The sequence below is a fragment of the Lycorma delicatula genome, chromosome 2 (assembly GCF_047948215.1).
Source record: "Lycorma delicatula isolate Av1 chromosome 2, ASM4794821v1, whole genome shotgun sequence".
In the NCBI taxonomy this organism is placed as follows: Eukaryota; Metazoa; Arthropoda; class Insecta; order Hemiptera; family Fulgoridae; genus Lycorma; species Lycorma delicatula.
This window is the reverse complement of record NC_134456.1, coordinates 94,554,424-94,842,682: the sequence shown is the minus strand read 5'-3', so window position 1 is coordinate 94,842,682 and position 288,259 is coordinate 94,554,424. Positions and strand designations below refer to the sequence as shown.

Sequence of the window (288,259 nt, the reverse complement as noted above, 5' to 3'; positions counted from 1 at the left end):
AATGAATGCTAGACTGCCCCCTAGGGAGTGGCCCGCACTTGCAAGGGCAATTTCGGCCCATGTACGCGGACACTTTGTGACGAAAAGTACCAGCGAAAGCGTTCCGAAAAATGCCCCTGAAAAGGAATCTCGTTCCATACCTATCAACTTCCTAAACACAAGCAGCTGAACATAAGTAAGGGGCTCCCTCTTGGCTCCTCCGTATGAGAAGGTAGAAATGAACCCTCGGCTACGAGGTAGCATCGTTCAGGAAACTGACCTCAAGTAATGGCTGGCAATCTCCTGCTTGTATCATCGCTTTAAAGCGAAACCAGTAATCAGGAAGATTTACGACCTGGTTAATTTATATTTTTGCAAAATCAAGGTGACCGTGTACGTGTAACGAAGGAGGCTTCCCCAATGACACAAGTGCCAAAATTCGAACAATCTTCGAATAAGTGTCGCAGAGGACAACTCTGCGTTGTCTTCTACGAAAGTTGAAGGGAGTATGATACAGCGTAGTGCGTAAAAACCCGGGTTAGCCCGCCATTTGCGCGAATTGAAAAGGAACTCACTCGGATAATTATAAAGGCTGCTCTTACTAGCTGTCCCGTCAATAGAGCCCCTCGAAATCCGTCGGGAGAAGCTGGGCACAGGTGGTCGTCAGCGGGGTTAAAAGTCACTCTCCGACCGTAAGAGGCAAAGCCAGCAGTACCAACGAAAGTGGGACGTACCACAGCGCCCTCTCACCGTAGGAATCCCCAACTAAACCGGCTCGGAAAGCCAGTTTAGTCCCAAAAATTCATCCAAAACCCGCTCCAAATAAGAAAAATAAAGATATGGAGCGGGGAGAAAAACCCAGCAAAACGAAAGCAAGATCTCCGCCAGCTGGTAACTCCGGCAAAGTAGTCAATGCAGCGCGCCCGCAAAAAAACGTCCCAGACTATTCCAAGCCGCAAAAAGCTGGAAGTTTCGCCGATGGCCGAGAGCACCGGGACCGACTTTTCTATCATGGGGGTTCCTCAAGGATATAATACCGGTAATTCTAGCGATCCTACCCCGTCTTTTATAGGCAGAGAGATTTTAGACCTCGTCCAGTCGATAATAGAACGCATAATAGCCTACTATTCAGATCTGGCTAGGGTGATTGAGCTTTCTGCAGTGGAACGCCAACGCGGTCGCAGGCAAGATGGAGGAGGTGCGCCGTCTTGCCAAAGACTAACAAATAGGCGTGATACTGCTGGCGGAGACTCACTTGAAGTCGGACAAATCACTGACCCTATGTAACTATGTTTCGTATATTATCGACAGGGTAGTAACACGTGAATATCGCACCAGCGGTGGAACCGCTATCCTCATCCACAGGCGTATGTTGCACACGGAGATTGATATCCAAACTGCTGTAATGGAGCAGAGCATGCAGGCACAATATACAGACGATCGTAGCGTACAGAGACTGAACTTGGCGGTATCAGCGGAGATCTGGTTGCTAAATTGAAAAACTGGGATGAGTCCATCATCCTTGAGGGCGATTTCAAATACAACCAAACGTCGTGAAATAGCAAGTCGTAAACTCTAACAGCAAAATGTTATTTAAACAAGCGCGCACACGTGGGCTTAAGTCAAAGGCCCCAAAATTCCCATATTTGTCCATGAAATGGTCAGTCGAGAACGGATTTACATTTAGGAGACATCGCCTCACCGAAGCCCTTCATGACAAAAATAATTTTACTGTCAGACGGCTAGGGTGAAATTTCTACTAACGAAGCATCGCGAGGAATCGTGGCACGAATACCTTGCCTCGATATCCAATGACGATCCTTCAGTGTTCAGGCTGAATAAAAGGTTACGCATAGGAAAGAAATCCCACCAGCCCGAGCATGGTCAAAGAGGCATTTTAACTTACTCGAGTTCGAACCGGCGGAAGTATTTACGACTACCCTAGAAGAACAGTTCTTCCTGAACTCCGCTGACCCTAATGACGACCATGCAACCCAGGAGGAGACTCTTCGACGATTACTTCGTACAGGAAGAGCATGCCTCCCGAGTAGTAGATCCGCGCCTCCGAAGAGAAGATGACAGCAGTTATTAAGACCACAAGTCCTGATGAATCTCTAGGAATAGATGGAACCAAAGCCCAAGCGTACCGGAACGTACCTTTGCTTATTATAGGAACTAATAGTAAATTAAATAATTACCAAACGAAAGAAATTAAAATTCCTTTCTAAATAAGCGACCAACGCCACCTATTTTCGCCGATACTGAACGTAAGGCACTTTCTAGTTTACTGTAAAACACCAAAGGTCGTATGCTTACCGAAACCAAGAAGTTTACTTTTCCCCAAAAAACAGACCGATTTCCAGTGTTGTCAAACTTATTCCAGATGCTTTTCCTCCCGGATTGCATGGCCATCGTTAGGGTCAGCAGGGGTAGGAGAGAACTGTTCTTCTAGGGCAGTCGCAAATAGCCCACCGGGCTGCTCTAGTGGTTAACTAGTCATCGCAAATCAACTAATTTCGAAGTCGAGAGTTCTAAGGTTCAAATCCTAGTACAGGTTTTGAATACTAGATCGTGGATACCGGTGTTCTTTGGTGGGTGAGTTTCAATTAACTTCTCAGGAGTGGTCGACCTGAGACTGTATGAGAGTACACTTCATTCACATTCATATATAGTCTGTTCATATATAGTCTAAATATTACTCTGAAGTAAATTTACGGTGGTTCCGGAGGCTAAATAGAAAAAGAGAGGAGGCAGTCGCAAATACTTCTGCCGGTTCGGACTCAGAGTATGTTAAAATGCCTCTCTGACCACGCACGAGGTGACGGGGTTTCTTTCCTTCGAATAACGTTTTATTCAGCCTGAACGACTCCGACAATAATTGGGGCCAGAGATCTGGCCTGAACAATTCGGTTTCGAAAGGGCCATTTGACAACTCTTCAGCTGGTGCAGCTAGTAAACTGCATTGTCAACGGCCTAAACACAAAAGCGGTTACCGCGGCTGTTTTTCTAGACAAACGATATGCCACAATCGAAAGGGGTCAACGCGGCCTTCTACGCCAACGATAGGCATTCTATTACAAGTCTCAGAACGTGGAATACGCGGTAACAAGCTGTCCATCGACAGTGGACTTCGTGGAGCCGTGGCTTAATAGATTGAGAAACAGGATCAACGGGGATAAATCCATTACCGTGTTCTCATGCAAATGACGCGCTTCAGCCAGGCAACTTTCAGGGGGAAACTTCCCTATTCCACGAAAGTTAAGTTCTTGGGAGTACTTAACTCAGTACGTGGGTCTTGGACAAAGGGCTTATCTTAGGCAAAACGAAATAGATGACTTTTGGACCATATATAAATTATGAAACGGTAAAGGCGGCCAAGGCCTTCCGATTTACCGATTATATGTGCTTCCAATTCTAATATACGCCTACTGGGCATGGGGTGCGTTGGTATACTCCACATTCCTGAAAAAACTGAAAGTCGTCCAAAACATTGCGTTTTGGACGATATTTGGAGCACCGGGATTCGATAGAAATGCCACAATACGCTACATTCTGATATAAAGACTATCGTGAACATGGCACAGGCGCGAAGACGTTTTGGGAGGATTACTTTAAATACCCTTTTCTTTCAATATAAATCTAAATGTAGTTCAATGAACAGTACTAAAACTACTGTTTGAAGAGATGATGGAAATCAAGCCATAGAGATGTGATAAAACTACCAAAATCTGTGATTTGACCTCAGTTATACAATCCTTTACTACAGATCCTGTTTTAGAGTTGCTTAAAAACCTACCATTTTACTTCTGACCTGGCTCCAATCAGTTTTCACCTGTTTAAACCACTGAAAGCAGTCATGGAAGGAAAAACCTTTTGCATCAGTAAAGGTAATTGAAACAGTGTAAAATTTACTGATTTTGTTGGTGTAGTGATAGCATCTTCAGGCCTTTCATGCCCGACTGGGTTCAAATCGCAGTCAGACATGGCATATTTCATCTGCCACAAACTTCCATTTCCATATTCTCACATATAAGCAAGCCTCAAAGCTTCTGTGGTGAATTAATTTATTCATAAAAAAGGTCACATTGAAATGATTAAGAATATTAATACTTTTAATTTGTTTACTTTTCCCCTCCTTTGAATGTACAGCATATTATAAATATGTACTGAAAGCTTTTAAAATGACTTAATTATAATGTTTACTAATACTGTTGTGTTTTTATATTTTTATAAAACCTCAACTTTACTTTTTTACTACAATTTCCTCAGAAGCTCATAGCATTTCTCTCAGCCATCTTAATTTCGTTCTTGTTTTGTTAATACATGCAGCACAGTTTTTGATATAAAAATCTTTTATTTATTTTTCTTCACATGTTTAATTAATTTAATTCTACCATAATGCATAAATTTGCATTTTGATGGATAATATAATCTGCTCAACAAATTTCTGTACAATGAATGTAGTTTTTAAACATTAATTTGATGTACAAATCATTTAATAATACTTTAAATTTATCTACTTCTAATAATTTTTCTGATATTTAAAATTATTGCTTTAGATTTTCAAAATTTTTAATTTAAACATAGGAAATGAGTTATTTATGTGTTATAAAAGATAAGAAAGATGAAATCTGGTTCTAGGAGACCAGGATATTGTCTCCGTAGCTTTTCAAGATAGAAATATGAAAACAATATAGGGATTTAAGGAAAAATTCAAGAAGAGTAAAATGGAGAATAAACAAAGACATTACGATTTGAAAATAGCAAATGGCTTAACTTCAAGAATAGGAATTTATTTAGAAAATAAATAAGAAAAGGGAAGGAAATATGTCAGAAAAATAATAAAGAAAAATTATTAAGAGGGAAATATAATTTCCCAGAGATGATTGAATTTTGTTAAGTAAGTGACAAAATGTAAAAAAACTACAAAGGATGAATACATTATTACAGATATTAAAACATAAGATACAATGAAGTAGGAAATAAAAGTGTAGGATAATTTTCTGTGTGTGTGTGTGTGTGTATATAGTGGGGAGTTCTCCCACTCCCTTATTCATGTGTTGCTCTCGCAGTTGAGTTGAGTTGGGTTCATGAAGTGGACTTAACATTATCGGTTATGAATTAATCACAAAGTTTCTTTAGTGTAATGGTATACAATAATGTCAATCTACATAAAGATGTCAATCAGTGTCAGTTACATTCAAACTGTGTCATTTTATTATACAGTCCACTTAACAGATTTATTTTCATCAATCAAAAGGGAAAAGAAATCTGAAATGTAACATTGTTTAAAAAATGTTGTTTAAAGTTGTTAAAAAATTTGTAAATTTATAAAATTCAAAATCAAGAGATTTGAAGAAAACAAACAAATTATTTTTCTAAAAACAAATATGAAAGAAGTTTGTAGCAGAATCTTAAAAACAGGTGAACTAGGATGGTGAACCATAAACTATGGCAAACAGAGTTATACTAAGCTGCAGAGGAAGATAAAGATTGGAATATAGAATATAAAACAGATAGTTGCAAATATAGGATACAGTAAGTATATTAAAGTTAAAAACAAATCCAAAGATAAATAAAGAGTAATAAAATCAGTCAACTGACTATGAGTAAAAAAATACAATTAATAAAAATAATTTTTATTTATATACGTTTTTCATACAACCTATCGTCTTAGTTGGTAGATAACAAACCAAGCTAACAAATCAATTTTCCAATATTTTCCATGAATTAGTCATTAAGTTTGAATGATTTTAATAATTGAAAATATTTTTATGAAGAGAATTGAGGTTTAATACTATAGAACTTTGTCTTGAAGAGCTATTTATTCAGGTCTATACATTTTATTGATATTACTTAATTCTATTCTTTCTTACAATAAGTATTTACCATTTCATTACTATTTGTTTATTTTTACATTTTTAATACTTCAAATACCAGTATGCATTTATTAATCCTTTTTTTTGTGCTTAAATGCAACTGTTTGGTCATGAGTGCAGTCCCCATCAAACATTTGTAGGTTTAATTTAAAAATGAATATCTTTTCTCTCTCTCTTTTTTTTAGAATAGGACATGCTGGTCAAAACAAGTTCAGAATGATTCTAATGTTTATGATCCTGTGAAAGGCACAATCAAATATCTAAATTTAAGAGTGTATACTTGTCATCTTCCTACTTAAAGAAAACTATGTATTAGTCATTGTTTCCTAAAAAAATTAAGAACATTCATTTATTGCTTTCTCTACATGTATATTGATAATATAGACTTAGTACATAATATTTTTATAATACACTCAATGCTTGCAGTAAACAGAATGAAGGTGTCACTTTTAAAGTTGAAATTAGCAAACCTGGCATTGATGTTTGTTGTTTTTGGGAATGGCTATGACATTTTAGCATTTTTGAGAGCGACTTTGTCTTCTGTCATATCCCCTAAAACAATTATAATTAAGGATCCTTACATACACTCAATATTTACCCATTGATAATATATTTTATTTTAATAAATATCAATATTATCTTTCAATTACTATCAATTTTCAACACTGATTTAGCATCAGTCAATGTATAGTGCGGCCTTCTTCACAATCAGTTGTTTGGACCATTCACACTACTTGGCTGCTTAAATGCTGAGGTCTACTTGCACTTTCTTCAAGAAGAATAGCTGCAGCTGCTTGAAGATGTTTCTCTATTGCTGAACTGCAAAGTATACTTCTTGCAAGATGGTGTGCCTTCCCATTTCTCTTGTGCCACTTCCAGTCACATAAATCATCAGTTCCTTGAGAAATGGATTGGCGATGGAGATCCACATTACTAATGAAAAAGATCACCTGATGTAACACCTTTAGATTTTTGTATCTAGGGATATGGATGAAAAATATTGTTTACAAAACAAAACTACTTTCTCATGAGGGATTAATTGTCCACATTGTGGATACGGTTCAGCAACAAGGACAGTCCTGAAGAAGTAAAAAGGACAACAAAAGCATACCAAGAAATATGTTGAAACTGGTGCGCTCATTTTTGAACATTTATTATAAATTGGTATGTACACTGCACTTCAATCTAGTGCACTGTTTCTAAATAAAATTCAAATTTTTCTATTTTTTCTTTGTTTTATTCAATTTACCTTACACCATTTTGTTCAGCATTTAATTCTCTACAGGTTTTGTTAAAAATTTTTATTTGTTTATTACGATTTAAGAAAGTTATGGTACGTTAAACATAAAAAGCGGTTTTTTACCCCACTTGATTTACACCCTAGATTTTTCAAAAATTACTGTAATACGGTTCTGGGATCTATTTTATTTGATTTTTCAGGTCAAAAACCATAAGAAATCACTAATTCTGCCTTTTAATTAACATCCTAAAAATTTCAGTACAACCTCATTTCACCAGGGTAGATGAAATCCAAGTGAAATCTTTCACTAGTCATAACACAAATGAAGCATTTTAGGACATATGTTTATATGAACTTTGTAATATATTTAATTTTATATCCTCTTTATTAATTTCTAATACTTCTAAATTTGTGTTAATATCAGAAACAGAATGTTTATTAGATGGTGTACCATATTAGATAAACCTAATTTATTATTTTTGCAATTTCTATAATGTTCAAAAAGTCTAGTTTTAAAATTAAAACTTTAGATATTTCTTATAAAGTTTTTGTAATGTTTTCATTGAAATTAGTGTATAAATACTTTGTTTGTGTTTTCATTTTTTTGTGTCTACATATTGATTGTAATGTAGTTATTCTGTTATTGTGTTTTGACAGTTGTTTTTTTATAAAATTAAAGTTGTATCATATCCATTTTCAACCAATATAGGTTTTATGATATTTATTTCATTGTTTAATCTTTATTTTTTTGTTATTTGTATATCTGATTGCTGTATTAATCATATTTATACAAGTGTTAATTTTATGAGGCCAAGGGTGATACTTTATGTTAAACGTTTTGTTACTTTAAGAGATTTGTTAGTGGATCATTCATTTCCTAAAATTAATTGTCAGCAATATATTGTTTCATTAAGTTATAACATTTTTCAACTGTCATTATAAAACCAGTGTATTTGTTTTATCTGATTTTACAGATAAGTAACAATTACATAACATTATCAACATAATACCCAAAAGATTAAAAATACAAAATTTACTAACAAACCATTTATCAATAAACAAATAATTTACCAGTTAAGAGGAAATTAAATGCAAAGAATCATTCAATAGAAAAATCAGATAAAACAAATTGGTTATCATAAGTCTAAAAATATAATAACTCAATGAAATAATACATTGTGGATAATAAATTTCAATAAACTAATGACCCAACTAACAAATTTCTAAAAGTAACAAAGACATTTAGTAAAAATATTTAAACCAATTTTTAATTATAATAATTTAAAATACCATTCTAGATTATATCCTTTTGAACTGATTGCCCCAAGTTAAATGGACTACCAAAAATTCATAAATTAAACATCCCAATGATACCTTTTATCAATTTTAAATTTGCCCCTATTATATTATATCCAAAATAATAGATAAAATCAATCTAACGGAATTTTATTTTTTTGATTTGTTATTCTAGTGTTCATTGTTTATTGTCTAATTATTTATGAACACTCAGTTTTAAGTCGCTAATGACTGTTATTATTGATATAACTATAAACAAACAATGAAAAAAAGAAAACATGTATCTTAGCATACCTAAAGAATACATTGTAAAAAAAATAAATTACAAAGTAACCAAGTAGATCTAAAATTTATTGAAGGTATCATCACTACTGTAACAAATATATCAACAAAACTACTTTGAATTTAATAACAAATATTATATATGAAAAAATACCTTACCTATCTATAGTTTTTCAGCTATCAGTAATTATGTTAGAAAACATCTAATAATATTAAACAAATTAAATTCTTATAATGAAAATTTTAAATTCACATTTGAAACAGGCAATAACAGAATATTAAATTATTTAATGTCAATATCAAAATAAACAAGGTCAACCAAATTGAAACATCATATGTAGAAAACCTATTTATAATATAACATTTTTAAAAAATCAATCACCCTTGGTCTCATAAAATTAACATTTATACAAATATAATTAATACAGCAATCAAATACTCACACAGTAACAGAAGTTAAATAATGAAATAAAACACATAGCAGTAGAAAATGGATATGATACTGCTACTTCAACTAATAAAATTTATTTAAAACAAATATAAAAATGCAATAACAAAGTTATACATTATGGAGGATCCATACACTTTTCTGTTATACCATTATCTGGTAGCTAAAGACTTGACTCATGCACAATGCTATCAAGAGCTGGAACGTTCATGATATGAAATAAGTCATTACTATCAAAGACAGATTGGGAATAAGAAACATTTTTTTTTTTATAATAGTTAAATGGACGGAAGAACTTTTTCGATAAAGATGAAATAGCATATTTTGAAATATGATACAATGGTGTTTGGCATCAAATTTTAAAAATGCACAGAAAGATATGGATTGCACAATACATGAGAAGAGATCTTTTTTTTTTTTCATTTAATGCTTTTCTTTTTTTTAAATCTCTTTTTAGTTCAGAGATTTTGAGTTCTTCTGAATGAACTTCTTAAGAAAATTTAACTAAAACAAAACTTAAATCTTTAAAATATTGAACAATAAAATCTGAACATGATAACTGAAATAGTCTAATTTAAATTATTCAAAATTCATAATTTCCATTAAAATATGTTTAAATATGGTGTCAACAATAACTGTAAAAACACACTGCAATAGCAGAATAAATCAATTTATTTTAATGGCTGGGATAAAAACCTTTATAACTATTGTTAAGTTTGAAAAATGTTTTTAATTAATTTTTCATAAAAAGTTCATTCTGAAGAAACTAAGATCTCTGTAAAAGTATTGAAAGGAGATTATACTAAAGGCAATAAATGAAAAAAGCTTAAAAATGATTTTAAGAAAATAATCATATACTGTTCCTTAGATCCAAGTTGTTAAACTATTAAACAAATTGAGGTAATTCTAAAAATCTAAACTATTAATTATTAAACAATAATACAACAATACAAATAAACTTTTTTTTAACACAATTTGAAGTCAATGCTTTCAGTTGCTTTTGCAATTAACTTAAGGTACTATTGCTATTTATATACACACTGGAATCAGCAGCTATTATTGCTGTTTTTTTTTTACTCCTAATGATAACATTTAGTTGCAGATAAAAAGCATATTAGATTTGAATTTTACCTGTTAATTTAAGTGGATTATGTATTATATTTCATTATGTTTAAGAGTGTTTAGGCATACGGTCTTTTGATACGAACAATATCAAGGTTACAGTTAATGTTGGTAGATTCCTGGTTTTTTTATAAAAGTGGTCAGTAAATTTTTTGTAACCCAACTGATTGGTCTAGTGATGAATGCGCCTTCCCAAATCAGCTGATTTGGAAGTCGAGAGTTCCAGCGTTCAAGTCCTAGTAAAGGCAGTTATTTTTATAAGGATCTGAATATTATATCGTTGATACCGGTGTTCTTTGGTGGTTGGGTTTCAATTAACCACACATCTAAGGAATGGTCGAACTGAGACTGTACAAGACTACAATTCATTTATACCACATATAATCCTCTGAAGTAATACCTGAATGGTAATTCCAGAGGCTAAACAGAAAAAAGAAAGAAAAGTTGGTAAATTTTTATTTTACACTACTTGAAATGCTTTTCTGTGTTTGTTGAATCTTAGTTTCAAACTTTTGTTTTAAAACAAAAGAGGTTTGTTTATGTTAGATATTATGCAACCAAAACAGTTCAGTTTATGTATAGTCCACAGGTAATTAATTTATTTGGTGATTGCTTTTTCTGTTTCTAATCACATGTAATTAAAAACAATGACTTCTGAAAATTAATTATTTTTAACTTAATTACATCGAACAGAACGTGTCAAATGAAATAATTGAAATAATTTTTTTAATACTGTTAATGATTTATTTATGAACAATAGTAAAAATTACATAGTGCTAAAAAAATACATATTAGCAGCTGTGAAAAACAATACTGTTAATGTTTTCAATTAGTAATTGAATTTTGTCAAAATCTCCTTGAAAAGAACTAAGATGTTTCATGTCATCATTTAAAATAATATCACAGAGAATTTCTTTTATTTTGCTTAAATCAAATACAGCATGAAAAAATCCTAACTCCCAACCGCCATACAAGACTAATTTTTTGTTATTATTTATTAAACTCATCCTTTTATCAGCAATAAATTTTATAAAATCATAAAATTCTTGATAATCAATACCAAAACTAGCTTTCATCATAATCTGACAATGATTTAGCCAACCGTCCATACTCTGACAATCAGCAATTTCTTTTTTAACAGAGAATAAATTTTGCTGAAGTGACTTCCACATTACACTGATATTACAACCGTTTATCCAGTTATGATTTATAGATATAGTATCATCCTGAAACCAATAAACATTACATTAAATTTTTATAAAATATCATATATGACAATGCCTTGATGGTTAAATATTTCAATATCCACTTTATCTTTAGAAAAAATGGAGAAAAAATGTAACGCATAGAACAATGACTAAAAACTAAGTAATTCACGATTTAGAAACTTTGATGCACACTAAAAGAAAAGAGAAAAAGCTATCTGAAACAGAAAACATTAAACAAGAATAGTAAATACTCAATCTAGAACCATACAGCTAATAAAGAAACTGGTGTAGTACAGACAAGTCAGAAAGTAAAAAAAAAAAAAAATTGGCTTTCAGGTGTATAAATATTTAAGCAAAAAATAAAAAGAAAGGTCTTGCACAAAATGGTTGAATGAGGATAGACATTTAAGAGTTAGGATAAATATGATTACACAGACGATGAAGTATGAGAAATATTGCATTATATTAACCTCACTAACAACAGTGTAACAGTGCTTCAACAAAACTTAATCTAATTTAATGATAGAAAAGGCAACAATATAATAGAAAAGCAAATATCACTACGTTTAGAATTATTATAGCAAAAAATTATAAATGAAACTAATCTACTTCACACAATCACTTTCGAAATTCAGTCATCTTTTATATTACTGTTTACAGTAATGACAATTTATTTCCTATCTATTATCATTTTTGAAGTAAATAAACAATTTCACAAAAAGATTTTAATTAGCAAATTAAAATGGTGGTAATTTACTATATTATAATACATTTAGTAAATATATAATATGATTTTATGAATTAAATTATATTTTGTTAAAGATCACTCCTATTCCTAAAACAAAGTATGATTTCTCCCTAAAGAGGATTTTTTATTGAATTTTTTGGTTTTGAAAAATTTATAATTTTCCCCTGTCAATAATCATTCATCTGGTCAAATGCAAGAATCATTTTTGTCATCAATAGTAATGTAATTGAACAATATGATCTTTTCATCGTAATAAATTGTTGAAATGAAATAGCTCAAGCCATTGATTTAGCTATGTTATTTTCAAGTCTGAAATCACACAACAAAACTTGTTAATAATGATTTCATAAAAGATTGTAAAGGATGTAATTTGTGTAAAATATAAAAAAATTTTGAAACAGCAGAGTATTCCTTCTACTTTTAACTGAATAACTTCACTAGATTTTAAATTAAAGTAGAAAATCTCACACTTTAATAAATATTTATTTCTATCCCTTTATATTTTAACTCATCAGTCACCTTCAAAAAGATTTTCTCACAATATAAATATGCATGAAGATTTATTTTTAGAATAAGTATTGTTCATATTTTTAACATTCAATCTAATTATCAAAGCTTTATCTGATAACGTTTCTTTTACTTATGATGTATGTCTTAGAGTGAGGTAAACAACCTCTGCATATCTGTTATCCTAGAACCAATAATGATACATCTTTCTTTTTCAATACCAGTAGCTCTTACAGGTACAATAACACCTTTTTTTTAACATTAGTAAAACAGTACTGTTAACTTCAACATATTTCATTAAACTTAAACTCTGGTTTATATATTTTTTATGGAACAATACTCAGTTTCTTTTACATCTCATTCTGCTTTTAAATCAGTGAAAGTTAATTTTTATTGTTCATCAATACACAATGTAAATTTCAAGTTTGTTCACTGTACTGTGTCTCTGCAGAAGGACACGTATTCAGTAATAGCCAGAGAGTTGTAAAATGGAAATGAGTTGCAAGAGTCTATGTCGCTCTTAGAATTTTTATATTTTTTATAGTAAAACAGTGATTATCATGTAACTATTTTATATTACAGCATTGCAATTAATGTATTCTTTACTTTTATGAAGATAGAAATCTAACGTATGATATTTTTGAAAATTAATAAAAATGAGATATAATTAAGTTAGATAAGGAGGAAAATATTCAAATATTTAGAACTGAAACAAGTATACAGCGTAATTAAATTCATAATTTCTACCAAACAAGGCACTGTAAAGACTGTTGTTTAGTTTGAGTCTTTTTATTATTTATAAATATTACAATAGTCATAAATTTTATAAATTGTTGTCGCTTTTTAAACTTTACTATCAGAAGAAATACTAATGCACTACTTTTGTAAGTGCACTTATTCGTCGGAATTAGTTATTTGATAAATATTAACTACATTCCATAAATTTAAGATCATTTGAGCTTTTATCTGCTTATAAAGTTATCACACTATTTCCAGTATGAATATTGGTATTGAAAAAGAATAACCAGACATATAAACAGAAAATGATAAAATAACGCGTAATAGTTATATTACTGATGCCATACGATATACTTCATAAATATACATATATATATACATATAAGATATACACTGGCTATTGAAGATTTTTTTCTCTTTTTACTAATTTACGATTTAATTTATAATATAATTTTAATTTATTATAATTTTTTAAAAAGTTTTTCTTGTTGGGGCTTGTATTGACATTAAATCAAAATATGGTATTGCTTCTATTAAAAAAATTAAGGAATGAACTACAGGTGAGATCAAGCACATTGTCAAACAAGAAATTACTGCTTTGAATGAAGTGTTCTCAACTGAAGAACAAAGCAAAAGAAAATAGATGTCTTAAATAAGAAAAAAATGTTGAATTAAACAAGAAGTTGTCGGAAGATGGCGGAATCTTTTGGAATTTGTTAGGGGAAACAATATACTATTTTCTGGAACTAAGGAAGTAAAGCAGGAAGAGCAGAGAATTTGTAAGGAATAATTACAGACCTATGCAAGAGGTTCTTGTCAGCTGAATTAAATACAACTGAAATTAATTACAAAAGAAGAGTAGAACTATCCAACGTTAACAAAAAACACTCTGAATTCTTAATGCTTGTTCAACCTAAAGAAAATAGCCATTCTTTAAAGTAATAAAAGAGAGCAAAATCTTTGTTGCACCTAACAGTGATGAGGAAACTAGCAAGAAGCCAAAGACACTGATTCATATTAAAGAGCGTTTACAAAATGATGTACATGCAGTACAGTAGTATGTATAATAACTGGGACAGTTGGACCTCTTTGGGAATGGTAAATTTGGCAAAGATGAGTGAATGAAGACATACAAATGAAATATAACAGTGGACAAGAAATGTAGGGAAGGAAAAGAGTAAGAAAAAACAAAGAGGTGGTAGGACCAAACAAAGTCTGAATATTGCAAACTTTTTCTAAACCAAAACTGACTCGTATTTTTCTACCAGATCTGATGTTACATAATCAAATTTTGAAGATGAACAAAAACCTCATACGTTACATTTTATTGCCATTTAACATATTTTTGTTGTTTGAAACCAATTTGATTGAAGAATCTTATTTTACCAGTTTAAAAAATAATAAAAAAATATTTATCCTTCCAAGGAATATGAATGATTATAGCTTAACACTTAAAATTAATATGCTTTTTACAATCATGCATACTCTAAAATTGCATAACTACATTGCAAAATGCTAGAATATGCCCGCTCACAAATATCTGAAAGTTCTAATAGATGTATTAGATAAAAAATTTTTTATTTATTAATGAAAAGGGAAAAGGACTTGAAAAATGATTTTGTATACCTAAGAATTTGATTGCTGAATTGGACCTAGACATAATAATTTAATTACAACTGTTGAGAATATCGTAAAATGAAATTATAAATTACAGCTAATTAGCAGAGAGCACTGGATTCTTTACCAAACGTGAAATGAATACAAAGATTACATTTTTACTAATTATTCATTTAATAGCAACTCTAAGCATGGTTAGCTACGTAACATTAGAATAGCTTAAAAGAAGATACCATACACTTTAATGCGATTGGTCCATGTCAGGTGAGTTTAAGCACCTATTGCAGTGATGCAGATATTTTTAGAGGGAAATAACTACTGAGTTTTTGTTCATTTGTAAATCAATTGATTAAATTAATGTATTACTTTATTAATTTGTGATCTTAATGCAAATTTGTGGTCTTATTCATTTGCAAAATTTATGGTTTAATGGTAAAGATGACTTTATTTATTATGGCTGTACTATTCTAAATCAATATGATTTATTTGTAATACAATATCTTCAATGACCAAGGCATTAAATGTGTTTCCTATCTTTGTAACTGAGATACGATTATTAAGTTTATTTTATGGCGATAACATATTGCAAACATTATTGTAACATATAATAAAAATGATTTTTTTAATTTTAGATGGTGCTGTGAATTTTTGTTTATTCAGTAAATGATTTAAACCTGTCTGAAAGATATTTTCTTGATTGAATTTTTTTAACTTCTTTCAATTTTTTTCTATGCTTACATGATATAACTATTGAGCCTGAAATATAGTTATTGTAGTAAATACCATGGTCCGTTTATTAACTTCGCTGAGTAAATTATAATATTATTTAAAGTTTTATTTCAGTGATGTTTAATTAAACATATGCTACAGAATCTTTAATATTTTTTTTATTATAGGCTTTTGATTTGTTATGGTAACATAACTATGTTTATGGTCTAATAGTTACGGTGATGTTGAAGTGTTTGACTACGTTATTACAATTTTAGAATGAATAATGAACACATATAATGTAGACTTCTAACTGCTTAGTTGTAATTTAATTATTAAAAGTAGATTAAGTGACAATGTTTTTAAATGTTAAGAAAAATAACTTTATTTGAAACTTTAATTGACTTAAATTTGGTAAATGATTTTTTAATGCTTTCAAAATTAATTATTTGGCTAGACTTTATTCTTTTCTGTTTTTTTCTTTTGTTCAGTTTATTGTTTCAACTCTCTCAGTTAGTGATTTAAGCAACACTCTTTTAACTTGCTAACAGTTAATTCTTATTAATTAAAATAATTGTTAACTTTCTTTCAATAATTTATAAATAATTTAGAACAATTATTACCAATAATCTTTTTTACAACTTCAGATTTACTTTTATAATTACAATCTGTTATTAATAAAAAAAGGTTTCACAACTCCAAAGGTAAGTAAGGTAAGAAATTTATTTTTATTCTAAGTTTTTTATTTAAATAATTATTGTAAAAGTAACACTCAGAAAATTAATCCCAAGATTTTTATTGGCAAGAACAATTTTCTATACTTTCTTTTGAATAATTATTTCAACTGATAGAGCAGAAATAGCACTCTCTTTTTTATGTTTATTTCACTCTATTGATCATCTCTTTTGTGGTCTTCTTTTTGGATATCTTCCCTTTCCCAGCACAGCTAATTCTGTGTTAGCTATGCCTCCATTCTTCATCATCATTACATGGCCAATTCAATTTTTCATTTAGATTTCCTATTCTTGCATCTAGTCTTAAATATCTTCATTTCTCATTCTATCTTCGTTTATCTAAACCAGTCATACTTCATAAAATTTTATTTTCATAGGCTGGAATTTTCTTTTTCTGCCAGCTTGTCAGATTTTCCATGGCATGATAAGTGTACAAAAATTACCATTTTTTTAACGATAAATAAACCAAAGTTATAGTTAACAGACATTCATTATTTAATGCTACACAAAAGGTACACTTAATCTTCAATTATATACATTTTACTTCAAAAGTGTAACAGAGTAAATTTTTTTAAACAACTTCTTTATAATAAGCAAATATGGTACTAGAAATACCTGATCAAACAAGAAAAGTAAATACAGTACTAGTAATTAATATTCTTATAATATAAAACTGAAATTTTCCACATTCGCTTATTTGACTTTCAAGGAATGAATAAACAATTAAAATAACTGATTATTAAATAAAATGTGAATACCAGATTCCACACTTGATGATGCCACCCAGATGGTATGAAAATTGCTTCTCCTGGTTTTTGTATTAATTCACAGAATCTAACTGTATGATTATATTCTGGATACAAAACATCATTTTTAAGATCTTCACTTTCTACATCATAAACCAGATTTCCAAATCTATCTCTAAGATAGTTCTCTTCACCAGGTGGAAACAAGCGCCATCTCTTTTTTCCACAAATATTTGCAGACCAGCTAAACGATGAGAATACATCAGCATGAAAAGGAGTCCTGAAATTATTTAAAATTATAATTATGCTGAGAAAAGTATTCAATAATTATAATTTTTTGTTTATTTTTTCGGACAAGTGTGTAAAAGGGCGTAAGTCCATTACAGGTAAATATTGTATTTACTATTGTATAGACATAAGTTAATTAATGTGGACAATTTTTTGAGAATTTAATAATAAAATTTTCTAAGTTAAAAGAATAACGTGTAGTAAACAAGGACTTGTAATAATTTTATAAAAGTTATTCATAACAGTAAAATTTTTTCTAAGTCCTCAGCGACTGTATATAGGGGGAATCTTCCTTTTCATATAACTCCTCATATAACAGCTTCTTTCAGAAATCCTTTTGGATCTATCCCGATCATAACTTTTCCTTTCCATAGACCCCATAACCCCCCAAAAAATTTGGGGGGATTTTTTGACCCCCATTTTTTTGGGTGGCAGGCGATAATAGAAAAGACAAAAGATCCGACCGGGGAGGCTGACTTGCCGTGCCGAAATTTTAGCCGGTAGACGGGAAGGCCTCCTTTGAGTATAAGGACACTTCCCCGGGTTGAGAAAATACTTATTGGATAACCGACCCGGGGGAGTAAGGGGAAAAAAAAGATAGTTCTCTTCACCAGGTGGAAACAAGCACCATCTCTTTTTTTCACAAATATTTGCAGACCAGCTAAACGATGAGAATACATCAGCATGAAAAGGAGTCCTGAAATTATTTAAAATTATAATTATGCTGAGAAAAGTATTCAATAATTATAATAATTTAAAGTTCTTATAATTAAATTTACAAAATGCTTATTTAAATCACATGCCAATATATGAATTTTTTTTTAAATTTCTAATGGATTCTTCTTTTACCTACCCATTTGAGATGTTGAACTGATTAAGGCTACTCCAACAAGATGATGTACATGAAGTATGATCAAAAAGAATCTGACCTTGGCTCATAAAAAAAAAAATTAACCTATTTAGTTCAATGACTCTCCTTCAGACTAACACACTTATGTTTTTATGTTGGAAGTATTTTACAAAGTCATTTTTAGAGCACTAAAGTCCTTTGTCACATTTTTTAAAATCTCTTTTCTGTGTTCAAATTTATTTTAAGTGGAATTTTAAGCTTCAGAAAGAGTAAAAAATTGCAGGGAGCCATATCTGGTGAGTAAGGACTCTGCTGAAGTTTGATTCCATGTTTTGCCAAGGCTCTCTGAATAAGTTTTAATACACGGGCTGGGGTGTTGTCCAGTCAGACATCTGGAGTGATGAATTTTCCAATCATAATTTTCCCAAATTTGTGGTCTCATGTGTTGAACAATATCTCTCAGCTGACGATAAACAGGTATGTAGCACTCTTTATTCATAGTCTGTTTTTGAAGATCATGTTCATAATGAACCATGTCTACCTTGATAATCAAAACAGACTGTCAGCATGACCTTCATATTTCTTTGTGATTGCCTGGCTTTCTAATGCCATGGAGAACTTAGGTATTTTCCAGCGGGATGAAAGTGCCTTTCATTCGGGTGCCATAGACCTACGTTTCATTCCAGTTATTTTTTTCCATAAAATCAGGATCACTTTAATACATTCCAGTATGTCTTGCACTAGAATGTGCTAATAGTGAACTTGCAGTTGGTTTTCCTTTTGTTCATGAGTAAGAAGTTAGGGACAAATTTTGCTACTACATGCAGCATCCTAAGATCTTATGTTAAAATCAAAAGCAATGAGCCAAGTGAAATTCTACTTCAGTTTCAATCTAACTGTTATTCTACGATCATTCATCCACCTGTTGAACTAGCTCAGTTTTTTGAGGTGGAAGTTCTGTCAGAGCATTTGTTACTTATGACATATATTTGCCCATCTTGAAAATGGCGATACCACTGTTTAATTTGTTTAACACCAAAACCTGATCACCAAAAGCTGTCTGACACTTCCTTATTGTCTTTACTTGCATGTCACCAAGTTTTTGACAAAATATATTGCAGATTCTCCGCTCAATCCCTTCAGTTAATAAATTTCCTGACAATCATGTGCTGAATAAATTGGCTATAACATATTTACTCAATCAGTTTTGTAAAAATAGTGGGGATGGTAAGAGGTAATACAACTATTCATACTTCATAGTTTAAATTTATTCATAACAATAAAATAGACTGCTGCAATTTCTTAGAAAATCATTGTGTAAACTACTTTCTCGGAATGGAATTCCTAAAACAAGTTTTAAAAGCAAATAAAGTTTAATATTATAACCTACCAAAATCAGTGTTGTTCAAGAACTTAAAGAACACAATAATGTTAAACAGACTAATTACTTGCAAGTGATTTAAATTATTTATTAAAAATACATATAACACAATTATTTTATTGAAATTAATCTTTTTAAGATTTATATTATTCGTCTATACTGTTAAATTATATATTTTAAATTCTACTAACACAAACCACCTAATATAGACAATTGAAATAAGAGATTTCTTACTTTAATTTTATCATGATAGTACTTTTGCAGGATTCTGAATCCTCAGTCATGACTGAGGATTCATTTTATTAAATTGTACATTAAAATAAAAATACGCTGTAACAAATGTTACACCATATGCATGGTTTTATTTTAATGACATTGTTAATTTTAATATTCTTGGTATTTTTAATATTTTTATTTTAATGCTGAATTTAGAAAAATTAATTCAATCATCACTGAAGACGCTGGGATCGCATGATAGTACTATCATGATAAAAATAAGTTAAAAAATGTATAATTTCAATTGTCTGTACTAGGTAGTTTATTTTAAATATAAAATATAGAACAGATAATATCTACCTTCAATAATGAAAAGTGTTACCATCTAACAGTATAAACTAATGTATAGAAAAATGCAATTTTCAAGCAGTGTAAATCTACATGTTTCCAGAATGACCTTCACATGTGAAAAAAATTGATTTAGGAAAAAACTTTTCAACAGCCACAGGATTTTCCCAGTTTTATTTTAAATTCCCAGTAAATAATTTTAAACCCCATCATTGGTAACAAAAAGATTTTTATTATCTTTTACAATATCAAAAAAGCATTCATATTAGTTCCAAACTTTTTAATAATAAAGAATAACAAAATTTTCTAGGTGAAACTTAATTATTGCCGTCACAGGAGCTGCTGTGTTACGGAATGACTAAGTAGTCATTCCGTAACAAATGTATATCATGTTTTACACAACTGCCCAAAAACAAGTATAATGTTTTTAGGGTGTATGTATGTTTGTTCCACCGTAGCAGCTCAACGGGCAAACTGATTTAGATGTATGACCCTGCGTTGGAATCCGTACATTATGGGAGCTATCATAAGGTATGTAAATATGTATGTTTAATTGTAACTAAAAGGCTACAAATATCATATATAAGATTCTAAATTGATAATTGATAGTATTTTCAGTATCGATTTATTTGTATCAAAAATAATTATGTTTTAAGATGTGTTATGGTATTGAATGAATGAATAAATGAATTGCAGTAGTAAAATTTATTAATTTGTTTTATAATTATTATTACTGTTGTTATTTATTGTATATAAACATTTTTAAAAAAAATCATATGATTTTTTTGACGGGCAGTATGTTCAATCATGCAAGCATGTTCTTTTTACTGCTAAATATTAACTAATAATCCCTTTCTTTTATTAATAAATAAAAATACAAATATAAAATATAAATAAAAATAATTTATGCTTAGAAATTAAATGAAATAATCTGTAAATTAATTGACAAAAAACTGCTTCTAGTGGGAGAAAGTCGCGGAGGGAGCAATGTGTAGCCGCCCGGCAGACCACTATTGCTCCACTTTGCACCACAACTTTATTGCTAAATATTAACTAATAATACCTTTCTTTTATTTATATGACTGCCCAAAGGGGTGCAATGTATTTAGGGTGTATGTATGCATGTTTGTTCCAACTGTAGCAGCTCAATGGCTGAACCGATTTAGATGCATGATTCCATGTTGGAATCCTTACATTACTGGGAGTGTCATAGGGTATATAAATATCTATATGTTTAAATAGATTTCAAAATTAAAAAAAAAATTACCGTATTTATTTGAAAATAAGACCCTCCATGTTTTGTAGGCAAATTTTAGAAAAAAAAATTTTTGCGAATATTAGACCCATCAGTTTGACAGGCTGTAATTTCTGTTTCTTCAGGAATTTCTTTGTTATTATTCATACAGTTAGTTATTGGCCAAGGATAAATTTTACCCTTTCAGGTGTTTGCGAAACAATGCTATTGTATTTGCAGGATGTGGGAGAGAGGTGAGACATTGACCTTCACGCAGTAGCAGCTTCAATCCTGCTTTCCTGCTTTCTTTTAACTAGTAAAACAAGACCTTTGGTTAGAACAGTAGCAACTTTACTGAACGTGAGTTTCTCTTGTTTTTGTCTGTTAAAGTAAATTCATGGAAAAGTTTCACTGTAGGGTTTAAGTTAAGATGTTTTGGAATGCACTGAAAAAAATGTTGTATGAGCAGCGGGTCAAGAGTATTTGGTACAACCAAACATGATTCATTACTGGAGAAATCAAAGAGATAAACTTAAAGCCGTGAAGTAAGGTAGTTGACTTTTTGTGGCCCTAAAAAAGGACGCCATCCCACAGTGGATGAGACAGAAATTGAGTGGGTGGAAAAGAAGAGAAGAGAGTGCTGTCTAGTGATCTGTGAAATGTATAAATGAAAGAGTGCAAAGAAGCAAAACACCATGTAAATGTGAGTGACTTTAAAGCCTGTCGTGGGTGAGTGGTGTGGTGTGGTTAATGAGAAGATAGGGTTTCACGTTGAGGTGGACAACTTCTTTGCACCAATGACTACCAGCAGAATATACTGACAAAGTTCTGGAGTTTCAATGACACATACTACGTGAAAGAGGAAAAAATCAGTACCTCATTATCTCAAATTGGAAACACCTGTCTTTTTTGAAACATCATGGAACACAACTGTAAATAAAGCGGGCGAATCCAGTGTACTGGTGAAAACAGCTGAAGGAGAACAAAAGAGATGCACAGTTATCTTAGCCATTTGTGAGATAGAAAAAAATTGCCTCTTTGTAATTTTTAAAAGAAAAACTCTGCCGAAGGGAAAACTACGAAGAGGTTTACATGTTCACGTACAAGATAAGGGGTGGATGGACATGAAACTAATGTGCAACTGGCTAGATGTCATTTGGAATAGCCACCCTGGAGCAATGTTAAAGAAACGAAGACTTCTCGTTTTAGATAGCTTCTGTGGCCTTCTTGAAGATTTTGTGAAGAATCAAATCAATGAAATGCAGTCAGATATTGCAGTTATTCAGAAAGGCCTCAATTCTGTGCTGCAATCCTTGGATGTGAGCATCAATAAGTCGTTCAAGGACCACATTAACAAGTTTTACACTAAACGGATGGGAGATGGAGATCACACATTCACGAAGAGCGGACAAATGCAGAAACCTTCAATAGAGCTTCTTTGCAAGTGAATTGTCAAAGCCTGGAAATCAATTACTCCGAAGATGATAATCAAGAGTTTCAAGAAGACTGGCATCTCCTGTGCATTGGATGGAATGGAAGATCACATCAAATACTAGGATTCTGATGACGCAACTGAGGGAGAGATTGACACTGATGATGGTGAAGATGAGGATGATCATGAAAGCAACAGTGACTGAGTAAACTGTTTTCTGCATTTTTTGCATTGTTGCTAAAATAACAGCAATTGGCTCAAAGTATAAATTCGTAAGTTGTTCATTTCTGTTTTCAGACATACTGGTACCTGTCAACCTAACAATGCCATAACCCTGATGTCAAATAGCACACATCCACAAATAACAAGACTTTTTTTATCTGTATAACTTACAATAGTTAATGTTTAATAAAATATACTAAGTTCATATTTTGGTAATAAAATTATTTTTATTTTCATTTTCCAGAATACCCATTTGTAAGACCTGCCTTGAATATAAGACCCCCCCTCCCAAATTTTGGGGTATAATTGTGCTAAAAAAGGGGGTCTTATTTTTTTGAGTAAATATGGTATATACAAAATTGTCACCCACATGCTCTACAATTATCCTATATTAAAGAGCAATATTTATCAACAGTGGGTTTTTTCCAGCAGTTGTGTTTTTGTATTTTCAACATTTCTTTCTTGTTGATAAGAGTGGTCACACAAAATTTACATATTATTAATCTACATCTCCAAAAACAAGAATGACAAGAGACAAAATGCCCTTAGTTTATTGCTTTTCTTATTTTATATTAATAAATCTTCCTCAAAACATCTGAAACTATTCTTTGCCACTTTCTTCACAAATAAAGAAACTGTCAAGGATAATTATTTATAAAGTCTAGAAAATTCTATATTTCTAGTTCAAAAATGATTCTTCAGGTGGATTTTATTTAACAACCTAAATTTAAATATAAATAAAATTGTATTTATTTCTCAAATGTATAACATTGTATAACAAATGTATAACACTGTTAATCACATCAATAATGGAAAGCATTATTATCATTAATGATAAAACACAGTATTTCTATTGTATATAGTAGAAATTTTGTGAGGTCTTGTTAATGATAAATTCTGTGGGACAATCAGATTTATTTTATCTACAACAAAATCAAATCAAACTGTTTTGCTACAGTAAAAAAAGTAAGCTAATAATTATTATAAATTTTTACATATAGTTTAACAGAGTAGTATACCTTTATTCCCGTTTAGGAAATTCTCCCACCAATATATGTAAATAAAAATTTTCTTTTACAATACTATTCTCTGATGTTATGTTTTTAAATAACATTAATGTAATCTACATTTTCATCTACGATGTAAAAATAACATATGCTCAAATGATTTCCACAAATGTTATTAAACTGCTTATTTTGGTATGCATTTTATTTATTTAGTACCTTCACTTAATTGTTTTTATCTTTATTTCATGTAAGATTATTTATAAATTAATAAATACTTTAAGTACTTCTTATCTTTATTACAATTTGATTTTTATTTTCTAACAATGATCTAGTTTTGGCATGGTTTCTCTTAACCTCTCCAAGCCAATATTAGTAAAGTTCTTATGTGAAGTAGTAACCCTTCCCGTTACCAACATGGTTTATATAATATATTATTAACTGATCTGAATAAAATACTTATTTATCTTACCAACCATGATCCTTTTGGACCCATGTAAACAAATCGGTAGTCATCTTTGCTGAGATCATCCTTACAAGTTAAATATTCATTTAACCAATCTGATGAAAAGTATTTTGGCACAATATAAACTACTTCATCAGGATAATCTCTAGTAAAATGCCAATCCTTAAAAAAAAAATGGGTAACAGAAATTTATAAAATAAACAAAATTTTCAGCATACACACCATAAAAAAATGATTGCAAAAATAACAAACAATTCATATGATACATCTCCAAACATATATTCTTGTGACTACTGACAAAAACATGTGCCAACCTTCATAGCAGGGTGCTAGCATCTCAGAATTTTATCTGGAAGATCCCGGGTCAATTTTATTATGATACAAAATTCCCATCGCATATTCCCATGCTCAAGCTTCAACCTTATGTGGTGAAGTAATCATAAAAAATGTGATCTGGACACCTGTATGTCCTTCCTTGTGACTTCCTTGTATGGCTATTAAATTACATATACACATTTTTAAAAGTACATAAAATGTTATTTCACTAATAACTTCTGATTTTTTTTTTAGTTATTATTGAATTAGTTATTGTAAAAAAAATATTATAATCAGGGTTCATAATTATTAATAAATCAATATATTTAAATTAAAAATAAAAAAAAGTAAAGTAAAGTAAATAAATAAATAAAAATAAAGAAATAGTGATGAAGTCTGATTCGAACCGATGTGTCTTCCCTTGAAAGATCCAAATATTTCATTAATTAAAATTTTATTTGCTTACAAATCTGGAACCAATGAAAATAAGTACTACTTATGATAGATTGTTGAAAAGCTCTCAATGAGGACTTATTACTGCAATTAAGAAAAAAGTCCAAAATCCAAACATTTTTGGATTTTGGGCTTTTAGTTCAGTCGACTGCAATCAAAAGGGGAGGACCACAACTAGATGTTATAACAATTCTAAATTCAAAATTTCAACATAGTACGGATAATCATTTTTGAGTTATGCAAGATACACACATAAATACATATGTACGTACAGACGTCATGCCGAAACTAGTCAAAATGGATTCAGGGACGGTCAAAATGGATATTTCTGTTGAAATCTGAAAACCAAAATTTTTCACTATCGCATTACTTCCTTTATTTCGTACAAGGAAGTAAAAAAAGGATTATTCATTCCATTTACAAACAATCCACTGAATAAAACAAACAGACAAAATTTTTATCAAACTGCATCACTGCTTAACTAATATGCATAAATTTCAATTTGATTTTTGAGATGTAGGACTAATTACAGTGGGTATTTACTGTAAGCATAACAAATGCTGTTCAACATCCAGACCAAGTTAACAGTATTTTGAAAAAAATCAATTAACTGACCCAATAATCAAATTATACTTATAGAGGGCATTCAAATCCAGTAGAAAATAATTATACATGAAACAAAATTTTAAATAACTGTAATTAAAAAATAATTTAACTCAATCTTATTTTAACTTTATCATAAATCTAATTTTAAAATAATGAATGATACACTCATGATATGAACATAGTCATACATTTACTATCTAAGTAAATAATCAATTCTTCTGTAGTGCTCAATCAAAGGGCTGATTGGTAGCAGCTGCAAGTAGTGAATTCCTTATGTTTTTCACAAAATAAATAATAAATAAATCTGAGCAATTACTAGAAAAATCTTCAGTTTTTTCATACTTTAATTTACAATACCAGATATGCTTAGGATGGTTGCAATCTAAATATTGGAAAGAAGGTCTGGGCAGGAGGTGACCCATGCAAGTTCAAAGTCTACATCATGTTACCAGTCTAGTCAATTATCAATCACTTTTGTGAGTCATGGTTACCTGTTTAGATCTGATCTGTTGTAGCGAGAAAGGTTAGGGTAAAATACCAAGATATGGCAATATTTAAGATCTCTCATATGACATTTGGCCGAATTTATATTTATAAATAGTTACTACAGAGAGAGACTGCACAACATGTTCCATGCTATTAGTCATGTGTACAATGGATATTAAACTTCAAAGATTACCGTTATTCATCTTCAATGGCCGATTCTGTTCAAACTGACAATTATTAAGGTTAGTGTATGTTTATTTTACATTTCAAATATTTAATTTATGGTGATCTTAATTTTGTCATTAACAAAATTATATGCACGTATCAAAAAATTTGATAATTACCAAGTACTACAATTACTGTAATGAAAATAAAGATTTTCACAAAATGTGTTTTAATTATTAACAATTTTCTAACAATTATTAACACAAACTACAAACCTTCAAATAGAGGCATTTCATACTGTCAGGATAACTGGATTTAATATATTCTTCCCAGTAATCTAAAAATTCTCTAAAAGGCATATTTTCTTTTTCTTGAGCATTGAAGTATTTAATTCCACAATTTGCAACAGGAACAGCAGCAGATCCTTAAAAAAAATTAGTTAAATATTGGAAACGCATTCAATAGAATACATTTTTAAATTTAACCTCCAATAAGAAATATTTATGGAAGATATACATCCACAATTGAACAGATAATTGATGAAAAGTATAAAACCTTAGCAATCAGCTATCATCGTTATATTTTCAAACCAGTTAATTTAAATAAAATTAAAGGCCTTTCTCTCACAAAAATAACTTTACTCGCTGATGAGTTTTAAAATAATAACCTAACTGTTGTTAGGTATTGCTTCAGAGGATGAGGAAATGGCAATTTTGTAGTGTGTGAAAAATGCCTGACCGGAATTTGAACCTGGAACCTATTTTAAAGGCCAACCACTACCTCTCCCATCATGAAAGATAGCCATTTTAAAATATATAAAAATGGTAATGTAAAATATGAAATTAAATATTGGCTGAAAAAGATTTGAAAATTAAATACAGTTCAAAATTAGAGGAAAATAGGATTCTAGAAAACTGTCCACTGCAACCAAAATATGCCAAAAATGTTAAACAAATCTTTTAGTCTGTCAAATCATCTGCAACACAAATGTTGAATGTATAGCCTCAGTTAATAAATATAAGCAAAGATTATGAAAAAACAGACGACAAAGTAGGCTGTAATTCCTACTGGACAAATAAAAGCATGGTTATTAATTTTCTACAGGATAAGCTGTTAAAATCATGCAAAAATAAATAATGTTTATGTCAAAAAATCTTTACATTACATATTTCACAGTATTTTGTATTCAATATTTCATAAAAAATTTAAAGTTCAATGTCATTAATACTGAACATTGTGGAAAAGTCCTCTTTCTTGTATTCCATAATAAAAAATCATACATAAGGTATTGAACATCATCTGATACACATACTTTCAAAATAAACAGAAAAATTAAATGACATGATGTCTATGTACAAAAGGAAAAAATTACATTCATTAGTGATAAATTAGTGAATGTTTTAATCCACGGGTTGTGCAAAAAATCCCTTTTCACCATCCATCTCTTTTTCTTATCTAAATTCCTTTTCTCTACATTGAATTTTGTTTAGATAAATCAGACTCCCAACCCCCCGCTAAGGTCTATATGAGCCTACTAGGCATGAGGATGTCAAGACCTGAAAATGCATCCATGGTGTGATGTGGGGAAATTCCCTGTGGGCTTGTTGGAAACTCTTTTTTTACTGTTTAGCAGTTATACAAAAAGCCTAATGGCTGATATAATACAAATGACAGCAAAAGCTATGTAATTTAATTTACAAAATATATAACAATCATACAATATAAATATAACAAATTAGATGCAAGACATCAAGATGATTAAATATTCAATAATTAATCATACTGAAATTAAAATATTTTATACTACCGAATTCTTCTCTCAAAAGCTTAAAATTTGGTTTTCCATTAACAATCCAATCTCTAAAACACTTCCAGTCATAGTGAGCAATGGGCAGTATAAAAGGTACATTTTTAAAAATATATTCCTCAAAAATCTCACTGTAATCAGAATCACTTGCTATCCGTTTGACTTCAGTCATACTACAAGAAATATTATCTGTTACATCTTTTTTTATACTTTTTATTTCTACGACATTCATCTTTATATCTAACACTAATAACACAATGATACGCTAGGATTTTAGGCATCTGCTTTAATCATTATTCAAACTGCTTTATAGAATAAAGTATGTAATATATTTAACCACACACGATTTCACAAACATTTATTCATTTTTTTACTAATTCCTAAATTAACCTCAAATTATTAATAGCTCGTCTGTATATCGATGGTATCATTTAATCGAAATGCGTATTAAAATGTTTTGTTGCTAATTATTTTCAAGTCAGATTGCGATAATTTATTTTCTTCACATAGACACATAACGATAGAAGATCAAGAGCTATTTTATAAAGTTCGTCGCTACTAATTTCTGCCCAAGATGTTAAAGAAATTAATATTTATTTGCTTTCTTACTTTGTATTGCCACGGAAAGCGTTGTCGCATCATCGATATAATTGTAATGTCACAAGTTTCTTCCCATGCCTGATAGTTAATATACTTCGATATATCGAATAATTCATCGAACTATATTTTAGTCTCCGGTACTTTTTTACTCTTTCCTTGTTTAGCCACTGGTAATTATCGTTCAGATTCAAAAGATGAATGAGGATGATATGTATAAGTGTAGTCTTGTAAAGTCTCAGTTCGACCATTCCTGAGATGTGTGGTTAATTAAACCCAACCACAAAAGAACAACTATATCCACTATCTAGTATTCAAATGCGTGTAAAAATAACTGAGTTTACTATGACTTGAACGCTGGAACTCTCAATTTTCAAATCTGCTGGTTTGGGAAGAAGCGTTTACCACTAAACCAACCCGGTGGTTTAGCCTCCGGTACTACCGTTACGTATTGCTTCGGAAGATGTGTTGAAGTGACGTACTCTAGCCAAGCAACTGGATATCGTTGTTGTGAAAATTCCCTAGAAAACAAGGTTAAGTATCTGGTTAAAGCCGCCAGAGCTTAACTAAAAATGCCATACATCCCGACCCCTCTAGTACTTAAACTATAATTTATGTATGCATTACCAATTCTTATATACCCTTATCCAGCTTGAGAAGCAATGGTGTATTCCACATTCCAAAAAGATCGGAAGCCATTCAAAACAGTGTTGTAGACAGTATTTGGTGCACCGAGACTCGTCAGGAATGTTAACTTTACGACATGAAGCTGTCCTAAAGATGGTATCAAAAATGGGGTGGCCCACTCGTTGAGACTCTTCAGTATTGCTATTGAATCCGCTTTGTTGTAAGTAATTACAACTAATGAATACAGAGCCGGACTCAATAAAAAAATTCAGAAGCAAGAAAATTGTTTCCCAAAACATGGAGAAGTAAATTCCAGGTTTAGCATTTTAAAAAAAATTCATTTATCTAGCACGTTATCTATAATGGTATAATACCCATAATTATTTAAATGAATAAATAGAATTCTCAAATACTACATAACTTATGCAAAATTAGTGAAATCTGAAAGTGAGTTGTTATAATTTTATAATATTTAAGTGGTATTATGTTTTATCATGCTGGTCATTCAACTGAATGAAATCAATGTTTTGTTCTGATATTTTCATTCCAAAATCACTTTTATCATTTCTTCTGAAGTTATGAAATACAACATTCTACACTAGGCCCAAACAAATATGAATGTTTAAACCATTGTAACATTTAAAAAATAATTATATGAAAAATAAAAACTAAGGTTGAAGCTGTAATTATTTGTTTAAAATGTATGTATAAAATCAATAAAGTAGCTTCTACTTATCATCTTTATGATAATTTTTTGTTACCAATCTTCCATTTAGTATTCTAGAATATCTAGTGACTAGAAACTGATGTAAAAATGCTACATTTAGCAAATAAGAAATATCTGAAAACTTGAAGAGTCTCGTAAGTTTTACATTCTTTTAACCTTTTATACTTTTTTTTGTCTTCAGTCATTTGACTGGTTTGATGCAGATCTCCAAGTTTCCCTATCTAGTGCTAGTCATTTCATTTCGGTATACCCCCTACATCCTACATCCCTAACAATTTGTTTTACATATTCCAAACATTGCTGCCTGCACAATTTTTCCTTCTACCTGACCCTCTAATATTAATGTGACTATTCCAGGATGCCTTAATATATGGCCTATAAGTCTGTCTCTTCTTTTAACTATATTTTTCCAAATGCTTCTTGCTTCATCGATTTGCGGCAACACCTCTTCATTTGTTACTTTATCTACCCAGCTGATTTTTAACATTCTCCTATAGCACCACGTTTCAAAAACTTCTAATCTTTTCTTCTCAGGTATTCTAATCGTCCAAGTTTCACTTCCATATAAAGCTACACTCCAAACATATACCTTCAAAAATCTTTTCCTGAAATTTAAATTAATTTTTATTGTAAACAAATTATATTTCTGACTGGAGGCTTGTTTCACCTGTGCTATTTTACATTTTATATCGCACCTGCTTCGTCCATTTTTAGTAATTTTACTTCCCAAATAACAAAATTCTTCTACCACCATAATCTTTTCTCTTCCTAGTTTTACATTCAGTCGTCCATCTTTGTTATTTCTGCTACATTTCATTACTTTCGTTCTGTTCTTGTTTAATTTCATGCGGTAGTTCTTGTGTAGGAGTTCATCCATGCCATTCATTGTTCCTTCTAAATCTTTTTTACTCTCAGCCAGAATTACTATATCATCAGCAAATCGTAGCATCTTTTATCTTTTCACCTTGTATTACTACTCCAGATCTAAATTGTTCTTTAACACTATTAACTGCTAGTTCTATGTAAAGATTAAAAAGTAACGGAGATAGGAAACATCCTTCTCGGACTCCCTTTCTTATTACAGCTTCTTTCTTATGTTCTTCAATTATTACTGTTGCTGCTTGGTTCCTGTAAATGTTAGCAATCATTTGAACCCTAATTTTTTTAAAATGCTGAATACTTTAATCCAGTCTACATTATCGAATGCCTTTTCTAGGTCTATAAGTGCCAAGTATGTTGGTTTGTTTTTCTTTAATCTTCCTTCTACTATTAATCTGAGGCCTAAAATTGCTTCCCTTGTCCCTATACTTTTCCTGAAACCAAATTGGTCTTCTCCTAACACTTCTACTCTCCTCTCAATTCTTCTGTACCAAATTCTAGTTAAGATTTTTTCTGCATGGCTAGTTAAGCTAGCTGTTAAGTTCTGTATTCTTCACATTTACCTGCTCCTGCTTTCTCTGGTATCACGACTATAACACTCTTTTTGAAGTTTGATGGAATTTCCCCTTTTTCATAAATATTACACACCAGTTTGTATAATCTATCAATCGTTTCCTCACCTGTACTGCGCAGTAATTCTACAGGTATTCCGTTTATTCCAGGAGACTTTCTGCTATTCAAATCTTCTAATGCTCTCTTAAATTCAGATCTCAGTATTGATTCTCCCCTTCGACTTCTTCTATGTAACACCATTTTCTAATTAATTTCCTTTGTATAATTCTTCAATATATTCCACCTACCTATCGACTTTGCCTTTCATACTATAAATTGGTGTACCATCTTTGTTTAACACATTATTAGATTTTAATTTATGTATACCAAAATCTTCCTTATCTTTCCTGTATGTTCCATCTATTTTACCAATGTTCATTTCTCTTTTCACTTCTGAACACTTTTCTTTAATCCACTCTTCTTTTGCTAGTTTGCACTTCCTGTTTACAGTATTTCTTAACTGTTGATAGTTCCTTTTACTTTCTTCATCACTAGCATTATTATAGTTTCTACGTTTATCCATCAGCTGCAATATATCGTCTGAAATCCAAGTTTTTCTACCAATTCTCTTTGTTCCGCCTAAGTTTGCTTCTGCTGATGTAAGAATTTCCTTTTTAACATTCTCCCATTCTTCTTCTACATTTTCTACCTTATCTTTTTTACTCAGATCTCTTGCGATGTCCTCCTCAAAAATCTTCTTTACCTCCTTTTCCTCAAGCTTCTCTAAATTCCACTGATTCATCTGATACCTTTTCTTCAGGTTTTTAAACCCCAATCTACATTTCATTATCACTAAATTATGGTCGGTATCAATGTCTGTTCCTGGGTAAGCCTTGCAGTCGAGCTGATTTCTAAATCTTTGCTTAACCATGATATAATCTATCTGATACCTTGCAGTATTACCTGGCTTTTTCCATATGTATATTCTTCTATTATGATTTTTAAATTGGGTGTTGGCAATTACTAAATTATACTTCATGCAAAACTCTATAAGTTGGTCCCGACTTTCTTTCCTTTTGCCCAGCTCATATTCACCCACTGTATTTCCTTCCTTGCATTTCAATCTCCAACTATTATTAAATTTTCATCTCCTTTTATGTGTTTAATTGCTTCGTCAATTTCTTAGTATACACACTCTACCTCATTTCATGGGCGCCTGGAGGCATATAGACGTTAACAATCGTCGGTTTAGGTTTTGATTTTATCTTTATTACATTGATTCAATCGCAATGCATTTTGAAATACTCTACTCTCTTTCTTCACCTGACCAAAAGCCGTTTTCCTCTTCCCACTGAACCTTACTAATTCCTACTACATTTATATTTATCCTATCCATTTCCCTCTTTAAATTTTCTAACCTACCAACCTTTTTTAGACAGCTAACATTCCACACTCCAACTCGTAAAATGTTATTTTTTTTTATTTAAGAATTATATTTATCAGAGTTATTTTAGATATGCAAGTTATAAATATTAATTTATTGAGTAATATTTCATTGCTTTGTTTTACTGATTTTATTATATTGTAATTGTTAAAATATTCAATATTAGGTGGGAACAAGGAGTTAGTTTTAAAATAACCACAAAAAAAATCTGTAGAAAAAGTAGTTTTATGTAATCAGTGTATAAAATTAGTTTATACATAATGTCCCATTTTTTCTTCAAGAAACTGAATTTATTAGTTATTATAGAAAAAAAGAACAGCAATACATTCATAAACAAATACAAATTTAATAACATTTTGTTAAACAAAGTTATTGTTTTCTACCAGGTAGAACACCTTAAAAAAAGCTGTTAACGAATCAACGTGTCTGTTAACGTTAATAACAGAATAAGCTGTTAACGTTCGTTGACAGACACGTAAAATAAATAAATATGAAATGTTAATTAAATAAATTATGATGAAATGCTGGATCACATAATGAGTGGTGATGAAACGTGGGTTTTGCACTATACTCCAGAGAGTAAATGCCAGAAATGCCAGTCATTTAATTGGTGTCATTCTTATTCGCCTTCAGAGCCAAAAAATGCAAACACTTCCAAAATGTAAGTGACAGTCATAAGTTTTTGAGGTCATGGAGTCCTACCGTGCGAGTTTATGTTTTGTGGAGAAACAATTAATGCTGACTTTTATTTGGAAATTTTTATGAAACTTCCTCACACAATTGAAAATTGTCTTTTGACTGACTTGTGGAGTGTGTTTGATTCATGACAATGTACCGACCACATGCTAAAAAAAAATTTGTGAACTTCTGAAATGTTTCAGATGGGATGTTTTTGATCATCTGCCATACAGTCTAGATCTTGCTCTAAGCGATTTCCACCTGTTAACAAAACTGAAGGAGTTTCTTGGTATAAGCCACTATGAAAGTGATGACATCACCACAGCCGTTCTTGAGTGGCTTAATAGACTTCTTTGACAATGGCACACAAAACTAATACAATTTGACAAATGCTTTATTAGTAGATGATTATGTGGAATAATAGAGTAAAAAATATAGATTCTGATGCACATAAAGTTAAAATAAATCTGTTATAAAATAAATATTGTTTTTACGTTCTGGAAACCCTTGTACAAAAACTTATTGAATAATTCAAAAATTACCCATCGAGTTGAAACTTTACTGCTTATAAAGAGTGGTTTAATGAACAGTTAAATAAATCTTCAATTTGTTGTATCTACTCATTTCAATTTGGTAAGATATGAGCAGTAAGTGGTAAAATAATATCACTTTCTTTTTTCACAACCATAATATTTAAACAAAAGATTATGAATTAAAGTTACTTCATTGATTTATGCCAAAATAATTTCAGATTTCAGCAACTTTTTTTTAGAAAAATATGATAGTTTATAAAATGCATCTTTTAGTATACAATAATTATGTTTCATTAACTAAGTTTATTTTTCTTTGCTTATCTCTCAACATATTTTTAATTTTATAGATGTCTGAGGACTGAAACATTTATCAACTCAATGAGTCTACAAATTTTTCTGAGTCTTATTATGATATCCTTAAAAATGTTTATCACCAATTTTGAACCAAGCTTGAAGATAACTGGTACCAATTTGATATTCTCTCTCTTACTTAAGTAAATTGTATGAAAAATTTTGTATTTTTATACAGCAATGTATGGTTTATGTCTAACTAATTTGCTAACATGTTATATGCAATTTTTGGACTACATGTTGTAAGATAGTTGGTTATTAAACCATAGGTTAATACACCCCTTACGGAAAAAACATAATACATTGATCATTATCCATATGTTCTGGATTATTTGAAAAAAATTTAATGGAAAAACCTTCAAATTTAAGGTTTAAATTATTCACTGGATGATTGACTACCAAATTTATATTGAATAAAAACATTGTAGAGTGCCTCTCAAGTAGATAAGTAGATATAGCATCGCTAATGGAATCAATACTATTCCCATTTGATAATAGCAATAATTTTACTATTATCAAATATTTTACTTTGATAATTCAAAATTAAAATAAATTTCATGTAACAATATGGGCATATTGTTAGATGAAAAAAGTTTGTAGGATGATCAAACTTATTCTGTTTGCAAGTTCAAATTATACTGCTTCAAACCGAGTGTCTTAATCAATCACTATGTTTGACATCGCTGCTAAATACTTATTAGACCTATATACACTTCCATATAAAATATAATATTATGTTTTAATATATATTTTAGTTGAAAAAGGCAAAATAAATGGTTTTCAAGGTATAAAGATAGGCTATCGGATCTGTTTGTTGCTAGAAATATGATTCATGTTATTGATATCTAATACATTAATAACTTATAGGTGTATTTAGATTTACCTTTATATGCATTATGTCCACACTCTTTCTTAAAAACAACTTATTTGTAATAAGGAATTCTATTCCTTATTACAAACAGCATTTTTAAACCAGAAAAAAGAATTATTTTTGCATTATTTGATATAAAGACCCTTATCATGTTTCTATTAAGTATCAGTTCCTACCTTTAATAAATTACCTATTGACCTATAAGATCTTTCAACTAGTTTATTTGAAATTAAACTAAAATATTTCATTTTATAAAAACAAAATTACTGCTTTGATAGGTTTTTATAATTATAATTAGGATAAAGGAATTAGGTTTTTAATTAAATTAGGTATTATAATAGGTTTTATAATTAAATAAACCTAAATTTCTTTGCTAATTTATCTCATGAGTACTTTAACATACATTACAATTTAAACAGCAAGTATTTGCTTAAATAATTAATGGATAGTAGAGTCTACCTTAATAATATCCCATTTTTATTTACAATTTTCTAACTTTGTAATACTATTCAGACTGAAGTTTCCCCATGATTTCCCCTGATCCTTGAATAGTTTCTTTTGTTTTCTGTGGAAAAGCAGTCACCATTCCAGACAAACGATAGATAATATAAAACTGTGCTATGATCTGAATAAAGTATTTAATTACACTGTTCAACAATGATTTTGTTAAATTAGAGTGAATAACTGATTCTTATAGTACTTTTCATGCTGATTTCAAATATGAAATCAGCATTCTTCTATCAAGCGTAGTTTTTTTGTAACTATCATTCTTATTTTCAGGTAGTATCATGCATGAACTCCATAAACATAGCATTTTTTGAATGTAAATAAGTTCACAAATATTCCATTCACCATGCAGCCAGTGCCACACAGCCAAGAGCTTCCAATTCTAGTACCACCAGATACATGGAACTTAGATAAAGATCAAAATGTTGAATCTTGTCCTAACATATCAGGTGATGAAGAAAGATCCAAAATTTTTAGAAAATAAATATACTGAACCCCATTTAATTAATTAATCAATCAGAATTAAATGATCTGGTTCGTGATCTAAATTTATCAAAGAATCAAGTAGAAATACTGGCAACAAGACTGAAAGGATGGCATCTTTTACAATACTAAAATAAGAGCTCTATGTGACAGACAGTCAGAATTTGAACATTTCTTCTCTCAGTACGAAAACTTAGTATACTGTAATGAAATGGACTATTTACTAAAAGCCTTGGGACATATGCACCATCCTGACAAATGGCGACTTTTTATTGACTTGTCAAAGCTTAGTTTGAAAGCTGGTCTACTTCACATTGGAAATAAATACTCACCAATACCATTAGCACACCGCTTTTCACATGGAGTCTTATGAAAATATGAAACTTGTATTGAGTAGGATTCATTATGGGTATCTGGAAGTAATAGCGCTTTTACTTGGACTGCAACTTAGATACACTAAGTTCTGTTGCTTTTTGTGGGAGTGGGACAGCAGGTATAGAAAAAACCGTTACATAGAAGAGCAGTGGCCAAAGAGAGAGATACTGACTGTAGCAGAGAAGAATATTGTTAGGCATTAGTAAAATCAGAAAAAGTTTATCTTCCACCACTACACATTAAGCTAGGTTTATTAAAAAATTTTGTTAAAGCAATGGATCGTAATGGTGCAGGGTTTCAGTTTCTAAAAAAACCAATTCCCTAATATAAGCGATGCTAAAATAAAGGAAGGCATTTGAGTAACTTGGAGGTTGCTGCATGGAAATCATTTCAAAATGTGGTAAACAACTTCCTTGGAAACCATCAGTCCAGTAACTACACAGAACATGTGAGTGAACTCCAAAACTACAAAGAACTTGAGTGAAACATGTCACTCAAAATCCATTTCTTACATTCACATTTGGAATTTTCTCTATCAATTTCAGTGCTATCAGTGATGACATGGAGAATGCTTTCACCAGGAGATATCTACAATGGAAACATGATACCAGGGAAAATGTAATCCAAAAATGTTAGCTGATTACAGTTAGAATCTAAAGAGGCATCTACCTACAGCAAATTACAGCAGAAAATCCAAAAGAAATAGATTTTAGGTGAGTACAAAATGCATGTAATGTATTGTCACATTATGTTCACCATACATGTTTTTTGTTTCAGAAGAAATTTCAATTACAAAAAAACTGAGCCCAATAGAAAAAAAATTATTAACATATATGAAATTAGCATAAAACGTACTATAAGAATCAGCCATTCACTCTCATTTAACAAACAAAAAATTAAATTTTGTTGACCAATGTTATAAAAAAAAAAACTGAGTAATTATCCAAAGAACTGATACATTAACTATTATATGAAATAAGGAAGTGTTAGTTTGAAATATACTGGTCATTATGCACAATATTGTAGTCAAACTTATTTGTTGTGTAAAAAATACAGTACACTTTCTTTGAAGAAAAAAATTTATGAGCTTTGGCTATTTTCCTGTAGGTGGATAAAAGTTGGCCAACTGATTTGAATTTTAAGGTCCTTGATTGGACAATGTTTATACAAAAAGCTAACTTAAGAGTTTTTCTTCTAAAATTCCTACTGCAATTAAAGAATTAATAGATCTGTTGTTTAATTATAAAGAATCTTACTAATTCTTAATTGATCCCTGTAAAATGGATCTTAATTGATTTTTATTCTTCATTTTATTTTTGCAGCACATATAATAACGTAATGATAATAATACTGTTTGAACATCTTTGCTTGAAAAACTTTCACATTTCTGACTTTTTTTAATGACTAATTTTTTAAATCACTTAAGATATTAAAACAATAATGATTGCGAACACATGGTGTTATATCAGGGAATATGACGCCTAGGAATTACATGCAAAATCTCATATAAAAAAAAGAAGAAATGCTTTCAGTATCATTATTTTTTTATTAATATAAGCACAGGTGGTCAGAAAACTTTGCACAGTTATATATATTATGACTTATTTCCTCTACAGGAGATGCTTATTTGCTGCACATGGACGATTATTTAAACAAGGACAACACGTACTGCAATTATTCTTTTTATTTGGCTAATTTCTTTTTTGGTCACTCACTTGCTCAATATACGCAGGTAAATTTACTTTTTCACATGGTCACTGACAATATACTTTCTCTATAGGTGAAACAAAATAATGCAATGGTATAGCAATAAATGCTCTCCACACTAAATAAACATGAAATTAAAAACTGTTATCCCATTTATTTATTCATATGAATAATAATAAACAATTTCTTTACAGATAAATTATATAATATATACATACTTTAAACATGTAGATAACAATTATTTCATTTATTAAATAAAAAGTATTAAATCTAGATTGCTTTCACCTTAATTTCTCTTTTTCAAGAATAAAATTTATTCTTAAATATTAAATATTCTTTTGGTCGATTCATGAAATATATTTTTATAATACACATTATATTTCATTCTTAGCTACTTAGTAATGAGCATATCTTTAAACTTCGGTATGTGACAAAGACATACAAGTTTAAATTTGTATCTGGCTGTTGGTTATCTCAGTAATATTTAAAATAGATAAGTAAATAAATAAAAACATAAAGTTAAGATACTTAAAAAAACAGTATACAAAAATTGTACCGCAGAATAACAGCAGATATAAACAATCCATTATAAGATAGAAGAGCAGTTACAAACAGATCTTACATGATTATTTAATATTATTGATGATGAAATGAAATGAAATAAATATAACCTCCTCAAATAAAATAGATAAATAAAGTATTTACCTCTGTATTATCTTTACAATCTATAAGCAAAGAGTGCCTCTAACAGTTTCTTTTTATGAACAATTAAATTTTAAGATGTTATACAAAATTTCACAGAAAAATTACAGTGTGACCTTTAATTATGAAATGATCCAAAAGCATCATGCAATGGTAATTATTCATATTAGTTAGTTCTGATAAAAAAAATATAAGCTCTTTTTTCTAAATGATTGCAACATTAGAATTCTATATTTCATGTCTAGAATGATAAAATAAGAAAGGATGAGCTCTAAGAACACATTTCTAATTATTTCATTATGCGTGTAAACAATTCTCTAATTTTAAATGAGATTGGTTACAAACGGCCATTTCATCTTTCAAGATGCTATTCCCAGAGGTGGTGTGAGGAGAGATAACCAATTACACAGATAAATGTTAATTAAACGTTAAAAATGTAGAATACTTAATAAGTTTTTCTTTAAAAATGCTTAATATAAACTTTTAACAGTCAAAATACTACAAGACAACAACAGATTATTAATATTAATCTGAAAAAATAGTTTAGTTTAGTTTTAAACTTAAATGCTTAAAATAGGCATACATTTTGATTAAATATAAATATGTTTAAAACTTATATAAATATTAGAAATTTCATGTCGCAATGGAATTCTAATTAATTTATTTCTGAAACAAACATGTGCAGTTTTCTTTACTAACAATATAAGAAAGCAATCCAAGTTAAAATATACTTAATTTTTACTATTTTCAGTAATAATAATAATAATAATAGTAAATCAAATAATTAAAGTCAATCATACTCAATATTATAATCTTAAAACAAATATTATAATAAAATAATATATTAACAACTTTAAAACTTTATAAATCACTCAACTCTACATTTGTTATCTTATCTTTGTAATAATAAAATAGAACTATTTACAACATAAAATATTCTGAAATACAATAGAAACTGTAAACATTAAATTACAATATAAAAAAATTATTTTACATGGAATTATAAAATTATATGGTAATATTTTCTCAATTTATACCAAATTTGTAACTATTATCCACTATTTATTTTTATATATACTTAATAATAAAAACAGCAATGTGATGTAAAATTATGTAATTAATAACATTAGATTAAGTGTTATTAATAAAATAAGTTATTCTTAATAACAACGTTAACTGTTACGATAGTTTTAATTTTGTATCAGAGATCGGACCGATACATATTTCTAAATTATAAAATTGTATATTATTGCATTTCGATACATTTCAGAGAACCCTGGTAATAATGTCCTCATTAAACTTTGGTTTCAAAAAAGATATAGACTAATGTATGAGCTGGCATTCTTTGAAACTTGAAAAATTATATTAATGTATGAGCTTAGAAGATGTTTTTAAAACATTTAAAAATTATTTAATTCCTTTAAAAAATTATTTCCATTTTTACATTTAATTAACTTGCCTGTATGACTAATAAGTCATGAAAAACTGTTTTCCACAAACACCAGATGAATAAACAAGTATCACCCTCTGGTAAAAATAAGTGGCTTAAAATTAATGAGAAGCAATTCTATTGCTGCAAGTTCATTTAATGTAGTATACAGATCACCTTGATCTGCTTTTACATTCATCATAACTTTTAAATATCACAGTGAATCGATTTTTACTGGTGTTAAATGTAATTTATAATAAAGTGTGAAAAGAGTTGAATAACTGAATAAAGATCCTAAAAATGAAAAGCTACATAATTAAGCCAATAAAAGTTAAACTTGTAAATGAAGTGCCTATTTGATAACAAAATCCAATAAAATCAGAATCTAAATGTAGTAATTTATATAATCATTATAATTTAAGAAATAATACTGAGTAAATTCTCCACGTAAGGCCAATCAACTCATTAGCATTAATTTTCTGAGAAGTAATGGTATATATAAAATATATTTTTTTATTACCGATAAATTCAAACTATACAGAATCAGTTTTTAATAATCTAACAAGAATATTTAAAAGATGTGTTTCTAAACAGATGAATGTTGTTTATATCATGATACGCATCTTACTTATCTTCTACTATACTTATCTTCCCTAGTGACTATAGCCATAACCAGAGTTCACTGAAATTCAAGTAATAAAACAGAATTATTTTAATGTGTTTGCTGCTATTATCATAAATCACCTGTTTCATAATAAAAATCTCATAACAGTATGGTTTCTAATTTCTAAAATTTGAAATAGGGATGCGATTTTATTTGTATAAGTGGATTATATCCAAGATAACCAGTAGATGCAGTCAAACTATTCATTGTATTACTGTATAACAGTAAGTGCATTAAGTACAAGACAGGAATTTTCATATAATACAAATATTTTCCATTATATCACTGATTCATTAAGGAAAAAACTTGATTAAAATAAATAAATTTCAATCGCCCAGAAAAAATTACACTAAAAAACGAGATTTTGTTTTTTAACGTATATACGAATTAAATGATTTTTTTAATGCTAAAAATTAATCTGAAGTAAGAATTTTTCCATCATTCTTCATAATTTGAAAAATTTCATAATTTACACATAAAAAAGTTTTAATATAATAGGATATATATTTATGTTATATTAGAAATTTTTTTTTAATTAATTTTTTAATAGTATTAATCATTAAATGGCTAAGTGATGTAATTTTTTTTGTTTATGATAACATAAGGATCACATACTGCTAAAGTAGGAACTGCAGAGAAGTGAGATTCGGAAAATATCTATACGAAAAAAATTAAATCTTATAAATCTCATCAAGTACATAAATGCCATAGGCAGTTTTACTATAAAATCAAATAAAATGACTGAACCTTTAATTAAATTGTTATCAACTATACTTTGGCTGTAAGATAAAAGATGTGGGCTCCTCATATAATATGCATTAACTGCACATTTATTTAAGATGGCTGGTCAAAGGCAGATGAAAAGCCATCGACCTGTTTAGAATTTCTAAGGTTTCACATACACCAAAAACTCACATTACCAGTTATATTCTTGTCTAAGTAATGTGTCTGAAATTTCTATGAAATTAAGTCACATTATATCCCATAGTTCTTACTGGAATCATATCTGTAGCTTGCAGCAAACCCTGCCAATTTTTAAGGTTCCAGTTCAGCTGAAAATAATGATGAGGAAATGGGGATTATGGAAGAATATAATAATGGCGTAGACTCTGGAATATAATTCAACGAGACACAAATTTCAAGTCAGGCTAAATGATTTGTTTATTTATGTTGATATTATGTTTATGATATTAAGGTTAAATGATTTTGTTATGGATTTAAACATATGAAACAATGAAGTGTTTGAAAAATCAAATTAGGATCAATATTGTAAGGTTGGAATTTACTAAAAAAAAAGTAAAAAATCTACGAATTTTATAACAGCTGGAAATATATTTTTCAGAAATATTTTGAATAGACTTGTTTTCTAATGGATATCGATGACCTTATATTACAATTAGGGTATATTCACAAATTTGAGAAATGCAAACATTTTACAGAGAAAGAGGAGAGACATACAGCAGATGAAAACTATAACTGAAAAAAAGAAGAAAACAAACATATATATTCACACGCACACACACTTTTCAAACATTATATTTACCACATGATCAATGTATCAACAAATAAAGTAATTTAAACAATTATAATATAACTACCTGATATAGTCAGAATGAAAAGTGTTCTTACCTACAGATAGGTAAGAACCTATCTGTAGCATTTTTAGAGTGTCATTCTGTGTTCAGCAGTCAAAAATATAAATTGCACATTAATTAGAATAAAAATACATTTTATCAGTATTTATATACTTGTATCAATAAATTAAAACTTCTTATACGTATCTTAGTAAGGTAATTAATGAGGTAATTAAGACTCATTATCTTACCACGGCAGATATAAAAGGTTTTAATTTATTGACACAAATAACATACTGATGAAATTTATTTAAAACTTTTAATTTTATTTTTATTCTGTATAATTTATATTTTTGACTGCTGAAGATGGAGCGACACTCCCAAAGTGCTACGGTTAAGTACAGGGTAAGCAACATAAAATTGAACCCATAATGAAACCGCTACCTAACACTATTTATGAAAGGCTTTCACACAACTAGCATGACTAGTGGTTGTATGTGTTACTACTGACTGTTGCTGCCATTTGTCAGGTAGTTACATGTCAGTGCAGTATAAGTTTGTTGTAGTGCAGTTAGGTTTGTGTAAAATGCCTTATTCAATTCAAGAGAGGATAGCTACAGTTGAGGCCTGCATTTGTATTCGTAGAAAAATTTCTGAATGCCTATATCCCAGCGAAGAGTAACATACATAATTTAGTTAAAAAATGGCATACAACAGATTCAGTTTCAAATGAAAAATGAAATAGGCAACCTTCCGTTAGGACTCCACATGCCATGTTGCCGATATTGAAAGAATTACTGCCAGTCCAGAAGGTGCCATTTTCAAAGAATTCTATGCACATTACCTAGTAATGAAAAAGAATACAGCTTATTCTAACTAGCTGGAGCAAAGTGTCACATCAAATGTTTCACTGAATCGTGTTCATGCAGCTTTCACAAATGAACGAGCTGTCACCAGAGAAAGATGGCCTCCACATTCCCCAGACTTGTTTACTTGCGATTTTTTCCTTTGGGCTACTTAAAGAAGAGAGTTTATGCATCTAATCCCAACAATATTGATGAACTGAAGGTGAACATTCAATGAGAAATCAATGCAATTGGCAACAACGTTTTACACCAGACAACTCTCAATATGATCAGTCGAGCACAAGAGTGCATTGATGCCAAGGGTGGTCATTTTGAACATCTTTTGTTACAATAAGGTAAATAAATGCAACATTTAAATTATTTTTTTTTTCTTATTTAATTTTTCCGTATCATTCATAAAATTTCATTCCAACATAACCTACCGATTCTGCAGTGGTCACAATATGGGTTCGGTATTAAGTTGCTCACCCTGTAATATTTCTTACCTTTTTATTCCGATTGTATCTGGTGTTAAAAATATTATAACTGTTTAAATTATTATATTATATGTATGTGTATCAATGTTTAAAATTAATAACTTTTATTAGATATGAGGTTAGGATATACTAAGTTAGGATACACTGTTTCATCTATGAACTGGATAGCAAGTCTGAGACCAATTTTATGTCAGTAAACAGTGAAAGAAACAATATCTTGACTCTGTGAAAAATCATTACTCATGAGTTCAGTTAAACTCAAAAAAACAATTTTGGTAACTCTATCATTAAACTAGGATTGACTAATAGTTTCACAAAAACTATGAGGAAGGAAAGTTGTGATTTCTTGTATGTAACATAAACATTTGCAAATATAGGTGAAAGAAACTAAAGAAGGGATATTCAATGGTCCGTAAATAAGGAATTGCCAAAAACAATTTTTTGGCAATAAATTACAAAATTATCATAAATTTGTGGATAAACATATTAAATTCATTTTGAGCAATGTGTAATAAGTTGCTAAAAATTAATTCCCTGTGATCATATCTAGATTTATTTCCATCAAACATCGGAACAGTAACTGATAAATATAGTGAACATTTCCACAGAGACGTTCCAGAAACAGAAAACTAAAACAAAGGCAAATGGAGTGGTAATGTAATAACACTCATAGACATTAACTCAGGAGGTACCTAAGGCTAATTACAAAAGAAGAGTATCAACTACGAAGTTTTTATAAAAGTCCACGACACCATTTATCATTTTAATATGATTTTTTTTTTTTAAATATGTTTTTAATATTTAATTTTTTTTTAAACTAAGGGTGGTAGAAAAATTATAATTGCAATGTAACCTGCAAAAAAAAATATCATCTTTGGAACACAATTCTATCAGGAAAAGTTCATTACGTAAAAAGACCCAAAGAAAAAAAATTAACTACTTTTCTCAAAAATAAAGAAACAACAGATTATATTTTAAAAATAAGAAGAAGAAGAAGAAGAAGAAGAAGAAGAAGAAATGTTGTGTCTGGTTTGAACTGTTATGCTTTATGTACTACAGCTTAAAAATTTGTTAATTATTTTCATGAACTTCTGTGGTACTGTTCCTTATTAATTAATTTTCTTAATTGGAATTATAAAATAAGAATTCATTTCCACTTTGTCACTGTTCAATACTGAAATTGTGGTAATCATATATTAGTTAAAAATTTAATTTTTGGTTATCATCCTTTCTTAGAAATTAACTAAAAATGTATGAAATCAAAACTGTACAGCAAGTACAAGGGCAGTTATATACAAAAAAAAAAAAATGGTTTTTTATTTTCCAGCTTTACAAATTGGTAAAATGGTGGAAAAAGAGTTGAAATTCTTCAAAATAATTGAAAATTAAAGGAAATTCAAATATCATGTTTATAACAGAAACGTTTATTATACAAACAGAAGAAATAAAACATAATAGAGAGCTAATAATTTGAATGTAACTGTAAGGACTTTTTATTTTGGTTAGTAAACAAGAGATTTTTTTTAAGTGGCTTGTCTTTTTTAAGTAATTCCAGCAGCAGAGAATGTTAAATAAATAACCATTACTAAAAACGATGCATCATCCCGCTTTAAAGGACAGAACTCCTATACAGTATAGCCACACCAAATCTGCCTTACGTCAAAATCTAGTTATGAAATTTAAGTAGTTTTATATATATATATGTTAGTCTCACATTATTATCTGAACACTCATGTCTTTTACAATTTCCTCTGTTCAAAAATATTCTCAATTTAACAACCATTCTGTAGATGTTCTTAATTAAGTGTCCTGAATCGCTGAAGTGACTGTTATACCCTTGGTGCTAAAAATAAAACAAAAGGTTTCTTCTTGAAATTCACATCTATCTCTGCTATCTACATCAAACAGCAAAGAGGAAAAAAAAATTGATTATGTATGCAGCAAACACATTATGAATACACAATTAACCAATTTACATAAAAATATATAACATTTTAAAAAAGAGTATTAGTTTAAAGAAAGGGAAAGCTATATGATTAATCAAGAAACTATTTTAATAAACAATAAGTTAAAAGACCTTCAGATAGAAACACTAATGCTAAGTAAATTTATTTGTACTTCAAATTCAAGATAGTTAAGCAGTAATTTTATAAACAAAGAATTTGAGAAAATTTGGATTTAGTTAACAAAGAAAACTTAAAGATAAAACTAACTTTTTTTTCACTAACAGTTAAAAAAAAAACAAACTTATCAAAAAACTTTTTGTCATTAACTCATTAATAATACATAATTTCAAGTAAATTTAAAAACTATTTTAATAATATAATCTACCGCTGTACTTCTTTTTACATTCCATTCTTTAATAACTTCAAATTTTTCCATTTCAGATTCAATAATCACAGTAATGATTCATTATGTACATGATTATTATTTTTTAAATAATTAATGTCTCAAAAGGAAACATAATTAATATTATGCATATTTTAAGTTAAATACATAAAATATAAAAATAAAACATTAGATATACTAAATATACTTATTAATAAATAAAATTTCTCTATAATATAGTACAGTAATAACAAATTATTCTAATTATCTATAGATGAGATCATCGAGACATTAATTTTTTTTTTTGATTTTATTAAAAATTTACATTTTTTAATTTTAAAATCGATATGAACATTTCATCTTTCATAAGAATGTTACATAAATATAGAATGTGACTATCGTAATTAATATTTAAATCTAGATTTAAGAAAGAAATACATTTTGTATCAAACAGATTAAAAAAAGAATGATGTGGGGGAATGTATAACCAAATATTACAAATACATATTAATCTCTAGCATTAATGGCACCGATCAAGCACAATGAGGAAGCGTTAAGGGATTAACAAGTTTAAACATATATAAGAGAGATAATGGGCAAAAGATAGTGAAAAATAACTCGCATTATGTATACAGAATTTTAAAGTGAATTTGAAAATATTCTATGTATATTTTTGGCGGTGTAACTTGAAAACGGCAATATGAACTTTCCTTAACAAGATATAATATCTACCTCATCCTAAAAAGAGTTCTTTAGAAAACTTTACAGTCAGAATATGCTTATATATATGATTTTTTCTTTCATAATAGATATTTAAATTATTTTTTTATATAGCTGTGTTTCTAATATAATTTAGCAAAGTTTGAATTATATGTAGGTGGATTTCTGCTATACAGTTCTTAGTTAATAAATTATATTAACTGAATTAATTAAACTAAAATTATAATAAATATATATAATTACATTTCTCAAGTTAAATATTATTTACCTACAAATCATTTAATTTATTAAAATTAATTTTTATTACAGATCCACTAGCTGTAAATGTGGGAAATAAATATAATTCACAATTATAATAATTTTGAATTGCATTTTGTTATAATATGTATGCAAGTATATATATATCTTTCTTTTTTTTTTAATCAGTTCTTTTAAGAATCATAATCGTCTGTTCTATACAAAAATGTATTTAATTTATTAGATAAACCAAAGTACAGAATAAATAAAGCAGTTACCTTATTCCACTATATATGCAGGACGCTTTCGTGATTTACTTGCATCATCAGCTGCATTATATACCTCAATTATATTACAAATTTCATAAAATATAATAACATATCATGCATTTATTTATTTTATTTAAAACCTTTAATCTTTTTAATTTAAACTTTTATTCAGTTATAATAAAAATTAAAACAAAATTTAAAAATATGAAAAATTAATTACTGAATATGAAAAATAAATTAATGTCAAGGCATAAAATCAAATTAAAATTAAAAATTCAAATAAAAATAATTTTAAGTAAAGCAATTATGCATGTTGTCCATTTAGCTGAACTTACTTTACTATATTGATTGAAATATATTAAATTATACATCACTATCAGAATAGATGGTGGTTGGTGCCATCTACTGCAGCTTTCAAAATACTGTCATCCTATGTATATATATATATATATAGTAATTATAAAATGTCTATTAGATACATTAGAGAAACCCAACTTACCTTTTTTATAACTTCTAAAATGTTCCAAGAATCTAGCCTTAAAGGATCTACTGGTCTTTCCTATATAAATATGATCACAATCATTACATTCAATTTTATAAATACCACTTAAATTACATAAATCAGATGAATCAATATGTTTTACTTATTAAGTGTTTTATTATGTTCTTATTTGTCTGGTATATGGGTTTAAAATAATTATTATTATTATCATAAACTTTTGTAATATGTTCAATTATTTCATCAGTATATACATATTTTAAATACACATTGTCAACTTTTTGTGTGTTGTTTAATGTTATTAAATGTGTATCAATTTTTGATATTTGTACATTATATATATTATCTACTAAAGAATTATCAAAACCATTATATATGGCAATTTGTTTTAGTACTACCTATTTCTTTAATTTATTTTTATTTTCATTATACTTGTGTAATTAATTGTGCTATTTACCATGTTTGTTTAAGTACTAATTTTCTGAGACCATGGGTGATTTGAAGATCTATGTATACTGGTTTTGTTAGATGTGGGTTTCCCATACAATGAACTTATACGTTGATTATTTTTATTATTAATTTCAATATTAACATCTAAATAATTTATTTTTTATTATCAATTTCAAAGGTAAATTTCAATCTACTACAATAAAAATTGAATTTTTTCAAAATGATTAAATGCTTGTTACATATAACTGAATTATAACAATATAAAAATATTGTCAACATATCTTCTAGTTCACAATAAAATATCATGTGTATGAGTTATCCCATAAACAACTTTACTTTTAAACTCTTGTAAATAAGCCTCAGATACAATGGATGACAAAGGAATTGAAAATATTATTGTTATTATAAGAAATATATGCAAACATAATTATTTTAAATTTGATGACAAAATTACACCCAGGAAAAACTCTACCAATGAATTTTCGTTTATATAGATCTTCAAATCACCTGTGGCCATACAAAATTAGTACTTGCACAAACATGGTAAATAGAGTAATTAATTATACACAGTATTATGAAAATAAAGGTAAATGAAACAAAGAATAGGTATTATTAAACAAACTGCCTTATATAATGGTTATAATTATTTAGTAGATAATACATGTAATAAACAAATATCAAAAATTGATACACATTTAATAACATTAAACAACACACAAAAAGTTGACAATGTATATTTAAAATATGTATATACTGATGAAATAATTGAACATAATATAAAGGTTAAAACACCTAATAAGTAAAACATAATGATTCATTTGTTTTATATAATTTGAGTGGTATTTATAAAATTGAATGTAATGATTGTGATCATATTTATGTAGAAAAGACCACTAGATCCTTTAAGGCTAGATTCTTGGAACATTTTAGAAGTTATAAAAAAGGTTAGCTGGGTTTATCTAATGTTTCTGATCATCAGATTAAGAATAAACATACAATATCTGATTTTAAGGCATATTTAAAAATACTGGAAATTAAAAAAATAATATGAATACAAATAGTAAGGGATTAGACATTTCAGAAATATTACTATATATAAATATATATATATAAGCATAAAAATAAATTTAATATGATCAACCTCCAGACAGATTATGAGGATGACAGTATTTTGAAAGCTGCAATAGATGTCACCACCATCTATTTTGATAGTGATGTATAATTTAATATATTTCAATCAGTATAGTAAAGTAAGGTCAGTTAAATGGACAACATGCACAACCTTTACTTAAAATTATTTTTATTTGATTTTATGCCTTGACATCATATTTTTAAAAATGTAAAAAGTTTTACAATTTAATTTTAACTCTTAATGTTAATTTTAATTAATTTTTTATATTTTTAAATTTAGTTTTAATTTTTAATTTAACTGAATAAAAGTTTAAATAAATGATTAAAGGTTTTAAATTTGAAATAAAATAAATAAATGCATATATTATATTTTACAAAGTTTGTAATGTAATCTGAGATGAATATATAATGCAGCTGATGATGTGAGTAAATCGCGAAAGCGTTCCTGCATCTATAGTGGAATAAGTTAAGTCATCCTACTTTATTTATTCTGTACTTTGGCTGATCTAATAAAATAAATACATATATTTATATTTATACACTGTGTAACATTTTAATATCAGCAAATTTTCTTTTATATAAAGTTTTTTTCAAAGTAGAGACATGGATATTTAATGTAAGATTTTGCTGCAAAGTATTTGCAAAAAAAAAGCAAATTATTCAGTAATAGAAATTTAATTTTATGAAAGTTTTGCAAACCTTAACATATACTAAGATATAATAATATAACTGCTTTCCTATAAAATTTTGAGCCATGATAATTCAATAAAATTCATATTAAATAAAATAAGTTTATAAAGATGTAAAAAAAGAGTACCTCATTTTTGTTATTGGAAATTATTATGTGGTATTTAAACACTGTGACAGCACAACATACTACTGTCAATGCCCCAAAACTACTGATGAAAGGCAGAGTAAATAAGATTATAAATCACACAGTCTGGTGTAAAAAAAAATATATATATAAATAACCACATAAATTATTTTATCCTTAAAATATTGCTTTTGTAAAAATAAAACATTTTAAAAACTTAGTAAACATTATAGCATTACAAATCTATTATAGAAAATTGTACAATTTTACAACTGAATGAGACAAGATGATAACTGATAATAGAAAGCAAATAGCAAAAAAAAAAAATTCCTACAAAATCATAAATTACAATACGTTTTTCTAAATTCTTAAAACGAAAAATATTACTGTGCATAGCCGTTACAATAAAATTAACTGAAATAGTACATAGACCATCACATATTATCTCATATCAGTTTATAACATTCTTCTTCTTCTTTTTCCTGTTTAGCCTCTGGTAATTACCATTCAGATATTACTTCAGAGGATGAATGAGGTTGATACATATGAGTGTAAATGAAGTGTAGTCTTGTAAACAAGAAAAAATCTTTTTTTTCTTGTTTACCTTCGGAAGCACTGCCAGGAATTACTTCAGAAGGTGAATTAGGATGATAAGTATGAGTGTAAATGAAGTGTATTCATGTAGTCTCAGTTTGACCATTCCTGAAATGTGTGGTTAATTGAAACCCAACTACCAAAGAACACCGGTATCCACGATCTAGTATTCAAATCTATATAAAAATAAATGACTTTACTAGGACTTGAATGCTGCAACTCTTGATTTTCAAATCAGCTGATTTGGGAAGACGCATTCACCACTAGACTAATCCGGTGGGTTAGTTTATAACAGTCTACAGCAGTGTTTCCCAACGTGGGGCCCATTCCCCACAGGGAGGCGATTTCATTGTTAAGGAGGGGGCAGTTCAAAAATGAACTTGTCCAGAGTTTAAGTTAACCATATGACGACTCCGACTCTCAGTCGCTACTCTAGCCAGGTAAATGTCCAGTATAAGTAACTTCTGTCCACCATGTTCATTGCTGTGACTTCACTATTAGATGCTAGGGGTGGTTGCCTGTTGAGTAGAAAATTAAGAGGAGAATCGTTGGTGTTAATTTGAAATAAGCATCCGCTAAAACTATTGTAAAAGTCTCGATTTAAAAAAAAATTACATCGTATAAGTGGTAAGTATTTATGTTTTATTTTTATTTATTTCAGTTTTAGAATTATAATTTTCCAGAAAAATTTGTCAAATGGAAAAATACGTTATTTTGCAGTGGGATAAATGAGTCATATACATTTAAATATGCATTTTTTAGTCTACGTTTACTCCACTTCACATGAAATTAATTTTAACACACTTTATTTTTAGTTTTTAATCGATGCTATATTTATTTCTTTCAGCCCATAGTAAAATGAGTGGTGCAAGCAAGGAACAAATTTGTCAGTAATCGGATGAATAGTTAAAATTTGGTTTCATACCAGCTGTCCACGATGAATGGTCGGTAACCTCTTTGACTTTTATGACAGCAATGCTTGACCAACAAATTCTCTTGAGGTGCATTTGTAGACAAAATGTAGTCCTCATATTAATTCAAATTTGAATTATTTTCAAACCTTAAAAAAAAATGTTGAAAATCGAGCAACATTAAAGTCTATTTATTTCTCATACTGCAACTGTCAATCTTACTTTTGAGGTTAGTTATCAAATTTCCTTACTTATTGCTAAATCTGGGAAAATCATACTATGGGAGAAAATAATTTAATCAAACCATCAATATCAGCATTTCTTAAAACAGTTCTGGAAAAAGATGACAAAGATGTGAATGCTATACCAGTCTGTAAAAAATATACTAACTGCTAACAATACTGTTGGGAGAAGAATAAGACAAAATAAATGAAGATATTGAAATACAACTTGTTGAAAAACTGAAAACAAGAAAATTCTAAGTGCAAATGAAGGAACTGCTTGAAAAGATTTATGGAACCATTTGATACTTTTAGTGATTTTTTAAGTGACAAATCTGAAATGATGTATCTGTTAATGGTCGGTTGATGGTAAAGCATTTGTGAGTTACTTAGCTGATATCTTTGAAAAACTAAATGTATTAAATAACCAACTTCAAGGAACAAATAAAACTCTTGTCGATGTAAAAGCAAAGATATTTGGTTTCATTATCTTTATTGAATAATGTCAGAAATATATTTATGACAAAAATATTGAAAAGTTTCATCAGCTCCAACAATGTGAAGCGACTGATACCGCTATAATTGTTATTGCTGATAATCTGAAAATTCTATCAGCTGATTTAAAAAAAAGATTTCTGATTTGAAAGAAACTGATTTTTCAATTCTGATGATGTAGCCAATGTTAAAGGATTTGTCTGATAGTTTGAATATGCAGTATCAAGAAGAATTCGCAGAAATGCTAAATGAGTCAGTTAAAACTTTAATATAAAAGGAACTACGAGCATGGCTTTGTTAGGAAACAGAAATAAAATATCCAAATTCAACAAAATGTGCAAGAAAACTATTGCTAATGTTTCCATCTTCATATTTAGCTGAACATGGATTTAGTGCCATAAGTGATTTGCTGCTACAACAAAGAAATCAGCTGAATATAACACAATAGGGAGACTTGAGACTGAAGCGAACTAAATTGGAACCTATCACAAAATATTTGCAGCATTATCAAGTACAAGGATCTCACTAAATTTAAATAATAAATAATTACTAATAATTAAAATAATATAGAAAAATCTTTCATTAAAATGATTTTGTATTGAATTTCAGTTCTCCATTATATGTTTTGAAAATTTACTTACTGTTTCCTCAACAAATTTCGAGTGATTCCTAAAACGTATCATTTACGGTTCTTCAGTGAATAATTCAATTTTTAAATATTAAAAATTCTGTATACGTTATATAAGGGCATAAGAACTTTAGAAAGGCTAAGGTGGGGCTTGGCACAAAAAAGGTTGGGAAAAACTGGTCTACAGTGTCAGAAATTTGTAAATGTCTGCAATTTCAAAAGCCATATTGCTGAATGCACATGAAGTGTAAGAATTAATGTTACAAAAAAACAAATTAAACATTTTAGGGGTTTTATAGTCTACGCTTCATACTTTAACTCATCAAGAAGGCTAACTAACTATTTTTAATCTAATGCTGCTAAACAAAACATATAATACACTCAAAGGAAACACCCTAGCTGTTTTTAAATGTATAGTCTGGAAAAAATTGCAGTAATGTTATAAATGTTGGTTTATACAATCCACTAAATTTTATTCACTAGAAGTAAAGTTATGAGAATCAAGGCTACAAGTATGTTTGCAGAATAAACAATTGAAAAAGATCATTAAAAGATTACATCAACCCTCTAACTTTTACATAACATCCTTTTAATAAAACTCTCCTCAGATGAGCCTACTGTATTTAAATAGTAATAAACAATGAATTAAAAGTGAATCCTTCTAAATTCTTGTCTAGATTTGCTGTTATTTACTAAATATAAAATTGAGTAGTGATAAATACTGTAATTTAGCAAGAATTTTGAAGTGAATAATTTGAATAATTACATAAGGATAGTTGGATTTTCTTTTTATAACAAAAAATTAATAAATAATAATTAAAGTATTTATATTTACTGCAAGACTTACAAATATAAATAAACCTCTATATATATATATATATATATAAAAGGACATTTGTTATTCATCCTCATAAACGGGATGGAATGAAAACAAAAACGAAGATGAAGGCTGCTGTTCCACATTCTGTATCTAGAATTAATGAATGTGAGAGAGGATGATGATTACGCTAGGATTATATATTTACTTAAATTATGTTTCTCTTGCATAAGAACTATAAAAAAAACCCTGAATGTGGTACATTTTATATATAAAATTTACATAAATAATTAAAATTTAATAAATAATTCAACTGGTTAATTTTATTAATTTAAAAATTTGTTAAACAATGTTGAGGAGTTTTAAAAATAATGTTTTATTTATGACAAGTCAAATTTTACAAAATTCAGAAATAATTTGCTTAATAAAAGGAATGATTAATATTTTTCAGATACATCAGTTTAAATTATGTAATGTCAATATATGAGACTAAAATTAAAAAAGAAATTATATATATATATATATATATATATATATATATACATATGACTGTGCTAAGGTAATGGGCTGTAACTGGTATTATTCAACTGCACTTTAGAAATGGTAGTGAGGGAATGGCTAAAAAATGCCCCCAAAAGTAAAAATAGGCTGTAAAATCAAAACAAACAGTTTTGTTTTTGCTGACTTGGCACTGCTAGCAAATGACATCAACGAAGCTAAATCACAGTTATTAGAACTTCAAAACATTGCAAATAAAATTGGCCTCAAAATATCATTTGAAAAGACAGAAATTAAGCCCCAAAAACTAAACTATTAAAAGAAGTAAACATAAATATTGGTAATAAAATCGAAGTAGTAACAAATATAAATACCTTGGAGAAATAATAACAAAAAAAATGAAAAAATCTCAATCCAAATAAGAAGAAACAAATAGCTAAAGCTAAAAAATTAACCTGGCACACTTACAATAAAAAATGCCGATCAGTAAACGTAAATAAGACACTACAACACAGTTATAAAACTGGAAGTCACTTACGCAGCAGAAAAACTCTTCCAGCTGAATGAACAACCAAACACAGACAGAAAATCAAAAGAAGAATTGGATGAACCAGCATCAATAAAAAGTACCAGAAAGATAGGCAGTGGTGGATTGAGTCCAGCAAAGTCATGTGCAAACAGTTAGAACCCATCACCGATACCATGCGTAAGAGCAGACTAGGATTCTTTGGATATATCATAAGGATGTAAGATTCAAGACTTTGGAAACGGCCAGTACAATACAATCTCAACTCCAAGAACACCAAGAAAGGATGCAGATGGATCAGAGAAATAAGAGAACATCTGAAGGAAATTGGCCTTACACCTGAGAACACCACAGATAAGATAAAATTAAACAGAAAATCAAGAACGAAAACACTAGTTTTACACTCACAAAAAAACTCTCAACATGAACATTTTACCACTAGAAAGGGCACAAAGATCGGAACATATGAAAAAGTACTGGGAGGACTGCAAGGCCCAAATAATTCCATCAAAGAGACTTGGATAATGGACTGATTAAAGTGATCTTATGTGGTCATAAAAGATGATGGTGATAATAATAATTATATATCTTTTGAAAATTCAGACAATTTATCAACATATTGACCATTGTGCTAATTAAATTCCAGTAATGACAGTGGATTGCGTTGTTCATACATATTTTGTGTTTATTAACAGTGTTTTATATTTTCTAATTTTTAAGCTTTTATATGTTCTACCTGTTACTCTGTTATTTACATATATATATATATATAAAATACTCAACTTGAAAAAATGCTAAAAAAAAACTATGAAAAAAATGCTCAAAAAAATTCACTAACATATGCATTGTAAAAGTTTGGCTAACAGATGTAGGGTGTGGCAAAATTACCTGTTGGGTTTTTTACAGTTCTAATGCCTATATTACTGTTGGAGAATTGCTGCTGATAATTATTGTATGGTAATGCTATTATTTCACTTAAGTTCCAACTTGTAATAGTCAAATTACAATACATTAAGCTTCTATAATAGAAATACATTTTAAAATAATGATTATCAGAATAACACAGAGATTATTATGCAGACATTTTTAATTAAATTGAAATATGGCTGTTGCAAATAGAAATAATGCTATAGATAAATAATTTTATAAACACCACCTTTGCTCTAGAAAAAAAAAAGAAATCTTACTAGTCAAACAATTTTGGGTATGAATATTTGAAGACATTAAAGCTGTCTAGTTAGCCACGACACAGACTCCATGTTTGATAACAAAGCATACTCTTGGATTGTGCATATAAGATATTAGGTATACCCATAGGGCTTGTCTAGTGGTAAACTTGTGAACTCGCAAATCAGCTGATTTCAAAGATGACAGTTCTAAGGTTCAAATCCTAGTAAACACTTTTACATGAATTTGAATGCTAGATTGAGGATGCTGTTCTTTGGTTGTTAGGCTTTAATTAACCACACATCTCAGCAACAGTTGACCTGAGACTGTACTAGACTACACTTCATTTACATTCATACATAATCATCACCACCGTGCTGTAACAAATGTGAAAAATCACATTTGCAGATTCATCAGTTTATGACTAATCTGAACGTCCTGCATCTTGTGGTAAATTATACAATATGTATCTCTTTTAGGAATAAGTTTAAACCTTTTCACTTTTATGAATTCCTATTTAAAATTTAACATTCTAACTGTTGTTTAGCTCTCCTGAAAAGTTGAGCTTTTCACATTCATTACTTTAGTATGGCGGAGACGTTATCATCCTCTGTAATAATACCCTACGGTGGTTCCAGAGGCTAAACAAAAAAATATAGAAAGTGTAGAAGAATTCTACATGAACATTATCAATTCCATCTATATAAAACTATTCTTCTCTAAAGATTAAGTTAAAATTACTGGGATCTTGCAGAGCATTATATGCAAGAAAATTTTAAAGGTAAATTTTAAATTCTAAAACACAATCAAAACATGACCTCGACAAAGAGACTCTTAGAAAAAGTATTTTATAAATTCTTTCAGCATAATTGATGACAGTGTCACACAATTGTATTTTTTTAAGCACAAATATAAAATAGATGTTAAAAGAATAATTTATTTTTTTAAATACTGAGAATTTTGGGTACTCTGCAGTTAATATAAAAAACAATAATGAATAAACAGGTAAAAGAGAAAGTTGATATAAAATAAATGTTATTTTTTTAACATAATAACTAACATCCTGCTATTTTAACAGATTAAGATGATTTTTCAACAGACAAAAGATAATAATTGACAGCAATCTGTTAGTAAAAATATTTTTAAAATGAAATGAAGAAAATCAGATACAATCAAATAGAAAAACATTTTAAATATGCTGCTAAAAAAATTAAATATAAATTTATATTTTATTCAAGGAACAATTTGCTTAATACTTTTAAATTTTAATTTAAATATTATTACATCTGATGTTGAAAATGCATTTTGAGAAAATTGGATCTATTAAACTGAAGTTACAGTTGTGATAATATTCCTCATCTACTATCTGATTACTTATTATATATGTGCAACTGAGTTTGAGAATTATATCTTAAAAGTACAGTCATTTTCATAACAATAATTATATTTAGCTATTCAGGTCAATCAACCATTATACTATGAGAATCTGTTTACTCTTCAAATAATTTCATTTTAATAATCAACTTACACAAAACCAGCACAATACGTGCCTTAAAAATTCACCAGTTTCAGTTGTAGAGATATTATGAGTTCATAGAAGGATTAGAGGTTAGTAATTTTAAATTTGGTAAATCCATTTAAAACATTAAGAAAGCTTCAAAACCTTAACCCATTGTCGACGAAAGATGGGCAGTGCCTGTCAGTCAATGTCACTAGTGTAATGTCTAAAGATGATCACTGCCCATCCTCAACTGTAACCTATTTTCTTCACATTTCTAGCAACAGAATACACTCATTGTACCTCATTACAACCTTATATGACCTTTTTGAATGTCTTTGTAATTGTACTATCAATTTTCACATCGATTATAAACTACTATTGGCGTGATTTCAACTGCTATTTCTAAACTTGTTTGTTTACTTTATGACATCTTGAAGTGAAGTTTTTGTTAGGTCCAAGGAGTTTAGTGATTTTGTAGAAAACATTCTAAATGAAAGTGATAGTGAAGAAACTGATATTTTGGATAATGAAAATAATCAAATTAGATAGTGAGAGTGAAATAAGTAACGTTGAAGATCTAGTTGACAATTCTAACCTTTCAAATTGGAAATAGGTAACTGTTCCTAATGTGGTAAAAAAATTGCATTTGTGGTAATTCTGGCATTAATCCAATAATGTCCTGACAATTAATTGAGAATTCAACCAAGTTAAATAAATGTTTTCAATAAATTTTTGGGCCAAAAATTTTGGATTCAAATTTGCAATGAAACAAATAAATATGCAAAGGAAAAAACTGATACAGCAGGAAATGGCAGAGTAAAGCGGGAAGATGTAACAATAGATGATTTAATGCATATTTTGCTTTGGTAATTATTATAGCACAGAATCCTAAAGATAGGATCAATAAATACTGGTCAACAAGAAAACTTGTACACCCTCCTATTTTTGTAGACACAATGGCCTGTAACCATTTCAAAATGATTTCTTGTTTCCTTCATTTTTTATCATCCTTAAATGAAAATGACAAAATGAATAAAATAAGGTGAGATTGATTTATTTATTCAATCTTTTAAAAAAGTTTTCATGCCGGGGAAAAATGTTTCCATTGATGCCGTTTTGAGGAAGACTTTCCTAATTACAATTCAATCCTAAAAAAGAGGGTAAGATTTGGGATTAATATTTACAAGTTATGTGATTCTGTTACAGACTATTGTTATAATTTTAAAATTTGTACTGGTAAGGCCACAGAATCTGAAACTAAAGAAAATTTAGTGAGTGAAGATGTTGTTTTGGAGTTAAGTGATGATTTTCTTCAACAAGGCTGTGTTCTGTACATGGATAACCGGTACAGTTCACAGAAATTATACCGAATGGTTCTCAATCAAGGTATTTATGCTACGGGAACCTAACAAATTAGAAGGAAAAACAACCTTACAAGATCTGAAGAAAATAAAATTGAAGAAAAGTGAACTGTCATTTTTTTCCTGTAAAAATTTGTTGTGTGTGAAGTAGTAGGACGAGAAGATTGTAAAAATGATTTCTGCACTTCATGCCCATGCAGAGTACCCAGAAGTTACTCCTCCAAGAGGAGGAGTAACTTTTCCTGTTATGCAAAGGTGTGTAAAAGGAAATAAAAAAATATTTTTTTGATTTGGTATTTTATAACACCAATTTAATACATAGTATGGTTGCCATACTATGTAAAATAAGCAGACAATGTCTGAATTGAGGACCAATTTAGCTGAACAGATTTTGCAAAGTGAACAGTTACCTCTACAGTTACCAGAATGCAATCTTGGGGGCCAGCCATCAGTATCTGGTGGTAATCCACTTCAGGCAAAGCTTTAATAAAAAAAACTTTGACTTTAATAAAAAAATATCTTCTACAAGCAAGGCAAATTAAGTAAATTAGGTAGACTAATTAAAACTGAAAATATACTTTGTAAATAGTGTAAATAAAGTTGTTTGGAAACAAGTTTAAGTACTACAAGTTAAGTAAGTCATACTTTCAATATTCATATTGATAGTCTTTAATGTTATATACTGTGTAGTTACTAGAAAGCAAAAAGAAATCCAGTCCTGTGGACCAGGAAACATTTAGTTGAACTTAAATGGGAATGGGTTAACCCAGATTATGTATATCACAAACTGTTAGTAAAAATAAGCCATACTATAAAAATATTTTCTTTTCAGAAAAAAAATAAAACCTCTGAAAAAGTTCTTAAAAATTGTTCTAGGGAATCAAAAAACAAACAAGCTAAATTTCTTCGTAAATTTGATAAATATCTATCTGACAGTCCATTTCTAAAAATACTCATCCTCAAATTTGATCAAAACTGCACATAATATTAAACAATTAGTTCTACAATAAATTAAATATTACAAAAATACAAAAATTAAGTTTGTGATGAGGGCTAAATGTCATAATGAACTTATAAAATTAAAGGAATCACCACAAGAAAAACCTTATTAGTAATTGTAGTAGATCATTGAATGAAAGAAAATTTGATAAAAAAATTGAGTAGATACAACAGACTTAAGAGTATTCAAATCTCACCAGATTAACTACAAAGCTAATGAATTAATATGAAATATTTAATTATAAAATTAAAATAAATTCTAAAACAAATATAAGAATTCTGGAAAGAATAAGGCATTTATAGGAAAATTGTGTACAGTGTATGTAGTATATTTTAAAAACAGATGAAGCATTTTTTGAACTAATGACTAATGACAGATGAGAAAAAAACAAGAACTGAAACTTTATTTGCATGGTGATGAAGCACTGAATGTTTCTAATTAAATGAGATTTTAGAAGTAATAAGAGGTCTGCCTTTATCTGAGAAACACCTCAACCACTATTTCAACCTTTTTATACAATGGCAGGTAGAAAACAAAATCCCTGGACAATCTCACATGAACATTTACATTCCACTGGATCCCAATAAAGAAGCAACTACACCTTGCTGGCAGCCAGAAGGTGTTAATGTGGTACCGCAGATGTAGCCAGACCAGTGTTTGATCCAATTCCCACCTGTCAAAGGAAGAAGGGATAAATGATAAGAAGAGGAAGGGATCACCCCAATTTCCTGGGAGGAAACCTGACGTTTCTGATAGCTGGATAAAGTAATCGCCCAGTAACATACTAACTTTTTTAAAAAAACTTTCAAAAAATCTAAAAGGAAGATTTAGTTCTCTGTAATGGAATTTTAGAGATATGGAGTCCCTCTGTATACACTATACCTCATGTTCTTGGCAAATCGACAAACTGACAAAGTTAATTATTGGAATATTTTTATTCAAAAACTATGACAATCTCAGAGTAAAATTACTTATAAATACTAATACATAAGGAAAAATGATTTCATTCAGCAATATTTTATCTTTTCAACCAGACTTATGTGGATAATATAAGATCCTTATCAACAAAATGGCTTTCTAACTGAAATATAAACACGGCCGGGAATTATTGAATAATAAAATATTTTCCTCTACAGGTATATTGCTAGAAAAATATTCCAATTTATATGTATCTAAAAGAAAAAACTAAAAAATAGATTTATAATTAAGTAGTTTCTTCTTTTTTATATAATGCTGAGATCATCACAGAATTATCATAGATACAAGAGTTACTTAAGAATGGTGATTTAGTAATGCCGAATAGAAAACATCAGTACTATAATTATTGTACCTAAATAATCTAGATAACTATGAAATAAAACAAATCTAAAGGATATTGCATATACATAAATCTCATAAATGAACATTTTCAACAAAATAACACTAATTTTGAATAATAAATCAATGTATTAAAGAGGACAATCTGAAGATAATATATATATATATATATATATATATAGTGATCTTAATAAACAATATTTACAGCTTTTCCATTAAATAATTACAGATTTTAAATCATAATCATTTGAATGAAAGCTGTATTTTATGTTGAATGAATAAGATATAAATTTAATAAAACTTAAACATACTAAATAGTTATGTATAAAAACATATATATATCTTATAATATTAAAATCCTATATTTTTCTAAAATAAACAAAGCTTATTTACAAATGTTTATGTTCACTATACATTTATATACAAAATAAATGTTATCAGGAAAATTAACAAAAATATGGTCTATATTTGCTATTAATAAATAATTATTGTTTATTTTTTTTTTTGGACTAGTCAAATGACAAAAATAAATTGCACTTCATCTTAAAGATATATTATCACTAATGGATTAGAAAATTCAATTAAAATAAAACACAAAAAAAATATGTGTTTTTGACTACATTATTGCTATTGCTGTATTCAAATGAGATATGAACAGAATAGAATTTTGTCAAAAATCAAAACAAAAATGTTCCCTTAAAATCACAATCTTCATCTGCAGCTACACCCTAATTCCAAAACTGATAGAACTGAAACAACAATAAATATTTAACTACCGAACAATAAATAACTCACCAAATTAAATGTTTAAAAAAATAAAAATAAATAGATAAACTGGTTACTAGAGGACATCACAATTAAAGCAGAGGCCCAGAGCCTTGCTACTATTCTTGCAGGAAATCTATTTCCATCTACCATTCCTTGATGCTGAGATAGTTAAATACCAGTTTGAAAGTATATTTCTCACCTGATTCTTCTCAACTTCTCTTGATCCATAGGGAAAGGAGGGGACAGCGAATAAAAAGGTCCAGTATCTGTCTAAATTATAACAGCACTAATTATGGGGCTATGTTGGTATTGTATGGGTCTATTGCAGTCAAACAACAACTGATTTTTAAATAGTGCAGCTAATATTTCATCATTAACTGCTAATAAAATATTAACACCGTATAAAAAAATCCATTAAAAACTATAAAACTACTGTCTAAAAACTAATCATACCTTTCTTTATTTAAAAAAGGTAATTTCTATTTTCAGCAAATGTTTAGAAATAAACATTTATGTTTAGCAACTTTTTAAAGCAAAATGATATTCAGCAATATAATTAAGATTTTCAAATCATCATGCTATAAGAAAATAGTAGTTTTATCACCTACAAACTTACAAATTAAACTTAATACCTATAAACTTAATAACTTAAAAGTTTATCATAGTAAAATAATAAAGTTTAAAATCATTTAAATGAATTATCTAATCCGTTATCTAATTATTAAGTTGTGGTGGTATGCTGATGTTAGTTTACTGGATAATAAAAAGGTATGAAGTGCACTAAACCAGTCAAATGACTGATGAAAATAAAAATTTAATCCGCACGACGGTGCAAATGAAATTGTTATTATAAATTATCAGTCGGTTGTTATACTTATTAATGAAGCTAAGAGATCGGTTTATCTGAATTTTCTGTTGTGCGTTGAGGTGATAACAATTCTTGACGATCACGTTCACGTTCTCGTCCAGGCCTAAACGCTTCCAATAAAGCTTCAACTCTATCATCTGTTGGACCCCATCGTTGGTAACCAGCATTATTTTGTAACCAAACCACTAAAGTTCCATGAGACGATCTGACATTTAAATCAGCCCTGAACATACATTAAAAATTCTGTATAAGTTTTTTGATAAGAGTTGTAAAAAGTTAATATTTTAGTTTACAATTATTAAAAGAAAAAAAAATTATTCTGATAATGACTAGTTTACATTTTGTCTCCGAATGAAGAAGAATAAACATAAAAAATTATTTAATAGGTAAGTGGTAAGTGATATGATATAAATGAGTTGAGTTTTCAAAGCACACTTACAATGAGGGTGTTTGAGGGTAAATCAAATGTAAATGGAATTTTATATTAAAAAAATCTATTTATTGGAAAATAAAAGGCAAATATAATTTATTTTTCTACATAGTTGCCTGCTTTAGAAATACATCTTTCCCAGCAAGAAGGAAGGCCTTCTATTGCAACACCGTAGAATGAAGCTGGTTGTGTCAAGAGCCAACTGCGTACGAATCCTTCCACGCCCTTGTCATCTTCAAATTTTAAGTGGACCAAACAAATGAAAATCGCAGGGCAATAGGTCTGGGCTATCATTGATCATCCTCCCTTTAGGGAGGATGATCAAGTTGAGTCAGTGGATTTCTTCTAGTTTTGAGACCTTTAGAGCTGCAGTACAGGGCCTGGCATTGTCACGGAGGAGGATGGCCTCTTGAATTCGTGGGTCTTGTTTTCTGTGGCAATATGCAGCCCTCACCAAGTTCAACAGCTCGCAGTAGTAAGTAGCACTGATTGTGCATCGCTCATGCAAAAAATCGATGAACAAAGTGCATTGTTGGTCGAAAAAAACAGTTGAAAAACTTTGCCAGTTGACAATCTAGTCTTGGCTTTCACTGGAGCTGCCTCCCCTTTCCTCTGCCATTCTGTACTGGCTTGTTTCGACTGGGGAGTGTAGTGGTGGACTCATGTTTCGTTGCAGGTGACGATCTGACTCAAAAATGCATCACCTTCTTTTGCAAAACTTGCTGTAAGCCTCTGACAACCTCCAAACATCTCAACTTATGAACTGCAATCAAAAGGCGAGGGACCCATCTGGCACACACTTTGCGGAACTGTAGGTCATTTGCAATGATAGCTTGACAGCTCCCATAACTTATTCCGACCTGTTCTGCAATTTCAGATACTCTCACCTGTCGTTCCGTCTCAAGAATGTTTCGAACCATACAAATGTTTTTGTCTGTAATGCTGGTCTTAGGATGGCAATCGTGTTCCTGATTTTCAACTCTTTCTCTTCCTTCCTTGAACTCTTTATGCCAGGCAAACACACGAGTCCTTGACAATGTTTGGTCCCCAAACTGTGCAGTTAATCTCTGGAAAATTTCTGTTGCTTGAACTCCTTCACGAGCAAGAAATTTTAAAATTATGCATTGTGCAGTGAAGGGGTGCACCTGTTGCTCGACATTGTGAGCGTTACTGATGAATTGGTTGAGAGTGTGGAATGGCCAGCTCTCCCCACTCCTAATGACCCCACCCCAAGCATACTAGAAGCGCAGGTCCAGTCCTACCAACCGTACACTCAGGAACAAAAATCCCATTTATATTTGATTTACCCTTGTATATACATATATACAATGTTTGAAACTATCACATTTTTGATTGTCTTCTACCTGGTTACCTCATACTATTTTTTTTACTTTAAAACTTATTCCATTTCACTGTTCTATGTGCAGGAACATCTTGAAACGTTTCTAATTTTTCCAGTGATAATTATACAATTTCCAGTTTGATTTTTCTCATACCTTACTGCCTTATTATACTTCTTATTTTTTTGGCTTTTGAATAAATCTTTTGTTGTCATACCTATCTTAAAAAACTGGTGCAAAGAATTTTTTAATTCATTAATATAAGGACTTATTTATGATGTTGGACCTACTTCTACCCTAAGTATTTTGATACTTATAAAAATTCTTCAAGGTAAAAGCAACTTTCATAGGACCAGACAGTAATATTGTCAAGTAATGATTTTGTGGTACAAATACCACAAAACTGTTTTATTTCAAACCATATTTTATAACTATTATACGGTATCAGTGACTATGACATGATATTTAAGAAAAAAAGTTACTTTATTAAGTATTACATAGTGTTTGCTTTTTTAGATATTTTTAATGATGCAATTGCAAGCTTGTCACTAGAAAGTGAGAAGTAACAGCTGTAGATATTACCATGGATATTTTTACGGTCATCACTGAACTCCCAGCAGTATTTTTTTTATTTTAATTTCGCTTTCATTACATTTTTACTAAATTCAGGAAACCACTGTTTTACAATTTATTTCTCACAATAATTTACCTTGTTACAGCAATCATTGCATTAAGATGTGTCTTAATTCAAATAATTAAATACAATTAAAACCTACATACAACACTAAACACCAAACAGATAATTTTACAATATCATGTGTCTGTCATGTGTTCGTCGCGGTTTGACCACGATGCTGACAGACTAATGAACATAAAAAATTCTTACAAATACAGTTTATTACTCTAAAGACAAACAAAATAAATAATAAAAATGACAATACATTTGTATAAAACAAATACAAAATAGCGATTCAAGTTAAAAAGAAAGGTTTAATGAAACTTAAATTAATAAATACCAAAATATCATCCAATTTACTAAAAATGTTATAATGACCGCTAGAAACTAATATTGCATTAACAATAAGATAACATTAGAAAAGTCTAAAGTTCATATAATTTAGTGTTTACAGGTGTTACTTTTGCTCTTTATAAAAGAACTACTCTATACTTTATGAATGAATGGATATAATCGTAATACTGTTACTATCACTACTATTTACCCATAACTCACCAGAAAACTTCTTGCATTCACCCACTGTCCATGCTGGTATACTCTAAACATAGTTTTAATTTGTAGTTACCACATGATTACTGACACTGCTGTCATGGCAATCACGTCAAACTTGGACTTGTGAAACTACTCACTGTTATTGTTTTTTATCACAACTGTGCCAATTACATGTCCTCACCGAATTACTGACTGCTATCGCTTGTTATCATGACTATGCCAAACATGGCCTTGCCAAACTATTCTGTTTCTGCTGGTCCCTGACAGTATTTATATCCCCTGGCCTGCAGAATCAGTACCTAACTGGTCTCTAATAGTTGAAGCGTAATAATTTTCACTGTCTGTGCCCTTACATTTTTCTATACATCCTTTTCGTCTGGTAACCTTCTGGTCGAATAAGAGCTTTTGGAGGCCCCATTGTCTGCATTACAAAGAAAAGATTGTTAAACAGACCTGTTACTCTAAAAAAAAAGAATTCCTTTTACTTCCTTCTGGATTCTTCATTATTATTGTCTCTTTCTTTCTTCTCAACTGGAAGAAATCTGTTACCTTGATCTTGTTACAATATTAATATAAATCACATCTCATCAAGGTTTAAAGACAATTGTTTAATAATATTTTTTTTCAATTCACATATAAACTTACCTTTTTTCTTAACTTTTAAAATGTTGGTAATTTCTTATATAAACTAATTCCCATATTAGTACATTAGAGTCCATTTTTAGTAAATGGATATTTATCTAAAGTAGTTCCTACTAAAATTTATGCCTTAGTTATGAGATTATAATTTTTACACTAAAATATGGGTGATCTGTAATAAATTTAATAATATAAACATTCCACGAATAGAAGAGATGGTTAACCAACTCATACACATTTTTTTTAGTCATTTCTTGGCCATAAAGTAAAAGTATGATGAAATATTTAAATTTGCACGTAGTTGTAGTTGTTACTATTAGCAACAATCATATTACACAAATTTTTTTTTTAATTTGAACATGTACAATATGAGCACTTTTTCAAGTATGAGTACAAGTAATGAGTACCTTTTTTTAATAAATGTTACACTTCCACTGAAACGTTTTAAATATTGTAAAAATTTATAGGAGTACTGTAGGAACCATAGAAAGGAGTTTAATTGTTTCAGACTAGACAGAATAAAAACTAAGAACGATGAAATCTGTAGTCATGAACACTGACTGACTGACAATGATCATGCTAAAAAATGGATACTATTATCAAATAATATTGTTAGCCAATGTCTGTGAGAGTTTAAGAGAAATGGAAATTTGATAAACTTTAAACAACAAAAAAACTGAATAAGTATTGCATTATTATTTGTCATGGTTTTTGACAAAGAAACAAAAATACAATTGCTGGTTGTTGAGTCTTTTGGATCGGTGAAATTATGACAGAAAAAATCATAACAGGACAAGAGACAATGGTGAATGTTATGACATGGAATCCAATGCACAATCACTGTGGAGGTGGGAAAATACTTCCATTAAAAAAGGGCACTGGACTAACACCAAAAGTTGATAGTGTTCATAATTGTTATTCATCAGGATTTTGTCCTGGTAGATCTACTAACAAAACAGAATTTTACTGAACAATAATGGAAAGTTTGACAACCAGTGGGAAAGAAGCAATCAGAGATTAGGTAACAATTCACCTACTCATGCCCTATTTCTTAGCACTGTGTGTTTGGGTAACTAAGCAATAATTTTTGTCCCTCAACCCTCTTATTCTCTAAAAAACTTCGCTTTTGTTGACATTTCTTTACCAAAACTGGAAAACTTTGAAAAACTGTCGTTTTAAGAAAATCAATGAATTAAAGAAAATCTGCAGTCGGACCTATGCTCTGTTACATGAACATTATTCCAGAAAGCTCAGAAACAGTGAAAAAATGTTGGAAATAATGCATTAACAGGCCATAAGTATTCTGAGGACTATAATCCAGAATAGTATGTAAATTACTAAATAAATCTTTTTAAAATAAAGATTGGTGTTTTTACAGAAGCCCTTGGAAAGGCAAAAAGTATAAAAAAGACAAGGATTGGAATATGTATAACATGGATAGCTGAGGATTCTTATATAGTACATATGTTGAGCTTAAAAGATTACTACAGAACAGAGAGAAGCAAGAGAATAGCATTAAACCATAATACATGATCAAGATGATAAAAAATAAAGGTAAATAACTAAAGGTAGCCGCAGAAAATCATGTAGAACAAATAATGAAGTGAATAAAAAAAATTACCAATATATATCCGATTATTGTCATAGATGAAGCTTATAGTGTAAATGAATGTGAATGTAAATTTTATGGCAAGGTACATAGCAATACTGTAAAGTGTCATATGATTAGATATACTGTATTGTATTGATTTGCTCATTATGAAAGAACTAACAAAAAAATCAATAAATAAATAAATAAAAGTAAAATCATTCTTATTGGAGTATTTGCTAAGATACAAACCTTTGAAAAAGATAGAAGGTTTTCAGTTAAAAAAAAGCTAGAATCCCAGAGAGAAACTGTAAGAAAATTTCTTATTAAATAGAACAAACAGAAATAAGAAGATTTTACTTCAAAAACATCATGAGGAAACTAAACCAAAGAAAAAAGCATGAAAACAACTTATAAAGAGATACCTATAACTGAACTAAAAGATAAGCTAATTTGTGTAAAAAAAAAGAAAAGAAATTAAGAGACAATAAAATTAAGGGTAAAGAAAGATTAAATGGGGCAGAGCGAAGGAATTCCCAAAAATTATATCTGTATCTTTGAATATTCATTATTCAAAATCTGAATCTCTTATTGTAAATAAAAAACTAACAAGATTGAATTCATATTTTTTTATTAGTATGTAAAATTAGTTGTACGTACAAAAAACATGTTTTTAAATAATATTTTTTTAGAATCACCCACTTTTTATTCATATTATAACTATGTAGTTAATAAAGAGGATTTTAAATCAGGCAAATCTAAAACTGTAATTAAGTAAATTATTTGATTTATTTCAATTTTTTACACTTAATTTTAAATATATTAACAAATTTTATACATAGAAGTATTTAAATTGTGTCCACTTCCTATTTCTGAAAAATAACATCCTTCAGATGACCACTATTTTGCTATTGGTACTTTGTAAGTATTGCACTATTCACCATCACTGTTGCAGCATCTTCACAGTAATTTGGATAACTTCCAACTGAATCAATTATTTCATCAAATTCCTGAATCACACGGGGTACTGGTGCATTGAATACTTGAATTTTTAGATACTCTAAACAAAGTAAATGCATGCTGAAAGGTCAGATGTGGTCGGTACATGATCATTATTCTAAAATAATGGACTGGGGATCAGTCAATAAAATATAACAAAATGTTAAGTGTAAACATTTTGTTAAGGTAGTAAAATTGGTAACTACTACTACTATGTTATTCTACTAAATTTGCAAGCTTACCCTTTAAATTTTATCATTTAAAAACTATTAGGGGATGTGTTTTTAATATAAACATACATACATACATATACCAGGTGTGTAAATTTGAAACTGGAATTTGCCCATAGATGATCCTAGCTGTTAATGAAGTTACCATCAAACTGTATCATTGGAGCCATTTTCTTTCTTTGACAGGTGACAAAGATTTTCAACTCACAACAATACAAGTTTCACACAACAGCATAATTTTAATTAACGTTGAACACGTTGAGTTTTGTACCTATAAACTAAGATTTGCAGACAGCAATGATTTTTCTGTTACCATTTAAAGAAAACTGCTGCAGAATTACATTGAATGCTAGTTGAAGCTTACGGTGAGCATGCTCTTGGTAAATCAAAATGCTTTGAGTGGTTTAAAAAATTCAAAAGTGGCGATTTTGATGTGAGAAATGAAGAACGTGGAAGACCACCGAAAAAGTTTGAAGATAGCGAATTGCAAGCATTGTTGGATAATGATGATGCTCAAACGCAACAACAACTTGCAGATCAATTAAATGTAACATGAGAAGCCATCTTCATAAGTTTGAAAGCCATGGGAAAGATCCGGAAGATGGGAAAATGGGTTCCACATGAACTGAATGAAAGACAGCAAGAAAACTGAAAAACCACTTGTGAAATGCTGCTCGTCAGGTACAACAGAAAGTCATTTCTCCATTGAATTGTGACAGGTGATGAAAAGAGGATATATTTCAAGAATACTAAGCGAAAAGATCATGCATGGGTAACTCCAGGCAAACCATTGACATCAACTTCAAGACCAAATCGCTATGGAAAGAAAACTGCTCTGTGTTTGATGCAATCAGAAGGGTGTGATCTATTATGAGCTGCTAAAACCTGGCGAAACCATTAATACTGAACACTACTGACAACAAATGATTGATCTGAATCAATCACTGCATGAAAAACGGCCAGAATATAAAGGCACCACAAAGTGATTTTGATTCATGATAATACACCATCACACACAGCAAAACCGGTCAAGGAAATGATTGAGGCGTTCAGTTGGGAAATACTTTCACATGCGTCTTACTCACCAGACTTGGCTCTGACTACTATTTATTTGCATCGATGAGACACGCACTTGCTAAGCACCGCTTCACTTCTTATAAAACTGTACAAAAATGGCTCGATGATTGGTTTGCCTCAAAAGAACAACAGTTTTTTTGGCATGGCATTCATAAATTGTCAGATAGATGGGAAAAATGTATAGCTAGTGATCGAGAATATTTTGAATAAAATATTTTTTATCATTTTCATACAATAAATGTGTATTTTCTATACAAAAATTCCAGTTTCATATTTACACACCTGGTATATTTTAGAACATTATATTCATATTTCAAATTCAACATGATACACTTTTTGAAATTCCATGCAGTAGCAGACAAAAATCTACTACATCTATAAGTTTAATGAGTTGCTCTTTATAAGCTTCTTAATGTTTACATTATTTACAAATATATATATATTTATAATCAAATTAGATTAATTATAAACTTATTATTAAACATTTACTTTTGAATAATTTCAATATATTTTCCTATGTACTTTGATTTATCTTTAATCCCTTTTTCAATATTTATGTGGATAAATGAGAGTAATTAAAAATGTTTAATGAATTTGTTCCAATCAAAAATAATTTGTAAACAGTAGTACTTACTTTGATACAATATGCTGAAATCCATGTCTATATTCATGCTCAAAGGCAGGCACAACTACTTGTTTTCTTTTAAAATGACTTGACTCTAGTTTAAGTAGCGCATTGGGTGCAGGATCTCTCCATTCTGGCATAACAACAATAAAACTCAAAGGATCTATTGTATCAGCTAACAATCGCTCAAAATGTATAACCATGGCATCCATGAGTTCTTCACAGAATGGTGGATTGGCTTCAAATGAACCGCTTGTAGCTTTTAAATCCAGAATTGGTCTATAAGAAAAGTTAAATTTACATAAGACACAATATTTTTTTAGAAAACATAAAAAGTAAACTTAAACATGAATATTAAGTTATGATTAATATTTGGCATCAGCCAAATGTTTGGATTAAAAACCTGATTAGGGGTCTTTTCAGGATAAAAATCTGATAAGGGGTCTTATGTCATTAATAATAAAATTTGCTGACTACTGGATTTTACTCATACAATATATAAAACTGACTGCTTTATGAGAATATCAGATATAAAATACAAATAATCCATGAAGAGTTATAGATATAATTAAAAAAAGTAAAAAATTCATGGAAAAATCTTTTTACAATCTGCTCTCTTCTACAAATGCAATTAGCAAAACATTTTGATGTTATTTTACATTAAAGTTATAATAGATGAAAATATTTTTGGAAGCTTGTTTTACATTGTATCAGATATATATTGTAGATTTATGGATGTGTAATGGCATCTCTATTGTTCATGTAGCGTCACTAACGATAAATAAATATATATTACGACCAGTGGCGGCTCGTTTCTAAAATTAATGTGGGTACTGCGCCACAAAATTTTTTTCTGGGGCTTTTGAAGGCCTTAGTTAAAGTTTTCTGTAAAATAAAAGAACCGAAAAAATAGAATGCTGGAAGTAGGATATTAATCTAATTCTATACTATCACATTCAAGAATATAGTACATGGTTTTAATTACCTTCTCTATCGCCCTTCCAGCATGCTTCTGGACAGATTTAGCATTCAAAGAGCCCTTGTGTTCTGCCAGCTTCTGATTACTATGGAAAAAACAACTAAACCGCTTTCATATTCCTTCCACCAACTAAACTAGAAAAGAGAATGAACAAGGAACGTTCCATACAAATGTGGAGTAAAAAAAAGCTATCTTCCACCAGCACGAGGGTCAGCACTGCAGGAGTGACAGTGCTCTCTATCCCTTGTAGCCTTGTGTGCTGCTTCCTACATATGCATGCATACAACAGCCAAACACAATGCTGCTGGAACTGTGCAGTTCCATACAAAGATTTTTGTACCTTTTCATAAACTGCGGGATAGCTACTGACATTAAGCTTAAGGATTTATATTGTACAAGTATAAAGAAGGAATTAAAGAAGAAAGGACTCATTATATTAAATGCTATAGATAATATCAAGTGGAAATAGGGGGTGCTGCAGTTCCACAGTTCCTATACACGAACCGCCACTGATTACGACTCATATTATGATTAGTAAATATGTTACACGGAGAATTAAAGATTATATCACAATTTTAACTCAAATATGAAAACACATGAAAACAGGATAGAACAAATGTTATAACTGCTTTACCTTATCAAAAATCTTATTCTTATTATCTAAGTAAGAAACATTATTATTAAGATTCTAATATATGATAAAAAAAAGTTTTAAATGAACCAATATACATGAATTAAAACAATGTATTCAAAGACAAGAAGCCACTGCATTGCTGTGCTTATATCCAACAGAAAGATGAATAGCGACTGTATCATGTCTGGTACTGATTATGGTCTAAGAATGTTGAATGTTGACTGCAATACTTAACACTATAGTATATACAGAGTGTCACTTATGTATGTGATTGCAACATTAATTTTATTAAATAATAAACTATTCTCTTTTACATACAAAAATAAAAACTTAATATAGTAATGTTTTAAATAAAATTTTAATGATCTGATAACCTGTGTAATGTATGTACATAAGATGTTTTGTAAAACAGATTTATCAAGGCACTTAATCAAAAAATTTGCTGAAAAGATGCCTTTATTTTAAGACTGATCAAGATAAATTATAACTAATTGTTTACTAATGCTAATATCAACCTAAATAAGATCTATCATAAAGTAACTAATTCAATTCTTACTGCCTGATTATCAATTACTATGTTACATCTTTACAGATCTGACAAATGAAAGATTAGATAAATTGTAACTAAAACATTACATATAAAAGAAATCTATTATTGTTTGTCTTTTTAAATGAAGTTATCTGAGATGAAATTGATGCTGATAATAATTTGTTGATATTTTATCATATCATTCTGCTCTGTTTCTGTTTGCTGTCTAAGATAACTGAAAATTTATGAATAAAGAAGAAAAGTAATTGCTGAAATATTAAGCATTGAAGCTATACAAGAGTATGTCTTTTTGACATAGGTGCTAAATTAACAATTTTTCATAAGATATTTGAGTATTATAAGATATAAAAATAAGCAAGCAATTAGTACTATTGAATTGTATTATACTGCAATATTTTAAATCACTTATTTTTAAAATTTAAAAAAATTATTAATGATAATGTTCTAACAATGAAACAATGAGGGAATCACAATCTGTAATTTAAAATGAAGTACTTGAGATTTTCATGGTTTAAAACCAGATTAAAGATGGGACTGATTGTCTGTCACAGATATTTAAAAATATTTAAGAAATTCTCAAAATACTAACAAAGTTATTTTAATTTATTAATTATTCTAAGACTGGCATTTTCCTAATCGATTAAATCTTACAACTGTAAAACAGTTATAATAAAAAAGACAGACTATAAGCTGAAAAAAATTGTATCAGTTGGAAATGATATGATAATGTTCGAAATATCCGAGAGTACCTTTGTACGCCGGTAATTGTTTAAAAAAAATGAATGTAACATTTTTATAAGTTTAATTTGTGAACAGGATGTTCTGGGATGTATTCCTCAAACTTCAGGTACTTATTCAGGGGACCAAAAACGTTCATATCGCCATAAGTCTAATTTTGCTTTGTTTTCCTTTTGAACACCATTTTGTGATTTTCAACAAAAAAATTATTTCTCAGGAACAGGTACTACTTTAATTAAATTTGGCAAATCTACGACTAGTGTCTTATTCTACAAAATAAAAAGTTTTGAAAACGTCACATTCAAAAATGTCAAAATGGCAGCTATCTTAATATTCTAATCTTCAATATCTTTGTAATTATCAAAATTTATTAAGCATTTTATTTTCAACAAAATGACATTCATTTGTAAAAAATCCATTGACATACAATCAAGTTATTGTAGACACTTAATCTGGCAGTAAAGCTTGCGCACCGTAATGCAGGCTGATAATTTTTTGCCTGTTTTTATTTCCTCCACTAAATGTAATAAAAATTATTAGTAACAGTAAATTAATAAAAATTATCAACTTGCATTAAAGTGCACAAGCATAGTACTGGATTAATTATCTGCAATAACTCCATTGTTTGTCAACAGATTTTACAAATGAGAGACCATTTTGTTTAAAATGTTTAATAAATTTTATTAAAGTAAAAAAATGATCAAACAAATATTACAATGACATTGAAGATTAAAAAATTAGGCTGCCATTTTGAAAGTGATGTTTTCATTTTTTTTTAATTTTTGTAGAACAATACACTAGTCTTAAATTTTCCAGATTTAATTAAAGTAGATTTACTCATACCTGAGAAAAACTTTTTTTTGTTGAACATCACAAAATGACATCCAGAAGGAAAACAAAGCAAAATAAGAACTACATCAATATGATATTTTTTTGCTCATTTTTGTGTCCTGAATCAGTACCTCTAGTTCACCTATTAAGTACAAAATTGTGCATTAAAAGATACAAAATAACCACATTAAAAAGAATAATAAATTGGTAATACTAGAAATTGTTAAATAATAAATTCTGTTCTGCATATAGTTTAATTTGTATGTTATATTTTTTATTCAGTTTTTTGTATCATGTTCAGATTAATTTTCTTGAACCTACACATTGTGGCTTTATTAATTAATTATAACTTGCTTTACAAAATGAATATATTTTATAAGTATCTATCTTAAACATTTTCTAATTTCACATATAATTAATATTTCACTTTGTGCAAATATTCAGGAAACCATAATGAAATCCTAGAATCATAAACTGCTATGATCATTAGCCATAAAATATGCCAATAGCATGCAGTCAAACCCAACATTGTTTAACTTTGATGAACAATGGGATTTTATTTGTTAAATGTATGTGGCTTTAGCCATAGGCATTTCTAGGATACTACTCCCTGAGATGTTTTTTATGTGTTGCAGAACAGTCAGGTTATATAATATGTTGTTTATAACTTACCTAGAAGCTGGAAAATGATAATGAGTCCTATGATAGTGGGAGGAGGGCTGCTCTATACTATGGCAGATTACATTTTGTGGTCATACATTAAGCAAAATAATGGCCATAAATTATAATTAAAAATAGAGAAAAGAGGATTTTGGATACTGAAAAAAATCTATGATAAGAGAAAAACTTATAAAAAATACTGTTTAACCCTTTTGCTCCTGCTGGTAAGTATGTATTAAAATAAAATGGAGATAAAAATAATTCTAACTAAAATTATATTTCTCCTGTTGAATATTTATGAGTGTAAAAACACACGGACACAGCCATATACAGATAAATACACTAAGTATGAAAGCTGTGAGCTTCACTTCTAAATATGACTTCATTAAATACACAGTAAAAAATGTTCTATATATCTCAACTGTTTTTAGAAAAACTTTATTAATGAACGATTACAAATTTGGAAAACTAATCTTTAAAATTGTTTTTGAATGTAAAAACGTTTAATTTCTATTAAGATAAAACATAACGCTTGTGTAACAAGTAATTATTTTAATAAAAATTTTAGCAACATTTGATGTCAAACTAGCTCCCAACTGAGAGGAGACTGATATAATAGTTTTACATAAAAAGAGGTATGTTAATATATTGCTTTACACTACCTCTACACTATGTCACTATCTTAACATTATCTTCTAAATGTGATGCATAAAAAACATTTAAGATAGACGTAGCAGTAACCAAATGTTTTTTTCTCTGATAGTAATGATGCTCTTTATACAGTCTGTTCCTCAATAAACAGAATGAAGGTGTTGCTTGTGTGGCTGAATATCACTGGCACTTCAATGTACTTGGCATGGTGGAATGCAACAGAGTCAAAAATTTAATAGGTAATGAAATTTTGGTTTTTATATAAAATTTTTACATTTTAAATGATTTTTAAAAAAAAAAACTTTATGATCTGTAGTAATTAAACTAGAGAAGTGGGAAGAATAACTTGTAATAAATGTGTTTGAACCTAAACCTAACTTGTGCTTCTGCATCTAAAAAAACATGAAAAGATTTATTTTTCTATCAAAAATCTCACAATGAATACAATTTTCCATTAATAAATTTGAATCTATTTAAGTACGAGAAAATTAACATTGCTTTGATAAATGCTTTGTTTTATTTTTTTTTATTTGTGTTAATAAAAATCTTACATATAAAAATATTTACAAAATCAATCGTTCTTACCCTCTAGAACCAAAATATGAATCTGTGTCCGCAAAGGCAGAACAATACTGTTTAAAATAACAATTTAGAGGAGAAGCAAAACATTCAAACGTTACACCAAAATATCGATGCATGCATTCAAGTACTGTGACAGGTAATGCACCTTGTGTACCTTGTGCACCACCAAGAAATGCATTATAACGTTTTAACAAACACCAAACTCTTGGTAAAAACAACTCAAACTTTTTGTCATCAAAGCAACTAAACCTATACAGCTGCTCCTGTAAAAGAAAAAGAAACAATTTAGTAAATGAATGAAAGTAACTTAAAGTTGGTAGTACATAAATATATAGAAAAAAGTGTAATAAAGTATTTATTCTAAAACTTAAGTGTCAGAGAAATATGATGCTTTTTACAATTTTCAATTATGATTACACAATGGTCAATTAAAAGAGTTTTTGATCATTATAAATTATAAATTCGTGAAAATTTATTAGTTTTCAAAATTTATGTTATATAAATTCAGAAATTAATAAAACAAATCAAGTCTTTAAATATACACAATTCTTTATAATATACAAAACTCATTAACTTACTGGTCTACCAACTCAGCAAAACTTCTCCATCTACGAATAACATGTATTAAACAATGAAAAAATAAAAAATAAAATATATATATGATGCTTGTATATCTATGATGTTTAATTACAAATTCAAATATACAGAGTGATTCACGTAGTGTTACTAGTGCTTTATGAGCTCATTTTACTAGTAAAAATAATAATAAAAGTTCATATAAACATTTTGTAAACACTCTGTTAGCAAATTATGGCTAGCGAAAGATTTTGCTCTGATTCCTGGGGAAATTGTGAAATAACACCTTACTGAAATTCTAGGAATCCAAATTAAGGAGTAAAATTAATGATTTCTTATGGTTTTTGACTTGATAAATTGAATAAAATGTTTCAGAACCATATCTTTAATAGTTTTCATAATACTGGATGTAGAAAGAAAAATTTCTTGTCTAAAAACAAAGTTTTTTTATGTTTGTATTACAAAAACTTTGTTAAACGAGTAATAAATGCATAACATTTATTATCAAAACTTGTAGAGAACTTAATTCTAAGAAAATTGATGTAAAATAGCCCAATAAAAAACAAATACAAATTCAGTGAATTTGATTTTATTATTAACACTTACCGTATGAAAATGAGGGGATTACACATATAAAGCATGTTTGCTTTATACAAAAAATAGTGTTGTATTAAAGACAAAAATAAGATTAAAAAAAAAAAAAACAGTACTAATGTTATTTAGACAATAAAGTTTATGTATCTTTCTTGAACTCACTATCAAATTGAAAATTTATGAAATTATGATTTCATAAGCTGGCAACACTGGGTGCTTTGCCAAGTGTCGTGTGCGATTGGCTTATCAAGCAGTGGCAAGAGAGGTGGCAGGTGTTGCAGACAGGTGGATGGACAAGATTCTTTATCCTGGAAATCAAGGCCTGGGTAGGTAGGAAGTCCAGAAACCTGTTGTATGAGCTCACTCAGATTCTGAGAGGCCACGTTTGCTTTGGCGCTTACCTACACAGAATTGGGAAAAGAGCTTCCCCCTATGAAGGTATTGTGCAAGTCGTTAACTCCTTGGAACATTGGTGTTTTGATGTGGGCACTGGTATGATGTATGGCACCTAATAGTCGAGGAGTTTGAGGAGTTGGTGGCTGAAAGTGTGGTCACCAAGATGCTCAAGTTGGAGGCTGCGTGGAATGCCATAGCTGCCATGGTGGAGGCCATTGTTCGTGGTAGGGAGGCGGACGAGAGTGAGTAGAGGTTCTCTGATCACTGTTCGTCTGTCTCCTTGCATATAATTGGTTGTGGAACTTAGGGGCTCTCATATATAAATTGATGGGATCATATTAAGTGTGTTGTCATCTGATTATGTATATTTAAAAAATGGTTGTATTTTTTGGGTGCCACTGCAATTTGTGTTGCGGTGGTTCTAACGTGTCTGGTAGCTAGTTATACTAGTTTTTTGTGTTTCTTCTTCTTCATGTGTTATATTTAAGTGCAAACAATGTAGTGGTGGTGCAATCATGCCAGATTGCAATGTGTCTTTTTTTTATGTTGGTTCTATTATGTAATCTAATGCTTCTGTGTGTTTGTTCTATCATGATATGTTAGACAAAAAAAAATGTGATGTATGATTCAGGTGCTACAGTAATTCGTGTTGTGGTGGTGCTATTGTGCATGTTTGTATTGTGCATTGTATCGTGTTGTGGGTCGGGTGTTCATTTATGATCAGGTGATTTATTATCACCTGATCATAAGTGACCATTCCTGGTAACCAGGAATGGTCACCAAGATCGCCTGATCTAACACCATTAGAATTTTGCATGTGGAGTTGCGAAAAGTTTATACGTGTAAAAAAGTGTATAAACTTTTCTTTTTCAAGTTAGTTGCTTCTATTACAGATGCTGCTGCACAAAATAAGGAACATGGTGTAGAACTGCAAAGAGCAATGTTAGTAATCCGAAAGTGTGCAGCCAAATATGTATTGAAGTAAAAGGACAGATTTGTGAAAATTTACTGTAAACTTTATTAAATGTATTGATTATATTTTTATTTTTTTAACATTGTATCAGCTGTATGTTAACTTCATTTTCTTTAGTGGATACCATTTGAAAGTTTTTCATATGGTAACTGTTAGTAATAAAATCAAATTTCTCAAAGATGTATTTCTTTTTTATTGGGCTATTTTACATCAATTTTCTCAGAACTAAATTCTCTCCAAGTTTTGATAATAGATTTCATGTATTTATTATTTAACAAAGTTTTCACATTATAAATATAAAAAAAAACATGTTTTTAGACAACAAACTTTTCTGTTTTATTACAAATATTATGAAAACTACTGGAGATATGGTTCTGGAACCTGTTTTATTGAAGTTGTCAGGTCAAAAACCATTAATCAAGTTTATCCCTTAATTTGAGGTCCTTGAATTTCAGTATGTTTTTAGTTCACAATCTGCCCAAGAATCAGGGCAAAATCTTTTCTTAGCCGTAACTCACAACGAATCATTTCCGGACCCACATTTATATGAACTTTTTTCATTAGTTTTACTGGTAGGATGAGCTCAGAAAGTGCAGGTAACATTGTATGAATTACCCTTAATAATAAAAGCACGCAAAGCCAATTAATCAGTTGATACAGATATTATAATTTTTTTTGTTTATAATTTAATTCGTAATTTTTCCGTTTGTGTTTTATTATGTCACAAAGAGACAATACATGAATAAGTCTCTAATGTTTATGATAAATTTTAAATATTAATTATTTCTTGAATATAATAATATTCATGAAATTATCAATAACTATTCACTCTATAAACAATTTTCTGTTAACACAGGACATTTCTTTTTATGACTCCTATTTAGCTAGGTACCACTACAGGAATAGATTAATAATAAACTTGTGAAATTCAATGGACCTGGAAAATATTACAGTACAGACAGAATTCTGTTGTCAACAGGCAAGGTTGTACAATACATAAAAATTATCAATTAAGACAAAAAATTACCAGTTTTTGAAGGTGAGTTGTATTGATATTAACAGCTTCTCCATGATATCGTAACAGACTCTGATCTCTTTCTTGACAGTATTCAATCTGAGGAAGTCGAGGACATGGCATAGCAAACTGCACTGGATAGCACCAAACCTTACGCATAGATGTGCTGCATAGTGGTGCTGCTGGTTCTGTTTAACAGAGAATTAATAATTAATTACTACAATAATTCTGTAATTGTAGTTCAAAATTTTATTGTGTATAATAAATTGTGTTAACCATTTGCAAAAAGAAATACTAAGTCCATTCCTTTCATTAAATCTTACACTAAAAATTAATTATTACTTTGTATTATTTTGGCACTTAGCAAATAATTTAAGAGTTGAAATTAATAACTGAAACGAAATGTATTGAACTTACATTAAACTAATTTATATTTTTTTAGTAGTACATAGACTGATCTTAACTATAATTTATGATACAACTTGCTGATAAATATAAAATACAATTACAAGTTACATATTCTAGGTACGATACAAAAAAGGCAATTTAAAAAAAAGTTAAACCAAAAAAAATTTTTAAAAAATTTAATACACATTGGAGAGTGTTCAGAGTGCATTTTTTGCAATTAATTTTTTCCTGTAATTAATAAAATCAACTGAACTTTACATCAGCACCTTGCAACTGTTTCTCATTTGATTTAAAGAAGCTAGTATGTTTTTGATGATCTCCTGGAATAAAAAAAACCACATTTCTTGGAATACCATCAAATGAGATGAACAAATAACATCTCAAGATATGAATTCCACATCAAAATAAATAAGTTCTCAACACTCCTCTTTGTGATCCTACACCAACCGATCATGAATTACAGCTATATTGAGTTCCTTCTCCATAATTATGAATGATTTTCATCAGACCATAATGAGGATCTGCTTTACAATGAATAATAAATTCCTCAAAATTCCATCATTCTGTTAAAATCATATTCATTATACTCTTGGTCGATAAACTTTATTCCTTTAGTAACCATCATAACTTATTCTAATTATTTCTAGGCCTTTATGGTTAGCATTTGTAAGCTCTTTAAAAAATGTAGTTGTTCAATTTTTAAAGTATAACTAGTTCTAAGCTTATGATAAAATGAGTTCATGTACTTATTTATTTATTGGTTGGAAAAGTTATTACATTATTTGAAAAGGTAGATATTTCCATTAAATGTGTAGTAGAATATCTGACAAATTTTCTCCACAATGCAGCTGACAGTCAAATTCTTTTGACAAAATTCTAGATAACTTTTTTACATAAATGCAGCTCAACATATGAATTACTCTTTAAATTTCTGCTTTCAATTAAGGAATTGTACTTATTTTCAAAGCATAAACTTTGGACTTTGAATCGCCAGAGGAAAACAATTGCATGGTGTGAGGTCACACAATCTTGGTTGCCAATACACTTTGCTGTTGTGTGAAATTAATATTCTATTAAACTTCTCCTGCAACAAGTTAATTGTTTCAGCGCCATATGCAACATGGTGCCATTCTGGTGAAACCACATGTAATATAAAATTGTGCCTTTGAAATGTGGCCACAATAAGTCCATCTCATGATGAACGTTAACCATGACAAACTGTATTTCTGGCCTCATTTTCAAAAAATGAACAGCTGAATCACTTCACCAGTATGAAACTATTATCTTTTTGAGTATGCATAGACATCCTTGATGATCTGAGAATTTTCTATAGCCCCAAATGCTGCAGTTTTATTTGTTCATATATCCACTAAAGTGGAATAAAAAATTATTTTCTTAAGAAAAATTGCTATCCACTTGTTGACCCAACTGAAGAGGACCTGGTATTTCAAATAATAATAATAATGGTTATCTGGCTTCAGTTCCTGAGTTATCTGAATCTTTAACGGGTACAAATGTAATTCCTTTGTTAAGAACCATTGCATTGTGACTTTTTAAATGTTCAGTTGCGATAACTGATGATGTACTGAAGTTTATGAACAATTTGCCGCACAATTGCTCAGTGGCAGTGTTTTTGGCTAAACAGCAGTATCAGGTCAATTTGATATTTGTAGTCTCCAGCCGAATCTGTTATTCAACTAGTCTTCTTACAGTTGTTTCCTTTGGGGCATTTCTTCTACCGAAAATGCCACATAATTTGCATACAGTCTCAGCAAAATATTCTCCATACTTGTAATGAATTTTAATGATTGTCACTTGCTTCTCCATTGTTTATCACTTTATATTAACTGCAATATGTTTACTACAAAATGGGACTAGTAGAATGTTACCAAACCTATGGGGAAAAAATGCTGCACCAACAATTTAAATCCTGTGTTAATACTGGGACAACTGTTTTATACAAATACATATCATAGCACTGTGAATTTAATAGTATTATAACCAGTTACGTAAAAATAATAATATAATAAAAATAACACAGATTTTAATAACTTAAAACACAAAGAGAGGTGGTACAATAAATGAAAATTCCATCTTGACAATCTGAAAATAAAAACTTCTGCACTTATTATCAGAAGCAAACTAACAATAATATAAAAAATCAAAATAATGAATAAACCAGTAAATTAAAGGGAGTAGCATAAATTTCAAACAGCTATGCCTGTGTTTACTAATGCAGATACACTATGAATTTCAGAAGTTAAACCACAATAAAAATATGTTTTATAAAATAATATTATGATTCAAACATACATAGAAAACCAAACCAATGTTAAATTTAAATAAAGTAATCACTAATAACTAACAAATGCAGTAATAGGTTAAAGAAAAATTATATTTGTTATGGAATTTTATAAACAGAAAGATTCAGAAAAGTAAAGTTAATCACCTGTTATTCCATTTTCTTTAAGAAGGTCCTGGTGTTTTTCTTTTATCTTTTTTGCATGATCTTGAGATAAATGGTAAATTTTTGAACATATACCTTCAACAGATTCCTTAACTGTTTCTGTTAAGTGAGGTTGACATTGTCTCTGAAAAAAGCAATAACAAATGTATTTAATCCTGATAAGTTAAGTTTTGAAAACCTATCAAGTTATGTTTTAATTAACTGATCGATTGAATAAGCAAACAAAAAAGTACTGTTGTACTGAAGGGCCACGCTAAGAACTTGATAAAATTTATTATTCTGGTTTAATGTCATGACATCACCCTGATAAATTTTAGAAGCTGAGTGGCCTAATTCTGAGAATTTCGACTTATAAATAGTAAATGACTTCTTTTTTTTATAAACTACATACATATCAAAGTTTCACAACATAAAGGGGTAAAATTCTTATGAAGGGTAATGTATGTTACATTATAAAAATTAAGTATTAGAGAAAACCTTTTTCCTTACTTTCAGAAGATTAAATCAGTACTTAAGTACACAACTTGCACATTGAAATATGATATGAAATAATTAGCAGCATATGAAAAATTCCCAGCCTGACCTCAAATTTACTAATCTTCAGCATTTTTATTCATAATTAAAATTAAAAATTCTATCTCATTTGTCCATTAATTTACAAAATTATCTTACTTTTTTTTTTACTATTGTTGTTTATTTATGTAATGTTATCTTAATTACAATTGTGATTTTCTTTTTATTTATCTAAAAGGATAGGATAAAGGATAATATTAAATAATAAAGTATATTTACAAATCAAAAGTTAAATGAACCAAAGCTAAATAAAATGTAATCTGTAAATATTTAGTTATTTAAAGATTTAACCCATTTTTTTTTCTGTTTATGATTACTCTAAGCTATCTATTTAAGTGCTTTAGCCTTATAAATGCAATTTTATTCTTCATATATGTTATAGAATTTACCATAACAAATACCACTCAAATGAGGTATAATGCATGATACAAAGTAAATGGTAATTCTTGATCCAAAGTATGACTGTGCATTATTTGGAACTTGATTTCAAATTGTACTTGAAACTTCTTCCCATTTCTCCTAAAGGTTAGTTGAAGCTCAATATGATAAAAGTTATTATCCACTCTGTTTAGTTTGCTTATATTAATCCTAAAGATCCAGCAAAATCTTTCCTTTGTAAGCAATTCAACCTGCTATATAACTTATTGCTTATTTTTATACCCCCTTTTAAAGATCCATCATTTATAGTAATGATCTCAAGTCTTCTCACCAGAGGATGCAATCTAATTTAATGTTCTATAATTTTTCTATAATGTTTTATTCAAAGTTAAGTGCAGTAATTAGGCAGTTTGTGTACACACATCTAACTTCAATTCAGTTTACTTTGCTTTTATTTAAAAATATATTTGCCTCTTTTGGTGAACTTGGAATCTTGTTTGAAAGACATCTCAATCAAAAAATAAATTCTATCACACTAGGATGATCACAAAAATGCTACAGATGCTGAATTTGAATGAAAAGGTTTTTTAACCCATCTTCATTCAAGTAATAGGTGATCCAAATTGTTTCTACTGAGAAAATAATTTCTGCAATGAAGAAACTGATATTAACATACCTTTTTGAAACAGAGCATAATTTGTTTTCCCACTTCTAGGCACATCAAATATCATATTTTTGATGTCATACATTACTTGCTGCAGCTTTGAATAGACATTCAAAATCTTTTCCAAAAATAATTTTCCAGTCAACAAGGACATTGCTTTAGCAACATGACAGAAAGATGGCCGCATCCATTTTTTGTCCATTGTCATAGGAGTTTAAAACACTGATTCTAGTTCACTGTACAACTTCAGTTCTCCAAAGGTCTTTCCTTAGTTAAATATCTACATTTATTAATACCATAAAGAATTTAAAACGCTATCAAAGCCTGACGTTGGTCTAAGTTTTTTTTAGTATTTAAATTCACTACAATTCAGATTATCTTATAATTGGTTTTTAAGCTATTTTTCTCAAACAGTGTCATTTACAATATCAACATATATTTCCCTGTAAAAATTGCGTTCATGAAACTTCATATTTTGACTACAAATATAAATATAAGAATGAATACGTATAGTAAAAATATGTAAGATACAAAAATTAACAAGCTAAAAATAGAAAGTAGAAAAAATAAATATTTATACAAAAAAACAAATTATAATATTAATAATAAATAAACTGATACAAAACTTTACATATGTACAACAATAACATTAAATTAAAATAAGAAAATTATAAACACAGCTTGTGATAATGGTATCATCAATTCAATATACTTATAAGTGTTCAATATAGTTGTCGCTGAATAAACCTAAGCTATTAAAGTAATCATTCAAGATACATGGAATCTGACCAAATGATGATGGATAATGGAAAAGTATATTACATCAGGTGATGTAAGAAATTTAAATTCAAATTGGTGGTTAATTAACAAAATATAAATTTAAAATTAAAATATTGAATATGAAGATAATTTTATTGTAGAAAATCTTAAAAATGAAGAGAAATTCTTAATCTTCCTTCTAATAAACTTGGGTTCTTAATTAAATAATTTCCTGATACTCTAAAGCTTTATATAACAAAATAAGTTGCAATCTCATTTCTAAATTATATATTCAGTCATCATTATACAGATATTTATATCATTATATATATGCAGATAGGAAGAGAAAGTCTCTTCCCACCACACTTGGATTACTGCCAGACTAGCCATACCAATTCAAATGCCCTCAATTTCCTGTGAAAACCTATTTCTCTATAATAAACAGGTCTAGATGGCTGGTGTGGACTTGTAGGGTGACTGCTGTTCTTTCAAGGTCAACTTTATGAAGTCTGCTCCAGTGTTAGCTTGATTAACTGCCGTCTTGAAGTCAAAGAATGAACAACATGTGTCTTTTACAAAGAAATCTTAAAAAATCAACATCTGCTCAGATAACTGTTTTATGTTTTGTTCATTGTTTTTACTCTGAAGTTTTACAGTTACTATAATCAGACTTAGTTTTTGTGTTCATATTTAATTCTTCTACTTTTCAGTAACCTGAGTTTTTTAAATACAATCTTTGCCCTTTTACAGGAGTTTTAATTTAGTATAAGATATATATTTAATTTATACAGCTGACAAAAAAAAAAACGACTGTTGTAAAAAGTATGAATCTAAAAGTATGAAAAAGAAGACATTTGATATTACAACTAGACAAAAATTATCTTAATATTGCTTTTCAAAGCCAAACCTTATATTAAGTTAGAAATTAATCAACCAACTTTGAATGATTCAAAAGAAATACAATTGTGTCTAGTTAATGTTGAACATAAAAAAAATTCATTAAAGAGTAAATACAAGAATACTTATAATAATTTTTACACTATTAGGCCAAATTTTGCGCATGTCTACATTTTTAACTAAGAATTGTTTCTTATGTTGAATTATTAGAATTTACAAATAATTAAAAATATCATAATGATTAAAATAATATAGCAAGACATTTTGCAAGTAAATGTAAATATTCACTAAATATATATCCCCAAATAAGTAACTTCAGTAGGAATAAAGGATATTTGCTCAAGAATGGTATTAACAGACAATTTTATGCAGTGTGCAACAATTGTGCCAGGGATTGGCATCTATGAGCTCTGTAAATAAAGTAATGAGAAAAAGTTTTTTTTTGACAGCCAAAGTGGCAACACTATAAAGTTACTAGTAAAGATATGGTTAATGAACAGTTGATTTAAATTAGGTATTCATATTTTTAGTCAATTGTTGCTACGTGAGACATAAACAAACTTTTTGTGAAACAGGTTTTTGTTGTGTTATAAAAATGAGTGATACTAATTATGAGCAATGTTGTGCAATCAAGCTTTGTGTTAAACTTGGTGAGAATGGTACTGAAACTTTTTCAAAATTGAAAAGGTTGTATGGAGATACAACCTCGTGACAGTCTGTCACGAGCCCAAGTTTTTAAGTGGTTTAAAGTATTTTCAGATGTCCGGGAATCAGTTGTGGATGATCCACGCCCTGGAAGACTGTCAAAAAGTGACAACAATGTTGAGTGAATCAAGAGATTTGATACAGTACGACCAGTGATTAACTGTCAGAATGATTGCAGAACAATTGTTCCTGACTTTAAAAAAACACCTCAAAGAACACCATTTTGGAACAGTAGAAAAACATAAAAAACAATGTAACTGACCATCTAAAGGATATTTCAGTTTCTGAGTTCCAAAATTGCTATGAAGAGTAGAAAAACCGTTTGAAGTGTTGTGTGGCTTCCCAAGGGAACTATGTTGAAGGTGATAGAATCCATGTATAACTAGATTGTAAATAAAAAGTTTTTCTGAACTGGCCTAATTGCTTTATTTACAGACCTTGTATTTCCTTTATTTTGTTGACTACGAAGTATTTATAACAAAAATGTTATATATTTAAGGATTAAATATGTATATTTAAGGATATTGTGACTAGGGAGAAAAACAGTACAGAGTAAATTTACAGATAATACTTAGAAGTCAGCATTTACTGATATTTAATCAGGGTCAACCAACGTCATGGAATAACTAACTGATAGACAATGATGCTTACAACTTTCTTTACAAAATATTTAATGCAGAATTTAACCTATGTTAGGCTAAAATACAAGGAACTAGGGATTCAAGTAAAAAATTAGTTTTAACACTATTAGGCCAAATAAGAAAAAAGGAAAAATTCTGAAAATGTTCAGGAATCTAAAATCACAAAAACACCTTCAAGAGACTTGATTTTTTAATTTTTTTCACCATTAAATTAACAAGAAACATAGCAAATTCAAATAGTTGTTAGAATTATAAAAAAAATATATATATTATTAAATTATTTATTAAAAATAAAATTTCCATGAAAAAGATTAAAGAATATTTTGGATCTAACCTTCAAATGAGCTAATCTATCTTGGAAATCATCATAAGTAGCACCGACAGTTCTTCTTAACCACTGAAATGTGTCTTCAGCATTCCATTTTACAACTTTACGGCTTTCAGATGAAGCATTTCTAGAAAAATAATAAAAAGTTTTACAAAGTATAGTATATTTTGAAAATGAATTCATTATCTTCAAGATTCTTTTTATTTTAAAACTTTAACCATATCTTCATATACGTTAAACATTATTTATGAAGACAAAGAAAATATATAAAAGTATATTAAATAGATGAGGATAGCTCAAACAGATAAAAACAATTTACGTAATTAGATAAGAATTGAAAGTCTTTCTAATCAAAAAATTAGAAAATGTAATATAATTTAGTTTAGAACTAGTTATATTTTTTAATACAACACTTCACAATGTGTACAACAATTCCAGCCACGGTGTAATACGTTGGTTGTGTAAACTGTATACATTAAGTAATTGTTGGATTACCAAATATTATTAAGCACTTAATTCATTTTTAAATTTACATTGAATTAAATAAACATTACATTAAAATGTGACAATTTATAATTTTAGATTAAGTATACATTTTATTAAATATTAAACATTCTGTCTAGCTAGCACAAATAACAACATTAGTAATGTTGTTTAGTTCATCTTAATTCTAACGATATTTTTTATCAGCTGGTTCAATAACAAATAAGCAGACGACAGTAGTTGTTTACATTAGGTAAGAGGATGAAGAAAATAAATGAATCTTAACACAATGCATTCACAAGGATCTGGGAAAATTAAAAGTTGTTGGGAATAACGGTAACTTTGCCTACTACTGGTATGAGATGAAGTTTAACTAACAGAAAAGATCCATGAAACTAACTTTTCATGCACTTCAAGCCTCTGGTACAAAACAATAACTTTCAAAATAAGTAATTTTATGAAACTATAAAATAAGTAATCACATTAAAATCAGTTTCATTTAAAAAAGTATAGCTGATTTTTTAAATAAATAACACTTTATATCACTAAAACAAAGAAAAAGTGCATCGATGTTTAATTTCAGTTATATAAGGAATTCCAGTTATTAAATCTGACTTAAGCTTTGGTATTTTTGTTTATATTATTATAGTACTTATGTCTATTTTTTAAATTTTTATGATACTATGAGCAATGCTTAAAAAAAGGATCCATATGGCAGAACATGAAACCACCTTTCCAGTGCCATTCACTAATTTTAATCTGATTAAATATACTTGAAGTAATTGTTAAACTTTGCCACTGCTTGAATCAACCACTGACAATTACTCCTGAAAACAATTATGTACTGAATAGTAATGAAAACAATATTAAAATCATAAGCAAATTAATTATGCGTAGATTAAATTTTCATACCTAGATTCAATCATTTTTTTTGCAGCTTCAGCATATCTTGACAGTTGCTTTCTAGCATCACCAGTAAATTTTGGTCTCACTAATTTAATAGGAATATCATTCATTATTTCTTTGTACATACACATGGAAATCTCTGGGTAACACTGACTAGGCAATAAGGGATCACTGCCTGTGTCGACCACTTTTCTCTCCATCAACCATCGATTAAACGAGTCTTTAGGAGCATCAATACCTTTAGAAAAATAAATAAACAATATTTATTTTTAAGCATAATGAAGCATGTTTAGTTTTAAATACATAAAATAAATTATCAAAAGATTTGCTAAGGGTTATAAACCTACTTCAAGATCCATGAAAAAAAAATTGACAATCCAACTGTAAATAAATTCATAATCTTTTTATGTGTTACAGTGCAATATATGAATAACAATCTCAGTTTTCAAGTTGACAAAGAGACTGGATCTTCATAATTCAGTGAAAAAATTCCAAAGTGTTATTTTAAATTAATTCATTTTCCATCGATTCTATCCTACTCATAACTGCACTACATTACTGCTAAAATAATTTTATACTAAGTACTAACTGAAAACTATTCTTTTTCATTTTTTATTTTTCTGTAAGAATAGTTATCATGATCAATAATGATCAAATTAATATCAAAAGAACACAATCATTTCAGACCTTGAACTACAGTCTCAAGGTACTGGTTTAATACGAGACTCAAATACTGAATTGCAGTCATTACCACACATTCTTTTACTTCTTAAGATGCAACTTTCTGAGCTATTTAAGGTACAATGAAATCATAAAATTGTAACAGGATTTAGTTGCTTGCCTTCAAAAAAATTCCCAAGAAATTTTTTGAAAAGATACTTAATAGTTTTTGATTTCAAATATTTAGTGATTATAAGTCAGTTTACAAAAAATAAATAGAATGTGGTTTTAAAAACATTTAATACATGACGATGTTTACTTACGAACTTACCTGATCATAAAAAGGTTAAAAATGTTATGTTCTACTCTATACAGGTCTTATACTTCAACAACAGCAAGAAAAAAATTAGAGATAAATATTAGAGGCAAAATTTTAATCTATATATTCATCAAGTATATCAACTTCTTCAATATTATCTCATAAATGTTGCAATTCCCTTTGATTTTCTGTAAAAATCTTGACTTCATAATATACTTGAATTGGAAAAAGATCATAAAGACCACAATGACTAATGCCTTGCCTTTCAATTTATTCCAGGAAGTTACTTTTAAGAAATTCTCGTAAATCTACACTGTAATGAGGTGAAGCATCATCTTATTGTCAAATGAGATTATGGTTTTAATGCAAAGGTTTATTTCTCAACTCAGGCAAAATTAGTTTCACATAAAACACTGCTGTTTCTCTGCAGTTTCAGCAAAAAAAAAAAAAATAAATAAAATACGAGTGTTTCATCTTTCCAAATCTTGAAATCACATTTAATCCACAATCATTAACTCTTTTTGCATTATTAAATGCAGATTAAATTCATTCCAATAAACTCAGTTTACCAATTAACACTGATATTAGTTTTAAATGAAGCTTGTACGTCCGCAAAAAAAATTTGATCTGGTAATTCATTCTGCCTCACAGCAAATTAAAAACATGTCAGAATATTCTAACCACCTATCAAGGTTGTCCTCTGCAAGGCTTTGCAAAAGACAAAAGTGATATGTTTTTAAGTTCAGATATTTAAAAATTTGAGACACTAGTAGTAGAAATATTAAATTACACAAATTTCCGAGTGTTCCAAGGTTTTGTACAACACCTTGGGCTACTGCTGTCAAATTTTTTTCTGTTAATGATGATTGAGATAAATCATATAATCAACCTGTAGATTGCTTTTGAGTCAGTACTGGAGTCTCAAGATACTTTTCCATAAATATTTCAAAAACTGCCTCAACACTTATTTGTTTTCCAACAATAGTGTTAATGTTATATGACTTACTGTATGCTTCATTATTTCAATAACAACAAGCACGCTTAGTTAAAAACCTAGGAGCAAAAGCAAGCAGGTAATGTTGCTAACAATTATACAAATAATTATTGTAAAACTTTTACCCAATTAAAAAATTATTAATATTTTCTTTCACTTTTAAAAATCATTCGTTACAGTAAATTAACTTATGGAGCACTTATTTTACTAGCGTGGCCAAAAAAAACAAAAGAGGATTTTCTTATTAATATGATCAAAGATCTTTACATTATGAATCTTCACAAAAAACATTTAATTTTGGAGGATATTGAATTCAAGTTGGCAAAACAATCAGACAAAGCTGGTGAATTTTTCCAAGTGAGAGAAGATTTTTATGGAGAGGTGATATCAAAAGAAATTTAAAGAGTTACTGCATGCCAGCAACTGATTTTGACTTACGGTGTGAGTATATGGGGGTACAGAGGTAAATAAGATTGTAAAACCCAAAATACCTAAATGAAATTTTTAAGTTTGGTATAAGAGAGAAAAATTCAAGGAGAACTGAGAATGTTAGACTAACAGCATGAATGGAAAATACAAATGAAAGAATTTAACAGAGACTAATTTAGTTTTGATATCACAAGCCTGCAGTGGTTGTGCTTTTTAGTTATTGATATTGATTCTTCTGTATTTTTAGTGCTGAATCTGAAAATAACCTTCATTTTTTCAATCACATCAGGATTTTTTGCAAATTGCCAATTTAAAAATTTGTAAAAGTTGGAAAAATAGGAAAATGTGATACAATAAAATAGATATAAAATGTTTTTTTATAATAAATTAATATAATATAGTCACTTTTTTGGCTTATACTATGCACTCCTACAGCTAAATAGTTGATTGGTCATAAGAGGAGGATGGAGGGAGTCATTGACACCTTAATTTCTAATGAAAATTATAGTAAAATAAGCCTAATTTCTATTATAGTGCATTTTTAAATTCATTTAATTTTTATTTATTTAATTAATTTTTATGAGGTATGTGATGATTTTGGAAACCACTTCCCCTCTTTACCGCCCACCCTTAATGACAAATTATGTAAAATACGTACAATTTTATTTCATGTATCGTAGTTTCTTTGGATGGTTTATACTCTGCTTCGCGTTTTTCCATCTATGTTCTTTATAGGGTTCATCTCTGTGTAACATCCAGAAATATGCTGCCATCATTGTAGTAGTTCATTTTTGTTGATACCTCCTATCCATTTCTTTCATTTTCTGATGAAATCACTTGTCCATCTCTTCACTAACAGCACCCAGAGATTTTCAGGAAATAGTCCACATGTGAATTTAGGAAGTGAACCTTCAAGCTCATGGAACAGCCTAAATTTTAGTACTTCTGCAGCATATTCTCAACAATTGACTTAAAGTTCAAATCCTTCTTATTGTCCAGAAACTTGGTTACTAAATCTTTAAAGGGCTCCCCAGGCTTCTTTTTCTGGAACTTCCATCTCTTTCTCAAAATTACCATCTTTAAGAAGTTTTCTAATGATGTATTTATTTATCTTCTTTTGGTAAGGCTTTGACAAATTGCTTCATCAAACCTAACTTGATATGCAGAAGTGGAAGGAGAACTTTATTTGGATCCGAGAGCTTTTCAGAGGACATTTTTGGTTCTAGTTCTAATGAAGCTCTTTTTGGCCAATCTTTCCTTATCCAATTATTTTCTATGTCTCTGATATCCCGTTCACACAAAAAACAAGGAAACTTTGTGTATCCTGCTTTCCGTCCTAAGAGCATTGATATTAATTTGAGATCGCTGCATGTGATTGTCGTATTTAATTTTACTGAGAATGAATTCCAAATTATCGTAACCCTCTTTTTAAACGGACAGAATGTCTGACAGGGAATTGACAGATATGTATTCCTATTGTGAAGAAAGACAACTTTGAGGTTTTTTTTGGAGGAATCTATGAACAGTCTCCAATCAGTACTTTCGAATGAAAGTACTTTCATTTCATGAAAGTAGACTTTTCGAGTGAACAGTCCATGTACATTAGTGCAGAAGACTAATTCTTCTTCTAAAAAATATAGAAGAAAATCCTTTTTTCTGTACCTGAACCAGGAAAATAAGATGCCAGCTGCTAGCAGGTTCTTCTCTTTAAGTTCGAATCAAGCAATTCTGAATTTTCCTTGGTCAGATGTAAGTCTCGAACCAAATCATTTAGTTCAGATTGTGAATAAAGCTCTGGTGCACAACTATCTCTGGGTTCATACTCCTTGATGTTTTGAATCACTAGTGGAATCATCTATTTCTGGTGGAACTGGCACTGGTATGTCTGGATCATGAGAAACTGGTATGTCCAGAACCAAGCATAAAATGGATGACATATTTGAATAGATGATTCTTTTTTTATTCTTCAAATTGAAACTGTAAACACCAGTTGAACAAAAGTAACAATCATTGGTATGATTTCGTGGTTCCTACCACACCGTTGGAACTCCAAATCTGAACGCTTCTTGCTCATCCTTTGGCCACCATCTAAGTCCTTGAACACATGTGTAGCAAATGCAGTGGAATCCCCAGGTTTTGTCTTGATCTCCTATTTTCACTCTGAAATACATGAGGTACATTTGTTGGACAAAACTTGCTATATTTCTTTTTTGCCTTTCCACTATTAACTCACCACAAATGTAACAAAAAGAATCTGCAGAATTTTTGCAATCTCTTGAAGTCATTTTGAAAACAGAAAGTTTGCTTTATGGCCTGAAAATATACTTTCCACTGACAAAAATGTGTTTGATCATGGAGGATGGAATAAAACTCGATTTACGCATGCTGATGATTGAAACAGCACTGATAGTAGTTGCACAGTGCATGAGTGATGCAGATAGCTGCCAATAAACATCTTGTTAAGTCTTATCACAACCTGTCGGCCAAGCTCTCCGCAGTCTCGTCATCTTCAACCCCCCGCCCCCACCGTTCTCTTCAGACCACTCCACTGTTTACCTATAAGAACCCATAGTAAGCCAAAAAAAGTGAATAAATTATATTAATTTATTATAAAAAAATTGTTTTATTCTATTTTATAGTATCACATTTTCACAACTTTTCAACTTTTTACAAATTTTGAAATTTGTGGTTGGAGAAAAATCCTGATATGATAGAAAAAAAAATGTTAATTTCAGATTCAGCACTAAAAAATATATAGGAATCAATTATCTAAAGTTAAAAAACATTCCACAACCCAAATTTTGCGGGCTTGTGTATTTAATGAAAATAGAGAATGGGAAGGTAGTTGTGAGTTAATTAAAATGGGAGAAGGAAGATGCCCAAAAATAAGCCTGTGAAAGAGGTAGATAAAATAAATTAGAACTAGAGAAAAGAGTGAGAAATTGAGTGAAATATTATTACTATTCCTAATAGCATTTCAAGAACAGTAATAGAAGAATAGAAGCAAAAGGAGGTTTCTGAGAGCTCTACCAGACAGACAGTTTGATAAAAAAAAGATGATCGATGATTGTGATCAAGCAAAATCAATTGATGAATATAACTATCCATTAAAACTTCTATTACGTATATAAACTAGGATTATTCAGTTTAACTGTCCTAGTTTTAAAAGATTTGAGTTATAGCTACAAAAAATTCCACTGGATCATAGCTAAAGTCATTCAGGTTTAGGTATTAGAGATTAATATGCTAATTTTTTAATAATAAAACCGATGAAAAGAGAAAACTATAATTAGAAAAACTATTTCAGACACAGGTTTGACTAAAGAATTAAGTGTAAGTCTTTTTAACAAAGACAAAAATTCTCCTTCCAAAAATCATCTTCCTCCAACAGAAAAACAGAGCACTAAAAAAAAAAAAAAATATATATATATATATATATATATATAAAAGTGGGCTTTAACTTGTTCTGGTAGGCATTGTTTAAAATAAATTCTGATTTCTTAATCAGGATAGAGAGGCTAAGAACCAAGTTTTCCTTAAAACAAAGGTTATATAACCTTGTGCATTGAATTATACCAGTTACTATAAGAGTTCAAGAAATACATAGACTATTTGAATTGCTTGGGTCCAGTTGGTTCCAGTCAAATCAGCTTGGTGTCGCCATGTTCGTACAGATCAGCTGGTTATAATGCAGTTTTTGATTGCAAATATCATTACTAATTGCTTAGCTACGCAGTTGTTTGTGAAGTGTTTTTTCATTTGGCGGATTTTAGAATGAGTGACTTGAACGAGCAAAGAGTTGCTGTGAAATTTTGTGTTAAACTCGGAAAATCTGCGAGTGAAACTTTTGATATACTCAAGATGGCTTATGGTGACGTTGCTATGAAGTGTGCGTCATGTTTTAAGTGGCATAAACGTTTTAAAGATGGTCGTCAGTTGATTGAAAATGATGAGGATCCTGGATGTCCTTCCACTTCAACTGATGACTCACACATAGACAAAATCAACACCCAGGTTCGGGCAAATCGACATCTGACCATCAGAGAGTTTGCTGAAGAGTATGGGATATCAGTTGGATCATGCTATGAGATTTTGACTGAAAAATTGAAGATGCACCGCGTTGCTGCGAAATTATTTCCATGCCTGATGACGATCGACCAAAAAGCCCATCGCATCCAGGCCTGTCAAAAATTGCTTGAATGTTCAGAAGATGAAAAGTGCTTGTTGAGGATCATAACAGGTGATGAATCTTGGGTGTAGAGTTATGACATCGAAACAAAGGTTCAATCATCCCAGTGGGTGGGTGAAAACCTCCAAACACCAAAAAAAGCTCACTAAGTTCGTTCCAATGTGAAGGTGATGTTGACAGTTTCTTTTGATGCTCAGGGCATAGTCCACCAAAAGTACTTCCCCAAAGGCTCCACAGTGAGCCAGACTTACTACACTGAAGTTCTCAAACGTCTGCGGGACGCTATCCAGTGCAAAAGGCCAGAAATGTGGAAGAGTGGTGACTGGTTTTTTCATCATGACAACACTACAGCCCATTCAGCCCTCAAACTCGTGTGTTTTTGGCCAAACTATTGATCACTGTTCTTCCCCACCCACCCTATTCACCTGACCTCATTCCTTGTGACTTCTTCTTGTTCTCCAAACTCAAAAGACCTTTGAAAGAAGGTTTGAGACGATTCCCATGATTGAGGCAAATACTATGAAGGAACTGAAGAACATCACAAAAGAAGCATCCTAGGACTGTTTCCAAAAGTGGAAACACCATTGGGATAAGGGTGTGTGTCGGGGAGGAGAGTACTTTGAAGGGGACCCAGACAAGTAACTTCTAAATAAAGTACATTTTGTTTTATGACGTTAGTCTACGTGTTTTTTGAACAGACCTCATATACTAGTTTAGTCAGCACCATGAATGAATGCTGATGGTTAAATTAACTTTAAAGAGAAGAATAACAGTAATGAAGAATAAATAAATTCTTCATAAAATAAATTTTCGTTATTTTTTAATCAACCTCGTTTTATTTATTTAATAAATAAAAATAATGGATTAAAAATTTATAAACCACTAAAATTATATATAAATTAAAATAAGACCTAACTGTGTAATCTATAGTTTTTCTGATGAATACAAATAAATCCAGTTTTATATTAATTACTTTTGCAATGTCATATGTAACTTGGGCCTGGTTAGATGAGTGTATCCAGCATGATCTATTGTGTGTTGTACTGTTAAATCTTTTGGTAACATGACCCATTATTTTAAAAATCTTGGAGATTCTTTCACTGTTATGATTATATTTCCATAAAATTGTGATCTCTGTTTTGAAATTTTTGGTTTTACAATTTTTGAATGTCTGATATTCACAGATTGATAAATTTTACTTTGACTTCTGTGTATTTATTAAAATTGTTATGTAATAAGTTATGATACACGATAAATTTTTTTATGTTTTCATGGTCTTCATTGAATTCACACACCTTAGAGGAGTAATAACTTAAATTCCATGAATTAGCCAATTACAGGTTACCAAAAAGTAATGGTTAATTGTTTACCAATAACTTTAAAAGATTTTGGTACATATGGCAAAACATTTTTCCACACACTTTTTAAGCAGTTGTATGACACTTCTTTTAATGATACAGTTATTATAATTTTAATATTTTTTTAAAAATTTCCTGATATTTTGTATGAATCTAGATCATTTATTCTCAAAGTGGGCGATAACACCCTCCTTCTGGGTGCTGGAGGCTATCAGGTGGACAGTAGATGGCCCACAGAAAATTGGTGGCATTCAAGTGGTCTAAGAAGGTGATGGCTGATTAATTAAAGGTAAAAATTATTTTTCCTGATATTTCAAACTAAAATTAAAAAATATCTACGATACTAGTACAAAAAATTAAAAGGATACCTATATTTTATGATAAAAAATGATTGTAATCAAACTACTTTAATTTTGCAACCAAGAGGCTTAGAGAAACAAATAAAAAAAATTAAAGCTTTACTTTTTGACAGTATAGTTCAGATTTCAAAAATTATCAAATTAATAAAAAAAGTACAAGCGAGAAGAAAAGTTTTAAAAATTTGAAATATATGTTCTAATTCCTCTCATTTAAACTATAAGCCTCAATTTAGAAATAGGATATGCCACATTAGAAACAATAATTACAATTACTGTTTTCAAGAGTGCATCTTTAAAACAGCTATCGCAATTATCATTTTTAACAGATGTTAAGTTTAAAAATTTTAGGTGCTAGAAAATTTTTGATTCTTAATGTGGGCGGTGGATGAAAAATTTTGAGAATCAATGATCTACATGAAATTATTAAATAATTATTATAATTAATAATAATAATATAAATATTACTTTACATTAATTATAAAGTTAGCGATTATATGTGATAATGAACAACATTTTGTAACACTTATAAAACATAATTCTCATCAAAAATTTTTCACAATAAAAAGAATTTAATGTTGATCAGCAATAATTCTAATTTTAACTTACACAACCAAACCCAGGAAGGAAGAATAACGGAATCAGTAGGAATAAAGGTAACAAAGGATCCTCCACATTGAGATCAAAAGGCACTACACAAACAAAATAAAATTTAAAATAACATTGGAATACAGCCAGAAAAAAAATTAAATAACTCAAATTTAAAGATACCTAAATTACTGTCTTTTCTTCTGAAAAAAAAACAGAAAAGTATATTTGTTTGAACTTTGGTTTATGTTTTTATTTCACAATAAATTATAAGCTTACTTCCTTTTATTCATTTGAGATTAATGAATGAACATTTTCAAAATATATATATTAGCAGATGCACTGTTATCTACATTGCTACATTAAGTAGTACAAGGGTTATTTTTTTTCCAAGGTCTGATCGGTCACAAAATATAAACCGGCGCAAAAATCGGATGAACCTTTGTGCATATGTGTTGTGCAGCGTCTCTAGTATGGCCTTCAATTACGCCGCGTCACTTCGTTTAGTTCTGAACATGCAGCTAGCACATAAACATGTCTACAACAATAGCATCTCCCGCCAAGTGTGAAGTGCGTGAGGTAATTCGATTTCTTCAGGCTGAGGGGTGTAATGCGGCTGAAATTCATCAACGAATAAGTAATGTGTACGGTGAAACTTCAATGAGTGACAGCTAAGTGCGACAATGGTGCAGGAACTTTAAAGCAGGACGTACAGATGTTCATGATGCAGGCGGTCAGAGAAGGAAGCGAATGTCAACCAATGATGTCGCTGAGCGAGTGGATGAGGCAATTAGAGAAAATCGTTGGTTCACAATTTCTGTATTGAGCGATTAGTTTCCTGAAATTTCAAGGTCAGCTCTCTACACCATTGTGAGTGAGAGACTTCAGTACCGCAAACTGTGTGCGAGATGGGTTCCCAAGATGCTGTTCGACCATCACAAAACAATGAGAATGAACGCCTCCTTAACGTTTCTCCAGTGCTATCACAATGAAGGAGAAGATTTTTTGAACAAAATTGTCGCAGGGGACGAGACATGGGTCCATTACGAAACTGAAAAAAGAACAATCCAAACAGTGGATGCATTCTCATTCTCCCAGTAAACCAAAGAAGTTCAGGCAAACCTTCTCAAACAGAAAGTGTATGGCTACTGTGTTCTGGGACTGGAATGGAGTTCTCTTGGTGGAGTTCATGGAACGTGGCACGACCATCATTGCAGCCTCATACTGCGTGACTCTTCAATGTCTATGAAGGGCAATTCAGAATAAGCGGAGAGGAATGTTGTCATCAGGCATTGTCTTTCTCCATGACAATGCTCAGCAGCATACTACAGCTGTAACAAAGAAGCTCCTGCAGCGTTTTCATTGGGAAGTCTTTGATCACCCACCATACAGTCCGGACTTGACTCCATCCGATTTTCACCTCTTTGCTCACATGAAACGCTGGCTAGGAGGACAACATTTTGGCACAAGATTTTCAATATCGAGCTGCAGACCAGCATAGAAACGTGGCTAAAAACACAGGTGACTCTGTTCTATAACAACGGTATTGGAAAGTTGGTAACATGCTACGACAAATATCTAAATCGGAGTGGCGACTATGTAGAGAAGTAGTGTAACTATGTAAGTATACTTGTTACAGATAAAAAATTTTTTATTTTCACTGTGGTTTTAATTTCATGACTGATCGGGCCTTGAAAAAAAAAAACCATCGTAATTTTCTGGAACTGTTACTTTATTCATTCCTTAACAATAACTATCATTTGAATTTTGCATTTGGTGAACAGTATTTCAAATTGACCAGTTTAACTATTTCAGGTTTATTCGGTACAAAAAAAAAATTATGTATCTTAGAAACCTGGCAATATATATTTTTTATTTCAAAATTATATTATGTGCTATAGAGTTTAAATCAAAATATATAGTATAATATAACTCAGTTCATCAATTTGTCAGACAATCTGACACTTTATTCTTCCTAAGATCCTGTTGAATTGTACACTGAACCCCAATGATTAAACTACAGCTGAGCATTCAAACCCAGTTGATACTATTAGTTTTAATTTATTTTGAACAAGGATCCAGGTTCTGCAGTATCACAGAACAGCTACAAGCAACATGCTAATCTTTTAGTCAATTGATTGTTGAATGAAATCCATATAAAATTTTGACCTGTAATCATATACTGTTAGCTTGTACACTGTTGTGTACAAGCTAACAGTGTAAAAATATTGAATATTTTACTTTTAACAAGAATAAATCTACAGTATAATGCTCAGAAATAAAACAAATTATTAGTTACCTTCTCTTGAATGGCATAATTCTTGATAACAATGTCTTAACTTAGCAACTAGATTACAACGATAAACTTCTATGTCAGGATGTGGATGTGGTAGTAATGTTGGTGCTCTTTCATATATAACAACATTTGTATTTATTTCTAAATCCCATGGTCCACTGAAGGAACACAAACAATGAAAAATTATATTAAACAATCAACATTTAAACAAGTTAAAATAAATAGACTTGAGACTTAACTAATGAATAATATTTACAAATAAATTTCATAATATAATCTTAAAATGAATCAACAAACCACTAGGGAGAGTAAGCTAACTGAATACTTTGCAATTAATTGAAATTTTCATCAATTAATTTATTTTATTTTTATTCCAAACACAGGATTAAATTCTGGATCTGCCACAATGTAATCTAATATTTAAAATCAGCATTGGCACAAAACACAAATAAAATATAAACAAAAAATCTCTGAAACCATAAGTAAAGCAGAAATTCAATGCCAAGATCTTACACACAATTCTGTATACTTACGAAAGTATAAATTTTTTGGTCACTGGACTTCCAACTCCTTCTTCAGAAGCACGTCGTTTTGTAGATATTGTTGTCGGGCCGTTCACAACAACAGGCGCACCAGGTCCACTAATTCCCAAGGGATCAGTAATAGGATCGAACTGTAATAAATTCCATGCAGTTTTAACAAGAGAAAAGCCATTATTAATGTTACAGTATACTATGTTTTAATCATTAATTACAATAATAACAGCTTTATATTTCTGAATAGCATAAAACTTTAAACCCTTTACAAATTAAACTAAGAATACATATAAATAACACATACATATAAGAATATGGAAATAACTTCTAATTATATAATCAATATTCAAAATGTTGAAGATAATACAAATTATAGACATTTGGAAAAAAAAAATGTGTGTGTACACACATGCACACATACAGACACATATACAGGTAGACACACAATAACACGTAAGTACCATTACAAAATATTATCTTTACTTAGATATTAGTTTATGATTAAATTACCCTCTTAAATTCAATAATTTCCTTTTATGATTACACATAAAATATTCTGAAAAAAAATTAGGTATAGAGAAAACCCTTTGTCCAAATCAATGTTAAAAATACAGTAGCAGTGATAAACTAATTTGTTACATTTACATTATTAAAGTCAGACTCTACAAAGGTACAGAGAGGGATGAACAGAGGTCAGAGAGTAGCAAATAAAACATAACATCTAGTCTTAGTTTAATAAGATACATTATATATATATATATATATATATATTACACGGAATGTTTCTTAAATGGTGGGTGGCTATACTTTTTCAGATTTTACTTGTAAATCTAAACAAAAAATATCCTTAGGTGAAGTGGCAATTTCTCCTTCGTTCTCCCCATCAGCAATTTTGTTATTTTTATATGAAAAATTAAATTTCAAATCAGATAGAGGAATCAATCACTTGGTAAGCATCTCAGTAAGAGTTTTAAAATTAGCAAAAAATCAGGACTTAATAATGGGCAGGCAGGAGTAGGTTTCATAATGAACAAGAAGATAGGGAAGAGAGTAGAGTATTTCAAAACGTATAGTGATAGAATCATTGTAATAAGGATACAATCAAAACCTAAACCGACAACGATTGTTAACGTCTATATGCCTACAAGTGCCCATGATGATGATGAGGTAGAGTGTGTATACGAAGAGATTGATGAAGCAATTAAACACGTAAAAGGAGATGAAAATGTAATAATAGTTGGAGATTGGAATGCAAGCATTGGAAAAGGCAAGAAAGGAAATATAGTGGGTGAATACGGGCTGGGCAAAAGGAATGAAAGAAGGGATCGACTTATAGAGTTTTGCACGAAGTATAATTTAGTAATTGCCAATACCCAATTTAAAAATCATAATAGAAGAATATACACTTGGAAAAAGCCAGGCGATACTGCAAGGTATCAGATAGATTATATCATGGTTAAGCAAAGATTTAGAAATCAACTCATTGACTGCAAAACTTACCCTGGAGCAGACATTTATAGTGACCATAATTTGGTGATAATGAAATGTAGATTGGGGTTTAAAAACCTGAAGAAAAGGTGTCAGGTGAATCGGTGGAATTTAGAGAAGCTTGAGGAAGAGGAGGTAAAGAAGATTTTTGAGGAGGACATCGCAAGAGGTCTGAGTAAAAAAGATAAGGTAGAAAATGTAGAAGAAGAATGGGAGAATGTTAAAAAGGAAATTCTTAAATCAGCAGAAGCAAACTTAGGCGGAATGATACCAAAGAAAGCAGGGGCAGATAAATGTGAAGAATACAGAACAATTAGTTTAACTAGTCATTGATCAAAAATCTTAACTAGAATTCTATACAGAAGAATTGAGAGGAGAGTAGAAGTGTTAGGAGAAGACCAATTTGGTTTCAGGAAAAGTATAGGGACAAGGGAAGCAATTTTAGGCCTCAGATTAATAGTAGAAGGAAGATTAAAGAAAAACAAACCAACATACTTGGCGTTTATAGACCTAGAAAAGGCATTCGATAACGTAGACTGGAATAAAATGTTCAGCATTTAAAAAAAATTAGGGTTCAAATACAGAGATAGAAGAACAATTGCTAACATGTACAGTAACCAAACAGCAACAGTAATAATTGAAGAACATAAGAAAGAAGCCGTAATAAGAAAGGGAGTCCGACAAGGATGTTCCCTATCTCCGTTACTTTTTAATCTTTACATGGAACTAGCAGTTAATGATGTTAAAGAACAATTTAGATTCAGAGTAACAGTACAAGGTGAAAAGATAAAGATGCTACGATTTGCTGATGATATAGTAATTCTAGCAGAGTGTAAAAAGGATTTAGAAGACACAATGAATGGCATAGATGAAGTCCTACTTAAGAACTATCGCATGAAAATAAACAAGAACAAAACAAAGGTAATAAAATGTGGTAGAAATAACAAAGATGGACCACTGAATGTGAAAATAGGAGGAGAAAAGATTATGAAGGTAGAAGAATTTTGTTATTTGGGAAGTAGAATTACTAAAGATGGACGAAGCAGGAGCGATATAAAATGTCGAATAGCATAAGCGAAACGAGCCTTCAGTAAGAAATATAATTTGTTTACATCAAAAATGAATTTAAATGCCAAGAAAAGATTTTTGAAAGTATATGTTTGGAGTGTCGCTTTATATGGAAGTGAAACTTGGACAATCGGAGCATCTGAGAAGAAAAGATTAGAAGCTTTTGAAATGTGGTGCTATAGGAGAATGTTAAAAATCAGATGGTTGGATAAAGTGACAAATGAAGAGGTATTGCAGCAAATAGATGAAGAAAGAAGCATTTGGAAAAATATAGTTAAAAGATGAGACAGACTTATAGGCCACATACTAAGGCATCCTGGAATAGTCGCTTTAATATTGGAAGGACAGGTAGAAGGGAAAAATTGTGTAGGCAGGCCACGTTTGGAATATGTAAAACAAATTGTTAGGGACGTAGGATGTAGATGGCATACTGAAATGAAACGACTAGCACTAGATAGGGAATCTTGGAGAGCTGCATCAAACCAGTCAAATGACTGAAGACAAAAAAAAAGCAGGACTTAAATACCTTTGCAAATTACAAAATGGCGGCCATGTTTATTTTTCAATTTGTTATATCTCTATAAATATTACTTTTATCAAAATGTATGTTTTTGCTAAAATGTTATGCCTTTTATTTTGAACAAAATGACATTCTATTTTCTAAAATATGTTAATAAATAGTCATGTTATGGCAGTACTGTACTAATTAAAGTACTTATGTATGGCTAGCCAAATAAAAAAAATGTTTAATTTTTTATTTTATATTTTTTAATATTTATGACTACATAATTTTATATGTTATAATTTTAACGCTTTGAATTTAACGTGTGATTTGGAAGAAAAAGTTTAACTGTTGAGGGAAAACTTTGAAAGCGCTATTAGGAAAAAATAAGAAGCGTAAGGTAAGAAACATTATTGAATTCTGTACTCTTCATGATAGATGGTTTTTATACTTTTGTCTTTGAGATATTAGTGTCGAGGGGAATATGAAAAAATACAATAACAAAAGAATTGTTTTTGCTAAGTTAATATATATATATATATATATATATATATATATATATGAAAATAAAATCTGGTAAACTCAGTTCCATGATCTCAGTATCAATTCATTTTTTTTTTTAGAAAATCACATAAATCAGACCAAGTACTTAAATGATCTGTAGTTAAAAAGATTTTCATTAGTTTTTTTTATAATAAGAACATCTAATGCTATCCATTAAATCAACAAAATAATATGAAATTTTTTTCAGTGCATGTTTATCTTAGATATGGAACCTATCTCAAAATACAAACTGCAAATTAAAACAAATCAAATTACCTCTTATAGAATTTATATGAGGGTCATTCAATAATTAAACACAAAAATCTATAGAGGCAAAACAACTAGTAAGAAGGTTATGATGCTTTCAGAACAATAAGTTAGTTAACTCTATGATGATTTATTGATCAGCTGTTTGAGTAAAACTGTTTTGTTTACAACCTCAAAATCTCATTATATGATTCTCTTGAAAGTAGCAAATTAGTTGAACAGCATGGTGAGATCTGCTTTTTGCTTTCCGAAGATGAAGAATCGATTAACATTTACTCTTGTATTACCAAACAATACAGGCAAAGTTAGATGAACTGCAGAAATTTTTACAAGCGGGTAGAAAAATTTAAATGGTTCAACCTTCAGTGACTAATTGAAGTTACAACTTCAACACTTGAAATTCGCATAGAATCTCTCATCCAAAAAGGCCGATGGATTACAGCTGAAAGATTTCATGAATTAAAAATAATAAACCAGAATAAAAAAGACAAAACATGGAGTATACAAGTTCATCTGTTAAGAACAAATTCTGAACCTAACCAACAGTGGAAAAAATCATGACAACAATCATTTGAAATGCAAAAGGCCAGGCCAAGTTTTTGTCAATTTTCTAGAAGATCAGTGAACAATAAAAGTGCATACTACTCTGACATGCTTGTCAACATGTGAAGCCAGTAGTGTTGAAGAAACACCCTGAATTTCAACACAAAGGATGCATTCTGCTTCATGATAATGCCCAGCCTGACACAGCTCATGTAACTTGAGAAACCATTAATAAATTGCACTGGTAAGTAATACCTCACCCCTACACAGTCATGACTTGATCACATTGGATTTTCACTTGTTTGGTCTACTCAAAGAGCGCTATGAGATAAGAAGATTAATAATGACAGTGACGTCAAAGAAAATGTGCTAAATTGGCTTTGACATCAAGACAAGGATTTCTTTGTAGTAAGGATAAATAAGTAGATTCAGAGGTGAAAGAAGTGTATTATTGTTGCAGGAGATTATGTTGAAAAGTGAAAAAAAGTCACAATGATTAAATAAACTGTTTTAGCTCCAGAGAAATTTGTATGTTAAGTTATTAAAGGATGTGTGTGTGTGTGTGTGTGTGTGTGTGTGCAGGCGCATTTAATTTTGTTTTGAATAAAATATGTTCTTTTCGCTATCTAATAGGTTCATTACCTTGTGTTTAAATTTTACTTGGATTACTTGTTAGTATAAGATCTGCTAGCAAATGCATGTACATAAATGCACGCTCTTTTGTGCGAGAATGTCTATGATGAATACAGTAGGGATATAACTTTGTTATTTATTACTAATTCTAATGTTATTATCTTGGTTTATTGTAACTATTTTTTTTAATAGTTAACTGATATATTTTCTTTATTCACCTCAAAAATAACATTAATATTATTATTATTTTTAAAAATGTAATTTAAAAATTAAAAACAAAATAAAAAATTATTAATTTACATTTTAATTACTAAATTAAATTACTAATCTATTTACATTAAAATGGATTCATTTGAATTAAGACTTTATCATACTTAATTTTATTTTTTGTTTAAATTATACATTATTAAATACAGTTTATTATTTACATTCTAATTATTACTTCATTATTTTTAACTTATTTAAAATAAGTTATATAATTTAATATTGTTAACCCCTCCAAACAGTCAAAGTGGGAAAGACAGGTAAACAAGTCATTTTTTAAGAAAAATATGTGCTATGAAAATGAAAAATGAATGATTAAAAAATGAATATGGTAAAGAGTTTTTTAGCAACATGTTAAAAAAAGCTCAATATAAATAAAACGTTTTTGAAGCAGTTAGATCATTTATAGTTTATAAATCTTTTACTTTTATTCAACTTAATAATGATAAAAAGTGTTTTAAAAAATAAATAAGGTTTATTTAAGTTAAAACTTCATTTAAATAAAAATTTATACGATTTTCTGCATTTACACAATACATGTATTTATTTGTTCAATGTATTTATATTTTATTTACTTTTACATTTATGAGATTATAAAGTTTTAGATGTAAATTTCTGTTCTCAAATAAATTATAAATCTTTTAATCATATAAAAAATCATATTAGACAAGAAAAAGAAAATTTGAAGCAGTTATTTAATATCTTTATTTTAATTATAGTATCATTGAAAAAAAAATCCTGGGCAAGTAAGTTAAAATTGAACTATTATTATTATTTAATAATGTAAACAAAATGGAGTTTAAAGGGTAGTTAATGAATTATACCAGTAAATTCTGTCTGGTTGATGGAGTAAGTAAGACTAATGAGTATTTCTGCAATTTTTAGAAAAATATTATCCATCTATGAAAAACAAAACAATGTTAATGAATGTGATGAAGTAAAGTAATGAATTATTAACTTCATTATTCCAATGAAACAGGAAGAGATATTTTTCACTTCACAGATCCTTCAAGTTGCTGTAAGCATTGATACAATATTCAAGTAACATAAACTACATATGACTTTTAAAACCTTAAAAATAATTATGGTAATCTAATCATAAATTATCAAAAAAAAATTTAAGTATCTACAGAAGAAAGCAGCTATTATTTTAAATTAAAAACATTGCGGCTCTTTTATTTTTCCTGAATTAAAAAAAAGAGTTTAATGAAATCAAATGAACTAACAAGAAAATTCTTATATATTAGAGAGTGAAACTGAACACAGTTTCTTAACAAATAAATCACAAGCTATTGTTTAGGCAATTAACTAGCATCACTCGCACCCTATTTCATAACAGCACAATCATCTATAAAACATATGTAAGAATGGAATGAATACTGTTTTCAGTTTTAAAGGCTTGTTATTGGGCTTCGTTAAGTACAGCAATTACATTATTATTAATAAAATTTTATTTTTTATTTTCATATTACCGTAAATTAGTGAGATTAAAAAAAAGTGGATTAAAAAAATGATGCTGTTCATTACATACACATTTAACAAACACTATACTGTAAATGCAGATTTTCTACTGGACAGATAGTAAATATAGTTATAATAGAAAATAGTTCGCTACGATACACGCCCAATGTAGGCATGTAGCAATAATTTACTCCCAACATGCAAAAAGTGTGCAAGTAATTTCTATTCTATGAGGAAACATTTTTTCTCTTCTTAATTTATGATTAAAAAAATACTTTACGCAGAACAATTGATTCGTTAATAATTACAAAATTAATAAATGTCATTAATGTTGAAGAAACATTTACCTGTGGTTTAATTTACCCAGAACAATTGCTTCGTTTTTAAATTACAAAATTAATAAATGTCATTAATGTTGAAGAAACATTTACCTGTGGTTTAATTGTTGGCATTTCCCATAATGATTCACCATTTAGTTTGTTCCAAAAATAAGGCCGATTCTCCCGTTTACTCCAACATTTTCGCCAACCTTGTTGAAGTAACTCTGGAGGTAAATCAGGTTCCATAAATCCACTAACAGGTAGGCCCTAATTAAAAAAAATAAAAATTGTACATACACATGTATGCTGCAAAAAATATCATCAAAAATAAAAAAAAGGTAGGCAGAGGATTTTAAATTAAATACACAAGATGTTTAATTATGAATAGTTCTTGCCAAAATTCTTCCCATTCAAACTGTTCCAAAAGTCAAATATGTTTACAAGAAATTAAATAATTTAAGCTCAACAAGTGATTATAAATTAAGTTCTATTTTTCACATGAAAACTGGTTTCCTTAGATTCTACACCTGAAATAATGATCTGAATCTCAGTTTCTAGGATTATAATATCAGATTAATCACCCTACCAGTATAAATTGGTAAAGAAGAAAGATTCTTCTCCACAATAAAGACATGGTTTCTCTAATTATCTTCCTTGTGTTGTTTATGTCATCACAAAAGTACATAATTTAACAGGAATCTGTAACTTTATTCAAATTGTTTTAAACGTAAGGAGAATGATAATGCATACCCTGTGGTTGCTATCAGTAAAAATAATATTTTAACCAAATTATAATTAATTTCCATAGAGTACTTATTAGAAGTCAAGTCCAATTCTATTGCACAATTAGGTAGAGGTTTTTAATGGAAAAACAGCTCATAATTTCATATAGAACCAGATAGGAAAAATCCAGTAGGATAAGTGAGATAAAGGGGATGGATATGACAGTACATTAAGTTTTTTACCATCCAATCCAAAGTAGCAGCAATATGCCATTTTTTGTGAAAGCGCTATTACTTCTTTTTAATACTATATCTGGTGGTTTAGTACTTTAATACTTAACAGTATTTTCAATAAAGTGCTACACAATTTCAAGGGAAATATATATTTTTTCCATTTAAGTCATCTATGGAACACATATAACAATCCTTATTTAGGTTTTACCTTTTTCACTCTTCCTAATCTTACATCCTCCCAATTCATTTTCATTCTAACTCTCACTGCTTCCCTTCTCTTCTTTAAGTAGCCCACTCCTTATCTTCTGTTACTATCCTGAAAACCTTCAAACTTTTTGAATGTTTCTCTGAACCTTAATATGTCCAGAATTGTTTGTTTTTCATTGTCCATCTCTTCAACATCCTGGATTGTTCTGATATCCACTGGTTTTTATGTATTATAATGTCTTATTCTTACTCAAATGTTCTATTTTTTTAAAATAAAATATTTAAATAAAAAATATATATTTAAAAAAATAATTTATTAAATTGTATCTTAGCAGAAGAATTATTTTATATGATTTTTGATACAGATTATTTTACTGTTAATTATTACCATATATAATAAGCACTTATGTGGTGATATGGGTTAGACGATAGTTAAATATATATATATATTTAAAAAAAAAAACAGAATACAAATTACAGAAGACTAATTAGGCACACTCATCACGATCATGCGTTATCAATAATGACGTAATACCACAATTCCAGAAAAATCAAATTATCCTCGATCAAACAAGCAATACATATGTGTATTATCAGAATTGACAAAGAATTAAACAAATTAAATTTACAAGAAAACCAAAACAGATATTATCTTTATAAAGAGCATAAATAGAAAATATTAAAATGAACACAAATAAATAAGACAACTAGTTCATTAATTTCATTTGAAGAAAAAAATACTACTGCAAGGTAAATTATTTATAACTATATTACTAAAAATACAAATAAAGTGGTTAATGCTTTCAATAGTGAAACAAATAAATAGTAAAATATTTTTAAATCATAATAAATTTACATCAATGAAAAATTTAACAATAGTGACATTTATAGAATTAAATGTAATAATTGCAAATAATTATAAGTTGTTAAAACTGATACATTTAAAAAATTTTTAGAACACTTAGGAGCATGCAAAAATATATGAAAGAAAAATCTAGCAATATTAAAAAAAAAAAATTTACAAACACTTATGAATGAAGAGGTATATTCTTAACTATTTTAATTGGCAGATATGTAAGTTGTTAATTGTAATAACAATAGTTAATCTAAGTAATCATGATATATAACAGTTTTACACGTAAAGTTATCTGACACAGTATTTTATCTGATGATGATTTCATAAATTCAAGAAGCTTTTTATATAAATTTGTAATCTATATTAAACTTGGTATGTTGGCATGTTCATAGGTAATTTTTGTTAATTGCATATACTCACATATGTATAAATATGTGTGTGTGTGTGTGTGTGTGTGCCTATGTGCAGTTACATTAGAGAAATTAACAAATAAATATGTGAATAAAAAAGAAACTATGTAGAAAAATTAAACATACATGAGGAGTCTGTGGTAAATGTGGCGCAGCTGGATGATCCAGTGTTATTGGATTGGGAGGTTCCAATTTTATTGGAGTTGGTACTAATATATGGGGTGAAGATACTGTAACAGCAGTATGAGGAATGGGCATCGGCATTGTCTCCCAACCGGATGTACTGGGTAAATCTTGCTTTATCACCAATTCAGTCATCTTGTCTGGCTTCACAATATTCTGCCAGCTATCCGGTGCATTCATCTAGAAAAGTACAAAAATATAATTTTTAATTAAAAATATACCTATTATCTACAAAAATTTACTTCCATCTTTACAACTTAATTTTGAATAATTGAAGCTATATTAATAATGTAAAATAAAACTATACTCATAATTCTTAGGAAACATGGATATCAGCAAAACAGTCTATCTGATAAGCAACAGGCAAATACATACAGACGATAACATATTTGTTTAGTATTAAGGAATAATTTCAGAAAATGAGCAGCGGTCTTTAAATAATTATCCAGAGCTTGAGATGGTCAACACTGACTGAATAGTAGAGATTAATATCTCAACTTACCTTTAGTCAGCTAACTGGATGCAGTGGGTGAGAAGGATCAACTGCAGTCTATCAGCATCAATGTTATTAGTTGCACTTTATCATTTCAGTTTATTAAATATGAAAACTTTATAATGTTGTATGTACAGAAATATCTCATATCATCAAACTCCAATAAATGAAGAAAAATAGAAATGTTTATCCAAACCCTTTTGTAAATTGGCGTTTGTTTAATCTTTAAGCATAATATTTAAATTTTTTAAAGTTTGTGGTTTCATAATATTTGTGAGCTTAATATCAGATGATATAACTCTTTTAAAACAACCAAGGTTTGTTCTGCAAGCTTTAGACTTCCAGAGGTACATTAAATGTTTTTGAAATTACAAATCAGGGTATCTTTAGAATTTAAAAATCAACTTACAATTTTTATTTTATTTAATATTCAGACCAAATCACTTTTATTTCAGGGCAAGTTTTTTTAACAAGAACCAAAGAGGAGTTCTTCAGCCAGCATTTTTTCTTTATTTTTAAATCTATATTAAATGTTTTATTGTTGTAGATGGAGGAAACAATTACCAGTTATACATTATCCGTAAAGCTATCAACAATGTTGTATTATTTGCCAGAGTAATCTCTTTTTTCTTATGCTCAATGAAGGCCTGCCACCCCTGTGCTGTCATCTTGTTTACGTTATTGCTCAGAAATCTATTCGCTTTGGAATGTTGCACGAAACATTACAAACAACATTATCTTATCTTTTGTTCATTTTAACTCAGAATGGCAACGTCACCTGCTACCTGTATTCCATTTTGTGCAATGATGACAGCTGTCATTATTATGTGTTGGGTCTACTTCATATTCAATAGATAGTTATCTATGAAAATAAGCAGTTTTAATTTGTGTCTTCAAAAAATGCAAGATTGTTTTCATTTTTTATTATTATCTAATTCTTAGATGTATTATAATGGTATTTTCTGTTTACATGGCATCAAACATATCTAAGCTATAAGAGACATGATATTTAAAAATATATTTATAATTATCTTTAGAGAGCTGTTCCAATATAAATTCAAGAAAACTTGGTGATTTTACTTCAATGTTACTTGGAATACATTACGCAATAATACATGTTATATATACTGTTATAGATGTAAAATAATTTCAAAAATTATAAAATTTTATGTGTTAAAAAGATTTGAATAAAAACAATAAAAAGTACAAAATAAATACTTACTTAGCACTTTGCAAATTAAAATTATAAAATTTAGATTATTTCACAAATTAAATTCATTCCTTAGCATGATAAAATGTTCATTCAGTTAATCTTTTCAAAGTTGTTACATAGCATCTTCATCTGTGGTGTTAATAGCATTAACTTGAAATTATAAGGAAACAGCACCTAATGGAAATGATTAATCTGGATAGCTGATCTATGTCACATTTATTCTGCTGATATGTTATTTTTTTGTTAATTTTTGATACTGCCTAGTTTTTAAGAAAGAGTTTGTGGTTTTGCAAATCATCTCACAGGAACAGAGGATATAAAAAATGAAACTATATCATGCAAATTTTGTAATAAACATAAAACCTACAACTTCAAAATATTAAAGAAAAGAAAATTAAATTATCATTACAATAAATTTGGCAAAAGTAACAAAATAAACTAACTAGTCATACACAGATCAAAACAATCACAAACCACTTCAACATTGATGTTATTAAATGCTGCTCGTAATCCAGTGCAAATAGCCTGCATAATGTGTTTTTGATGTATTAAAAATGCTTCCAATCTTTTTTCTAAAAATTTCAATTTATTTTCAATCTAGATTTGGCAATTATATTTAATACTTTGGGCAAAAAAAAAATATTCAATTGTAAATATCCTAACAAATCCCTTCCACGTAATTTCAAGGAAATGAAGAAAGCAGTATAAAGAAAAAAAAAATAATAGCTTAAAATAGCAGTTATATCACAGACATCAATAGAATTAATTATTCATTCTGTTTCAACAATATAAAATATGAAAATACTCATAAATTTTTATGAAGGTTAACTATGATTTAAAAAAAAGTCTTGTGACAAACTCCCAAACTTTAATTATTTAAAATAAACTAAGTGAATCATTTTTCAAATATCAAAATGCAACAGAATGCATTATGATAACTGAATTATATGAAAAACAGCAAACAAAACAACAGCTCACAACTGAAAGCAGAATTTAATTATGAATTTTGAACATTTATTAATTCATTATCAAAACTTATTAACTGCATTTTAATTTAAAAGTACACTAATTTAGAAAAAAATATATTATATAATTTACACTAAATTACATAAAAAATAATTTTATTTACATTAAACACACGTTTAAAAATTGGAATCTCGTTAATTACTGACAGAATAATCATATCTAATGTTATGATGATAGCTATATCACAATCAACAAAACAAACTACTCTGTTGACAAAACTTTTTCTCGTATAATGACCACATAACATTACGTAATTTATTACAGAATAAATCTCATATTTCCATACTCACTTACCATAGTGCTTCAAACTCTTGTAAATTTATTTTAAAACAAATACGAGCATTTCATTCATGATTTTTTAAACTCCATGTAAGTACAGCTACCACAGACGACGCCATTTGCTCTCACATAAGCTAAAGAAACAGCTTTGCGTTCTTTCTATAACGACGTCATGCAATCAATGCCTTTTTAATAAACTACTTCAGCGAGACATTATTTTACTTTAAAATAGATATAAATTAATTGTAATTTAAAAACATTTTCACTCACTGAGTTTATAATTTTACTTAAAATCTATGCATAACCATTGGTTCCTTATTGAGAAATAAATTGAGAGGTACATATATTTTATATACATATGCAGTTTAAATTTCGCAAAAAATTGATAAAATTAATTGTCACTAATTTAAAAGATTAAAATAAAAAATACTCGTAATTTTACTCTTTCCCGTAACCATTATTAGGAAATAAATACTAAAAATACATGTTTGTGAATGTAAATAGTCTCGTTTCTCTATGGTAAAGCGCCATTAAAAATATTAACTGTTTGACCATTGATGTTATATAAATTTTTATCCTGTAAATTATTGCTGCTCTTAATTTCTTATGAATTTTCTAAAATCAACAACAGCTAAAATAGCACTTGGCTGGTAATTACCATTATTTTTGTATTTTAATTATTGTAACTTAAATTTTAAGTTTTGATGTTCACGTTGATGTGCATGGAAATAACCTCAAATCACTAAAGTATTGATAATGCTATCTTAATTGCGTTAAATTTTTTCATGTAATTGTTTCAGCGATGAGATTCTAAATGGAAAATTTTTGTTGCCCGTTTAGTTAAGAAAGTTTTCTTGTTTAGCAGGTAATGTCTTATTTTTACTGTGCGAAATGTAGGCTAGAAATTGTTCAGACTGATGTGAGCCTGTGTATGTGTATGGAAATTGTTAAAAGTATATATCATTAGTCGTATATTGTCGATGCATTTGCTTATGTAGCCAATTATATTTAGTATTGTTAAAATATGCTCAAACAGTATTTCAGGAGGTGATTTTATGAAAAAATTACTTTCTGTGAACTAGCTATCTGCATACAGGGATATTCAAAACGCTCATGATTTCAAGCATTCATTAATTTTCTATTTATTGGATGTTATCAAATTCCAATGATGCAATCTTCTCTTCTTGAAATTGAATAACTAAAATACTTCAGACTTCGACTTCAATTTTTAATGACCCAATCTGATGAAGATCTTTATTTAGAAGAGAATTACGAATGTATGTGTTTGTTTCAGATTGACTTCTTTAATAATGCCATACCAGAGCAATAGATTTGCAAATAAGTATTTTTATTCTTCGGTCACAAAAACTATTTTTTTACAGAATGTTATTATTAATCTGTATTAATAAAATTAGGATGGGGATGTTTTACCATTTATAGTTGTAATAAATTGTATCATCATTTGAATATTTTTAATGTTTTTCCCGATGATGATTAGTGACAACGATGATATAAAATTACTCATTTCTGAGTGATTAATTTTAAGTTTTAGTCAATGTAATTAATTTTATTTGAAGTCATATTACCATCTCTTTAACATTGAGTTTCATTAAATAATAATTAGGCTTATTTACTTATAATGAACCAAATTACACTTACTACCATACCAATAAGCTTAGTTCTGCTGCAGTATTGCCATGGTATTGCCTACTGCTTGTCCACACACCTAAAATGTATCCATCTTTGTTTTGGGGGGTTGCTTTATCTCTGCCCATTGTGTTTGCAATTAAAGTTTAATTTTTATTCTTTAATGGCAATTTCATCATATTTGTTAAGGAAAGCTTTGTTAAAATTGCATAATCTGCTCTAATTCTTCAGTACATCATTTTGTTTGTCATGGATTATGGTTAATAATAACTCATCCGGTTGTGAGCCCATAAAACCATTACTAAAATCATTTTATAAATTGTCTTGTTCTTCAAGCACTATTTTTGTTATGCGTGCACATAACATGTGCTATAAGAAATAATTGTTCGCATTCAAACTTCTGTTTCTATTTTTAGCATCTGTGTTGCACATGTCAGTTTCTGTTTTATTTTTTCTGGCTACGAAAGAGCTGATTTAGTATATTAATGAAGCTTTGATTCAGTAGCCCTTCATCAAGTACAACATATATACTTCACAACAAACATTCTGAAATGTCAGTTTAAGCTGAATGAGGCAGCCAAATGAGTGTTTGAATACTATTGACAAAACATCACACTGAAGTTTAATGCCATGAAGTCATCAATGTGAGCCAGGAGCAAGTTACTGTGAATTAGCCCTTTGTTTTTTACATTTGGAGCTCAACAGTTTAATGCATGGCTTTCTCATGTCATCAGGAGCTCCAATATGTCTATTTCATAAATTTTGCATATTAATTAGTTATATTCTCCTCATTTGTTTATAATAATGGGATTTATCATAGATTTAAAGTAGCATATTGAATTGGCAGTATTTTAGATGCTGATGCAGTTGAGATTGATAGAAGCTGGTTGATATTTTGGATGCTACAGTTTAGAGTCCATCAAAGTCGATGCGTAAGTTATCATAGCAGCAAAATATTTGGACTTGTGACCCCACATAAAGCTGTAAGAAAAGATCTGAAACTTTCCCCTACATAGTAATGTGTGTTCAAAAACTGAAACCTACAGATCATGTTAAAAGACTAAATTATTGTCATTATTTAAACATTTTATTGACCAAAATTCCATAGGTGTCCTCAACATTACGTTTTTTACAGATGAAGCATGGTTTAACATGGAAGGGTATATTAATTAAAAAACATGTGACTGTGGTCAACAACTAACCTCCGTGAATTATATGAACAATCTTTACATGAAGTGAAAATTGTAGTCTGGGTCGGTGTTAGTAGAACACGCATTCTGGGTCCAATCATTTTTGAAAATACATTTAATAGTGATCATTTTTGTGCTGTTTTAACAAACTTCATTGGTCAGTTAACAGAAGTGGAAGTCAATCACGGTTGGTTTCAGCAGATGGCACCACAGTGCATACAGCTAACAGGTCAGTGACATTTTTTTCAAAATGTCTGGTGATCAAATCATTTAAAGGGGTGGTTTGTGGCCTGCACGATCTCTTGATGCTGACTCCCCCCCCAGATTACTTTTTATGAAGGGCAGCAAAACAAGCAGTGTATCATAACAGACTACGCATAATTGATTAACTAAAAACCACAATAATGGCATATGTATTAAACATTTCAATACTTTAGCTGGCTAAAATGTACGAAAACAAATTGAAATGTGTGTAGTGTTGTATTGATGTTGGAGGAGGTCATTTTCAACATCTTTTATAAACTATTTCAATTATTGAAATATAAATTTCTATAAATCAATGAAATAAAAATAATAATATTAAGTTTTGTCATTACATTTTCATAATTCCAGTGCACAGTAACTTTTCCAAATTCACTGTAGAATGGTAGATTTCTATTTTAGTATTTTTTTTAACTGGGATTTTAAAAATAACTTTTTATGTAGAATTCTTTGATTTCCAAATTTATGCTGTCGAGGTTAGTTGATTTAAGAGCAATGACATTCTTAAGATCAAATATCCTTCTACTAGGCCTTCCAGGTTAAGAATTGATTCTATTGCTTGTTGGTCTAATTCTGTAGTAGGTCATACATTTCGGCAATTGTTGATTGTTTTGGGGTGGCACAAACAAGAGAGGATATTCGTTATTGACTATACTGTTATCGGCTGACTTATATTTTATTAATCACTTCGTTGAAGGAATTTGATCAGCAGGTCCAATGAGAATACAGTAATTGAACTTATGTAGATTGATGATCCTCTGTTGCTCAAGATTTCAGCTTTTAAGATAAATGTGTAAAACACCCCATCTGTTGTTTCACTTCTGACCTTTCACTTTGCTTAGAAAGTCAGTGTAGCTTGGATGCATTGTTCCAGAAATATTATAAACTGGCAAAACTTAATACCACATATAATATTATGATTATATATAATACCATATATATTCAACGTTTCCAGAATTATGGAATCTATTTGTGCGACTTCTTAGTATGTGATAGCATTTCTGTCTTTCAACTGATAGGTTCTGGGTTTGATTTCTTCATGAGAATCTTAGATATTTAGTGTAAATATTATACTACTTCTGATTTGGAAAAATATCATATACTGTAATAATAAAAATTTCCTTAATGGACAAAGATATTTTAAAAACTTTATATTATTTAAAAACTTAACTAAATATAAATATAAAAAAGTAATAATTTAATCTAATGTCTTTGATAACATGGTTCCATTTTATTTCATTTTAATCCATCAGAGTACATGTATATTCCTTAGTATACTGGTAGGATTGGACAGTCATGCTGTTTAACATTTTAACTGTGATCTTTTAAATTTTGAACTTTAATGCAATAAATTTATCTCCTGATGATGGCTTTCAAGTAAGCCAAAAGATCTGGAGTTCATATCAATGTGCTGGTAAGGTGGATTTCATTAATTGTTAATATTATTTATCTTATTAAATCTGTGGATTTTCTGAGTTTGAATCAAAAACATGAAAAAAATTTTATTTTTCAAGGACTGTATCTAATTGCCCACTTCAATTATAATAGGTGACAAAATATTGTAACTGGTTTTAAGGTCTTTTTCATTTTGTCTACAAAAAACAGAATTTTTTTGTAGAGCTGCTTTAAAAACCTTTAAAATCATAAATAGTTATGTAGTTTGTTGTCTGCTGCCATTACTAATAACCATTAACGATTTTCTATAACGTTTTCTGGTTAAAGAGTAGTTTATTTAAGTGTATAGAATTTGAATGTATAGTTTCACTGTATGTGACATTTTAAATACATCACATTTAAATTTAGGAAAAGATGCATAACATAATTTTGGAAAAAATTAGATTAATTTTAGATGCTGCTCATCAGCTGATTTTAATTGTTTACTTTTCCTCTAAATTCTATGGAAATTTTTGGGCATGAAAGTTGTCAGGCATTATACAAAGTTTATTTCTTATGAAAAAGAAACCATTGCAGATAAGGGTAGCTGTATTTGGATGTTCTTGGAAAGAATAAATAAATGATTGTGATGTGTGTGAGTATATATTATTTTTAATCGAAAAGTAAGTCATGATTGACTACATGTGGATTACTTTTTAGTTCAAAGTGATTTGACTTTACTAGTAAATTACTTTTCTTTATGATAGATTCAATTTCAGTTGAATTATTTTATTATGATGTTTAGTGATTAGTATTAATAAATGTAATTATCTTCTTTTGAAGGAGTGCTGCAATTGCTGGTGGAATTTACGCTTTTGTTTTATCAAAAAGATCTATTGATGCAAAGCGCTATGAAAATATGAAAATTAGAGAACGTATACGATTGGCTGGTACTGGCGAGAGATACCGCGCAGATTAAATTTTTTTAAAGATAAAGTGAGTAGGACTTTTGTAACATTTTATAATCGATATAGCCCGCTAATAAAATGGCAAACATACAAAATATAGATCCAGCAAGGCTTCAGTTAGTACAGGATTTGGAAATTGAAATGATGGCTGATATGTACAATAAAATGACAGCAGCTTGTCATAAAAAATGTATACCACCTAAATATAAAGATGCTGAGTTAGGTAAAGGTGAATCAGTTTGTATTGATAGGTGTGTTGCTAAATATTTAGATGTTCATGAAAGAGTGGGAAAGAAATTAACTCAAATGTCCGTTCAAGATGAAGAATTTATGAAAAGAGTACAGAATGAGCAAGCACAAAAAACTTGAAACTAGAAGTGCATTTATCTGTAATATTGACGTAGAATATAATAGTTTTTATGATTTAGAAGAAATTAAATAATTGTTAATTGTTTTCATGTTTTTCCTTTGTTAAATTGTGATTTGTAACCGAGGTTACCTCTCTTGATAAATAAATGCATTTTGTGCTATAGTTATTTACTACCAATCTATATTTTTATTTTTAAATAATCCTTTTGCTTAGGTAAAATTTAAATAGTTTATTTGACTTGTATTTTTCTGTACTAGCTGCTGGCAGATCTTGTGAGAAAATACTCATTGATAGGCTGAGAGGCTGATAGAATGATTAATAATCATTCACAGATTATTAATAATTAGTGAGAATAAAACTGTGAATGTTACATGCATGTGGTCCTTTTGTGTGATTTTATTAAAAATATGTTTGTTAGATGCTCTTGTCACAAGAACATATAGGTTTTATTCATGATATTTATTTGTGGTCTGTACAAAAATATGCAGTTTTGGATTTCTATAGTCTTTAAGTTTTGGAAAAGCTACACACACTGCAATCGTTTTTGTTCTGATTAATTCTTCAGTTACATTTAAAAAATAAATTGATGTAATAAGTTTGCATACTGTTTTGGGGTTAAATAATGCATTAATACATATTAATGCAAAAGTAGATGTAGTATTGATAATAAAAAAAATCATGAATTTTGCTTGGTAGTCATAAATTTAATTAATGTTAGTTCTGATACAAATCTTTATTTACTGTAGAAAAGGGTACAATAGTTTATTAACACAATCTCCCAGTCTTTCTTAATGGTAACGCATGTTAAGCATCAGAAATTCAAGTAAGTACTAGCCACAAATTCCTTTTGATAGATGACGTTTATTATACAGTTCATTCTTGCAGTGAACTGAATAGAGGAGCTACTTTTAAAGCTTAATATTATCTGTAGTTCAGTGGTCCTGGCATGCTGAAAAGTAATTATACATTTGCAACAGTAAAAAAGACATCAGAAACCACTTTATTCTCATTTTTCTTTGTAAATCTCACATGTGATCCTTTTAATCTTTAGAATGGCTGTGTCTCTTTTAGGAGTAACTGTGTCTTAAGTTATCTACAAACATTTGTTTATGGAATTTAAAATACATAAATATTTGATTGTAAGTAATACATTTTGGTGTTCATTGTTAAGATTTGATACTGAGATTTGTGTCACACATAGTACTAATGTGACGTTTAGTATTGTTTGGACTGGTGTACAAGAGAATTTTCCTCTACTGTATTTAAGTAAAAGGAGCTTGCAGTAAAAGCAGTCTGTAAGCTCTTATTTGTAGATTAGTTTTCAGAATTCAGCCGAAACATATGTATAGCAAAACATTTTTTTATGTGTGCAGTATAATTATGTAGACATTGTTTGAAATAAGTATTTAGTATAATATGAGATTGTCTGTCATTGAAATGACCAGATGTGTAAAAAAATTTGGTAATTATAGTGTAGATAATGAAAGAAAAACACGAGTTGGAACTCAGTTATATAAAAGGTTTGTAGTATAATATAAAAATATGCCCAAATTATTTCTGCATATATATGTACATTGTATGAACTCATGAATGAGTGGGAGTTAGGTAACAAATCTGTCCATGATGGAATAGCTAAGTCAGTTACTGTAATAGTGGGAAAATGTACCAGTTAGATGTAGCATATTGTGAGATCATTAACCATATAGTTTATGCATTTGATAATATTAATTTTATTTTATTCTACAAAATAAATCATAATTACAATAGAATTTACCCATTATGCTCCTTGTTTCATTATGTATTAATTAACTGACCTTCGACTTATTTACAAATTACTTATACACACAGCTGTAAAATTGATTAACAATTTATGTTGGAATTGAGTAACCAGTTCTAATAATGCTTTTTCATTTCAAACTATTAAAAATATATCATTGCAACAGCATGTGCAGAGCAGTAAAACTGTATCATTTGTATTATATAGAAATTAGTAAGCTAAATGGAAACAAAATATTAATTGTTGCCCTAATTTAGGCCTATTGAGTGTGATATGAGTTTAATAAAAATTTTAAAAATTAAGGTATCAGGTCAGAAGTTAATAACTTATTTTGAATTATCTCAAAAGGAATTATTTTACAGGAGTACTGTAATATTCCTATTATTAATAGGCTTGGTTAACAAGGTACTGAGTGAGTAACTTAAAACTGAATTGAGTCGCCTCAAACTACAGTTAGAGTATCATTTAACACTGCTGCTGCTAATTCTATTTTGGTGGCAAGCCACGGTTAGATAGATTTGTGGTAATTATTAATTGTATAAGCTGTTGGTGGAACGGCGACTGCACTGCTGAGGGCATGGGTTACCATGCAGCTGTGAGGTGTAGCAATGTTTTGATGAGGGCAGATTAGGATGAGCACACGACATTGTCGGCAGGATGGCAACTGCACTGCTAAGGGCATGGATCCCATGCAACCGTGAGGTGTAGTGGCATCTCGACGATGGTTTAAAAGGTGAATGTTATACGGGACTCTGCGATGGAGCTGAGTGGGAGTAGAAGGTGTGTCTGCCTCTCCCTTGTAGACCAGACCGGAGTCCATAATTTAACCTAAGTCTGGGTACGAACCCAATGTTGGGTTCAGTAAGGGAATTAAGACTAAATTTTGTTGTTGTGAGCAACATTTTTGGTGGTATGTTGTGTTGAAATTGCCTCGAATTTTGAGACATTCACAGAAATTGGCTCAATAAAAGTAGAACTAGGCATGAGGTTCGTGCTTCTGCGAAATCAGTTAGCTAGTTCAGAGGGATATGATGTAGTCCGGATGAGGCCTACACGAGGCGAAGGTAAAAGCTGAGTCTATAAATCACCGATATAAATGTAAATTATGTCAGTGATTTGTAAATTATATGCACCGAGGCATTTACATTGGTGACATCCCAATGAGGCCAGGCTGTTACTATGAGATGTAAAAAGTCAGAGGGCGATACACGACTCCCATTAAAGCCCAACAGGGGAGGGGTGGTGTGGCGACCGGAATGTCAGTAGGCGGGTGTCTTCCCCTACGGGGTTGGGATGCTACTTCTACTAAGCTAATATCAGTTGCGTATGTCACTACTCATGTTGTTGTAAACTGTTCCTGCTTCAGTGCAGTATAGTTTTATTTTTGCAGTTGTGTTTTTCTACAGTGCTTTATTTGATCAAGGAAAGGCTTGCTGTAGTAGAAGCTAATGTGCATTAATGATTCTTTAAAAAAAAAATGCATCAAATATTTGCAGAAAAATTTCTGTATGCCAGGATCTCAACAAAGAGTAGGATACACATTTTGGTTAAAAAATGGTATACAATGCGGTCTATTCAAACACAAAATAAAGTAGGCACCTTTTGTTTAGAACTCCAGAGGCCATAGCCAGTATTCAAAGAACTTCTGCAGGTCCAAAAAAATTAAGAAGTTATTACAACAAAGTGGTTTAAAATACACATCTTCCCATAAAATTCCTCACGATTTAAATTTTAAACCATATTGTGTAACAACTTTACGGAAAGAGACAAACCAAATGATCTTAATTATTGTAACTGTCATCTCCAAAAAATTGTCAATGGACAAATAGACTCTTGATCTATATTTCATGTTAGATGAGGCACAGTTTCATTTATTTGGGCTTGTTTATTTTATGCAACACCAAAAGTACTGAATGACAGAAAATCCCAGTAAATGTTTGAGCATCCACACCATAATGAGAAAATCTGTGTACAGTGTGGTGTTTCTAATAATTGTACAGCAAAACTAATATTTTTGACCAGACTGTCAATACAGAAGTATACAATTTTTGAAGAATTCTACATACAGTTTAACAGATGTGAAAAAAAGGATGGCTTTGTCCAATAAGATGAAGCAATGTGTCTTACATCAAATGATTTTCTACCACACATTTATCTGGAGGGCAGTGGCTCCTGTATTCTCCAGAGTTGTGTTGTTGTGATTTTTTTTCTTCTGGGGCTATTTGAAGGATAGAATTTATGAATTAAATTCCCTCATTATTGATGAACTGAAGGTTAACATTTGTCAAGAAATTGATAGCAATGAAAGTGTTTAGCATCAGATTACTTTCAATTTGATCGCTCTAGCTCAAAAGTGCATTGCTCTTCAGGGTGTTCACTTCAAATATCTTTTGTAAAAATATTTTAAACCTATAAATTTTTGTTTATGTGAATACAGAATTTCATTTAATTTACATTTTTATTTCATTCATAAAATGTTTCATGTTGAAACTCTTTGTAGTTGATTCTATTTGGTTTGGTTTTAAGTTGCTCACTGTTTGTTTGTCTTATCTTTTTTGTTTCTGTTTAGGCTGCATTTAGTTCCTATGTTTTGATTGTCTCCATGTATCCATGTTTATTTTTATAGTAAATTGGAATTTGTGTGTATGTGTACATGTGTGTGCATGCTAACATTTGTGTGTGTGTATCACTCTAACTTGAGCTTTCTGGAAATAATAAATAGCCTGTAATTTAACCAAATTGTGTGATACTGATCAGAAATGTGGTGAATTATAATTTTTCTTGTGGATCTTCTTAAAAGAGTAAACCGCATCTGCCTACAGTGTATAGTTAAATGCACCTCATATTTCTAAGAATATAATGAATGAATCTGTTGAACTCACAGGTATGAAGTGAGGGATCTTGGTTGGTGACCAAGCCCACTTAAAAACTGGATCCCACTGATGATTAAAATTAATTCTCCAATAAAAATTAATTGAAGTTTGTGGCTGTTGATTGTAATAAGAATTATTTAAAAAAGACTTGTGTTCGTAATTGAAAAACAAATAAAATTAAAGGAAAATTATATATTTATATGCTAATTGGATAATAATAAATAAAATTATGTATTCTACATAAAATAATATATATATATATATATATATATATATATATATATATATATATATATATATATAGAGAGAGAGAGAGAGAGAGAGAGAGAGGCTTTTGTAGAGATCTGGAAACATGCAGGAAGATAGCAAGAATTGCCCTTCATAAACAGCTTGTCAACATCTGAATCAAAGAACTACCAGAACAGTGGAAGACAGCCCTCATCCATCCATCCACTACACAAAAAAGGGGACAAAACCCCTTTTACAAAAGAAGGTGTGAGATTTCCCTGTAATTGTTAGATCTTAATTACAGGGGAATCTCACTCCTAGACACAACATACAAAATTCTTCTTAGAATGATTCTCAACAGGATCAGTTTACAACTTGAGAAAGAATTAGGAGAATACCAGACAGGTTTCAGACTCTGGAGGAGCTGTCCAGACCAGGTCATGAGTCTCAAGTTAATAATGGATTACAACAGGAAAAGAAACAGATTTTGTAATAACATTTGTAGATTTCAAGAAATCTTATGATTGCATCCACAGAGAATCCCTATTAAAAATTCTAAGACACCTCAGACTACATACCAAATTAATAAACATGATAAAACTGACCTTCACAAACACCAACTTAAAAGTAAAATTCAGCAAACTAATTTGATGGTAAAATTCAGAGACAAGCTCTCAGAACTATTTGAGATCAAAACAGGACTACGCCAAAGCGATGGGCTCTCACCACTATTATTCAACTGTGCTCTAGAAATGGTAATAGGGAGGGGCTCAAAAAAATGCCTTCCAAAAGTAAAAATAGGCCGAAAAATCACAGATATTAGAACTTCAAAATATTGTAAATAAAATTGGCCTCAAAATACTATTTGAAAAGACAGAAATTATGCCTCAAAAACCAACACGATTAGAAGAAGTAAACATAAACGGTAATAAAATCAAAATAGCTACCCAATTTAAATACAGAGAAATGGTAACATACACCCTAAATGTAAAAACCTTGATCCAAATAAGAAGAAACAAGCTAGCTAAAGGTCAAAAATTAACCTGGTACGCAACAAAAAATGCCTATCAATAAAAGTAAAAATAAGAGATTACAACACAGCTATAAAACCAGAAGCCATTTATACAGCAGAAACACTTTTCCTCGTAAACGAATGAACAAAGACAGACAGACTCTAGAAAATTAAAAGACTTGTGAGAACCTGCATCAATAAAAAGTACCAGAAAGACGGGCAGTGGTGAGTTGTGTACAAGAGTTAGAACCCATCACTGATGTGATGCGTAAGAGGAGACTAGGATTCTTTGGATATATCATGAGTATGGAAGATTCAAAACTTCAAAAACACCTAGCGAGTACTATCTCGACTCAGATGGATCAGAGAAATAAGAGAGGATCTGAAAGAAACTTGCCTTACACCATAAAACACCACAGATAAGATCAAATTAAACAAGAAAATCAAGAAAAAAACACTGACCTCACACTCAAGAAAAAACTCACAACGTGGACATTTTCAACATTAGAAAAGGCACAGAGATCAGAACATATGAAAAAGTATTGCGAGACCCAAACAGTCTCATCGAAGAGATTTGGGTAATTGACTGACTAAAGTGATCTTATGCGATCATAAAATATAATAATAAAATAATTATTAAACTTCCTAACAAAATACTAAATATATTTATTGGTTTTCTATATTATCTCTGAATTTCTAAAACTTTTAACCAATTTATGGGGAGCGTGTGGGGTTCCTTCTTCATAAAAAGTTTGAGAGTATGTCACAAGCTAACTGTCCATAAAGTCTTACCTCACTGTTGCTCTGGAATCGATGTCTTACCAGTCCCTCCTCCTGTGGCCTAAACAGAATGAAATTGTATAGGAATAAATTGACTGAGCAGAGATGTTCTAAGGTTATCAAGTAAATTTTATTTAATTTATTTCAAATGCTAATGGCTGTGTGAGTCCTGGTATTGTGGTGAAGAAGAATCGCATCTCTGATCGACTGATGTGACTTTTGTTTGTGCGCTGCTTTCATTTTGTCCCAAGCATTCAATCCTAAAAGACAGTTATCAAGATTTTTCTGATTGATGTTTATGTTTTGGTCTTTATAGGGCAAGGCTCACCACTCGTACTCCTCTTATACTAATTGATTTTGACTTGGAAGTGTAGCAGTTGATCCACGACTCATCGCATGTGATTATTCAATGCAAAAAGTTATTTCCCTCTTGTTAAAATCAATTCTGGAGGTTTTGGCAAATTTCCTTTGGACCTGTTTCTGATTTTGAGTCAAAAGGCCTTGGAACCCACCTCACACAAGCTTATGGAACTCAGTGTGCTTTGTAATTACAGAATGGGCTCTTCCATGACCATATCCACTTCCAATGCAGTTTCATCAATATTAGATGTTGATGCTCAGATTTTTGTAGTCTTGGGTTCAGTAGACTTGGGTTGCAGTAGTAAAAGTTTTTGAAGGACATCATGAGGAATAATTCTTGATAATACATTGCACAACCAACAATGGAGCATCTTGTTCTGACATGTTGCTACTGATCAGAAAGACACAAATGCTGAGTTGGCTGGAGTGTTGTTCATCCCCTCCCCATGTTTCTATTGTTAATGTCCCTCTGTCCCAGCCCACTCATATTTGTATGTAAGACATGAAGATAAAAGTTCGATATATATTTTACTGACCCTTATAATGTAAGAAGTGACATGAGTTTTGCCACTTTACATGTTATAATAAAATGCTGTCTGAAAACCCTTTCTTCAATTTAAAACAATTTTCCTAAGAGTTGTAAGACAACCTTTGCTTATATGATCATTGATCACATAATTTCTTATTATTTCAGATACTCTTTTGAAGTTTGTTCAATTAAAAATTTCCATTAATATGATTCTACAGTTAAAAAATTCACTCAAAATTATATTTCCTTACTCTTTTCTGAGATTTCTTTATTATTTTGTCAGTTAATTTTTTAAACTTATAAAAAATTACAAATTAATAATGAAAATGTCTGTTATTTGACATATGCTTACTGAATAAGCATAATAATAATAATGTTTGTAAATTACAATGACTTCACATTTAACCTACAAAATTTTTAAGTGAATCACTTATAGTTTGGATTTATTAACACAATATATTGCTTATTTTTAACCAGAGTAGAACCACAGATTTGTTAAGTATTAAGTAATAATACTAAATAAACACATGACTTAATAACACGTATCTGCCCATGCTACTAAAATAATTATTTTAATAATGAAATGGGCTAAACACTGGGGCTATAAATAGCAAAATGAGGGATAGTAGGAATTTATAAGCGATTGACAATACCCATAAAGCAGAATCAGTATTAATATTATACATGATTTTGATTAATAAGCCTGTTTTAGCTAAAATATGATAAATTTGTTATGCTTATGAATTTTGTTAAATGTTTACAAGTCAGCAGTAGTTATAAGATACTTTCTGTTAGCAGATTTTACTATATTGGAGAAAAGTGAATTGGGGATTTTCATAAAAAGGCAAAGGTCACAATTGAGTAGACCAGGTGTACTTGCATGCAAATATATACCAATGTTTGATAGGTATTCATAGAATTTATTAATCGTTTAGTCTCCCATAAAAAATCTTTTTTGTAAGTGCAATCTTTTTATCTTATGAAGAAAAAATAAAAGTATACTTTTCTCATCTAGAACTATCTGTTTTATAATAAGTATAGCCAAGTAGATTGACTAGTACTGAAGTGTTAATTATTCACCAAACATTTCATGGTTTCAAAAGTCAGAATTTTTTCTTTTAGTTAATATTAATCTTCTAAAAGATATTTTTTTAATCGATCTTACTAAGGAAGTAAACACATAGACTAGGGTACCAAAGGCAGAAGAAAGAGTAACAGAAAGAAATATTTGGCATATAATAAAGTGGGATGGAATATGAAGACCTTTCTGTTAAAAACTGCTATGTTTTATGTGATGAGTATACTTCTCCTGATTTGATTAAATGCTTATTTATATATTGTAATCTGATGTTGAGAGTGAATAGAGAGTGACTGTATGATAATCAGGGATGATAAATGATGAAGAAGAGATGTGGCTATTTTCATTTACCTTGGCTGAGTTAATTCATTTGAAGAAAACCATGTAATTTTACTTTTATTGTTTGTATTACATTAAATTGACAAGTTCTGTATATTTATTTATTCTCCAAGCAACAATAGTGTACACCTAAATATAGATGAATTTTGTATATTATAAAAAAAATTCTGGGTTTCAAATCCAGAATCTTCCCAACAAAGACTAGAGATGCTTCCAGTTAACCATGGAGGTCAGTATTACATTTCATTACATATATCATTTTCTGTGCAAATAAAAAAATTTAAACTATTTTTTTTTTTCAAAAACGGTCATTCAGTGGTAAATTTAAACCTAAATGAAACATCTTGGAATACAAAAATAATGAAATAATGCTACAAAAGAAATAGTTGAACTAAATTTGTAAGAAGAGATTACAGTTTATTTCAAGTAAAATTTACATAAACACTGTTACCTACTCTTGACTAATTTTAGACAATATCTTGAATATTACACCTAACCTATTTATTGAAGGGGAAAATCCTTCATGTTTAAAATAATCTTTATTTTACTTGAGATAAAGTGAACATGTAAAAATTGTTAATCATTGATAAATCATTCTTGGATGTAATCCTTCAAAAAATAATAAATATACACATGTGAGATGTACACATAAAGCCTGCACAAAAGTGAATAAAACAAAATTGAATTCTTTAAAAATATTTATGGAAAAATAAATGAGGAAAGTTAACGTTATGAATTTGAAACAGTTATTGCAATGGTAAATGAAAAGGGAAGATTGCTTGAAAAAAGAAGATTTAATAGTAAAAAAATTTGTCAGATGTGACAAAAAAAAAATAAAAGGATGAAAATTGTTTAGTTGATCTGAAAGTTTGAGAAGAGGTTGTAGAACAAAAGGATATTAGTGTTGAAACAATGGATTTGCCTAAAATCAGAAAACGATTTGACAAATGCAGTGATTCTCAGTCTTTTTAGCTTCACAACCCCCAAAAAATAAAAATATAATTAATATTTCACAACTCCCCCAACCCCAATCCAATGAAACCTAGTTAATACTATTTAGCTGTGTTTATAGTGACTGGTATGAACATGCATGTATGAAGTGTACAAACATGAGCAATTTATAGGTTCCAACTTGAAGAGTACTATGTCCTTGCAATTTGGTCTGCTTGCATAATATTCACTATGAGAGTGTTATATTTGAATAGGTGCTCTCAGCAGTATAAAAGAGGCAAGAGGGATTGCAGAATGTCAGTTTAGTTTTCGAATGCAAAGTGTGTGTTTGGTGCCTTTATTTAAGTTTTTAAAATTGTAGTTTCATTGAAAATAATAATTTAGGTTTTGGTTTTTTAGTCTGCGGTCAAATGGTTTAGCTTTTATTTGTTTGTTCTTTTTTTCAATTAGATTCTTATGCAAAATGGATAAATTGGTGGAAAAATGAACTGATTCAATTGGTTAAAAGACAAAATTGTTTAATGACAGTTATTTAAATTATGGTTTTAACTCATTGGATGGAAAACCACTGTATTGTTTTGATTTCTGGTCTGCTCCAATGAAAGCATAAAGGCATCAAAATTAGTTTAACCCTTGGAAACCAAACATGAGGATTGTAAAAGCAAACCCTTGGAATTTTCTAAAAGAAAATTATATATTTTGAGAAATCATCAAACTTCTATTAGTAAATTAAGCCATACTGATAAAAGTACACTTGAAGCATCTATCTCATAGCATTAGGAGTAGCTAAGATGTCCAAATTCTGTACAGTTAAAGAAAACCTCATATTGCCTGCTGCAATTGATATGGTCAGTGTTTTAATAAGTGTAGAAGCAAAAAATTCTGCTTTCTAACAACACAGTATTAAGGCAAATCAGTGACATGGCTGCTAATGTTCATGATCAGATAATTCAGTAATTGGGTTAATTGAATCTTTTAGTATTCAGTTTGATGAATCAACAGATGTGGCAAACATTTCTCAGTTATGTTTTATGAAATACGAATGCAATAGGGACAGATCAATCATAGACAAATCATCTTGCTTTAAAAATCAATATCTGGTAGTGCAACAGGACAATGTCTTTTACGTTTTTTATGAGGCTACTAAAAACTATAATAGATTGGACATGTTGTATTGAATATATAGTGATGGTGCAAAAGTGGTAACAGGAAAGGAACAGTGGATTTCTTTCAAGTTGAGAAACACTCTGTAAGCGTACTTTGCTGAAGCATATGTTTACATATGAGGTGTGACTATTAAATAAACTGAAACAGTAACAAACCTTTACTTACGTACAATACAATTCTAATGCTTATCCCTTTCATTATAATTCCCGTTTGGACTTACACATTGAAGCAATCTTCCTTTCTACTGGTATGGAGGATATCATTATCTGTAAACTGTTTTAATATGTCTGCAACTTTCTTCTTTACTGTATCAATTGACTGTGTTCATTTAAACACAGATTCTACTTTTTCATCTAACACAGATTTCAAAAAAGAAATTTATCACATGGTGCTAAATGTGGAGGGTGTTCCAGTGTAATAATGTGTTATTCAGCTAAAAACTGATTCACAGAAAATGCTGTTTGAGTAAGTAATTGCCCTGAAAAGAACGAGCTGTTTTTCTGATAGTTTTTTCTTATGCTTTCTTTCAGCTTTGTCAAAACTTTACTTGTTTTAAATTTCACTATTCACTATTGTAGTTTCTTGAACTCATCCAAAATTACTTCCTTGAGTCAAAAATCACAATCAAAATGGCTTTGGACTTGATTTCACCAATTTGGTTCGAAGAGCTTTTTTTCATTATTGGTGACTGTGTTTTCCACTGTATTGGCTGTCGCTTTATCTCAGGACCATACTGGAAGAACCAGGTTTCACCAGAAATGATGATTTTTTTTTTGAAAAAGTTTGAGGTTGGCATCAAGTTGCTGCATCATGTCAGTCCAAATTTCCTTGCAGTGCTCCTTTTGCCCTGATTGAGAACCCTAGGGACCACCTTGGCACAAACGTTTTTCATGTTTAGATCCTTGTGTAAAATTTTTTCACGTAGTTTCTTTGTCACTGCTCACAAGTAGTCATCTCGAACTGTATAACTTTTCTAAATTTTCTTTGGTTCTTGAAGTGGAGATCGTTTAGGGTATTCATCATTTTCCATGTTCTGACTTCCTTTTCTGAATCTTTTGTGTTACTTATATACATGAGAAATACAGTCTTCCTATAAGCCTCAGAAACCATTTGAAAACATTTTGTTGGGGTTTTGTTAAATTCAAATTTACATGTTGCTCATTTTTAAATTTTATATTTCTCTAGTACATAATTGGACTAATGACTTATAATCAACTGAATATTTATATCTAAGAAAAATATTTTTTTTATTGTTATTTTTAATAGTTCTAAAGGAATTATTTTTATATTTTGGTGTTATATTGTTCTAACCTTTTTATTATTTTTTTACATTTTGGTGAAGTTCTGATTTATTTCTAACCTTTTCACATTTATATTTAACTACTATAAATAAAAACTAATTACGTTTTAATAATTGAAAAAAATGAACAAAAACACTGATGCACATGATTACGTTAGTTAATGTGTAATTTTCTTTTTTTCTTTTATTTGGTTTAGAATAGTAACATTTTTAATTAACTGAGATGGACAGTAATTGATGAAAAGTTTCATGGATATATTCTTAAAGTAAAAATGAACTGCCTCATAATGTATTTTTATAATGGTTTTATTTTATTTTTTTATTAATAAAAGTTAACTGAGAACAAAGAAGGTGCCATACTAATTTTTTTAATTGCAGTATTAATTGTAGAAGTTTTGGTATTGGATTTCCAGTGTGAAAAAAGTGTGTGTATGTATACTTATCCTTTTATAAGGAAAGTATAATTATCCAAAAAAATGATCAATTTTGTTTAATAAGTGAATTCTGGGTAATAGGACCACCGGTTATTCGGAGCAGCTGTTTAATTAAGGCACTTTTGTAAAAACAGTACCATATTGGTATAATGTACGTAAAATTATGTCCAAAATAATGCTTATGCCCACTAGTGTTGCCCTAAATCTCACTAGTTCATATGTTTCTTTATTTCACTCATAAAATAACGCAATTTATTAGTGAAGCAAGTTGTTTAAACTCTATTTGGAGGGAGGTAACTTCTTAACCGCTAGAAGAAAAGTTTTGTTCGTACTGGTCTGCACAGTACATATTTTTTGAAGTTGTGTGGGAGTGATTATTAAATGAAAAAAGTTGAAGATTAATCCAAAATGAAATGTGTAACTGCATAAGATAAAAAACAATCAATTGATAGACTTGAGTTTTATGAAATAAGGTAGTGAGGAAGCCCACAAGCAGAACTGTGAGTCCATGCCAGATTTTTAGAATGTCAGCTAGTGAAAGGGAGGCAACAGAACAAAACATAAGAATTAATTTTAAACAAGTGAGATAGATTAAAGTACATATTTTTGTATTTTACTGACAATATAAGGCAGTCATTAGTATGGCTTGTACCTCTATTTTGTTTATCAAGCCTTGTTTTTTTATTAATGATGTAAGACTACAAAAAAAATTTAATAATTTTGTAATTTAATCATATGTTTGTATAACTTTAATATTGTATTAGAAATAAAATTCCCAATAATAATTCATGTTTAATAATTAATCAAGTTTTATAATTGTATTAAGTAATAATTAATCTTGTTTAATAATTAGTTTGTATTGTACTGTATTTGTGTATATCTTCTCTTTTTTTTAATAGGGCCACATGGTCCCAGGTCCCATTCCCGAAGTGGTTCAGTTATCTGGAATGCACTATTATGTAATATCAAATGAATTAAACAAACAACTTTGGTGGTGTATTTTACAAGCCATATTATGAACTTTTTCTGTCTGAATACATAGTTTTATTAAATTAACTGATTTCTTTACCAATCTTAAATAATATAGCCTCCCTTAATTCAGTTTTTTAATCACATTTTTTTATTATCTATAGGCACAATAATCTGGTAAATTTTAACATCATGATATTTTTCATTTTTTTTTATATACATGTTAAAGATTGTAAACAACTTTAGATTCTATTATACTTACATGTTTGGTATCTTGTTCTTTGGTTTAATTAGTCTCACTGAATGAAGTCTAAGCAAAAATAACCTAAATTATTCTGTGTAAGTCAGTTAAAAGAAAAAAAAACCAGTTAAAAAATAATTAGCGAGTTGATTGAATTAAAAGATTAGTGCAAAATATAATGGTGCCCATGTTGATGAAAGAGTACAGGTCTTGAAAAAATATGTAGTAATAATTTAGTGTATCTTAGGTATTGGCTGATTATTGCCTCAGGAATTTATGTATGTGTAATTACTGCCTATGTTATGAATAAGTTATTTATATGTATTTGTTTATAAGATTAATAAATAATTGTAATTTCAAGAATGCTTGCAGTACTGTAGTAATAAATTACCGTGAAATGTATTATTTAGTCTCTGTTCCAAATACTTTGCTGAACACAGGTTATTTTATTTAAATAGAGGCTTTTTAGAGTGTATGTCTGAATTGTTAGTTTTTAAAAAATGAGAAACATTACATAAATTGAAACATCTATACTCAAAAGTACAATCACTCTTAGGTATAGTTGTAGTATAATTTAAGTTATTTTTATTAAAAATTTAAGAAAGAAAATATTAATATATGGTTTTGCAAAGTACGTAGTAGTAGTAAGTGGTTTTATTTACTAATTATGTGGCCAATATTACTATTACATTAACCATATATATTTTAATAGGAAAAGATCAAATTGTGATTATGCAATAGAAAAGCACCCAACTTTATATAGTTATTCTTTTTCTTCAAAAAGCAAATCCAGATAGGTAATTTTTATGACAGATTTTCAGATTAATCTGCTTAACTGCTTCACTAAATCATGAGTAATAAAAACTATGTTAAGTGAAAAATTCTTTCTCAAAATAAAGTTGAGAAAACAAAAAATAAAAAAGAGGTTATTATAATTGTGAAGTAGAAATTTTATCATAAAATGCAGCCTTTTAAATTTGCCAAATGCTTCACCTTGAAGGATTTGTCCAGAAAAGGTATTATAATTGCAATTGGAAACTTTGCATAAATTCTTGTCTGAGTAGTTTGGATTCAAAATTGATTATTTCTAAGTTTTTTACTGGATGATGTAAGTCACTAAATTGAGTACCTTTCTTAGCTTCATTCTTTGATCACTTCAACAAGTGATAAAAGAATGAAGCTAAGAAAGGTTAGCAGTACTTAACATAGAAACTATAGTGATCTTAGCAGAAAAGACAATAGTAATTATTACTGTAATAACAATTTTCACTAAATTGACTTGAACTCTGAGAGGATAACAGAAATAAAGCCTCTTAGACTGAGTTGTAGTCAGAATTCAAAAAATGAATTGTCTTGGAGTCAGCTTTAAATCTATTATTAGCTTCTTTTTTTTTTCGTTTTTACTGGTTTTTCTTTTCACCTCTTAAATTTAGCATTAGAATGTGTTGCATACTGTTAAAATAACTCTGGATTTACCTCATAAAGAGGGTTGGAAAGTTTCTCTTGGAATTTACTTTAGTATTGTCTAGTGTCTTAAAAGAAGTCAAGTTAATTGAGGTGATAATGCAGTAATATTTGTAAAAAATACATTTATAAATCTGTTAGATAATTTGACAAAGTGTAGAGTCAAATGTAAATCAGAATCAATAATGAATAAAAGATTGTTTTTTTTTCAATATTATTAGTTGCTGTCGTAATGTACAATTTCAAACATTATTTGATGGTATACTGTTTTTGTTCCTACTTGATAAAATTTCATTATTGAGGAGTCTTGCTATGAAGGCCAGCAAGACAACCTACTTTCCACTTCTTTAAGATGTTCAATTTACCTCTTTTACTGACCTCTATAAATAACACTGTTAATTATCTAATGACAATCGATCTTCTCTAGTCGATGTGAACACCTGAAAGGCATTTGTACAAAACAAAAATATTATGCACAGCTGAGTTCAGGATAATGAAGTAAATTGATTTGACTCATTGGAAACTGCGTTGCTCTTGCGCATAAGAGGTTTTCTGAAGTTATATTGATGTGGAGTTCATAATTCTATCCATCAGCTTGTACAAAATGCTCGTTGAAGGTATGGTAAATGACTGACATGACTTGTGTTTTCCAGTCTTCAATTACAATGGATTCGCCTCTAGTTGAAAAATTACACTTATGAATTTATGAAAGTAAAAAATATAATACAGAAAATTTGGAAATTGGGCTGCATAGTGAGGCAAATATGTTTGTTTCCAGAGGTATGTCATTAAAAGATTTTATATTGTAGTTTGCTTAAAGAAAATATCTTTAAGAAGATTACTTATTTGAAATATTTAGTAAATAAAAAGATACCGATTCACCAATGGAAAAGCAATGCGTTTCATTATGATATTCCAGATTATTGAAGGTAGTTAAGAAACTCTTATAAATAACTTAAAAAGACATTTGTTATGTTTTTTGGAGGTGTGTTGATAGTACCACTGTCTGATAATACTAAAATACGTCTGGGAACTGGCTGTCATTTAGATGTTAATTTTTTCCACAGTTGATTAGGGCAATTTCCAGATGGATTAGGCATACGTTTTTGTAATTACATATTTCGGTTCTTGAAAAACTACTGTAAACTGTTTTAGCAGTAAGGTAGATAGTAAAATTTTCAGTAGTTTAATCTTCAGACAATCCGTGTAGTTCTCCAAACAAAGGAAAAGGATTAAAAATGTAAACAGATTTTTTGATTAATCTTTATTATATGCCTGGGATAAGGATATATAGTGTAGCTGAATTAAATAAAAGCCCTATGGTAGCTGGATCCCTTGCTCAGATAGTGAATGTAGCTTGCTTTGCAACCCTGAATTACCAAGTCAGAATGTGTTGTTAATTATAAGTGGCTAACAATGTCCGCTTGGAGAGAATATCAAGGAGGTGATGTATTGAGTAAAATTAATCTAGCCAGGCCTGAAATTGCCAACCTCGTGTAAAGGAAAGTATCATAACCCTCAGTTTAGCTTCAGTATAATGTGTAAAAAAAGTCATGAGTAGGGATTTGTAGAATTGTAGCTTGGCTACAACTGTTAACTTAAAATAATTAACCATTCCTTCAGTATCTAAATTTTAAATCTAAAACAGTAATATTTTTTACTGTAACCTTTTCTTTCCTTTGAAAATAGTTACTCTTAAGGGGCATAATCCCAAATTAATAATTACATACCAACTGTGTTTTAGAGGATATACTAAACATGTTGCATCGTATTATATTTTTGTGTTTGATACTGAACTTTAATTTTTCTTAATTTTTCCCTCTTAACTGGAAGAAATAGTTCTAGCAGCTCAAAAATTGTTCTAGGACTAAGGAGGAAGTCCATAAAAGAGATTTTATTTGTGGTTTTAGTTTGTTAGGTGTACTTGCCTCATGCTTAACAACTTCTAAGTTCATTTTTGGGGAAGAGTTTTTGGTTAGATATCTAAAACAGATTTTTTCTCTGATTTGAAACACCCAAAAAATAATAATATCTATTTTTATAATAAAAATAATATAATAGTTGTAATTTAAAAAATCTGATGTAGACACCATATGACTTCTCCTTATACGCTTATTAAATTACACATACATTTTCTGCTGCACTTCATTTAAATTTCATTTGAAAGTGAGATACGATACTCTGATTCTTTAATAAACTGCACAGTTACACAATTGCTGAAATATTTGTTTTTATTAACATCAAATATTTATACAATTATTAATTCAACAATCTTACATGCAATATCAGTATTATTAGATCAGTATTATTCATATCTTCATGAGTTGCTGATTAACAATAGTTTCAAATTTCTGGTGTGTCACTAAACTATTCTGTTTAGTGAATTTTCCTGTATGCTGGTTACAAATGTAATTTCGATTTACGGTATAAAATATTCAGTTTTTATTTTTGGATTATTTGGTGATTAATCAAAAATGAAAAAGAAACAATCATACAGAAAAAAGAAAGATAACATGAAGAAATATATCTCAAAAAAATGACAAGAAGATGAAGAGGAAGAAAATGTTAAAACCAAAGAAAGAATAAAAAGATTAAGAGACGATGATAAATATAAAGAGGAAGAAAATGTTAAGACCAAGGAAAGAATAAAAATATTAAGGGGGGATGATGAATATAAAGAAAGAGAAAATTTAAAAACTAGAGAACGTTTACACAAATTTAAGATCACAAGAATTATATCAAACCAAAGAGCGATTAAATGATTGATAAAAGACAAATAAATGAAATGATGATCAGCTCTGACTTAAGGAAAATATTGTCCAACAGTATCAGAGGAGTAATGAACTAAAAGTTAAGAATTTTTACAATTTATAAAAGATCAGGCATGTTTGCCTCAGTGTTTATGTTGTTCTTATGAGGGTCTATTTTTCAGTCACTCTTTAGTTAACTTTAATATAGATAAAATTAAACAGAAATTCCAGAATAATTAAATAAAATTAAAAAGAAATTAAACTAGAAAATCTAAAAATAATATGATTCTAAATTATAATTTTTAATTAATATTTAATAATCAGATGTTTCACCAAATCTATTACATATACACATATCCAATAATGCCTATTAAATTACATATACACATTTTTAAAAGTGCAAAAATTTTATTTCACTAACTTCTGATTTTTTTAGGTAGATTTCATAAGAAAGCGATCTACTATGATGGGTACCATGATTCGACTTCCAGAAAATTTTGACATCTTCACATTTCACATCTCCCAGACCCCAAAACCACCATCAGCTCAAATGTTTATATATACATTTTTATATATATATCTACTTATATATACATATTTTTCACTTTCTTGTGGACACGATAACTGCCGTAATTTTGCATCAATCACTTTCAAATATTTCTTTAAAAATAACTCGTTCTAAAATCTCAGTCAAGTTCATTAACGGCCAAAATCGGGCCATGGGGGTCTTTTTCAAAAAAACAAAACATCGCTATAACTTTATTATCAAGTAAAATATCAAATTCATTTAAAGTTAATACTATTCTTTGGATAATAACTTAACCCAAAACTTATCTATTTTTTGATATCACCAACCATTGGCCCAGGGAGTAGGAAATATGGGGGTTTGAAAACAAAAAAATCATACCTCCCTTAATAAGCACAGTATTATAATCGGTTTGAAGTGGTCGTCAGTCCTCTAAACATTACGTAAAACTTTTGTATGAAATAATTTTTGATATGACCAATCCTTACGGCAAATGATGACCAAAATGTTGCTGGAATTATAAGAAGATGGGACTTGTCAAATGCTAAACATATGAAACTTTTTTCACATGTAATCATTGTCATATTGAGTAAATTTGATGTTTTTCTTAACTTTAAGGTGGAAATCATTTTTTATCCCCTACTTAGCACCGGTGAAATCTACCTCTGCCTTCTGGCATGCTGAAAGGGATTTTATTTATTGTTATTGAATAATTATTTATTGTAAATTTTTTTACAATCACAAGTTAATAATTATTAATAAATCAATATATTTAATTTAAAAAATGTTAAAAAAAGGAGATGTCTGATTCAAACCAATATGCCTTCCCCTTATAAAAGATCCAAATATTTCATTAATTAAAATTTCATTTGGCTATAACTATGGAACCAATGAAAGTAAGAACCACTTATGATATATTGTTGAAATGCTCTCAATAAGGGCTTATTACTGCAGTTAAGAAAAAATCCAAAATCAAAATTTATTTGGAATTTGGATTTAAATAACCAAATTTGGACATAAATTAAAATCCAATTTTTTTTTGAATTTTGGGCATTTTTTGGTCCAGTCGATTGGAATCAAAAGGGAAGGTGCACAAATAGATGTTATAACAGTCGTAAATCCAAAATTTCAACATACTATGGCTAATTGTTTTTAAGTTATGCGAGATACATACGTACGTACAGACGTCATGATGAAATTAGTCAGAATGGGTATTTCCATTGAAATCTGAACCAAAATTTTTTGCAATTTTAAAGTAAAGGAAGTATCATAATACTTCCTTTATTTTAAAATAATGTATAAGAAAGTAAAAAAAGTGTGGCTTCTGATAAGTATTAAATGAAAATTTTTATACTTTTCAAGCTGCTTCTGTATTAAAGTACTTTTTTATTATACTACTGAAAATCATTTTCTGAGAGTTATGTTTTATTTTATTTAATTTTATATCTGATGACTGAATTTGTACGAAAATCTGCTGTTGTGAGATAAATTGAGAGCATGCGTGTTTGCTGTATTTATATTTACAAAGTTTACTGTAGAAGCTATGAAACCAATCTGTGATTGAAGATCACTGGTTCACATGCCCTTCCTTACCATATCTACACAAATAATCCTCTTGTCATAATTATTCCCCTCACCTTGGTACAGCTGTCAATTGTAAATAATTTTGTATTACTAATAATAACTGCTTATTTTCTATGCTCCAAAAATTAAGGCACTCCACGCAAGTTTATGATCTTTCAACTTTACTACTTAACAATATAGAATGGTTCAAATCCTTGTAAGTCATGTACTTCAAGAAGTTTTGGGGATTTCTAAGATTGAGCATGTGCAGTTGTATATAACTTTAGCAGTTTTAGATTATGTCATTCTTTTTGTTCAGTTTACTCCATTTAACATATAAGACAGCTTTTATTACCAAGAATATACAGTAATAACACAATGGATAATCCTAAATGGTTTCTAATGATACTTTAAATGCTTGTTTGTTATTTGAACGAGTGCTCATAAATAGATAAAATTATGTATGTATTTCTTATTCATTACTGTACGGTTATGACATCAGTGCATGTAAATTGCCCATTTTTCTAAAAATTATACTTATGATTTCAGGTTTATATCAGTTGTTCCTACTATGTTCTAAATTTTTGAAATTTTCATCAGAATGACTAAATAGTTTAAATGATATATATATATTTATTTTGCCTTACACTGTTGTTTTTTCTTTTTCTAGTATTCCATTATCACTGGATCTGAATTTTTGTTTTTGGCTTTGAAGCCTTCCAATTTTTGGATATTTTTCTTGAAAAGAAAAAATGTTATATGCTTCCTTTTTACTGTTAAGTTTTTCTCTCAAGTCTTTCTTGACATCTGAGTACCAAGTTAATTCAACAACTTGAATATTTAAAGAAAAAAATCTGAATATTTTTTGTCAGTCTGTTTTTTACCTTTTTTGAAAGATGTTCATAAAAACATTAATCTTTTCTTTCTCATTGAATGAAATATCTTTTTTGTGTTTTTCAGAATTATTTTTTATTCTCCAGGATTTGTTCTCTTATTTTAGTGGGGGAAATCTCTTTTTTCTGTTTCTCTCTACTGTTTAGGTTTAAATATTCTGATAAAGACTTTAAGCTTTAATTACAATGTTATGTCTTATTTTTGTGCTTATAGAATTTTTTTTGTAGAACCCGTTTAGTTATTCTCTATTCTCTTTTAATTTTTCTGATTCTTTCATTGATTGTCATTTTTGCTAAGCCATTTTGTTAGATCATTTCTCCTAGATTTTATATTATTTTGACTGGATTTTTACAGAGTTTAAATTTTTTAGAATTTGGTGGTTTTTTTATATTTGTAATGAAATTTAGAAAGTCTTTTCTATCGATTTTTGTAATTATGGTTTTTTCAGCTATTTCTTTGAGATGATTAAGTTGAATTTCTATCGTGATCAGTCTACTTATCAGATTTTGGAATGGGTATCGGTCAAAGTTTTGAATTAATTTTCTGGTTTTAGGATCAGTTTAAAATTCTTCTGAAATATCAAATAAAGTTTTTTCTGTCTTTCAATTCATAGGTTCTCTTAGAATTCAAAAACATTATTACATAATTGTTTGTCGATGTTGTCTTATGTCTTAATTATATTCAGGTAGAAGATTGTCCTTACAGGATCTACTTTTTTCAAATTCTCCTTGACTTGCTCCAAATTTTTCCCTTGAGTTTTTTTTTTCACTCTTTTATGGAGGATTTTAGATAAATTTTTTTAAGGGACTGCTAGAAGGGAAATTCCTGTAATCCTTTTTATGGTAAGTGATGAATCGAGGAAGTTTACCAATTTGGAAAATTTTCCTCCACAGATTATTAAGAAGATTGAATATAGGTTATCAGTCGAATTTGGCCCTACTATTTTTAACAGTTTTGTGGTTATTGAACCTTCTCCAAAAGCTATATTATTTTTTAAGGATTCAATTGTTTTTTTATTTTGTTCAGATATTCTGAATTTGGAATTTGCTTGATGCTGAATTCTAAGCTAGTTTTACTCTTTATTTATAAATTTCATGTTTATTAATTAATTATAGGTAGTTTTAGTATTACCTAAATGATCTTAACAATTGTATTCTGTTAAATTATTGACTGCACACAAGTTTAGCTCAGTAGTAATAATCTATGTTTACTTTGAATATTTTTAATTATTTTTTTAATTTTGTTATTGCTGGATGTTCTTATTAGTAATAATTAATCATTTTTACAAATATCAAATGAGGAAGTAGTGAAGTTAGCTTTAACTAACATATCATTATGCTAAAATAGTTATTAGAAAATTAGAATGAAAGTTGCAAAACATTGTTTGTAAAGCCACACTTGGTAAAGTGAAGTGATATAGATAGAAATAGTGATTTACTGTGGTGGTAGGATAATAAAAAAATTAACCATGAGTTATTAGAAAAACTCAACTCCATTAAGATTTGTTTCTTAGAATTGTAAGTTTTTTTTTTTACCTCATTTTTGTAATGTTACATAAAATTATTTTCAAAGATTATATTTATTGTACTGAATGAAAATGTAATTGAAAGAAATTTATTCATAAATTACAGTAGCAAGTTTACAGAATGGAGAGTACAGATACATGACAGAAGTGCTAAAACACTACCTGATTGCAGCGTAACTTCTTGTGTTGTTTACAAGGATATCGATAAAAAAAAAAATGCTTCTGTAACTTTGAATTAACTGAATGAATGATTTTGAAATTCATCAGTTGTTTTAAATAATGCTTTTTCACTGGAGTTAATAAGAGTTGATATCAGCAAAAGTTAAAAATAAATATTTTTATTTTTTTATTTTAACTCCTATTATAATTACATTAAACCAAGGGAGATTATTTTCCTACATATTTGTTTGTACGTTTTTATTAATAAGGAAATTAATCTTTCTATTGATAAGCAACCTTTCTTTACAGGAAGACTGTTCTTGATTAAAAAAGGAGATCTCCACTGAAGAATCAAATGGGATTAAAGTTATCTGCAATGTCACAATCTTACCTGTAGGTTGGTTTTTAATATGGTTATTTATTGTTTCACAATGGGTGTCATAAGTTAAGTTCCAATTCATTTATAATGACTGAATTAATCATTCCTTTGATAATATTGTGTCTTATTGCAAGTTATTAGTCAAATCACAATTTACCTGTTGCCTTAACCAATTTAGGCTAACTAGTTCCCTTAATTCAACCAAATGACTAATGTACACTAATATTCTTTAGCTTTAATTAGACCCCTGAAGTATGACATGACAGCTGATTTATGGCATTAATAACTACATACTTAGTGAATAGGAATTCAATAACTACTTTTTTAGTATTCTAATATGGTCACTTTTTAGTACTCATAACATGGTCAAGGGTTCAAAGTAAGTGTTAAAAGGATTTTACTGACCCGTTTTTATAGCATATGAACATTTGGCTTACCTGTTCAGCAGTAAAACATCATGTGATGATTTGAATAAGTTTTAACTTTATTCTGAATAATTTATAGTTTTATTTTACTAGCTTTTTGTAATGATTAATTTTAGGTGTACTTGATATACTTACTGCAATGTTAGTGTTCAGAAAAATGTGTGTGTACTTAAGGAAATTATTTATTAAGACACTTCTGTCCCAAAGTAGAATTAAGTATGAATTTCTTGGAAATAGGTGGTTAGTACTGCTGTTATAAATTTTATTTAGTTATTAGAGTGGTACAGGTATTTTGCAATTTATCAGTTCTGTAAGTTCTTCACAGTACAAAACAATTATTGCTCAGAGGCTGTAACCATTTGTACAAGGTATATATGATTTTGTGAATTGGCTGTATTATGGGTGGTAAGTTCCATTACATAATTGTTTTTCTCATCTCTTCTGGAAACATATTTTCCTTTGTTATCAGTTCCTTATAAATACACTTTCGATTGTTTTTATTTGAATACATATGTTCTATTAAAACCCTCCTAACTTGTTACTGAAGAATTAAATAAATATAATATTGCTTTTATTTTGTTGAAATGTAAACATCGCTTTGCCCTTCATTTGTCATTTCTGTTACTACTATTTCTATTATTATCTGTTTAATCATTTTGTGTTTGGAACTTAATTTTTGGACACCTATAATGTTTGCATACTTTTGGTGCTGATTTTAGCCATATACTGTTTTCATACCCTTTTTCAGTATGTTTTTGTGTAAATTATGCATAGATTTATTCTCTAATTAAAAGTCTTATCTATGCTTTTTTGTGATATGCTTGAATTTTCAGATCTTGGGCGTTGTGATCAATTAGTTTTTAATTGTAGAATATTTTATGTCAATAGGACATACTTTTTTTTATGTATGCTTCATGACAATAATAATTGAACAAAATATTTATTAGTAATGCATCAATTATTCCTCTCACTCATGTGCGCTTTATCCATATAAAATAACTCTTGGCTGCTTTTTACAACTGTGATTTATTTAAAATTTTTGAAAATTACTATTATTTCTTGCATTTATTTTTTTATAGGGGCTAGGTTTAGTATATTCCAATTTACTTCATCTGTCTCCTGCTATTCAAATTATATTTTCTAAAGACAATTTACTTGTACTTATTATTAGCTAGTGTTTTAAATGTGTTAGATGTAGTGTTAAATAAACTAGATATCATACTATAAATATAATTAGAATTTACTGACCTGAGCATGTATATTAAAAAGAAATTAATGGTATACATTTAAAATGCAAATGGTTTAAGCCATGTGAAGAAAGTGAACTATACCTCCTTACAATATAATGGTTCCATATTTGATATACTTCCTATCGTAAAGTCTGAAATTTCTCTGGGTGTATTGAGTAAACATTAGAAGAATTTAAAATAATTATAACATATATCTTAGCTGGTTAGCCAGCTACTTTTAACTTATCAGTTCTAATGTGTTGCTGAAATTGATCAGTGTTAGGCACTTCTTATTGTTAGTAACCGATGGTACTTCTAGCCGGGATGACTTTCCTAAGGCCAATTATCCCAAACAGAGATAGTTTCTCTATGGTCTGATTATTTCCCCTTTCTCTTTCTTACTCTTTATTCTTCTATGTATGTTGGGGTAATTGGGTTAGCTACCCTCCCTAGCTCCATCCATGGCATCATACTACAGCTTCTATAAGCTGACAGGAATGCCATTTCTTTATTGAAACTTAGTAGGGTGAGGCCTCCTCAAGTAGTTTCTTTTGAGGTGCAGCTCAAAAAACGAAACTAGCACATAATCTAATGTAATGACTTAAAAAAAATCCAGTGTATTTCAGGTTATTCTGTTATTATTTCAATTACTTACAAAATACTGAGGCCATGTCAAACTTATGTCCTTGCAGTTCATAATTGCTCTCCTTGGATCTTGATAAAATGTATTTTTCATGTTCCATTGATGAACAAGTGCGATTAAAAATAACGAGAATTTTAATTTTTTATCTACGAGTTAACTTATTCTTCTAGACTGATATTTTCCCCTTCAATGTAGTCCTCCAGAGATCCAACACACTTGCTAGTGTTTTCAAAATATTTCTGGAAGCATTTTTTGTTACAGCTTTAAGATCGCTTGGTGTTTTTTCTTTATTTCTTCTTATTATTGGAAATCATTTCCCTTTTAATGCTCTCTTAATCAGTGGTAACAAGAGAACATCATAGGATGACATGCATGGAAAATGTAGAAGCTACAGTGTCAATGTGGCTAAAAAATCATGAATTGATAGTTACGTGTGAGCTGAAGCATTAAGATGTTGGAAAACCCAAGAATTACACCCAAATTTGAGGTCATTTTCTTTGGATTTTGCCTCACAGAAACAGAATAAAACTGCTAAGCAATCCTGTTTGTAGACTGTGCCATCTTGTGGTAAAAATTTATAATGGATGAAGCTATTGTAATAAGAATAACAGTGAGGGAAACCTTAACATTTGATCAAACTTGGAATGTTTTTTTTTTTGTTTTAAAGAAGCTTCTATTGGATGAGTGGATTTTACTTTTATTATCATAATCAATTCACCCACGTTTCATCAGGTGTTATGACATTGTTTGCTTTTTTAAAAATTCAACAGTTTTGAAAAAATCTTGCTACAACTTATTTCATAACCAAATTGTCAGTTTTACACAAGCTATAAGAGATTCCATCTTAGCAATTTTTCTAATAGTGATTCAGTGATTATTGATCGCAATTCTTTTATTTTGTTGATACTTATATCAGTTGTAATGTGTAAGGATGTCTGACACTTTTGTTGTTTTCATAGCCTTCTTGAAACTATTTGTACCACTCATGAACCTTTGGTGTTGACATAGCAATTTGTCAAAAGACTTCTCTTAACATTTTTACCACTTCACTGTGTTTAATTTCATTTTAAATGTAAAATTTAATTTAAATCCTCCGTTCTGTCATTTTCAAACAAAATAAAATTGCCCACTCATAATAAAATACATCCTAATTACTTGACTTCCAAATTTTTTAATTATGTGCCTATATGTCTGAAACTATATACTTTACAACAGTGCTTCTATCCATCAGAAAAAGGATAGTGCACAGAATGAACAATTTTTCATTATCTTTTTTACGTTGTATGTTGATTAAAAGTTTCCTTTTACTGTTAGTGCCTGAGAAAGAAAAATTACTTAAGAAAATATTTTTAAGCCAGTTAATCATTAGTCATTACCTCTTTTATTACTTCTAACTGGAATCTATTTATGAGGATATTTTTTCTCAAATCAATAAAAAGTTTGATAAGAGATGAAATTTAATGATAAAATCTTTTAAAAAATGTGTAACAAACGTAATAAGCAAAATAATATAAACAATAATAAGAAATATGTAAATTTCTTAACATCAATTTCTTAATGCTTCTAAGTAAAGAAGATTATATATATCAAGAAAGAAAATACCAATCCTCCTTTACTTCTGAAGAACCTAGAGTCTATTCAGAGTATAAATCTCAGTCTTATAAATCTTTAATAAATTTTTTCTTCATAATTATACTTATTTGTTTTATTTTTACATATTATTACTTATATCACCAGACAAGAAGGTTGATAAAGAGTTGAGATAGTTACTACAAAGTGAAATCATACAAGAAAAGGTAAACTGTGAAAGAATTATTAAGATCGGTTCAGTAGTTACTAAGTATACTTCTGACAATCAAACATATTGTACAGTAATGCAAACTAGTTTCCTCAGCATTTCCAATGTAAAACTTAAAATTTATATGAAAATATGTATTAAATTGGGGGGGTGAGAGAAATGTTATCAGTAGAAAGTAGAACAGCTTGTAGTTTGTCACTTTGGAGTCTGACCACCTTATATTTGATAATTCAGTGTTTCTTGCACTGTATTATTCATTTTTTAAAGATAATATTTTCTAATTCATTGTTGTAACACAATAATGTGGAATGAGAAGATATTATTAATTCTCTTTTTTATAATTTTTTTTTCATAAGTATTAATCAGGAAATTCTAAATAAATTAAAAGATGATTTCACTAATAATTTCAAAAACCATTGTTTGGCTTTTCTAAATAGAATCAGTTGGAATCTAGCCTTCAATTAGCTCAGTGTAATTTAAAACTATGCATAAGTGTTACCTAGACAATTTATTAAAAGATATTGAACTACAAATATCAAAGTAAATCATTGTTTAGATTTCAAGTACAGTAGAATGTAGAGTGGCCTTATTTCAAACTTTAGAAAGGTAAATAATTCTATTGTAATCATATTTTTCAAAAAGTGCTACTTTCAGGGATAATTAAAAAAGATAGTGTTGTGAAGCTTTGGGTGCTCTAGCTCTCGCAGTTAAAAGAACTGAAATAATTGTGATATCAAATAGTTCTTTAAAAGAATGTGTTTGATTCCAGGGGTCCATATGAACCTCAATGTAATCATACAGTGTCAAGTCTTAATAAAAATAGAAGTATTGCAATATTTCAATTAAATTTGTTATTAGTAAAACATTTTTCCATCAAGTTTAAAATACAAATATAAGTATCATAGAGCTTGAGCTCTCTTCAATTAACAAAAATTAAATCAGTGTATTTTTTTTTTGCAAGAACTGGTTTACTTCTGAGTTCCAGTAAATTTTTAAACGGTTAAGATTATAAATAAAAAAAGACCTTTCCTGTATGCTAGTGGAATTAATTGGAAAGTAACTAGAAACCATTTACAAAAATATTTTGCATAAAATAAAAAACTAGATAGCTACTTCAATTGTTAAATAGTTATCCTCTGTAGGTACTGCAGAAGTAGTATATAAAAAAATTACATATACCAATAGAAATCTGTAGTATACGAGGCATATGCATAAAGTAAGGGCCGTTTGGTAATTAAAAAAAAATTAACACGTGATACAAGTTTTTTACTTACAGTTTTAGTTTATTACATACCTATTTCACTTTTCTACATATCGCCATTCATTTCCAAGCACTTTTCGTAACGCTGCACCAGTGTCTTCAACCCCTCTGTATAGACGTTTGCCGCCTCGCAATTGAACCAGTTGACACCGGCAATCTTGAGTTCCTCGTCATTTTCAGACCGTTGTTCACAAAGCCATTTTTTCAAATGCAAAATGAGGAAGTGTTGGCTAGGTGCAAGGTTGGGACTATATGGCTAGTGGTCAAAACGTTCCTAACGGAAATCTTGAATCTTCTTCTTGGTTTAGGCAGCGGTGTGAGGACGCGCGTTGTCGTGAAGGAGGATTACGACAGTTTCCCGCGTCATCGATTTTGGATCATGTCTCAGTTTGGTAAACATTTTTCAGTACACATCAGCTGTAATTGTTTATCCACGTTCCATGAAATCAACCAAAATTGACTATTGTTTCGATTGTGCGTTGGTGTAGGATATCCACGTGTCGTCGCCCGTAACAATGTGGGAAAACAAATCATCTCATTCTTGTCGATAGCGATCCAAAAACGATCGTCCACTGCACACATTCTTTGCTCTTTGTGTTGGTCGGTGAGCATTTTCGGTACCCACCTTGCACACAATTTGTGATATCCGAGCTTTTCTGTGACAATCGTGTAGTTAGAGGTGCATCCAACATGCGGAAATTCATCAGCCAGAGCACTAATCGTCAATCGCCGATTTTGGTTCACTTGTTCGATATCGTCGGTCTGAATACTGGGCCTGCCATCCCGCTCTTCGTCACGCACATTTGTGCGGCAATTTTTAAAGTCTCGACACCATTGTCTAACCTTTCCTTCACTCATTACCATAGGTCCATACACTAGGCACAACTTCCGATGAATTTAAGCAGCTTTGTACACAAAAATCGAATCACAACGCGCACTTTACAACTGGCGGGAGAAACGATTATCGCGATCTGCATTCACCAGCAGGGAAACTATTACTGTATCAAAACAACTGCAGCGGCTTCATAAATAGCCATAGATGGCCCTGCATGCATGAAACTTGAGTTCAGATCCGTTAATATTTAAATATAAGCTGACGGCTCTTACTTTACGAATATGCTTTGCATATTAATTGACAAATAAACAATTAATATGTATTATATTTTGTAATAAAAAATTTATGCATATACTCTGAAAACTGTGAGAAATTCGTTTTATAGGATTTCCTAAGTATTGTTTATTTGTCAGTTAATGTTTATTATTTCTTCACTTTTTGAATTAATATTTTTACGTACAGGTGACCCAAGAGGTGTTGGCCAAACTTAAGGAACCGATTCATGATATCAAAATAAACAAAAGAGTTTATGTGGACAAACATCCTATCTTGCTTCATTTTCCCCTTCTGTCCAGCATATTTTTTTCAATAATTCTGTCTTAAGAATGAATGAATGAATGGATGCAAGATATTTTAATTTTTTTTTTTTTTTTTTTTACATAACAGCTTCTATTAAATAAATACGTCTAAAAATTTTACTTTAAAAAAGAAATTTATCATTAGTAGTTTTTTAAATATAAGTTTTATTGACTATGTTTATTAGATAAAATTTTAAGCCTTTTATTCAGAAAATGACATCATTTATTCAAATTAGTTGAACAGTTGAGGTATGGCCGAAGTTTTTAAAAGCGGATTAAAAAAATTATGTAGTCTGATAATTTTGAACCTGTTTTCACCTTCTTTACTAATTGATTTAAAAATAATTTCTGTTTAATTAAAACAAGGACAAAATTGTAAGAATGCATAATTTTTATATTCCTCTAACGATTTCAGGCGTATCTTGTTTATTGATTTGAACAAATGAGGTATCATTTTCACAATAAAGATCTTAACATTTAATCTAATAAAACTAATATTTACAGAGCTATTAATGATTAAAAAATGTGCATTGTGAAATTTTCAAACTTACTTTGTAGATGTTGGGAATGTACACCAAATTTTATTAAAATATCTCACTTTTCTTATGATAGATTATTTTTGAAAAAAAAAACAAAATGGTGAACAGAGGAAAAATAAGTGAAAAATAAGGTCCAGATAAATCTTCTTATTTTATTAATGTTCTGAATTAGTCCCTTAAGTTTGGCCAGCACTTTCTGGGACAACCTATGAATTATTTTTGCAATATCTACTGATGATTGTTTAGTGATATAAATTGAATCTATTTTAGATTTTTAATTAAAATTTTTCATAAATGATTTTTGTTTTGTTAACCTGTTTTTAAATTAATGTTTACGTGTAACTTTTTTTTGTATCTTATTAAAAGAAAGAGCTAATCAGAATACAGAAAATCCTGAAAAAGAGTTCTAGAAACACTTTTTAAAATTTTTTACAGCTCTTCCATTTCAGTGAAACAGTTTTTTTCATGATCGGTTCAGGATTCATTTTACAAAAAATTTCAAATGAATATAAATTAAAGGACAGATTTTAGTAACATTAAAAAAAGAAAATGTTGACCAAGGGATATCTTCTTCCATGTTGTTTAAAATTATATTTATTTGGAATCAAATGTTAAGTAGGAATTAGAATTTAGTATTACAATGTATACTGTTTCACTGAGTAATTGTAGTAATACAGACCACAACATGGATGAAACTGGGTAATGCCTCAAAGAAATTTATGTAAATGATTTTATTCAGAGAAAAACATGATTTTTTTTTTTTTTTTAATTCTTATTTGGGAAAAAGGTATTCTCATAAAAGGCTGGTCATATGTTTTAGACCAATCCAAGTTAACGCTTGGGTGTATCTAAAACATATTTTATTTTATTTACCTGTCTCGGTACCATAGTTTTCCTTGATTTTTTTTCTTCTTTGTTATGGAACTGTTTACTGATAATTTTCTTAATACATAATTTTTGAACATTTACATATCAAACCACATTACCGTATCACCTTTATGTATAACAACATCCTGATCTCGTGAAGGGGTTTAACAGAGTATAAATACATGAATTAATTAAATAAAAATTTAAGATAAACATTAGTAAATTTAAAATAAGAAATAATACATATTCAGCATTCTAAGGGGTCTTATTCAGCTTGGTAGCAGCTTTGTTTTTTCTCTGGATTATTTTCTTAATTTTATAAAAGTGTAGTTTTTTTCACATACACAGGATTGCTTGTCAGCCTATATATATTTTTTCATAAAAAATAAAAGTTATTAAAATAACTGAAAAATTTAGTAAAACTGATGTAAAAAGGGACTTTTTTTGTAACTTGGTGTCAAATAAAGATTAATAGCTATTTTAATTTGGTGTCAATTTTTGAAAGTTTTAACTTTCAAACAGGCACCAAATTAAAAAAGATTAGTTAAAAAATTGTCATTAAATGTTACAGAAAGTATTCTCATTGTTTCATATCGTAACAGCATATTTTTGGTATGCTGTTATGATATGAAACAAACTTCAATTTATTGAAGGTAAATACTTAAGTTTGTGCACTTTCATAAGAATGCACTTTAAGTTTTCAGCACAAGGATACTGTGAGGAAACAGTCCATTATTAATTGGTTTGTAAGTTTCTAAACAGAAATTTGATAATATTTTAATGATTTAAAAAAATATATATCAATGTAGAGTTGGAGAAATATTTGGTTTGATGATGAATGCAAATGTAGTGAGGACTGGAAATATGGATAAAAGGTATTAACAATTAATAACAATAATGGGAGAAGATAAGGATAAAGCGGGAGAGGATAATCACTTCTGTGAACAGCAATAACTGATTGGAGAACTGAAAAAGAGGTAGAAATGGACTTGGGTCGAAGAAAGAGACTTAGCAAAGTAGAGTTATTGTGTGTGATGAGAAATAATACTCTACAACAGAATGATTATAAAGTTTGCAGGATTTAATTTTGGGAAGAAGTTTAAGGTCAAGTATTAGATAAGATTTGAAAACTCTGCTGCAAAGAAAAAGAGGATATTGTTAATTAAAATAACATTAAGAAAAAAGAGTTTCCTAAAAGTTTTTGTGAACTGTGCTATAACATTTAAGAAAAGAGGAGGAAAAGAATTATGATAATTGATGTTTGTGAAATAAAGGATACAAAAAAGCATTTAGTGGAGGTGATGTCAACACCTTGAATTTGAAAGGTTTTTTAAGATATTGACGGGTGATATGTGTGTATTGTTAACTGAATCTTTCTTTTTCCTGTTTAGCCTCCGGTAACTACCGTTTAGATAATACTTCAGAGGATGATATGTATGAGTGTAAATGAAGTGTAGTCTTGTACATTCACAGTTCGACCATTCCTGAGATGTGTGGTTAATTGAAACCCAACCACCAAAGAACACCGGTATCCACGATCTAGCATTCAGATCCATGTAAAAATAACTGGCTTTACTAGGACTTGAACGCTGGAAATCTTGGCTTCCAAATCAGCTGATTTGGGAAGACGCGTTCACCACTAGACCAACCCGGTGGGTAGTGTTAACTGAATCTGTAAAAAATGGAAATAAATTTATTTATTTATATTACAAAGCATAATATGTTTATATGATGATGAGTGATTGAATATTTTTAAGTATTTGAATTTTATGAATTATTTGTTAAATAGATTGTCTTTTATCTAAGTTGATTGTTATGACATTTCTACTCTGTGAAAGACTCTGCCTTCAGTCAACAGTGTATTGAGAGGTAAACTCTTATGCTAATGGTACATTTTATGATTTTGCAGTCAAATGAAATGTTTATTTTATAATTTTTTGATCTATAAAAAAATGTTTTGATTTTTTGTTGTTTTCTCATTTTAAATTTCTTTTCATTTTTCCATTGTAATATGGAATAATTTGTAAAATATTTTAAGCCGAATCAGGCTCATCTGCCTTTCTGAAAAAAAGTTATAATTAAGTAAAATCTACAACCATTAACTTTAGAACAGATATTTATATGATCTGACTATTAACAGGGGCACTATAAGAACTTATAGAGCAACTGAGCCGTAATAAAGTTAAATTTTCCCATCTTTATACGGGATAAATTTTAATTTGTTGAAATAATAATATTGCTCTTAAATCTGTTGAATAAATTTAAATTTGTTGAAATTTTATTATGATTACAGACTTTTTTTAAAGTATGCTTTGTTTTCAGAAGAAATGAAAAAGTTATAAATTGGGCGGAAAAAATTCATTTAATTACCATAATTGATAGAGTGATTGAAAATAAAGAAAGCGTAGTAAACTTAAATAACTGTAATATTTCAATGTTGCCTGGAGAATTTTTTATGATTAATCAGCCGATGGAGATCAATCTGAGCCATAATCAAATAACTGACTTACCTCCAGAGTGGTCAACATTGCATATACGTTCTTTAGCATTAGATTATAATAAATTAACAACTATTCCTTCAGTATTAAAGAAGTGCAAATGTTTAACGTGGCTAAATTTAGGACATAATCCATTGAAATCAATATCCTCTGATATCGGTGATATTGATAATCTTGATACACTGTGGATCAACTGTACTGAAATTGATTATTTACCTAAAGAAATTGGAAAATTAACTTCTCTTGAAACATTTGGTGCAAGAAGAAATTATCTGAAGACATTTCCTTCTGAATTATGCTATTTAGAAAATTTAAGGTAAGAATATAGTCAAGTGTTAGTTAATCAACATAAACTTCTTAAATTTTAATGCTTAATTTGCTTGATGTAGATAAAAACTGGGTTAAAACTGTTTCTCTAAAGCAGCTTTTCTCAACCTGGGGGTCGCGAAATTAGCCTACATCTTTAAACGAAAACAATAATGAAATCATTCTACGAAAAAGAAAATAAATTAATGAGGAACGTGTGGAAAAACATTTTCACACGTTTGGCATATGACAAATCCAATCTTCTTACAATTCCAGCAACATTCTGGTCATCACTTGCCATAAGGGTTGGTCATATCAAAAATTGTTTCACACAAAATTTTTAGGTAATGTTTAGAGGATTAACAACCGCTTTAAACTATGCAATACTGTGCCTATTAAGGGAGGTATGATTTTTTTGTCTTCAAAATCCCATTTTTTCCACCTGCGTCAATAGTTGGTGATATCAAAAAACTTTACTTAGATAAGTTTTAGGCTGTTATCCAAAGAATAGGAGGAACTTTAAACGAATTTGATATTTTACTTAATAAGAAAGTTATAGCAATATTTTTTTTTTAACGCCCCCATGGTCCGATTTTGCGCATTAATGAACTAAACTGAGATTTTGGGTATCAATTTGAAAGTGATAGGCACAAAATTATGGCAGTTATCTGTCCACAAGAAAGTGAGTGAAATATATATAAACTTTTGAACTGACGATGGTTTTGGGGTCTGGAGGATGTGAAATGCAAAGATAGGTTGAAATTTTCTGGAATCTGAATCATGGTACCCATTAATAAGTAGCTTTCTTATGAAACCTACCTAAAATTGCAAAAATAACAATTTAGTAATTTGAGCTCTGATAGATCCATTTAAAACACGATAAAATAATCATTCATAATCATTTTAGTGATGGTGATAATAATTTTTTTTTCGCCCTCAAAAAATAAAACAGGAATGTTTTAAATCTTAAAACAATCTGGTATTAGATGTTAATGAGTTATAATCGGCCAAGTAATGCCTTCAGAATCGGAACTCTAAAAACAAGATTTTTTTCAACTAAAACTGCTCTAAAAGAGATCTAAGGCGTTCAATAAGTTTTTAAACTTAACAGATTGAATTTTCATGTACCGTGTGAGAATTCTGACTGTCCATTTGAGATATCTGCCCTCAAACCTGATATTAATATTTATCGCATAGTATGTACAAATACAAATAAGACTGGTTTATAGTATAAACTAATGTAGTTAAGTAAAAAAAAATTATCAAAATACTGAATATTCCACAGGAGTGGCATTGAAAGTATATTAATTTCACTGCTGTATTTAAAAAAGATATTAAAATTCTGTAAGATTGTAAAGCAAATGAAAAATCTAATAAATTTGCTGCTAAGCCAGGACTTCGTTGTACATCATGTGATAGAATTTGCTAGTTCTGTAGATTGATTACACAAAACCATTCATATACTATAACAGTATATTAAAGCACAATCCTCCGTATTTGTAATGTACTTGATAATTTAATCAGTCAACTTTATTTGTTGTGGGTCTTTTTTTAAAAATTACTTAGCTTATTAGAAAAAATATGTTACAGGACAATCTATAACATTAAAACATTTTACCTATCTGACAAATAGAAGTTACATAAAAACTTGTATGTTTATAAATATTACATCTTCAAAATAATTGTTAACTAATAATGAACAATTAAAATAATTATATAGCAATATAATCAAATCAACTAGTAAAGGGTATTAAACAGTTATTATAAATTAAATGAATTTAAAGGTGTTATAATGTTATGGTTTCCATCAGCAGTGTAATTTTTCTTGTGTAACGTGACAGAAAACAGGTTCTTTTCTAAAATGGAGAATTTAATGAAAGTATTGCAGATATAAATAAGAATAATTAGGAAAGTTAGAATGAAGTGGGGTTTCCTCTGATTTCTTCAGTCAAATACAGCATTGCTGTTGAATATCACCTACCAATATGCATGTTGCCAAACCTCTAATAAGATCCAAGTGGTCCTACAGTTAATACCTACACTTAGTTTACTCTTTAGTTAACATCATTACTTTCAAACAAAGTAACAGATTGTATTTCAGGCGTTTTAGAAATGTCAAATGTACATAAGACAAGACTGGAACAACTTGTGTAAAAAAAATAAATACATTCCTTTCTGTTGTAAAACAACTTATTGCTTTTTTATTATGTGAAAAATTTCACGTAATTATTGTAATAATAAATACAGGAAGCTTAAATGAAGCAATCTTCATAAAAAGTTTTTTGTGTGTGTGCAGAGAACATTCTTGTACATATCAATAGATTAGAGATCAATTTTCAGATGTGATGTAAAGAGGGAGCAAGTACATAATAAAAAACAAGGTGTGTAACAATTGACTGAAGCAAATAAACTTATTTACTCATTCAACAACAGGCTGATGTCTTCTAACAGCTGCCGCCAATAAATTATAATGAATTTTGTAATGTTTGAAAAAGTTATACCTGACTGGGAAATTCTGAACCTACAAATGAATGACAGAAAGCTACCATCTTTAATTGTTTTTCATATTAGCATCTTTTTTAAGCTATTGTGAATAAATTGAACAAATTTTGTCTTTAAATTAATCATAATTGAAGCTAAAAATGTGTGGATGACAAAATTAAGTTTAAGTTTTGAAATGATAAATAGTATGACAACTGATTTTTCAAAACATATGGGAATGTATCCAGACAATCTGTTATTAAGTAATATCAAAAAAATCATTTTGTATTCTTATGAAAAAAAATCGTTATTTATCAGTGTATAAATTACTAGTGACTAACAGATCTCATAAATAATACTATTAGCACATTAATTCATAAATTAATATACTATTTTCCCATCTTGCATTAAGTACTGCAATAAGAGAAACTTTCCCTTGCACATAGTGAATTTTCAGGAAATTTCTAATAAACACCAATACCACACAGTGAAATTTAACCCAACAGTTTTTAACTAAGGTGATCTGTGGGTAAATGTCTGACAAAGAAATTGCAGCAATGCTTGTCCGAAATTTAAAAATAAAAATGTGAACAGAAATTATTCATAAATATAAACCAGGTTAATATTTACAAATGAGTGTGCTGGTTCATCATTATCACTTATGGGTTCATATTGTGACAAAATATCAAGGGGTTGGGGCAATTTTCTGCATAATTCACATCTGTAACTGCTGAAAAATTTATGTAACTCAGAATCTGTGAAATGAATATTATTATGTTCTATGACAACGTACTAAAACAACTCGCGTACCTGAACACAAGTTAAAAAAATCTAAGTGGAGTAATTTCAGCATATTATTGACAGGAAATGGCACTGGCTGATGTAATTTTTAACGTATTTAAAGACATATTTAAAATAAAACCTGTAACAGACATTTTAAAGGAGGGTTAAAAAGATTATCACTCCTGCAATTGATTTTGATAACTGCTTAAATGATCTGTAACTGTGTAGCATACTGCCCTCACACTGTAAGTATGTTAATGATTTTTACATTTCTGATAAAAGAAATTAACTTACACAACCTTACTTATAAATGACATTGATATTAAGTATACATTCAGAAGTAAACTGCATGAATAATGAAGGCAAATGTATAAAAAACTCATTCATAACAAAAGATCATGTTTACTCAGAAAGAAGCTTTTTTTGTATCATAAATAATATATACTTTAATAAGTATATTTTCTTTCAACTCTATAATTTAATTAATGCTATTTTACAAGTAAGCTGCATTAAATGTGTATATTTACACTAATATATACAAGATTATTGTACTTATAGGTAAGATTTTCTGGTCATCACCCATCTTGATAAAATTACAATCACAAATATTATTAAAATTAAAAAAACATTCATTTCTCAATAAAATGTTTAAAACTTTATCCCTCACCAAAATCATCAGTTGTACAGAAAATTGATTATCTTAGCATGCTATCTATTTCAATTTCATTGATACCAATTTATTAAATTCATTCGATTCAAAATAATTTTGGTATTTTATTAATTAATATTTATAACTATTTGTAAAGTAGTATTTCTCTAGTTGTTCTAATTTTTTATGCTGCTGTGCTTTATTATTTTTTTAAATATTGGTTATACTATGTTTTTGAACTAGTCATTTTACGAATGACTGATGATAGACCATCAAAACAAAAAAAAAAAATTAAGTAGTGGGAAAATGCTTAAAAATTTATATACTTTTAAGCATCTGAATCTGTGAAAAAAGGCCTACACAAGTCTGTATGATAGAACCTTGTAACAATTATTTTACAGTTGGCTTACTTTGGCTAATAACAAGATTCAAGAACTACCTGAAGAATTTTATAACTTGAAGAACCTTGTTCATCTTAATCTTTCCCATAACTACTTGAAAGAAGTGCCTTTAGTATTAACTGAACTCCAGGTAAATAAATAATATTTTTAACATAAGGAATTTTAAAACTTAAATTAATAGTTTCATTGTTAATAAACATAGTTATTCATAGTAAATTCAGATCATGGATTCTAATAATCCACAATTTTTGTATTTACAGACCTTATTGCAATGGATTTCCTTTAAAGGCAGTTTCAATCATCAAATAACTGTCTCCTGGAAAATGTAGTAGTTATTAATTTTTTATAGGCATGAAGAATTAAAAGTCTGATGGATTATTCACAATTTTGAATTATATATGTTATTTCATCATGGGATAGCAGGTCTGATCTGGCTAACAAATGTTTCACCATAATATTGAAACTCAAAATACTGAATTCAAACAAATAGTTTTTTTGTTTTTTTATTGTTCCATAATATTTTTGATTAAAACAATTTTAAGTTTTAATATTTTAATTCTCACTTATGCATTAATGTTGTTACAGTATTTGTTTACATTTCTATGAAATTAATTTGTAAAAGTCAAAAAAGCCTGGCAAATCATAGTCATGGTATAAAAATATATGGAAATAGCCCACAAATTTTAAAAATGTTATATACATGTATAAGAATATAAACTTTTGTTTTGTGTATAACAAATGTATAATAATTATACCTCCTCTATGAATCATGAGACCTTGCCGTTGGTGAGGGGGCTTGAGTGCTCAGGGATACAGAGTAGCTGGACCGAAGGTGCAACCATATCGGAGAGGTATCTGTTGAGAGCCAGACTAAGGAATGATTCCTGAAAGAGGGCAGCAGCTCTTTCAGTATTGTTAGGGGCGTGAGTCAAAATGACTTAAACGGCCATATCAACATCACTCAGTCCTCTTCTGAGTACTGTGCAGCTGAAAGCAATGGAAAACTACAGCTGCCTTTTTTTCCAAGAAAATGTGGCTCTCTGCATTTTCATATAGCAATGATGGAGGCGCCTTCCTTGATAAAATATTCCGGAGGTAAACTAGTCCCCGTTCGGATCTCCGGTTGGGGACTACCGTCCCCAACGTAGAATGTTATTAAAAAATAACATTCTACAAGTCGGAGGAGCGTGGAATGTTAGAAGTTTAAAAAAGGTCAGTAGGCTAGAAAATTTAAAAAGGGAAATGGGTAGGACAAATGTGGATATAGTAGGAATTAGTGAGGTTCGGTGGGAAGAGGAAGGCGACTTTTGGTCAGGTGATTTTAGAATAATTAACTCAGCTTCAAATAATGGGCAGGCAGGAGTAGATTTCATAATGAACAAGAAGATAGGGAAAAGAGTAGAGTATTTCAAAACGCACAGCGATATAATCATTGTAATAAGGATAAAATCAAAACCTAAACCGACAACTGTTAAAGTCTATATGCCTACAAGCGCCCATGATGATGATGAGGTAGAGTGTTTATACGAAGAGATTGATGAAGCAATTAAACACGTAAAAGGAGATGAAAATTTAATAATAGTTGGAGATTGGAATGCAAGCATTGGAAAAGGCAAGGAAGGAAATATAGTGGGTGAATACAGGCTGGGCAAAAGGAATGAAAGAGGGGATCGACTTATAGAGTTTTGCACGAAGTATAATTTAGTAATTGCCAACACCCAATTTAAAAATCATAATAGAAGAATATACACTTGGGAAAAGCCAGGCGATACTGCAAGGTATCACATAGATTATATCATGGGCAAAGATTTAGAAATCAACTCGTTGACTGCAAAACTTACCCTGGAGCAGACATTTATAGCGACCATAATTTGGTGATAATGAAATGTAGATTGGGGTTTAAAAACCTGAAGAAAATGTGTCAGATGAATCGGTGGAATTTAGAGAAGCTTGAGGAAGAGGAGGTAAAGAAGATTTTTGAGGAGGACATCGCAAGAGGTCTGAGTAAAAAAGATAAGGTAGAAAAAGGAAATTCTTAAATCAGCAGAAGCAAACTTAGGTGGAATAAAGAGAACTGGTAGAAAACCTTGGGTTTCAGACGATATATTGCAGCTGATGGATGAACGTAGAAAATATAAGAATGCTAGTGATGAAGAAAGTAAAAGAAACTATCGGCAATTAAGAAATGCTATAAGCAAGAAGTGCAAACTAGCGAAAGAAGAGTGGATTAAAGAAAAGTGTTCAGAAGTGGAAAGAGAAATGAACATTGGTAAAATAGACGGAGCATACAGGAAAGTAAGGAAAATTTTGGGGTACATAAATTAAAATCTAATAATGTGTTAAACAAAGATGGTACACCAATATATAATACGAAAGGTAAAGTCGATAGATGGGTGCAATATATTGAAGAGTTATACGGAGGAAATGAATTAGAAAATGGTGTTATAGAGGAAGAAGAGGAGGATGAAATGGGAGAAACAAAACTGAGATCTGAATTTAAGAGAGCATTAAAAGATTTAAATGGCAGAAAGGCTCCTGGAATAGACGGAATACCTGTAGAATTACTGCGCAGTGCAGGTGAGGAAGCGATTGATAGATTATACAAACTGGTGTGTAATATTTATGAAAAAGGGAAATTTCCGTCAAACTTAAAAAAAGTGTTATAGTCATGATACCAAAGAAAGCAGGTGCAGATAAATGTGAAGAACACGAACAATTAGTTTAACTAGTCATGCATCAAAAATCTTTAATAGAATTCTATACAGAAGAATTGAGAGGAGAGTGGAAGAAGTGTTAGGAGACAACCAATTTGGTTTCAGGAAAAGTATAGGGACAAGGGAAGAAATTTTAGGCCTCAGATTAATAGTAGAAGGAAGATTAAAGAAAAACAAACCAACATACTTGGCGTTTATAGACCTAGAAAAGGCATTCGATAACGTAGACTGGAATAAAATGTTCAGCATTTTAAAAAAATTAGGGTTCAAATACAGAGATAGAAGAACAATTGCTAACATGTACAGGAACCAAACAGCAACAGTAATAATTGAAGAACATAAGAAAGAAGCCGTAATAAGAAAGGGAGTCCGACAAGGATGTTCCCTATCTCCGTTACTTTTTAATCTTTACATGGAACTAACAGTTAATTATGTTAAAGAACAATTTAGATTCGGAGTAACAGTACAAGGTGAAAAGATAAAGATGCTACGATTTGCTGATGATATAGTGATTCTAGCCGAGAGTAAAAAGGATTTAGAAGAAACAATGAACGGCATAGATGGAAGTCCTACGCAAGAACTATCGCATGAAAATAAACAAGAACAAAACAAAAGTAATGAAATGTAGTAGAAATAACAAAGATGGACCACTGAATGTGAAAATAGGAGGAGAAAAGATTATGGAGGTAGAAGAATTTTGTTATTTGGGAAGTAGAATTACTAAAGATGGACGAAGCAGGAGCGATATAAAATGCCGAATAGCACAAGCGAAACTAGCCTTCAGTAAGAAATATAATTTGTTTACATCAAAAATTAATTTAAATGTCAGGAAAAGATTTTTGAAAGTGTATGTTTGGAGTGTCGCTTTATATGGAAGTGAAACTTGGACAATCGGAGTATCTGAGAAGAAAGGATTATAAGCTTTTGAATTGTGGTGCTATAGGAGAATGTTAAAAATCAGATGGGTGGATAAAGTGACAAATGAAGAGGTATTGCGGCAAATAGATGAAGAAAGAAGCATTTGGAAAAATATAGTTAAAAGAAGAGACAGACTTATAGGCCACATACTAAGGCATCCTGGAATAGTCGCTTTAATATTGGAAGGACAGGTAGAAGGGAAAAATTGTGTAGGCAGGCCACGTTTGGAATATGTAAAACATATTGTTAGGGATGTAGGATGTAGAGGGTAAACTGAAATGATACGACTAGCACTAGATAGGGAATCTTGGAGAGCTGCATCAAACCAGTCAAATGACTGAAGACTATTTTTTTTTTTTTGTCTTCAGTCATTTGACTGGTTTGATGCAGCTCTCCAAGATTCCCTATCTATAATAATGAAATTCTTTCATTATAATAATGAAAGCAAATAAATGTTTTAAAATCTGAAAAAGGATTTGTTGAAAAAAAAAAGAATGTATGAAACCACACATTACTTCTATTTCATGACTGCTATATATTTTTTGTAGGTGAAAAGTTATTCTTAACAAATATTACTCAGCGATTCCTGCTGGAATTAATTCCTGTTTGGTTCTGTTAAAATACTGTTGGGAGATATAATTTATGGGAAATGATTGATCACAAGAATAAGCATCAACATTTTACAAATGTCATTAGCTAGATGAACCAACCAATGTTACTATAAATATATTAATCTTTTATTGAACCATTAATCTACATAAAAAAGGTTGACTATTTTATTATTTATACATAAATTTCTATTTTTAATGCAAAGATTATAGAAAGTTAATTAATATACATATGTACTGTTACAGAACCTGGAATATTGCTATTTGTCATACAACCTAATAAGACATGTTACTGAAGAAGTGTTGCTCAAAATGTCTCATGTTAAGTGTTTAAACCTGAAAGGGAATAAATTGCTGGATGTAAACGTGGATGATCTGAAAGTAAGAAAAGAGTAAAATTCATTTGCGTTATATTTATGATTAATAAACTGTAAATCCTGTAGTAAAAATTAATGCACGAAGAAATTTATTAAAATTATAATTTAATCTGGCAAATGCAAAAATTTGTCATTATAAACATTTTTGGAAGTATTCCCTTGCAAAACCGGTAACGTTATTCAGTTCATTAAGTGCATATACCATAAATACTTATATATTTGAGTCTTGTAAATATGAACCACAGTTTCCTCTGATTAATAGAGAAATAAATGTAAAACTGAATTATAGTATAATACGAAATACCTTGCTTAGCCTGATTCAGTTTTTAGATGATTTTTGTTTGTAATTGCCCACAGTAAGTGGTTAGCGATGTCTGAGTAAGTGCAGATGAACTCAGAGATAAAAGTTATTATATTAGCAAGATTCTTTTTTATTGGTATCTAATTAACTCTCACCATATCCACTCATGGTATTAGGCAGCAAGGTGACACTGTTCTTCTAAAATCAGGTATAAAGAGAGAATACAGTAATTAATTTATTTATATAATAGTTTCCACTTACCAACAATCTTTAATAGTATGTTCGAGAGCTTTCGGATCAGTAATCCATCCTTAGGAGCATTGATGTGTTATAATTACTTCACGTAACATTAATTATACTAACTTGAATTGTAAAAACAAAAGTTATAAATATAACAATCGATTGTCAAAAGGTAAATAATGTCAACATTATCTGTCATGTCAGTATGAAGGTCTCAATTGTTATATGAAGCAGTATAACCAATGTAAGAATCAAAATTATTGTTTAATATTTGTCATCATTTTGAAATGAGCAAATGAAATTTGAAAATGATGACAAATATTAAACAATAATTTTGATTCTTAGATTGGTTATACTGCTTCATACTAAATTTGCTCATTTATAAAATGTTTATTATTTAAGTATATATAATATTTTTCTACAAATATTTTATCAATCATTTCTGGAAAAGTAACTTCAAAAGTGTGTCCAGAACATTTGGCATCACCTGTGCTCATATGATCACTTCAAAAATTATGGAACCACTTATAAACTGTTCTAATTACTGCATTCCTTTCTAAGGAATAAATATATTTTAGAATCTAGTAAGTCACATCAATTATGAAAGAATGTCATTTGCGAGTGTTAATTTTTTCTCCTGGGATAGTTACTTTACTCTCAAAATTTTCTTTCACTTATTATATGAACATTTTAAAAACATACAAATTTACATCACTCTCAATATTTTCTGTTTTTTTAGATTTTTCTTTATTTTCTATTCTGATTCTTTTACAGATTATAAAACATTTTCTCTCTATATTTAAATCTGAGGCCCAGAAGGCCTCTTGTACCTATGCTCTAGTTTTTCTTGGTGGATGCTTCAACTGGACGGTTTTTCCACTTTTCTCGATCCTGAGCTTCTCTTTTCATTTGCCAATAACTTCTTTCCTTTCTTATTCCTATCTTTCTGCTACCCTTTCCTCATTTTCCTTTTAAGTAGTTGTATAAAGTTTCTTTTCAGAATATGTCCTATCCATGATGCTTTCCTCTTCTATTTTCAAAATCTTCCCTTTCTTCTTAGTACTCCCTTATTTCACACTTTGTCAATCCATCTTTTTTTTTCTGCTCTCCTTCATAGCCATATCTCAAAACTTTTCAAATATTTTTCTTCTTTCTTCATATTTTCCACAAAAGCATTTGGAAAATCTCTTTCTCAGTGCTACTGTTATTTTCTTTACAGTTAATCCTTTCAACTTCTCAAATGCTCCTTTTCCCGTCGCAATTTTACTTCTTATTTCTTCTATCCATCCCATTTTATAAAACTGCCTAGGTACCTAAATGACTTCACAGGTTCTATTCTTCATTAAATACTAATTTAATTTTACCTTCTATCTTGCCATTTCTCATAACTTTAGTTTTTAGCTCTTCCTCTGAATCAGCTAATACAGCTTAATCGGTTTCATTCTTTCTCCTCCTACTACAACACCTTTCTCCTCCTACTACAACACCTGTTGACTTTTCTACCAATTTTTCCATAAACATCAGCACATAAACAAGTGCTGATGACATTTAATATCCTTGCCTTACACCTTTGCCAATACTTAATTGTTCTGTTTCTTTGTTTTCTACTTTGACAACTACTTTCTGCCTTGCATACAGATCATTTATCAACTTTCTATCTTTCCAATCCATAAAGCACACATACATTTTCTATTTATATTCATCATCCTTTCAGCCATCCAATGGTATCTAGTGTTCCTTTTCCCTTCCTGAATCCAAATTGCCCATCTCCCACTATTTCTTCTATTTTATTTTTTATTCTGTCTAAAACTTTTGTCATAGCCCTTGTTACATGGCATTTAAAACTGTTACATTTGCTCTTTTTGGTATTGAGACTAGAACTGTTTTAATTAATTCTTCAATTCTATAAGCTTGTTTCATAAATTATATTATTGACTAGATTTGTTACTTTTGAGGTCATTTTATCCATAATTTTCAAACAGTATTTAATACAGTATTTAATCACATTCTGGGCTTTCTTTTATTTTAAATCTTGTATTACCTTTTCTACTTCCTAACTCAAAATTTCCAAACTCTTTTTCATTATTGCAGTTACACATTTGTTCCTCCTCTATACTCAATATTCCCTTATTACCCTGAAAATCATACAATTCCTGCATATATTTTACCCATACTTGTTTATTTTCTTCTACTTTTACTGTTTTTGTCTACCATTTCTTACCTACTTATTTTCCTTGGTTCGCTCCCCGATCAGTTTCTGACTGTTATGCATGTTTCTTCCATTTTACCTTTCCTTTCCAGATTTACCTCTTCACGCTGCTTTTCCATCAGTCACTCCTTTGTCTTAGATAAGGCCTTCTCAATTTATTATTTAGTTATATTTTTTCTGTCCTTCTGAAACATCACATTTAAATTTTTTCTTTCCTCATCATTCCTAACATATATTCAGCGATTCATTCTTTCTTGTTTCTTATTTTCTTACCATACCTATTTTCTTCCAAGGTGTGGATTGCATTTTTAATATTACCCCACTCTTCTGACACAGCTTGGTATCACATTTTCTAATTTCTTCACAATTCCCTAGTCTTCTCTGGTATTGTTCTTTCCTTACATCCCACTTATTCTCAACCTGGTTTATTTAACATGTTACAGTCTTGTTCTAACATCCATGATCAGCATGTTGTGATCTGTATCTGTTCCTGGATATGTTTTTGTCATCTTACCACTATTTTAAATCTTTGAATCATCTATTTTAAATCAATTTCTTGCCTTATCACCAGGGCTTTTCCATATATGCAATCGACATTTTTATCAGATGTTGGCAATCCAGAGTTCATGAGCCTCACAAAAATTCATCAGCTTCTCTCCTCTTTTATTTCCTTCTTCATAGCCCAGAATTATCTACCTCATTTGTCCACCACACCCATCATTATTGTGCTAACTTGTCCCTTCCCATCTTCTTCATATACCTTTCACACCTGTCTTATTATCTCATCTACTACCTCTTCCTCTTCTGTGTTTGATGTTGCATTTGCATTTATATCTGAATGATCTAAGTGCCTGCCTACTGGATCACATGAAATCTTGATTACTATCACTTTAATTGCTGACAGGTATGATTTTGATGTTTTTATCTAGTGTTTTTTTATATGTTATATTATATATATATATATATATATATATATATATATGTATTTTATATTATGTGTTTTTTTATCTTTCTTATATTCTCCTGTTTCAAATTCACCTTCCCCTTCCCAGTGTATTTCACTCAATCCTAAGATACATAAAGTTAAAGAATAGATACATGTTAAATTCTAGTTCCATCAATATAACTGCAATGTATTTTTTAATGTTAGACTCTATTTAAATGTTATGATTATTTACTGCCTTTGAAATCATAAAAATATTCAAATTTATTTTAATAACTGTTTATCATCATAGCTATTTCTTTAATTACACGGAAATGTGAAAAAATGTCACTTTAGTTTTAACTACATATATAGTTATTATTTGGCTGATGAAGACTGTGAGAGCATTACTACGAGGTATTTTAACAGGCTTTTCTGATTGTACACATATTTTGATGTTATAAAACAAATATATAAGTTTAAGTATACTGATATATTGGTTTATATTACATTATATTTGAAATTAACTTATTTTGGTGTAAAACAAATAAATGCAATTAATTGTATTCATAAAGTGCGTGCTTCACTTGGATTGAACGGACTAGTTTACATATATTAAAGTCTCAATAAATTTACTTTTGACAGGCTTTGACCTGCATCTGTTATAATGTTAGTTGTATAACTATCAGCTATTCTACAATAAATTATACTAATTATGTAAAATGTAAGTTCATGTACCTTTGTTTTAGTTGAGTATATATTACTTAATTGCAGATGAAGTTTGCTGTAATTGACGGGTGCGAGATGGAAAATTTGCAGAATCAAGACACAGATTCTGATTCAGAAGACTGGGAAAATTCTGTTGCATCTAGTGAATTATATTTTGAAATGTCTGATGATGAAAGTGATGAACAAGGTAATAACATGGAAATGGACAGGGCAAGTCAAGTTCTAGCTAAAGTTGCAAAATTCACTTGATACAATATATTCTGTTAATGATATTCTTAGTTTACAATTAAAGGCTGTGTCAGGATCAACTTGTCTTCCATAAATTTATGGCTACCCTGTGAAAAATTTAGTATAGGAGAGTTTTAATAAAGTATTATTAATAACTATTTCTTTCAAAGTACTTTTATTGTCCTTAATAATATTTTTTAATAATTTTATGATTATTGTATTTTGTGTTACTAGTGTTGTAATAAAGTGAAGTAGGTAATATTGTATTATTATAACTATAAATTCTAATTGTTTTTTCAAGCAATGTATGTTTGAAAAATAACATGGATAAATTTTTTGCAAATACAAACTATTAAATACATAGGATTTTATATATACATGGCTATGTTTTTTTTATCCATTCTTTCAGAGAAATTAATCATAGTGTTAATAAAAATAATTAAGTTATGTTTTATATTCTTCTTCCCCTTCTTTAATATACTGGGTTAAGAAATGGATTGACTAGTCTAACCTATACAGTGTTATTAATAATACACATTTTATTAATAATAAAAGTAATAAGTTGTTATATAGTAGATTTTTGTACTTCTAACGATGAACTTTGGTGACTGAAATTGCTCAAAGTCCTCTAAATGTCTATATACATGAAAAATTATGTGAAAAACTCAATCCTTCTTTATAATACATATTACCCTTCTTAGATTATACAATTGGGGCTGTTGTTTTTGTAAAGTATTGTAGACACGACGCTTGAAGCCTGCATGTACAAAAAATTGCTTTTGTTGCAATTCTCTCTAAAAAAAGCAGCCTTCTATGTAAACTTTGTGACAACAATGTGCAACAACTAAAATCTAATTTTTGGGCACTGAACTCAAACCAGATATTGCGAAATGGTTTTTAGTAAATTTTTTAATGTTATAAACACCATACCATAATGGCTGGCTGGTTGGGGTAAAGGGTCTGAGGAATTTTTCATCTATATTTCATTCTTTTCATTTATATTAGTTGTACTATACATATAATTACTGCAATTTTTTTTTTTAAATATTGATATTACATTCATACCGTCTAAACAATTCAAAACACTAAGCAATTGGAAAGTTCATAATAACTGTAATAGGAACTGTGAGATAAATCGTTATTAATCACAAATGAAAGGGAAGGGCATCAAAGGATTCACCTCACTTTAATTAAAAAATAGTAAAAAAACACATAATTGGTAATACCTTACATGGTATATATTTTACAATGTTTAATATAATAACATTTTATAAAATCTGCTTGTCGTGTAAAACTACTCTTATTCAATTGTACAGAATATAGTTATTCATGTTATTTGCATGTATGAAAAAAAAATTGCTTGCCATAATGGGGAACCATACCATGTTAAGAAATATTTACTGGTTCCAGTAAATAAGTGCAAATAAAAGAACCGCTCAACTGTAAACTATAAAACACAACTTCAGATACCAGAAAAATGAATTTTACGTCAGAAAAATGATGTAAACTAATACTGAATATGAAAACATATTCATTACAAGGATTACTGATAAGAGAATGATCTACGTCTATAAGGTGTGATAATTTTGCCACACATATGTTATTGTAGCATTAACAACTAACACACCAGAGAACAGATCCAGCATATGGAATAAGAACTATAATAATGCAAAATAAGAATTAAAGATAATAGTTGAAGCCAGAATAAGAGGTTTAGGTTAATGCTTTGTTTGGAGCAGGATTATATTAAATGGATAGAAGCTAAGACATCAGTCGTGACATAATCAGCAACAGAATGGGAAAAAATCTTTAGCAGATAGAAAAGAAATTTGCATTAGACATATTTTTTAGAAATGGCTGCTCAGAGCTAAATTGTCAACAAATGTTAGTGCAAAAGGCATCAACCAGAAGCCCAATAATGAAATATATAAAGCAGATTGTGTCAGATAAAAGAGTAGATAGATAGTAATAAGATTCAAAAGAATGCTTTGACAACAGGGAAGTGTGGAGTAGAATAGTGGCCGAACACGACTGCAAGACTGAGAAAATAAGATTTCAATATTATTTTGAAATATTTTTTAAGTAATAGGAATGGTCAAAAAACAATTTGAAAGTGATAATAATACAGGACCTCATAAACAAATGTTGTACCGAGCATGTTAACAAGAGTTAAAAGAAAATTTGTTCTTCCTTTCAAAAGTTTAAAGAACAAATTGAATATCTTGTTTAAACCCTTTTCAACTGTCAATAAAAAGAATTGAAGATGACCAAGTTATCACAGAGCTCACTATGATTTTCAATTAAAAGTAAATCACTTGATAAAATTTAATTTTGTGTCACTTAAGTCATGAAGAAAACAATTTTTGTGCAATATCATACACAATGGAATCGCTGAGGATATGTAATATCAGTAAATACTAATTTTCCTATTAAAAACTGTGAGGTTACTTTTTATCCACGTAAAAATAAATAAATTATTTTTAATAATTATTTAATTAAAATAAAAGAATTCAAAACGTACACAAAAAAAGATAAAATACACACCAACAAACGAAAAAAAATTAACAGTTGTAAAATAGTAAACAGAAAATAATAAATACAACAAAACATTCACAATGAACACAATTGAATATAAAAATACATTATAACACTTATGAATTAACAAAACAGTTACAAAATATTTAAGTAAAATATTACATTAACAACACAATTTTCTTCAGGTTACCTATGTATATGGTATGGTTTTACAGATTCTTAATAAAACTACATAAATATTACACCCAACTAATAAATAAATTTCATATGGCAGAAATTTCATATTTTTCAACTACCTACCTATTTCACAACTCCATCTAATAACTAAATATTACAGACAAATAATAATTTATTTAATCAAAAAATAAATGCAGTGGATGGTAAAAGTTTAATCAATTTGAGTTTTCTTAATATACAATTCATTCAAATAAATAATATATAAAAGTAGTCATTACCTATAAAAATTAAGATAATTACAAAATATGGAGTTTTAGTTTAAAACAATGTAAATAAAACTGAAAATAAAACAAAACATAATTTTGCTTTAAATAGTACAATGCTTGAAAAAAAAAAAAAACATGTAAAATTATTCAAACATTTATATTAAATTAAAAATATACATTAATAAAATCTTTTTCAATTATTTAATTTTTACAGATTAAAAAAAATAATATTTTAACATCTCTCAGTTATAATTATTTGATTACTTTTATTTAATGGAGTTGCTACTATATTTTAATTAGTTTTGGAGACAACATAATTTAATTAATGTTCTAAAAAAAAATCCATTTAGAATAAAAATTATTTACATAAAACTGCTGTAGTATTAAACAGTTAGGAATACAATTTATTAATAAAACAGAAAAACATAATTAAAATTTGAAAGTAGAAATCATGCTGCATAAAATTTGAAAGTAACAAAGTATATATACAATCATTACAAAAAATGAAATAAAGCCATCATCTTTCTTTAATAAAATACTAAAATAAACTAAGAATTAACTTAGAATACTGCTGGTTTCATGTATCCAAACCAGTCCTTCACCAGCAATGTTTTGAAGGAAACATTACATTTTATTGTCATGAAATACCACATTTGTTATATATTTTTTCAATGATTAAAACCAATAAAAAAAGTAAATATTATACATCATTCATAATATACTAAAATAACGTTTCTCAATATTTATAGAAGGGAAATTTGAATTCTCATGAACCAAATTTGCAGCCATTAATTAATTTACTTGCAACTGGTAATTTCATGTATAATAAAGGACATTGTTGATAGTTTTTAACGAATGAATGTACTGATAAAACACTTATAAAGAAAAGATGAGGGATAGTCTTCAATTTGTAGGAAGAGGTGGTGTAATAATAAAAGTGATATATTTGATCAACAGTCACTACCAATCTAAATCATTTTTTCTTAGTTAATATTTTATAAAGATGGTCTATAAAAAACTAATAGAAACTTAAATGAAAAAACTTAAAATACAATAAAGCTTCTCTTTATTATATTTGCAAGAGTTTTAATTTAATCCATTTTCAATTTAGTTGTTAAATTAATTTAAATTTTGTTCTTTTTTAAGTTTTGAATATACACAAAAAAATAGTTTTAAAGATAAACAGTTATTATATACTATAGTTAGTATATAATTTTATTACATGAAATGTAATATTTAATTATTTCACAGATGATACAACAATTTTGAATTACAATGAAATCTCTCTTTACAGACAGTTTAACATTTTATATAAATCTTTTAACAGATTTTTGATTTCCTACAAATGACATACATTTAGCTAGAGATGGATACTAAAATCAAAAACCATTTTATTATATGTAAAAAAAGGGCCTCCCATCCATCTTCATACAGTAAAATGCAATTTATTTTAATTGAAATAATCGAACTTCGCTTACTTTTATTGTATAAAGGAAAACAATAAGTAATAAGGCTCTACCAAAACCGATTTAAACAATATTGCTATGTTTCATCTACAATTTTATTGTTATTGATACAGTGGGACTTAAGTATTTTTGAATCTTCTTTACTTTATTGAATTTGATCAATCATGCCATTTATTTTTTTTTATTGACAAAAGGGAAGGCTAACAAAAAAAAAGATTTTAAAATGGTGTACTTAAGAAGCTTCACCTTTTTAAGGGTGTGTATGATTTTGTTACTCCTTGAAATGCACTTGCTATATATAGCTTGTATTTAAAATTGCAGATTTTTTGTTTTTGTACGTTATTTCACATTTCTACAGAATTACTTTGCTAATGAAACAAGAGTGGATACATTCTAAACTGATAAACCAAGCAATACTGAATATGATGTGGGAGTTAATGGGGAGGGCAGTAGAAGAATTTTCAATAAAAACTGATAAACAAGGAGTTCAGTGAATGGAATCAAGGCCTTTCCCTAGAAATATTAATCACTAATGTGTTGCCTCTTATTTATAATACTATACTTTACAGTAAAGCACAGGTACAGTAAGGTGATTGGGTAGGTAAGAACAGTTACGGTAAGGTGTTTGTAGTAATACTTTTCTCTATTTTGTTAAAATAAATTACTGTTCAGGGTTGAATTCTATTTAAACTTTAAGGTTGTAACTTTGGTTCCTTACTACAAAATTTTAACTTTAACTGAAATAATACATAAATCAAAAGTCAGCTGAGGAGCCTTTTATACATAGATGCTGCTCCCCCTTCTGGATAAAAAAAATGTTTTATGGCAAGGGATTAAGCAAATGCGTCTTTCATTGACTTAGGGGATGTTATTTAGAATGAAATTATTACATCATATATAAAAAAAATATATAATAGAGACATAAACGAAATAAATTCAATTTAAAAAACTGCAATTAATAGAATTATCAAGATTATGATTAATAATAAATCCAAATGAAATTATTACATCATACATAAAAAAATATAATAGACATAAACAAAATAAATATAACTTAAAAAAATAAATTACCATTAATATTATCAAGATTTATGATTAGTAGTAACAAATCCATAGTAGATATAAACCATACAAACCCACAAAACTAATGGAGAGTAAATGAACGAGACAAATATGACTAAGTGGAATTTATAAAATTATAACTAATAATTACAGTAATATTAATACTGGAAAAACTACTCTGGTGGTCTGTTAAACAAAATAAATAGACTTTATTCAGAATAACAACTATTTACACACGGATTACTTCGATCAAGAATTTTTTACTTAATCTAAATTATGTCCAAATTATTGTCTTAAAAAAATCACTTCTTATCGGCAAAAATATTACAATCCTTGTATGGCTTCTAATGGTAACTTACCGAGCTAGGATTAACCATTAATTTGTTCTGTTCATACATGTTTTCTATGTTATATACCTGACTGAAGTTAATGTTAATAGAAATTACTTCATATGTATTTCTACAACATACACTTATGCATGTAACCTATACAATTTATTAAAATAACTAATTACATAAATTCACACCCAATTTTTGATAAAGTTAAATGTTCTAGGATAAAAAACATTAACTCGCATTCCTCTTGTACACTAAGGTATATTCACTGCACTATTTTTAATGTTTTCATTTATTTCTATCTAATTCCAAACTGTAAAGAAACATTTTAAATGATCATAGCAACCATATAATTGTTCTTGATTAACAGCAGATGAAAATAAATAAAATCTTGACTGTATAATATTAATTGATCACATAAAATTACTCAAAGAAAAGAAAAAGATACACAATCATTAATATTGTATCGATAATGACATTTTATTGATTACTATTATTTAATAATAAAGTCCAAGTAAATAACTGTCTGTTTCTAGTTGTAGTTTCACTATAAAAACTAATTTATAATTATTTATCATTTATTAATTATCCAATTACCACTTATAAGTAACTTTATCTGTAATGAATGTAAGAATTACCTACAATATTAACAAAAACATAATTGTTTATTACATTAAACAGTTACTAAATTTTATAAACCTAAACAACAATTTTCAGATTACAGAAAGTTAAAAAAAGTGACAATAATAAAATAATTTTTTTTAAAGACTGCTATAGTTTAATATTACATTTTAACACGTATTTAGATAATGCACAGTAAATTAAATATTCATTTAACAAAATGGCACCACTTTGACTTACAAAACATTATTAACTTTTTTATATTACAAACGTTACTATCACAGTTCTGAAGATGTAGTGAATAATGAGATAAATACATTCCTGATTCTTCAGCAATTTCACAAATGTACACATCGATTACTTTTATCTGTTCTAAATAACCATAATAACTTTAAAGAAATATCATTCATATAAGAAATATACAATTACCAAACATTCATATTAACAAAATCTTTGAAAAATAATAATTTGATTTACAATACACAATCATTTATGCAATCTATACAACTATATAATTTTTTTAAATTATTACACCTTTTTTTAATCTGCCTATTTTTCTGTTTCCACTTTCAAAAAGAATTAATTCAGATAAAAATAACAAACATTTCCAAAGCACAAACAGTTTAAAAGAAAATAATCAGCATTAGAACTGGTTCAGTCTGTTCTGTTTAACACAATGTCAAGAAAATCTCAATTGTATAAATATATATATATATATTAAAAAATATATATATATATAAACAATGTGAACAAAAAATGTAGGGTCAAATATGATTTATTTGTGAAATAATGTTTGAAGGTTTTTTGCAAACAAATTTAAAACCTAATATTAAAATGTATACAAACTAAACTACACATATTAATAATTGTATGTTGTGTGATGATGCTAAATGCTGCAGATTGTCAATTAAATCTTAGAGAAAACTTATAAACTGTACATGCCAGAAATGTAACAGTGAAAAAAAGAAAAGAAAATATGCACATTTAACACGTAAAAAAATTACTGTGCTTTGGAGGAGAGAGGAAATACAAAAATGTAAAAGGTGAAACATAATACCAAAATGTTTACTTTTATTTTCTCTCTTAAGAAGCAAGAATTCTTGTATTGGTACTAATCTGTATAAAATATTAACGAGACTTTGTAAAGTATTATTTTTTAAATAAGTTTTATTCTGTTCTATAATATTTAATAATTCAGTAATCTTATAAACCTGGCATATTGTAAACTTGAAAAGGGTTAGAATATCCCCTTTATAATTTTGAGGTATGCTGTTTCAAAGGATGCCAACTGGAAAGCGGAATGATAGTGAAAGCAGCTAATTTTAATAAAGCATTATAAATACATAAACAGAAAATATGATACGGTATAATTAATAGGAATATTTAACTCTTTATTAAAAATAGGTCCTTGATTAAATATAGAGATTTAGCAAAAATTTACAATGTAATGTAAATAAAAACAGCTTAGTTACTGTATACAAAATCTAATATAAAACAGAAATGTTTCCCTTTGAAAAGAATCTTGTAATTTAACTTTGTCTTAAATCATTCTAGTTCCTTGCTATTTAATATCATAGTTGAAGAAATAATATTATATTACCAGGATACAATAAAATAATCTGTGGTTATATTATCTGAAAATAAAATGTTGTGGAGTCTACCACCATCTTTAAATTGATTCACATCATCTTTCATACTACATATTATTATTATTTTGTTTAACTAAAATACATTTTTAGAAAATATTCTATAAGCAAACTTTTAAAAATGTGAGAACATTCACTAAGTGTTCTAATTAAGCTGAAAATCATCAGAAAAATTTTAGCATCATAAAACACTGAAACAAGTTGAAAATACACTTTACAAAATGAAATACAGTTTTTCTAACTTAAATTTAAAAAAAAAAAAGAGCACAAATATCTGTTCTGTGCTGGATGAAAATTAATTACCTGTGCTATTTTCAATATGAAACTGTTTCAAAGGATGCCAACTGGAAAGCGGAATGATAGTGAAAGCAGCTAATGCCCATACGCCCAAAAATATAATACATACGCCCAAAAATATAATACATACAAACCATGTTAAATTAAGATAAACTAAAGAAAATTGAGTGCCTGTCAGTCTACACAATTAATTTGTTTAAACTTCATGTAAAACTATATTAGAGAGTTAATTTTCATAAAACATTAGTTTTTGTTTTGTTCACTTAATACGTAATGTAAATAATAAATTATAACCACAATGCAGGTTAAAAAGAAAGTTGCTTTAATTTCAGTAATTAAAAAATACCTACCGATTAAGTGAAGACTATACAGCTAATAATACAGTGTGTTGTCCACCACCAGATACCTGCACAACACTACGTCCTTCTAATTGTTTACCTTGTATTTTCTTAGGTTCATACACATCTTCTTCATCTCCTGTACCGAGCTGACCATTTGTGCCCATTCCCCATGCATAAACCTCTCCTGAAATAACATAGTTATATATCATTTTAAAAACATATTAAACATAGATTAATTTAAAGGTGATAATAAGAAAATTACAGTAAAGTACAATCCTATTTATCTGTACTTGAACTACTAATAATATAACAACGATGTTATGTTCATAGAGTACAAAAAGAAACTTTTATAGTTACAAACATTAACAGCAGCACGTATCAACTTTCCCTTTCACTGCTTTATATCATGAACATTCATTTTTATCACACTTTTTATGATTTTAAAAAGTTTCTTTATTGCTAGTTAGTCGCTAGTATTTATTAACATATTTCATTAATATATATTAAATATTATTAATATATTAAATTACAGCCTTTTTAATAGTGTAACAAGCAATCCCTCCTTTTTGGAAATAAGCTCTGAAAAGATATGGTTGAAAATTAATTGCTATATGCACTTAGTTGCTTCTCCTCATTCTTCACATTTACACACTAATATGTATGTAATATAGAGTTGCCCGAAATAAAAAGGGATAAAGTACGGTAATCTACCATTGACTCAAATAAATCTGTTAGTTAATATACATACATTAACAATAATTAACAAATGAAATAATAGCAGACTGTAAACAGCAAGAGTAAGGCTGCTTAGACTTTTAGAACAAATAATTTATTTTGTAGCAACAACATGCTCAATAACAAATTATCATTTTTTATTAGATGACGATGCTAGTGATGATGTGCTGCTGCCATTTTAGTAACAGTTCATGGTTTAGTTTTGCTATCAGGGACTAACTTCTGTTGACGAATGAAATTTGTTTTTAAAAAACACTTCTACTGTTTTATATAATTAATAAATAACTTCGCAAAACCAATTCTTTTTTATTGTATTTGTCCATATTCTCCTCCGTACTAATTATGCCAAAGGCAAAAGTATAAAAACAGTTTACCACCAAGAGTACAGAATTCAATAATGTTTCTTAGCTTATGCTAACTGTTATAATATTTTTCTAAAATATTTAATTTTTTATTATTATTATCAAATCCTTTAACAATTTCTACTACATGTAAATTTTTATCCGAATCTGTGATTGAATAATTATTGATTATTAAATGATCTACAAGATTGAAGAAACCTAACTTGTTTTTATAAGATCTAAATTGTTCTGCAAACCTTGCCCTAAATGATCAAATGATCTACTAGTTTTTCCAATGTAAATTTTGTTACAATCATTGTATATTATTTTATAAATATCACACAAATTATTAGGAACATTACCATTATGAATTTTTAAATATTTTATTATATGGTCTATATGCTGCTTTATATTTTTTATCATTATAAACATTAACCATGTTTTCAATAATGTCTGTATGGGAATATTTTACATAAATATTTTCATCAATACTTTTATTTATAGGTATCAATGTTGTATTATTAGATTTTAATTTCTGTTTTTTATAAATATTATCAATTAATGTCGTGTTATATCCATTTTTTACTGCAAAACATTTTATAATATCTATTTCTGAATCTAGTTTTTCTTTATTATTCTGTGAATAATATATCACTCTATTTAACACGTTTGTAAAAGTACAGGTGATTCAAAGAAACGGGAAATTTTGAAAGTTGTGTTGGTAGCCGTGGGCGATTGGTACCACTTCATAAGTGGCGCCAGCCTCTCTAACCTAACCTGCCATTTAGTTGTCATGGATCCTTGGATGTGCATTTGCTATCAAAGGGAGTGCGTAGAGAATTTCGCCGTCATTTTAATCTGGGATGGCACGACAGTGTTCCATCAGCACATGCAATTAAAACATGGATATCTAATTTTGAGGAAACTGGTTCGGCAATGAAAAAGAAACCTCAACCGTCCGTACACCACAGAATGTTCAAGCTTTACAAGATGCTGTCACACGAAGTCCACATTGGTCAATCCGTCGTCTCTCAGCATCTTTACAATTGCATAGTTCAAGTGTTCGAAGAATGTTAGTGAAGGACTTGCAATTCCATCCATCCATTCCAAGTTGCAGATCGTCCAGGAACTGAAACAGTTGTGCGAACACAATTCTGTAATGTAATGCTTCAGAAGATAAATGATAACGAAGAGTTTGTTCATGAACTGTGGATGTCAGACGAAGGGCATTTCCACCTCAGTGGATTTGTTAACAAGCAAAATTTCAGATACTGGGCACAAGAAAATCCTACGCAGCTACACCAACATTCGTTGCACAGCCAGAAAGTGACCGTGTGGTGTGCTATGTCATCTTATGGTGTTATAGGCCCTTATTTTTTTGAGGATGACCACGGTCTTGCGATTACAGTGACGTCGGCTCGTTACGTAGCCATGCTTGAAATTTTGTTGTGGAACAACAAAAGAGATTTCCACCGATTCTTAACTTGTTGGTTTCAACAAGACGGAGCAATGTCACATACTGCACGAATATCGATGGCAGCTGTACGCCGATTGTTTGGACGTGTCATTTCACAAAATGGTGACATTAGATGGCCTCCCAGATCGCCTGATCTCTCAGCTTGCGATTACTTTTTGTGGGGTCACCTTATAAGCAAAGTGTTCCACAGTAGACCTGCTACAACGGAAGAACTGAAGGCAAAGATCCGAGAAGCAATTGCGGAAATTCCAGTTGAGATGTTACATCAAACCATGAACAATTTAACGAAGAGACTTCATGAGTGTTTACGTAGAAGAGGAGGTCACCTGGAAGATGTCATCTTTAAAAAATAAATTTTTGTACAATTTGTGGCAACATTTGTACAATTACACGTAATAAAATTCATTTTCAAAATAAAATTTTTCATTACGTTATTTAATTTTTAAAATTTTCCGTTTCTTTGAATCACCCTGTATTAATTTTGTGTGCCGAAGGATGATTCAAACGTCTGTTAATAGTTATTTTGTTAGTTGTTGGTTTCCTATATACAGATGTTATAATTTTGTTACTTTTACTAATTTCTATGTCAAAATCTAAAAAAAATTATTTTTCTGTGTTTATCAGTTTCAAAGGTAAATTTTAAATTATTATGATAGAAATAAATTTTTTTTAAATTAAGTGTTTTTACATTATTTATAACAGGTTCATAGACTACCAAAATATCAACAACATATCGAACCTATTGAAGTTTATGTATGTGGGTAATTCCATATACTATTCTATTGTCAAATATCTGTAGATTTCTGCCATAACAACCGTTAATGGAAATCCCATGGGTGAAGTATTGTCTTCTGTGTAAAATTTGTTGTTAAACTCAAAATAATTTTATTGACATACATTTCTGATGATAGTTATCTATAAGTTTCAGGTCTTCATTATTATTTTTCAGTTTATTCCTTATTATACATTAGTTTAATCTATAGGGATACTAGGGTAAATGTTAGTTATGTCATAACTAACCATTTACTATTAAACTATTTAATTTGTTAACTAATTCGTACCCACTTTTTATAATATAGGTAAACTGATTTTAGATCTGATTATTTTAGTAATAAAGTAACAAGGAGTGGATTTGAAATTAATTAATGGCCGTATTGGGTTATCTTTTTTATGTATTTTATGACAACAAGTAAGTTTGTGGGCAAGTGGTCTAAATGGATATAATCTAGTGTGATACCTCATATTATTGTTATAATTAACAATTGATTTATAATTTGTTATTATACTTTTTGTAATTTTCAAAAATGTACTAGTTGGGTCTTTTACTTTTGTAAAATTATTTTTACTTTATTATTAAATTATTATATTCATCAACTAGCATGACAACAGGTGTGTTTGTTTATAACTAATAAGTACTGCAGGATATTTTAGAATAAATATTTTAGGTGAAATTTAAAAAACAGACTAACAAATAAATCAATACCTTTTTTCAGATGTAAAATCAAAATGAGTTTGAAGTCTAAAATGATATCTGTATAAAGAAAATTCCCATCATATTTTATTAAGAAAACGATATTATATTTTTTTACATTTTCTGAGTTCTTTTTATAACTAGTGCAAGCTGCTTTCTTAGGTGGATGGTTAAAGTACAATGTGATCAGAGAAACTGGACTGAACGATAAGTTCACTGGTGAAAATAGAAGTAAAGCTATAATGTGACATTACTAAATAAATAAGCTGTGCTGAAGGAAGATTTTTTTTTAGATTATTTTTTAATTAATATATAAATATAACTTACAGAATTATTGGGATACATCTGATCTAGTTTTAAAAGAATGGTAAAAAAACTGATAACATTGTAATCATAATCCACTCTTACCCTCTTTCGGTTGAATTTCCATGACGAAGAGCACAAATGTCACATTCCATCAACAAAATGCTTTTTTACATCCATCAACATTGTAAATTCATCAACTTAGAGTAGAAAAACAGGCTTGAAACCTTTTAGGTTATTTACACCTATAACCGTGATTATATAAACAGGGTGATCTCCCATTTTATGATCTATGTTAATAAATTAAATATAATAAACTATAACTCACCATCAGAAGTTACAGCAAATGAAACACTACTTCCACAAGCTATATCTACGCATTTCTTATTTTTTAAAGCTGGAATTTGTGTTGGTTTTGAAGCATCTGTACAATTTTCACCAAGTCCTAAACGACCATACTCTCTTCTACCTAATGCGTATGTCATACCTGAAATGACATGAGAAAGAAGTACATAATACATGTTTGATGCGTTATACTTTATAGATCAATAATAACTTGACAATGGCAATAACATTTGATGCATTTAAAATTAAAAGAAAAACAAAAGGGAATATTTAAACATAGAAAAGTCTTTATCAGAAGAATGCATGTAATCATTAAAACTATAAGAGCAGACTATCAGAATACAAAGGTTAAAGATTTTTAAAAAGTACAAAGCTTGAAAGTGCAAAATTTTATTAAAATGTCAGGATACATTTCACAGTTGACTGAAAAGATGAAAATTTTTATCAGATAAATTGATATTGGAATAAGAGAAAGGAAAATAATGGAGGCTTTAAAATTAGAAGGACAATTTACATGATCAGTACAAAGAAAAAAAGTACAAGTACTGTGAGTTGTGTAAGCTTTTAGTATTTTTTTGTTATTGACTGTATGTACAATTGTAAATATAATGTAATGTAAGTAAATTATATAATAATGGAAATTAGAAGTGAATGCACATTATTTGAACTGTTTTGAGAGATAGTATAAACAAATCAATCCTTGATTTTTATATTCACTTTACTTCCAAACAGGAATGTGCATTCAATGTTATGAATCGACCTTGATTTTTTTTTCTTTGAAAAAATGCAAACTACCCTCATATATTAAGGCATCAAAAATGCGGTGCAAGTACAAAATGCTCTATTCAGAAGGAACTTTGTTTAGTAGATGCAAATTATAGATTTGGTAAAGTCTGATCTATTCTGTAATTCAGAGAGGTGCAAGTGTGATAACTAATATTTAAAAAGTACAATACTAACAGCTTTCACTTGACTACATGTTATCAAATATCACGAGAAAAATTAAAAATATATTAGATAGAACTACATTAAATGCTACTTTTAAAAATAAATTCATATTCTATTTTAAGTAAACCTAGAAAAAAACCAAGCCTTCAAATGTACATATAACAGTGCTAGAAGAAAACTTTTATTTATTAATCAGACCTTTAAAGCCAGAAGGACAGTCACTAAACAAAGAAATTGCTAACTTGAATACAAGAAGCTAGTAAACTTGTATATAAAAGAAGTAACAATTCACTAGTTGACAATTACAACTTTTTTTTTTCACCAACTGCATTAAATATGAACATACAACAATATGGGGTGCTTCACTCAATGTGTTAATTTCATACAGACATATTGTAATTTCAAACCAAAACATAACTGCTAATAAATTATTGATTTATTAACAAAATCAAGAGAAAGTAAAGAACATCTCAAAAAAGTATTCTACCGATTTAAGAAATTATTAATTTTTTGTGGTAAATGAAATTTATGCAAGTAAAAATCAATATTAAATTTTTCAAACATTTTCAAGATTACTGTGCAAGCATAAACACTGAAGGAGATACTCTGTTACTTTATACCATATATTTTTGTTTGTTCAAAGAAATAATTTCAAAACAGTAAACATAAAGTATGTTTTAACATTTACCTTCTTTATCTAATCCCAGCGCATGATGTTGACCACCTGTAATCAGAGTCCATGACTTTTTTGAAAACAATTCAGACTTCACAGGATGAAAATGCGGTAATGTATCTCGTAAACCTAGAAGTAACAATAAATATGTCTATAAAATCATCAGTAAAATAATTATTTCAGAGATTTTCACAAATTTTTCAGTTTTTAGGTGAAATTTAAAAAAAAACTTTTTTTCTGATTTCAACAAAATAGAAAAAAAAATATTAACAGATTGTTAGCTTTAGATAATCCAGTACATATATATTAATTTAGAATACTTAAAATTAACATAATGAGTATCTGCCAATTCCTTATCAACCATACGAACAAAAGCAACGACAGAATGTTTATATTCTAAAATTTCAGTTATGAATAACTATCATGTAGTCAGCGAAGTACTAAATTTTACTTAACTGGGCACTAAGTAAAGTAAAATAAAAAAATAAGAATAAGTTAAGTTATATCTGATTTGAGTATGATCACAAAATGATCATAGAAAACTTCAAAATTAGTCTGCGAGTGAAGATGATAGCTAAGTCCAATTGAATCATTTATTTCAAAAACCTATTAGTGCAATGATATTCATATGGAGTGTAGTGGGTTCTGCAATAAATGATTCAATTGTATATTATTAATTACTGCTTTACTAAAAAGTGGAAAACCTAAGCAAAATACAACAATCACAAAAACTTTAAGCCTCTTACTTTTAAATGCTGTAAAAAAAATCCTGACCGGTTCAATGATGTAAAATAAAGATAAAATTTAGTTTCCTGTAAAAATTTATTCCACATGTATTGACCAGCATGTTTCCCAGGCTAAAATCCAATTCTGGAACACATGTGAAATGACATAGAAGAAATATTTTGAAGTTGATAACCAATCATAAAACTTTCATTAACTTTAAGTCATGATTATAGTACAGAGGGAACCCCCAAAATAACAAGTATGGCAGAGATATCAAACAGTTCTTTAAGCAAAAGCCTACTACCTTCAGAAAAGTTTGGTCATGCTTTCTGGAAGCTTCTTTTGAATCACTTCCTACAAATTAAGTGTTCAGTTTCTTAATCTTTTTGTTAAACATTATGTGTGTTTCTATGTGTGCAATAACTACATAGTATAATTGGCCTAATGTTACACTGTATTAAAGCTAATAGAATTTTGAACAATTATTTTATTTACCTGGAGAAGATATAACCTTGTAATATTATTTGATAGTTTAGATTTGGATTAAATAACTTTTGATAGCCCTGAACTATAAAGTATGTATAAATCAAATGTAAAACTGGAATCGTTGATAATATTAAAAAAAAAGCCAACTCAGCAATGGGATGTTGGCAACCTTTTCTCTAATTCAATATACGAGGTGTGTGAGAAAAGTAATGAGACTGGTAACACTGCGAGCGATCTGGCAACGCTGTGTCTACTGGTCTGTGCATCCCTTCCACATGCTCAGTACGAGTTTCAACTCCGTTCAGCCAACACAATTATTTTTGACAGCGCCATCAGTGAAGTTATGTTTTGTTGTGTTATGAAAATGGAGCATCAGAATTTACAGTAACGTTGTGCAATCAAGTTTTGTGTTAAACTTGGGGAATCCGCAAGTGTGACCTTTGAAAAGTTGAAACAGGCCTACGGAAAACATTGCTTATCAAGAGCACAAGCTTTCCGCCTCCACAAATCATTTTTGGAAGGTGAGAACACGTTGAAAATCAACCTCGCTCAGGGAGACCTTCAACTTCAAAATCTGATGAAAACGTTGTGCGTGTGATGGTTCTTGTGAGATCAGAACATTGTTTAACAATAAGGATGATGAGTGAACAGTTATATTTAAACACTTTCACCGTAAATCAAATTTTGACAGACAATTTGGACATGCGAAAGATTTGTGCGAAATTCATGCTGAAAAACCTCACAACGGAACAGAAGGACAATCGAAGAAACATGCGTGTTGATTTTCTTGAGAGGATTGACAATGATCAAGAATTCTTCAATCGTATGATGACACGACAGGTGGTGAATCCTGGATATTTGAGTACAATCCTGAAATAAAGCGCCACACTCCGTCATCCCTTCGACCGAAAAAATGTTGAATGAGCAAATCTCATGCCGATTTGATCAAAACCATGCCGACTTGCTTTTTTGACAGAAGGGGTATCGTGCATAAAGAATTTGTTCCTCCAAGACAAACTGTCAACCAAGTGTTTTACAAAGGTTTCCTTGAAAGGCTCAGGAAAAGAGTGATTCGCGTGAGACCAGACAATGCAGACAAGTGGATGCTTCATCATGACAATGCCCTGTGTCACACGGCCATTTCCATCAGGAAATTTTTTACCTCAAACGCATTCCTACGGTTTCTCAATCCCACTATTCATTTGATTTGAGTCCTTATGATTTTTTCCTTTTCCTAAAATTGAAACACGTCTTAAAAGGACATTCAAAAGACTGTGACCGACCAGTTGAAGCCTTCCAGCGCTGCTACCAGGAGTGAGAACAACAACTCCGCTGGTGCATAGCTGCCCAAGGGAACTACTTTGAAGGGGATAATATTGTTGTTTGAAAAAAAAACTTTGGTAAGAAAAAAAGTCAGTCTCATTACTTTTCTCACACACCTCGTAGATATTATATGCTGTATTAATTATCAATACAAATAAAATAAGGCAAAACCTTCCCCAGTCATGAAATGTTAAAACATACTTTTTTGCAAAAATGGTTTTTGGGTTTTGTATATTGCATTTCATTTAAATTCAGCTGATATAATTACATGATGACAAAGTAAAATAACATCAAAATTCAGTAATTTGGTTAAAATTTTGTAATTGTTCTTATCTTCCAAATGACAGCAACTGGTATAGTTATTAGCCACTAAAAAATGCCAGCAGTTCATAGCTTATGTTAAATATTTAAGTAAAGATAAAGTTTTACCAAAAAAAAAAAAAACAGGATGTTTAAAATTACGTTTGTATGAATGAAAAACAAAGGTGCATAAGAAAAAAGGCAAACAATTTAAAAATATATCTAGCGTGAATGAAAATAAGGGTAAGATAAGGTAAAATAAAGGTATACTTTAGTTATATTTTAAATTAATTATAATTTTGCATGCTTTAAAAGCAGGGTTATATCCCTTTTTATCAGGAATTTCTTAATTTATTTAGTTTATTATGATCAGTAAGTTTTCCAATAAAAATTTTTTCTGATATTAATGTTGAAGAAGAATTAATGTTATTAATGTTTTTGCATGTAATTATGGCAGGCTATTGCAATTTCCTGCTCACTTCAGCTCCAACAAATTACCTTACCTTTTGTCAGGTAGACTCAGTCAGTGTAGAGTAGTGGCACTATCTTCATTGAATCTGGTAACCCACATAACATAACCCAGTTTTTTTTAAATTACTTTTAATGGAAATCACTTCAAATATTTCATTGTTATAGAAAATTCACAGAAACACTATGCATATCAACAGTCAGGTGGGGGCAGGTACTTTCTTGGTTATAATAAACTTTATACACAAAGAATGCACAGCATATATTAAAAAAAAGGATATTAGGGTTTTAAAGCCACTTAACACCTCTTACCTTTAACTTAAGTAATGAATCACAAATAAAATGAAAGCATTTTTACAAGTAAAATGAATGCTTACAGTTTTTCCCTACAAGTGTTCAATACGAGCGTCTTTCACCATGTAGCACAAGTAACTGACATGTGAATTTTTCCCATACTTTGACCAGCATGTCTGGACTAATGGAAGTGACAACTGCTTCAGTTTCAAATTTGGTAGATGAGCAGATAGTAGAGGAACATATACAAAATCCTTATAAAACTTCAAAGAAAAAAATCACATGGGGGTCAATTGGGTGACCTTGGAGGCCACTACAAACAAGTTCAATCATCAGATTCATGTTGACCAATCTAACGGTTGGAGAAAACATCATTCAATCAGCCCTGTACAGAGTTAAGACGGTGAGGTGGTGCACCGTCTTGTTGCCAAATAAAATTCTCTGGTCCATCTTGTAATTGAGGAAAGAGTCGTGAATGCAAGATATCCATATAAGCAACTCCTGTTACTCTTGCTTCAACAAAAAAGAATGGTCCATAAACTTAACATTGGGATATTGATAGATTGATTTATTAAACCATGTTACACGGTAACAATACAACAGGGAGGAAATACATATTTATTCATTTGCATATCTAAAATACACTGTTAAAAATGATTTCAGTTTTTCTTTAGTTTTTAATACTCAGAATTTTCAGTTTGTTTGGTAGATTATTGAATAAGTATATTCCATTGTAGTAGAGTATTTTCTTTCAGATTTATTTTTGCACTAACAGTAATTCTAGTATTGCTTGTGCTATTTGAAAATATTAAATGGAGATCTTTATAGTAGTGTGCTATAACTTCTAAAATATACGTTTCTCTAATATCTAGTGATTTTATACAATTTCTATAATTTTTTTCATATATATTATTTTATTGTGAATGTTTTAAATCAAGATGAGGGTGGTTTTGTTCGATCTCCATGCAATTATTCCATTCATTACAATTCTGAAATATGAACCATATAAAATCCCTTTAAAGGTAAGCAAATGAGTCAACTTTGGAAATACATAAATACATACATACATATATATATATATATATATATATATATATATAGTGCAATAGAAGAAATTAAAGTATTAAAACATTACATCTGTTTTATATAATGTAATTTTTTTAAATCTAAATTTTTAATATAAAGAAATCAGACTTACCTAACTGATAATAATTATTTAGACCAAAAGCATATATATGACCTTTTGATTCTTCTTTTACAAAGGTACAATATGTTCCAGCCCATATGTCATCTACTTTAACTTTCAGTCTTCTTTGGAAAGTAACAGGTGCAGGAACTAACAACTGACCTTAAAAAAAAATATTTAAGAAAAATAACAAAATCCTTAATAGCCCAAGAGTCTAGATTAATGAATGCAGTTCTAAATGCTTAAAACAACTTTTTATTATAGCAGCAATGCAGTTTTATTTAATAGCAGAAGAGTTTCATGTTAACTGATTTTATTTTTTTTACTGTTTAAGGCAAACATTATATATGAAGCAAGTAATTAAAATAATCAAAGAATAAGTGCAGTAGTAAGATTTTTAACTCACAGAGATAAAGAATGAACTTCATTTTTTGAAAGACTGATTTTTCTTATTATTCTAATACAGCCTGTCTTCAATTTCATACTGTATCTGATAGGTATGATTTCTTTCTTTGTTGGAAAAGCAATTAAACTTTTACAACTACAGTAATCCAATTTCCATAACATATGACAGTTCCAATCATTTAACTTTTTGAGCAAATGTTGATACCTTTTTTATTTCAAAGAACATGAATGCATCTTTTGTTACAGTAACGGTTTCATTAGGTTAAACAAATTCACAGCATCTGTTTTGATTCACAAAATTTTGAAAGAAATCAATAAACTGCATGAAAATAAAAATTTAATTCTTCTGAAAAGATAAAAATCTAATTGTTACATATGATGAATGAACTACATGACGAATTCGATGCACATTAAGGTTTAAATTATTTCAAAGTGTCAAACCTTAAAAAAATTCACATGACGCATTTATTTATTATTTATATTACGTTCGACATTTAAATTTTTCTTTACTAATTTCTCTCTATCTATCAATGATTGTGTAACATTTGAAAACACTACAGTGTAAAAATATTTAAATTGTTGCTGAGCATTTTTCTTTGCTAGTAAATTTTTTCACTCTAATTTCAAGCAAAAAACAAATTTCCTAGTAACTATGATTAGAAACTCAATAAAAATTGATATATTCTCCAGAACTATAAATCTGGAAATAATGTACGTCATTACCATTTGTTAGAGAAAATTTCTGTAATTATTAATTTATTACGCTACCAAACATAAACTGTATATTTTTAGTTTTTATACTGTTCTCTTATATTGAAACATCACTGTTACTGTTCTTGGCAAAAGCACTTCATTTTTGTTTCTATGGTGGTCAATCAGTGCTGTAAAGATTGCTGTTCATAAGATATGAAAAACAATCTACTATAGCAATTAAATTAAATTACTGTACTCAAAACAACAGAAATTGTAAATGTAATATATATTTTTTTGTTCCAGTCTGCAACTGGAACAAAAACATGTCATGTTTGTCTACAACTGTCTAAAAACATATAATTCAACACCACTTACACAAGTTAAAAAATTAAAATGTGCGGTATGAAGTCAGGCAAAATAAATAAACCAGATAAAACTTTAACCAAATTAACTTTTTATTTATATTGTGGATAAATGGAATATTAAAAAAAAAAAAAAAAACTATCCGATACGTATTAAATATTGACAATCTCTTGGATAATTCATAAAAAAAAAATTTCTGATTAAATGAGAGAATTTCTTTCAGACTCCAAATTAAAATTTTAAAGAAGTTTGTAGGACTGGGGAAATATTCCACTTTACACAGGGTCCAGTGAATCTTGTAAACCTGTTTTAACTATAATTAACTCACTCATCTTTAAACTAAAGATCCACACAATATTAAAAAGAAGTTTATAACAGTCAAATCAACAGAGTAGTCTTCTTCAGTGATTAGGAAATGTATAAGAATGTATATTCTCCAAAACAGTAATTTATGATTAATTATTTCAAACAAAATACTACTGATTGAAACAACAAAAAAGTAAAACAAAATAATCACTTATTTTTAAATTTGTCTCAACCCTTAAATTCATTCATAATTAAATTATACTTACTCAACCCCTTCCGACTCGATCTAGTAGCTGCACGCTCTGATAATCTACCAAGTTGGCCCTGTTCACCGCATCCACACGTATAAACATGACCATTAGCAGTCAACAAAACTAAATGATCAGCACCTGATGCAATCTTTATGACTTGTTCATCAATTGGAAGGCGTATTGGAATCTTCTGTAGACCATCCAGAGTTAATCCCATCGATCCATGGGAGTCCTGGAACAATACAACAAAAATAGTGTGATTATTATAAGACTACATACTTGATTACATTTTAAGGTTTGATAATCAAACTTCATCTGGCAAGTTCTACATGATTAAAAAAAATCATACACACAAGTTTTCAGAAATAATAAAATGACAGTTTATCAGAAAAGCTGGTGATCAATACTATTAAGTGCTTTAAAAAGAAAGTAGGAATTCTCAACCGTTTAAATTTTCTTACATCATTTCCTCTTACTTAAAAACCTATAACTACTTAATTACATTTGATAAGATTATTTTTATAAACACTTGAATGTACTCCTCGGTCCAAATTTTACTCCATTAAATTAAAATGAAATAAAAGACACATTTTTATAAAAAAATGTTTGTCGGACATAAAAAATCATGACACCAATAGTTCTAAATGAAAACTAAGCATAAAAAATAATTATTTATTTCCTACATGAATCAAACACACACAATTCTACAAGCCAATTAAAACTAGAATTCTAAAACATTAATATATAACCAAAACTAGATATTAGATTTAATTTTTCCAAATACAATAAATGTTTGTTGTTGATATTAGTATATATCCAGGTAATAAAATCTAAATAATCTATTAACTTAAATTGTGAACTGTGAATATAATATGACTGGTTATGCGAGTATGATAAAATAAATATTTTAGGACCATACAGTGAAACTTAAGTCATCTTTATACTAAATTTCACTAACAATGGAGGGATTTATCCTGAAATTAAAGGATGCGATTAAGATAAAATACTGATCTAAAGCTATTTTAATGAAGTAGAATAATGAGGTTCAATGAAGTTCCATAATTCACCAAAGTTAGATAAAATTGGATGAAGTTTCAACATGCTTTTGGCATTAGATTGTCATTGGAGCAAAATGGGATCATACAAGTAAATCGATTCAGCCATTGAGCTGCTACGGTGGAACAAATATACATACATAAATATAAACAATAATGATTACATTCCTTTTTGGACAGTTGCATAAAAAAACTAGTTACACGAATAAAATTTGATCATTTGATCTAAAAATTATCAAATGAAGAAAAAAAATCAGATGAATGAGTTCATCTGAAAAAAAAAATTATCAGATGAATGAGTTGTTTTTCAATACTCGCATCTCATTCTGAACAATTCAGAAACCTTGTATCTCATACGTAGATGTGAGTCAAAAACAACTCATTTATCTAATAGATTTTTGCAATTTTTTAAAACATATATATGTATACACATATTTATATCGCTTTTGATACTCTTGGTAACATAAGGATTCCAAAGGGGGTCGTACATTTAAATTGGTTCAGTCGGTGAGCTGCTATGCTGAAACAAACATACATATGTACACCCTCTAAATACATTACACTCCTTTTTGGGCAGTCATGTAAAAGATTGTTTATAAAACTCATTTATAAAAACAGATTAATGATATTTTATTAAATAATTTAAAATAAATTGATAACCATCTGAATTATTATATATCAATTCATTACAACAGTAAAATATTACTGATAATTTCATAACAAGGCTACAACATTTATCATTAATTTAATTAAATACACAATGTAAATTAACTGAGGTCATTATAATTAATCAAACATTCTTTTCAGCAATTTACATATACAACCATCATTTAATCGATAAGACATTCCTTTAGATACTAGCTTAGAAATTAATTTCAGTGGCAAATATATGTGTAAAAATATTCAGATTTGCATTTTAACATTATCTTCTCCAAAACCCTAACAAAATTAAAAAAAAAAAAAAAAAAATGTGACAAAAAGAATTAAAAAAAATAATAAATTTATTATAAAAAGATTTTTTCTTATTCTAAGAAATTACCCGAAATGCACCCCAGGCAAATACTTTTCCATTTTCAAGAAGAGCGGCAGAGTGTGAGTCACCAGCAGTTACCTGAACTGCCTTTCCGGGTAAGGTGATAGGACCCGGCTCCGATTCATTTCCTTCACGACCTAGGGCTCCTTCATCATTACATCCAAAAGATATTACCTGAAAAAAACAAACATTAATATTGATACAAATTAGTCTTAAAATCAAGAAAAAATATTTTATTCGTAACACCTTCTTTTATCAACCGATGGTTAGACATCAATACGTCTCTTCTGATACCCATTGTAAGTCTTGGTCTGCCTCTACTACTTCCAACAGATTGATACTACTCAGGAAGCCTTTCTTCTGACATTCTTAATACATGCATACTTATCAGTAATAAACGATGGAATATACGTTCTCTTTGATTTTATAGGAATTACATATTATTCATATATATTTTGAATCTACCCTCCTCACTAATACCAAATTCATAAGACTGAGAAAAACTTCTTTATTTCATAATTAATTCAATCTAGTACATCCTTTTGTTGCTCTAAGAAACCTCATCTCTGATGTCTGTATAAAACTAAGGTCCCTTATTGATCTAACCCATGCCTTACTAAAAAAAAAAAGTAAGCGCAGTACACAACCATCGTATAAAATTTCACTATATCTACTCAGATATCTTTTTTCAGATAAGATATAGTCCCACAAATGAATTAAATTTGTGTAATTTTTCTTATATACTGATATCTCTTATCAGAACCCAGAAAATGAAACCGGGATAGTTGCTCAAATACATCATTTTCAACAACAATTTTACTTCTCTCTGGATTTGGACCTTTAAAAGCCGAGTTCAAATTTTTCAACTGATAACTTTAAATTTTATTATGATAATAAATTAACAAATTTCACTTGCAGCTTTAATTTTTGCTTGCATTGGAAGTATGAGATGGTAATTTAGTAGCGTATAAAAAAATTCCAAGCCACAATAAGATGATCTGAATTGGGAACTTTCTGGATAAAAGACAGACACTGACAAATCACTGGACTTTTAATTTATTTTTACTTATTCTTCTAGATATATGTATTTTACAATGTAATATTACTGTAATCTAGTTATTTAATCAGGTACTTCTGTTTATATTTCATTAGTCTACCGTAATTTAGTAAATAGGAATAATACTAAGGACCCATGAAATCCATATAGAATTTACAATGATGCTAAATTCTATAATGAGAATAAAAATAATAAGAAAAAACTTTCACTAACATTACAGTATTTTTATTGATGATGGAATTTGTTTAGTTAATAAAAATTGTTTATCAGATCAACTCAATTTACAAAAGAGATTAAGTTTCAGACTATTAACAAAGAAAGAATGCATAAAAAAAAAAGTGTCTGATTGACTAATTCATTTGGTATTGACCTTTTTTTTATTTGATAGTCGATAAAATTAGTAATAAAGTAATAATAAACTGCTTCATAAGAAAAGAATGGCATATGATTACACGGAACATTCATTATATTTGAAACACAATGTTTTAATGACACAAATGCATGCAGCACACGTGCTAGTTAAAAAAAAAAAAACTACAGCCAACAGTATAAATCTACAAAAACTTTCAACAACTTCTACAGTGCTACATTATTAATTTTGACTAGCTACAGAATAAATTCAATTATTAAGGAGGTGTAATAGGTCGGAATACCATATTACATCATTATGATAATAATGAGCTTAATTTAATAATTATTTTAAAATAAAAAAGGGTGTACCTGGCCATTTTCTGTTAAACAAAGTGTATGCATTCCTCCGGCGCACACATAAACAACATTTTTTAGGTCAAGATGAGATAAAAGAGCAGGACGAGTTCGCTCCAAGATGTCAGGACCCAATCCAAGCTGACCGACATCTCCTTGACCAAATGTCAAAACAACTCCAGGTTTCTTAAAATACTTTCTCACAACTGAATTAATTTCTGTAAATAAGAAAATTTTTTTTAAAAATAATAAATTCTATAATATAATATTACTTCAAAAGGCTAATACATACTAGCCAAGGTTACCTGTTCAAGGGAAATTCAGTTTTATTTCTTGGAAGCAATAAAACATTTACTTCTAAAACTTTTTAATCATTTAAATTTTTTAAAAAAGTTATCACAATTATATCTTTTATTTGTAAACTGATTTTAGAACAAGATTTAATAAAGCTAACTTAACAATAATGAATTCCTGCAACTTTATATAAAAAAAAGTTATCCAAATAATTTTACCTTATTTATTATTTTAATTACATAAGTTCAGTACTCTTTCAGGGAAAATTATCTTCATCTAAATTCTATTACATTAATTACTGTTACTCATAAGAGAAAATAATGATTCCTTGAAAAATTAAACAATTGTTTTAATAAAATATACTAGAAGCTTTAAAACTGTTGATATGCTTTTCCCTCAATAAATTTCCTCTTGTACATTGATTTTTATAAAATCTAAAGAAGTTATAAAACCACTTTTCATTTACAAATAAACACATTCACAATCAATTGTCAGGTAATAATCCTCTTAGAAATTCTAATATAAAAGGCATTAAAATAGAATGTCATACCTTAAAACTACACATTAACAGTATAAATGGTATAAATGTGTGTGTGTATGTGTGCATTTGAATGTAATATTTTAAATGAAATATATAAAAACAAAATCATACGTAAATTTTGAAGAAAATTAATCATTGATGTAGTATTTGAACACTGATGAAAAGAGACTAATAATGTACTTCTTATACAATTAACTCTACTAATGGTAGAGAGGGGTTCTAAATTACTCATACACTCATATATATAATACACTAGAAATCAATGATGAAAGAAATAAATCAGACAAATTAAACTATTAACCACAATAAAATTACCTAAAAATTATATTTAGGTACATCGGCAACTCCCTTCCAGTTAACTAAAACTAATATAACTAAAATGGTACCAAAATAATTTAAGAAGTCAAATAAAAATTAAATTTACCTGAATAAATATAATTAATTTTACATATTAATAATGGAAAAATAAAATAATAAACTAATATAAGATATATTTCTTATGAAATAAATAAAATTTATTGCCATTTTCCTCAAAATTATTAATATTGTTCGTATAAAAAAAATGATTTAATATTACAAGGTGAGAACAGTCATACCGTTCTGACCTGGTAATAATTTCATAATTTAAAAATTCATCTTATCTTTAAACATTACAAAAACAGGAGCTTTTTGTATATTCTACAGGTATCAGAATTTTTTTTTCATCTAACAATTAAATAATTTCACGTACAATAAAAAACTTCAGAAGTTAGTAATTTCGACAGAACAAACATTTCCTATAAATAGAAATTTATCAATGAGTTATATACAACAAATCAACACTGATTACAAAAACAAATAAACTAAGTTTATTTTTATGAATTCAATATATTATATAACAATCTTTTTATAGCGCGATCATTAATTGTGCACTACGTGCATTACTTGAACAGTCTCCAAAAAAACATTTGCGTTAATTATCATCGCAGACAAGATTATACAGGAGTGCACAAAAGGCCACAAAGAAATTAGGTCTACTTGCATACCAAATATATTGTGAACAGGAACTGAAACCCCCTGACACTGGGGACCTTGTTCTTTTTAAAAGAATAAGATACTGCCACTGGTATATCAATCAGGTGGAAAGTAATGGGATTGGCAGACTGGATAATGTGTTTTTAAGTGATGAGGCATATTTTCACCTTAGTGATTACATCAATAGTCAGAACAGCAGATATTAATCAATACAAAATCGACACATGTTACATGAATCGCCGTTGCACTCACAGAAGGTGTGAGATTTCTTTATGATGAATAGTGGGCCTGATTTTTTTTATTGCGAAACCCTTGACAGCCTGGTATATCAGAATATAATTACATAATTTTCAGCTCTTATCCAGCTTGAACACTAATTTTATTTGCAACAAGACAGGGCAATGTGCAATTAAACCAAAACACCATGGAATTTTTGGAAGAAGTGTTTGGTGATTGCAAGATCTCAAAAGATCTGTGGCCTTCTTGTTCCCCTGACTTATCATCACCAGACTTCTTTCTCTGGGGCTTTTTGAAAGGATATGTATATAGAACAAATTCAAGACCTGGAGCGGGCCATTACTGCAGAGATGAATTCCATTAGCCCTGATATCCTAAGAAGGGTGTCAAAAAATATGGTGCAAAGGGTTCGAGACTTGCCTTCAGAAAAATGGTACAGATTTCAAACAGTTACTGTAAGACATGACATTACCAGCGGTGCATAACTACATCCATGAATTAAATGAAATGTGAGAATCTCTGTATTATAGTCCATAGTGAAATTAAAGTGTATAGTATCACGATAAAATGATCACTCTGTTTATAATAAACAACCATCATTTCTCACAAACATTTAACTTCCTTACAAAAACATTATTGTTTTATTAAATGAACTTATTATATTTTCACGTGATGTTGGATCTTCAAAGGCAAAATTTGAAGTATCAGGAAATAATTACTCATTTCTTTTTTAAACTTGTATTTTTATTGGTATCTGCAAACATACAGGTATATTTTTTATTTAATATGAATTTTCTATTATCAGTGAAGTTTTTAAATACCTGGATACCAACAAGTCCAAGAAACAATATAGTATTTGCAATGCAATGGAAGAGTTAAGAACTTTAAATCAAATATTATTTTTGCCTTCTGAAATATGATGAAACCTATATAAAATTATAAGTAGTGAGGTAGTAAAGAAATTAAATTCTGAGTAGAAGGTTGACAGATCGACGCCTAGTTAGCTACTGTTTTGCTGACAACTAATTTGGCACATTATTAATAATCACGTGCAACATTTTTCTTCACTCAATTTATGTTACAACTACTTTGACCCGCTAAGACGATTCATCCAAAATTTTAAAACAGAAAAATCTTTTTATTTGTAAATATTAACAGTATATATTTCTGCCAACTATTAGCAAGCGAACAAAACTGTTTTTTATTAATTAAAAAACAAATCTGTTTTTATTTCAATGGTGATTTTTGAATGAAGAAAAAATATCAGCCAAAAGGAAAATAAAATTTAACAATTAAAAATTGAGTATTTTTATTGCACATAATTAAATAATTTGTAATCTATGAAAATAGTACGTTTTTGGTATCATGACTAAGAAAAAAAAGAACAATCAATACTTTTTGATTAGCACCGTTTTGATTATAAATCTAACATTTAAAAAAATTAACAGAATATATAAAACTATATAAACAATATTCTAACAGAAATACCAAGGGCACTAAATTCTGTTTTGGTCTTTCTCAGTTACTTTTTGCCAACAGCAAGATTAGTTAAATAAAATCTTTTTCAATCGATCAGGTTAATCCAAGACTCACCAGCTATTACTATAATATTTAATAATTTATTTCTACATAAATTTCTTTATTGTTTAGTTAATTAATAAATATCACATAAGCTACTCTAAACAAACATAACTTACTACACACAAGCAAAAATCATGAAGTACGTTACAATTACCAGTGTAAAGTAACTGTAATATTAAGGTTTATACTTTAAATTATGCTCATAATAACAATTAATATTAATCATCAGCTTGCAACTGAGATAAATAGAGACTAGTCACTATTGTTTTCTCTGATTAATGATGCCATACAGCTGTTTTTATTCTGGTAAACAGACTGACGGTGACACTTGAATTTAGGCCATTATCTACATATCAGCGGGCTTACGTATGCTGATTGCAATGATATGTTAGGTTAAAACATTGAAAGCAATGAGAAATCAGCTGATTCTCTAGTAAGCCAGAAAAATGATGTTTGTTTTTCTTAGAAAAGAGTGAACCATTTTCTGGTATAAATTGTATTCCATGTCAGATTGATTACAACTGTCACAGTTACATGTCAACATACATGTAATAATATTCTCCTAAAAATATGTCTGATTAATGTTAGTATTTTTTTCATGTAACAGGTAAATATTACTAAGCCGATGACATTTTATCCAGTTTTTATTATGTTCTTATTTATTCAGTATATTACATTTTGTATAAGAGGTTTATAATTTTAACCAGATTCTCTCTGCATCTTTAGTTTTGGTAATTAAATTATATTTTATGATTTTACTTCATGTACATTTGTACATAATATACTTACTATTACTTTTTTAACAATTTATACTAGTTAATATTATTACTCTAAGATTACTAGAAATTAAACCTCTTACAGTTGTCTTTTATAAATAAAAACATCCATCTAATAAGTAAAAATAATACAAATGAAATAATGGCTCATTAATATTATTGAGATAATATTAACACATCCACCCACCCTTGAGAGAGAGTAACAGATAAAAATTATTTAATAATTTGATATACTAAAATGTTACAAATTACAATTTACTTTAAAATAAATATGAGTATATTTTCTACATAAATGAAGTATAAATAATAACACAAAATATAAACGACTGTCTATTTCAAAGCAAACACAACACTTATAAATAAAAAAAGAGACATTAGATTATAGTCTGAGATTCTCTAGGTTAGACTACCCAAAAATAAAAAAAATTGTAAAAAATGCAAATTAGTCGTACATGGATGAAGTTTCAAGCACTCTAGTAAAGCACATTAGACCTGCTCAATATAAGAACTCAAAAATTATATTCACAGCTAAATTCAAGATGGAAGAAAAGTACTAGGACTCGGAAATCAAGATCAAAGTATGAGGAAAAGACAAAAATATATTATCATGGTATTTTTTTTGTAGTTGAAAGTCATTTACATTTTGTTTCTATTTTTATTTATTTTGTAATTGTGGGACTGCAATCATCAACTTGTGTATCAATTAAAAATGTATTTATACAATTTTACTTCTTTTTTTATCAGTGCCATTACACACATTAAAAAAAACATTTGAAAATTATTTGTACACTTATATTTCCTATTTTTAATAAACTAAAATAATGGTACTAATGGCAACTTTCAGTGAACAAAAAAGTACCAGCAAGAGCTGGTCAAGTATATCAAATGTTAAGCAAATACAAATTTTAAGGCAATTTACAACCTGGAAAACTTCTTAAGTATTATAAAACAAAAATGCATTATGAAGTATTAGCGTAAAGCAACAAAGGTTTAGCATAATAACTTCAGCCAATCATAAATGAAATTTGACAATTACTATTACGGATAGAAAAAACCCTGGACAATTTTTCAATCAGTGTATTAGCTTGCAGGAGTAGTTAGCACAGGATTTGGTAAGCTGAAAACTTTGATGCAAAATTACATTCACGGTAGTCACTGCAGATCGAATAGATGCTTAATGAGCAGTGTTTGGTAGTTCTCATTATTTCAGAAGTTAAAAATTTTGAGTAAAACGTGTTGACGTAAAATTTTCTTTTAAACTTTGTAAAAATATCACAGAAAAATTTTAACTGCTTCAGAAAACTATGTGAGCCGATTGCAGTGACATGAATAGTTTAATCATTGTAAACTGAAAATTCTTAGTGATGAAGCCTATATCCCAAATCCAATCTTCCACCTTGACAGATCATCATAATAATACCAAGTTTACGCATTAGTACATGAAAGATCAGAATTAACTGCCGTCAAAATTACTGATGAAACTGCTAAACAAATGTTCATGGGGAAACTTCAAACACATTACTCACAACAAAATTTGAGTTCATCTAGTATTTTGAAAACAGCATTAACTTAAAAAGTATGAAGTGTTATGTCAGTAAAGGAATATTCAAATAGCATGAAATTTTTTTAGAGTTCACACTATTAAGATGTAAGACAAGGATTGTCGTCATCCTGACTCACGCATTATTCTTGTGATTCTCGACCTAAAAATAAGAATCCTATACTTGATCAGTGATCTGCCTAATTCACCACGACTTTAATATCCGAAACTTTTTTATTTTTTAATGATGACTGCATCTCTAAAAGGACATCACTTGTAATACATCATAAAACATATACAAATATGCAACATGGAACCTTGAGCCATCCTATAAATTTTGTTTAAGAACTAATATACTTTATAATATAAGTAACATTTAAAGGAACTTATAACTTACGAGGAAATTATTTAAGAGCAGAAACAGCAAAGAAAAATATAATACACAGAAGAAAGTATTTGTAACATTATTTCAATCATTATCTGAAAATCCTGTACTTAAGTAAAATTTTATACAAAAAATAAACTGAAAAGTAAATTTATCATGAGAAATATGAAAGAACCGTTACTTGACTAAATTCCTACAGCCGATAATTAAATTAAAGATAAGAAATTAAAAGTTTGAAATTGATTTACCAGGCCTGAACACACACTCTAATATGTGTGAATGCTATAAAATTACAAAAGAAAGAGTTACAGAATTACTACAAGCAATGGGAAAGTGAATGGATCTTAGCCTCAAATAATCAGACAGCCATCCACACACTGCACTGTTCCTTGACTGTTGAGATGCATACAGATAATATAAAGATATAACCAGTGTACTAAATAAAATTAACAAATATAAAGAAGTTAAAATCAACTTACATGTAATAAATTATAAAATTTAAAAATAAATTTCCATAATCGTGCTTCAATACAAGTAACATTCAACCTTTACAAATTAATGAAGTAATGTAAGCAAAAATGTGCAACTTAGTGTTTGATACCATAAAAATACCAAGTATATGCACAGTAAAATTAAACTAAATACTTCTATTGTAATCTTGCATCAGCGGTAGTCATTCAACTCAATTCTACTTTTCTCAATCTTACGATTAAAAAAATAAAATCATTTTTGATAACACATGCAACAAAACATCATTCCAACCATTATCTTCCGTGAATTCATCCTTCAGAGAAAAGGATAATGCAGTTTTTATAAGCTCCTGAACAATTTCTTCAAGATCTGCATCAGTCATATTTGTTATTATGCAATTTTTCAATTTTAAATAACCCTGAAGAAATAAGAAAAATGTTTTGAAGACATATTCTAGCAGTGTGTAAACATCTATTTCAAGTCTTCACTAAATATTATAATACCAAATTCTACACAATTTAACTCATAATCTTACACGATAATGAAATAAGGAAAGTATAAAATATCATCGAAAAACGTTAACTCAATATATTAAATACTACCCATATTAAATTAAAATAATAAAATAAAATTAATTAGTGTTTTTGTTTATTATTTACGTAGTACAGTGATGCATTACAATGAATGAATATTATACTAAGAAAGTACAGAATTAAATCAAAATTTTTATTAATCAAATTTGATATTCTATTCCTTTTGGCTAAAAAAACGTTGACTGAAGCGACTGTCTACTCATCCTAACAGATCATAATATTATACCAGTTATTACTTATAAAGTAAATTATAACAATGAATGTTGTTTAAAAAATTTACATTTAATTTATTCTGATCAAATCAGGTAAGTTTCTATACAAGCCCTCATATCATTTTGGCATCACAAGCTGAAGGGGGGTCAGACAAAAGGTCAAGAGCAAATCCTTGTTCCTAATTTCCCATAAAAATATTTATCTTTAATTAATATGAACATTTTGCCCATCAGCTCTTGAACAAACAACTGCTTTATTTTTGACTGCAATAAATAACCACTCTAATGAAATATCTAATACTTGAAAAATTAAAAATAAAGGATAAATATTTAGTTGACTGGGCTTAACATAAAATGTTAAAAAAAAGTCTGAATGATAATCTGCAAAAGAAAGTGAATGAGGAAACCTAGAAACTTTTTACTGCATTATGAAGCGAGTCATTAAGCTTTAAATTCTTTATCAATAATTCAAAGCCATTTTAAATACAAACATTTAGCTAAATTGTTAGAATCATAATTGCACGGTTTCATTTATTAAATTAATAAACATAAAAAATAACTTAACATAGTAGTTTTTAACAAATTTTGACGGTAATCCGAGGGGTGAGAGTTGGAAAAAAAATGTTGTTTAAAGCATGAGCTTGTCAAATGAATGATTTCAATCACTGTTTTAATGGTAACGATAGATTCTCAATCAACAGTCTTGGACAGATAAACAGCGTGTGTTTGTAATTGAGCATTATAAAAAAAAAAAAAAAAATAAAATAAAAAAGGTTCTATGGTTGCTCAATGCTACTTCAATATCCATTAACACTTAAGTTCCCAGAATGGAGATTGCACACAGAAAAATGTGAATGCAGAATTTTGAAGAAACTGGCTCAGAATCGAACAAAAGCCTCCTGATAAAAGAATGGATGTTATACATCTGAAAACATAAATGGCATAAGAGCTGCAACTCTATACTTCCCTTAACATTCACATTCATTCAGTTTCACTTAGCTTGTCAAAGACCCATGTTCAAAAATTTTTTTATAAGGATTTATGCAAGTGTTCATATTAAATTAAATTGTGTAAGCATATACTAATGATGATTAAATTCATTGTATGAAATTGTAATACCAACTTTAGAACTTTAATGAATATATTAATTTACAATATGCTGACAGTGATAAATTGCTTTATCACTTTTATATAACTTATGACAATCACTTTTATATATAACTTGTGATACCTAGGAACAAACAACCTTAATGATATGCATCATAAACTGCAGCAAAGTAATGTCTGGAATAATTTGTCCACATTTATTGAGGATAATGAAGGGAATAGCTGCTACTATTACATCAGAGTGATACGTCTGAATGATTGAGTTGATTTGAAATCAACTCAAGACGCATGATTTTAATATACAGGCACCAGTCACAGCTAGGTGATCGATGAACACAGTTAAACGATTTCCTGACCATGTTATCTCTTGTTACTGCAGTACCCCTTGGCCACCAGCCTCCATGGCGCAAGTGATAGCATCTCGACCTTTCATCCGGAGATCCTGGGTTTGAATCCCAGTCAGGCAAGGCATTTTCACACGCTACAAAAATTGTCATTCATCTCATTCTCTGAAGCAATACCTAATAGTGGTCCCAGAGGTTAAAAAAAACCCCATGGCCAATAAGACTGATGAATCTTGGTGAATCTTCTTGTGGATGCCACTCGAGGAATAAAGTATTCAGTGATCCATTCTACAAAACACTGAAGAACTTAAAGAAAGAATCCATTTCTAAGTTCCCGTATAAGGAACTATAAAAGAAAGCGTAAGTTTCGAACAGAAATAGCAATAAAGAACTATGTAACATACATTATTCAGAATAGCATCTATTAGAAAGAGATTATGCTAAGCTTGATTCGAAGGAACAATGAATGACATTTTCATTTTTTTACGTACATGCTTCTACTGAAGAGTAATAAAGAAAGAATCTGTTCTAATATAAAGTCAATCAAGCATACAACATGCTGCTCTAGTGTGCCATAAAACTAATGAATGAAGATGGAGATGGAAGAATAAGTACCGAATGTTAAAGAAACCGTCAAGGGACCGCTTGGTGAACACAATAAAATATATGATAACGGGATGAGACACATATTTAATGACTATGAAATTGAAAATTTTTCATGAAATGTTTTTACATAAAGATATGAACTAGTAAAACACAAAATATAACATTGAAATTTTCAGAAGAACAACACATAAATCAATTTTACAATGCAAGCTAGATACAGGGCACGCAAGTTATAATAGTTTATTAAAAAAATGAAAATAACAGAAGCAAGGAGCAATAATTATCTTATATTACTCAAAGTAAGAATCAATAGAATTCTTATCAAAATTTTCACAATATAATGCAATACAGATGTTAAATTATTGTACGATAAAGCAAACAAACCTTATCTCCAATTAAAACCAAGATTGTAAATTTTTGAAGAGTCACAAGTAAAGGATATTGAATAGTATTGGAAATATTTTAGAATAACTAACTATTAGTTGTTGAAAAATGCCTCAAAAGCATATTCACTGTAAAAATAAGATCCCAAAATGTTTTGAATAAATTTCTGAAGAAAATATTTGGCCAGCGGCAAGGTGAATTTTTTGGCCAGTCAGTCAAAGAATGTGAAACTGTAGCATATGAAGACAAATGTAGATGAAGTAATAAGGAAACTGAACAGTTTATATATCCTTTAAAGAAGAGGAAATTGTAAAAAGAAAAAGTATAAGATGGAAAATGAGTAAGAGGACTGCAACCACTAGGTTGCTGTGTTAGTAATAATAAATAAAGTAACTCAATTACATACTGAATTTTGGGGGATACATAATAATTTTATAAATTCAACACTAAAAGGCATGCTTACTTTTTTAGATGTAGAAAAAAATCCCTATAATGGAATAGATTATAATGCTTCCATTCTGACAACTTCCCTCTAACACAGATGGAAATAAACTTTACAATTAGTTTTTGCCTATTAATCTTTGCAAAATATATAAGCAATAGATTATAAGAAAATAAATTGACAAAATACATAAAAAACAAACCTGCAATATTCTCTTTTATAATTTTTTGAGGCAAAGGGCAAGAGGTATCCCTTTCTTTCACATTTGAACGTCGTTTTGGCATTTCAATTCACAACTTCTGAAAATTAAAAAAAAAAACTTATCAGTTGAACAAAGATATTAATTTTTTATTTAATACATCACAAGTAATATGTCTCTTTAAACTTTGGACCAAGAATTAAACTAAATTTTAAATTCTTAAATTAATATTTTAATTATACTTAGTTTTTTTATGTTTTTTTTTTTAAAGGAAGAAATACTAAAATTTCAAAAACTATTCATCTGTTATAAATTACCTATAATTTATTGTATTAGTTAATTGTATTATAATTATGTTCATGTAAAGTTAAAAAAAATATAGTGCTTCCGCTATTACAATATGAATAAATAAATCATATGATAAATTTGTTTTCACAAGAAATTTTTTTATTACATTTAATTTTGCAAAGTTGTACAGAAAATTAAAAAAAAGGTTTTAAATATGAAAATAGAAAATAAGACTTAAAGCTTTTGATTTATTAGTACAGATTAATAATTTTAATCGACTGAAAGATGCACCTCAGAGCCACATTTAATAGAACTCTTTCAGTGCCCTGGGTGAAATCAACTATGATGAACCAGTACATGAAGTAACAATCACAAACAAACAATAGATGATGAAATTCATGAAAACAAAGATGAAAGTTCCGATGACAATAATGAAGCGACTAATGTTTCTTTGGTCTAAAAAGTGCTTGATAGTATTAAAAAGTCAACAAGTATTTACAGTAATTTACCAGTAAAAAAAATATTCTATATTCACCACAAAATACAGAAACACAATTAATAATGCTTGTTACACTTGACATGTTTCCCTTTATACAAATTACAGCTGGTGAGTGTGTAAGTACATACATTTCATACTTATATTCAGATAAATACCTAAAAAAAACAATAATCATTTTAAATACAGTAATTATATTATCTCTTCAAAAAAAAGTGTGGTGCATTAGTTTGTTTGCAGTTATGTGCCCACATTTTTATTTTGAATGAAGCACTAAGATTTATTTAAAAAAAATTGAACTAACAATTGTATTGTGTAGTATAAACAGTATGTTGTTTACATTAAAATTTATTTTATTTATTTTTTTACATTTTTAAAAAAATTATTGTAGACATGTTTTTGAAATTTTATAAAAATTAAGTATAGAAACACCATGCTTCTTGATATGAACAATGTTTATATAATATGTAAATGTATTAATCCTTTTATTTCATTATATATCTGTCACCATGTCAATAGAAATATAATTATGTAAAATTACTAAGCTTTTTTTTTAATGAATAATACTTAATATTCTCACAAACATGAGGATATGAACCCATCAAGGGTCCAAGGGGTGAAGCCCTGACCGGCTAGTGAAGCCTAGTTAAAACATAATAAAATCTAACCTGATATAAATTTGAAATTACTGATAACCCAAATGAAAGAATCTGGTTATATTTTACAGGTTTTATTCTACTGGTTTTATTCTACTTAACATCATAAAAAGAAAAAAGTGAACTACTATTCCATCTCCTGAAACATGGGTAATCGATATAACTACAGAGAGTACAACTGATTACTTATCTACTTATTAATGCATGTGTAGTTCAATGAAAAATTCCATTGCTAAAAAGAAAAAACCACAGAATGAATACAGAATAATCAACTAAAAGTAGAAAAGAAGTAACTGATATGTTCTAAAAAAATTAATTATGAATACATAACACACTAGAACAAAATCTGATAGAATAAATGTTCAGCAGATGATGATATTCAACTGTTGGGTTTACTTTGGACAGTTGTTCGTACTGAATCAAACTAATACAGTTAAAACGAAGATTGTATTTCAAACCTTACTAAATAATACCTTTAATATTATTTTTCCCATTTTTTATCATAGTTTATTTTAAAATGTGTCATTATCAAATTTAAACCACGGCGGAGTGGTACCATCTCAGCTTTACATTTGCAGGTCCTGGAGTTGAATCCCAGTCAGGCATGGTATTTTTCACATGCTACAATTTCCATTCTCATAGGGCAAAATGTCCAAAGAAGTCAATAGCCATCATCTCATAAAAAAATAATAAACTGTTTTATTTATAACATATACATATATATTACCCTATATAGAATGTATTCATTGAAATGTTAGAATACTGGTTTTTTTTTTTTGTATTAAGACTGTAACAGAAAAGAAAAATAGTGAGCTGGTGTTGCTCTATGCACACTACTGTTAGCTTAATTTAAGATTAGTGTATATTGTTTTTGGATCATAAAAAGGCACTGAGTTAAAATATGATGCTTTCATTTGGTCAGACAGTACTTTTATTTTGAATTTAAACATAATTTTGTTTACATATATATTATAAACCTAGAAATTTTGGTTTTTGATTTAAAATCATAATTAATAATGCTTAATTAGATAAAAACACTGTTTTACAAAATATGATGAACACAGAATTTCTTATTGTCCATTAATACAGTTCCATTATTAAAATATAATTAAAAGATTATTGTACCCTTCCCTGCTTAGAAAAAATCAAAGGGGACATTACATGACTTCCCAGTAAGCCTATTAATAAATTACACATATATATATTTTTAAAATGAAAAGTACATAAAATTTTATTTCATTAATAACTTCTGATATTTTTTTTATCAATCATTATTTACTTTTTTAATTTTTTTTACAATCAGAGCGGTTAATAATTTTTAATAAATCAATATACAGTAAATATAGTTTATGGTGACCTAAAACTTGTCTCTTGGTTGGTATGCTGTTAATACATAAATACAGTATGAACATTGTTTGTAATTATATCAGTTACTGACTTATTTTTTCTACTGCAATGCAACATTTTATTGTTTATAATGACGGACTGAAGTGACTCTTCAGTAACGTAGTACATCTATGTTGAAGCTACAGAAATATTTTGACGGTTAAAATGAGTCACCTTTTCCTTTTTACCGGGATATGTACTATAGTTCTTGTTTTTCTCATCTTCTTCCTGTATCAGATTATTGTAAACTGAAGTCACATTCACTTGTTAATAATCTCTTGCTGTGAGCGTATCATATTGTGCGGTACATTTTTTTTATTTTACGTATCCTGCGTAATTCATTTAATAGTGATTTAATTAAAACATTCACAATAGGGGAAAGGGTGCACATTATTTGCGGTTAGAGAGTGGTGAAACTAATAAGGGCATTGCCCAAGAATTAGGCGTAGGTCAATCGACAATATCGGTGGTAATGGAAGAACCGTGAAAAAATTAAGAAAAAGTTTGAAACAAATTCTATGAAATCAAAAAAAAATTGTGGCTTAGTCAACATAATGATGTAGACCAAGCGCTGTTAAAATGGTTTAAATACCAGAAAGCTAGTGATATCACTATTGGCGGCCCTATATTGCATATTAAGACCAACGATTTTTCTGAAAAATTCGGTAAACCACGTGAAATAACTGCAGCTTGGATACAGCAGTTCCGTTAGCATCACGACATTGTGTCGAGAATAAGCGGCAAGACCGCAGCAGCTCCAACAGGTGTGTCAGAAAAATGCCCATTTGGCCAAAATTAAAAGAGGGCTATTCGGACGAAAAAATCTATAATGCTGATGAATCCGTCTTCTTTTTAAACTGACGCCAGAAAGAACCGTTCGGTTGAAAGGCGAAATGTGTTCGGGAGAAAATTATATATATAAAAAAAAAATTAAGACTAACAGTACTAATTGCTACAAATATGACTGGAAATGACAAAAAAAACCTTCTGTCTATGATCCCGATGTTTTAAAAATTTGAAATCGCTTCCTGTTATGTACGAAAGTAACAAGCTTGGATGAAAAGTGATATCTTTACGTCTTTGTTACAAAAATGGAACCGTGAATTAAAGCTTGAAAATGACAAAATACTACTGCTCATTGAAAACTGTCCGGTTCATTCTTACGTTGAAAATCTTTCGTATATAAAGTTAGTGTTCTTACCACAGAAAACAACAGCAGTTTTGCAGCCATTATATCAAGGCGTGATGAAGTCGGTAAAAGTCCACTTTAAAAAAGCAACTAATTTTACAAATGATACAGGATTTAGATCAATAAAAGGAAACACAAATAACTATTCTGGATGTTAATTATGTTACACAGATCATAGAATGAGGTTTCTCTGGCTGACTATAAAAAATTGCTTTCGACATGCAGGATTTCTACCACAGGCTGTTAAGTTACTGATGTGGCATTTCGAAGAAGAATCTTTAGCGGAATGGGGGCAATAGTCTGCAAAACCAATCATTGTCAAATGCATTGTTTGAACATTATCAAGAGGTTGACAACGATTTAGAAACACATGAAACTGTAACAGATGATGATCTAGTGGCTTCAGTACTAGCAGAAACAGACGGGGACGTAGGTAATGACAACGAAGATAACGATGAAGACACCAAGCTGTCAAATCTTTCAGAAGTTTTAGCGGCAATGAAAACCGTTTGCCGGTTTCTCGGTTTAAAAAAAGCAACTGAAGAAACAAAGAGTTTGTTTTATTTTAGAAAAGAACCTTCAAAAACTGTATTACAACACGAAATGTTCGAAATAAAGAAAAATAACCGACTTTTTGCAGGAAAAGTAATTTTTACAATTTATCTCTACCTTCTTTTACTTTACCATATTTGTATTTATTATTTGCACATTTTTGTTTTTTTTAATATTATTTTATTACGGAAATAAATTTTTTTATTGTATTACAATACCCGTGTAGATGGCATTAAAGTAGTACCACTAAACTACCTAAAGATCAGTTATAATGACCTAAAATAGTCGGTTCCTTGGAGGTATTTATAAAGGATATTTACTACGTTGATTAAAAAAAAAAGTTAAAAAAAAGGAGATGAAATCCGATGGGCCTTCCCCTTGTAAGATCCAAATATTTTATTAATTATACTTTTATTTAGCTATAACTATGGAACCGATGAAAATAAGTACTATTTATGATATATCGTTGAAAAGCTCTCGACGAAGGCGCTTATTAGTGCAGTTAAAAAAAAGTTCAACATTTTTTTTTTGGATTTTGGGCTTTTTTGAACGCTTTTGGTCCAGCCGATTGCAATAAAAAGGAGAGGTGTACAACAGTCCTACATCCAAAATTTCAACATCCTAATCGTTTTTAAGTTATCTTCAACTGGTGAGGTGACGTCAAAATGATAGCGCGCGTCTGTCGCTACGTGATCACCCTCCCGCCCATGATCACATAATGAAACGTGCTTTGCAGTAGCCGGTTCTTTTTTAGTTATAGTTAGATTGCCGTGCACTGAGAGTTTTTATAGTGTTAATTTTTTCTCAATCGAGTGTCCGACGTCAAACTGCCGTATGCTCTTTATTTATTTAAGTACAATTTCCTTTCGTAAAATGGTCAAATAATGCGGATTTTTTCTTAAATATAAATTTCTTTGCTCGGCAGTTTCAATTTTATTAGCAAACCGTATTAATTTTTTCCGGTGTAAAAATGAACGTGAATGATCAGAATTTCGAAATAATTCTTCGTGAACCGGATGGACGGGAAAGCGAGGATTCGGATATCGATGAACCAATTACGGGTCAAAATAGGGAACCAGGTGCAAATGGCAATCAAGAATAGACTACAGATTGAAATCGAAAGGTGGTTGCTGTAGGAAATGAGGAACAGGCTGTTGATCGGAATGACAACTGTCAGCGAACATGATGCGGATTCTGAGGTCGAAGTTTCAGAAGGTGGTGAAAATGAAGTAGATGAAATCGTTTATCTGAATAAATCCAATTTTAGATGGTCTAAAGTAAAACCGAGAAGAAATGCGGCACATAATATATTACGAATTCGTAACAGGCGTAAAATCCGAAATGAAAGTGAAATTGGAGTACGGAATAAACTATTTTTCGACGATATTTTACATATTATTTTGGATTGGACGAACAAAAAACTGCTCTCTTTGAGAACAACATACAAAAATCGAAATATTATTGAACTGAATGTTGATATTGTAGAATTGAAAGCACTTACACGGATACTGCTTCTTACAGTAATATTCAAATGTAACCGCGAAAGTATCGATTCAATTTTTTAGATTGAATCAGTGCACCGATGGCACAGATCTTTCGACTGGTAATGTCAAAAAAGTGAATTTTAGTGTTACTAAGATTTGACAATTCTGAAACAGGAGCTCAGAGGAAAAACCACTGACAAGGCAGCTTTGTTTACAGAAGTATTTGACGTTGTTTTTATTACTGTCAGCGTATCGATTCAAGAATTTAAGTAAAATAACTCTTTACTCTTCAGTTAAAATGTTTGCGTAGATGAAATATTAGTACCGTTCCGCGGCAGATGCGCATTCAAATTGTTAATGCCAAAAAAAAACCCAAATAAATACGGACCAAAATTGATGTGTATTACAGACTCGCGAACTAGTTATTTATATAACGCATACATTTACAGCAGTAAGGATTCTGATGGATTTGGGTTGTCAGAGGAAGAAAACAAATTTTCTAAACCAACACAGACGTAATACGACTGGCAAAACCCCTTTATGGTTCAAATAGAAACATAATTCTGAACAATTAGGTTTCATCGATTGACTGGTCAAAAAAAACGGGAGGTAATGAGCAAACATATGTTGGCAACCTAAATAAAAGAAAACAAGAAATTTAAGCTGAATTTCTCCCTGACAAAAAACGAAAAATTTGGGAAAGTTTATACGGTTTTACTAAACAAATGACCTTGATTTCTTATGTGTTAAAACGTAACACAAAGCAACACTTATTATTTATATGCATCATAATAAAGATGTGACCGTAAAACATAATAAGCCTGAGATTATATCCTACTATAACGCCACAAAAATGGGGTTGATGGTTTAGACAAGATGTGTAGCAATTACTCTTATATCAGGCGTACAAAGAGGTGGCCGATGGTTTTGTTCAACAGATCAGTTGATATTTGTGCAGTGAATTCCTATAATGCTTGCTAATCGCAAGTCATACAGTCTTACGACAGACGCTTTGACTACCTGAACATAGTAGCAATGAATTTAGTTTCCGCCCGTGCAACGCGAAAATTTTATAATAAAAGAATTCTCGAAATATACGAATTTCATTAAAAAGAATTTTTAATTGCAAGAAGAACCTGAGGTACTTCCAACAATTTCCGGAAGGTTGCCAAACCGAAGATGTGCAGTATCTGCCCTGCAAAAAAGAAGAAACGGACATCGTATTTATGCTATGAATGTAAAAACCCTGCACGTTTAGACATTCTGAAAAAGATTTGCACGAACTACTATGAAGACTAAAACTTTTTTTTTATTTATTTATTATCATTATCGTATTATATTCACCCGTACATTTACAAAAGATTAATAAAATATAACTGTACGATTTCAAATCTTAATAAAATGAAAAAAGAAAAAGAAAACGCAACTCGAAATTATGATTTCTAAATTCTTTATTTCTTTTTATTTTTTTAATATTGGTTTTCCTTCTTTGGGATTCCAAGAACAAATTTCTCGGATTCGCAACCATATGAGTCTTTTTGAGGCAATTCCTTATTCCTTCGAATTAGAATCATATAACAATGGAAAAAGCTGTAAATCATAATGAGTGCAGCCGCCAATTACCAAGTTAACACATTTTCTACGAGAATCCTTCTCAGAATAATAAAGCTACTAACCCTTAGAATAGAAACCTATTCGGGTAAGATCACGTCTAACGGGTTAATTATTTCGAATTATCAAGTATTCTTTCACATTAATTTATATTGCGGTTTAATAAATGTTGTAAACATTGTACTCCAGGGTTTATCTTAGTTGTATTGTAAATTCGTTTACTTAGGACTGTACAACAGAACCGATTTACAGGCCATTTATATAAATTCATAAAACATTTGTTATTGCTTATCTTTGTTGACGGTTAACATTCAATCACTACCCTTTTTTTCTACCAGTACATATATCGGTCGAATTCCAGTTTCTGTGTCACGTGAAAGTTTCTCTAAATTTTTTTTGTAATCTAACATTATGAGATTTGGTCAAACCCCTCAATCTCTCAAGTTCTTTCTTTTTCGTCATTACAGTATAAAAGTGTTTTACTGTATTAAAAAGCGGTTTAAAGTATTTAAGGTGTTTCAAAAAACCTTTATTCACTTAACGATAACTAAAATTAAAAATTTACTTTAATACAAATGACGTAAAAAGTAACAAGAAATTAAGGGGTCAAAATGACGTCATCTCGCCAACTGAAGGTTATGCGAGATACATACGTCACGACGAAACTAGTCAAATGGATATTTCCGTTGAAATCTGAAAACCAAAATTGTTGGCGATCACAATACTTACTTTACTTCGTACAAGGAAGTAAAAAACCGTTAAGCAATTACATTAAATCTAAAAAAAAAAAAACGTTTTTTACTTGTTACTTTAAGTATTAGAAAATATAAATATTTTCATACCTGTGTGTGTAATAATTATCACTAAGAATGAAAGCTAACTGGGACCTACACTAGGGTGAATTGTTTAGATTCCACCAGAATTTGTTTTGATTCTAACTATTAAAAGGACAGGGTAACAGAAAATTAATTATAGTAGGTAATAAATGTACCAATATATATATATTCTGCTAAACTTTATTAGGCGTATTTATCTCATCAAAATGAAAAAATTCATATAAACAGGATCTGAAACATTTCATTAGCAAGTTACAGCTAATGAGAAATTTTGCCCTGATCTCTGCTCCTTCACTAAAATGATGTCCTACTGAAATTCTGAGGTGAATTTAGTGGTTTCTTATAGCTTTTGACCAGAAATTTTTTTTAAAACGGGTCCCAGAACTGTATCTCTATTATTTTCTATGAAATAGGGTGTAACAAACAAAAAAAATTGAGTTACAAAACACAGATTTTTAGCTTTGGCATAAAATAACTGTTAAATTATCAATAAACAAATAAAAAGCTTAATGGTTAAATTTATAGAGAATTTAATTCTGAGAAAATTGATGTAATTATTTAACAACATTCCACAACAGCAATTTAGTTGTACTTTCATGTGAAAAAATAACAGAAAAAACTACGCTAACATATATTTGTCTGTCTGTAGTAGTATGATGCTATATTTTAATTACGGGTGCATTAATTCCCCACTACGAGCACTGTACAATCAATATTGGTAGTCTGTGTTTAATAATCCAGACAACTAAGCTCTACAAACAACATTTTCAAACATTGTTAAGGTAATGATTCAGAATCTTGCTTTGATGTGCTGTGTTTATTATTGAGACGTTAATTTTCAGTATAAGATTTTATTTAATTTGTCAAGTGTGCATTTGTGATTTAAGTAGTAGCGTTGATTTTAAAATCTATTGATAATTACTACATGATTTGTTCTACAGTTAAAGAGAAACATAAGTTTACAAATCAGGAATATGCTGACGTTCATTTAATTTACGGTTCTTGTAATGGCAACGTTACATGAGCCATTGAAGAATATAGTCGGAGATTTCCCAATCAAAACAATCCTAACCAGAAGTATTTTCAGATACTCACCAGCACCTAAGGGAAATAAATGTGAACGAGCAGATTTTACGTATGATAGAGCAAAGTCCAAGAACTAGTAGATAATCTGCACGTTTGGGGATTCCACGCGACAGTAAATGGGAAAAGTTACACGATGAAAATCTCTATCCATATCATCCTCAACCAGTTAAAAGTCTTGAAGAAGGCGATTATAATCTGCAGTTGAATTATTGTCAATGGTTATTACAAAAACAATGTGCTTCCATCTCCGATATTATTTACAGATGAAGCAACATTTACGCGAGTTGGGATAAATAATATACAAAACAAACATTCTTGGAAACACGGCAATCTTCATGAAATCATTGTGACTAATTTCCAGCACAGTTTTTCATTAAATTTTTAGTGTGGGATAATAGGTAATGTTCTTATCGAACCTCACATTTTCAACGGTACTCACAGGTAATGGTTACCTGAACTTTCTTCAAAATCAGCCGCCAATATTTTTAGATGTTCCACTTAGTATAAGAACTGATATGTATTTCCAACATGATGGCACACCAGCCCATTTTTATGGTCCTGCTATACATTATCTGAATAAAACATTTCCTAACCGCTCAATTGGTTGAGGTGGACCTCTACTACGGTTGAGAAGAACAACTAGATCACTTGATATGAATCCCTTGGATTTCTTTTTGTGGGAATATAAGAAAGCATTATTGCATCTACAAAAAACAGGAAACGCAAATGAACTTTTACAAAGATTCACATGAGCCATTGAAATCATTTCTTCACGTGATGAAATAAAAACAATCCAATAATGCTAGAAAATGATATCTCATCTGTAACTTGTCATCCTGAAATGTGTTTTCAGGTTGATGGCAGACATTTTGGTACTGTAAGAATAACTTCTGCTATTTTATATAGTTTTAGAAGTTTAGTTTATTTTTACAGTTTTATCCACTAATAGAAGACTGTTCATTTTGCTATAAAATTGTAATTCAGTATTCCAGATTTGTACAAGTATAGTTCTGCATTAAAGAATACATTATTTTCTTGCACCATTATTTATTTTTTATTGACTTTACATCAATTTTCTCAGAATTAAATTCTCTATAAATTTAATTGATAAGTTTTATTTGTTTACTGATAATTTAATAAAGTAATTTTATGCCAAAGGTAAAAAAAACTGTGTTTTTCGCCCAGTATTTTTTAATCATTATATCCATTTCAGGTCAAAGATCATAAGAAGCCACTATATATGCACCCCTTAATTTACTTTCCCAGAATTTCAGTAGGGCTTCATTTCAGTGGAAGAGCAGAAATTGGGGTGAAATCTTTCACTAGTCGTAATTCGCTAATGAAGCATTTTTGGACCCCTGTTTATAAGAACTTTTTTCTTTATTTTAATGAGACAAATTCGCCTATGAAGTTTAGCAGAATCTTCCCAGGACATAACATGTGCATATATCATCCGCTTAGTGGTAAATGTGACAGAGTCCAATTTTACCTTTTTTACAGTACAACAATTTTAATCATGCTTATCTCTCGGCAGATTTGTTTATCAGGACTTGATCATTTCACAATGCTCTGTTAGTTGACAAAGTAACAGAGTAGGACCTGGACATTATTACCACTAAAAGATAACCTCATTTATATTACATTTTGACAAAAAGTACAATTTCAAAAAAATGGTGGTCAGTTTTACCACTAAGCTAACGATATAAATTACATACACACACAAACTTACCGGTAGTAATACATTACTATTGTTACAAAGTAACTTAAAAACGATGACTTTATAATTTGTAAAATCTTTATTTCTATAGTACGTAAAGACATGTTTTAAACATGCTTTTAGCATGTTTAATATCTACAAAAAATGATTCTTTTTTGATAAATGAAAATTTATTTAAAATAACTGCTATTTTGCTCTAATAAATGTGAACAATGTTTTGCTCACTTTAATCAAAAACAGATGCTTTAAACATTATTCGGTTTGATGATCATTTCAAGTGATCAAACTCTCTTAATGTAGTGAAAACTTCATCGAGTATTGTATTGAAGTCATCTGCCTTATCATCATATTTATCTGAATCATTTTCAAAACTGCATACTTCTTTTACTGATTTTTCAAATCAAGAATCCCTTCTCAATCATTATCATTTCTAATAATTCTTTTGCATCTTTCTCTCACTATCTTCCTTCATATCTGGTATCGAATGAAGAAGATTAGTCATCTCATTTAATTTGTACCTTCCCACTTTCAGTTGAGTTTGATTGTTTGTTTGAAGTTTCTTCAGTGAAAAGCCACAATCTCTTTCAATTGACTTTGTAAACTAAGCAGAGTGTGTAATTAAGATTATTTTTTTATTTTTTATTAAAACACTATTATAATTCATTTTTTCAAGCGTTTTAAAAAGAAGCATTAAAGATTCAGAAATAATTTTTTACAAAAATCTTAAATATCTGATTGGAATTACTGAAGTAGATATTTTAGTTTGGATATTTAATGTTCATTATATTCAGTAATTTAATAATCAGTACTAAGCTTTAAAGTACAACTCTATTTTTAAAATAAATACATAATGTAATTGTACATGGAGGATATCCCTTCCAATATTTTCAGATTACATCAATATTGTTCATCACTGCTAAGAAGTTTTGAGTTATGTTTTAATGTGTACATATATATAAAATTAAAATGTATCAGACACATAATTAATGTAAATTTTTGAATTTTACATTGGTGTAATTGTTTTAGTGTAAGGCAATGTCACGTACAAAAGTAGAACAACCATAATTTTGGTTAATTCCTCAAAAAATAGTGAAGCATATGCTTTTGTTGGCTAAACTTAATTGCTCTTTAAAAAATATATTTCAAAGAAATTCAATCACTTTACCACTATTTTAAGGTTTTAAGTTAAAATCTTTACCACTACAATTAATCCAAATGTTACTCATAACTGGTTGCAAGAAATTACTAGTGATTTATTTAAAGAACAAAATTGATACCAGTGTAACCTGATTACGATTTAAAATTTACTGGCTTTCTTTGACATTTTTTTCAACACTGTTAAATATTGAAACAAAAAACAAAACCATACTTCTATAAATAAAATGTTTTTAATGAGATGACTCAAAATATTTTCAGATATTCATTGTTATTTTTTACAATACCCATAAACAATTATGTAAAAGAAACTGTTCAGATTTTTGACAATTCAAACTCATGCTCTATGATATTAATCTTTTTTAGACTACAATTATGATAATCTCATGAACAAAACATAGAACTTAATACCATTGTTGGGTTATTTTGAATGTTTCAAGTAATGTCACAAATATGTGAATGGAGTTACTGAAGCTGAATATCTAAATTTTAATGTCATAACCATATGAAGTTCATCATAAAAACTAAATCAGAATGGGCAACTGAAATTTGAGTTTGGTATGTAATTTCAAAATTTTACAATATTAAATTGTTAAAATTATTTCAATGTTTACAAATGTAATAAAAAAATTCTGAAATACAAATTCTAATACAACTGAATACATTTTGATAACTTATATATTTTTCTCAAATTTCCAGAGCTGATATCTTAATATGGGCAATGCATCTCTGAATAAGCATGATTAAGATCAGTGGTTTGAATTTACATCCATAATCCAATAAGTTAACCAAACATTTAAAAGTTTAAATTCGTAAGTGTAAGATAATCTTAATCAAGATATCTAATGAAAAAATGAAAAGCTAATTGTGGATTTCATCAAATTCATAAGTTTTAAAACGTAAACAATTATAATAAGTTTCAAATATAATCAAATTCAGTAAGAGACAAACCGTTAAAAAACACAGCATGAGCAAACATTTTAAAAATATGGTAATTTTGTTAAAACAGTAAAATTTAACAAGAAAATAATATTTACCTCATGTTATATTGAATCGTGATACCCTCCTCAGTAACAAAAATTAATAGCATTGAAAAAAATAATACATACAAGTTATTACTTGGGGTTAAAATGTGCCGAACAGCGAACGTGTTTGGTTTAACGGCGAATATATTACTGGCAAAGAAACATAGTTCATAGATTTCTTGCAAAAGTAAAATACAACTGAAGAAGTATGAAATCATTAAATAAAGAACTTTTATATTAATAAAATATAAGGTTAAGTCAGAAATGTTCACTAACCTACATCACACTTACCTCAGCACAAGTGCACTACAAGCAATTCTGCACCGGCGTAACGGCATGAAACTTAACCTATATTCAAGCAACGACAATATGCAGTCCCGCCAAACTGTAAAGCTTGGTCTGGTTAAACTGGTATTTATTATTTTCTCCTCTAATAAACTTAATTATTCAGTTGTGACAAAAATTATTCACATAGTTTCTTTAATTATTTTAAATATATTTTAAAATGAATACTCATTTTTTTAAATATGTTATACTAGATATATTTCTTTGCAATATATATAAATACTATTAGATAAAATAGTATAATTAATTAGATAAAACTATCAAAACTGTCATTCATTTAAACGGTCGTTGGAAGCTTCATCTACAATACAATGATAGTAAATTTATTTAATTATAACTTTTTTCCTTTTTCCTAAATTTTAAAACTGGAACAATTAGAAAAATTATATTTTTTTACGTAATACCCAGGCCGTATCTTATCATAAGAAGAAAAATTTAAATAAATCTACAAATAAATCAATTTACTATTTGTGTTCATGACGATAGGCGATGATAATAATCTAAAATATAAAGTTTATAATAACAAACCGAACCATGTTTTTTTAATAACACGTTTTCAATGATTACTTCAAAATGTTTTCTCTCACCTGTATTACCATCTTCAGTCCACCGGGCTGGTCTAGTGGTGAACTTGTCGTCGCAAAGCTGTTTATTAGTTCTAAGGTTCAAATCCTGTAAAGGCAGTTACTTTTATATGGATTTGAATACATGATCGTGGATACCGATCTTTGGTGGTTGGATTTCAATTAACGACACATCTGAGGAGCGGTCGACCTGACATTATACAAGACTACACTTCATTTACATTCATACATATTATTCTACGAAGTAATACCTTACGGTGGTTCCGGTAGCTAAACAGAAAAAGAGGGAGATTGTATTACCATCTTCAGAGGTTGTTTCTACTGTTCCCACCCATGCATCAGCTGATGCAACTACTGGCACTTTCGTTAAATTAGGGAGGTGAGTATTAGAATGTCACAGAAACATGTGATTTAAATTGTATCATTTGGTATATGGTTGTGGGTTTATATTTTATAATTGTGTTACAATGTGGTGTTTTTATCTATGTATAAGATACCTAGGTTGTTGGATTTGTAGTTTGTTTTTTGAGATGGTTGCAAATCGTTGTATCATATACTTTGCTGATAAAAGGACCTCCATCTTAATATGCTTGAACATTATGAAATTTGTTCACACAATGTACCAAATAAACAGAACAAATTCAAATCAAACACGTTTTCTAGGTTTCATCCTAATTAAGTCTGCCTAATTATAAAAACTTGAACGACATTTTGTTAATTTAGTTGGGTTTCAGTATTTTTTTTAATTTGGTGTATATTGCTAATAATAGTTACTGCATATAAAGAAAAGTAAAGTTCCAATTTGTAGCATCATAACAAAGCACATTTCTTACTTTACCCTTCTCAAATTTTTCTAAAATTAAATTGAGCATAACTCAAGAGTGACTATCAATCTCGTCAAATTTTCAAATGCACAATTTCCAATACACTGCTACAACATTTCTAAATTGTGATGAAATTGATTTGATCTTGTAGTTTTGGAGATTTTTGAGCCACAATGTTTTATACCTAGGCCTGTAAATAATTAAGGAAACCCCAATTTAAGTGAATGGATTTTGTTCTTCTCATACCTAAAAATGTAAAGAAAATTTATTTTCATCTCCCACTCCTCCAAGCAACTGAAAGTAATTTTTTTTTCCAAAAAACTGTCAAAAGTGACATCAGTTGACATTTAAAGCAATTATTAGAAAATTTTAGTCAGTTTTCCATTAAAAAGTTTATATTTTTAAATCAATAAATGAAATATTGTAATAATTTAAAATTAAATTTAACAGATCAAAGAAAATTAAAATTTCCAAAAACAAAGGTTATTTTTTTCATAAGAAAGATGGCAACTGTTTGCTTTTAAAACTAAAACTAAATAAATGACACATAAACATAAAAACACAGGGATAACAAATTAAATTGCAGTAATTGCATTAAATACTACATTGGACAGACTGGAAGTACAGTCATTCATAGCTACAAAAAAGAGAAGAAATCACTCCAGCACTGCATAAAAATAAATCAACTTTTGCAAATTAAAAAATTGGTAGACATAGATATTACTATAACATTACAATGATTAGGGTCATTCCATGTCTAGAGGACCAAGGGTCCTCAGTCGACCATGTACAAAATTTATCAGATTTTGCATGGACATTCAGTGTGGTATTAAATGCCATTTTACCAAATTGTAGCTCTATATCTGCTACTGATGATTTTCTGTGATCTCTTAAAAAAAGGGTACTTACTGGTAGTTTGTGCATACCTGCAAAAAATTCTAACTTTGACTTATAATTTTGAAAGCAATAATAAAGCTATAGATTTGAGTTTTAATACTTTCAGTTAACGTTTCATGCAGAATTCAAATGTTATTCACAAGTTCCTTTTAGCACCTGGTTTTGAGGTATAGCAGTTGAAATTCAGCTAAAACATTGTTGCAATATCTTGTAAGTTAAAATTTGAACTTATGTAATTTCCTATCTAGTACTTAAATTAGAATGAGACTCTGTAACCTGAAAAAGGGCATAATTGCATGTAACATCCTAAAGTTTCAAAGCAACTGGAGGCTTATGTCAGGAGATATTCATAATCAAATTTGGTCAAAAGTTTTTTAGCTTGATTTTTGATCTACCTTTGAAAGCTTACACATATATCTTTGGTATACCTTCTTATATTTTATTAGTTTTATAATAGTTAGAAAGAGCAAATTTTAAACTACAAAATCCATGCAGTTTGTTTTTTGACCCAAACTTTATAACTGGTAGAAAAAACAGTTGAAAGATAATGCAACTTTTACACATGGAGCAAGTTTTCCATAATGTTTATGATTAAATTAATACTCTCTAGTACAAAGTAATTTTTTATTAAGTAATATCCGTTTTACTGCCTATTTATTCAAGGTTGTTAACTGTATTAGCCATACCTTGCCTCCTATTGAATGCAGAGGAAACAGTTTCAACTAATTATATCTGTTACGGCAAGCACAATTTTAAAAATATTTATTACACATGCACAAATATACTAAAATCATAAATAAAATGAATTATAATCGTAGTAGTAATAACAGAGTGCAGTAAAGTAATACAATATTACAGAACACCGTAGCTTCAAAATAAAATAAAAATATCTAAAGTATTCAGAAACCTTTTAGCACAGTACTTTTAATTCCACTTCAGTTTAAATTGTTTCTCAATCATAGACTGGAGGTATTCTGGATATTGTCGTCCTGATAATGTCATTGATGGTGCTTCAGGAGTAGTAAAAGTGTGCTGTTCTGGAATCCAGCAAGCATCCTTTCTAGGAAGCCAGTGATAAGAACAAGCTGCACCATGAGGCTGCATAAAACTAATCAGGGATTAGTTTTAATCCTCATCAGAGGGACTGATGAGGGCATCATGTTTTTCAAAAGATATATTTCATATATTTCCAATATACCAAGTATTGTCATACATGCAAGCCACATATTGGCCTGGTTGCAAGCTGGTAAGTGATATGCCTTGAATAGGTTTAACAGTTTCGTAAACATCAGTTTCAAATATTGAAGTATCATTTGGTACTCTGCTGACTTTGATTTTAGCTTTGCTAACTGGCTTAAACTGATTCTCTCTTTTTCCAGCAATTGTGTGACCACTATGAAACCAGCTTTCCTGTTCAGGTTAAATTCTCCCACCTTCTTCTCTTGGAATAAAAAAAAGCCTGATTCCTGGTATATTTTCTTTACAAACTTCAAATAAGTCTCTTGTTGTCAATATCTGGTTTCTATAGCTCACTGAAGACTGGGACGTGCTGATAATCGTTCTGTAATACCTCCAATTCCATCACAAGGTGATTTTCCATGGCTAGTAACAACAAAGTTCCATTCAGCTGTTATCCCCAAGTCTTCTTCATGGTGGCACAAATTAATAATATTCTTGAAATTCTTGTATTGAGCAGCTGAACCATGGCTGAAGTAGTGTATATGCTTTATTTAAGTAATTATCCTCAAGTATTTGATCAGTTTAGTCAAACATATATGAACAGCAATATATTATACCAATTATATATACCAAAATACAGTCCGATTTACTAAAAGCTTTATGACTAATAAAAATGAGGGGTCTAGAAGCCAAGGGGTACAAGTGATTTTTTTTTGCAAAAATTAGGTTATGCTTCATTTTTGTTCAACAAAATGTTGTTGGTAAAGGGATAGAACTGAAAATTTGATAGGTGCGAGATCTAGTGACTTTTTTTTAACTACTTAGTAAACCAGCTGTTTGGTTTGGAGGAAAGGGAGCCAAGTGACACTGGCACTCACTGTACTACAAGCCAACAAGACATTTGTTGGTTTGAAGTAATAACAGCTTGTATTGAATTTTGTGTATTTTATTTCAAGTGTAATTTTTGCATTTTAATCTGATTATGATTTTATGGAGGAAAAAAGTTACAGTGATGAGCAATTTAAGTGATAATAACCACACTTTTTGAAGTTAAGTTTATATTTATATATTTTTCTATCAGATTAAGAATACAACAATGGAAAAAAATTAAAATTTTTTTAATTCAATTTAACTGTTCTTTAATCAGCAAAACCTTTTGTAAGAGATTCAAAATATTTATTAAAAAAACCTCTATTTTGTCACCTATTTTTCAATGTATTTACATAGGTTTTTTGTCTGCATTCTGAATAATTCTGTATGCTCTCTTATTCTGCTAATTAAAAAAATAATAATAACAGCATTTTACAGTTTTTTGAATTCTTTTGCAGATAATACCGATTCTGATCCTGATTATTCTGTTCATAATGCAGTCGATTCTGATCCTGATTATTCTGTTCATAATGCTGTTGATAAATGTATTCATGGGTATCGACTAAAAAACAACCATCTACTCCTGAAGTGGGAAAGAAGAAATTGCAGAGATCAGACACCTGGTTAAGAAACAAGGCAAAAAGTGTAGAAATGAGGGAAGACAGTATACAGATACAAAAAATAAGATTCATGAAGCAAAGAGGGTCCGTGAGTATAATCACTGATATAGATATAAGTGTAATCAAAATTTATTTGAAAAAAAAGCAACATGAAATATTTAACAGTTTCTGGAAGTTAGGGAACTGGGAACTGCAAATGGCATTTTTAAATCAGCAGATGGGTATAGAGAATGTCAAAGGCATAAGAAAGGCAACACTCATAAAAAGGAAATAAGTGTTTTCTACTCACTGAATGGGCACAGAGTATGCAAACAGTTTTTTTTTCATACTCTAGAAATTACAAATAAACGTGCAATGTATGTCGTCGGGAAAAAAGAATTCAAGCACTGGTGTCTCCACACAAAATAAAAGGGGTAAGAAGGAACTGACTAACAAAATACCTCAGTGTAAAATTGATTTAGTCAAAGAGCATATAAATTGATTTCCTCGTTACATTAGCCATTATACAAGGTAACAAAATCGTAACTTAAAATAGGTTAATTCAAACCTTAATGTAAAAAAGATTTATTTGTTGTATAATGAATTGTGTACTGAGAAAGGTGTTGCTCCTGTAAAAGAGGGATGTGTCGTGAAATATTTAATACACAATTTAATCTCAGTTTTCATAGCCCAAGCACAGATACCTGTGCAACTTGCGACAGATTGCAAGTTGCTACTGATTGCAGAGATGAATGTAAAAAACATGAAGCTAAGTTGTTGAAGGACTCATGTACAGAAAGCAGAGGCTTCAAAAACAGCTACAAAAGATGTTAAAGAACTTAATGATCCTCGACATGTAGCAATCTGGTTTGATTTCCAAAAAAATGATGCCCACACCTGTGCATTCTTATAGCCTACTACGCTCGGCAGCTGTGGACATATAATTTCTGTGAACACAATTTGAAAAGTGGCCAGGCTTCAGTGTATATATGGCATGAAGGACAAGAAGGCAAAGGATATCAGGAAATAGCCTCCTGTATCCTAAGATTTATTCACACTTTGCCTTCAGAAGTTACTTGTACCGCAGCATATAGTGGTAATTCAGGGGGCCAAAACAAAAGTAATCTCATTGTAAAGTTTTGGATTTATGTTGTGAAAAACATGCACATTGTTAAGGTAGACCATTGCTTCCTTATTTCTGAGTGACTCTTATTTCTGAGTGTGACTCTGATTTTGGTCTAACTGACAATGAGAAAAAGCGGTCATGCTGAGATATCTAATTCCTCAATATCAATATAACATAGTTTCCAAAAGCAACCGAAAATTCATTGTCTCTGTGATGAAGAATGAAGATTTCATTAGCTTGGACTCACTGAACCCAAGTTTTAGGAACAAAGTCCCTGGAATCAGAGGTATGCAATTCTAAAAAGAGTTTCCATTTAACCTCTTTCATAAAACTACATCTAGTGATGTTCATAGATTTGAAGTCATAAACATGAACTCAGCATGAGCTGGCAAGATAGCAGCAACATTTCCTGATCTAGTTGTCAGTACCAACAAACCAATAATAAAACAAGCTAAATACAAAAATCTTGCAGAATTGTTGCCTTATGTATCTCCCATCTACTGTGATTTTTATTTAAGTCTTTCACATGATGAAACTGTTAACAAAAATAATGGCGAACAGGAAAAAGTAGGGAATAGGTGAACCAGATTGGAATTGTAATACAGATGATGAAGAATGAATCGAAAATGACAGTAGTAACAAAAAAATAAGCGTTTCTTAAAGTTCATTTTTGAGTTTTTATTTATATTAATGTTAATATTACTACTATAAAAGTTTTTGATTTAAGGGACATTTCTTATTAAAAAGATTTTTTTAGCTAACAAAAACAGTATAAAAAACTTTTCTGAATGTTTGTACTAATGTTCATTAGTGATAATACAATAGTACTACTGTTAATAATAGGTACTTTTATTGTAGCAAATTAAATTAAGGGGTTTTTCTCATTAAATTCTGTTAAAATTATTGTGTTCTGTTAATTATTTGGATAATACTTGGAAGCCAAGGAGTATAAGTACAGACATCTAGGGGAAAAACTGTCATAGGAATAATTGTAACAAAAAGCTGAAATTTTTAGGGTGACCACAAAAAAGTATAAGTAAAGATGTAGTATAACAAAAACAACCTCAATTAAAGTAATTACTGAACTTTAGTCATCTTTATCTCAAAAAGTTGTTTTTGTCACTTGTACCTGTTGGCTTCTAAATACATCAATTTAATATTGAATTAATAATAAGATAACTACAGAAAAATATAAAATTCACTTTATGTAAATATTATTCACGTTTACTTTTTACAAAAGAACTGACCTCGAGGGGGAAAATCCCTTCCATTTGACGATTCCGGTCGCTACGCCAGCCCCTCCGTACCTAGCCCTGATTGGTTTTACCGGAGGTAATCTTCTAGATCCACTAACTGATTGCCGTCTCTCAGTCATCATCTTTGTCTCTATCAGAATGCCACTGTTACAATTGCCACGAATGATATATCCGTCGGTGTAAACCGTATAAACTAACATAGCGAAAAACAACTAATCAAACCTACTCATACGAAATAGACCGAGTAGAACAAATTATAAATTTTGAGCTAAATGCCCTACAACAAAAGAAAATTAAACCAACAACACCGTAAAATAACAAAGCGAAAGTAATTAACACCTAACAAAACTGAAAAACGCCTGTCGTGGCAACTGAAACGCCCAAGCGACCCTAGTGTCGTGTTACACGAACATCCATTCCTATACGTCCTCCCCAACTCGCTGAATAACCAAATATTTCATAAAACTCTACTATAACCCATTCGGCCTGACTTTTCCAATTGACAGTCAAATCCAAGTAAGTTCTAATATCTCCCAGTAGCCTCATAATCTCTAATCGTCTGCCCTCATAACGAAGACAGCCAAACAAAACGTGAAAAACATCTTTCATTACACCACAACTCGGACACAGACTCGTATCAGCCAGGCCGAAACGAGCCGATTTATCCCTAAAAGCACCATGACCCGAAGGAAACTGTGTGGCATATTTATTAGGAGACATCCAAGAGGCGCCCCGTAAACTCCTTACATCAGGGAAGAGACCGTGCGTAGGAGGCCCATTAATTGTCTCATCCCATCTCTCCTACCACAATTGAAATTCACTATTCTCAATCTCTCTAATTTTTGCAAAATAACGTTGTTGACGCTCAATCGCGAGAACATGAATAGGCTTCACTCCAGCAATTACCAGAACTGCCTCACGAGAGATAGTGCGATAACCCCCTATTACTATTAACAGCAAGAGGCGCCAGGCCTTCAGTAAAATATTACATTTTAGCCTATCTGCCCGTACAGGTGCGGCATACAACATAATTGTCTGGCATACAGATTTTTCTGAAACTGAACATAACGGATTCGGTGGCCTGACATAGATATACACACTCGTCGAGTCATAACGGTCTTTCAGCAATATCATTGTGGTTTTATCCAGGCTGATGACCCCACAGGTCTGAGAGGCCCAAGTGCAATCTCGGTTTGCGTGCATCCTTCGACCAGCGACAGCTTGACATCGGCGTAAGCGATAACGCAACAACCGCCGGGCAACCTCAGATGCATCAGAGAATAAAACTCTACAACCCGTATCAAAGGGCTCACTATGCTGTCATGAGGACAATCCTTAGACAGTGTCTTTACTGCATCGTGGACACTATCATAAAGCAGAACGTCTACCCTAGACTTTATAAATGAATAGAATATTGTCACTTTCACTGTTGTTCACGAATAACTCGCAGAACATGTTTTCAACCACCATCCGAATTGGAACACTCATGACGCTCACGCCTTGTTACCAAACACTTACTGTTAAGGCTTTTGTCACACATTGCACCGAACTCGAACTTAAAAAACTACTATCACTCCGGAACGGAAAGCAAGGATAGCGGAGGATTTATGTATCAACATACTAATCGCAGAGCCTGGACAAAAGTCCCGTGCTGCTGTGTCATTCTTATTATCGGGCGGTTTTATATGTTTATTTGGCGGTTATACATTAGTTTTTTTTATTTATGGACGGAGATGAATGAGGATGATATGTATGAGTGTAAATGAAGTGTACAGTCTCAGTCTCAGTCAATCTTGTACAGTCTCAGGTCGACCGTTTCTGAGATGTGTGGTTGATTGAAAACCAACCACCAGAGAACACCGGTATCCAAGATTTAGTATTCAAATGCGAATAAAAGTAACTGCCTCCATTAGGATTACATGATACTTGTCGAGCATTCTCTGGTAAACGAGTGTCTTTTATCGGCTCTTTTATTTCGTAATTTTTCATGTAGATTCTTTTTTACAACAGTAGATTGACGTGAACCTTCTGCAGACAGTTCATTACAAATATTAATGAATCAAGAGGAACGGTTTGTTCTTCTTTTTGAGTCTCATTTGAAATACGCTTGCCGATCAAATTATGTCGACGTTCCCGTCCAGATTACATTTTTATTGATAAATTTTATTTCATGTACTCCCGGATTTTAGACAGGCTATGTCGCCAGAATGCCCGTGCATGTTGTTAAACTCTTGACTTCGAATTTTACGCATCCTTTCCCTCGAGTCTTTAAATCGTTTTGAACGAGCTTGTTTTATTTCAAAAGAACGTTCTTTTCTCGTAAGAGCAGTTTATTTTGTAGGCTTGCCTATATTTTCTGCTTCGACGAAGTTACAAAACTAAAAAGATAAAATGAAAAATGTTTGAAAAAATTGAACCGGCCTGCTCCAAAAATAATGAAAAATAAAAATTTCCACCCTAAGGAAAAAATAATTTCCCTTTACGCTATCAATACAGTCTTTGAAATTCATTTTTTGAACTCGGAGCCCAATTTTAAATGAACTTACCGGTGCACGAGATACGGATTACGAAATTTATATGAATTTGGAGCGTACCTCAAAAAATAATTTTCAAGGATTACGTTAAAGGCGTAGTGAAAAAATTATTATTAATAAACTTGTTTTATGACCGGTGAAACTAATATATAGGTGTTCCAAAAGCTTCCATACATATCTATATGTATAAAAATGAATGTTTGTCTGTTTGTATGTCTCTTATGCCTTCCTAAACCGTTCATCCGATAGCGATGAAACTTTGGGGAATGGTTGGACGCATGCCAGGGAAGGTTTCTGAATTAGTTTGGACCTGCTAGGTGGCGCTGGCGTAGAGATATTTAGAAAAAATATATTTATGTACCGATTTGGTTCATATTCAGAATATGCATATTAGTTACGTGAAAATAAATATTTTTGCAAAAACTATATCCGCTAGGTGGGGCCGGTGTCGAGATATTTACGAAACAAACAGACTTTTTTTTTATTCTTTATATATATATATATATATGAAAGGCATGTTCGTATGTGTGTCCACTAAAGACCAAAAAACTAATGGACCGATTTACGCGCGGGCAAAAGGGGAAAATAAAAAACAGGGAAAAGGTGGAAAGAGAAAAGGGGAAGGAGAATAAGTGAAAGGTAAAATTTGTGAAGTTTAGTTTTTAATTTTTTTTATCAAATTTTCAATTGTGTTCATTTAAACTCTCTCTCCCACTCTCTCTCTCTCTCTCTCTCTCTCTCTCTCTATATATATATATATATATATATATATATTATATATATAGCAATAGCGAAGCATTGTCTGCTAGTAAGGTATAAAAATGAATAAATAATAATCATAATAAATAAATAAGTAAAAATGGTTTTCATAAAGAAATGTTTATTTTTCCTGTGTACGGAAACTTAAATTGTAAAATAAACAAATAGAAAAAAAATGAGCTGACGTGACTAAATAATACCTTACGGTGGTTCTGGAGGCTAAACAAAAAAAGAAAAAAGGAAAGAAAGATATGATGTTAACATGTTCGGTCAACAGTTCTTTACAAAGATCTTCAGTGTATTTTTTATTACTTCCAATGTTTAAAAAAAAAAAAATGCCAATGTAATAGTTGTCACTAAATAAAAGCCACAAAATTTCAGAATATTATGGAATATAATATATCGATTATTTTTTAGCTTGAGGAAAATGTCAGTCTTTAATGTGAATTTCAATTCGATATCTATCGGATAATTTCTGGAGACGGTTACACCAATCCGTTGAGAACGTAAGCAAAACTTGGACTATCTCGTAACTAGTTAAATTATATATATTTATACACAGTTTAAAAAAAGTTTATACGTAAAAAAAAAAAAAAAAAAGATAATAACCGGTTAAGGTTTATCAAGTGGATGTCATGACTGTTATTCTCCAGCTAATTGATTTAAACTTGTTATTATTTTATTAATACTATTATTAATAATGACATAAAGAAATACATACTTAAAACTAACATTTCCTTTTTTTTATTTCTGATAAATTTACATAATATCATTTGATTCTACTATTATCATAATATTTAATATACAGAGTATTTTGAAGTAGGTTTGAAGAGATAAACTGAGATTTCTCGGAATGCGATAATTATAATTCTGAAGGACAAGCAAAAAGGTTGTGCTACCGCTGCAAATATTTGTATGAAGAGTCAATAAGATTATTTCGCATCTGAAAGTCGCAATTAGGGAGTGCGTCAGATTAAACATATATTTATCGTTGAAAACTTTGGTAACTGCTATCGAGTGCTTAGTTTCTTGTTAAGTTTTTCTGCGATTTATTTAATTTTCATTATTAATTTATTATATTTTCTCCTTAGTTTACTGTTAAACGAGCAGGGAAATTGTACATTCAAACTTTGTAAGTATTATACTTATGGCTTAATCATTATGATTTTATTAAGTTTTAGAAAAAATTCACCGTATTATATTTTAAATAAATAACTATTTTTTAAAATACCGTTTCATGCATTCTATAGACTCATTTTGAGTTAATGTTTTTACTTACTAAAATATATTTTTTATTATTAGTATATAATTTTCATTTTTTGCAACGGGTTGTGTATAGCGTATTATTAAGCTGCAAAACACAATTTAGTTCGATTAGAGACGCTTAATTTTGCCAGTGCAAGATTTTTAATAGTTTTTATTAGTGAAACAGCTGTAATATTCTGATAATATTAAAGCTTATAACTCTAACTAGTGGTACTTTTTTATATGCGTGTTACTAACGTGGTACGAAAAATAATTAAATTATCACGAATTTATTTATAATTTATTTATTTATTTATAACAGGAATTTATTTATAAATTTTTTGATTAATATTACTTTATAAAAATATAAAAAACTGGTAATAAGGGGTTGATAACAACTAAAACCAGTAAGATTAGAGGGTTTAAAATCCTGTCATTACAAACCCCAAAAAGATTCTCGATGACCCAGAACGATTTATAATTCTATAATATATGGGAGACAGTCTGAAAGTACATAAAAAAAAAATCTGATGTGAACATCACATAACTTCCATGCACACTATTAAATTACATATACATTTTTTTTTTTTTAATGAATAGTACATACAATTTTATTTCATTAATAACTTCTGATATTTTTTTATTGTTATTGAATTATTTATCGTAAAACTTTTACAATCGGAGGTATTTAAAAAAAAGTTTAAAAAAATGATGAAGTCTGGATTCGAACCGATGTGCACTTGTAAGATCCAAATAGTCATTAATTAAAATTTCATTGGCTATAACTTTTTTCTTTTTTTTTGCCTTCACCCCTGCATTGGATCAGCAATTAAGATGGCTCAATGTAGGGGCGTGTCCTTACCCACCGGGTTGGTCTAGTGGTGAACGCGTCTTCCTAAATCAGCTGATTTGGAAGTCGAGAGTTCAAGTCCTGGTTAAGTCAGTTATTTTTACACGGATTTGAATACTAGATCGTGGATACCGGTGTTCTTTGGTGGTTGGGTTTCAATTAACCACACATCTCAGGAACAGTCGAACTGAGACTGTACAAGACTACACTTCATTTACACTCATACATATCATCCTCATTCATCCTCTGAAGTATTTTCTGAAAGATAATTATCGGAGGCTAAACAAGAAAAAAAAAGGAAGGTTCTACTAATTGGAAAATGCTCTGTAATTGGAAGGGTACTTTCCAACTTGTGAGAACGATTGGCACTACTATCATCCGGCCAAGTCCACCCGTTCTCGAGTTACGCCCTTTTCACATAATTTGTTTTAATTGATGCTGAAATGAATTGAAAACGTACTCGGTTAACAGTTTTAATCACCTTTAAATTAATAAAAAAATAATATCGGACATTATTACTTTCAGCGAAAGCAAAAATAAAAATAATTAAAATTTCTACTTATGAAGGTTGTTAATTACTTTGCCGGTTAATAGCGTGTAAGCCACTACATTTTCATGTAATATGTGATTGTATTTGGTTTAAAATTCTCTTCAACTTGAATATTAATTTTCAAATCAATAATGCCCATTTTTATAGATTCATCCTGTCGTGAACAAATCACTTACAAGGGATATTTGTTTTTATAGTCTGAAAACGTACATGGCGAATCGGTCAATTTATAATACAATTGTTTAAACTCTAGATTTCGGTGAAAGTAGTGATGACCGAACATCATAATAAAATTTACACAATTATGGTGTCATTGGCCATCTCATCAATAAACAAAATAAACAATCTACAACCTTAATTACCCATCATACCACTTTCGCTGAAAGTAATGATGTCCGATTTTATAAAATGAATTTAAAAGTGATTAAAACTGTTAACTGAGCAATTTTCAATTCATTTCGGCACCAATTTCAAAAACATTCTATGAAAAAGGCGTAACTCGAGAACGGCCGAACTTAGACGGATGAAAGTACCGGCAATCGATTCAAAAAATCGGAAAGTACCCTTTCGATTGAGCCTTTTAATATCGCGTTAGAATTTAGCTAGGACGCACCGTTTTCGAGATACAGCCTATTTTTAAAATTCGGCAGAATCTTTTCTAATGTATTGAATAATTTACACATATACGGGTGTAATCTTCTTTAATGTATTTGAATAAGTTCCATACATACTGGATCAACTTATTGAAATCGCTTATTGAAGAAAGCATCCCGCTTTCGCTGAAAGTAATGATATCCGACTTAAAAAAAATTAATTTAAAAGTTATTAAAACTGTTGACCGAGTGGTAAAAACTCATTTTAAATTCATTACGGCACCAATTTCAAAAAAATGGCGTAACTCGAGAACGGCGGAACTTAGCCGGTTGAAGCTACCGGCATTCGATACAAAATCGGAAAGCATCCTTTCGATTACGCCTTTCATAATCGCGTTAAAAATGGGCTAGGACGCACCGTTTTCGAGATACGGCCTATTTTTAAAATTCGGATAGAATTTTACTGAAAAGTTACAGTCGACTCGTGAAAAGAGACCTCGGTGGATTCTTTAATGTGTTTGAATAAGTTACTCAGGTTCAGGAAAACTTTATTGAAATCGATTATTGAAGAAAACAGAGTCGTGTTTTGGTATGCTTTTCGTAGTAGATAGACGCTTTCGTGGTGAGAATTTAAGTGAAAAGTGGCGTTCGATCTTGTGAAAAGAGACGTCATATATTGCATCAATCGTTCTTTAATGTATTTACTAGCCTTGAATCTGAGGTTTTCATACTACTCTCATTCATCCTCTGAAATATTATCTGAACGGTAATTTCTTCAGAAAGGCTGAACAGAAAAAAGAAAGAAAGGGGCGTGTCCTTTAAACTCAAATGGCCCTTCCCGCTTTCCGGCTATACGTCCGGCATGACGGGTCGAGCCGCCGGTTGGATATTTTGTTGTTTTATTGCACACTCAAACAGGGAATACAATTACTGACCCATTGCCGGTTTAGGTCTTTTCATTGCCCACTTAAACAGGAGATGCCAGCACTGTTCCTCCTGCCGGTAGAGGTCTTTTTATTTTTATTCCAAGTGTTGTTTTCTCCGAAGTTTTAGGACGTGAGGGGATCCGGAGTCCCCCACTTCCTCGCTGCCGCCCATCCAAGCAATCCCAGACGACGACGCTCCATAAAGGGCTATCCCTGAACCCCTCGCCTCTTCCTCATTTCTCCGAAGTACCGTCGAGATGTATTTGGCTATTGCCTGAAACTTTTTTTCACGGGTCAACATCCTGACCACAATTCTATCTTCATCTATCGGGCTCATTATGCTTTTATGTCTCTCCTCTGTTTCGCCCACCTGTGAACTCGAAAATGACATGATCGGAGGTATCGACCTCCCCACTATAGGGTCATTCTTCGTTCTCAGTTCTATGTCTCGCAAATAGGTACGTTCTGAACCCATCCTGACCGGTCAGGAACTGGGTAAGCCAGTAACTGAGCTACCTAAATTCCCTCTCGGCCCAGGGTCCTGTCCTTTTTTCAGTCGATACGTCCATCTCCTTTTAGTTGTGACTTCCCATCTAGCTTGCCACTCCCCAATCATGTCATTCAGGCCGCGCTTCTCCGTTCCCCCTCAGCCACCCTTTTCCTCATCACAGCCAGCTGTTTCAGTGGGAGTATTCCCTTTATAACCAGTGAAGCTACCATTGAGGATGAAGAATATGTGGACGCCATCCGAAGGGCCATCCACCATTGCACTCCTTTCATACGTCTTCCGTAACGTTCAACATCTAATGCTTCGCCCAGATTGGTGCACTGTAGAGGAGCGCCGAATTGATCACGTGCGTGGACAACTTTCTCCTTGATGATCGCGGTCCAGCCATGTTCATTAATAGCATCTCAAGTTTTTGACCATTCTTGCTACTTTGGTACAAGTTTCTTGGACATGAGTTGAAAAGCTCCTACATCTGTTTATCCACATACCCAAGTATTTTACTTCTGAAACCTGTTGGAGCGGGTTCCGTCTAAGTTAATCAGCATTGGTCTTGTTCTTCGTTTACCCGTTATCAATATTACTTGTGATTTTCCGCTTGTGTGTAAGCCGCAGCTGCCACCTTCTTCTTTCCTGGTCCTAACAACTAAGGCCAAGTCATCTGCAAAAGCCAGTGGTGTTACACCGTCTGGGTAATTCAATCTCAGTACTTCATCGTACATTCTACATCATAAAAGGGGGACTCCTCGCATGTCCTTGTGTTCTACTGTACTCCCTCCTTGGTGACAAATTATATTTTGGTCTTGCAGGTACTCTTGAATCATCTTCCTAATGTAATGGATTTAATATGATCACAGCAGGTATCTCTCTTGTTCTTCATGTACCTTTGGCGGCCTCATCTGCTATCCGAATCACTTCTTTTACAGTGTCAACTGTCGACCGGCCCATCGAAACCGGGGCTCTTATGCAATCTCATCTTCCTCTCGGCTTCAGTGAGCTTGTCTGTTCCGAATGGCACCACTTCATCGGTTATTAGCTCTTCCTTCATCGGTTTTCTACTTTCAGGAAACAATTCTCTCAGACACTCCCGCACTTGATTCTCTTTCATTGCTAGAAGTCTCCTTCCTGGCTTGCCAGTCTCCTTCCTGGCTTGCCAGTCACGATCTTATAATCCTGGCCTCAGGGATCGTCATCTATGTTGACAAAAACTTTGTCCGACATGTCTCTTTGGCTCTTTTTATGGACCATCTGTATTCGTCCCTAGCCGTGGTGTATTCCATTTTAGCGGTCTACATCTGGGCCTCTATTAGCTCGTTGATACTGCCTCCTAAGTGCCCACTTTACTGCGTAATTGCTGCAGCTCTACGTTCCACCAATATGTTTGTCCTTTCCCTGGTGCCTGTACCGTTACACCCGATTTTGCGCATTCGTCAGCTACCATTTCTATTAATTCTACTGGGGTATTCGCATTAATGAATCGCCACCTTATGTTCTTAGTGAATCTTAAACAACCCGACCTTGAGGTGATCAATTGCGTTGTAGATTTCGTTCACTCGAGACTCTAATTTGTACATGATATGCCGATGATCCGTTTTGGTCTTCAGGACCCAATTCGTGCATCTGCCTGGATGTTAAGTCCTCACAAACACGAGATGTATTACTGACCTAGAGTTGCCTCTTTCAAATGTAGCACCACTTCCGTTCACACAGATCGGTCCCAGCGAACTAATTTTATCATTAAGATAATAGCCACGTAGATCGGTCACTTCACAGGAAAAGTCCGGAGACTTTGCGGATATAATGTATGGATTTGCCATTAATTCTGATTCTTTTTGTTTTTTATTTTATTTCTACAATAGCTTTTTCATTAAACAAATTAAATAGAAACGGTGACAGTGGGCAATCTTGCCTGACACCCCCTCTTATTTTGGCCTCTTTTTTTAATCTGTTGATTTCAATCTTTGTTTTCTGCATATTAAACAGATTCAGAATTAATCTTTTATATCTCCAGTCGAGCTTTATTTCCCTTATTGTTTAAAATAGCAATTCCCAATGCATCTTATCAAAGGCTTTTTCTTAAGTTAGCTTTAAAAAAGTTAGAACCTAAAAACGTTTATTTTTTAAATCTGATTTTGAACTTTGCAAGAATTTTCTGGATAACGTTTATAGATAGCATTCTGGTACCTAGTTCTAATCTTTTTTTCTAGGTCTAAAAAGGGGTAAATCATCTATTTTAACTGTAAATTGGGTCCAAAGAATTTCAGTAAGGTCCCTTTTTATCTTTGGAGTAGAATTTAGTGTGGAATATTTCACTGGATATAACTCACAATCATACGAGTATGTTTATAAAACCTGTTTAGATCATATTAATGTCCCAAATCAGATACTAAAATATGGACATACAATTCTAGATCCTTCGGAATATTATATATTGAAACTACTTGTAATAAGATGTTTTTTAATTATCTTATCAGTAATTTTTAAGCAACCTTTCTGTGAAATCAGGGAACAAATGCCACAAGCAAATTATTGATAGATAAAGAGACAAAGATTGCAGATGAATAAAAGTTATGCATAGTTTACCTGTGAGCAGTTGTTTTTCAGGAACCTTCTTCATAGAAAAGCAAAACAAATTAATGTTTTTTTTAACAAGATTATGTAAAAGATGTGATCGATTTAAGGGCATGAGGGATTATTTGGGAAGGGTTTCAAGTCTGGAAAATGGGAGTGATGAAGTGTCTTGATGAATATTATCTGTATCACATACAATAAGAATGGAGACATCAAGTGTTCTCTTAGCTTCTCTCACACTAAGGTGACACTGCTAAGCTGCTAAACCCAGTGGAATGTTGGATTACCAGTTTATTCGAAAACTACTGGATCCACATCACTGAACAGATTTTATTGAGGAATGGTTGAAAATTTATTTTAGCCACCACAAATTAGCTGAGCATCTGGGCACATACGCAGCAGCCCCATCACCGGGTTAGGATTCCTTGAGCAAGTTCTTCAAAAGACTGAAATCAAAATGGAAAACTGGAGCTCTTGGAATAAGAGTTTGAGTGGCTTAAAAAATCTGATTTTTGGAATATTAGGGGTATGTATAGGGAGAAGGTAGAAGTAAGCTGATTTAGGAAAGCAAAACTGAATAATAAAATATAAAGCAAAAAGTGCAAGGTAGGAAAAGTGATATTTTGCCAATCTCGACATCTAACAGTATAAGAGGAATAAGTAAGCAAGTATTTGAGATTACCTTAAAACCTCTGATAAATTGGTTATTAAGTTATATCAGTGGTATAATCAATTTATAAAATGAAGAGGCTTTGACATATTAATTTTAGTATTAAGATACCTGAAGCCATTTTAGAGAATTTATAAAGATGATGCAAATAATAATTTATTTAATAATACTACAGCAAAGTATTTAACAGTGTAGATGTAAACAAAAACTAAAAGTGAAAACAATTTAAATAAAACATAAGTAATAAGCTTTTTTGAAAATCACAAGGCTTTTTTTTACAAATGAGCATTTTTTTAAAAAAATAATTTTTAAAATAAATTTATGACAATTCTATATGGATATCATAAATGAAATGGTTGGGTGCATGAAATACATACAAGTTCATTCTCAACCCAGCAGTTTAAGCATTCCTTACTATGGTTACTACAGAAAATGAGGTGTGAAGTGGTAGTTGATCGTCGCTACTATTCTTTAAATATAATTGTTTTTAAGTTCTAAGTTACATGTGTAAAGGAACACAATCACAAATTTATGACAAGGACTGGTAAAGTATAGAGAACATCAATATTCTCAAAAAAATAATATCATGTTTCCTCTTGCACTTCAGTTGTTTACATGTTCATAGCCATAAATAAAAAAATAATAGAATAAATTGTGGTAAGCAACAAATTAATATAGTTCTTTCTCTAATAATAAACAGCATTTTGTAGATTGTCCTAGTTAGTATGGAAGGATCAGGGAAGTTTTATATTGGCAAATATTACTCTGAACAGTATTATGAAATATTGCATCAAATTCCTATTATAATCTGGTGTATTTTATATGGTTCAGGTTTATAATTGATAAAAACTTATTCATAGAAACAGCAATATTATTTAAATTTTGCTTATATTTCTTAATTAATTTGTTTTTGTCCTAATAAATAGGGTTGTTTACATTTTTATATGTTAAAATATTTTTAAATTTGCATAATACTGTTATACATTTTTTATTATGTAATTTTTTTCATTATTTTCTTTGTAAGTTCAAATAGTACTCAAGTCACAATTACAATATTAAAAAAAAAAAAAATACTATATAAAATGTGATACACAACAATCTAACAATAATAAAAATTAATAATAATAAGTTCTGAAAATAATTTATATTGTTCCAAAAGTTATTGTAAATTTTATACTAATGAATTTTATCTACTTGTTATCATTAATTACATAATCCCACAATTTTATTCAAACCATATTTCACAAAAACCTATTCTGAGAAAATTATTAACTAATAATCAGAATTATATAAATAAATGAAACAAAAGTACTTTTAAAGAAATAAAAAAAGAATCTTAATAACTTTCGATCTTTATGACGTCAAAACAACAGAATGGTTCATAAAAAATTTACAAAGAAAATTATCATAGCTGCTTAATATTTTATCAATATAAAATTAAAAAGATATAAAATAAATAAACACTCATGACACAAGTGATATAAATAACAAAACTAATTATAGAACAATGATTATTTATTGCAATAAACAATAAATTAACCAAAAATTATACAAATATTTCTATCATTATCACCACTACTGCTGCTACTAAAGAAATCATGTAATTCCTCTTTTTTAAAGGTAAGTTACTCAAACTATAATGTACATTCAATTAAGAACATTGAAAACACTTAAATTTTCTTCATAAATTTTGTTTCTATATGTGGAATATCTACTGCTCATGAATACCCAAAACTAAATAGATCAGTGCTAATTTGGTGCAAGATTGAATGCAAAATTTGCCATTAAAAAAACTATTTGTTTATTATTATGATTGACTAAATTTGGCTCTCTGCATACATATACTTTTATTTCACTTATCTTCAGTGCTTCACAAACAGATATAAATCATTGATCTTTACTTAGATTTAATTTTATAGTAAAACACTTTTCTTTGTTGTTAATTACATTTATAATATTATTTACTAAATTTTTTATGAAAATTTTCATACCTGGACAATGGATAAAATAATGGTCAGCTATCACTTCCACCTCTCATCACATGCGGTGATTATTATTATTATTTAATTAATAATGCTTACTTCTATTGTGAAGTAGATTCTTCTATTTGTTGATAATTATAGTGGATGACTGTCCTTGTCTTATTAACATACACTTTGTACATTAATTACTCTTCTTTATTTGGATTTAAAATTTTGTTTTTTATCTAGACGATATCCTTGTTTGTAGAGAACAATGTACATCTATCTAATGCGCTTTACTCATATAGTTGTTGAGATGGACTTTTGTTTATTTCATTCACTTAACATATTTTTGCTTTCTGAAGACATTGCATTCCTCCATGTATTTAAACAGCCTACTCTATTAGATGTTTTGATATACAACGTTAAGTTTCTTGAAAAAAAAGTTAAATTACAAAATAAAAAAAATGTAATATGCTGACTTAGTCATATGTTTTAAGATAATTGAAATATACATTTTAGCTATTACTTTAAATACTAATCAGTTATAAAATACTAACTAAAACTGATTGCTAAAAGTAATTAGCTACTTTGAAATTTATTGCTACTTCAAATTGGCATTGAATTGAGCATTATCTAGATCTTAGTTCGGTGGTTGAAGCTATAAACAGTGCTACCTACTCAATTGCAGAATGAGCACTAAACATAGCCCCCATCAGGGCTGTTTTTAGTGAAGTGTCTATGCTAAACACTGTTTAGTATACTAACATATACACACTATAACATATAACACTACACACTAACATATATACACTGTTAGCAAATACTAACATATATAAACTGTTGTATAGTGTAGTATTAAGTGTATAGTAGCCAAAATCGTATAATTTATTAGGAGTGGGAGGGGAGATCATGTTCATGAAGCTGTCTGTGGCTTTACCAGCTGCATTTGAAAAATTATTATCTATGTTAATAAAAATAACATAATGCTGTTATGTGTGAAAATAACTTGTTTATGACAGTTTTCTTGTTTATTAGAATATAAAAACTGGAAAATACATTTGGCTTTAATTATGTTACAAACAAATGTCAAAATGCTGAGTTAAAATAGGACTTGCTTCATGCAGTCAATAACCTTTTACTGATTTAACAAAGTTTAAGAACTTTTTAATTATTTTTTTTTTAGTGAGAAATTAAGAAAGTAATTATATAAAAATATTAGGGTTGTAAATAATGATTATAATATTTATCACAAAAATGCTTCATGAAAATTCAAGCTCGATGAAAATGATGAGAAAGTTCAGAAATTTTATTGCCAGATGTTTCCCAGAGATATATGTGAAAAATAATTGTGTAATTCAATCGAACTCAATACACTTACATAAAATATATATAAAATTTGCCATTGCAATATCCAATGCTTAATAGGAAGGAAAACTCTCTGAATTTTAAATTTCTTTACTGAAGAAAGTTATTTTCTGAATTGAACTAATACAGAATATCTGTATTTTTAAAAAAATATATATACATTTAATATAATTATTAGTAGATTAATTAAAGAGCAATTTTACATATGTTCTGTTAATTTTTCAGGTAAAATAATACCATAGAAAATGGATTTCTTTATAACTGCAATACTAGGAGGCATTATTATTTTTTGCCTGTATTGGTTAGCTTCAATAAATGTTAATTATTGGGAAAAACTTGGGTTTCCTCATGCTAAATCATTACCATTTTTTGGAAATACACTGGATATTATCTTAAAAAAGAAATCATTAAGTGATGTTCTTGATGAGATCTATTACAAATTTGACGGTGAAAAATGTGTTGGTTTTTTGCAGTTTTTTAATCCTGTTTTATTATTACGTGATCCTGAATTAATACAACAAATTTTAATTAAAGATTTTAGTTATTTCAATGATCAAGGATTTGTTTTCGATAAAACTTTAGATCCTCTTTCTTCAAATCTATTTAATTTAAGTGGTAATTTATGGAAAAGTACAAGAAGTAAATTATTACTTACTTTTACTTCAAATAAAATGAAAACTAATATGTTTGGTCAAATTAAATCTCTAAGTGAACAGGCTGTATCATATATAAAAAATAAAACAAGCAACGAGTTAGAATCTAGAGATGTAATGAGTAAATTGAGTTTGAACATCAAGGGCAGTATTGCTTATGGTATCAATGCTAATGCTTTTAGTGAAGAAAAAGAAGGATCTAATGAATTCTTAACTGCATGTAAATTATTTTTTGGACCGTCATTGTTGCAATCGATAAAATTTTTAATCTCAATGGCTTCTCCACGAATTCAAACTTTATTTAAATATAAAGTTTTAGACAAAGATGTTGAATCATTCTTTTTTAAATTTGTAGAAGATACAATGAAATATCGCGAAGAAACAGGTGAAAGAAGGAATGATTTCTTGCAATTAATGATTGATTTAAAAAAGCAGGAAGAAAATGCCCATAATTTTGGAAAAAACTTAGATGAAGTTGATAAAAATGATCTAGAAGAAAGTGATAAGTATTTATTTGAATTACAGAGTAAATTAGAAAAAAAAGAACCTGCTGATACTCCAACTAAGGGTAAGGTAATATTCAATAACTATAAATAATTTTAGTTATATTTTTGCTACTTCTTCATTTACTTGTTAGTTATTGTAAGCAAATGACTCGCATGATTGGTCTAAAGTGAGCTAACCTTTTCATGCCTGTCTCAAGATTAATGTGGAATTCATTTTTACTTGGTGATTAGTTAGAAGCCTTTTAAATTGTTTCATGCAGCTTAATTTAAGTTTTCATATTAAACATTTTCACATTTTTATAAAATTTAATTGGTTTTTGTATTTAATAACAATAATAATTAAAAGCAAAATCAAAACAAAATAAAATTTATATTAGCCTTTGTTGAAATATTTTTTGAAATTTGAAATGGGGCACTGGCTCCCTTTATTGTAAAAACAATATTTTAATGTTTTACTTGCTCAGCATTGGTTTTCCAAATATTTTAAGCAAATAAGTATATTAATGAGGCAACATTTGATCTTGGGTCAAATTGTATTTTTCTAATTTAGCTCTGTTCTGTTCACAATTTTCATCGCCAGCAGAGAACTTCTTCAAGTATAGAAAGTATAAATTGAGTTCATTGTAAGGCTGAAATTTTATTAAAATTAACCGGGGTTAGTTCATCTAATTAATAAAATTTGGGTCCTATTAATTCTATTTTTAATCCATCAGCTATCCATTCTACGTTTAATAGACATCAAAAATTTGATTTTTATTTTAATCTTTTATCCTTATTGTCTCTATACCTACTCTGTTGAATATGTGGTCCATTTTAATATTTCCAATGTTGCCATGTAACATTCCTAAGATGCTATAATAATTTAATTTATGTATGATACATTTTGATCAAATGAGACCTGCTGTTCATTAACAATAACACTTTGTTATATATAATTTATATGGAAATATAATTTCATGAATTTTTGAAACTAAACATGCAAATCCAAAAAAACACCTGTGACAGTGAATAAGAACCAATTTTGTTTTTTTTTAAATAAAATAAATCCTATTAAAGCTACTAAAATATTATACTATAGGAGTTCTTAAAAAGAATGGATTATTCAACATTTTTGGCAAATAAAAATGAGATAGTTGTAGAACTCACCACAGGGGGAAGACCTCCTTCCTGATAGATAGATGTTTGTTAGTTGCAAAGTTGCCAGTGATACCATCTGCTGAACTGTAACTAACCAATTTAACGGTTACTTTTTATAGGTCAGATAAGACTTTGCGAGAAAACTAGACCCATGAGGCAATCCTGTAGTCAGGGATGTTGAGTTCTGATCTGAAATTAATTTCAAGATTCGTGAGATTATAGTAAGAGATTTGTAGGGTTATAATTCTGGCTTGCCAGTGGTTGGACTCCAGTTATATTATTATAATCAAATCTTTCATAGAAGATATCTTTGTCATTTTACCACAAAATGGATATTATTAACTTAAGTTTTAAGTGTTGGAGGATTTTTCAATTATTATAAGGTAGCTAAGGTATCATCATTTCATAAAAAAGACAGGAATAGGTTCACATTAATAGCTTCAGCTAACCACACTCTCTCAGTATTAACTCTTTTATTTAAAATATTGCAAAGGATTTTTGATAAAATATGTCATTATGGGTTTTAGAGAGATAAAAAAATATTTCAGATTCTTTTTTTCCATTTAATGGTGAAATTAATAATTAACAAAAGAATGCCAACAAAGATCAATATTCTAATTCATTTAATTTTTCTATTCTGTTTTCATTAAATGCTGATAAAATGTCTTCTAGTTTTTTGAGACCTGGCTAGGGCATTTGATTTTGTTAACAGATTGAATATATTAAGAAAGCTGGAACAATCTAATTCCCAATAAGTAATAAATATTGGTGCTGATTATTTTAATTGTTGTGTAAATGCTGGTTTCTGCAATAATACATGATTGACTGACTCACGATAATTAATCCACTATAGAAGCGTACAAAGAAGCTTGTATGTGGGAATGTGAAAATAAAAATTTATAGTGTATGAAAAATGTCATACCTAGAATAGGATATGAATCCAGGACCTCTGGATGAAAGGGCAAGATGCCTTTCATTCTACCATGGAAATTGGGTTTCAGTATTGATTTCATAACTATCAATATTAGTTTACAAGTAATCTGTTAAATATATTATTTTATTAATACAGCAATTAAGTTTTATTATTTTATTTGTTAAAAAGTTTTGTTATTGTATCATATTGTAAACTTGTGAAGTTATTGTATTTTTTTTTAAACAATAAATCGTTCATTATTTCATCTATTCAATTGTTAACAAATTACTAAAATATGAAAGAAAAGTTTCACTGAGTTTTTAGATCTTTGGGACAATTTTTTTTCAATCAGCTCTCTGATTTTTAAAAGTAGCCATTCTTAATTGCAATTAGTTGGAAAAATTATTTACTTTTGATTCAAAAATAAATTACTTCTTCATTCTAAGAATAATTTAATTCTTAGATATTTTTACTTATAATAAATAACTGTACGTCTGGCAACTGATTTTTTAGATTTTTAGGAACATGATCCAGTGGGCCTTTTCCAAAGTACTAATAATTTACGCAAATTTTTTCTCTCTTTTTAACTTTTCAGTAAGCCCAGAGTTTAGTCAGTTATTGTCAAGTTTCTGCTAAATTTTTATTTATTAAATAAAAATAATCTTTACATTGTAACATATTATATTGTATTTGTATTGTATGTATTCCTGGAAAATCTTTTGATCATTACTTTTCTATTTAGTGATAACTGAAGAATGTATTGCTGCACATACATTTGTATTCATATCTGGTGGCACTGAGTCTATTTCCACAGCTCTAAGTTTTGCAGTATACGAATTAGCAGTTAATAAAGACATACAAAAACGTTTGCAAAATGAAGTAGATTCTCTGTTATCAACTGACATTAGTTATGAGAAATTAAAAAAATGCAAATATTTGGATAATTTCTTGAAGGGTAAATATAATTCATTATAGAAATCTTTGACTAAAATGTTTATTTAAGTTTATACAATAGTTACTATCAGACCAATGATGAGTTTGGATGCGGTTGCTATTGCTCTCCAATGTTTGCTTATTGTCTTGGGTGTCTCACTAAACAAATCGAGGTATAAATAATCATTTATGCAAAGCAACTGTATAGTTTTCTCTTTGTAATTCTTTTCTCCATGTGATTATGTAATTTGAACATACTATATACATGTGTGTGTGTGTGTTTATATATAAATATATATATATATATATATATATATATATACAAGGTGTGGCTATTAAATAATGAAACTAATGCTGCTATAGAAGAACTGCTTATGTGCCAAATTTGTACGACCGACTGCTATGTAGCGTGAAGCCTTCACTTATGATTGTTGCCTCTCTAGTTTCTGTAAATATATTAGTCTGGCTGTGGCCTTTGTTTGGATAACATCTGTTTTTTTGTTTTGCTGAAAAAATAAGTATTTTATTAGAACAAAGAATTGTTGTGAAATTTCATATGAAACAGAAAAACCACTACTGAAACTTATTTTTTTTTTTAAAGAGTGTATGGCAATGAATTTTTACCACTTACGCGAGATTTTGAGTGGTTCAAGTATTTCCAAGATTACCAAGAAGACATTGAAGATGATGATCAAAATTCAAAGCGATGATGATTCTTTTTTTTCAATATTCATGGGATTGTGTACCTTCACTGGGTTCCTGAAGGTCAACCTATTAATCAACGTTATTACTTTAAAGTTCTTGCTCAACTCTGTGAAAAAATAAGAAAAAAACGACCCGAATTGTGGAAGAACAAGTCATAGTTCTTCATCAGGACAACACACCGGCTCACACTGCATTGTCTGTCAAGATGTTTCTAGCCAAGTATAACATCCCTGTGTTAAACCATCCGCCTTATTCGCCTGACCTGGCACCATGTGACTTTTATCTGTAACCCAAGGTAAAAAATTCCCTGGAATTTTTGAACGGTTAAGACAATCTCTAAGAAAAAGACTGGAGACTTATGTAATTTCTAATGGTGGACACTTTGAACATCTCTGATAACTTTAACAATTATTAACTGTTTAATTACAACTAATCTTCTACAATAATTAACTTAAAATTATCACAGGTAGTTGTTTTATTTTTTTAATTACTAGGTCTATTATAGTGAAAACATTATTACTTAATTTGATATTAATTTACAATACTAGAATTAATAATAAATAAAAACAATAATGTTTAATCTAATTAAACGTAAAGTGGAGGACATGAAAACACACAAAATTACAACATCAATTTTCTGCCATAATTCGGCTATTTGTTAACCGATTTAAAAAAATAAAATCTCATTTTGTTCAAAATAAAAGGCTTAATATTTTAGCAACATACATTTTGATAAAACTAATATTTACGGAGATATAACGAATTGAAAAATAAACATGACGCCATTTTGTAATTTGTAAAGGTATTTAATTCATGATTTTTTTGTAATTTTAAAACTTTATTACAAAGACGCTTACCCAATATTAACGTGATCTGAAAACAGATATTTTACATAAAAATAAAAATAGTAATTTATTTTTAATTATAAAGATCTTTTACTGATTTTGAATAAAAGTCCATTTAAAACCATCACCTTGTTTATATTAGACTAAACATCGGACTTAAATTATTAAAATATCACGACATTATTTTCAAGTCATTTAAATATAAAATGATGCGTTGATAATAAAGTGTAAGCTGCCCTATCCTATTCGTATAATAATTTAATATTGTATTATAATATTTAATATTATATTAGTATTTAATATTGTGCTATATTATAATACAATATTAAATTTAAATTTGTTTTCATATTATAATTTATTATAAGCGTGTAATACGCTTATAATAATACGTATAATACTCGTATTTTTAATAAATTTTATTTTTATAAGATAGCCATTTTTAATATTGTTACGTTATATTAAATGAAATGTTTTATCTCTTTAATTTTTAAATAGATATTTTAATTTTTAAATATCAAATATATTATTTTTTAAAAAATAATATTTTTCATTACTTTAGACCGGAGCACTACTTTATAATTCTATTTTGTAATATGTCGACATTAGAATATAAACAACAAATATATATGTATATAACTTTTTACTTCAGGGTTATTATCTTCTTATTTTGTTTAGCCTTCGGAACTACCGTAAGGTATTACTTCAGAAGATGAGTGAGGATGATATGTATGAATGCAAATGAAGTACACATTGAAGTGCACATTCGTCGACCATTCCTGAGATGTATGGTTAATTGAATCCCAACCACCAAAGAACACTGGTATCCAATATCTAGTATTAAAATCCGTAAAAACGTTATTCTTGCCTTTGCTAGGATTTGAACCTTAGAACTCTCGACTTCGAAATCAGCTGATTTGCGATGACACGTTAACCATTAAACCAACTCGGTGGGTTTACCAGTTAAGCCTGTTACTCTTCAAGATCTGCGAAATCGAATTGTTACAACAGTGAATTCAATAATCAGGGACCAGTTACCAATAAATATTATTTGGGACCAATTAAAATAATTAACTGTTATTTCTAAATCTCGATTTTTACATCCTTGTTCGAAGTAAAGGAAGTAATGATCGTGAAAATTTTCGATTTTCAGATTTCAACGGAAATATTCATTTTGACTAATTTCGACGTGACGTCTGTACGTATGTATCTCGCGTAACTCAAAAACGATTAGCGGTAGGATGTTGAAATGTTGGATTTAGGACTACTATAACATCTAGTTGTGCACCTTCCCTTTAAATTTGACCAAAGTTGTCCAAAAACGCCCAAAATCCAAAAAGAAAAATGGATTTTGGACTTTTTCTTAACTGCAGTAATAAGCCTTCATTGAGAGCTTTTCAACAATCATAAGTGGTAATTATTTTCATTGGTTCCAGAGTTGTAGCCAAATAAAATTTTAATTAATGAAATATTGGGCTTTTACAAAGGGAAGGTACATCGGTTCGAATACGACTTCATTTCCTCTTTTTTTTTTAAATGAAAAGTACATATAAAAGTTTTTTCAGTAATAACTTTTAATTTTTTTTCATATATATATATATATATATATATATATATATATATATTTTTTTTTTATTGTTATTACTGAATTATTATTTATTGTAAAACTGTTTTACTATCAGAAGTTAATAATTATTAATAAATCAATATAATTAAATTAAAAAAAAAGTTGAAAAAAAGATGTCACCGGTGCTAAGAAGGGTGGAAAAATTTCCATAAAGTAAAGAAAAACTTCAAATTCATTCAAAACGACAATGGTTGCATGTGAAAAACGTTTCACATGTTTATCATACGACAAGCCCATCTTCTTACAATCCCAGCAAAATTTCGGTCAACCCTTGCCGTAAGGGTTGGTCATCTCAAAACTTTTTCAGACAAAAGTTTTAGGTAATGTTTAGAGGACTAAAGACCACTAAACCGATTCGATACTATGCCTATTAAGGTAGGTATGGTTTTTTTTTATCTTCGAAACCCCATTTTTTCCACCCCTTGGGCCAATGGTTGGTAATATAAAAAAACTTTACTTGCATAAGTTTTAAACCCTTATCCAAAGAATAGTAAGAACTTTAATTGAATTCGATATCTTACTTAATAAGAAAGTTATAGCGATATATTTTTTCTGTTTTTTTTTGTCATCCCTTGTCGTAAGGGTTGGTCATATCAAAACTTGCTTCAGAAAAAGGTTTTAGGTAATGTTTAGAGGACTAAGGACCATTTTAAACCGATTCTATACTGTGCCTATTAAGATTTTTCTGTCTTCAAAATCCTATTTTTTCCATCCCCTGAGCCCAATGGTTGGTGATGTCAAAAAACTTTACTTACATAAGTTTTAGGCCCTTATACAAAGATTATATATATAAATGTATTTATAAACTTTTGAGCTGACGGTAGTTTTGAGGTCTGGGGGATGTGAAACGCGAAGATATATCGAAATTTTCAGCAAGTCGAATCATGGGATCCATTACAATAGGTAGCTTTCTTATGAAATCTACCTAATTGAACGTTTCCTGATCTATGTTTATCTGAACTTTTTTCATTACTTGTAATATGAATGTTCTGATATTCTTTTCTTCTTAAGATATTTTTTGTATTTTTAATGGTTTTTTGTTCAATTCCTGATTTTCTATTCTGTACTGCTTCCAAATTTGATTTCAAATGTCATTAATTGAATCTCATTAATTTTATAAGTCTGCACAATTAAAAAATCAGTACAAATTAAAAGGGTTTTTCTTTTAATAAATCAAAATGCTATTCTTTTAATTTTATACAATTTTTAGAGAAAAATGACTTGATGAGATAATATGTAAAAACAACTGCTTTATTTAAAGTATATTTTTCAGTTCTGTTTGTTGATTTACGAGAGATTATCTCTAAAGTAAAGACCGTTTCATTGTAAAATAATTTGTTGTAAAAACTTTATAAATATTTTTTTATTTTTCTTAAACTACGTACCTCATACTACTTCTCTATATAATCACCATGTGAATTAAGACATTCATCGTAGCGATACATCAGCTTCAATATACCCTCTTCGCATTCTTCTGCCGCTAGTCCATTTAGCTACTGATTAACAGCATTTTTAAGTTCATCGTCACCCACGAATCGCTTACCAATCAAAAATACTTTCAATTTCCCAAACAAATGGTAATGAGAAGGAGCTAAGTCCGGACTATATGGTGGGTGATCGCAAATTTCCCATCCAAATGTTCTCAGAAAATTCTCGGACCCACAACATGTGGACGTGTAGCAAGACGACGCCGTCGGTTAGCCGCCCACGTCGCCGATTTTTAATGAAGTTCCGTAATTTACGTGGAGTTTCGCAATAGGCTTCCGCATTTATAGTCGTTCCACGTGGCTTGAAATCAATCAGCAGTATGCCAAACCGATTCCAAAAGACTGTGGCCATCTGTTTACGTCCAAATGGCTGTGGTTTGACCTTAGTTGGTCTGGTTGGTGGTTGAGGATGACGCCATTCACTTGACTGCCGTTTTCCCTCTGGCATGTAATATGAAATCCATGTTTCATCACCGGTTACAATTGAATTAAGAAACTCATCACCTTTTTCTGTGTAGCGCATCAAAAATTCCAAAGGAGATTCCATTCGGATTTTTTGTGTCGTTCCGTTAAGACGTGCGGCACCCAACGTGCACAGATATTTCTGAAGCCTAAATGGCCATGAACAATGCGACCGATAACAGTTCTTGAAACAGGAAGAATAAGGGCCAGGTCGGATATCGTTGAGCGACGATCTTTTCTGATTTCATCAGACGCGATTCAACAAATCCTCGGTGATTATCGAGGGCCTCGCCGAACGTTCTTCATCGTGCACATTAATTCTGTTATATCTAAACCTTTCATATCATTTTCGGATATTTCTTTCACTCATAACATTATCGCCGTACACAGCAACCAACTGCCTATAAATTTCAGCCGGCTTAACGTTTTGATGGTTTACAAAACGCATGACTCCGCGTATTTAATAGCCGGCGGCAACATCGATTTTCCTATTCATTTTATAACGTAATAACTTACACGTAATCAAAGATATTACAGCGCAACAACTTGCACACAGCAATGCAATATGCAGATTACTAGCGTGGCCATGAACGACACACGTTCGCCAACCTAAGGAGAGAAATTTCCCAGCGGTTTTACTTTAGAGATATCCCTTGTACCATATTTGTCTCTATCTTACTTATGACTATGATGTATGTAAGACTATGAATACTATGACTATGACAGATGCATTAGTAAGCGAGGCACCAGTTAGAGTTGCTTTCTCTAAGAGTAGTAATGTTTATTATACAGTCAATTTACACTAAACAGAATGAAAGTGTCACTTTAGCACTAAATATCATTTAGATTTTGATGGGCTTAGTGTGCTGATATGCATTTATACATCCATATGTTCAGCTCAATAAAGAAGGTAACAAGTAACCGCATCATTCCTTATATTCTGCTGTAAGCATAGTGTGAAATACTTATTATTCTTGAGAACGACTATGTAATTCGTTGGAAGTGACTTGTGACTCATGTTAACATTACTGATAAGGCAGTTGACAATATAAATGGGAACAGCATCTTATGCATGTGTTCATTCTTTGTCAGTAATTAAGCAAATGTTATTGTTTATTGCTTAGACTGAACTCTAGAAATTAAATCCATACCTAAACTTTTTCCCAAAAATACTAAAATTTTGTAAAATAATCTGTGTGTGTTCTAATTTGTATACACTTTTATCATAATTTCATGTTTTCGGTGATTAAGTTTATTTTTTTTATTTGTGTAGGAGTATGTTTATTGAAAATTTTTCTGTGCACTCTTTTGGTAATAGGAATATATTTGGGCTCATGGTTTTAAAAGCCAGTAATTTGTTTCCATTGAGGTGTTTAGAGATAATAATTCTAATGTTGTTGTTAAGTTGTTTAATAACAAAGTTTGTTTAAAATTATTGTTAAAATATTATTTATTATACAGGGCGTTTCATAATGTTCTTAGGAGTTACAAAAATTCAGTACAAAAAAAGTATTTCACTTACCTAAATGAAAGTTGTAGAGTTGATTGCATTGATTATGCAATCCTTTAGCTCAGCGATATCGTGCGGCATCGGTGGGATAAGCACCTTATCTTTCACGTAACCCCAGAGAAAGAAATCACATGGCGTGAGGTCTGATGATCTTGGTGGCCACAGCATAATGTGTTGGTCTTCTTCAGACGCACGTCCTATCCAGCGACGAGGTAATGTTGTGCTAAGGTACTGTCGAACCTCGTTATGAAAACGGGCAGGACAACCATTTTGCTGGAAAATGAAGTCGTTGAGTAGCTGAGGTATAAGCCGTAATTGTAACATATCCAGGTATATCATGCCGGTTACTGTCGTTTCCATAAAAAAGAACGGCTCATACACTGCCTCTTGAGAGATCGCACAAAAAACATTTACTTTCGGAGAATCCCGAATGTGTTCCACATAAGCGTGTGGGTTTTCAGTTCCCCAAACTCGCACGTTATGACGGGTTACTTTGCCGCTAATATGGAAAGTAGCTTCATCGCTGAAAATTATCTTGTTTAGAAAACCTTCATCTAACATCTTTTCCTGTAACTGTAAACAAAAATCAAGCCTATTTTGTTTTGTTTTATTTCCATCAGAAAGATACTAGATTAATTGAAGACGGCACGGTTTGCATAATAAACGTTTACGCAGAACTCCCCACACTGTTGTTTTCGGAATTCCTAATTCTCTGCCTGCAGCCGCAGTCGATTTTGACGGGCTGCGAATGAAACTTACACGCACACGTTTGACTTCTGAGGTTGATGGACGACCAGTTGATTTTCGCTTGCACAAGCAACCGGTTTCACTGAATTGTTTATACCATGCACGAATTGAATTGTCATTTGGTGGCTCTTTATGAAATTTCAACCGAAACGCACATTGCACAGAAATTACTGACTTTGACAAGTGAAATTCTAAAACACAAAATGACTTCTCGCTTCCCGTGGCAGCCATTTTCTCTACTGTCGACGCTTACCGAGCAAATGGTTTACTAACTGCCTAGTATATGTGGAAAAAATTAATTGAAGTACTCTTTCGTACAGTACTTGTTTTATACTTATGAGTGAAATAGTTTTTTGTTAATGATTTTTCGAAACTCCGAAGAACATTATGAAACGCCCTGCATATTAATGTATTTATGTTTTAGATTCACTGAGTTGTATGTTTGGAAAACGTTATAACTATAATTAAAAACAACATTAAAAATATACCGTCGATGAAGGCAATGAGATTATTTAAATTCACACTATAGTACATTTTTGTGTCAAATTAGCTAATTTTCTTCCAAGAATATATAGTGCTTGCAATTCATGGTGTCTCTCCTAACTAACATGTACAAATATAAAACTACTATATATCTGGACTCATATTTGATGACTAAAAATTATATATTAGTCATATTTGATGACTCTCCCAATATAAATATTGGAAGAGTCTAGGACTCTTGTCTGATAGTTACATCTTGCTTTTGACTAAGATGTAACCTTGATTGTATTCCTTTTTGTTAAATGCATTATTTATACTATCTATATTTAATAAGGGATAAAAATTTCTTAAAAATATCATAATTACGTAATAGACGTAATAATTTAAAAATTTTTACTTATAAAAGTATTTTTTTTTATTTTTATTGGTGGAGAAGGAGAAGAAAGCTCTCCCAGACACCATCTGCCCCTACAGTTGACAAGTGTTGGGCTCTAACTGACTAAAATCCTTCCCCCTTATACAACGTGCCCTGATAACCACCTTCGGCATTACTCAGAGCATGCGGTACACTCATGGGACTCCTTGGGTGAGTCAAAGAGTCCTGGACACATCAGCAGCAGTGATGACCACCCTAATGGCCCCCAAACTGCTTCTGCATCCTGGCTATCCTTTCTTCATTTAGCCCAGAAGCATTCAAGGCTGCAAGGGTTCTCTCATTTTTTTTTTATACTTCCTCTCTGTGACAAAAAAGACACTCTTATAATGATATTTACATCTATAGTCACATGATATACAATGTAAAAAAATAAAATTGATAAAGAAAAGAGAAAATAGTATTTTCAAAAATGTTTTATTCTACCATCTTCTTCTTCCCCTCACTCATCCATCATCTTCTGCTGTAGTATTGCCTTGCTCATTTCTGCAACAGTGTTCCAGTTTCCTTCGTTTCAAAGAAGTGCATTGACCAAATTGTTAGTAGCCAACCTCCCAGTGACTGCTGTACACTGCTGTCTGTCCTCTCCCCACCTGTCACACTCAAAAAAGGTGTGTCAGACTATCCTCCAGGCCTCAATATACACACCCAGCATCTTCTCTTCTTTTCCTGTTCACCAGGTAGGCATTGAACACTCCATGGTCTGTCAGCAGCTGGGTAAGCCAAAAGTTGACCTTCTCATGCCCCCAACAGACCCACTTACGTATCATCCCATCTGGAATGATCCCATATGTCCAGCGGTCAGATGTAGCCTCTTCCCATCTCTTTTGCCACCTTTCCAGCATTGCATTTCAGGCTTGCTTCTTTGGAGTTCCCATCCATCTGTCTACTTCCTTATGTATTTTTAGATCCATCGGAGGCACATAAAAGTAATTTAACCTATCTTTGCTTACATATTTCAAATTTCACAAGAAATGTTCTATGGGATACAATAATCTTCAGTTCACTCGTACTTCTTAATAATGCTCTCATTCAATTTCTGTACAATTGAATGAGAACATGATGGAATGAATATCCCTCTTCATAAACAATTAGGCTTACAATTATTTACTGTGTCTAAGACATAAACTCAATTGTCATTAGGTTTTTACGATCCCTTCTCTAAATTTAAATAAATAGAAAAAAAAATTTTGGATGAAAAGTTACTTCTATGTTTAATATATTTCAGTTTTCACATTTGCATTAAATGTGTTATTTATAAGGATTCAAATATTAATTTCTTGTTCATTATATAAATTACAAGCTGCAGTGGCAAAGCATTAGATTCTTGTGTGTAAACTAGGAGTAGAATTCTGGAGCATGTAAATAATTATATTTATTTTCGCAAAGGAAGAAAAGAAAAAATTCCTTAACTACCTTCAACTGAAGACCAGCACAGAATATTCTATCACTGTTTAATTCTGAAACCTTATAAATAAACAAAATAGTATGAACAATATTTCAAAATAACACAGCAGTTTCAAAATATAAATAAAGGGTTTCATCAGAAAATGGGAAATCTCTTAAAAAAAAGAAGTTTCATTACTGTTCAAACAGTAATTGTGTAACTACAACATAAAAGATAATTACAGCAATCAAAAGCTGTTTTTTTTAATATTATATTTTTAAATATTTATTATGCTTTTTTAGTTAATATGGCTGGCTTTTAAATTTAATTGATACTAAATATATCATTTGCATTTATGATAATACTATCACTTTTACTTATTACAGAGGTTTTACGTAAACATGGAACTGCAACACCACTAACAAGACGATGCTCTATGGATTATCAAATACCAGAAACTAATATGATTGTAAAGAAAGGAACATTGGTTTTAATTTCCCAAAGATCACTCCAACGTGATCCAAAATATTTTCCAAATCCAGAAAAATTTGATCCTGATCGTTTTGATGATCCTAATACAATTATAAAAGGCACCTACCTCCCATTTGGTGATGGACCAAGAATGTGTATAGGTAATCTTTTTGTATTCTTAATTACTTTTAAAGAATAAATTTACAAATATGCATTCAAGTTATTAAAATTTATAGTCGGCTTTAATTCACCTTCACCTGCCTGAAGATCTGAATTCAGTCGATAATAATCAGCTGATAAAAATACAATTCAATTTTTTTTTCTGTACTAAGAATAATGGAGTTAAGATTCACAAAACTAGAGTAGTTATATATTCTTCAATGGTTGTAGAAAAATAATTAGTTGCAGTTCATGAAGAATTTTGTGGGAGTTTCCTAATTTTGCTGACTGACATGTCAACAATCGTATAAGCTGAATATAACATTTGAAAATACTGGATAATATTGGATCTGGTTCTTGATCAGGTAGGTTTAGAAGAAGTTGCACTTCAAAAAATCAAACAACTTATAGAGTATAGAGTAAACATTAGTACAGGGCATTCAAACAACAACCAAAAAGGCTTTTGTTAGGTTGGAAGTACCCTTTCTTTCTTTTTCTTGTTTAGCCTTCGGTAATTACCCTTCAGATAATTCTTCAGAGGATGAATGAGGATAATATGTTTGAGTGTAAATGAAGTGTAGTCATGTACAGTCTCAGTTCGACCATTCCTGAGATGTGTGGTTAATTGAAACCCAACCACCAAAGAACACCAGTATCCACGATCTAGTATTCAAATTCGTGTAAAAATAACTGACTTTAGTAGGACTTGAACGCTGGAACTCTTGTCTTCACAAATCAGCTGATTCGGAAGTCAAGAGTTCGAGAGTTCAAGTCCTAGTGAAATAAGTTATTTTTATACGGATTTGAATACTAGATCATGGATACTGGTGTTCTTTGGTGGTTGGTTTTTAATTAACCACACATCTCAGGAATGGTCGAACTGTGACTATACAAGGCTACACTTAATTTACAGTCATACATATCATCCTCTGAAGTAATACCTGAACGGTAATTCCCGGAGGCTACACAGGAAAAAGAAAAAAGACAAAGTTTATCAAATATCAAAGAGTACAAAGAAGTTGAGGTTTAAGTCTTATCAATCAAAATTATTTCATAAAAAATATTCCAATAGAAGTGAGGAATTTATTATTCACTGAGATTTTAATCTAGCTAAGTGATATGATCTGATGAATCATATTTCAAACTGAATGCCACAGTAAATCTTGAATGTTCATAGCTGTGTTAATTGGTCTGATTCAAATCTTTTATTTGCATAATTATGAAGGAATTTAAAACATCTAAAATTCATGTTTGGTGAGTCATCAGAAAAAAAATCGTGTTGGCATTAGTTTTGTTTGACAGTTACACGCAATTCACATCTTGAGATCTGTTTACAAGATCTGCCTGACTTATAAAGTGATCTTATTAGACATCAACTATACATATGTTTCTAAGAACTACCTCAATCAAACTTTTTCTAAATGAATAGGGTACAGAGGACCAATGACAGCACATAGCTAAAATTAGTGGGGGTGCTGCTTCATAAAATTTTTTTCTGGGCCTTTTTCAAGGCCATAGTTAAAGTTTTTTATAAAATAAAAGAACTGAAAAAAAAGAATCTGATAGAATAGCTGGAAGCAGGATAATAGTCTTTTCTTTCTTTCTTTTTCCTGTTTAGCCTCCGGTAACTACCGTTTAGATAATTCTTCAGAGGATGAATGAGGAAGATATGTATGAGTGTAAATGAAGTGTAGTCTTGTACATTCTCAGTTCGACCGTACCTGAGATGTGTGGTTAATTGAAACCCAACCACCAAAGAACACCGGTATCCACGATCTAGTATTCAAATCCATGTAAAAATATCTGGCTTTACTAGGACTTGAACGCTGTAACTCTGGACTTCCAAATCAGCTGATTTAGGAAGACGCGTTAACCACTAGACCAACCTGGTGGGTTAGGATAATAGTCTAATTCTACATTTTATCACTTTCAAGAATACGGTACATGGTTTTTAAGCAAATTGCGTTTAAAAACTATATTCAGTTTAACCGAATAAATAATAAAATGTCAATACAGTTAATAATTTTTAGTAATATTAGATAATAACTTAATAAAATGTCCGCTTAAAAACATTATAGTCCAGTGATGCTTAATTTAAATTTCTATGTACACAGAAACAAATACATAGTCTTTACTAATTATCTTCTCTTTTGCCCAGCATGTTTTTGGACAGATTTGGCAATCAAAGAGCCCTTGTTTTCTGCCATCTTCTGATCACTACTGAAATAACGACTAAACCACTTTCATATTCCTTCCACCAACTAAACTAAGAGAGGGAACAAACAAGGAACATTCCATACACACAGGAGTAAAAAATACTACCTTCCTCCAGCACGCCAGGGTCAGTACTGTGGGAACGACAGTACTATCTCTCCCTCACAGCCTCACTTGCAGCTTCCTATGTGCATATGCTCACAATAGCCACCATGGTGCTGGAACTGTGAAGCACACAGTTCCATAAAAAAGTTTTTGTATCTTTTTCATAAGCTGGGGAATGGCAACTGACATTAAGCTTTATATATTGTACAAGTATAAAGAAAGATTAAAGAAAAAAGGACTCATTATATTAAATGTTATTGATAATATCAAGTGGAAATAGGGGATGCTGTAGTTCCACTGTGTCTATACTTGTAATGAGCCATCACTATGAGGAGTGAGTGAATGGTCAACATGTTCATATGATGACATGGAATTTTCTTTAAATTCAAAATGACTTATACTGCCCCAACCTGTTAATTGTAAACTTAACTGATTCTATAAATCATGACAAAACTTTGTTAAAAAAAAAATGTGTAATACAAGAATTAAACATGCTATGAGTGGGTTAGGACAAAAGGAATTTCTCCAGTGTGTGTTAAACATGTAATAATAAAAAAAATATTTTCTTTGTCTATCTTTTTTATCAACTATTTCATTGTTGGAAATTGGTTAAAGTGACTTTTAGCCCATATATTATATTGATTTAACTTAAATAAAGTAATAAGAAATCTTATGCAGTTTTTTTTTTTACTGTTTAGAGAAAATAATATAAATTAAGTGCATTTACTGTATTATCACTAATTATTTGCTAAATTTAAAACTATTATTCTGTAAAGGATTAATCTCATAAAGATTAAACCATTTAGGAACTATGAAACTATTTGGTGATGAAAGAAAAAGTGTTACACTTCAAAATAAAGATTCTTTTATTCTTTAGATTTTAATTAAAATTGTGTGTAATAATTATAGTAATCTTACACAAAATAGTATTTAGACATATTAATTTTATAGACAAATGAAATATTATTTTGAATTAATTAATAGAAAATATTTTTTAATTATTTAAAAATTTTCAACTTACAGAGGAAAACTTCATTAGTGACTAACATATTCTTTCTATAGAATTTATCATTAGTTTTTCATTAGATTTGAATCAATTTAAAATAATCACTAGTGTATTACATAGGTGAAAGTTGGCTTAACCTTAAATTTAATCAATCGGTTTATGATTCCACTTGTATTGGTATTTGTTGTTTTTATGTATTTATACATCTTAACATTAGAGTTACTGATAGTGGCTGATAATGATAATATGTTTCAGCTATTGCTGAAAACATTCTTATGTAAATGAAGACCTCTTTCTATTAAAGTCTTAATTCAGTTCCTTAAAAAAAAAAAAATATATATATATATATATATATATTTACACAAAACATTTGCCAATCCCCTTGATGGAGTAGCAGCTCAGCCTTTCATCCAGAAGTTCTGGTCAGACATAGACATTTTTCACACAATAAGTTTTCATTTTATATTCCCATGTACAAGCTTCTTTGTAATATACAATGTTTCTGTGATGAATTAATTCATCAGTCAAAGAAATCCTGTAGTGTTTTGGTTGATTGACACTGACAAAAAAAAAATTATATTTTGTCTTCATAGCTCATATGTAAAAATCAAACCGAATTTTACTGAATGAATTATGTTTATATATATTACACTGAGTAATATTTTTTTATAAGAAAAATTGTCATTCCAATCAATAAATTTCAGAGATATCATTCACTTAGTCATTGTATATTTTATTTACAGCTATGCGTCTGGCCATGTTGGAGATGAAAACAATTCTTGCTATTTTAATATCTAATTTCAACATTATATTAAGCAATAAGACTAGAGAACCATTACAAATTGAAAAAACTTCATTCTTCGGCCGAGCTGAAGGTGGAATTTGGGTTCGATTTGAAGAAAGGAAAAAGGTAATAAATGCAAATGAGTGACAAACAAGAATATCTTTAAAAAATTTATTATTGTCTTGATAAAAGTATTCTGGTGTTTTTTTACAATTTTTGGCTAATAAAAAAACAGTATCAATGTGAATTAATCTAGTATTATAATATTATTTGACATTTTTTATAAATAAAATCTTAATAGTTAATATGGAATGTCTTTTTTTCACCTGTGTTTTGTATAAAATGTACCCTTTCTTTTTCCTGTTTAGCCTCCGGTAATTACCGTTCAGATATTACTTCAGAGGATGAATGAAGATAATATGTATGAGTGTAAATGAAGTGTAGTCTTGTACAGTCTCAGTTCAACCATTCCTGAGATGTGTGGTTAATTGAAATCCAACCACCAAAGAACACCAGTATCCACGATCTAGTATTCAAATTCGTGTAAAAATAACTGACTTTATTAGGACAAGAATGCTGAAATTCTTGACTTCCAGATCAACTGATTTGGGAAGACACATTCACCACTAGACCAACCCGGTGGGTTGTATAAAATGTATCCACAATATTACTAGTTTAACTATCCCAATGATGTAATGTAATACAAAAATGTGGGACTTAAATGAACTGAAAAATGATCCTGAGTCTGTACCTAATTGAACAAGATGTATATTTTTTTTTTTTGTCTTCAGTCATGATTAGTTTTATGCAGCTGTCCAAGATTCCCTATCTAGTGCTAGTTGTTTCATTTCAGTATACCCCCTCCTCATAATTTGTTTTACATATGCCAAATGTTGCCTGCCAGCACAATTTTTTCCTTTTACCTGTCCCTTCAATATTAAAGCGACTATTCCAGAATACCTTAATATGTGGCCTATAAATCTGTCTCTTCTTTTAGCTATATTTTTCCAAATGCTTGTTTCATCATCAGTTTGCCGCAAAACCTCTTCATTTGTCACTTTATTCACCCATCTGGTATATCCACCCATCGGTACATTCTCCTGTAGTACCGCATTTCAAAAGCTTCTAATCTTTTCTTCTCAGGTACTCTGAACGTCCAAGTTTCACTTCCATATATAGCTACGCTACAAACATTATTTTCAAAAATGATGTTTAAATTGATTTTTGAGGTAAACAAATTATATTTCTGACTGAAGGCTTGTTTTGCCTGTGCTATTCAGCATTTTATATCGCTCCTGCTTTGTCCATCGTTAGTAATTCTACTTCCCAAATAACAAAATTCTTCTACCTCCATAATCTTTTCTCTTCCTGTTTTTACATTCAGTGAAAAATCAAATCAGATCCTTTTTGGATCTGATTTAAAAATGCAAGAGAGATAGAGTGAGTGAGAGAGAGAAAGAGAGAGAGAGAAAGCATTGTGAGTTAACATCAAAGATTATGTGTGAGAAATGGATATAACGTTTAGATTAATTAAAAGGTGTAAAAAATAATTAAAAAAAACAAAAAACAAAGAACTTTAAATTGAAATAAATGGTAATAAATTTGTATTTTAAAAAATAAAAAGATTGTACAGTTTTAGTGAATTGGAATTTAAAAATGATTTCTCAAACATTTTTCATGTTTTCAGCACCTTAACAGTTAGAAATAAATTTTACTAATTAAACATAATAAAACTGAAGTTTACAATAACTGTCTTACATTGAAAATATTACTAGAAACAAATTCAAATGTGTTAAAAAGGTTTGCAAAATTTTTGTACTATTCAAATATGCATTAAAAAAAAATTTCATTATTAAGGTACCTTATTATGTTTTTATACTTTTTTATCTGTGGCTGGAAGGTCATTGTTAAACACAGTTATTTTATATATTATTTTTCCATATTTATCAAAAAACTATTCCTTTGATGGCCAAGATTATAAATATATTTTTAAGGAAAAATTACAGACCACTGGAAATCAGAAAAAATGAATCCTCCAACATTCTTACTAGTAAAGCTATCAAAAACAAGAAAGAGAGAAAACATTTTAATATACATATATAAATAATACTATCATGAAAACTTCAGTTTTTCTTTATCAAATAAAAGCAATTGAAAGTATTATTATAATTCACAAAATAAAGTTAAGAATTTCAATTCAGATTTTAATGGAGTTAAGGTTTCAGATCCATATTTAAAAATAAAGTGGTTCATAAAGAAAGGCAATCTATGTGTTTATTTTGGCATGCAGGATATGACTGTTGCCCTTGGACAATTCTCATTTGATTAAATTTATTGAAACACTGCATCCACTCTCACTGTACAAAAATTATACAAATTTTGCTTTTATAGCTTGGCAAACTAGCGATGTAACAAGCTGCATGTAGATTCTCTATACCTGAGGAAATCAGTTTACTGTTGTCTATAGGGTCCAAAGCTTCATTTTAAAAAACTCAATAATTTTTTATTTTTAATTTTTGGTGGCTATTAATTGCTGTGATTATATTTACTAATTAAAATTGTATGTAGAAAGTCCTTTAACCTCATTAACCTACAAAAATGGTTAATTAAGTATGACTGACTGTTAATTTTAATCCTTACTTCGATTAAAAAGATACTAATTGCTAATCCCATATTAAATAATATATAACTATCACACATATTATATGAGGTGTAATCAAAAAGTTATCGACTTTGACTTTTAAAAATGAAAAACTTAACCTATTTAGTTCAATGACTTGTTCCCTTCAAAGTAGTCCCCTTCTGATGTAATTCACTTATCCCAGTAATATTTTGATGGTTGGAAGCATTTTTCAAGTTTATTTTTACTGAGGACCATAAGATATCATATAGTACTTTTCATCTTTTATTTGTCTTCAAATCTCTTTCCTTTAAGTGGAATTTTAAGTTTAGGAAAAAAAAATTGCAGGCAGCCAAATCTTATGAATAAGGAGCCTGCTGAGATTGTTAGTTCTAATGTTTTGCCAAGAATCTCTGAAAAAGTTGTAATGCATGGGTTGAAGCTTTGTCGTATTGAATTTTCATGTTAGCATGAAATTCATTAACATTTTTTTTTTTATTAAGGCATAGTTCATCACAAGTATATTCCTCTGTCAATAAAGATTAATATGTAATTGTTTTTTGTCAGCTAAGAGATGCAGTTTGATGGTAGACCACAACTTTAGAAAAGTGGCATTTGGAAAATTCATCATAACAATACTCCAGTCCATGCATCATAACTTATTCAGAGAGTCTTAGCAAAACATCAGATCTATGGATATACCAACTTCAGCAGACTCCTTTCTCACCAGACATGGCAAGAGAGTTGAATAAACAGAAGAGATCAAAAGAAATATGACAAGAGGATTATGGTGTTTACTAAAATGAATTTGAAAAATGCTTCCAACAATGGAACATTGCTGCTGGGATAAGTGTGTTATGTCCCAAGGAGTCTGATTTGAAGAGGACAAGTCATTGAACTCAATAAGTTAAGTATTTTTGTTTTTATGAGCCAAGATCAGACACTTTTTGATGACTCTCGTATAATTAATTAGGCCACAACAAATGAATTTTACATAAATGATTCTGTAAAGAAGTCAGCAGGAAATCACTTCTTCATTCCATACTGTACTTAGAAAGTCTGATATGGTATTTCAGTATTTCTGATAATGGTGTAGTATTTTCTTTGAGAGACTCAAAAACTTAGATAAGGACCAAGATAAACCAAACCCAACGCAAGTGAAAGGAACACATAAACTGTAAGGTGATATTATACAAGTAAATAAAAGACAAAAACTTACTTAAGTGAGTTTCCACTGTCTCTTCAGGACTGCTGGAAATATTTTCCAGGCATAGTTTGGTCCAATGAATCATGTTCAGTGCAACTTACTGTAACTCGTGTTGGATGTTGGTGATGATGTTGCGTATATTCTGTTGGAATTCGTCAAGATTTAGTGAAATGTTCTGGTAAGCCTAGCCCTTCAGGTCGCTCCACTAATAAAAATTACAACTGGATATATTAGGTGACTGTGAAGGCCATAGATCCTTCGAGACAGTCCGGTAAGGTGTGAAAACTGACTGCACTACTTCCAAGGAAGCATGCCCTGTTTTTGCTGTCATGCCGTCTGCTGGTAATATCTGGCGTCAGTTTCTCTACGAAGGCCTGGAAAATGTTGAAAATATAACACGCTGAGTTCACTGTTTTTATAAAAAAACTGAGTTGAGTGATTCTTGTCCCCTACACACTGCATCTCACTCCAGTCTTTAATCTTGCAGCGATAGGTCGAATATTTATTTTGGGTTTTCAGCAGACCAATATCATGAATTTTGCTAATTAACATAACTACTGAGGTGGAATCATGCCTTGTCCGTCATGAAGTAGAGGTTTGGATTGAGTAGATAACTTTCAATTTACTGCAGTAGCTGTGTGTAATACTTTACACGTTTATCATGGTCTTTAGGCTTCAACTCTTGTAAAACCATGATCTTGTACGGCTTCAGGTTCAAATCCTTTAGGATGTGCTGGCATCTTGTTTGCTGGTGATTAGCTTCCTTCTTTATGTCTCAGTTCTTTTCACAGGTGGGTATTGATTTTCTTATCAAGAACAAATCCAGTTCGCTCAAACTTCTTTATGAGCTCATATATGGATGACTTGGGGGGTGGATCACTGTTGAAATGTGTACGGAATTTTTTACACTCTTTGATCAATCTACCCTGTCCATAATATTCCTTGATGATGAATATTCTGGCATCCTTTGTTAGCAGCATATTCGTATGTGTGCACTAGTTGGCTTTACCTCAATTGTATTTCCTTTACAGCTACAGGTCATTCCCCTTCCAGTGCTTTCCTCCTCACCCTGTTCAAGGTCAATTTGTGTCACAGCCTGGTACATGGCATTCAAAATGTTATTGCTTGTTGCTCTGTCAAAAACGTTAATGCTATTCAGTTTCTCCTATACCATATCTAGTTCAGTTTATCTTAGGCCACCCAGTACAACCACCATGGTTATGGCTAATATGCAATAATCATCATGGTTATCTAACATAAATACTTCTTTCATTTTGTAGGCTTGATGGTCTAGCTGCATAAGCTTGAAGCTTGTGCATGGGGAGATGTTGATAGAATTTTTGTAGCGTATGAAAATGTCTTGCCTAACTGGCATTCGAACCTGGAATCTCTGGATGAAAGACTAACATTCAGCCTTAATTAAATTCTTTCATTATTTAATTTTTAAAGATATGAAAAAAAATTTATAAATAAAAGAACTAAAATCCTCTTTTAGTTCTGACAACATCCTCTTTCCTAAGATTACTATTTTTCAGATGAGACCATTTTGATAGGTAAATCTGTTGTGTGGCTCACCTGTCACTCTGTGCAGCATTTTCATAGGAATTAACTTTTAGCAGGATTTAATGTTTTAACATCTGAAAAGCATGGAGTACTGGTGCATTCGATGTTTGACTTTCCAAACACTCTCATTAAAAGAAACCACAAGCTGAAAGACCAGGTGACCTAGTTTTTTTTTTCCTGTTTAGCCTCCGGTAACTAGCATTTAGATAATTCTTCAGAGGATGATATGTATGAGTATAAATGAAGTGTAGTCTTGTACATTCTCAGTTCGACCATTCCTGAGATGTGTGGTTAATTGAAACCCAACCACCAAAGAACACCGATATTCCACGATCTAGTATTCAAATCCGTGTAAAAATAACTTGCTTTACTAGGACTTGAACGCTGTAACTCTCGACTTTCCAAATCAGCTGATTTGGGAAGACGCGTTAACCACTAGACCAACCCGATGGGTTAGGTGACCTAGTTAGCCACACTATGTTTCTTTATCAGGAATAACATTTCTATAAACTATTTCTGTAAACCTAATTTGAAACTTTTGTGATGTGGTTCTAGTTACATCTAATTGGGGAGAAAAAAATCCTTATTTACTGGATGATGAGTTCAGGAACTAAAAATATTACTAACTTTAGAATTTAGAACATTCTAGCTACTTTTCTCTATCATATAAATTAACTAAGGAAAATATTTTACACCATATAAATTCAGAACTGCACATTGACTTCTTATGAAAAACTTTGTCTTTTGTAGGAGACTGTGTACAGAAATTTAGCTTATTAACTTGATAAATGAAAATGAGTGTGGTCATTCACAAAGTTGTTTACCAGTTTTTGGTTTTCATTAATAATTTATAAAAATATTTGCAAACTTTTTGTTATATTGTTCATGAACTGCATTAATAGCTTGAATCTTGAGATGATAGAAGCAGTATAGGTCCTCATATAAAATCTGCCAGATGCTGGCTTCAGGTAGTCCAAGTAACATAGTTTGGTGTGAATTCTTTTCAGTGGCCTTTTTGAGTACTGTAATAACATTGCTAACTTTCTTCTTTATTGCGCAGCCAGTAGCTTAAAATTTTGATATAAAATTTTAATATTAACAATGGGTGGAAGAGGTCAATTATGATGATGGTCTTCGAATCCATACTGAACAATCACAAATTTGTCACCATTTTTATAAAAGGATTTCAAAGCAAAAACACATTATGCTATAGTCCATGGTTCCACTGGAGCTACAATGTAGCTTAAGTCTATTAAATAGCATGATAATGCTGTTCAAGAATATTGAAATGCAATATGCATTGTCAGTAAATAATTAAAAATGGAATTAACTATAAAAAGTTAAATATTTGTTTGACAAGTCACTATTGAGATGCATAATTAGCTGTATATACATATATATTACCTCACTCTCTTTGTTTCTTGACTAAAAAGTAAACAAGTATTACAATTTATGCATCTCATTAACCTTACAAAGTTTAAAATTTGTGTGACAAACAGTTACTGAGATACAAAATTAGTCTTGACATAAATTACTTTCTCTTTGTTTGTTTGACTCAAAGACTTTATGATGATTAGATTTTTGATGCCCAAAATGTAATTGTACAAAATTTCAAAATTGTATGGAGAACTATTAGAGAAAACCATTTAATTTGATGGAAGTACAGAATACACTATCCCTTAAGTGATTGGGTTCAAAGTAAAATCATGCATTTTTTAAATACTCGTATATGATCTGTTTTGACCAAAGAATAAGTAAATTTTTTTGACAATTGAAAAAATTAAATAATATTTTAGTCCGAAGAAAAGAAAAAAACTGTTTAGCTTTTATCCCTTTTAAAGTCTGAATAAGTCCAAACACAGTCAGAAAATATCTTGCCTATCTAAGGGACAATAAATTATGTGAAAAAATTTACCTACCTTTTGTGTAAAATTTTTAGATGTGGAACCAAAAATTAAATGTCATTAATATTCCATATAGGAAATCATCTTGTGAAATTTCATCCAAATACCAATTTGTATTACCGTTCAGTCAGGAGAAGTCACGCAAAAAAAAAAAAAAAAAAAAAAAAAAACAGTCATCATTCATATATCCATACTTACCAATTCAAAGTTTAACTTTTCTAAGTGTAACTGGTTGATGTTTAGTTCATTTTGCTTACCTCTGGATATGTGTTAGTGTTGGCAGGTGGGTGTAGCAGGAGTATATTTGATGGAGAGGGAATGAACTATTATGCGCTATAAAACAATGTTCAGTCTTCAATAAATCTCATATGCATTTTTTATCCCACTCTGATACTGCAGCATTATAGTTTCCTACCTGTGTTTAAAATACCCCTTCCAACCTGCTCAAAAATTACACTATTGTACATCATTTAGTCTGAATGAGTATATACAGTACATCCACCAAAGACTATTAGAATATGTCCTCCAGTCTTGGAATGCTAAAATTATGTTTTTTGGTTAGAAGGAATCATGAAACATTAGAATCCCTGCAAAAACCCTTACACGCAAGATCTAATGTGTTCAACACATTTTCCTGTATACAGTATACTGTAAAAACATAATTTGGCATTATATAATTATGTGGTAGTATAATAAGAGAAAGGGCTAAGAGAAAGTTAGTTATTCAGCAATTTTTTAGGTAGGTGCGAAACATGTAAAAAGGGTGCAGAACATAAAATAGAGTTACAAATATTGTGTAATCAATACTTTGAAAGATGTTAAGGAAGATGGTAGAAGGAAACTGGATATTGTTAGTAACTCATAGACATTGTTATTAATACTAGATAAAATTACTAACCCACAGAGAAAACAAAAATATTGAGCCTAACAATAGATTTAAATCCCTCTATTAAAAAAAAAAAAAAAAAAAAAAAAAAATGGTAATGTATGATTTATTAAAAAGTAATTCAAAAATATCAAGGCAAATACCTTAATTTTTTTGTAGAAAATCATAATCAGTAAATGTAAAAAGTAAATGAATATGAGATTAAAAAAATATTTTAATTGAAATATCACAAGGACTAATTCAATTAAATGTGTTAAGAAAGGATTATGTAATTAGATTTTAAATATTACAAAAAGCATCTTATTCTGTAAATAAATATTTATGAAATATGGTTGAAGTAAATTATGGTTAAAAAAATTAATTTTCTTTAAAATTATTAATCGAGAAAATGAATAAAGAAGTTAGAAAAATGTGAACAAATTTTTGAATAGTTTAAAATAGTTCACAGTTGAAATTAATTCAAAATAGCAACAAAAAAAAAATTGAAAGAGGGAATTTTTTTTTAGGGAAAGTTAGTTTTATTAAATTGATTTCAGTAAGAGAGCGGGTAGTACTGTATCGAATAAAGATGCCAGTATGATTCAGTTGGAATATGTACCGTACGTTGTTGCTTTTAATTTATTGTTCATATTTTCCGGATGCTGAATATTAAATGAATATATATAATTCAGTAACGAGGTAAGTAACCGTTAACTGTAATTATCGATAAAGATCCTTATATCTTTAAAAGTGCTTAATAATTAGATATATTATAGAAGTGTTAATAAAACGGAACCAATAATTAAATAATCGATTGCGCCTGTAAAAAAATCGTATCATTAATAGTTAAGATCATCTCTTCTCTCTTATTTTATGGTGCTACAGCCCATAATGAGCTTTGATTTACTAAACGTAAATCTTTAATTTTTCCCTATTAACATTCTTCTTCAATCTTCATAACCCTATCGTTCTCAAGTCTCACTCGACCTCGTCTAACTATCAGTTCTTTGGTCTGTTTTTCTTTCTTCGTTAATTCAACCCGTCGATAAACAGATTCCTTTATCGATGCAATCTTTGTGCCATAATGAACGTAACAATATCGTTCCCTCGCATTAAAGCATCTCACTGTTTCTTATAATTTATCATAAACTATTCTATTGGGTCAAAAATCCTGGTAATTATTTTTCTTTGAAATGTTATCACATAATATTCTGTACCTGTAAGCCTCCAGATTTCTGCACCGTAAATCACCACAGGCCTACTAAAGTCATATAACGTTTACTTTTGTGTTTTAAGTGATACACGTAATCTTAAACATATTTACATAAAAGGTTCTAATGCCTGCTTGTATGATATATTTAATATCATCATTCTGTGTAATCGTACATAGATGCATTTACTTAATTTCATCCTCAGTGTCTTTTATTTTTTTTCTGAACTGAAAGTGAAAATAAACAAATTTTATTCATCATTATTTATTATAAATCAGAATAACCTTTGCTTGTTTTGAACCATTTTCTAATTGGTGGGTCGATTTGAATGATTTTTCTATTAATATGTTTATTAAGAAAAGGTTTTAAATATAGATTCGTTACGATAACATCTTTATAAAATTAGCAGTAAGGCTTAAATTGAAAATATTTTTTTATTTTACAGCGTCATTTTTCATTTTGAATTATCTTAAATCTCTGATTAAATAAAATTATGTTCTCTAGTCGATTTCTTTCTGTGGACTGAATTTTGTAAATGAAATTTAGAACCTATATTGAATTTTATTTAACAAAAATTACGTAACTGTTGTAAAGTTATGATATTTCTACTTCAAGAAAATTATAATATTTCTTAATTTTTTAAGGTAGGCGAAATGTAATTTTAATTTATAAATATTTAATATAATATAAAGATTACACTGTTTGTACTGTTTTTTATTATATTAGAGAACGAATAATAAAGTAATACTTTTGAAGTATTTTATGAAATTAAAACTTTATAGATTGTTTTTCTGGGAAAAATTTGGCTATAATTTTTTCAAGAACATTCTATAATTGGTTGAATTAAGTGCTACATTTTACATCGTCATTTTCTTGGGTATTGATGTAACTTAAGTCTCTTTCTATTATATAGAGCAGCATAATTTCCTTATTAAAATGATAAATATCACGATCTAAAACATCTATACAATTTTCATGATCTAATGAATCATGATTCTAATCATGATCTAAAATTTCAAATAGGAATTTCTTCCTCCAGCTTGCATAAAAAGTTTTCTTTTGATTTCCTCAGTGAGTATATAGTCTAGTAAACGATTTCACGAAAGAAACGAATCTTTTTACACAAAACCTTTTTTTTATCTTTTTTTTTTACTGAATCTGTCTTTCCGGGTAATCGTTAAGATTTACTTGGCATCCGGAAGTACATTGGTAGTTCATCTTGTAATCAAATTTCCCTTTAATTTTTTTCAGATCTGCGCGCTCAAAAATCAATTATGGCAAAAAAAAAATATATAAAAAAATAAATTTGTGCAAAACATTTTATTGTTATACGATACATACATATGTATATATTTAAACGAAATAATTAGGTAACTTGTTTAATTTTAGATTAACGTTTTTTTAAATTTTTAAACTTTCTCTCCTCTGACTTTTGTAGAAATTCATTATTTGTAAACTTTATTTGTATTTACTTTTTGACCATTGGCTAAACCTAATTTAATTCTCATAAGGTTATCTAAGAGTTCATTTTCGAGTCCGTTTCGCTATTTTATTTTTATGGAATTCATAATAGAAAATCCACGTTCGTAGTCTGCGGTGGTTGCTTGAAAAGTTCCTATAACATTATATAGAAAGGAAAGGTTAGAAAATTCAGGGTTAGTGTGGACAAAGGTTAATGTATCAATCTCTAATCTTCTAGGATCGTTCTAGGTCTTGAATAATCCTAGTTTAGTTTTTCTCTAGAATTGTAAATTTCAATTTTGAATATTCGTTTCTTATTTTATCTATAACATTTTTATTTACCGTAAATTATGAATACTTTTTCGAAAGCTGTATTATATTCTGCTTTCCGAAATCAAAATTGTTTCTTGAATTTATAATAATTTCATTATCAAATGCTTTTCTTTTCACCCCGAGACCACTGAGGATTGCGCATCCTCAGTGGCCTGGCCTCTAACCTCCAGGGACCCCACAGGATCCGGCGATGCCATGCCCTGCGGGGGTCGCTCACCCAGTAGGTCGGGACTCGATCTTTTCTTTGCCTTTTCCATGCCTTAAACCAGTTTCCCTCCAAGGAGGAGATCTAGCCGGTTCTCCAGTTTTTTCAATTTTCCCCAACTCAAGGAGTCCCAAGTCAATCATCGAGGGGGCCTACCTCAGCGAACCGCCCTCTCAGGAGCAGGGCTGCCCTTGTATTTCCTAATTCCAGTATCTGTCCCCATCCCACTCCCTAGCGTCTCTTTCCTTGATTTATATTATTCTGGTTACCATATAGGCTACGTTATCCCATTAATGTTTTTCTTTTAGCATGTACTGCCGCGTGTTTTCCGGATGCAATTGAGTTATCCCAAATGAGTGTCTAATCTCATCCCATCTATTACATCTTCCTTTCTTTTTCCTGTTTAGCCTCCGGTAATTACCGTTCAGATATTACTTAAAGGATGAATGAGGATGATATGTATGAGTGTAAATGAAGTGTAGTCTTGTAGAGTTTTAGTTCGACCATTCCTGAGATGAATGGTTAATTGAAACTCAATCACCAAAGACAACGGTACCCACGATCTAGTATTCAAGTCCGTATAAAAATAAGTGACTTTACTAGGATTTGAACGCTAGAACTCTTGACTTCCAAATCATCTATTACATCTGTATATCGAGTGTTCTACCGAGTCAATTTCGTTACAGTATCGGCAGTCTGGGGTCATCCGCCTACCATTATCAAATGCTTGCCAGTTTTTTAAGTCTCCATCTGGAAATTTGCTCTTTAAGTGCAAATATACGCGTTCAATAAATCGAATAATAATTTTCAATTAAATAATAATTGTTGAATAAAATTTTGACGTTCCGATAATATTTCTTTTACAGTGTCATCCAAAAGATTTCGTGTCCCAAATATTAAGTTTTTAGCCTATTAACTGTAATGTTTACATACCAATGAGAATCAATAATTGTTAAATCACTTCTTTTTTTGTAGATATTTACGTATGGATGTAAACTCGTCTAATACATCTTTCAGAGCAAGTATTGCTACCCGATACTGTGAATCGGTCAGATTTTTTTCACAATATTTACAAACGGGGTCATTTCATTCTGCTATCTGACTTTTACGATACTCAATTAATAAATCGTAATTTTTTTACTGAAGCATCGACTGCGAAATACCTGGATAACCATCTAATTTCGTTTAACGCATTAAATGATATATCATGCTCTGACACTTAAGCTAATTCTTCAAAATTTTGCTAAATCGATGAAACATTGTCTTCACTTTTCTAATCAAATTTTCTATATCCTGCATAATAGATATTTTTTTCCACGCATCATCTAATCCTGAATATTCCCTAAGAAAGTCACGTAAGGTATTCCGTAATCTGAACTAAACTTGTCATTGAATATACCTTGCATATTTATAATAGTTGATTATAGATGCGCGGGAAATAAATTTCTCTGTGCAATTGTTGTGATATCCCTAAAATCATTGCGTGGCCGCGTACCCGTGCAGTTTAGAAGGGACTATGCTTGTAATATAGAAATCATTGCATTTAAGAAAAATTTAATAAAGTTACTGTACTAAACTCAAAAGTCTGTATTTATATAATAAAATTAAGGTTCAGTTATCTTTTTTGCGATGATATCAAATCTATTAAAATGCCATTTAAATGAAATTTATCCAGGGAAAGATTATTTTCCTATTTATTAATGGTAATCTGTAGGCTGAAGTACTATGAGGAATTTTATTACCGCTATTTTTAGCAACTACATTAGGAAAGTAGCGGCGAACGCCGTCTCTGTGATGCACAAGCTTAGGAGGATTGCTCGAAAGGATTATGGACTGTCGGGCCAACATTTTTACCGAGGTGTCTTTGAAAGTATTACCTCTTACAGGGCGTCCGTTTGAGCGCATATGTTGGAAAGAAATCGAATACTTATTCAAAATTTAAGGAGTGCCCAGCGCAGAGCCTTAATTGTATGCACTAGTGTTTTTAAAACAACCTCCTACGAGGCTATCACTGTATTGGGAAAGGCTCTCCCAATCGATTAAGTGATGAAAGTTCGGGCGTCCATGTGGAAATTGCGAAGTGGCAGGTAGGCCGAGGTATTTGGGATGTGGTTTCGAGCCGGGCCTGTACCGGATCGGAACGGTGATTTCAATGCACCGGTTCTAAATTTCAAACAGTTGCCCATCTCCCGCCTGAGGAGGAGGCTTTACAGCCTCGCGATGGAAGCATGGCAGCAAGAGTAGCACGCCACGACTAAGGGAAGGTACTTGTATAGATTTATTCAGGATCTGAGGGGATGGTATGCCTCTCCTTCGTTTTTAAGGGCAACGGGAGCCCGAGTGCTCTCCAACCATGTAAATTAAAACCAATATTTGTTTCGGTTCCACCTGGCAGCTGATGAGCTGTGCATCTGCAGGGAGGTCTAGCCGAACGAACATATGATATTCGACTGCCCAGTTGTTGAAGGGGGGCTAGAACTCAGGCTACCCTGGAACTCAAGGGAAAATTGGCCACTCACAAGCGGGCGAGTCAGTGTGGCGAGAGCCACACTGTCGGACCGTTTGGGCGTTCCTTGATGCCGTTTCTTTGTTCAACCAGCATCAGTAGTTTGCCTAATGGAAAAGACTCCTACCGCGCTACTATAGGAAGCTAACCGAGATATATGTCTGGCTATCAGCCAGATTAAGGCTGCAAGCGCTTTAATGATGGACAGGTACTTTTTTGTGTTTTACGTTGGAAGTGGGAAAATTTGCCTGAACCAAACGCCCAGTAGCCCGTACGTACTGGGTGTGCGGGATTCACCGCCTACAGTAGTGGGACCCACTAAAAAACCACTCCCTCACGCAACGTGATGCTGTAATTGCCGTCGATGGCATAACCTCAGCACCTCACATTCATACCAATATTTACACCTCTCATTCACACTCTATTTACAGAAATATTTATATGCACTATACCCATAACTCCTGACAGTGATGCCGACCCCAGACGACAAGGCCGCGTCCCTCGGGAGCCATCGATGACGACATTGCAAAGGCATCCCGCCATCCGCTCCCGAGAGCTGGTGCCCCACTACCACCCCCACCCGACATCTTCACTGTTCTCCACGTTTTCTTCTTCACCTAATTTTTGCCGAAGTACTCCTCGTAACCATTGAACACACATGTTCCAGCCCTCACTGGAAGAGAGCATCAACTGCATGACACCCTTCGGTGAGTCCAAATCTTCCTGAGGTTCTTCTCCAGCCACCTTGGGCAGTCAAAAAAAAAGGACAGGTAGGCCGCTGAATGCAAGTTCATTCAGCGGCCTAGGCGTGGCAGCGAATTGCTGTCTTTTACGAGATAAATTTAATTATCGCGGTGGGACACGCAAGCGAGTGGTGTATGGTACCACGCTTATTCCGCTCACGCTTTTAGGTGGTAAATGTGGCTAGTAGTGAACGCATCTTCCCAAATCAGCTGATTTGGAAGTCGAGAGTTCCAGCGTTCAAGTCCTAGTAAAGGCAGTTACTTTTATACGGATTAGAGTGCTAGTTCGTGGATACCGATGTTCTTTGGTGGTTGGGTTTCAATTAACCACACATCTCAGGAATCTTCGAACTGGGCTGTGCAAGACTACACTTCATTTATACTTATACATATCATCCTCATTCGTCCTCTGAAGTAATACCTGAACGGTAATTCCCGGATGCTAAGCAGGAAAAAAAGAAAAAAGTTAGTGCCGACCGTCCCTTCTAGTACTGCCACACCTTATCAAATTAAATACGGGACGTGCGCTTGCTTTAGAGTAAGAATCGTTTAATTAAATAAACGAAAAAATATTATATTTAAATAAAGCGATAAATATTTTAAATTAAGTTGTGTGTGTAACCCGTGCATTAGAAAAATTCCAAAGTCCTACAACTGTGTAGTCAGCTTTTTTTACTTCCTTGTACTGGTACAAGGCAGTATTGTAATCGCGAAAAATCAAGGTTTTCAGATTTCAACGGAAATATCCATTTTGACCATCCCTGAATCCATTTTGAATAGTTTGGCGTTACATCTGTACATACGTATGTATCTCGCGTAACTCAAAAATTATTAGCCGTAGTATGTTGAAATTTTGGATTTACGACTGTTTAACATCTAGTTTGCACCTCTCCTTTTGATTGCAATTGACTGAACCAAAAGTGTCCAAAAAAGGCCAAAATCAAAAAGAAATTGGATTTTGGACTTCATAACTGCTGTAATAAGCCCTCATTGAGACCTTTTCAACGGTATATCACATGTGGTACTTATTTTCATTGGTTTCACAGTTATAGCCAAATAAAATTTTAATTAATGAAATATTTTAATCTTACAAGTAAAGGAGAAGACACATCGGTTCGAATCAGACTTCATCTCCTTTTTTTAAGTTTGTTTTTTTAATGCTTTTATTTACAGTCGCATCAACAATTATAGTCATTAGCGACTAAAGTAACTCTATCATGTAGTATATAGTATATATAAAACAATAAAGAAACAGGAACAATAAAGAATAAACATTGACAAGTAACAACAACAAATACAAACTAAAATACATAAATCAAACAAAAATCATAAATCGTATTCTGCATTCCACTGTAGGAGAGGAAATGCAACAGATATTTTACACCTTCATTCTGGTTCAATAGAAATTTCACATCCGAACCCAGGTCAAATTTTGTCGGATTGTTCCAAAGATTGGACAATCAAACAGCACAGCCTCACAGATCTTCTGAGAGAGATATTTTTTCTTTTTAATCGAAATGTATTGATTTATTAATAATTATTAACCTCTGATTGTAAAAAAAAAAATACGATGTATTCAATATAACAAATTACAATGATTCAATATAACAAAAAAATAAAAAATATCACAGTTTTAAATTAATGAAATAAAATTTTATGTACTTTTAAAAACGTGTATATGTAATCTAACAGGTGAACAAGGAAGTCGCGTGGTGTTCACATCAGATTTTTTTTATTACTATTATCATTATGCTAGTTCGTACAAATAACTTTAACGGTGAATAATGTTAGTGAATCACATACATAAATTTTCCAATCACTTTAATTTTCTGTTACTACTTCTAGTATATCTATATAATAATATTAATTTATATCGTATACTGTGAATATTATTTACAAGAAAATTTTCAACAATATTTTATTATTATTTATTTCGATTACATAAAAAATGTTTTTGATTCATTCATTTTTGTTTTTTCCTTTTTTTTTAATTTGGTCTGTATTTGATTACAGCCGTCATATTTTATTTTGTAAATACTACATAAATCATACTTCTTATAATGTGTTCTTTAATTTAAACGTACAAGAGGAGGCATAAAGGCCATTAATTGTGAAAAGAGCAACTACTGTGAATTAGACAGCGGGGTTCAGGGTTAGTAATATCATCGGTTGTGTTACATTTCTTCCTATTTTTTTTAAAGAAATGATACGATACTGTAGTTAACAGAAATACATTTTTTCCCTAATGTGTACATTGTCATATGTTCGACTAGTGAAACAAAAAAAAGTTTTTAAATATATCTATTTTTATGTATATTTACTAGTTTTTTTTTTTAACCACACCAGGTCAACCGGTAACCGCTTAAAAAACGTTGCCTCGATTGACCTAATGTGACGCGGCGAAGACTAACCGCCACCCGTTAGCACTGTCCGCCAGCGGGGTCCCAACAGAGGTTCATTGGGGCAACACGACCTCCGCTTCTGGTTGCCATAAAGCTCCTCCCTAGAAGGGCTATCCTCCTCGTCCATACCTCTTGTCGGGGTCCGAGTATGCCCCATGCATTCCCCCTTCCGACCCGTATATTTACTAGTTACTGTAAATTAATCAAACCGTAAAACAAAATTCATTTATTATATACAGTGTCCCACAAAGTAACGAAAAAACTTTCAGGACATGTTCTACTCCTAAAATTAATGAAATAAAAGTCATATAAACATAAATCTGGAAACGCTTTGTTTTTTACGGCTAGCGAAATATTTCGGCCGGATTTCATCTCTTCTTATAAAAAGAAGGCCTACTGTAATTTTTTGGACACAAACTAAGGAGTAAAGTTGTTGGTTTCTTACGTAATTTGAACTGGGAAATGGGATAAAACAAATCTCAGAACTGTAACTCCAGTAGTTTTTAAGATATCAGACGTATAGCTTAGCTTAAAGAATTGTTAGATGAATTAGAAAATAGCTTTGTTAAATGACTAATAAGTACAGAAGATTAAATAACAAAACTTGTAGAGAATTTAATTCTGAGAAAATTATATAAATTTAGCCAATAAAAAATAAATAAAGACTATTAAAAATAGGTTTTTTATTGAAGCAGAACAGATGAAAAATAGACAGAAAATCGTATTATTCTTTCTGTACCTAATAAACATTCTTCTTAATATATCAAAATAAAATACATGAAATGATGAATGGTTACAGATTAGCAAACCCCATTTACAGTAATTGTTTGCAGTTCCATCCTTCACAACGAATACAGCATTTTACCCGACGCACAGTGTGATATTTTCGTAATCTAGAGGGATAAAAGTGAATTTTTTTAGCTATCTACGCAGATTAAATCGTTGTTTACTTACAAAGGGAACAAACCGTATTACCCGGAACTAAGATTTAAATTCCAAGAAATCGTGCGGGACAGTAGAAAAAAGGGTCGGACCGACCATCAACCTGCAGTCTGGCTAGTGAACTGTTCTAAGAGATCGTGTCATTCATCTGAGTCTGCTCGATGAATATCCTGTGTTTCTGTGTGCTAGTAGTGGTTGTGTGTTATTTTTCTAGACGTATCAAGGTAAGTCTAAAATAGATAAGTTACAATATGGTGGACAGGTACTTGCTGGCATTCAGCGACCTAGGTGTGACAGCAAATTGCTGTCCTTGACTGAATAAATTTTAATTTATTGACAAGTCATATATTTTAGTATGTAGGCGAGGTGCGCCTACCCAATTTAGTAATATATGACAAGCGAATGGTGTAGAGTACCACGCTTATTCCGCTCACTCAGTTAGGTAAGCTTTAGGAGCTAATTAGGATATTGGTCGTTAAACCGTTTTGAGGAACAGTAGCCATTTATGGTACGGATATTCGGTCTTATGCTTTAGGGCGACCGAATGGGGTGGTGGTGGGAGAAATGCCAGACAAACCAAACAACAAACCCCAACAGCGCGACCAGCCCCGCCAGCGGGAGCCCCAAATCGAATCACAAACAGTACCAATATAACTGTGGCATGTCAATGCGCCTACCTCCAACCAATCCAATGCCGGAACGCTAGCTACCCGGGATCCTTCCACGATTAAATTCCCTCTGCAGATCTACACACCGCAAGGGTGCGAAGAAAACCAGCCACTATAGATCACTCCTCGCAGATCACCCAGTTGGTACGGAGATCCAGAAAGGAATGTATTCTCTCAAGTTCTCTAACAGCTCGTGAACGTTCAACCTCGTATCGGGACAGACATGGACGTGGTCCACTGTATCATCAGTCCCACGATCTGGGCATTGACTCGAATCCACCAACCGTAACCTAGCCAAACTCGCCCGGAGAGAAATTGTGTGATATACCGGTATGTAATAACGTAACAAATCCGTTCAGCCGCTCTTTCGATATGTCGATATATCTTTCGATATTACTGGGACATTATTTAATATCCAAAGTTTACGCCGGAAAACCACGTTCACAACTGAACCGAAGAGCGATTCAACTCGAAGTGACTTCCATACCGAGGGATGCGAAATAGCGTTGTGTGGATCAAAATAGATATTTTAACAAGATGATACTTTCCGCATTTAATGTTAGTATACGAGTAAATGAAAAATTGATTTTATTGCTTTTTGTCAAGCGCATGAATAAAAACGAATTCAGTAATCTTTGTAATTACTGTTATATTTTTCTAAAAATTGTCAAATTTTTCTAGCCCAACCTGTATAATGGACGGTCATATATGAACGTAACAATTAATTTGATTTAAAAAGGTGGAAATGATATTTACATAAAACTGTAGTGTGCCAAACGAATATACAAGTTTGGCTGTACGAGGCAGTCTGTACAAACCCTTATGATATACTGCCCTTTTCGATAACATTACCCGTTTTCAATAATCGTGTGTAATTATTTCTATAAATTAAGGTAAATAAAAAAAAAACTTAAATGAAATTATTATTTTTTGTTTATTCTAACATTAAAAAAATATTGTCACATTTATTTATTTTATAAAAATTCTATTTATTTTTAAAGTAGTTTTGAGTAGCGATTATCAAAAGCATTTATTTTAAAAGTTATTGTTAAAAAAATCACTGCCAGTAGTCTAAAAAGCAATTTGTACAATTATAAACAATGACGACGCGTAATACTACCGACTAATGTATTTATTTATCGACAGTTTATTATTTGGTCACGTCTTAGTATTTGTTTAGTCTATCCGCTTTTGCATCTCGAATAAATCATTTTAGTTCATTTTTAGCACATGTAACGATACTCACGCTATACTATATAGCCGCATAATAAATTTACATCTACTTTTTTATTGTTTTGTAGTAAACATTATTTTTTGTGATTTACACGCTAAAGTATATTAAAAAATTTCTAGTTCTGTTTTTTTTTATTATTAGCTGCAGTCAGTCCTTTCTTCCGCTTGGCCGGCCTCCGTGGCGGGAGAGGTAGCGTTTCGGCTTTTCATCTGGAGGTTCCGGGTTCGAATGCCGGTCAGGCATAGCATTTTCACACGCTACACAAATATTATAACGGTGGTCCCGGAGGGGTTAAAAAAAACAAAATTGAAAGCTTTTATTTTGGCTTGGGATGGCAGAATTTAAGTCCGTAGTTAAATAGAAAAACTTTCATATGAAGTACGTCAAATTTTTTAATATTTATGATATCATGTAGAAAAAGTTGTAAAGGGAAATAAATAGGAGTCAAGCATATAACAGGCATCCAAAAGTGTGAAGAAAGAATGAAGCTATTTGTGAGATATCAAGATTGTAAATTCAAAAACTTTGAAAAGAAAGAAAAATGCTTCTTCAATCAACATTGCAGTCATGTTAATTCAGCCGTATCGAGAAAGTATAAACAACATTCTGAACCTGTTACTGGATTGAAATGTTTCATAACGGCGTTATAAATAGAAAAGTTAATGGTTTTCACGCAACGAAAACATTGCCTATCTAGTGGCGTAAAACCATAAATAACAGGAGACTTTTAATCGAAAAATCGATGTTTAGTGGAAGATAAGTGAATATTTAAAGGCGATTATTAATTACAGAATAACTGATGCATGTTCTATTTGTTTATTTGGACAAATCGTATATTTTAACTTCTCATCGGACGACAAAGACATAGTCCGAAGATGGAGGCAAACGACTAAAGTACTGATTAAAAACAACTCATTTATTAATAAATATACCGGAGGAGAAATGAGGTTCATTCCAACGCGGTGATAACTTCAAAAGCCAATTTAGGAAGCGGAACCTATAACGGCGACCTGTAGGTAAGAATAGCAATGCGAAAAATCGTGAACGAGTAGTTCTTTCGATTCGATTCTCTATACTGAACGAAACAATCGAGAATCAGTTTGCGGGAGAAACCGATTTTATTTACGATTCTCAACAATGAATTGGATAGGCGATAGGAAACCGAATCTTTCTCAATTACGATTTGATTTATAGCAGTCTTTCTTACGGAGTCGAATAAGAATTGAAAAGAGAAGAATCGAAGACATTTAGTAGGAATACTTGCTGCACTGCATAGGAGATGCTGCCTACGGATTTCAGCAGCTTATCGTACAACCTTAAGAGAGGATGCATAGGTGTTGGCTGGTGTTATGCCAATGGACCTGCTAATTACTCACTGAAGGAAGCGTAAAGAATTAAGGATGCTTCCTTCTTCGGAGAAGAAGAGATTGATTGTGGACAATTTACAACAGTTGATGAATACTTGGCAAGAACGGTGGGATGCGGGATAGAAAGGTCGGTGGAATTACCGTCTGATTGGGAATGTAAGGAGTTGGTGCAGTAGGACTCCCGGATCAATTAATTATAGCCTTACACAATTCCTGGCCGAGCATGGTGGTTACAGATCGTATCTGTTTAGGTTCGCTCTTGACTATTCAGACCGCTGTCCGGCCTGCGATGTGGAGGAAACTCCGTACCATGTCGTTTTCTGTTGTACGAGGTTCCAAGATGCACGGAGGTGCATGCTGGATGTCCTGGGTCGGGTGGACGTGTTCAGACCTGAGGATTTTCAGGAGATAATGCTTCAGGGTGTGAAGCAGTGGACTATTATTGCAAATTATAATAGGAAAGATTTACAAGAACTCAGTAAAGCAGAAAAAACTCGTAGGAGACGGCGAGCATTGACGTGGCCTGCAAGGGAATAAGGCGTCGGAGGATGCCGGGTTGGACAGATCTGCAGCTGAGTGCTTTGGGGGCCCTCTCGAACTTGAGGGGGGTCGCTTTGGTGCGTCCCCTCTCATATTGTTTCATCCCCCAAATATTGTTAGACGAAATTATGGGAAAATTTATTTCGCACTTACGATGTGGTAGTGATCGTTAGAAACAACGTTGTAAAGAAGACTGCGAAGATAGTGGAGCCATACAGTTCTTCTACTTGCAGAATTGGATGTATGACTCAAATTTAATTAAGTTTTATTGATTATTAATGATAATAAAAGAAAAACTAAACAAAAAAGGGTAAAGTTATTTAATGTAAAAAACGGTATAAAGTAATCAATATTGTCTTTAGTTATAGTTATAGTTTTTAAATTTAACATTTTTGATAGTTAAAATTACGTTTTTGAAATGCCTCGGTGTAAGGCATTATTATTATTATATTTCTAGACAGGGTTATCTTTCCGTTTCATTGGATTATCTCATCTAATATTCGTTAAATAATTTATCTTTTTTAGTTCCTTGTATGAAGTATTTTAATCGCGAAAAATTTAGGTTTTCAAATTTCAACGGAAATATCCATTTTGACTAGTTTCGGCGTAACGTCTGTACGCACGTATGTATCTCGCATAACTCAAAAATGATTAACTGTAGTATGTTGAAATTTTGGATTTAGGACTGTTGTGACATCTAGTTGTACACCTCCTCTTTTGATTGCAATCGACGACCAAAAATGCCTATGATAAATGACTTCGCCAAAAATGATAAATGAAGTGTAGTCTTGTACAGTCCCAAGGTCAACCATTCCTGAGATGTGTGGTTAATTGAAACCCTACCACCAAAGAAGATCGGTATCCACGATTCAAATCCGTATAAAAGTAAGCGACTTTACTAGGATATGAACGTTGGAAATCCTCGACTTCGAAATCAGCTGATTTGCGAAGACGCGTTCACCACTAGATCAACGTGGTGGGTTCACGCAAAAATCTAATTTTGGATTTTTAACATGTCACCCTTCAAATTAAACTCGAAATTATTGAAAATATAGCAAAAAAAAAAAAAAACAGGTTTTGCCTCTTAATCCGTCTCCTGAGAGCCGTTACGCTTGAAAATCGATAGGGTACTATTCCCAGTATGTTAATAAAATTCAACTTGAATTCACGCTTTTTTAACTTGTACTCGTATTTATTGTGGATTAAATAGTTAACATAATAATTAACCAAACATCACTTTATAGTATATGTGGTAGGTTGTTATTGTACAGTTTATTTGTGTTATTTTATTTAACCATATTGGAAGGATTGAAAATCTAAATGGCACGTCATCGGTAAGAAATAGTTTTTATCTTAATGTAGTAACATAATGACTACTCTTACCATTGTAATGGCACGTTCAATAGAAGCGTAAACTTAATTATTTGATTATTCTATCAAATCAAATTTCATTAAAAAGGTATAAATGTCTAGATTTTTACTTCCTTGTACGAAGTAAAGGAAATATTGTGATGGCAAAAAATTTCGGTTTTTAAATTTCAACGGAAATATCCATTTGACCATCCTTGAATCCAATTTGACTAGTTTCAGCGTGACGTCAAAATTTTGGATTTAGCACTGTTGTAACACCTAGTTGGGCCCCTCTCCTTTTGATTGCAATCGACTGGACCAAAAGTGTCCAAAAAATCCCAAAATCCAAAACATTTGGACTTCTCCTTAACTGCAGTACTAAGCCCAGATTGAGAGCTTTTCAACTATATATCATAAGTGGTATTCATTTACATTTGTTCCAGAGTTATAGCCAAATAAAATTTTAATTAATGAAATATTTGGATATTAGGGGAAGGCACATCGGTTCGAATCAGTCTTCACTCCTTTTTTTTTTTAACTTTTTTCTTTTTTAATTTAAATATATTGATTCATAACTCAAAAACGATTATCCATAGGATGTTGAAATTTTGGACTTTTGTAATACCTAGTTTGCACTTTCCTTTTTGATTGCAATAGACTGAACAAAAGTGTCCAAAAAAGCCCAAAATTCAAAATAAATTGAATTTTGGACTTCTTATCTGCTGTAATAAGCCCTCGTTGAGAGCTTTTCAACGATATATCACAAGTAGTACTTACTTTCATCGGTTCCAGAGTTATAGCCAAATAAAATTTTAATTAATGAAATGGTTTATAAGGAGAAGGCACATCGGTTCGAGTCCGACATCACTTCCTTTTTTTTTAGTTTAAATATATTGATTTATTAATAATTATTAACCTCTGATTATAAAAAAGAATTACGATAAATAGTAATTGAATAATAACACAAAAAAAAGATGAAAAAAATCAGAAGTTATTAGTGAAATAAAATTTTATGTACCTTTCATTTTAAAAAAATGCGTATATGTAATTAAATAGGCGTACAAGGAAGTCGTGTAATGTCCACATCAGATTTTTATTTCTGTAGCGAGTACAAAATGTTATTAACAATACTGACATGCAGTGTTCCGATAATATTTTAACTGATAATATATTTAGTCAGTATTTCTGTGAACAAAACTTATGCAGTAATACTGTAAAAATATTTAGAACAGAAAACTTTATTGATCTAATAACTGGTCTTAATTATAATAGTTTATTTGAAATCTTTGGTACTGTGGGTAATTAAAATTTATGCTGAATAATACCGTGTGTTTCAAAATGGATATCGGAGTTTTAAAGTTACGTATTATTTATTAAATTTTATATTTACATTTATAATTTATACATGAAATAAAAGAGAAACTAAAACAGTTTTTCCTATAAGTGTTCAATGTAAGCACCATTCGTCACATCGCACACATCCAGACGATAGGAGAGATCATCTAATATTTTAATCGGCAAGTCTTGAGTAATTAACGCGCTGCTGCTTCAATCTTGTGTCTCAAGTCAAGCAGGTCGGCCGGTAACGGTGGTACATAAAGATCCTTTATAAAGTCCCAAAGAAAAAAATTGCATGGGGTCAGATCGGACGAACGTTGAGGCCACGGCAAACAAGCCCTGTCATATGGTCCCCGGCGACTGATCTGTCGGTCAGGGAGAATTTCATTCGACCGATCACGTACAGCGTTATGCCCATGAGGAGAGGCACCATCTTGTTGCTAAATAAAATTGTGTAGTTCATATTACAATCGAGAAAAGAGCCATAGTTGTAGCGCATCGAGATAGTTAATTCCAGACAGACTTGCTTTCATGAAAAAAAAAAACGGCCCGTAATCTTGCCGTCGGGATAAGGCACAAAAAAATATTCAGTTTTGGGGAGTCTCGTTCTGCAGTATTTTGATAGGGTTTTCTGATCCTCAAATACGAACATTGAGTGTTTACTTTAACATTAACGTGAAATGTTGATTCATCACTGAATACGACACGATAAAGAAAGTCTTCATTGCTGCGGTGCATCATTTAATTTGGGAAGCTAGCTCGCATACCGTAATCTGTAAGCTTTAGAGCTTGTAACAGCTGTAAAAGATATAGACGCAGTTGTAAGCGTTTTCTTAAAACCCTCCGCACAGACGTCACTGGAATTCCAGTTAGCCTTTCTAACGGATTTCCTTGAACTACGCACAAAAAAGTCTCTTACACGTTCAACATTGTCTTCGGTTATACACGATTTTCCTGTACCAATGTTTTATAACATCTACGAATGTATTGCCACTCGGTGGATCGCAACTGATCAAACGGAACGCACGTTGGACTGTAATTACAGATTCACACTACGCAAACTGCAAAACATAGAACGCTTTCTGTTGCGCCATCTTTGCTACTAGCGCTTTCAAGAAGAAGATACAAGAAACAGTTTATGAGACTGCGCACAGCTAACTACTGTTTGAGTTGTTCTTTCAAATTAAGGGGTAAATTTAGTGATTTTATATGAAATCTGATGTAAGTAACTGGAAAAATAGGTCTCATATATTCAGTATTTTTTCGAGTAATCTGGGGTAAAAGACAAAAGATTGGAGTGGAAAAACACTCTTTTATTTGTTTGGAGTAAATTAACTTTAGTATTGGGTAATAAATACGTAAACTTTAAAAAAAAAAAATTGTAGAGAATTTAATTATGAGTAAAGTGGTATTAATAAAGTCCACAGAAACTAAAAGCAAACGTAAGAATTTCGTAGTTTATTAAAAACAACACATCAAAATTTGGCATATTTTAAGTGGGTATTGTAAGAAATAAAATTTTCAATAATTCAAAACAAAATAATTAAATATTTTAGAAAGATAACAAATACAATCACAAACAATAAAACCAACTTACAGACGATTAAATAAACTTCTGAAAATGTCCTCCGTTACACTGCTCGACAAACTTATGGTGGCTTTTCGTATTTCAAAAGGATTGTTTTGTATTAATTGTACTGCACTGAGAATCCTAACAATTAACTCTTCTCTTGTATTACGCTATACGTAGTAGGTTCCCCCGGGTGGCTAGGGTTTCGGCCGGGACATTTGATTGGTCGGAGGTAGGCGTATTGGTAGTGAGCCCCTTGGTTAGTTTGGTTAGAATAATAATTGTTAAAGTCGAGTAGCGGAGCCGCTGACGCTGTTGGAAGGGGGGGGGGGGGTGACCGCGCTACCGGGGACATAGTAGTCCATGCACCCGTGAGGTGTGGCACTGTCTTGCCGAGAGCGGTCTTCGAGTATGTCGATTAAATGGTGTATTTTGTAGCGGGTGATGGAATGTGGATCTGAACGCATACGTTTAACAAATTTTTATGTCGTGTGAGTTTGGCATTGCATTTGACTCGTTACTTAGTCGATGTTTGAGATATTTACAGTTACAAGCGTTTTTATTGTAATCGGGCTAGGCGCGGGGTTCGTTCTTCCGCGAATTCGGTTAGCTAGTTCAGAGGGTGATTCTGTAGGATAAGAAAAGCAAAGATTTGATTTGCTTGGAATTTCTCCTTCCACCACCCCATTCGATTGCCCTAAAACATAAGACCGAATGTCTGTGCCACAAACGGCTGCTGAGCCTCGAAACAGTTTAGCGACCAGTGTCCTAACTAGCTCCTAGAGTTAACCTAAAAGCGTGGTACCATACACCACTCGCTTGCGTGTCCCACCGCCCACTTGATATGTATCACTAAAATGGGTAGGCGCACTTCGTCAACTATTAAAACATATATGATTATCAATAATTAAATTTATCTCGTCAAAGACAGCAATTCGCTTCCACGCCTAGGTCGCCGAATGCCAGCAAGTACCTGTTCACCATTAAAGCAGTTGGAGCCTTAATCTGGCTGGTAGCCAGCCTTATTACTCGGTTAGCTTTCTATAGTAGCGCGGTAGGAGTCTTTTACCTTAGGCAAACTACTGATTTCGGTTTAACAAAGCAACCGTATCAAGGAACTCCCACACGGTCCCACAATGCAGCTCTCGCCACATTGACTGACCGCTTGTGAGTGGCCAATTATCCTCTTGACCAGGGTGGCTTGAGTTCTGGCCTCCCCGATCTTAGAAAACCGAAGATGTCCGAAGGAAGAATAAAGCGAAGGCTTTGTTATTAGTTTTTACTGATGTAAATGTCTGTCGAGGCGTTCTGACTGAAGACTGGCTGGTGACTATGAAATTTAATCAGTTAGAGGGTCTGAAGACGACCTCCGGTAAAGCCCTTCAGGGTTACGAACGGACGGGGTGGTGTGGCGATCGGAATCGTTACAAGGTCTTCCTCTACGAGATCGGGATGTTCATATACTAATGATTTCAACTGGCTTCACTGGTAGTAGTCCAAAGGCGTTAAGTCAGTCGAGCTTGGAGGCCGGTTGATCGGTCTGCCAGGTCCAATCCGTTTGTTTAAAAAAAGTGGCATTTAATTCCCATATTAGCAGTTGTTTTGGTCACCATTTTCAAACGAACAATTTAATGAAAAGTCATTATATGTTCGTCTTTATGTCTAGTTACAACGAATCTTATTATAAAGTTTCATAAAAATCGGTAAAAACTTCTAACAGTAATTATAACGTACATATAATTAGATGAATTTGCAATAAGTGAACTAAAAACATGTCTTCGCTTCGCTCGGGTGATAATAGATTGTAAACTACACATAAATACTTTCCGTACCAAGTCAAAACTATGTGCATTACAAGTCTGCTCGACTTGTTATGAAACTAAGTACATTTAAAGATTTTAAAATTGTAAAAGAGCCCCAGAATTTTTTCGAGAGCTCGATTCTCATCCTGGAGCTAAATGATCTAGATTATTAAAACTAATAAAATAATAGCTCAAATAATTAAAGCTGAAGCTTCCATCGAGCTAATAATCACATCCTCAGGCTTTCTTTGAAAGGTAAATTAATTAGAATACGGGCAATCTTTCAAACTTTCAAACCAAATATGCGAAAAAATTTTCTTTAAGAAAGGAACAAGATATAATCCTCAGAACGGAAAGTGGATAAAGCAGGACTTTCTATGACTTTAAGGGGTAATCAGCGGAATTTACTAATAATTAATCATTTTTGACTGATTAAATCATTGCTTTTGTATGATCAAAGGATCGAATTGAAAAAAACAAAAAATAGTCTTAGCGGTATTATCGTATCTTCTATTATTATGACTGACATGTAATATAGGTTACATTATGATAATCGTATTATGTCGTATCTAAATATACAATAATGTGTACTGATAAGAGAAAAAAAATTTTGATAGTTCGTAAATGGTAGCTGGCGCCAATTAATTATGAATGTTTATTAAGAATCAGACATCCATCGTTACTAACAACTTACGAATTAACAACGGTCTACAGTATTTTTTAAAACAATTTTTTCTATTAACAGTATGGTTGATTTAGTATCCCCGATTTACATTCTTATACATCGTGAATTTTTTACCGAATTTTCGAAAAAAAGTACCGTGTTACTTTCAGTGGCAAGGTTTGAGTTTTGGGGGGGGGGGTGAAAATGAATTTTCTTTACATTTGGATGTATGAGGAATACTAAATTATTATTCACCTAAATTGTGGTTTTCTTATATATTTGTAGATATAAATATATATCTTTATTTTTTTTAGGCCTTTGTATAACATTTTGTGGCTCAAAAATTTCAAAATCTACTTGATCTATTTTATTGCAAGTTAGATATATTGTAGCAGTGTATCTGAAGTTGTGCGTGAGAAAGTTTGATGAAGATTGATGAGATTGTTCTTGAGTTACACTCAATTTAAAGTTGAAAAAAATTGAGCGGAGGAAGTTAGAAGCGTGGTTCGTTATGATCTGCAAATTGGGACGTGGGCTGCCTTTGTGGCGTGAGTAGTAGCGTCTCGGCCTTCATCCGGAGGTCCCGTTTCGAATCCCCGTCGGGCATGGCATTTTCACGCGCTACAGAATTGTCATTTTATCTCATCCAGTGAAGCAATACCTAACGGTGGTCCCGGAGGTTAAGAAAAAGTTGGAATGTGGAAACAAAATAAAAAAAACCAATGTAGATACCACATGACCATCCTTGTACGCCTATTAAACTACATATACATATT

At 30.1% G+C, this 288,259-nt stretch overlaps 5 protein-coding genes across 20 annotated transcripts; 2 read left to right on the top strand and 3 right to left on the bottom strand.

The window, feature by feature from the left end:
- Positions 1-10,980: 10,980 nt before the first annotated feature.
- On the bottom strand, positions 10,981-29,122 carry JMJD4 (jumonji domain containing 4). The gene is made up of 5 exons (XM_075355820.1): positions 28,526-29,122; positions 26,994-27,142; positions 24,704-24,855; positions 17,265-17,532; positions 10,981-11,472 (listed from the first exon to the last, which is right to left on the bottom strand). The coding sequence occupies exons 1-5, from the start codon at positions 28,755-28,757 to the stop codon at positions 11,038-11,040; spliced, it is 1,236 nt and encodes a 411-aa protein (XP_075211935.1). The 5' UTR covers positions 28,758-29,122; the 3' UTR covers positions 10,981-11,037.
- A 40,583-nt stretch (positions 29,123-69,705) lies between these two features.
- Positions 69,706-114,798, bottom strand: Pcif1 (Phosphorylated CTD-interacting factor 1). Its single transcript, XM_075357923.1, has 12 exons — positions 114,684-114,798; positions 111,601-111,837; positions 109,157-109,312; positions 101,954-102,093; positions 101,424-101,578; positions 90,238-90,469; positions 88,849-88,969; positions 83,880-84,021; positions 81,035-81,210; positions 77,472-77,731; positions 71,853-72,122; positions 69,706-69,972 (listed from the first exon to the last, which is right to left on the bottom strand). Exons 1-12 carry the CDS (start codon positions 114,684-114,686, stop codon positions 69,915-69,917), a joined length of 1,950 nt encoding a protein of 649 aa, XP_075214038.1. The 5' UTR covers positions 114,687-114,798; the 3' UTR covers positions 69,706-69,914.
- A 379-nt stretch (positions 114,799-115,177) lies between these two features.
- Positions 115,178-168,692, top strand: LOC142319015 (mitochondrial import inner membrane translocase subunit Tim10-like). Of its 11 annotated transcripts, none has more exons than XM_075355811.1 (7): positions 115,178-115,318; positions 119,984-120,136; positions 143,707-143,790; positions 154,277-154,765; positions 159,070-159,199; positions 163,556-163,690; positions 168,133-168,692. In XM_075355811.1, exons 3-7 carry the CDS (start codon positions 143,753-143,755, stop codon positions 168,334-168,336), a joined length of 996 nt encoding a protein of 331 aa, XP_075211926.1. In that variant the 5' UTR covers positions 115,178-115,318; positions 119,984-120,136; positions 143,707-143,752; the 3' UTR covers positions 168,337-168,692. The 11 variants fall into 11 exon arrangements, 10 of the variants coding, with proteins under 10 accessions (XP_075211926.1, XP_075211924.1, XP_075211929.1 ...); XM_075355809.1 differs by having other exon boundaries at positions 154,274-154,765; XM_075355810.1 differs by lacking the exon at positions 115,178-115,318 and adding an exon at positions 115,352-115,533 and having other exon boundaries at positions 154,274-154,765.
- A 3,023-nt stretch (positions 168,693-171,715) lies between these two features.
- On the bottom strand, positions 171,716-239,505 carry LOC142319013 (regulator of chromosome condensation-like). 5 transcript variants are annotated; one of them, XM_075355805.1, is made up of 10 exons: positions 218,504-218,602; positions 204,735-204,831; positions 194,021-194,223; positions 192,250-192,417; positions 190,171-190,387; positions 188,150-188,299; positions 183,370-183,483; positions 181,717-181,875; positions 177,071-177,245; positions 171,716-175,149 (listed from the first exon to the last, which is right to left on the bottom strand). In XM_075355805.1, exons 2-9 carry the CDS (start codon positions 204,814-204,816, stop codon positions 177,085-177,087), a joined length of 1,254 nt encoding a protein of 417 aa, XP_075211920.1. In that variant the 5' UTR covers positions 204,817-204,831; positions 218,504-218,602; the 3' UTR covers positions 171,716-175,149; positions 177,071-177,084. The 5 variants fall into 5 exon arrangements, with proteins under 5 accessions (XP_075211920.1, XP_075211921.1, XP_075211918.1 ...); XM_075355806.1 differs by lacking the exon at positions 218,504-218,602 and adding an exon at positions 239,087-239,505 and having other exon boundaries at positions 171,716-177,245; XM_075355803.1 differs by having other exon boundaries at positions 171,716-177,245.
- Positions 230,056-259,293, top strand: LOC142319012 (putative cytochrome P450 6a14). Of its 2 annotated transcripts, none has more exons than XM_075355801.1 (5): positions 230,056-230,317; positions 240,650-241,645; positions 244,376-244,588; positions 254,636-254,881; positions 258,948-259,293. In XM_075355801.1, exons 2-5 carry the CDS (start codon positions 240,670-240,672, stop codon positions 259,133-259,135), a joined length of 1,623 nt encoding a protein of 540 aa, XP_075211916.1. In that variant the 5' UTR covers positions 230,056-230,317; positions 240,650-240,669; the 3' UTR covers positions 259,136-259,293. The 2 variants fall into 2 exon arrangements, with proteins under 2 accessions (XP_075211916.1, XP_075211917.1); XM_075355802.1 differs by lacking the exon at positions 230,056-230,317 and adding an exon at positions 238,573-238,715.
- The last annotated feature ends 28,966 nt before the right edge of the window (positions 259,294-288,259 follow it).

Coding starts and splice junctions, on each gene's coding strand:
- LOC142319013 (XM_075355806.1), bottom strand. CDS start 204,816: ATGCCAAAACGACGTTCAAATGTGAAAGAAAGGGATACCTCTTGCCCT. Junction 194,224..204,734: donor TATAAAAGAGAATATTGCAG/GTTTGTTTTTTA, acceptor TCTTATTTACAG/AAATTAATTCAGTTGTGAGA. Junction 190,388..192,249: donor TTGCCTGGGGTGCATTTCGG/GTAATTTCTTAG, acceptor GTATTGTTCCAG/GACTCCCATGGATCGATGGG.
- Pcif1 (XM_075357923.1), bottom strand. Junction 72,123..77,471: donor TCATATTTTGGTTCTAGAGG/GTAAGAACGATT, acceptor CTTTTCTTATAG/ACCAATTCTGGATTTAAAAG. Junction 69,973..71,852: donor TTTCAGCATATTGTATCAAA/GTAAGTACTACT, acceptor TACTTTGTTTAG/AGTATCTAAAAATTCAAGTA.
- LOC142319012 (XM_075355801.1), top strand. CDS start 240,670: ATGGATTTCTTTATAACTGCAATACTAGGAGGCATTATTATTTTTTGC. Junction 241,646..244,375: donor TGCTGATACTCCAACTAAGG/GTAAGGTAATAT, acceptor TTTTCTATTTAG/TGATAACTGAAGAATGTATT. Junction 254,882..258,947: donor TGGACCAAGAATGTGTATAG/GTAATCTTTTTG, acceptor TTTTATTTACAG/CTATGCGTCTGGCCATGTTG.
- LOC142319015 (XM_075355809.1), top strand. CDS start 143,753: ATGGGATTAAAGTTATCTGCAATGTCACAATCTTACCT. Junction 159,200..163,555: donor TAGTATTAACTGAACTCCAG/GTAAATAAATAA, acceptor GTACTGTTACAG/AACCTGGAATATTGCTATTT. Junction 163,691..168,132: donor TAAACGTGGATGATCTGAAA/GTAAGAAAAGAG, acceptor ACTTAATTGCAG/ATGAAGTTTGCTGTAATTGA.
- JMJD4 (XM_075355820.1), bottom strand. CDS start 28,757: ATGAATGTCGTAGAAATAAAAAGTATAAAAAAAGATGTAACAGATAAT. Junction 27,143..28,525: donor GCTTTTGAGAGAAGAATTCG/GTAGTATAAAAT, acceptor ATTTTTTTTAAG/GATCTGCTGCTGTTCCTGTT. Junction 17,533..24,703: donor ATGGGTCCAAAAGGATCATG/GTTGGTAAGATA, acceptor AAATAATTTCAG/GACTCCTTTTCATGCTGATG.